Genomic DNA, 273,901 nt, shown 5'->3' on the forward strand with positions numbered 1-273,901 from the left:
GCTTTTCTATTTGCTTTCCATATTACAGGTAAATTCATTTTTATGTTACCTTTTAACGCCCTCGGATTTTCTGAATGGTAAACTAATAACAATTTTAATTTATAATCGCCAGAGGCATTTGATCCAAAGAGTAACGTTAAACGGTCTTTGGCTGCTTTGAACCCAGTAGCTGATTTTTCTTCAATAGAAATGAAGCTTTTTGTTGGTAGCCGTTTCCAGAACAAACCGCTTTCGTCAACATAGAACACCAAATTTGGAAAATTTTCACGTTCAATTATTTCCTTTAGTTTTTCTGGAAACTTATTTGCAGCTTCTCCTGTTAATTTTACACTATGAATCCTGGCCCATTTTTTAAATTTCTCGAACCAACCACGAGAAGCCCCAAAGGTTTCCGTAATTTCTTCAGTTTGTTTAGATTTCAGGTGATTAAACTGGAATATTTTTTTTTATGTTAAATGGGGCTTGAAATTGCCGACTTCGTTATATCGAAGCTTCGTTATCAGAGGTAGCGTTAACCGAGGTATGCCTGTAAATACACAAAGCAAAGAATTTTAAATTTTAACCTGCTAAATATTTACATTCCATAACCTAGTCAAAGATGACAATAGTACACCATGATAACTTACACAAATAAACTACCCCAGCACAGTCACCTCTCAACCAATTCTGAGTAACTTAATCATCCTTCACAAAACCTTCTCTTTAAAAAAAAAAAAATGCTTATAAGGGCTGTTCAATAAAGAATGATCATAATTTTTTTAATAACATATCTTTATTAATCATCCATATTTTGATGGTGCTTTTCAAAGTAGTCTCCATTTGATGAAATGCGCTTACTCAGTTTCTGCCATTCTTCAAAAACATGGTGGAAGCCATTTTTTCACATGCATTTGAGAAATGCCTCCGATGTCTTTACAATTTCTTCTGACAACTATAAATGTTTTCCTTGCAGCTCCTCAACTTTGGAAATTTAAAAATTAAAAAAAATAAATAAAATCGCAGGGTACAAGGTCAGGGGTGTAGGGCAGATGAGGAAAACATTTGACATTAATGCTGGATAAGTACTCAACAGCCGTATGAGCAAAGTGAGGTCTTGATTTTGTTGTGATGCAGAATCCACACACCTGCATACAGTTGTGGTCATTTGCAATGAATGTGATCCCATAAAATGTTTTAGTACAGACCTGTAGTTAAGTTCCCATAAGAGTCATGAAGTCACACAACATGCTGGTAAACCATTCCATAAACATCAAAAAAGAGATAACCATACCCTTTCCTGCAGAAGCCAGAACTTTTTATTTTTTCAGTGCTGGTGATGACACACTTCTAAAGCTTTGTTGTTTACTCTCTGGGTCAAAATGATGAAGCAATGTCTCATCCACCATTATCACTTTATGCAGAACCTCACCATCTTCAGTAACCATCTGTTACAGCTCCTGACAAACCTTCATGCAAACTTGCTGTTGCTGAGGTGTGTGTAGCCTTGGAATCCAACATGCTTCCTACTGATATTCTCAATATCTCTGTCAGTTGCCTTACTGTTATACGACAATCTTTTCTCATGATTACAGAAGCAGTGATTGCGGTTTCTGTGGTGACAGCAGTGGTTGGAGGTCCACGACCACCAATTTTTGTGATTGAATCACATCCATCTTTAAACATAAACCACTTGAAAGCTGTGCTATATGGAAGCATAGATTCACCCATAAGCCTCTGTTAACATTTCATATGCTTCAGCTGATGTTTTCTTGAGATGGAAACAAAATTTGAGAGTGTCTACTGTTCCTTGTGTGTCATGTCCATTGTTACATAGGCAAAACTGAACAGGCATAAACTTGACTGACCACCAAGATTACACCGTGTGCACGAGTCAACTGTGCAGCTGCTATGAGATGCAGCTTGTTTGGGTCTTAATTCCACAGTTCAGCTAGAAATAGCAAGCAGTACAGTCATTCATGAAAAATTATGATCATTCTTTATTGAACAGCCCTTGTATTTAAATTGGCCTAACCTTTTAACAACAAATACACTGCAGTATATGATACAGAACAAACTACTTGATAACCAATGATGTCATGCTAAACTCAGTTTTGCTTAGTCATTAATGCTGCTTACAAAAAAAGTCTTAAAACTAAATTACATTTTTATTACAAAAATAAGTAAACACAAAGTTATACTAGTTCACGGTCACTATACTTAAGCTAGACTTGACCAGAGCCACTGTTGGCTAATATCAACTTTGTTCATATTTTATTAGTCCTTTTAAGTGCATATCATTTCGATAATAACAAACTAATTAAACTCACTGGAAAATTGGAAGACATGACAAACCGGAAATCTTCTGAATAAATTAGAAGAGTTGGCAGGGCTTACCTCTGCCACATGACACTTCCTCAGAAACCACCATGCTGACATGGTGCTCAATGTGTAGGGCTAGATTCTAAGTCAGTGTATGGTGATTTTCAAGTTTCAGTTTTATTGGGGAAGGAGGGGGAGCAGAGGTATTGAGGTGTCCTTTAATTACAAGAGACAGTCTTAGCCATGGTCCAACATAATGAAAATATATCCACATGATTTTTTTTTTTTTTTTTTTAAGATTAACCACGGTAAATCTTTATGTTCAAAATGTGCTAAAATTCAACCAGGAATGGAGAAAATAGGTAGCCCATGCCAAAACTGACTCCTGTACACAGAATTTGTCTTTAAAACCCAAAGTACCCTTTTTTTTAGCTATTTTAATAAGGTTGATGTTTATGTCATATCAAAATTTTCCTGTTTCAGGTATTAGTTTTATCCTTCACGGTGTTAGTTTCACTGAAACCTTTGTAAATAGGATTTGTTCAAACTTACTATAATCATTTGAGTTCTAACAGTGATCAACCTAACTGGATGAGAGAGAGAGAAAGAGATAGATAGAGATTTCTCATACAAGCTTCTCAGTACTTAATAACCATTATGAGTGCTCATGCTAGCTGCCTGGTTGATTTTTTCCTGGGTTCAGCCTGCTACCAATGATCAGGCTTAAGCATACCTTCTTGCATATATTGATATCCTCAAATATTCTAGGAGCTCTGTTATTGGTGGTGATAACTATAACTATAATAAAACAACACTGATTTTTTGGTACATACGGGGGGGGGGTCAAAAAGTTTGTACCCTGACATAGATAAAACATAAGTAGAAAGATGCCATTTTTAATATAAGTTGTCTACATATTCAATAACTAACATATGAAATCTCATTCCCATAGGTGATTGTACACCAGAGGTGGAGCCCAAAATCTGAGGAAGGATGCTATGGTTGACAAAGTGAAGGATCGAGCAGTGATCAAGTTCCTGCATTTGCAGGGCAAGAAAGCTCAGGAAATTGATGAAAAAATGAAAGTTTGTATGGGCAGAATTGTCCATCCTATGATATTGTAAAAAAGTGGAAATGGGAGTTCCAGTGCAGTCATACAAGTGTCTTTGACAAGCCAAGAGAAGGAAGGCCATCAACACCCACAGACAGTGAGACGGCTGCAAAGGTTGAGCAGCTGGTGTTGAGTGGCAGCCATGGGAATTAGTTATGGGTCTGCCCACGGCATTTTATATGACCAAAAAAAAAAAGATTTAAAAAACCCAAATTATATGATATTAGGGTCACCCGTAAATGATTACATCTACCCATATATTTATTGTGTCTGTAAATTGTGTGTTCTCTGGTCGATTTGCCTGTTTTGCTAGACGAAAAAACCCCAGTTTCTGGCGAATAAACCTTGCTATCTATGCCTGAGACAGACTAACTCAACCACGGGGTGAAAGAAGCCCATTAAAGTTCCTTGTGCCATTGAAGGGATTCGAACCTAAGCCTTTTCCACCCAGTGTGAGGAGGATGGTGACGACACCACTGTGCTACCTGCGCAGACTTTTTTACATGACCATCTGCACTTGTCTAAGGTCTCTACCCGATGGGTTCCAAGATTTCTGACACCTTTGCAGAAGCAATGTCAAATGCAGTGTTCTTGCCAACTGTTGGATTTGTGTAACGCGAATGTTGAGAACCTTTTTGATCATGGTTTCAGACAAAAATGCAGACTTCTATGATCAAGGCATTAAAACAACTGATGGGAGAAGTGTATTACTATACATGGAGATACATAGAAAAGGATTAAAGTTCCTGTGAAGTTTCACCTTTCTAGGGCTATTACGAACTTTTTGATACCCCCTCATATAGAGGAAGGAGGCTGAAAAGTTGTTTTTAACCCAATACAGATTGCAAATGTTTTCATGAAAGACAATATTGCCAATCTGTGTTGTGACTCTTCTTGTGCATTCACAGAAAATTTTGGATTTGCAACTATATTCTTCTCCTTTACAGAGGGTACTGAAGTGTGGATGGTGAATGAAGATGCCAACTGTTGAGAAAATCAGGCACCGTGCAGTCATTGAGTACCTTCATTTAAAGGGAGTGTCACCAAAAGAAATCAGAAGACAGGCAGCAAACATTAGGGGAATCTTGTACTTCATACCCCACAGTCAAAAACTTGATTGCAGAATTTATGAATGGACAAGACTGTGTAGAAGATGCACCCTGCAGTAGAAGGCCTGTTACCTTATCGACACCTGCAAATGTAGATGCCATTCATGACCTGACCATGCAAGACTGCAGAATAATGTTTAAGCACACTGAGACAACATTCAACAACTCCCATGAACAAGCTCACGAAGTTGTGGTGAATGTTTTAGGAACAAAGGTTTTTTGAGATAGGTCCCTAAAGCACTGAATGCAGATCAGAAGCAGGAAAGAGTTGTGTTGTCGTGAGATTATGCAGCATTTTGAAGCTAATGAAGCTCAATTTTTGGAGCGGTATGTCACGATGGACAGAACTTTAATCCTAAAACAATCAAAACAATGGAAGCATCCCACTTCTCCCAGCCTCCTAAAAGGTTGAGTGCAGAAGTCAGCTGGGAAAGTCATGGCATCTATCTTCTGAGACACAGCCATGATCATGGTTGAGGTGCTGAAGCTCAAGAACGGTGGGAAATTGGCCAAAAGAGCCATCTTTGGCTCCTATGGTGCACACAGCATTTGTGACTCAGGCAAGACAATATTGCCACGGTGTATTGCCAAGACAATACACTGTGATTGTGGGTTTGAGCTATTACAGATTCACCCTACTCATCGGATTTGGCTCCATCAGACTATTTTCTATTTCAAAAACCTATAAAAGGACAGAAATTCAATAGTGACAATGCTGTGATGGATGCAGTCAACAACTGGTTTGAGTCAAAATCTGAATTGTATTTGAGCAGGTTACTAAAGCTAATAGATCATTCTAGAAAGTGTGTTGACCTAAGGGTAGACTGTGTTGAAAAAGAAATGGATTTTCACAACTTTCCAGCATTCCTTCTACGAGAGGCTAGAAACTTTATAACAACCCCCTTGTAGTACAGCCAGGGCTCGCATAACGCGAGTTCGATTAACGCGTTTTTCAGTTACTGCTATTTGAAAAAAATTATACCTCAAACTTTACACAATGCAAATTTCCAGTTAATGCGATTTTTTTTTTTTTTAATGTAATAGTAGAAAAAGATTTGAATCGCGCGTTAAGCTTACTGCACGTCGGATAGGCTATAAACAAACGTTCGCCTGCTGCCAGCCTCACTGTGTTACATCAACCATCGGAAGAAGACGTGTTACTTGTTTGTCTCCTGCTAATAAAGTCAATGCAGACTTGCATTTAAAAATTCAAATTTTTAAATGAGCCAGATGAAAATGTTACTGCGAAGGAGATAACGGTAAAAGAACTAGATGAAATCTTTCGTATCGCAGAGAACCTCAAACAAAAAGGTTTGAGGTTCTCTGAGATATTTATTTTGCCAGGGCCCAGAGAAGATTGTTGTCAGCTATCGGAAATTGATTGATAAAAAGAGAAAGTCAACACTGTTCAAATATTTCTGCAACAGTCATGTCTTCATTGTGTATTTTATGTCAGAGGTTCCCAAACTTTCTCGGTTCATGGCACCCTTAGTGTCTCAGTAATTTTTCACGGTGCACCTAGACCAAAAGAAATACCTAACAGTTCCATTTATTAAGTAGTTAGGTCCAAACAACTTAATAAGAAATGTTGAAACTGTGAATTACCTCGAGCTGGTAGTTTTGCGCAATGTCTGACAGATGTCGCTGTTTCCCTTGAAAATTTAAAATATTCCACAGCGCACAGTTTGGGAACCGCTGCTTTATGCAATAAACATTTAATTCCATAATTACTTTCATTATCTTTTACATTGTATACAGTTAAAAAGTTATTTAAAAGGTATTTTTAAAATTCTTTATGGACATTCCAGAAGGTCAAGGACCAATTATAATTTTTCCTATTGATTATTATATTCGATTGACGCATTTCTGTTTTGTGCAATGCACTCGCGGGATGAATTAATAGAGTATATATATCTGTGGGTGTGTGCACACACACGTCACAGTATGGTCTTGCACACTTCATTGTATTCTCTCTGCCATACATTGAGTGGATGGCACTGAAGGAAGGCAATATCCCAATACTTAGCTGGTGTATTAAATAAGTTCGGCTTTTCGTCATAATGTAGTATTTCCATTAACAATGTTTAAATTATTAAAAATTAACATTTAATTAGGCCCCTAAAAAAATAACTTTTAAAATGTTCTTATTCCATTATAAATAATGCCGGACAAAACACTCTTAGTTTTTATCTGGATATTTACATAGTGTTAAAACATGTAGACAAAATGCAATGAAGTGAACAGTAAGATTACCTAGTGGTGTACGCCTCATGTTTCAGGAATAAGGGTTGAACTACTCACTTTCTGAAAACAGGAAGTTTTCAACCCTGGTAGGATTTTAGCATTCACTGAGTATTGAGCAAGAGGGCAGGGAGTCTCATCTCTGAAGTATTTCAAATCAGGAAAACAGTAAATAACTCCTACTAGTTAATAAAAGGGAAACAGAACTTACTTCACTTGCTCCTTATCTCTATTTCAGAGACCAGATGTTCATTTTATTGTAAATTACTAAGAATCTTGATCACACAAGGCTTGCACTTCATAATTTTACTAATTACCTTCACTGGAGAAGGTTAATAAGAGGGAACATGTTTTTAAGTGACATTTGATAAGGTGAAAGTTGTGTAAGTGAAAATGTTTCACAATTTAACAGACAAAAGTTTTTTTTTCTCCCCAAAACAAAGATAACTACACAACTTTACAGAATGTACATTTTTATTTAAAAATCTTCAACTTGTATCATACAAAGGTTGTAGTAAAATGATGAATAGCTGCATATTTATCTTAAAATGTTATTGCTCACACTGCTCTCTCACTCTCTCTCTCTCTTTTTCACACACATTATGACTACATTACATTGGATATCATAACAGATTTTGCATTGATAACTGCGGGGATTTTTTTAAACAACTGCTTGTACCACCAAAATGAATACTATTAAGATACACAGTCATAAATTAAATTACTAACTTGGCTATCACACAACACAACATCCTAAAGGAAGTGTACCGGAGTGCCTTTGTCGGCATCGGCATCTGTTCTGAGCTTCTTGAACATAGCGATCATACTGACGATCCTGTTCTCTTGCTGACAAGATTTGTTCCATTCTGGCTGGAATTTCAATAGATTTTGCACAATGTAAACTGCAAGCCCAATGCTGAAATGGCACACAAGTGTTACCCAGATATGGATTTTTGAATGTAAATACCTTGTACCCTAAAAGAAATAATTTTTCTGAAGTAAATCTTATTTACTAATAATCAAGTTGAATAACTTTTTAAATATCAAAAAGTTTTGATCAAAAAACAATATTTAAAATCCTTCAAATATTCTTAATAATAATAAAATTAATTTTAAAAAGCATACTTTAAAATAATACAACTTAATGTACAGAAAAATTTTATTTTTTTCAGTTTCCTGACTTTAATTTGGGCAAGGAAACAGAATTTAAGCATCTGGTGGAAGCATCATTCCAAGAACTTATGATTAGCCTCACGCAATCCAGGATGCTGAACTGCAACCCCCAAAATCTTTGAGGGTGACAGAAATTTCAACAGAGGTCACTGCAAAGCAACTTGCAAACATTTTCTTAGTATAGATTTTCTTGAAGTTTGCAATGACTTCTGGTTCATTGGTTGAAGAAGAGTGATGTTGGATAGCAAAAATTTGAGTTGCACAAAGTCAAATTGTGCCTCAAGAGATTGATTGAACAGAGTTGGGATCATCATGGCCTGGTGCATTAGCAGCTGGAGCAGTGCCTTCGCAGGAAGCTTATGTTTCTCAAGATAACTCTTCACTGAAGGACAGAAAACTTCACGTGCCCATCTATTGAAGATATCTTGTAATCCAGGCTTTATTGCTGCACCATAACACTCCCAGCATGCCTTTGTTGACTTTTGTTGTTTAAATACCCTAGGGATGTTAGAATGATACACCAGCAAAGGCTTCTGCTTAAAATCTCCAGAGGCATTGGCACCCAACAGGAGATTGAGCCTATCTTCCATAGGTGTCTTGTCTTCACTGAACCATAAATTTATTTCGGAACTTCTAAGAATTTTGGAAACAATAATTGTTTGTATATGCAGATCACTTCATCAAACGTTGATGAAGCATTGCTTCAATGGTTCGCTACGCGAACGATGTAGAGCTGCTGGAACGAGTACAGGGAAGGGCAACAAGATTAGTGAATGGAACAAAGGGTTGCTCTTACGAAGAAAGGCTTAGGTTTTGCAAATTACAGTGTCTGGAGACTAGGCACATGCGAGGTGATCTGATTGAGATGTATAAAGTCTTGAATGGATTGAACATACTCAATGCTAATGGGATTCTTCCTCTTGCTCAGAATATCTACCCCAGGGGCTCACATCTGGTGAGTATGGGCTTGGCACACTGAGGATCCTGAGCTGGATTGTTGTTGTTATTTGGTTTTTAAGAGCAATAGCAACTAAGGCCATATTGCTCCAGGATATGCAGTGGTCATTCCCTGACCTTTCCACATCCTCCGTATTTGGTGGTGACGGGCTCGTACCCCTGTCTAATCAAGAAGCGTGTGCTACGCACTGCTGCTCTTTCCCACCTGGCTATGGAGGTGCCGTGAGCTGGATATAATCATTCTTCTCTTTCTTGGTGATTCCTTTCTACTTCTGTGTCTCTCTCTCTCTCTCTCTCTCAGGGTAACTTGGGAGGGTTTTTTTTTTGGCTGGTGAAGCATAAGCTTCAGGCTTTCTTGCACCATATGGCTAATTAATAGACAGTTGTAGGATAGATGTGCAGAAGTGCCTTTAGCCAGCAGGTGGTTGATTGCCGGAACAAGCTTCAATCTGTTGTAGAAGTTGATAGCTTAAATAGATTCAAGGCAGAATTAGACAAACATTTGGAGCAAGTGGATGGGTGAAATGAGAAGGGGTTTTTTTTTTATTGGCTGATGCTATATAAGCTTGCTTTCTTGCGTCATCTGCCTTTACTAATGCTAAATTCTACAAAAAGCACGATTTGTATGTAACGACAGCTGGTTGGATCGATTTTAAAACTGGCATAACATCGTTTTGGCAAAAAATTAGTGGAGAATCTCAATCTACAGACCCAATAATGGCAAATGAATAGATTGACTGTGTTTGGGCAGAAATCAGGAAAGATTTCAATTATGAAGACATCTACAATGCCGACGAAACAGGAAATCATGTTTATTATTAATTAGTATTATTTTTAATGATGGAGAAATAAGTTGTGTTTAGTGTTAAGTGTGTGGTTTTAAAATTACAAAGAAATAAATTGTGTTGATTATTAAGTGTACTGTAGTTTATACAAGAATTTTAATACAAATATGTAGGTATATACTAATATATTTTCTCTCTAATATTTCTTTTGTTTTTTGAATCTGTATTTTTATCAAGTTATTGAGAATTTAAAAAAATAGGGGGCAGATTTAACTCATGACTGATATAGTGAGTAATGATTATAACGAGGAAATTGTGTTAGTCCCTTGATGCTCGTTATAACCAAATTTGACTGTATTTAAAAAATTCTATTTTTTACACATTTTTAAAAAAGCAAAAAGTAATGTAATAAAATATATAAAAATAAAACTAACAGTGGCTTCTATTTTCAGTTCAGAGAACCATTAAGGGCGTAAAATTTAAAACTTATGAAAGAGTACATATTGAAAAGGTTGTTTAAGCATGGGTAATACAATCCACATTGCTACTACCCAGGTAGTATATGCATGCATTGTTTTATTATATCTCATATTGTGAATACCTTCACAACGAGTTACCTAGGTATTGCGCTACTTCGAATAAGTAACACTTCTCTGGTAGAGAAGGCTACTGTTACTTGTTCTCAGATGGGCACCACCACCCTAGGCAACTTGTGAAGGTATTCACGATATGAGATATAATAAAATGATGCTTGCATACTACCTGGGAAGTAGCAATGATGGAGATGCATTACTTATGCTTAAACAGCCTTTTTCATACTCTTTGACATTTTGTCAAGAAATATATTTAGATTAAACCATGCACACCAAGTAGTAGTAGTAATCGTGGCATGTGATGCAAGAAAGCAAGTGTATGAGCTTATATAGCATCAGCCAAAAAAAATTCACACAACCATTCCTTCTGTTTGTCCAGTTCCTCCTTAAATTTATTTAACTCATCAACTTTCACAATGACAGATAGAAGTTTGTTCCAGCAATTGACCACCTGCTGGCTAAAGACAAATTTCCGGACATCTATTCTACAGCTGTCTTTCCTCAATTTCAATTTATGCCCCCTTAGGTTCGTAATCTGAACAAGTGGAAGAATCCCATCAGAATTCAGCGTGTTCAACCCATTCAAGGCCTTATACACCTCAATCGGATCACCTCACAGGTGCCTAGTCTCCAGCCACTGCAATTTGCAGAACTTAAGCCTCTCTTGGTAAGAGGATCCCTTCATTCCCCTCACCAATCTTGTTGCCCTTCTCTGTACACGCTCAAGCAAATCTACATCCTTCCTAAAATGAGGCATCCAGACCTGTATGCAGTACTCAAGGAGTGGCCTGACCATTGCCTTATACAGAGGAACAATCACCTTTTCCCTGATAGCAAAATTCCTGTATATTATTGACAAAATTCCATGACCTGCTCTAGCAGCCTGTCTGCATTGTTCAGAAAACTTCATATCTGACTACACAATTACTCCCAGGTCTTTTTCATTTTCTACCACCCTAAGTGTAGTAATACCACACAGTTGGTACGTTCCTCTGGGGTTACTTCTGCCCATCTCTCATAAGTATCTCTCATATTGTGGAGTTATACTTCATAACTGGGTTGTCACTACTGCAACAGGGTACCTGTCCGCCCACCGATGATGGAGCCAACCAGCTTCGAAAAGGTGCTGTCTGGATGGTGGTGCCCATCTGAAAATAAGTAACAGTAGTCTTCTCTACCAGAGAAGTGTTACTTATTCGAATTAGGTGCAATCCCTAGGCAACTCATGAAGGAATTCACCATATGAGATATAATAAAACAATGCATGCATACTACCTGGGTAGTAGCAATGATGGAGATGCATTACCCATTGTTAAACAGCCTTTTTCATACTCTAACATTTTTTGTCAAGAAATATATTTAAGGAGTACATATTAATGTGATTTGTCAAATAAGCAATAATAATTAAAGCAAGAAACTATTTTATATCAATAATAATAGGCACAAAAAGCACTTCTGTACAGCATTCAAAAATAAAACAAAGTGAAACTATTTTCTGTTGCAGAAGCCTCTACCATATGTCAGCCAAGCATCAATTTCAAACAGTATGTGCCCAACTCATAAACATGTTATTTATGAGACACTGAAAGTGAAATTGGCTGTGAAGCAAAAAAGTAAAAATAGTAAACAGCCAATGCTGCACCTCACAAGGTGCTTTGCACACTCAATTCCACATTAACAATAATTTTTTACTTTAAAGACAAAACAAAATTCTGGATACATTTAAGGCAGAAAAAAAAAAAATCCAATTTTTAACACTATTGATAGTTAATTTGCAACACCATGTGCAGATGACTCTCATCAACTGGTGTAATACCACCACTTTGCTTATTGGAGGCATGAAGTGGTGAAACCCAAGTTTAGTCTCCAGAGGAAAGCTCTGGCAACTACTCCCATCTCTCCCATCATGCAGTTTGATGGTTTTTTTGGAGGTTATGATAGGCATCATGGCGGGATTCAATCTTCCTTACATTTTGAGGGTACAGCTCTAAAATGGTGTTTGCAGGTCATCCAGTAGCTAGTCCAGCGGATCGAACCTACTGGTAACTCTCTAGGAGTCTTCTGGATCAGCTGGTGTATAATCTTGCTGCCGATAGTGACTGGATGGAGTTAGAGTAGTGTATGTGCATGGAGGGGGGGGGGGGGGAGACACTGTCAAGACCACGTTATGTCAAGGAGCTGGGTACATTCTTGCTATGCATACACTATATCCAAGAATTTCATTACTTCATACAGCATGCTCCCACCTATTCTTACTACTACATTTAATAATATATAGTAGATCTAAAAACTGAATTAATAAACAGATATGCAGATTACATATTTCATAAGGTGTCACCTACTGAAAAAGAACCAGATCAATTTTCAGCTGTGGTGTCCTAAAGGCAGATTACGAGAAATCTTCGGCAAAGGATGAAAAGAAAAACAGCAAAGATTTCTTTACTTATGTAAACTAAGGGGATGAATCAGATTGGTCCTCTTGATATCAATAGTTCGACTGTTGATGATCCTGCTCAAGTAGGATCATCAACAAAATACTCATTCAGACAAACTGAATGAGTATTTTTCATCTACATTCACACATGAGGAGTTATTCAGGGAGGGAAATGCCAGAAGTTTATCAAACTCTGGCAGGGAGGTAAATGATTTTATAATAACAGAGCAAAGTGGAGGAGAAATTTTTTTAAGTTTAACATAAGAAAGGCACCTAGGGTGGATGGGATCTATCCAGTTATATTAAAGGAGGCAGCAAAGGAAGTAAGCAAACCCTTAGCCATAATTACGAGAGCTTCCTTGGACTCAGGGGAGGTCCCCATGGACTAGAGATGTGCAAATGTGTCCACAGTTCACAAACGGTGACAAGTAATTAAAGCCCTGTTAGCTTAATTTCTGTTGCAGGAAAAATATAGGAGGCACTGGTTAAAGAAGCACTGCAGGATCATCTAGACAAGACTGCAGTTATAGTTCAAAAACAGCATAGGTTTGATAAGGAGAAGTCTTTGATAAGGGGAAGGGCAAATTTCTGCTATGGATAAAGGGATGGTTGAGTGGGAGAAGACAGAGTGGTAATCAATGGACACTGCACTTGTAGACTAATGTTATTAGTGGAGTCCTCCAGGGTTCAGTGTTGGGTCCATTTATTAATGATGCTGATGAAGGTATATCCAGCTTAATATCCAAGTTAGCACATGATGCGAAGGTTGGCAGGGTTGTTAATGATAGTAATCATAGTACACTACTGCAACAGGATCTAGAAAAGTAAATCCTGTTGCAGTGTAAAATGATGAAATCAGTGATTCCATCATTTTCCCTGGAACAGATCAGCTAACAGGTCTGTAATTACTCATGTCACCCTTTGATCCTCCTTTATGAACTGGGAATATATTCACACTCCTCCAATCCATGAATGCTCTCATAATTATGGCCAAGGGTTTGATTACCTCCCTTAATATAATTCAGTAAATTCTGCTCCAGGTGACTTTTTTATGTCCATCCTCGACAATTTCTCCTCCACTTTGCTTTGCTGTGTGGAACAAATTTTGTACAGACCTTCCTTTTCCCTAAATCTTCATGCAGAATTTAACAAATGGTCTCCTTTTCCATAGCATCAGCTGTCATTCTAAGGATCAAACGACAATCTCTTGCAATTCTGTCCTCATTTCAAGAGGTTGACAGATGCAAATTTCTTGGGTCACCACAAACATCCTCACATCCATCTCTGAACCACTTATACCATTCAAATATACTGGTGTGACTTATCATTTCATCGCATAAACAGTTTTTAACATTTCATACATTTCTGTTGCAGATTTTCCCAGTTTAAAAAAAAATTTGATGTTCATTTGTTGCCCCATTGCAAAATCATGACATGGAAATTTAGCGTTACTATTGTGGTTGTTATTTGCAACTTGTCGGCCCACTGGATAATCTCTGTTGGAAGAAGTTAGTACTACAACATACCACTTCTGTTTATTTTCAAACTCATGACCAGGATCTTTATTGCCACACTGTGTATTAAACTACACTGAAATGAAATCAGAAATATCTGGCACTTAATTGCTTGGGGATTCTTTCTCACCTCCTTTACAGCTAATGCTTTCCAGTTGTAAGATTTTATTTAAAAAAATGCAAAATCAAATACAGCCACTCCCCGACTTACGTTAGGGTTGCGTTCCGCAGAACTCTACATAAGTCGAATTTTACTTAAGTTTCCTTAAATACTTATGCAGCACTCGCAATTATGCGGGCTGAATTTGATTTAAGAAAAAAATAAATGTTCGACAAACACGTAAATAGAATTATTTATTAATTTTTTTTATCTCATGCACAGGAAAAATTACAAAACTTTTACTTTAACGTTGTGGAAACCAGCACGATGCTTGAACCTATTAAACCACCTGATGCTTGCCATGAACATGGCTTGGGGTTCATCCTACTTATCCTTAATATCTTCATAAATACTTCTTGCTTTTGCTTGTATGGCCATTAGACTCTTAGGGGCACTTGCTTCTGAATCTGATTTTCCATCCATATTATTAATAGCTTTTTCCATCTTCGATATAGCACCTGAATGCTGTTTTGTGATCACTGTTGATCCTTTAACATGTTCTTTAATACATGCATTATCCTTTAAAATAGTATTCACTGTTGAAGCAGCGAGACCTAATTCCCATGCAATGGATGACAAACTTTGTCCTGTTCGTACTTCTTAATCATTTTCATTTCTAAAATCAATTTTGTTTCGTTTCCTAGCACTGCCACTAATCGAAATTTCCACTGGTCATTTTCATTGTAATAAGTAAATAGGAATGAAGAGAAGATTCTGAAAATTTATTTATGTTTTTTATATGATTGAAGATTTCAATGAAGGGGAAACACATTTCATCATAACAGCATAAAAACTCGCAGAATTCCAGCTATCAGTATTATCGCAAATGCAATAAGATCAAGTTTACTACCCGTTTATAATAGATTGCACTAACAGAAAAGCCCAATAAACCGGAAAGTGCAAATTGTTTTATGGCCATGACCTCCAGAAATGTGCTTTAGAAAAATACAACAAAAGTGTTCAAAACTGATTCTTATAATTGAATATATAACAATGAAGTGTAGTAAATAAACCGGCAGGACAGTATAGCCCTTCCTCTCAGCCAATAGCAGCATTTGTAAACGTGTTGGCCACATGTTTTGTTTTTGCATCCTTTAGTTAAAAGTGATTTTTGTGTTGAGCTTATTCGACATAAACTTATATAAAACTAATACAATTTCCAATATAAAAATGACTGTTTAGAAAGTTATACAGAGAAAATTTCAACTTCCGAGGTCTTGGAACGAATTATCAAAAAAAAAAAAAAAAAAAAACCCAATGTGTTATGGGTTCACATTACAATATTTACACAATACTTCCATTTATTCCTACGTGATGCAAAATAGATTTCCATATTTTTTAATTTGTACCAGCTGGTAAAAATTACATAAAGTCTACATAAGTTGGGAAGTGCCTGTAATATAGAATAAAAAGTAATATAAACAGTTTGCATGCCAGGGCCTCACTCACTAGGAACCACAGAGCATACAAAAAACCCAAATAAATTACAACTTATTAACCTCTAAACCTTTTTTTTTTTTTTTTTTTAATGTAAACCCCAAACACGAGAGGTATTAGAACCTATAGTACTTAGTACCGTGCTTGGGTTGGAGATTGACAAGATGAAAGAAGATATTTGTTGACATTGGACTTGAACTTCTGTAGACCGTAATTTTCAGGAAATACGTATGAAGGAAGGTTGTTCCAGAAAACGGCAGTTGAATGAATAAACGAGGAAGATGAAAAGTTGGTTCTGTGAGTTTGAAGTTGGATAGTAAACGGATGTTGGCTGGTGGCGGCACGTGTTCGGACTGTTTTGAAAGAGACAGCGGGAATTATAGAAGCCAATTCAGAAGAACAGTGCCCATGGAAGTATCTGAAGAAGAGGCTTGCAGCAGAAACAGTACGTTTATGAGACAGTGAGTGGAGAGACTGTTAGAGATGAATCATTAATTAACCTAACTGCCCTCTTCTGAATGGAATCAAGAAGCCTGAGAGAGGTTTTGGGGGCACCACCCCAGATGTGGGAACAATATTCCATGGCTGGGCAGATTTGCGATTTATACAGAGTGAGCAGCTGTTTGGAAGAAAAGTAACGCCGAGAGCGAAAGAGAAAACCAAGTTTTTTAGATGCAGAGGAAGCAATATTTGTAATGTGCTTGTGCCAAGAGAGATTAGAAGTCAGGGTAATCCACAAAAGAGATATCATTTTGCCTAGAGATTGGAGTGTCACTAAAGATAAGCATAGGAGCAGAAGAATCCTTTTTGCGAGATATAAGACAAGACTGAGTTTTAGAAGGGTTGAAATCAACTAAGTTGTCTTTGCCCCACTGGAGAATTACCTGAAGATCGGCATTTAAGGAATTGGTAGCAGATTTTCGAGACGCTGAAGCTGATTGGGCAGGACAAGGTTTCTCAAAATGGAAAGTGGAATGCAATGTGCTATCATCGGCAAAACTATGGATAGGATTTCCAGTCAATGGAAGAAGGTCATTAATATACAAGAGGAAAAGAGTGGGGGAAAGAACTGAACCTTGGGGGACACCGGCATTAGTGGAGAAGTTAGAAGACAGAGAGCCATCTACCATCACCCTCAGTGAGCGATCAGAGAGAAAACTGGATAACCAATTATTAAAAACAGTTGGCAAACCATAACATGGAAGCTTGTTTAGAAGACCTTTATGCCAAACACGATCGAAAGACTTTGAGTTATCAAGAGCAACTACTTGTGTTTCACCGAACCTTTCCATTGAATTAGTCCATAAATGGGTAACATAAGCCAGAATATCACCAGTGGATCGACGCTGACGGAATCCATACTGGCGATCGTTGGTCAGACTGAAGGTTTCTAGGTAGTTTAAGAGTTGGCGGTTAATTGCTTTCTCTGTTACTTTAGAAAGAGTAGAAGTAATTGCAATGGGACAATAATTGGATGGGAGGGATTTGTCACCCTTTTTAGGAACTGGCTGGATATGAGCAAATTTCCAAGCAGAAGGAAAAACACCTTTGGAATAAGAAAGTGAAAAAAGGCGGCAAAGAATAGGAGTAAGTTCAGGAGCACAGATTTTGAGAACAAGTGGAGAAATACCATCGGGACCTGGAGCTTTCTTGGTATCAAGATTCATCAAAATCCTTCTGACGGAATACCACAGGAGGCATTGAATGGAGCGTGTTACTAATAGTGGGAGGTGTTTTACCAAGATCATTAATACATGAGTTGGAAGAAAAATGGGATGCTAGCAGGTCAGCTTTATCCTTGGCTGAAGCGACAACAGAAGCATCTAGTTTGGACAGAGGTGGGAGCAGAGATGGGCAAAAGTTGCGGCCAATAGCTTTGGCAAGAGACCAGAATGCTCGGCTACCATTAGGGCAAGAAGCAAGTTTTCTACTCTTAGCCTGTTCAAACTCTAGTTTGGACTGATTAATAACTGCTTTACAATTGTTGCGAGCTTTGGTGTAGGCAGAAAATGAAACTGGAGAATTAGAAACAAGCCAATTACGATATGCAACAATGCCAAACAACACGAGATTGGGAATAGCCATGAGATAAAGGTTCCACTGGAGAAGAGACAATCACCAAGTTGTGATCTGAAGTGCCTAAAGGACCTCTCACATTGACCGTGTACTTAGAAGGGTTGTTTGTGAGAAAACGTTCAAGCGTATTGGCTGTATGATTAAGATTGTCCGGTATTCTTGTAGGTAAATGAACAATCTGTGCAAGGTCATTAGTAATTACAAAAGCCTCAGCATCTCAACCAGCTGGGTCAGTATGACTAGAAAACGGAAGCCAGCTGGAGTTGTGAACATTAAAATCACTAAGGAAAATTGCCTCACTGTTAGGAAAGTTGGACTGGAGAAAGTCAAATTGCAAAGAGAGGAAGTCAAAGAGCTCCAAGTGATTAGTGGAGTTGGGAGAACGGTAGAGACAACAGATGAATTTGATACAATGAGGTAGAGAGATTTTAAGCCAGAGAAGATCAAAGAGAGGAGATTCCAAATTGCCAAGTCTCTGACAGGGAATATCAGAATGGACATATGCACAAGTAAGGAATCATACAGCGAATAATTTGGGCAACTGAGATGAGCAGTATTTGAATCAACCGATAACCGAGATTCTGTCAGAAAAAGTACATGGGGTTTGGCAGATTGCAAGTGGAAATGTACATCGTTGAGATTAGAATTGAGACCACGTATATTTGGGAAATGAATTAGGAAGTGCTTGGGAGGTTTAGATCTTTTCGCAGATAAGCTTGCTCTATCAGTTTGCTATAAGCCAGAAACCACAAGGTAGAAAAAAAAAAAAAAACCAAAGAATATTTTCAGTTCAATGACATCTAAACCCTACCATAATCCTAGAAAGCAGTAATTCATCTGCAACTACTGCTTTCTGCTTCCATTAATGCTCTCCAAATATTCATTCTGATTTCAATGCAGTGCACTGCAAAATATGAATATATATATTTTCTGCTATGCTATTCTGAAACTACAAGTATTTTTCAAAAGTGCTTTTCAGTTTTCATGATTTACATGAAAACTGAAAAAACAGTACTACTTCAGTAGCAGAACTGACATTTTATATCATCATTAAAGCATTGCAGCCAAGTACTGTACAGTAAATAAATAAATAATTGAATTAATAAACAATGTCCAGGTACTTATTCATTAATCTAGAAATGTGCGATTAAAAAGTTTGGGAATTGACTTTTGTATCTTGAAATTGCAGTCATAGTGAGTTGTGCTTTGTTGCAACGTGTTTGGTGACTCATCTAGACTTAGTAATGCACGAATCATCCATTTGTCTGCAGTAAGTCTGAATTAGCACGCTTCACTTTGTGCTTCACTTCATTTTAAAATTAATAATTTTACTGACTGTGGATATGTAAACACTTGCAAGTATGCCCAGGGATTGTTGCATTGCAACAATCCCTGGGCATACTTGCCACTTTCCATTAGAAAATTTCTTGTGATGCACTCCATCACTGTGTCCCCCCTTATTACCACACACTAGATACAGACAGATGAGTTTTTTCCCCTCAAGCTTAATGCCCATTTAAAAAGGTCACAGATTTGTAATGAATTAGGAAATTATTCACAATGCAACACAAACAACTATTAATTCCAAAATAAGCCCATCAGGAATGCTTCTAGAAGTTGGATAAGGCTGGAATCAGTGTACAGTAAACCCCCGCTATTCGCTGGGGTTACGTTCCTGAGAAATGTCGCGAATACCGAAAACGCGAATACTGAGTTATGGCTCCCATAGTAATAAAGGGGTTCCGTTCCAAAGTATGAAATATATAAGAAAAACTAGTCTAAAATTTTGTCTATGTATGTATTATATGTACCTTCGTAATATGACTATGTACATAGACAGTACATAGTGAAATGCAAGCATATGGCATCGAAATGAAAATAAGAAACAATTTAATATTAAATTGTAATATTTATTAGAAATTTCAAACAAATCTTTCAAACTAGCGCCTTTGCTTGCTAGCAAAAAAAAACATCACGCCAGTGCTATCACCAGTTTCGCTAAAGTGTTGATAAAGGAGTTTTGGCTTTTCGCGAATGATGAGTGAACTTAACGGAATTTTATTTTGAGTTCGGTCTTCTATCCACAGATTTAAAGCTTTTTCAATTTTTTATAATTTAACATCACGAGTTACAGAGCAAATTTTTGAAACAATTAGCGCGTTTTCACGGACACTACGGCGGATTTTTCTTCCGATTTCTTGATTGATCGTACCGTTGACTCGTTGATTTTATAATGTTTTGCCACTGAGGAGACACTTTCACCATTAGAAATTTTGTCTAATAACTCAATTTTATTCGCTAATGTTATCACCTTCTTTGATATTTTCACATTTCTCTTTTTATTCGTAGCCATATTTTTGTAGGGGTTAGAAAGAACTTGTCCACAATAAAGTCACTTTCTTCGTTAATACACTCGAAAAAGTTTGTTTTACACTGCAAAACAGTAGATTTATCATTTTTGTAAGCATATCAATTTATAAATTGATAAATTTATTCAATTTATAAGCATATAAATTAAAAGCAAACGACGAAACCTTCCATGACAAGCGCATAACACATACTGAACAAGGATTAGCGAGAAACATCCACGCTCGCGATTTTGTCACCCCTCTCCCCCCACCCACTGAGCGCTGTTTTGACCGGGAAAGATAATTTTAGCCACGCCCATGTTTTCTATGGCGGAAAATATTCACGGCGCTTTAAAATTCACATTTTTTAAGGTTTCATTTTATATTAAATCGGCGATCGCGAATACGCGAAACCGCGAATAGCGGGGGTTTACTGTATACAATGAGAAGGAGACCACTTCCAAGGCAATCCATCCAAATGGCTGATATCATCATCATTTGCCAAATATTAGTTTGCTCCTAAAATTTTTTGATCACACCTTGTATAGCTCCTACTGCAAAGAAAACCAGATTAATTTCATCTGAGCAATCCTGGAAGTAGGAGTCTTTTAAAAACAAGCTTCAGTTTTCACAATTTACATCAAGTACTACTTCAGTAGCAGAACTGACATAGTAATATCATCATCAAAGCATTAGTTTTGATGATATTATATGTCATTAAATATTGAATTTATCCAGGTTACTTATTTGGCAATCCAGCGATATGTAAGCTACTGCTAAGGAACGATATCACTCAACACTCACCACCAATGACAATACAGTCAAGGAAATTAGAATTGTCTTGACAAGTCTGGATGAAGTCTTTGCATAATGACACTCTTTGTTGCTTCTGCTCATAAATGAGGCTGTGAAATACAATGCCCTACCATCAATATCCAGACACTTGCATATCTACAAATAACCTTTATTTACAAGAAAATGATGTTGCTGAAACTTTTAGACTTACAACAGCCTCCAGTCTTCAGGCAACACTCTCCATCAGTTTTTTTCTAAATGTCCTCCAATATTTTCAGCCATTCAGCCTTCAAAGCAGCAACCAGTTCAGCTCTTATTTTTTCAGGCAGTCTCTCTTCACGCACACCTAATAATCTAATTCATCCCAGTTTCTCTATAGGACTGAGGTCAGGGCTCTGGTCATTTCAACTTATCAATGCTCATGTCCTCAGATCAATTCATCACAACACAAGCAGTACAACATGAAGGATTGTCCTGCTGATACAGGTATGGGCATTCCCCAACATGCTGCTACAATGCAGGTAACACATTATTGTCCAGGATGTCTAAACAGAATTCAGGATTTTGTCTAAAACAACCAATCATCCCAGGCTAAACCATTTAAAAAAAATTAAAGCCCATAACCTACCCATACGAAAGATGTTTTATGTGAAAACATCCTTAGCTTGCAAGAGGTTGGCAAAATCCATTTGTAGAATAGTATGACATCACAATCATACTTCCTGCAGTTACTACTACTGGAAGTATGATTGCAACAATACAAATATTTGACCACAGCATTTGCATTTCTATTACATTCCGTTGTTAGGTGCTGCTATAGATGTTTTCACAGCAACTGACTGCTTATGTGGTACCTATTATCATTCCACAATGGAAGTTTAACTCCATCGACTGCATCAGCTTGCACTCACAACCATACCACTATATCCTGAGAGGCCTATGAACGTATTTATGGTTGTATGACATGTGGTGCCTTGATAGGACATGACCAATTAACAATGAGGGGGGGTGTCCGAATATTAATGATAGGGCAGAGTATGCACATATAATGAGAGAGTATATGCAAAATTACATATGTATATATGAACGTTATATATGAGTTGAAGGGCAGTTTTCCACAAAGTTTTAGGAAGTATAAAAGATAGAATGCTCTTCTTTTATACTTCCTAAACCTTTATGTGGAAATGTGGAGTAAAAAGTGCAGGCTCCAAATTATGGACAAACCACAATCTTCATCCTACTCCTCCATTTGTTACTGGCACCATGAAAAAGTTTTTGACCATCCCTTGTACATATATTACACTGCACAGTAACAAAATAAGATTATCTGGCACTTACTTGTCAAGAGATTCTCATTTCCTTTGCAGTAAATGCATTCAAAAGGAGAGAAATGTTTGAAAAAAATACAATACCAAAAAAATCAAATAACAAAGAATAGAATGCAATACATATATATTTGTCTACGAGTCTCATTTCAGAAAGAACCATAAGGACATGTGAACAAAAATTCCCAAGAAGCACTACAATTCTGTAACCTCTAAATCCTGCCATTGACCATAAACTGCAATTAGGAACCACACACCCAAAAACAATTAACATTTGATTTCTTCTAAACCATGTTATGGTCTTGGAGAGCTATGGCTGCAGAAGAGGCAAAACTTTGTGTTGCAATCTTTGTGTACTTCCATAAATGCTTTCCAAATACTCTTTCTGATTTAATGTAGTGTTGTGCAAAATATATAGATTTTTTTGCTGTGCTGTCTTGAAACAAAGTATATTTTTTAAAAATGCTTTTCAGTTTTCATAATTTACATCAACTACTACTTCAGTAGCAGAACTGACTTATTAATATCATCACCAAAGCATATCAAGTAAATACAGCACTGCCAATAACCAAAACTATTAATCCAAAGATGCCATGTTACATATATAGTAATCTATACAGTGCACTCCCGCTAATCCGAACCCCGGTAATCCGAACGTCCGCCTAATCCGAACACGTTTCGGTCAGCGGAGAGGAAATTTTTTAGTTCGCAAAATATATGTTAAATACGTTAAATTTAAATGGTATTAATGGTACAAAGACATTTAGAATTCCACAAAAAAAATGTATTTTATTGTAGTACTGTACTAATACAAAATTAATAAATCAGTGTTTGACATGGCCTATTAAAACTACAGATCAATACTTATACACCAAAACAGGAACAAAAGCCATTTTTCAGAAGTAACAAACTCTGTTAATTTCTTTTGACGTAACGATGAAAATCGATTATAAGATGCTATGTTTTGCCACCGGTTACACTCTCCCACAGCTCAGCAACCCAATATACAACATCTTTTAAGTTCACTTGTTTCATTTTCTCATGTAAAGAAAGTGAATTGGTGTTATCTTCTATCAAGGACCTAAGATATTTCTTTCTGTATGCAAGCTTGATAGACTGTAACACCCCCTGGTCCATGGGCTGTAATAACGGTGTTACATTAGGCGGTAAGAAAGCTGCCTTTATATCCCCTGATGTAAACTCGGAAACGTCTGGGTGGGATGGCGCATTGTCTATGAGGAGAATGGCGCGAGGTGGCAAATCATTTTCATTGCTGAAACGTTTCACTGCTGAGACAAATTGATTATGAAACCACTCAATGAAAAGCTGTCCGTTCATCCAAGCTTTTTTTTGACTTTTGTAATGAACTGGAAGATTGTTAATGTTCATATTTTTAAAAGCGCTCTCGGCTTCGCTGATTTAATGATCATCATCAAAATCATCAAAGGTAGCTTGTGATTTCCTGAAGCATTACTTCAAGCTATCAACGTCACTCACTCCTTATTCATTTTAAAATCTGGGGTACGTTATTCGGCTAATCCGAAATTATGCTAATCCGAACAGGGCTCGGTCCCAATTAGTTCGGACTAGCGGGAGTCCAGTGTATTTACATCTGCAAATAGATAAGAAACCAGATTCATTACAGCAGTGCAATCTCAAAATGAGGAGTGTTTCAAAGGTGCTTTTCAGTTTTTACAATTAGCATCAATTATTACTTCTGTAGCAGAACTGACATAATAATAGCATCATCAAAGCACTAAATAACATAACGGTAAATACCCATAAACTGAATTAACAAACTGAACCTACAACTGCAACTAGATAAGGAAATAAGCAATCTCAAAACTAGGAATGTTTCAAACGTGCTTTTCAAGTTTTACATTTAGCATCAAGTATTACTTCAGTAGCAGAACTGATATAATAAAATCATCATCAAAGCACTGTAAATAACATAATGGAAAATAACCATAGATAAGGAACCAGATCAATCACAGCATTGCAATTGCAAAACTAGGAACGTTTCAAAAGTGCTTTTCAGTTTTTACAATTAGCATCAAGTATTACTTCAGTAGCAGAACTGATATAATAAAATCATCATCAAAGCACTGTAAATAACATAATGGAAAATAACCATAGATAAGGAACCAGATCAATCACAGCATTGCAATTGCAAAACTAGGAACGTTTCAAAAGTGCTTTTCAGTTTTTACAATTAGCATCAAGTATTACTTCAGTAGCAGAACTGACATAACAATATCATCATTAAAGCACTGTAAATAACATAATGGTAAATAACCATAAACTGAATTAACAAACAGAATCTAACCAAAGGGACTCGCATCTGGTGAGTACGGGCTTGGCACACCCAGGATCCTGAACTGGATATCATCATTCTTCTCTTTCTTGGTGATTCCTTTCTACTTTTGTGTGTATCTCTCTCTCTCTCTCGTTTTACAATTACCATCAAGTATTACTTCAGTAGCATAACTGACAATAATTTTATCATCAAAGCACTATAAATAACCATAAACTGAATTAACAAACTGATGTCCAGTTCTCAGGGAGGGGAGGATTATATATCTTCTGCTACTAATGAGCAAGATCATTTTTTGGTGAAGGTAAACAGTAAAAAAAAAATTTTCAAAAGTGCTTTTCAGTTTTTACAATTAGCATCAAGTATTACTTCAGTAGCAGAACTGACATAACAATATCATCATCAAAGCACTGTAAATAACATAATGGTAAATAACCATAAACTGAATTAACAAACTAAATCCATAACTGCAACTAGATAAGGAAACAGATCAATTTCAGCAGTGCAATCCCAAAACTAACAGTGTTTCAAAAGTACTTTTCAGTTTTACAATTGGCATCAAGTATTACTTCAGTGAGTATTGAATAAAATTGGCAAGGCCTAAAATTCTTCTTCATAGCATCAAGAAAAGAAAACTCAAGTTTTTTGGTCATATAGTAAGAAGGGAAAACTTTCTGTTGAAGAATATAATGGAAGGAAAAACCAAGGGGAAGAGGTGCAGAGGAAGACATGCAACTAGGTGGAAGGATGGGATCAGTGAACTTCTGGCCATCACACTTTGCAAGAATGCCCATATAGTACACGGTCAATGTAGTTGGAGGAATTTGTTGGTAGCCCAACAGTTCCTCAGGAAGCTATATGACTGGAAGAAGAAGATTATTTCAGTAGCAGAACTCACAAAATAATATCATCATGAAAGCACTGTAAATAACCATAAACTGAATTAGCAAACTGATGTCCAGGTCTGGGGGAGGGGAGGATTATATATCTTCTACTACTAATAACCAAGATCATTTTTTGATGAAGATAAACAGAAAACAAAAAGCTTCAAAAGTGCTTTTCAGTTTTTACAATTAGCATCAAGTATCACTTCAGTAGCAGAACTTACATAACATAACCTTCATCAAAGCACTGTAAATAACATAATGGTAAATAACCATAAACTGAATTAACAAACTAAATCTATAACTGCAACTAGATAAGGAAACAGATCAATTACAGCAGTGCAATTCCAAAACTAGGTGTGTTTCAAAAAGAGCTTTTCAGTTTTGCAATTAGCATCAAGTATTACTTCAGTGGGTATTGAATAAAATTGGCAGGTCTAAAATTCTTCTTCATACCATCAATAAAAGAAAGCTCAAGTTTTTTGGTCACATAGTAAGAAGGGAAAACTTTCTGTTCGAGAATATAATGTAAGGAAAAACCGAGGGGAAGAGATGCAGAGGAAGACTTGCAAATAGGTGGAAGGATGGGATAAGTGAACTTCTGGGCATGATACTTTGCAATGCTGCTCATATAGCACACGATCGATACAGTTGTAGGAATTTGTTGGTGGCCACAACAGCTCCTCAGGGAGCTATGTGAATGGAAGAAGAAGAAGATTACTTCAGTAGCAGAACTGACATAATAATAATATCATGAAAGTATTGTAAATAACAAAACGTGCCTCCATAGCCAGGTGGGTAGGAGCAGCAGTGCGTAGCACACGCTTCTTGATTAGACCGGGATACGTAGGATGCGGAAAGGTGAGGGAATGACCATCGCATATCCCAGGAGCAATATGGCCTCAGTTGCTAATGCTGCTAAAAACAAAATAACAAACTGTAAATAAACAAAAACTGAAGTCCGGGTCTGAGAGAATTATATATCTTCTACTACTAATGAGCAGATCATTTTTTGGTGAAGGTAAACAGTAAACAAAGAGTTTCAAATGTGCTTTTCAGTTTTTACAATTATCATCAAGTATTAATTCAGTAGCAGAACTGACATAACAATATCATCATTAAAGCACTGTAAATAACAAAGGGTAAATAACCGTAAACTGAATTAACAAACTGAATCTAACCCCAGGGGCTCATATCTGGTAAGTATGGGCTTGGCACACCGAGGTCCTGAGCTAGATATCATTTTTCTCTTTCTTGGTGATTCCCTTCTACTTTTGTGTGTGTGTGGGGGGTGGCTCTCTTTCTCTCTCTTAGGAAAACTCGGGAATTTTTTTTTTCACTGGTGCAGCATAAGCCTCAGGCTTCCTTGCACCATATAGCTAATAATACTAATAATAAAAATATAACTGCAACTAGATAAGGAACCAGATCAATTACATCAGTGAAATCCCAAAACTAGGAGTGTTTCAAAAGTGCTTTTCAATTTTACAATCAGCATCAAGTATTACTTCAGTAGCAGACCTGACATAATAATATCATCATCAAAGCACTATAAATAACCATAAACTGAATTAACAAACTGATGTCCAGGTCTGGGGGATTGGAGGATTATATATCTTCTACTACTAATGAGCAATATCATTTTTTGGTGAAGGTAAACAGTAAACTAAAAGTTTCAAAAGTGCCTTTCAGTTTTTACAATTAGCATCAAGTATTACTTCAGTAGCAGAACTGACATAACAATATCATCATTAAAGCACTGAAAATAACATAATGGTAAATAACCATAAACTGAATTAAGAAACTGAATCTAACCCAAGGGGTTCACATCTGTCAAGTATGGGCTTGGCATACCCAGGGTCATGAGCTGGATATCATCATTCTTCTCTTTCTTGGGGATTCCCTTCTACTTTTGTCTGTCTGTCTCTCTCTCTCTCTCTCTCTTAGGGTAAAATGGGAACTTTTTTTTTTGCTGGTGCAGCATAAGCCTCAGGCTTCCTTGCATCATATAGCTAATAATATAACTGCAACTAGATAAGGAACCAGATCCATAACAGCAGTGCAACCCAAAACTAGGTGTGTTTCATAAGCGCTTTTCAGTTTTACAATTAGCATCAAGTATTACTTCAGTAGCAGAACTGACATAACAATATCATCATTAAAGCACTGTAAATAACATAATGGTAAATAACCACAAACTGAATTAACAAATTGAATCTAACCCCAGGGGGCTAACATCTGGTGAGTATAGGATTGGCACTCCCAGGGTCTTGGGCTGGATATCATCATTCTTTTCTTTCTTGGGGATTCCCTTCTACTTTAGTCTGTCTCTCTTTCTCTCTTAGGGTAAAATGGCAATTTTTTTTTTTTTGCTGGTGCAGCATAAGCCTCAGGCTTCCTTCCATCATATAGCTAATAATAATAATATAACTGCAACTAGATAAGGAACCAGATCAATAACAGCAGTGCAACCCAAAACTAGGTGTGTTTCATAAGCGTTTTTCAGTTTTACAATTAGCATCAAGTATTACTTCAGTAGCAGAAATGACATAACAATATCATCATTAAAGCACTGTAAATAACATAATGATAAATAACCATAAACTGAATTAACAAACTGAATCTAACCCCAGGATCCTGAGCTGGATATCATCATTCTTCTCTTTCTTGGTGATTTCCTTCTACTTTTGTCTCTCTCTCTCTTTTTACAATTAGCATCAAGTATTACTTGAGTAGCATAACTGACATAATAATATGATCATCAAAGCACTATAAATAACCATAAACTGAATTAACAAACTGATGTCCAGTTCTCAGCGAGGGGAGGATTATATATCTTCTACTGCTAATGGGCAAGATCATTTTTTGGTGAAGGTAAACAGTAAACAAAAAGTTTCAAAAGTGCTTTTCAGTTTTTACAATTAGCATCAAGTATTACTTCAGTAGCAGAACTGACATAACAATATCATCATCAAACCACTGTAAATAACATAATGGTAAATAACCATAAACTGAATTAACAAACTAAATCTATAACTGCAACTAGATAAGGAACCAGTTCAATTACAGCAGTGCAATCCCAAAACTAGATGTGTTTCAAAAGTGCTTTTCAGTTTTACAATTAGCATCAAGTATTACTTCAGTGGGTATTGAATAAAATTGGCAGTTCTAAAATTCTTCTTCATACCATCAATAAAAGAAAACTCAAATTTTTTGGTCACATAGTAAGAAGGGAAAACTTTCTGTTGAAGAATATAATGTAAGGAAAAACCGAGGAGAAGAGGTGCAGAGGAAGACTTGCAAATAGGTGGAAGGATGGGATAAGTGAACTTCTGGGCATGATACTTTGCAATGCTGCTCATATAGCACACGATCGATGCAGTTGTAGGAATTTGTTGGTGGCCACAACAGCTCTTCAGGGAGCTATGTGACTGAAAGAAGAAGATTATTTCAGTAGCATAACTGACATAATAATATCATCATGAAACACTGTAAATAACAAAAGGTGCCTCCATAGGATAGAAGCAGCAGTGTGTATCACATGCTTCTTGATTAGACCGGGGTAAGAGCCCGTAACCACCAAATACGTAGAATGCGGAAAGGTGAGGGAATGACCATCGCATATCCCAGCAGCAATATGGCCTTAGTTGCTAATACTCCTAAAAACCAAATAACAAACTGTAAATAATCAAAAACTGAATTAGCAAACTGATATCTGGGTCTGGGAGAATTATATATCTTCTACTACTAATGAGCAAGATCATTTTTTGGTGAAAGTAAACAGTAAACAAAGAGTTTCAAACGTGCTTTTCAGTTTTTACAATTATCATCAAGTATTAATTCAGCAGCAGAACTGACATAACAATATCATCATTAAAGCACTGTAAATAACAAAAGGGTAAATAACCATAAACTGAATCTAACCCCAAGGGCTCATATCTGGTAAGAATTGGCTTGGCACACCCAGGTCTTGAATTGGATATCATTATTTTTCTCTTTCTTGGCGATTCCCTTCTACTTGTGTGTGTGCGTGCACATCTTTCTCTCTCTTAGGGAAACTCGGGAATTTTTTTTTTCACTGGTGCAGCATACGCCTCAGGCTTCCTTGCACCATATAGCTAATAATAATAATAATAATATAACTGCAACAAGATAAGGAACCAGATCAATTACAGCAGTGCAATCCCAAAACTAGGAGTGTTTCAAAAGTGCATTTCAATTTTACAATCAGCATCAAGTATTACTTCAGTAGCAGAACTGACATAATAATATCATCATCAAAGCACTAAAAATAACCATAAACTGAATTAACAAACTGATGTTCAGGTCTGGAGGATTATATATCTTCTACTACTAATGAGCAAGATCATTTTTGGCGAGGGTAAACAGTAAACAAAAAGTTTCAAAAGTGCTTTTCAGTTTTTACAATTAGCATCAAGTATTATTCAGTAGCAGAACTGACATAACAATATCATTATTAAAGCACTGTAAATAACAAAAGGGTAAATAACCATAAACTGAATTAACAAACTGAATCTAACCCCAGGGGATCATATCTGGTAAGTATGTGCTTGGCGCACCCAGGTCCTGAGCTGGATATCATCATTTTTCTCTTTCTTGATGATTCCCTTGTACTTTTGTGTGTGCGTGCGTGCATCTCTCTCTCTCTCTCTCTCAGGGTAACTCGGCAATTTTTTTTTTCACTGGTGCAGCATAAGCCTCAGGCTTCCTTCCACCATATAACTAATAATAATAATAATATAACTGCAACTAAATAAGGAACCACATCAATTACAGCAGTGCAATCCCAAAACTAGGAGTGTTTCAAAAGTTCTTTTCAATTTTACAATCAGCATCAAGTATTACTTCAGTAGCACAACTGACATAATAATATCATCATCAAAGCACTAAATATAACCATAAACTGAATTAACAAACAGATGTCCAGGTCTGGGAGATTGGAGGATTACATATCTTCTACTACTAATGAGCAAGATCATTTTTTGGTGAAGGCAAACAGTAAAGAAAAAGTTTCAAAAGTGCTTTTCAGTTTTTACAATTAGCATCAAGTATTATTCAGTAGCAGAACTGACATAACAATATCATCATTAAAGCACTGTAAATAACATAACGGTAAATAACCATAAACTGAATTAACAAACTGTATCTAACCCAAGGAGCACACCCAGGGTCCTGAGCTAGATACCATCAGTCTTCTCTTTCTTGGGGATTCTCTTCTACTTTTGTCTATGTCTCTCTCTCTCTCTCTCTCTTAGGGTAAAGCGGGAATTTTTTTTTGCTCGTGCAGTATAAGCCTCAGGCTTCCTTGCATCATATATCTAATAATAATAATAATAATATAACTGCAACTAGATAAGGAACCAGATCAATAAGAGCAGTGCAACCCAAAACTATGTGTGTTTCATAAGCGTTTTACAATTAGCATCAAGTATTACTTCAGTAGCAGAACTGGCATAATAATATCATCAAAGCACTAAAAATAACCATAAACTTAATTAACAAACTGATGTCCAGGTCTGGGGAGGATTATATATCTTCTACTACTAATAAGCAAGATCATTTGTTGGTGAAGGTAAACAGTAAACAAAAAGTTTGAAAACTGCTTTTCAGTTTTTACAATTAGCATCAAGTATTACTTCAGTGGGTATTGAATAAAATTGGCAAGCCTAAAATTCTTCTTCATAGTTTTCTTCATCATATAGTAAGAAGGGAAAATTTTCTGTTGAAGAATATAATGCAAGGAAAAATGCATGGGAAGAGGTGTAGAGAAAGACCTGCAAATAGGTGGAAGGATGGGATCAGTGAACTTCTGGCCATGACACTTTGCATTGCTGCTTGGAGGAATTTGTTGGTAGCCACAACAGCTCCTCAGGGAGGCTATGCGACTGGAGGAAGAAGATTATTTCAGTAGCAGAACTCACACAATAATATCATCATGAAAGCACTGTAAATAACCATAAACTGAATTAGCAAACTGATGTCCAGGTCTGGGGGAGGGGAGGATTATATATCTTCTACTACTAATGAGCAAGATCATTTCTTGGTGAATGTAAACAGTAAACAAAAAGTTTCAAAAGTGCTTTTCAGTTTTTACAATTAGCATCAAGTATTACTTCAGTAGCAGAACTGACATAGCAATATCATCATTAAAGCACTGTAAATAACATAATGGTAAATAACCATAAACTGAATCTAACCCAAGTTGTTGTTGTTTAAGGGTTTTAAGACACAAGGGCATCAATGGCCAAGATGTGTCTTTCCAAGTTTTTAATGAAAATCAAACATTTTTTTCAGATTTGTTTATCAAATCTGATTTGCCGAATAAAATTAAATAATTCATCTATATTCGCAGAGTTGTCTAAGATCTGTTGAAGGGTAACTTGATTCTGGTTATTGCATAAACTCTGAAAACAAAGGAATCTGGAATTTCTGAATCGAGGGCATACCAAAAGAATGTGTTTTACTGAAAGTTGAACTTGGCATTGAAAACAGAGTGGGGGATTTTTGTTTGTCAATAGATGAAAATGAGTAAGATGAGTATGGCCAATTCTCAGTCTGGCAAGTATTACTTCTTCTCTGCGACTCTCTCTGATGCTTGAGTTCCATATTTCTGGATTAGGTTTTATTTCATGTAGTTTGTTGTTGACTTCATTTTTCCATATTTGGGCCCATTCATTTTCACTTTTTCTAATAATGATTGGACTAAAATCATCTAACCCAAGGGGCTCACATCTGGCAAGTATGGGCTTGGAACACACAGGGTCCTGAGCTGGATATCATCATTCTTCTCTTTCTTGGTGATTTCCTTCTACTTTTGTTTCTCTCTCTCTCTCTCTCTCTCAGGGTAACTCAAGAATTTTTTTTTTTTTTTGGCTGGGGCTGGTGCAGCATAAGCCTGAGGCTTCCTTGCACCATATAGTTAATAATAATATAACTGCAACTAGATAAGGAATCAGATAAATTACAGCAGTGCAATCCCAAAACTAGGAGTGTTTCAAAAGTGCTTTTCAGTTTTACAATTAGCATCAAGTATTACTTCAGTAGTAGAACTGACATAATAATATCATCATCAAAGCATTATAAATAACCATAAACTGAATTAACAAACTGATGTCCAGGTGCGGGGAGGATTATATATCTTCTACTACTAATGAGCAAGATCATTTTTTGGTAAAGGTAAACAGTAAGCAAAAAGCTTCAAAAGTGCTTTTCAGTTTTTACAATTAGCATCAAGTATTACTTCAGTCTCCGTAGACGAGTGGGCAGGAGCGGGGGTGCAGTAGCACACGCTCTTTGAGTAGACTGGGGTTCAAACCCCTGACTGCTGAATACGGTCGATCTGCCAACCCGCACTGGACCAGCGTGGCAGATTATGGTCCATTTCCCTCAACATGAATTGTTGAGGAGGCTTCCATCCTGCAGTGGGTTGATAATGGCCGCACTTTACTTTTACTTCAGTAGCAGAACTGACATAACAATATCATCATCAAAGCACTACAAATAACCATAAACTGAATTAACAAACTGATGTCCAGGTCTGGGGGGGGGGATTATATATCTTCTACTACTACTAATGAGCAAGTTCATTTTTTGGTGAAGGTACAAAAAGTTTCAAAAGTGCTTTTCAGTTTTTACAATTAGCATCAAGTATTACTTCAGTAGCAGAACTGACATAACAATATCATCATTAAAGCACTGTAAATAACATAATGGTAAAAAATCATAATCTGAATTAACAAACTGAATCTAACCCCAGGAGCTCACAACTAGTGAGTATGGGTTTGGCACACCCAAGGGTCCTGAGCTAGACATCATCATTCTTCTTTTTCTTGGTGATTTCCTTCTACATTTGTCTCTCTCTCAGGGTAATTCGGGAATTTTTTTTTTTTTTTGCTGGTGGTGCAAGGAAGCCTGAGGCTTCCTTGCACCATATAGCTAATAATAATAAAACTGCAACTAGATAAGGAATCAGATCAATTACAGCAGTGCAATCCCAAAACTAGGAGTGTTTCAAAAGTACTTTTCAGTTTTACAATTAGCATCAAGTATTACTTCAGTAGCAGAACTGACATAACAGTATCATCATTAAAGCACTGTAAATAACATAATGGTAAATAACCATAAACGGAATTAACAAACTGAATCTAACCCCAGGGGCTCACATCTGGTGAGTATGGGCTTGGCACACCCAGAATCCTGAGTCGGGTATCATCATTCTTCTCTTTCTTGGTGATTCCCTTCTACTTTTGTGTGTGTGTCTCTCTCTCTCTCTCTCTCTTAAGGTAACTCGGGAATTTTTTTTTATTTGGCTGGTGCCACATAAGCCTCAGACTTCCTTGCATCATATAGCTAATAATATAACTGCAACTAGATAAGGAACCAGATTAATCACAGCAGTGCAATTCCAAAACTAGGAGTGTTTCAAAAGTGCCTTTCAGTTTTATAATTAGTATCAAGTATTACTTCAGTAGCAGAACTGACATAACAATATCATCATCATAAACTGAATTAACAAACTGATATCCAGGTCTGGGGTAGGAGAGGATTATATATCTTCTACTACTAATGAGCAAGATACTTTTTTGGTGAAGGTAAACAGTAAACAAAAAGCTTCAAAAGTGCTTTTCAGTTTTTACAATTAGCATCAAGTATTACTTCAGTAGCAGAACTGACATAAAATATCATCATCAAAGCACAGTAAATAACATAATGGTAAATAACCATAAACTGAATTAACAAACTGAATCTATAACTGCAACTAGATAAGGAACAATTACAGCAGTGCAATCCCGAAGCTAGGAGTGTTTCAAAAGTGGTTTTCAGTTTTACAATTAGCATCAAGTATTACTTCAGTGAGTATTGAATAAATTTGGCAGGCCTAAAATTCTTCTTTGTAGTATCAACAAAAGAAAACTCAAGTTTTTTGGCCATATAGTAAGAAGGGAAAACTTTCTGTTGAAGAATATAATGGAAGGAAAAACCGAGGGGGAAAGAGGTGCAGAGGAAGACCTGCAACTACGTGGAAGGATGGGATCGGTGAACTTCTGGGCATGATACTTTGCAATACTGCTCATATAGTACACGATCAATGTAGTTGGAGGAATTTGTTGGTGGCCACAACAGCTCCTCAGGGAGCTATGTGACTGGAAGAAGATTACTTCAGTAGCAGAACTGACATAATATCATCATGAAAGCACTGTAAATAACCATAAAAAAATGTTCTTGTTTATACTCCAGCACAACCACCAGGTCAGTAGTGTTTACAATAAATCAATCAATACAAATTGTGAATCGTATTTATCAGTTACGGGCTCGAACCCTGGTCCACTCAAAGAGCATGTGCTACCACACTCCCGCTCCTGACCAGTCGGCTACGTCAGGCCTAACATTCTGTTTATACTCCGGGACGACCAAACGGTCAGAGCAGTTCACAAGGTAGACAGAATACAAGAAACAGCACCATATTCAGCAGTCATGGGCTTGAACCCTGGTCACTCAAGCAAGGCATGTGTACTTATGCACCCAAGCGCTTGACCACTCGGCTACGGCGGCCCCTTTGAACTGAATTAGCAAACTGATGTTCAGGTCTGGGAGATTATATATCTTCTACTATTAATGAGCAAGATCATTTTATGGTGAAGGTAAACAGTAAACAAAAAGTTTCAAAAGTGCTTTTCAGTTTTTACAATTAGCATCAAGTATTACTTCAGTAGCAGAACTGACATAACAATATCATCATTAAAGCACTGTAAATAACATAATGGTAAATAACCATAAAATGAATTAACAAACTGAATCTAACTCCACGGGTTCACATCTAGTGAGTATGGGCTTGGCACACCCAGAGTCCTGAGCTGGATATCATCATTCTTCTCTTTCTTGGTGATTCCATTCTACTTTTGTGTGTGTCTCTCTCTCTTACGGTAACTCAGGAATTTTTTTTTTTTTTTTTGGCTGGTGCAGCATAAGCCTCAGGCTTCCTTGTAACTATATAGCTAATAATCATCATCATAATGATAATATAACTGCAAGCAGATAAGGAACCAGATCAATTACAGCAATGCAATCCCAAAACTAGGAGTGTTTCAAAAGTGCTTTTCAGTTTTACGATTTACATCAAGTACTACTTCAGTAGCAGAACTGACATAATAACATCATCATAAAAGCACTATAAATAACCATAAACTGAATTAACAAACTGATGTCCAGGTCTGGGGGGGGGGAGGATTATATTTCTTCTACTACTAATGAGCAAGATCATTTTTTGGTGAAGGTAAACAGTAAACAGATGGCGCCTGTTATCTGCATCAGCAGGAGAAGTCAAGAATGATATATTGATTGACATGTAGGTGTGACAGATGATAACATCGTAGTGTTAAATGATTCATCGATGTTATGTATATAGATATAAAGAATCAGGGCTACCTCCCCCACTTGGGCTACTTGAATCTTGGTACTAGAAAGAAAGAAAGTGAGAAAACTTTGGGACCGCCTGTCTAAGGTCATTCAAGACCACTGCCCACACTCCTGCTTTCCTCTACTGGGGTGATGAGCCCCCTACCGCTCAGTCTCCAAGCACTTCCTGGGGCTGCAACTATTGTGAAAGAACTTTTATAACAAAATCTGGTAGAGGTTTGCATGGTAGGCACACCCAATGCTACAATCAATATCACAAGAGTCAAAGCCAAATGGTCTCCTGAAGAGACTGTGATGTTTGCCCATGCAGAAGTTACCATTGTTCAAACAGGGCCAAAGAATATTAATCAAAAACTTCACGCTAAGTTTCCCCATCAAATAGTTAATGCGATAAAGGGAAGGAAGATGGGAAGGAAAATAACAACAACTTTGTTGTTGTTATTTGGTTTTTAGGAGCATTAGCAACTAAGGCCATATTGCTCTGGGGATATGTGGTGGTCATTCCCTGACCTTTCCGCATCCTCGGTATTTGGTGGTCACGGGCTCGAACTCTAGTCTAATCAAGAAGCATGTGCTATGCACTGCTGCTCCTGCTCACCTGGCTACGGAGGCGCCTAGATGGAGTCGTACATCAATTTGGTGCAAGGTATTCTATTAGGTAGTGACCCTGGACCATCGGGTGTCACTAGACACTCTGGACTAGCGGAGTTCTCTACTACTTTAGATGGTGCCCCTGGAACATTGTGGGGCACCTCTGTGACCGATCCCAGCTCACCGGTGGATTTAAGACATTCTTGACAATTGGGATGTATGACTTCTGAAATGAGAAGAGACCCTGGACAATCGGTGAGCTCTCTAAATTTGATACCGTGGGATCCTGGACCATCGGGGACTTGCCAGTCCCCAATTCATCGGGAGACTGAAATGACTATTAATATTAATCAAGATGTGCCTCAGTCTCTTAAGTGACGTGTCTGGTTCTGCCTGAAGGGGAGTAACAAAAAATATACCCTCTTGAGCAGCGCCACCACATGGTTTCAATAGGGTTTCCATGTTGGAGTTTAATGGTCTTTTGGTCAGGTCTATTAGTCCATCAACGGAGGAAGTATGGGAGAGTATCCCAGTGAACATCTTAAAAGAATCTCTGCATGACCGAATGTTAGAATCGTTGGTGGATTTGCCTTCACCACTGATGGAACATCATTATCTCAAGGTTTTATTAGCTCAAGCCCTCGATGATAGAATGAATCTGGAGGATTTGGGTAATTATATTATGAAGAACTTAATGGGTTCCGAAGTCAATTCAACTGCCAGTAGACCTCGAGTTGAAACTCGTGGAACTGTAGCTAGATCTTTAAGCAGAGGGATGCAAAGAAAGAGAGATTTTGCGAATAACCAGCGATTATATTATAAAAATAGCAAGCGTTGTGCCTTAAATATTCTTAATCCTGTAAGGATATCAAGGGAAGTGGTGGAGCTAACTAACTTTCTTGAGTTTTGGAGAGATATCTTTAGCATACAGTCATGTTTTCAAAGTAACTGTTCCAGAATCTTATTCTGAAGATGGGGATCTACATAGAGAAATTTATAGACCCATCTAGTGACCAGGAGCTCCAAGATGCTGTTCCTAAGGTGGCTGCAAGCACAGGTCCTGATGGAGTGACCCCTGTGTTTTTAAGGAATATTCCTGCTAAGATACTTAAAAGACTTGTTCCATATATTGCTGTGGCTAGATCACCTTCCACCTGTGCTCTTTAAGGCATATACTATCTTTTTGCCTAAAAAGGAGGATGCTTAGAATCCAGCTGATTTTAGGCCAGTTACGGTAGCATTTACATTATTATTGAGGACATACCATAAAATTTTGGTCAAGAAGACTACATCTATAGTCAAAATCGATTCAAAGCAAAGGGCATTCTTTCCAGTCGATGGAGTTGCAGAAAATGTCTTTATATTGCACTCCTTACTAAGGTCATCAAAAGATAACTCACGAAGTCTTCATTTGACATCTATTGACTTAGTGAAGGCTTTTGACAGTGTGAGCCATGGTGCGATCCTTGAGGCACTGAAGAGGAAGAAGTTTCCGGTCTCCTTTTTAAATTATATGTTTTCTTCAAAATAAATGTACAACTGAAATGAGATTAGCCGGTGAGCGCCATGTTATTCACCCCAGTAATGATGTTCGGCAGGGAGATCCTTTATCACCTGTTTTTTTTTATCTTATTATTGACATGTTAGTGAGGGATCTGCCTACATCGGCTTTGATGTAGGTAAATTTAAAGTCAACGCCATGGCATTTGCTGATGATCTCGTCCTAGTAGCTTCAACGTCCTCCGGGCTCCAATGTTTGCTGGATAGAACGAACCAATTTTTGAATAAAAGAGGCCTGCAAGTCAATATATCTAAATGTTGGACTTTGCTTTTGATCCCATCAGGGAGAGACAAGAAGCTGAAGTTGATGAAAGGAGTTTCTTTGCCTGTGACCGTTGCCTTCCAACTGTTTCTTTTAGATGCAAATAACTTCTGCATGGCATTAACTCGGGGTAGAGTTTACTCCCTCTAGGAGAGCAATGGCCGGGCTCTCCTTAATGGATATGCTTAAGCATTTGAGGAAAACTCCGCTGAAACCACTGCAAAGGATATTTCTCCTCAGAACATATTACATACATTCTGAGGAGAAATACCAAGGCTGTTTCATAGCATAGTTCTGGGTAGAGTTACGGCCGGAAGGCTGAATACTTTAGATACCCAAGTGAGGTCTGCGGTCAGAGAATGGCTCCGCCTGCCACATGATGCGGTCTCGGCTTACATCCACGCTGATATCTCGGAGGGGGGCGGGTGAGGATTCCGTCTTATTGACAGACCATCCCTCTCTTGAAAAATAATAGGTTGGAGAAGCTCCAATACTCACCTTCAGTCTTGACTAGACATATTGTAAATCTGCCATATATTAAGGTAAAGTTGAGAAACATCCAGAAGTTACAACAAGATGGGGCAGTTAGATTGGAGACTAAGGCATTAGTGATGGGGCAGTAAACCTGCCTCTTACACAAGTCCTTTGGCGGTCGGGGTCTAAAAGAATCAGGAAAGATTCACTCTCAGCACCGGTGGATGGGTAATGGAACCAATTTGTTGTCCGGCTATGCGTATATTGACCTCATAAGAATGAGGATTAACACTGTTCCTACCCTCTCCAGAACATCAAGAGGACATAGTACGGAGAGAATATGCAGGGCTGGATGCAATGTGGTTGAGTCGCTCGCCCACATATCAACACAGGTGCATCCGTACACATGGTTTGAGAGTGTGATGACATGATGCCATTGTGGAAAATAGACTTCGGCAGAAAGGATGGCTGACTAGCCATCCTTTCTGCCAGAGTCTATTTTTCACATCGGACTAGAAAAGAACCTCAGTTTACCACTGAGGAAGGTATTCGCAAACTGGACTTTCTGTGTGCAAGAGGTGGGTCCCTGTTCCTTTTAGATGTGCAAGTGGTGGGAACAGGAGAGGAACTTGAAGTATTGCATAGAAGGAAGAATGAGTATTATTATAATAGAAATACTAGTTTAAAGAATGCAATAGCATTGGAGTTTGATAACATCCAACCTGCTGTCTCAACAATTACTGTCTCCTATAAAGGGGTGTGGTGTTGCACTTCAGCGACCCTCCTCCGTACAATGGGGATAACAGCGGCTGATTTAAAAATATTGGTGGTCCGGGCACTGCAAAGGACATTGAGTTGCTGGGGGGGCTCATCAATGGATGACCATGGTTAGCCGTAACTGAGTGTTATATTGATTAACTATGTGATGCCCCTGTATGTAGTCTGGGTTAACCTTTGCCACTGTAGAACTAAAGGGATTTAATAATAAAAAAAAATGTTTCAAAAGTGCTTTTCAGTTTTACAATTAACATCAAGTATTACTTCAGTAGCAGAACTGACATAATAATATCATCATCAAAGCACTGTAAATAACATAATGGTGAATAGCCATAAACTGAATTAACACAAGCTGATGTCCAGGTCTGGGGGAAGGAAGGATTATATATCTTCTACTACTAATGAACAAGATCATTTTTTGGTGAAGATAAACAGACTGTGTGTGTTATCTGTATCGGTAGTAGAAGTCAAGAACGATATATTGATTGACACGTGAGCGTGACACACAATAACATCAGTGTTAAGTGATCCATTGATGTTATGATATGTAAATATATATAAAGAATCTAACTTTCTTTCTTTTCCTATTATTTCCTAACCTAATATTTAAAGTTAGGTAAAGAGACCTTTTCCTATTATTTTTCCAAACCTAACATTTAATTAAGGTCAGGTTATAAAATATAATTAAAAATAAAGAAACCTTTTCTTCTTTCCCTAACCCATCTTTAGGTTAGGAAACCTAACCTTAAAAACATACAAAGAAATCAGTAATGTTTTTTTTTTAATAGCAAAAACACTAGTGAACTCCAATAATCTGCTTGAGAAAAAACTAATCATTACATTGTCTGTCAGGCCTATATATCAGTTTTCGACTTCTACTGTCGTTACCACTAACGTGCACCGTCTGTTTACAGAGAATGCAGGGAGAAACTGCAGTGGCAGCAAACCAGTTTGTCTGGTAATTTTCCCGAAGTTTGTCGTGGTTCTTGTATTGGATTTCTTTACCTAAGCCCATTTTTTTCCCTGTGAAATACATATATCAAAGGAAAGAATATGCAGGAATTATGAATGGGCAAATTTTTGTATTAGACCACACTGAAATCAGAAAGAATATTTGGCACTTACAAGAGTACAAAGCTTTCTCTGATATTCTCATTCCTCCTAGGGTGCTTTCTAATGGTGAGAAATTAAAAAAAAAAAACCAAACAATTTGAAAAAATGAAATAATACAGAAAAGAAATAATATAAATAATGCATCTGACAATACCTACTCAATTTCATCATCACTCAGAAACATAGCCAATTCAATAACTCTAAACCTTGCCATAAGGTTATAAAGCATAAAATGCAAAGGAGAAAGAATGTCTTAGGAAGTTTTACATATTTCCATAACTATCTTCGAAATATTCTTTTTGATTATAGTTTGCGGTTAATCTTTATGACACAGTAACCCATCCCATTGTTCTTTGCAACAAGCATGACAGACATGTGGCAGAGAAGAAAAATGTATGCAATACATATAAAGTATCAGGTGACACATAAGCCTATGGCAGATATAAACTAGTCTGTAATCAAGTCACAAAGGAGGTTAGGCAGGCAAAGGCAGATTACGAGAAATCCTTGGCAAAGGATGCAAAAAAAAAAAAAAAAACAGCAGAGTTCTTTACTTATGTAAACTCTAGAAGGATAGGAATGAATCAGATTGGACCAACATAGATGGGTTGACTATTGATGATCATGCTCAGGTAGCTGGTAAACTGAATGAGTATTTTGCATCTACATTCACACATCAGGAGTAATTCAATGAGGGGAGTGCCAGACGTTTATCAAAATCTAACAGGGAGCTAAGTGATTTTGTAATAACTGAGAGCAAAGTGGAAGAGAAATTGTTGAAGTTAAACATAAAAAAGGCACCTGGGATGGACAGAATCTATTCAGTTATATTAAAGGAGGCAGCAAATGAAGTAATGTTACCCTTAGCTATAATTATGAGAGCTTCCTTGGACTCTGGGGAGGTCCCCATGGACTGGAGGTGTGCAAATGTATCACCAATTCACAAAGGGGATTCAAAAGGTGACACAGGTAACTATAGACCTGTTAGTTTAACTTGTGTTCCGGGGAAAATAATGGAATCACTGGTTAAAAAAGCATTGCAGGATCATCTAGACAAGACTGCAGTAATAGTTAAGACCCAGCATGGGATTCTTAAAGGGAGATCTTGTCTGACCAATTTGATTAGATACTATGATATGGTCACAAAGGAACTGAATGCCAAAAATAATTGATATCGTATACTTGGATTTCAGGAAAGCTTTTGATATTGTTGCACATGGAAGACTGCTGCACAAATTGGAGAAGTATGGCATTAAGGGTAAGTTGCTACAATGGATAAAGGGATGGTTGAGTGAGAGACGACAGAGAGTGGTAATCAATGGACACTGCTGTTCGTGGACAAATGTTATTAGTGGGATTTCCCAGGGTTCAGTGTTGGGCCCATTGTTGTTTTGTATATTTATCAATGATACCGATGACGGTATATCAGTTTTAAGGTCCAACTTTGCAGATGATACAAAGGTTGGCAGGATTGTTAACGACAGTATGCTACTCCAACTGGATCTAGATAAGTAGGGCAAATGTAGCAACTGAAGTTTAACATTGACAAATGCAAAGTACTGCATATGGATAGCAATAACCCAAGAGAAACATACCAACTCTGTGGTGCTACACTCAGGGAAGTGGAAAAAGATCTGGGGGGAATTGTGCAATCAAATATGAAGTTTGCTGAGCAGTGCAAACGGGCGGCCAGGGCAGGTCACGGAGTCTTGTCAATGATATATAGAAATTTTGCTAACAGGGACAAGGAGGTGATTATCTCTTTGTATAAGGCAATGGTCAGGCCAAACCTTGAACACTGTATACAGGTCTGGAGGCATCATTTTAGGAAGGATGTAGAGTTGCTAGAACGAGTACAAAGGAGGGCAACAAGATTGGTGAGGGGAACAAAGAGGTGCTCTTACCAAGAAAGGCTTAAGTTCTGCAAATTGCAGTGCCTGCAGAGTATGCACCTGCAAGGTGATCTGATTGAAGTGTATAAGGCCTTGAATGGGTTGAGCAAGCTGAATGCTGATGGGATTCTTCCTCTTGCTCAGATTAAGAACATGAGGGAGGGAGGGGGGCACAGATTCAAATTGAGAAAAGATAGTTGTAGAATAGATGTGCAGAAATTTGCCTTTAGCTTGCGGGTAGTTGATTGGGGGAACAGACTTCCATCTTTTGTTGTGGAAGTTGATAGCCTAAATAAATTTAAGGCTGAGCTAGACAGGCATTTGGAACGAATGGAGGGATGAAATGGGAGGTTTTTTTTTTTTTTTTTTGGCTGATGCTGCATAAGCTTGCTTTCTTGCATCATATGCTAAATGCTAAAGTGTAGCTCCTCCCACTTATTACTCTGAGAGGTTGCTAATTACCGGTAGTTTGTGTTAGAGTATACGGAAACACAGGGTACCATATGGTGAAATGTTGAAGAGTGCTCCTCCCACTTATTACTCTGATAGTTTGCTAATTACCGGTGGTTTGTGTTAGAATATACGGAAACACAGGGTACCATATGGTAAAATGTTGAAGAATGTTGCCAAGATTCATGGGAGACTTGTTGCACTGACGAGCTGCTAATTAATAGTGGCTTGCATTATAATAAATGCCATCTTGGCACTTTTTTTTGCATTGATTTCTCCCCTCAATGCTGGTTTAAAATTGAGAAATACTTTTCCCTCCCCTTGGTGCTGATTTTAAATCATAAAACAAGTCCAATTCCCCCCACGGCACTAGTTTCAAGTCGTTTTCTGGTTTTAAAACAGCACTTTGGGGCTTGTTTCCCAAAGATGGCATTCACTTTAAAGCAAACCACCAGTAATTAGCAGCCAATCAGAGCAATAAGTGGGAGCAGTGTCTATCACTCCTTATCACAAAGATCCATGGGATACCATGTTACGAAGGTTAACCCAGTTTGGTTTGCAGTTTAGTGCAAAATACATACATATATTCTACTGTGATATCATGACGCTAGATAGTATGTCATAATAACTGCACAGGAAAATAAAGTCCCAACAATGTTTGTGAAATTTAAATGCCTTTAAAATATTATTTTACTGATTTCAATGCAGTATAGCACAAAATATGTACAGAATTTCTATTATGCTAACCTGAAACAAAGTACTGTATTTTTTAAGTGCTTTTCAGTTTTCACAATTTACATCAAGTACTACTTCAGTAGCAGAACTGACATAGGAATATCATCATCAAAGCACTGCTGCTCTAAGTACACAGTAAAGCAACAATTGAATAAACAGATAGAGATTACTTAGCATTAGCAGAGGCATATGATGCAAGAAAGAAAGCTTATACAGCATCAGCCAAAAAAAAAAATGCTCTGATTTCACCCCTCCATTCATTCCAAATAACTGTTCAGCTCAGCCTTAAATTTATTTAGGGTATCAACTTCCACAGCAAAAGATGGCAGTCTATTCCACCAATCAACTACCCGCTGGCTAAAGGCAAACTTCTGCACATCTATCCTACAACTGTTTTTCCTCAATTTGAATTTATGCCCTCTCAGGCAATTATTCTGAGCAAAAGGAAGAATTCCATCAGCATGCTCAAACCATTCAAGGCTTTATACACCTCAATCAGATCACCTTGCAGGTGTCTAGTCTCCAGACACTATAATTTGCAAAACTTAAGCCTTTCTTCATAAGAGCAACCCTTTGTTCCATTCACTAATCTTGTTTCCCTTCTCTGTACTCATTCCAACAGCTCTACATCCTTCTTAAAATGAGGCCTCCAGACCTGTATACAGTACTGAAGGTGTGGTCTGACCATTGCCTTATACAACGGGATAATCACCTTCTTATCCCTGCTAGAAAAATACCTATTATGTCATTGACAAGACACCATGAGCTACTCTTGCAGACCATCTGCACTGCTCAGAAAACTTCATATCTGCCTGCACAATTACCCCCAGGTCCTTTTCGTTCTCTACCACTGTCAGTGTAGTACCACACAGTTGATACGTTACTCTGGGGTTAGTGCTTCCCATATGTAGTACTTTACATTTTTCAATGTTAAACTTCATTTGCCACCTCTAAGCCCGTCTGCTCAACATTTCTAGATCCTGTTGCAGCATCGTACTGTCATTAGTGTCCTTAACAACCCTGCCAACTTTCGTATAGTCTGCAAACTTGGACATTAAGCCTAAAGACCAGCTTATATCTATCATAGGCTTCTGTGTCACCTGTTAATTTATATGCATCCCATGCATTTTTCTTCTGTGACATATCTTAATTAGTTTATCTGACATCCATTTAGGCCTAAATCTTGAACAATATTTCTTGGTATGAAAAGCCTAGTAGGTTCCAAGATTAATTCTTTGAATGCTTCCCATTTTGAATTTGCTGTTGGTAACATCATCAGTTGGTCCCACTGTATAGAATTTAAATACTGTCTCAGACCTCTGTAGTCTCCTTTACGAAAGCAAAAACCCTTCCCTTTACCCATCATAGTAGTTACCTCTTTGAGTAAATCCTACTTCAGCAGACTGTGATCACTGCCACCTATTAGTTTATCTGACATCCATTTAGGCCTAAATCTTGAACAATATTTCTTGGTATGAAAAGCCTAGTAGGTTCCAAGATTAATTCTTTGAATGCTTCCCATTTTGAATTTGCTGTTGGTAACATCATCAGTTGGTCCCACTGTATAGAATTTAAATACTGTCTCAGACCTCTGTAGTCTCCTTTACGAAAGCAAAAACCCTTCCCTTTACCCATCATAGTAGTTACCTCTTTGAGTAAATCCTACTTCAGCAGACTGTGATCACTGCCACCTATTGGTTCCTTTATCTGCAGATTCTTAATGCATGAAGATTATCACTACTGATAATCAGATCAAGAGTATTACTCTCTCTAGTTGCCTCCCAAACATGCTAATGTAGAAAGCAATCATCCAATAAATCCACAAAATCCTTGCTAATGTGCAAGTGACCAAACCACAAATTCCAGTCAATATCCGGGAAATTAAAATCCCCCATTATTAGACGCTCTGATTTACTGGCCGAGTCTATTTCCCTGTACAGTTTTTTATTATACTCATCAGAGTCATTAGGCCTATAACACACTCCTACTCTCAATTTTGATTTCCCAGTGCTATGTCACACCAAACTGACTTGGCACTGCACTTGTCCAACAATGTCGACTGGCTGCACTTCCTTGGATTTTATGTGTTTCTTAACTAATAGCATAACCCCTCCTCCCTTCCTTTCTATCCTCCCTGTACACATTGTACTCCCCAAATTCCAGTTCTGTATTCTTTATATCTATGTGACACCACATCTCTGATATCCCAACAATATCTGCCTTGGATGTTTCGACCAACACCCCAAATTCATCAAATTTATTTAGCATTGGTGTACATGCAAGTATACATGCACCTGTTCCTATTCTTAGCTATTCAATAAGCTAGGAGGTATGTCTCCTACAAAGAAACTAGATAAATTTTCTGCTGTGCAATTGCAAAACTAGGTATGTGTGTTTTAAAAGTGCTTTTCAATTTTCACAATTTACATCAAGTACTATTTTTGGTAGCAGAATTGACATATTAATATCATCAAAGTATTGTAAATTGAATATCAATAAATAACCATAAACTGAATTAATAAACTGCTTTTTTAGGCTAATTATATAGTAATGGGGGAAACGTTCCCCCAAGGAACAAAATCTTTCTTTTTTGAAATATGTATACGAAGGGAGAAAACAACAGGAATTATGAATGTACATATTTTCACTAAATATACTGAAATCAAAAAGAATATTTGGCACTTACAAAAGTAAGCTTTGATACCCCTGCCAGCAAGTAGCAATTTCTAATTGTGAATAATTTAAAAATAATAATTAAAAATGAAACAATGCAGAACAGAAATAATGTAAGGACTATAACTGCCACAGCCTCATATCATAAGGAACCATACTACAAGTATAGGTAAATAAATAAATAACCTCAGTAGCAGAATAAATATCGCAGAAATGCTTGAAATAAAATTATGTAAAAATTTTATCAACATTCACAGACCTTTTTAAATATTATATGATTGGTTCTATGAACACATGCGCGATGAGGATTAAAATTTCTTTTAAATACAGACGCAGTGGCACATTTTTTAGTTTCTTTCCGTCCTGTGAAAAAACATATGATCAGAAAGTTCCCATCCAGCCTAAGGAGGAAGAAAATGTCTTCATGTATTTGTTAATTGGATTTTTTTTTTTTTCCCCCATATACTACAGTCGATTCCAGTTATTTGAGACACATTGGGACCAGTGCATTTTGGTCCGATTAAGCGGCTGCCCCAATTATCCGAAGTTTCACGTAAAAAAAGTTAAAAATACAATGGACCCCCGCTTTACAACTGGTCACTGTACAATCAAATCACGTTACGATCGAGTCACCATAGTAAAGTACTGTTCATTATACGATGTGTAGTAAGCACCGGTCATTGAGATCACGTTTGTGAATTGAATTTTAATTCTATTAAACAGCAATTCTATTAACAAAAATAGGAGGAATATCATCCACAGGATATAAAAGTAAAGATATATTAAGCACAAATTTACCCTTTATCTTACCAATTAAAAAATTAAATGATACATGAAAATCGGAAGAATATAAATGATAATCAGGATAATTAATACGTACTGTAATATGTACATACTAACTAGTTGACATTTCTGTTCACTGATATTTGTAGGTGGTGGTTAAAATTTAAAACAGTAAAAAGATAAGCAATCAATAACAAAGAACACGGCACACACAAATTGCAAGTAACACAATACGCGCAAGTGAGAACAGAGTAACAAGTTACGAAGCTTTAAAAATAGGAATGAAGAGAAGATTCTCAAAATTAATTTTTTTATATGATTGAAGATTTCATGGAAGTGTAAACACATTTCACCATAATAACCTACAGAATTCCAGCTGTCAGTATTATTGCAAATTCAATAAGATCAAGTTTACTATGATAGATTGCACTAACAGAAAAGCCCAATAAACAGGTGACTGTTAAATGTTTTTATTGTTTATGGTTGTGACCTCCAGAAATCTGACCAAACCACGTGGTACGGTTGGAGACAATCGTAGGGTAATCTCCAGTGCTGCGGTCTCCTGCCCCGATTAAACGGCATGTTGTCCCAATTAAGCGAAGTAAACCCTGGCTATTTTCTCGATTGGGTTCTGTTTTTTAAGATTTGCCCCAAATAAACGGCTGCCCCAATTAACCAGTGGCCCAAATAACTGGAATCCACTGTATCTGAAATTCTGACATGATGTTTTCCTATGCCAATAGTTGTGCCACGGTTGATGGTTTTGAGGCCTCGATGGTGATCCTGGACTATTAATTTGTGTTCGTGCTGACAGTATGGAACACATTAAGATGAAGTTTATCAATTTTTTTCTAATTTATTTATTTCACATGATGGACTAGGAGAACAGGATAAGAAGCCTGCCTATAAAGAAATCAAGGTAATCCCTGTATAATGAACTAATAATTAAAAGAATATAGGAGATGCTGAGCACATAACAGCTCTTATTACACTAAATATTTTCTGCTGTGCTATCATGAAACTAAAAATATTTTTTAAAATGTGATTTTCAGTTGTCACAATTCACATCAAGTTCTACTTCAGTAAACAACTGATATATTAATATTATCATCAAAACACTGCAATTAAAATACTGCATCAGTGAATGATCAAAAGCTGAAATAATACATGGCGAGGCAGTGAAACAGGAGATTTTAAACACTCACTAATTAAATTAATTAGTGAGACAGAGAAGCTGACCATCTCTGTGCAGGCATTCTTCTAATCTTCCACACAATTCTCATGACACAGCATAACATCTATAAAGGAATTCCAGAGATTTCTTCATGAATTTCTTTCTTTCAGCACTTCAATGTTAAGTGGGTGATGAAGGTATGCCATGTTTTTTTTTAAGTGCCCCATAAAAAAAAGTCACATGTTGACAGGTCTGGGGACCTTGGAGGCCAAGAATGTCACCATTCCTGGATGTGGTATGGCAAAAAAAAAAAAAATTATAATGCCACACATTTTGTTTTAACTATATTCCGATGCAATTGTCAAGTAAGATCAACACTATCATGAGCAGACCAGGCAAATTATTTGGCCAGTGTCGTCAAAGGTGATTAGGCAGGCAAAGACAGATTTATGAGAAAAAGGAAGTAAGCAAACCCTTAGCCATAATCATGAACTTCCTTGGACTCAGGGGAGGTACCCATGGACTGGAGATGTGCAAATGTGACCCAAATTCACAAAGGAGGATCAACGGGCGACACAAGTAATTATAGACCTGTTAGTTTAACTTCTGTTCCAGGGAAATTAATGGAGGCACTGGTTAAAGGAGCACTGCAGGATCATCTAGACAAGACTTCAGTTATAGCTCGGACACAGCATGGGTTTGTTAAGGGAAAGTCTTGTCTGACCAATTTGATTGGATACTATGATGTGGTCACAAAGCAACGGGATGCAGGGAATAACTTTGACATCATATATTTGAATCTTAGAAAGGCTTTTGATACTGTTCCACATGGAAGACTGGTGCACAGATTGGAGCAGTGTGGCACTGGATGCTTTGATTTGATTTGGTAGTTGTTGGCGCATCGGCTTCTGTGGCCATATTGCACCTCCCAAGGTTTTTGCAGTACTTTGATCCAAGCCAGAGGCGGGAATCAAACCCGCGACCTTTGGGTTTGGCACTGGATGCAAATAGCTGCTATGGATAAAGGGATGGTTGAGTGGGAGAAGACAGAGTGGTAATCAATAGACACTGCTCTTCATGGAATAATGTTATTAGTGGAGTCCCTCAGGGTTCAGTGCTGGGTATATCAGGCTTAATGTCCAAGTTTGCAGACTATACGAAAGTTGGCAGGTTTGTTAAGACACTAATGACAGTACACTGCTGCAACAGCATCTAGAAAAGTTGAGCAGACGGGCTTAGAGTGGCAAATGAAGATTAACATTGACAAATGTAAAGTACTACATATGGGAAGCACTAACCCCAGAGTAACATATCAACTCTGTGGTACTACACTGACAGTGGTAGAGAATGAAAAGGACCTGGGGGTAATTGTGCAGGCAGATATGAAGTTTTCTGAGCAGTGCAGATGGTCTGCAAGAGTAGCTCATGGTGTCTTGTCAATAACATAGGTATTTTTCTAGCAGGGATAAGAAGGTGATTATCCTGTTGTATAAGGAAATGGTCAGACCACACCATGAGTATTGTATAGAGGTCTGGAGGCCTCATTTTAAGAAGGATGTAGAGCTGTTGGAATGAGTACAGACAAGGGCAACAAGATTAGTGAATGGAACGAAGGGTTGCTCTTATGAAGAAAGACCGCAGATTACAGTGTCTGGAGACTAGTTACCTGCGAGGTGATCTGACTGAGGTGTATAAAACCTTGAATGGTTTGAGCATGCTCAATGCTGATGGGATTCTTGCTCTTGCTCAGAATGATCACCTGAGAGGGCATAAATTCAAATTGAGGAAAGACAGTTGTAGGATAGATGTGCAGAAGTTTGCCTTTAGTCAGTGGGTAGTTGGTTGGTGGAAGAGACTTCCATCTTTTGTTGTGGAAGTTGATAGCCTAAATAAATTTAAGGCTGAGCTGGACAGGTATTTGGAACGAACGGAGAGGTGAAATGGGAGCAGTTTTTTTTTTCTGGCTGATGCTGCATAAGCTTGTTTCTTGCATCGTATGCCTCTATTAATGCTAATGCTAAAAAGTTAGCTTCAGATGTCAGATATATCCTCTATTAATCATCATGGCTATTTACATGGCTGTTTACTACGTCAAGTTGAAATTGGTTCAGCCCTTACACAAAAGGGTGCGGTCTTGGAGCTGTCCTATATTCCTGATACCACCATTAACTCCAATTTGTATGGAGGCAGCAGCAGTATGGCATACAGTGAAACCATGGTCAAATCAGATATCACCATCTCATAGAAACCAACTGGCCTCATTTCACTTGAATACTATGCAATCATGTTAGCATAGCAGCCTGACATTACAGTTGTCACCATTCCATTACTGTCTTCAAAAAAACATGAGGCAATAATGCCACGAGATTATATTGCACACCACACTCTTACCAGGACACTGTGCAATGGTTGCTGGTAGAACTGGAAAGAGTTTTCCGACCAATAATGAAAGCTTTGTTTATTCACAAAATTGATTTAGATGAAAGTGTGTTTCAGACATCCATATATCAGGAATAAAGTCTTCATCATGATCCATTTGAGTTATCATTTCTTCACAAAAATTTCTGCCATCATTTCCTCAGCATTGAGGTTAAATAGGCCTGGTGAAAGTAGGCAGCCTTGTCAAACTCTTTTTTCTATTTTTGTTGGGCTTGTTTTCAAGTTGTCAATATATACTATGGCTTTCTGGTCTTTGTATAATATTTTTATTAAGTTTAGTATGTTTTCTTCTATTCCTATTTTTTCCAGGATTGAAAGAATTTTGGCCATTGTATTCTATTGAAGGCTTTCTCGTAATCAATGAAGTAAATGTAAAGGTTTTTTCCTAGATCAATAAATCTCTCTCCCATGAGCCTTAGGGCTGCGATGGCATCTCTTGTGCTCCTATCTTTCCTGAAAACTGATCCTGATCTTTCCTGATCACAGCCCAGGGCCGAATGTTCAAGTTGAGACCTCGGGGATATCCAGATTAGCAGAATTTTAATAGTTTTAATTTTAATAGCACAATCGTGGCTCCGGTCTCATATTCATTATTTTATAACTTTAAGAAAGAAATACAGAATCGGGGACAAAAATAAGCTGGGACACAAGTCTTGTTTCGGGGACTGTCCCCAATACCTTAGCATAACCTCATCACCACCCCTTCTATCTTCCCTATCCTTCCTAAGTACATTATACATACCGTACTGAAACTCATCATCACCTATCTTTGGGTGGCACCTCGTTTCCGTAAGCCCTATTATATCAGCATTACTTGTCCTAACCAGCAGTTCAAATTCACTCATTTTATTGATGACACTTCTGACATTACTGTATAAACAATTAAGACGTAGTGTTCTCATATAGTTAACTACCCTGACACACCCCTTAAAGTTATTTGAGCTCGCTTCCCTGCTCATTTGAAACATTTCTTCCCTCAGAACATCTTGCTAATGTGCTCTGTTGCGGTAACAAATAAGTAGTCTTGAGGTATATGCAAGTGCTACTTTGAACATAACAGGAATAGAATTCTAACAGAGAGTGCTCTTGAGCAATCCCAAAACTAAACTATATCTACAGGAACAAAACACTGCACAGCAAGATTTGTGACTCCAAAACATAACACTTTCTGCCATTAGTATAGTGTCCATGCACTTCAGGAACAATACCACTCTAAATGCTGTTTTGCATTGGTGACTGTGATATTGGCAGAGGCTGATTTAACGGCAGGCACACCGGCACTTTTTTCTAATGACACCAAGTTTGGTTTCATATGTGCAATTTTAATTATGTACAAGTTTACAATCGGCGATAAAACCTGATAGTAAGTTTATATTCGCTTATTTTCATTATTTCATTACTACGCTGCATACTATACACATACTACGCTGCATAGGCGCTGCGCTACCACTCATCGGAGCAATAGAATCGTATTTGCTACTTTGTACTTACAAAGGTTCTCCTGCAGTGCAGACTTACGATATACGCAAATACGCGTATATCGTATATTGTTGAAATTATATTAAGATAAAATTAATTCCTGTTGTTACATCAGCACCTGGATTTTTGTAGTTTATGAATAATTTTTGAATTTTAATTAATCATTAATTTATTGCACTATAATGAAAAACCTCTTCTCTAGTATTCTAATCATTCAGACTATTAAATTTTATATTTTTCTTTTCATTCGTAGGCTACCAATGGTAGCTAGAAAAATGAAACGACATCTATCAGGGGCTGAAAAAAGACGCGGGCAAGTTGCCAACCAACGGAAAGGAGCATTGGACAAATTTATAACTGGCCCTGGCCATTCAGGCCATCATAATTCGAGCAAAAATGAAGATGAAGAACAAGGAGCTTCCATCAGTCAACAAAAAGAGTTAGTTGAAGTTGAAAACCAAGGTATAAAAGAAAGCAACAATGATGAAGAACCAGTCAACAGTCAACCAGGTGAAAAACCAGTAGAAAAAAATATAGAAGAAAGTCCATTAGAAAATATTGAAACGCAAACAGAAAATATTCCATTCGAAGTTACACTAAAAGATATTGCTCTCTGGCCTAACGTTTTATCTAATGAAATGGTTGAATTTCTAATTTCAAATAAACCAAAAAATATAGGCAATATAACTACACTTAAATCGGTCTATAAACACTGTGATCGCATTTACTACAGAGGTTTGTGTAAAGACCATTTTTGCAGAAAAATTTCGAATGGTGAAAAAGAAGAAAGGACGTGGCTATTTTTTTCCGAAACTTCCAAATCAATTTATTGTTACCCATGCAAAACGTTTTCGGGCTCAAAGTCTAAATTCACTACAGGGTTCCAAAATTGGAAAAATTTTGGAATAACTTTGTCCGAGCATGAAATGTCAAAAGAGCACGTCACTTCAATGTGTACATTACACGAGCACTCCTCTACATTAAATCGCATTGATGTTAAAAATCTGCAAATTACATTGCAAAAAGAAAATTATTGGAGAGGAGAGATTCTGTGAAGAATTGTATCCACAATAAAATTCCTCACAAGTTTGGGCATTGCTTTTAGAGGCCATAATGAGAGTGCAACATCTTCGAAAAAAGGCAATTATTTGACTAGTTTAGAGTATTTGAGAGAATATGACGATTTTTTAAAGTTGCACTTAAAAAAGTATGGAAATCAAGGTAGCGGACATGTAAATTACTTATCGCATCAGACGTGTGATGAACTTTTGCAAATAATTGCCGATTATCTTATGGCACACATTGTGGAAGAAATAAAATGCACAAAATATTATAGTATTATTTTAGATTCTACACCCGATGTTGTGCATGTGGATCAACTTACTTTTGTAGTGCACTATTTATCAGCAAATGAGGATGTTAAAGAAAGATTTTTAAAGTTCTTGCCTATAGAAAGACATGATGCGGGTATCTAGAAGAGACAGTTTTATCTACCTTGCAAAATTTGTCAGTAGATATAAAATATTGCCGTGGACAATCGTTCGACAATGCAGAAAATATGTCGGGCAAGTACAATGGTCTGCAAACAAGAATAAGACAACATGCTCCATCAGCAACGTTTATTCCGTGCTCCAGTCATTCACTTAATTTAGTTGGTTATGTTGCTGCAGAGAGTTGTAGTAATGCTTCTAGATATTTTTTATTCTTGCAAAATTTGTTTGTTTTTTTCTCTCATCAACGTTTCGATGGAACATGTTATGCAATAAATTGAATAAAGGTTCTTATACATTCAAGAAATTGTCAGATACAAGGTGGTCTGCCAGGGCTGATGCAGTTTTAGCATTAAAATGTGGCTACAAAAATATAAGAGGCATTAGATGAGATATGCAATTCCACAAAAGAAAAAAAAAATTGTTGTTATTGAAGCAAAATCATTACTTAAAGAAATGAATGATTATGAAACTGCTGTAATGACAGTCCTATGGAATAAAATTTTGCAAAGAATCAATGCAACAAGTAAATCTTTACAATCTACTGACTGCACAATTGTTAAAGGTGTGTCATTATTAAAAAGTCTAGAAATTTTTATTAATGAAAACATATGACATAATTTCAACGAAATCGAATCAGAAGTTAAAGAAGTAGATAAAACATTTGAAGATGATCGCAAGCGAACATGTACTTTAATATCCAGAGGCGGATATTTAATATCCCAATATCCAGAGGCGGAACGTGTGCTTTTTGCAAAAGAAAACATCCAAAACAATCCATGAAGAACTGGTCTTCTATGGAGAATACTGCTTAGGTTGGTGTTGTTGCACATTGGTATAAACAATTCAAATGTGGAAGAACCTCAGTACATGAGGCATGATGAATAAATCCCAGGATGCCGAGCAGTTGCTGTAACAAAAGACATTGTTTCAAAAATTGAGGCATTATAGTGTGCTGATAAAATATTTTTGCATCACAATGATAATACACTTTCTATCATTAAACATAAGCTATACATGAAAAAGTGTCAAAGTATTAAGTATTGTGTACCATTTAAGAACAATGCAAAAATATGGAATACAAAATTTCTGCATCAACTGTTCACTGAACACATTTAATACATAAACAACTGCCATAATTATCTTATGTATTACTATGATTGCTTTCTCAGATCCCAACTTTTATATTAACATTTCATCAGAAACCACCAATTCTATAATAAATGTTTCAAATAGGAAATGTCCTTCAAATAGGAAATTCCTGGGTGGAGGATCCAAAGCTCGAACGGACCTTTCCACAACATCACAAAGATGCTCCACAGGGTTCATATGTCCTGTGAATGCGGAGACCATTCCACAATGGTAAAATCTGCGGAATGCTATTTGAACCATGTTCTAGTCACCACAGCTCTGTGGGGAGGCGCATACCAGAGAACCCAACATGTGCCAGTTGAACATGCCCCAGGCCATTACCGACCATCCACCTGCCTGAATAGTTCCTTGTTGACATGACGTGACAAGTGCATAGCCTCGTGCGGTTTCCGTCAGATATGCATCCTCCCATCTGCTCGAAATAACTGGAAACAGGACTCATTGGACCAGGAGACCCATCTCCAATCATTCAAGGTCCAGTGCCAATTTTCTTTTGTCCAGTTGAGGCGTAGAGTCCTATGTCATGGTGTTAGCAATGGGACTCTGGTGGGTCGACTGCTCCCATAACCTATTGCGGCTAATGGTCTTCGTGGAGATGTTTCTGGCACCTCCCTCGTTGAAGTTGGTGGTGATTTGTGCCACTGTCACTCTCCAATTGGCTGAAACAATGTGAGACAGAAGTAAACAGCCACCTCTCCAACCACAGCGCTGTCCAAGATGAGATGTTATTTTGGAAATGGCGTATTCCCAATACACTGTTGATACTGTGAAACGGGAATACTGCAATTTCTGTACTATCTCTGCGATAGGTGGGTGCCTGATGCATTGGCACCCACTATCAGGGATGATAGCAGGTGACAATGTGTCAGGCACCCACTATCATCTCTGTTTCATAGTCAGTTAACTCACGAAGTTTATCCATAATGACATCAAATTACCATCTACATGAATGCAGTGTACCTATATATCTGCCAAGCGGTGGGTTCATCCACTAGCGAGAGGGGTGACAGTTGCATTGCACAGGACCCCCATGAATTCTCTCCTTTCAGAGTATATATCAGTATAAAAATAAGAATAAAGTTGTTTCACACATAAAACTTTAAATTTTCTTTTCAGAAAACCCAGAGATATTATTATTAGACATATAGTGCAAGGAAGCCTGAGGCTTATGCTGCACAGCCAAAAAAAAAAAAAAAAAAAAAAAAAAAAATTTCTGAATTACCCTGAGAGTGAGAGAGAGAGAGAATGAAAGTCAGAAGTAGAAGGGAAGGGAATCACCAAGAAAGAGAAGAATGATGATATCCAGCTCAGGACCCTGGGTGTTTGTTTGTTTGTTTGTTATTTGGTTTTTAGGAGCATTAGCAACTAAGGCCATATTGCTCCGGGGATATGCGGTGGTCATTCCCCGACCTTTCCGCATCCTCCGTATTTGGTGGTTACGGGCTCGAACCCCGGTCTAATCAAGAAGTGTGTGCTACGCACTGCTGCTCCTGGCTACAGAGGTGCCAAGACCCTGGGTGTGCCAAGCCCATACTTGTCAGATGTGAGCCCCTGGGGTTGTTTAGAAAAGAGAGGGGAAGTTATAGAAGCCAAATCAAAAAACAGCACCCATGGAAGTATCTATAGAAAAGGCATGCAGCAGAAACAGAATGTCTACCACACAGAGTGGAGAGACTTTGTAAGAGATGGGTCATTAATTAACCTAACTGCCCTCTTCTGAATGGAGTCTAGAAGCCTGAGAGAGAGAGAGAGAGATTATGGAGGCATCACCCAATCTGCCCTACCATGGCAGATTGGGTGATGCCCAATTAACCCATTGTTAACACATCTGGGTTAACAATATTCCAGCCCCAGATGTGTTAACAATATTCCATGGTTGGGCAGATTTATATTTGTACAGAGTGGTACGTAGCTGGTTAGAAGAAAAGTAGAACCAAGAGCAAAAGAGAAAATCCAGTTTTTTCAAATGCAGATGGGGCAATATTTATGATGTGCTTACACCAAGAGAGATTAAAAATCCCTAATATAAATATGTGATCTTGCGTAAAAATCTGAGTGTCATCAAAGATAAGCATAGGAGAAGAAGAATCCTTTTTGCAAGATAAGACAGGAGTCTTAGGAATTTTAGACAGGAGTTTTAAGAATGAAATTAACTAAGTTATCTTTACTCACACACATGATTTCCATGTTGTGCAGGATGAAAAACCCAGAAAAGTTCACAGGGATTTACGGAACCAACCTCATACTTGATCTTTAGATAATCTAATTAATTTCAACCTGCAAAATAGTCTTCTGCCACTTTCTACACACACAAAGTAATTAATATTAAGTAAGTGCAGAAACAAATTAACTTACAATGATTCTAAATTATTTAAGTAGATAGGCTGCAAGGATCTTTTTATTTTTTCAGTTCTGAAAGAAAATTGTAACTAAAAGACTAATTCATCAACTAAATCAAGGGGAGTCATCACAGCAGTTTTTAAGGTCTTCATTTGTTTTATACCATTTAATTCATGAAAATTATAAAGACGCTCAGAATAATCATTGTGCTCAACTGTTAATATATTTCTCTAAGGAATTAATGGCAATATCTATAAAGACATTATTTTTTTTATTGTATTCTGTGATTCAATTCGTTTTCACTCTTCTTTTTTTCTTTACCTCTCTATTTTAGGCATTAGTTCAAATGTATAAGTGCTAATGAAGTATATATGTACATATAATCTAAAATCTTTCATCAGCTTTACAATGTATGTGACAACAATTGTATTGTATTTAACTTATATGTTGTTGTTTGTTTGTTATTTGGTTTTTAGGAGCATTAGCAACTAAGGCCATATTGCTCCCGGGATATGCGGTGGTCATTCCCTGACCTCTCCGCATCCTCTGTATTTGGTGGTCACGGGCTCGAACCCCAGTCTAATCAAGAAGCATGTGCGACGCACTACTGCTCCTACCCACCTGGCTACGGAGGCGCCACCTTATATGTTAGTATTAAGTTTACATAATGCTAACCACCTGTAGTACCTTTGGCTTATCATTTAAAGAAACAAGAAGCAGGATTAAAAGCTTGATTTTAAAAAAATTAATCATTATAGGATCAAAGGAAAACATTTTATCAGTCACGTAGATGAAATTCAAACATCCTATGCAAAATAAATCAGAAGGCGCCCTTAAACTCAACAAGAATAAGTAGGAGCTTGACAAAAAAATAAAAAACTATATCCTTACCATTATTGGAACCTACTATATTTATTTTCAGCACAACTAAATCACTATATGCCAAAGGATAACTGCAATGAAGACAGGCTTTTGCCACATCAGGGAGAGTGAGGGAAAAAAAAAAAAAACATTGTGATAATACTTTTATCACTGGACGTCATTTTTTCCCTATAATAATAGCTTCAAGCTGCTATTTCTCAGTGGGTTAAGGCCCTAGATTTTTGTTGTTGTTGTTTTAAGAGGGGGGGTAATATCTTTAGAAATGAAAACAGAATCGAAGCCAAGGGGATTATAATGGAGAGGGGAAAAAATTTAAATTTACCTTGTGACTTGATTCACATCTAGGCAGATAACATTTCAAATGCCCCTCACAGCATTAAGAGCAGGTTCATTGCTAGAAAGTGCATCCTTGAATTAATATCATCCTGACCCTGAAAACTGCTGTTTAGGGATATAACTAGCTTGATATACTTAAAATCACTGTCCTTTATATACTGTACATAATTGATGAAACTAGTACTGTTAATTACAAATTCATTTAAGGAAAAAGCACAGATTTTTAAGTATGCTGTTGAAATCCTTTTAATTCTTAAAGTGAGTTTTTTTTTTTTTTTTCCCAGTTAAATGAAAAGAGAAAGAAAAAAAAAATGAGCAAACAACTGATTAAAAAAAACATATTTTTTTTTTCTTTCACTTTCCTGTAATAAAAACAAAACTGCACAGCAGGGGTGCAGAATGCTCCATCAGCTTCAAAATCCCCCACTAGGTAACTATCACCATATTAAATTTATTAATTGATGGAAGAAATAAAATTAAAAAAGATTTGGTCCACAACTATTTGTCTAAGGCTTACACTGACGTGCCTTTCAATGTAAGCCTTATGCAGTAATGACATTATTATACTTTTGATTTGTTATTTTGTTAATATTTGATTAAGTATGACTTCGCTAATTATAGTGACTATTAGGGGCCTTGTAGGTTATGGTTACGCACATATCTTAGGTTATATTGTTAAAAAATAAAAATAAAAAATATGGTTCTTATATTTTAGTAGGCATATGTAATGTTTAATCTATGGTGATGGCATTAATTCATCCTGACAATTTTACTTTTAGTTGTTTATATCATTTAGATATTAGAGATTTTATTTCTTTTGTATAAACAGGATGATAAAGCTAGTTTAGCAACTATTGACCTATTACTACACTGAATGCAGCTGTGAAAAATTTTTAACTCCTACTTTATAAATATCTTAGTTCCTACTTCACCTTTCTATCGATAATCATCAGTCATCAGTATGCTTTCTTCCAAGGAAATCAAACTGATTCACTATTCCTTGATATTTTCCATACATATAATCAATGCTACTCATTCAACTCTGTTTACTGCTTTACACGGTATTCCTCGATGCTCACCCTCAGGTCTACTTTTCTTTATTATTTACATTAATGATTAAAGTATTTCAGTCTATTAATGTTGAGTGGCAACTTTATGCAAATGATCTTAAACTTTACAAAGTTATCTATTCTTAAATCAACAGTGATGAACTCCAATCCAAACAAAAATAACTTATTCTGAACCAACCAAAATGTAAATTATGTTGCTTCTGTTTAAATCGTGTAGTTTTTACTTATTATTATAGTGTAAATTCTGTTATTGCAAGTACTGGCACATTCAAAGACTTTGGCGTCTTATTTTTATCAAATTATCATCCCCTCTTGCCATATCAACCACACAATATCTCAAACTTCCAAACTTACCTTCGTTTAATTAAATGTCCTTCCTTGGCTTTTATGAGTGACAGAGTTATAATTCTTCTATACAAGCAGCTTATACTTCCGGTTTTTGATTACTGTGATTATTTGGTCTCCATAACAGTCCATGACTTTGGCAAGTTCGTTAAATTCTCATGCTTTCAAAATTGCCTTACCTTTCAACTATGAAAATTTATGAAATGCTTTGTTGTCACTTCAGAATCATCCCTCTTCAATATAGAAGACAACTCCATGGGTCTGTTTTTGTTTACAATATCATACGTTCAGTTATTTATTCTCCATATTTTCTCAAACAAATATCTTTTACTACACCCTGCTTGAATTCTTGTCATAAAACTTATTTCTCACTGCCTTCTCTTGTACTCAACATTACATTTACTCACTAATTTCCTGTTATTTCCTTCAGTTATTAAATAATCATCAAGCTGGTTATATACTTAACCCATCTATAAGATATTGCTTATTACTGTTTCATTAACCCTAATGTTGTATATATTTTAATACAAACAACTGCTTTGTATTGATTCTAAGGTCTACATGCCCAGAGGGTGAGAAATATGTATACAAATAAATTGTGCTCTCAATCCTTTTGTCTCAGTTGTACTCTCACAATTCTTTTCTCAGATTATACCTCAAATTTCCTTCTGCAGTCTTGAATGGATCACACTTGCATTTAAAGGTAATTGATGACTCCTTAAAGTTGAAGTTCTTCAGATAATCTTTTGTCAAAACCATTCAACACACCAAACTAGTTAGGTTCTACCTTTTTCTCCCCCTTCCCCAGGACCAGATGTATATACTTTGTGTTACAACTGAATTAGTCACTAGTTCAGGTACATCAACAAATCCCTGAAGATGAAAGCTGTGGAAGCATGGCAGAACCACTCACAAAAAGTCACTCTCCTTTCCTGGTTGTTTTTTTTTATAAACAAAAAGTGCACAAAGTCCTAGCTGAATGTTTTATACTTTTTTAGTTTGCTACATATGAATATTGTGCTTTAATTACACTCAGAAGTCATAAATTTGACTTGCAATTCCTAAACATATATACAATTTATAAAATTTTCATCATGTCACCCATAGCACTGATCCATGATATGCTATTACCCAGACTGAGGTAAATAATCAGAGCTCAGTATACTCATAAGCTTTTCCCTACTGTGAATTTTAAAGTGATATCCATCAAAAGCTATTCTGTTCACTTTTCTATGGTATCAAATCCAAACTTAGTAAGAACTGATCCAAATGAGTACAGTATGATGACTAAATAGGGATAAATCACAAGTGGCACATCATCCCAGAAATACATGTTATTTGTGTCTTCAATAAGCACAACATGTGAAGTGCCCTGTGTTTGGCAATCTTATTTAGTTACATCAACTAAATGGAGCCTTCCAGTTGCAGACCACCTACTACCTAAAATATCTTTTAGGTTTACTACATCACATTATTAGCAGTTGGAGAATGGTTAGTCTCCAACTGTTAGATCTGCATGATCTAAATGAAGCAAAACTTCATTTAGATCATGAAGGTCTAACAGCTGTTCAAAGTACTTTCCACCAATATCTTTCTTCCCTTATACAATTGTATTCCATAATGATAATCACAATTCAGACTTTTTCCTATTATTCTTTTTCTTCATGTTTATGTTCATTTTCTAAACCTCTCACTACACAAAGGTTGAATGAGTTTTGAGATTTCTAAATTCTAAACTCATTCATCACTACACTGAATGAGTTTTGAGATTTCTAAAAGAAGCATGCTGACTTTCTGAAAGTTCAACATCTGAGAGAAAAAAAAAATACTCAAAATGATAATTTTAGACTGTCCCTGTAGTAAAAGTATATGCACTGAACATCAGTTGAATATCTTTAAACTGTAAGAATGACTCCTGATTACATATATTTTGGGAATATATTTGGTTTTATGCATTAGTCTCAACTTGTCGTCGTAGATCACTGCACTTTCTGTATTCATAGGCTGGAGACATCACTCTGTCACACTACTATGCCAGAAGAAAGTACAGTATATCCACTTATATGAAAGCTCATTTCCTTTATTTATAAACACACACACACTCTCTCTCTCTCTCTCTCTCTCTCTCTCTCTCTCTCACACACACACACACACACACACACACACACACACACACACACACACACACACACACACACACACACACACACACACACACACACACACACACAAGGAATGGCAGTTTTTGCACATATACAAAAATGCATCAATGAATGAACAAACAAATGCATAATGCATATATTGTATACAAGTACCAGCATATCAGTGATGATGATGCAGAAAGAAGAAACAGTACTTATATGCTAGCAAGTGTCCATATATGCATGTACCAGTCTTTTATTACAAGTTCTCTCCCGCCCCTTCCACAAGTATTAGAAAAATTCCCCACAAACAAGGATTGAGCACATGGGAACTTTCTGCACCCCCCTCCTATACAGTATAAATCTTATACAGCAATATCACATTACCTGGTTCTGAATGTAATTTTGCAGCTGGACAGTAACCACAAATATTAAACTTTAAGTAAATGTCTGATATATAATCCATCAGGATGTGGGGAATATGAGGAATGGCATAAAAGTTTATTTTCGCAGCAATCACAGCCTGGGCAGCTAGAAACTGAAGCTTTTCTGGTTGTTGAGCAGGATGCCATATTGATGATCCAGATACTGAAAGAATTCTGTCATTTACATCAGTATGATACCACATAAATGTTGCTTTAAAATAATTATGATTGCCATGACGATGAACTGTCTTTAGAGCAGGCATCTTGAGTAAAAAGCCAGGAAGAGCATCAAGCAAGTTATTGTCAAGTAGAAGTACTTCAAGTTGCTGACAGAATGTTAGGGTATATGGAATTGAAGAATTCTGAAGACGATTATTTGTGAGAGCCAAATACTCCAGTTGTTGTAAGCGAGCAATATCAGGAGGGAGAGTCTCCAAGAAATTGTACTTTAGGGACATTGTTTTGACATTAGGACATCTAAATAGCTTAAAAGAAACAAGTAAATGTTATATTTTATTTAATAATTATTAACAATATTATGAACATAAAAAATTTGTTTTATTCAGATACTTTTGTTACACTATATTTGTTACACCTAAATAATTATTTTTATAATGAAACCTTTTTATAATGGATGATAAAAAAAATCACAAGTAAATATTTAAACTTAAAGTCAATAAAATAAAAGTTACTTTTAAATACAACTACATTTTTATTAATAAGCCATATTAAAAAAAAAAAAAAAAAAAAACTTCATCTTCACAATACTTAATGAAAAGTTTTTCTTTTTCTTTAGATAACAGAAACCTCAAAACAAGAAGTTCTCAAACATTTAAGTTTAAGTTTTCTTTAAGAGTTTAAATCATCACATTTTTGTATCTGTAAGGAAACAATCCAAAGAAATTCAAGAATGAATGATGAATCAATAATATGACTTGAAATGGCATGTCTTTTAAATGCAAGTACTGAAAACTTACTGAACACTTCACTGCACTGGAAAGGTATAGCTGTTTGAAAGTTGTACATGTTATGATCCCCTCCTTTGCTGTCTTTTAAGATAAATGGAACTGGAGGTGGGGGAGGCAGAAACAAAGGTATTATAAACAGTCCTGTGAATGAAACAGAGCATGCATCAATCATATCAGAAATAAATAACAAGAACTAAAGATCACAAGATACATCTGGACAACTTCAGAATAAATGAAACACACCTGAACAGAAAACCACATTAATCTTTTCTCACAAAAAGTATATGCTCCCATGCTATTCTACAAAAAACCCTCAGGTTTCCCTTGCCATATAACACAAATATTATGTTCTCTGCATCAAAAAAAATATATATATTTTTGCTCTCAGTAGTACTTTTCCTCTAAAGATCTATTGACCATCAAATTTCAAATCTGAAAATTGCTCACAAAAGTTTTGGTGGTGCCCTAAAAACCTTTCTCAAGCTCCTAGAATATATACAAAAGAGGGCAGTCAGGTCCATTAACCTTCTCTTTCAAACTCTTTTCATGATATCACACAGACAATCAGTCTCTGCAACATATCTTTTATACAGACATTTCCATGTGCACTGCTCTTCTGAATTGGTATTCTGTTCCAAACAGCCCAAACATGTGTCTCAACTAATCATTCACCAACTCTGAACTCGCAGAACTAACTTTTCTTTCCTTTTCATTCATTCCTTCTACTTCTGTTCTTTGGAACAACCTTCCTTCATATGAATTTTCCAAAAAGTACAATTAACAGAAATTCAAATCTAAGAGGTCAACAAGCAATTTCTGCCTTCTCAGCCTTTAATTCATATGCAGCACTGAAGTACTATAAGTTCTTATACCTTTTGTTTTATTAATAAAAAAAAAGAAGCTAAATAAATAAACCAAAAATCCTAGCAAAAGAAGACCACAGAAAAAGAATATTTTTAGATATTTTCCACAGAATCCTTCTAGTTTAAACAAGAACAGATGAAAAGTCATCCCTCTCTACCAGGCTCTGTTTACAACCAGTGAACGTGGAACCATTCTTACAAAAGAAACTGTCAACTGGGAGAACAGACTTCATATACACGCAGCACACAATGTCAAGCAACCAATAGCCACAACATCAAGCCCAGCTACAAGCCATCTCCAAACCAAGTGGCCTCATTCACTGAAGACATTACATGCACACATAAGACACTGCTAAGAAGATCTACAAGAGTAAGAGAAGCTCTACAAAAAAAAAAAAAAAAAAAAAAACAATTGACAGAAACTCTGCTCAATGATATTTTTGCTCCAACACTTCTTAGAGTTCCATTTGTTTCTGAAAATAGTTAACTTCATTTTTAAATTTTCCTTGTTCATTAATTTCATTGTTTTTGTTTAGAGTTTTATGAAGTACAAATTTTAACAAGTACTACTCCTATAACTGTTACTTTTTTAATTTTGCCCACTTTCCAGTGATGAAGACAGAGGGGTCATAACATGTGACTCCCCCCCCCCCATATCTATACAACTTTCAAATAACTAAACCTTTCCAAAACAGTGAAGTATTCAGTTATTTCAAGAATGATGAATGTTTATAAAGGAAAGTAATCCTCATTAAAATAAAATTAGCCAGTGGGTAGATGACTGCTGGAATAAATTTCCATCTGTTGTTGTGGAAGTTGATAGCTTAAATAAATTCAAAGAAGAACTGGGCAAACTTTTGTGGCAAATGGATGGGTGAAATGGAAAGTGGATTTTTTCTTTTTTTGACTGATGCTGTATAAGGTTGCTTTCTTGCATCATGGCTCTACTTAATGCTAATGACCAGGTAGACCATAAATTTAAACATTGTCAGAAATGACTGAAAACAAATCAGGTGTGAAAGCCCATATGATCATGTCAAAAGATCATGAAACAATTGCTGCTAAATCAAAATTAACAATGAACAAACATATAAAGGGTTCAAAGATTATAAGAGTTGCATATATATCCATTGGCAGCAGTGAAAAGGTTATTCATGAATATCTAACATCTAAAGTGGCTGCAAGGTGAGGCTCATGAAATCTAATTGAACATCATCACATTGAGTCATCCAGTGCCTTTGGCTTTTTTAAATGCCAACCCAAAAAAATATTTTTAGGATTTTTATCGGTGGATTCATTACTGGGACTATAAGACAAAATCCAATGATGACGATAGCACACAGTGTTACTCCCCTTTCAAAAAAATTCCATATTCAACCAACAGCAGGAAAGATTATGGTTATGATCTTTTAGGATTTTGAAAGAATACTATTAATTGACAATTTAATAAATACTAATAAACAGTGATTATTATGCTCATTTATGCCTGCGATTCTACGAAATCTAAATGGTAGGATAAATTAAATTGTATTTTGCTCCTTCAGGACAATATGCCATAAATGTTATCCAAAAATCCTGGATTTAACTCCCAGATAATATTTCTGAATAGACAATGACTGTTATCTGTTAAGTAATCTTAAATCTATCCTTCACGGGAACAGATTTTCAAATGACAATGCAGCGAAGGTATCATCATTTGAAAACTTGCTCCCAGACTATTCTGAGTCTTAAAGAATTAAAAGCCTACAGATAAAATGGAAGTACAGTCAAACCTCTATATAACAAAATCGATGGTTCCCTTGAAAAAATTTGTTAAACATAAATTTCGTTATAAAGAAATATGACCTTTTCAACAGTGAAAAATACTGTAAATTCAGAAATATAGTAAAAGATGGGAAATAAATCAGGAATGAATAAATTTTCTAACATTTTAAAACAATTAATTTATTAATACATACATATTAAGAAATGACTACTTACATGATGCACACAATATATTAATACACTTTTAAGAATTATGTCATAAAATACAGGGTGTTTCAAAAGTGATGGTCAATAATTTAAAGGTGAACTGTACAGACTACAATATGCAAAAAAAGCCTATTAAACAAGGGTCCTTAAGTGAATCGTTTTCGAGATATTGCACATTTCTAGTTGGGATCGACCACTGACAAGGTGAATTGTTTGTTTAGGCTCATTCTCTCCCTTTCCCCTTTCTCAATGCTCTGAGACATGGCAGGCATATTAGTACTTGTCAAAGTATAGTCAACATGGAAAGAGGTTACAGCAACAAAGAATATTCAGACATGAACTTCATGTATGGTAAAGCCAACGGCAGTGCACTTCAGGCTGCACGTTTGTACCAAGAAGAATTTCCACGCCGAAGGCAGCCCAACAGGCACACATTCATCAGGGTACATCAATGCCTTAGAGAACATGGGCATTTTGCACATGGAGTACGAGCAGGTAGGCCCAGAAGCATAACACCTGATGTTGAGGAAAGGGTGTTAGAAAGAATAGAACAAAATCCAGGAATTTCGACAAGGAGGGCTGCTCTGCAAGAACATGCACTGAGTCATATTACATCGCCAATTACTGTACCCCTACCATATCCAGCATGTACAAGGTCTCAGAAATACAGACTACCCTCCCAGAGTGCTCCAATAGTCAGTGGCAGATCTTAACAGAAAGTGTGCATTATCTTGAAAACGGTTCATTTGCGGCCCGATGTTCACTGGGAATTGGAATATCATCGGTTTGGCTGAAACAAGAAGAAATGAATCACTTATAAGTTTATCAAGTGGAAATCTGTTGTACACCAATGGAAACAGTGAAAGGAGCGAAGGTGGAGTTAGCTTTCTGGTCCATAAAGATATAAAAAACAATGTTTTGGAATTCAAAAGTACATCACCAAGGGGATTCAAGACTACTACTCAGGATTTCTATTTCATTATTTGTGAATCCATTCGGGCTCTTTCATGAACACTTTTTTCAAGAAAAGAGTGAACAGAAAGTGGACATGAAAGAGCCCGAATGGATTCACAAATAATGAAATCAACTATATCCTCACTAACAGAAGATATATCGTGAATGATGTTACCGTCCTGAACAAGGTAAATGTTGGAAGTGAACACAGAATGGTAAGATGCACACTTGATATAGATGTAAAAAGAAAAAGAAAAAAACTGACTTGAGTAAATAATACAAAGGTCTTTCAGATAACAGAAGAGGAGAAAAATCAGTATGTTCTGGAACTTAAGAACAAGTCTGAGCCTCTGCAGATGGCTCAGGACCAACATATCGATGAGGAATATTACAACTTTCTGAAAGTGATAAAGCCCAAGAAACCTATAGGTAAAAATAAATCCAAAGAAGAAAAAATTTGTCAAGAAACACTTGTCATGATGAACTGAAGACGACAAATGAAGAGCAAGATAAACACTGACAAGGATAAAATTGACTATACTGAGTTATGCAAAGCCATTAGAAAGAGACTCAGAGAGGACATAGGATTTAACCCAAGAAAAGTAGAACAAGCATTAAGAGAAAACAAAGGACTTAAATCAGCAGCCATGAGCAGTAATACAGAAAGACAAATGATACTGAAACTGAAGAATAGCGATGGTGTACTTTAAATAGCAGAGAAGGCATAATTCAAATAGCAGAAGACTACTATAGAGAATTATACAAGGAGCGAGTGAATGATGCCAGCAGTGGGGAAGATGTTGTTATTTGGTTTTAGGAGCATTAGCAACTAAAGCCATATTGCTCCGGGGATATGCGGTGGTCATTCCCTGACCTTTCCGCATTCTCTATATTTTGTGGTCACGGGCTTGAACCCTGGTCTAATCAAGATGCGTGTGCTGTGCTGCTGCTCCTACCCACCTGGCTACGGAGGCGCCAGTGGGGAAGATGGATCGCAAATTAGCAACACAAAAGACATACCCGATATCCTTCCTGATGAGGTAGAACATGCGTTGAAGAAAATGAAGAATCAGAAAGCCTTGGGGGAAGATGAAGTTACTGTAGAGTTGTTAAAATTGGGAGGAAGATACGTGGCACAAAAACTGGCAAGACTTCACAAAATGCATTAGAAAAGGTGTGAGGCCTAAAGAGTGGAATAATGCAACCATAGTTTTGCTGCATAAGAAAGGAGAGAAATTGGAAATTATAGACCAATTAGCTTGTTATCCCACATCTACAAGTTGTTCACAAGGGTCATTACTAACAGATTAGAAAGAATACTTGATGAGAATCAACCGAAAGAGCAAGCTGGCTTTAGGACAGGATCTCAACCTTCACGTAATGTCACAGCTAATGGAGAAAGCAAATGAATATAAAACACCATTATCCCTGGTATTTGTGGATTATGAAAAGGCATTTGACTCCATACAGCATAAGGTAATGTTTTGGGCACGGGAAAGACAAGGCATAGATACCCCATATATTATGATTTTGAAGAAAATATATGAGAACGCTACCTTCTTTATTAGACTAGACAAAGACAGTAGCAAATTTAAAACTAAGAAAGGAGTTTCGCAAGGAGACACAATATCTCCAAAGTTGTTTACTGCTGCCCTTGAGGTTGTTGTTATTTGGTTTTTAGGAGCATTAGCAACTAAGGCCATATTGCTGCGGGAATATGTGGTGGTCATTCCCTGACCTTTCCGCATCCTCCGTATTTGGTGGTGACGGGCTCGAACCTCAGTCTAATCAAGAAGTGTGTGCTACGCACTGCTGCTCCTTCCCACCTGGCTACGGAGGCGCGCCCTTGAGGAAGCTTTCAGAAGATTAGACTGGTCGCAGAAAGGAGTCAATGTGAATGGAGAGTACCTAAACCATTTACAATTTGCAGATGACATTGTGGTCATAAGCCACGATCCCAAAGAATTAGAGGAAAATCTTAATCAGTTATGCAGAGTTAGTAAGGATTTTGGACTAAAGATGAATATGGCTAAAACAAAAGTAATGATGAACAAGTATGCCACAGAAAGGGATATAATGATTGAAGGACAGTAATTGAAAAGGTGGAGTCATACTTATCTGGGATAAATCATTGGCTGTAATAATGATAAATGGCTGGAAGTCAAGAGAAGAATAAATTTTGGATGGAATATAGTCACATAATGAGGAGCAATATCCCAATTTGTCTGAAACGTAAATTAATGAACCAATGTATATGCCCCACCATGACTTATGGAAGTGAAACTTGGGAACTCACCAAAAGAATGGAAGAGAAGCTGAGAACAACACAGCAAAGAATGGAACAAATTATATTGGGAATCAGACTGTTAGATAAGAAAAGAAACATATGGATTAGGCAGCAAACTCAAGTAAAGGATATCCTTATCAAAACTAAAGAACTAAAATGGTCTTGGGCAGGACACATAGCTCAAAGACATGATGACAGATGGACTAAGAGAATAACAGAATGGTACCCAAGAGGAGCTAGAAGAAAACCTGGAAGACAATGACGGAGATGGACAGATGAAATTCATGAGTTTGTGGGTAGTAAACGATGGCCATTGCACAAAACAGAAGGAACTGGAAAGTTGCTAAAGAGGCCTTCATCCTGTAGTGGATTGATAATGGCTGATGATGATGTTCACTGGGAATTTTTTGCTTATTTTAGTTTGTACTTTTCACCTTTAAATTATTGACCATCATTTTTGAAACACCCTGTATTTGGATATTTTTTGTTGTACACTGGATTCTACTGTACACCATTCATAAAAATGTTTGCATCTGTTTAAACGCTTAAAGTTAATTTTCTGGCACATTTTCGTCACACTGAATGTCTCGGCAAAAAGTTTCAAATACTGCCAACATTTGTTGTTTGGAACGTTTAATATTGCTATTGCACTCATTCCCTTTGTTGCCCTCATTTTCATCCAACTCATCGTCAATATTGTCACTAGTTCTTTAAATACACTCCAAAATGTTGGAGTCACTCAGATATTCAGCTACTATGACATCATTATCAACTCCTAAAAATTCATCAAGAATAATTTATCCACTGATGAAACTATGCTTGGAATTCCTCCGAAGATAGCTCAACATCTTGTAATAGTTCATTCCTCTTATCGTTGTTAATTGGAGTTTCAAAAAAAAAATTCCTATTGTGAAACAATTCTTAATCGTTTTTTCCATCACATTTTTACTCCACACTTTTGCCAGCTCTGATATGCCATTCGCAAATCTATAACAGAATCTATAGGTTAGTTGGTTTCTATTCTCAGTATAATTTTTTTCAGTATGTACCTTTAGCAGTGCATTTTCAAATCCTTGGCCCATTGGCTACAGTTTAGATGAGGTATTCGGAAGAAAGAAAACAAGATTCACACTTGTAAGTTTCAAAATTACCAAGTGAAGGAGGGTAGGGGGGTTATCGACAATAAACTTAATTTTACTGTTTTCTTTTGTCATCTTTCTATTCAAATTTAAAATCCATTGTTCAAAATTTTTTTTTCGAACTGTTTCTTTCCTATGGGTACAGTCTTCTTCAATTGTCCACTTTCATCAGAAATAACTTTTTTGAGTAAGCCATGCCGCTATTTAAATTTGTCCGGCCAACCAGAACTGGCTTGGAATGTTTTATGCCCCAAAAAACATGCACGCTCCATAGTTATTTCTTTTATTAATGGCCCTGATATCTGCACATTTTGGTCTCGAATCAACTTCATCCACTTAAAAACTGCTTCATCTAGGCATAATTTCGCAAGTTTCTGACTGGATCCCATTTCCTCAAACAGTTTGAGAATCAAAACATGGTTTTTCAGAATAGTTGACACATTACTGGCGGGGATACCAAATTTTAAAGCAATTTCTTTTTATTTTTATTTTATTTTTTTTTTTTAATGCCTCAATCTACACAATTGAGCACTTCTACTTTTTCCACTAAACTCAAGGACTTCCCCCTAGACATTGTAAGGTTACTTGCACAGCAGCTAAAACAAAACTGGTTTAGGGACCAGTTGTTCTTACCATATAGAGACAGGTGAAATTTAGTGAAAGTGTGGATGGCTCATTTCTGAGAAACAACAGATGAATTTCCAGGATAAAGGAAAATCACTCTCTCCTAATTCTCTCATAGGAGGCTTACAGTAGAAAACAGGTTGATCAGACCCAATGTCTGCGTCGGGAATATGCCTTAATCTTTGCTAATGGCTGTGGGCACATAGCAGTTGACCAGCACAACTTCTCGGTACAGTAGTGTATAGGATGTATACGTTTTACTTCTTTTTAGCCATTGCTGACCCCTGCTGGGCAAAGGCCTCTCCCAAAACCTTCCATTTTTTTTTTCTATCCCGTGCTGCGGTTGGCCAATTTCCTCCTACAGGGTTTTACGTTAAGGTCACCACTAAATTGTAAAATGTTTTAGCTCTTAATTCGTGGAATTAATCTCTTAGTTCTTAAAAGCTAAAGGGATTAATCTTAATCCTTTTTGCTCTTAATTCGTGCTTTCTACAGCATCAGCTCTATTGCCTAAAGGCCAGAGGTGCGAACATTGCATACCCAGATCTCTTGAAATCAGTTCGTTATATGGAAATTTTCTTCGTTATATGGAAATTTTCTTCGTTATACGGAAACTATTTTGAATGTAATGACCAAGGGGAAATCAAAAAAGTTTGCTATATAGAAAATTTCGCTATATGGAAGTTTGTTAAAGAAAGGTCTGACTGTACACTGAATTACAACTTTGCAGCCATCCAAGGATCCTGCCAAACTAAATCCCACAGTCTTGGGAGAAATATTTGTATGCAAGATGACAACATGACTCATGTTTGTGTTCTGAGAGAGAAAAGTCCATTTCAACTGGTGTCATGAACATGTCTACTATCCAATTCTTAACGTATTAGTTAGTGTGAGAGAGAGAGAGAGAGAGAGAGAGAGGGGGAGGGGAGATCCAAAACCAACCCACAAACATTAGAGGAAGGAGGAACAATTACAGATAAGGCAGTCTAAGAGTCTAGGCAAGAATAATAGACTGCCTTATATGGAGCTGCTAACATTCTGTGAACAAAGCTGTTCTTCTGGAAGAGTAGACCCCAATACTATCAGGACTGTCTCATTAACAGCATGAAATTCTGTTATGAGTATTGTCTAGCTGTCAGTGGTAATTGCACCCTATTAAGGTTTACAACCTTCTCTGTTAGATACCCATTTGAGCACGAACTAATTTACATAAAAGGAGTTGGTTGTGCTGGAAATTCTATACTCAACCATTAGCAAGCAAGATTACGGTCATACTAGTTTACAATTTTGAAGAAATATTATTAGGTGACTATTTATCAAATGCTGATCAAGAATGATTACTATGCTCAGTGTTTATGTTGTGGAATTCTATTAACTAAATGCTGGAGGAAATGTCAGTAAGACAGAAAAGTATAAAAATATAACACAGAGAAGCATACGACAACAGACTTTCAGAATAGTGGCACCTCTGGGGATTCAAGATGCTGTTATTTCTTTCTAGATAATGGAAAAACCCCACAACTGGGGGTTTTTCCATTATCTAGAAAGTTTTATTTTTAATATATTTAATGCAGAAATAATGAGTCTAAATAAGAAATAGAAAGATTAAGAAAGTAATTTTAACTGCACATAAAAAATATAAACATGTTCACAATCCAATGTTATATTCTGCCATTAACACACACCTACTTACACCCCTCTTCTATTTTCTTTATTATATCAAGTTTAGTCTACACATGTAGCACAGTGGTATCATCACCATCCTCCCAACACTGGGTGTAAAAGACCTAGGTTCGAATCCTGTCAATGACGGGAAGAACTTTTATGGGCTTTTTTTACCCCATGGCTGAGTTAGTCAGTCTCAGGTATAGATAGCAAGGTTTCCCCCCCAACAACTGGGGTTTTTTGTCTATCAATACAGGCAAATCAATCAGAGAACACACGCAATTTACAGACACAAATATGGGTATATGTAAGAAATTATCAAGTTTGTCACTAAGCTTTAATGTTGTTGTTCTTTTCTTCTCTGTATGAGGTTTATTAACTTTAGAATAGTGAGGGTTTTTTTATTTAAAATAAACGTAAAATCTGTGATATCAGTACAGAATTCACTTTCAAAATGGTGAACGTAAACAAACAGACTTTCCGTTTTCTTTTTTCGGTACTGCAGGACATCTGTGCTGTATGTAACCATCTGATCTCAATGTGCCTTTAGCTCGAATGTTCTGTTATTTGGGATGCCATTATTTCAACAGTCTACTGTATTTTCAAGTTATTTCGATGACAGCATTGAAATAAACATCTAACACCATTTAATATTTCAAGAATCTTTAATGCAACATTACTGAACATTTTCTAGGAAAAAATGTTTATGTCCAGAAAATACAGTAATCTCCTGCAAGTTCTTTCTCAAATTGTGTGTGTGTATGTATATTAAGGTGTTGAAAATCCAAACTAATTGGGACCGGGGTTAGCTCATACTTCTGATTTGTTCGGATTTTTGAAGTTATCAAAAATACTGTTCTGGAGACTTAAAAAAAAAAAAAAAAGCTAGTAAGTTTAGAAATAAAATTACCAAGTTTTACTTTACATATTTTTTATTCATAGGTAACTTTGATAGTATGAACCAGAGCTGCAATGCTTAATATGCTCTGTTTTCATTAAATTTCTTTTAATTAATTTAATTTTTAATTGCATTAGATTGATTTTTAATTGTGTTCAATTGATTTTTAATTATTTTTTACTGTAATGTAAGATTTTCGATTTTTTCATTTTAATTGCTGGAGGGTATCATACAGAAGTGTTCTACGTATTATATTGAGGTAAACTTCTCTTATTATTTTACAAATATTCACAGGTAACAATACAAATGGAACTTTCAGCCACAATAACACATATGTATAGGCTTTAACGAAAATAATTACTTATTTTTTTCTGCATCATTTTCAAACTTCATTTCTTTGCTCTCTCACTCTTTTTACCAATTGTAGTTGAGTTGGACAGCAATCAGTTTGTTGCTCGTACCAACCATCGTAGTCTCCAGTGCAGCGAATGGCCCAGGGTCGATGTCATTTTCTTCATCGTCGTCTTCGTCCGTATCATTTTCAGGAGTTCCAGTTTCTTTTACATTCACAATTTCGTTTTAATTTAAAACAGGAAACCCTGTAGCGTCAATATCATTTTCCATACACACCACTGCATCACCTCCATTGCAATCTTCAAACCCAGGGATTGACTGAAACAAGTTGATCATCTCATACAGTATTTGTCTCTCGTCTCCTTCAGCTCATCACCTACGGTTTCTTCTGCAATAGGCCACAGTTTTTACCAAGCATTTTTTAAGTTCTGCGCAGTGGGTGATTCCCACGCATCAGCTAACATGTAGCAACTGTCCTTGACACTGAGCTTTTTCGAAAAAGCTACGATGCTTTCTTCATTGCTTTCTGCTAAAAGTAAACAACGCAAGACTTGTTTTCTGTGGATTCTCCTCAAATTTTTGATGACTCCCTGGTCCATCAGGTGGAGGAGTGCTGTAATGCTTGATGGAAGAAACATGACCTAGAATCCGTCATCTATTTTGTTTAATGTTTCCATTGAAGGATGTATTGGTGTGTTGTCTAGGATAAGCAAGACCTTGCCCATTTTGCCTTCTCATTCACGATACTTCTTGACATTCAGAATAAAATCATTGGTAAATCATATCAGATTACAAAGTGTGTTGAATAACACATTACAAGGTGTTATTAATTAAGCTATGTACATAAACATAAATTTATTTTTATTTTGCTAACCTGTGGTTAATATTCTTCTGATTTTCACATATCATTTAATTTTGTTAATTAGTAAGGTAATAAAAGTAAGTTTGTGCTTTATATCTTCATTTTTATATCCTGTGGATAATATTCCTATGATTTTCGCTTATTAGAATTGCCACTTAATAGAATCAAAATTCAATTCACAAATGTGATCACAATAATCAGCACTTACTGTAATTATTTTACGACACCAGCATAAAAAATAAATAAATACTGGCTCGTTCGGATTATTGACGTTTTGAATTATTGAAGTTCAGATATTTGACGCTCTAATGCATATAGATTTCAGCAACAGAATAATATTATCTATTTTCCAATACAGGATAAACAGATTATTAAATGCAAATTCTTTCAGGTATCCCTTCTTCCTCTAAAACAGCATTTCTATGGTGTAAGTGGAAACAGTGCTGTTGTTAATGAAGTTCATCGATAAGCCACCGATAATGTTAAGTAGACATGAGAGATTGGAAAATAGTTTACATGAGTTAGATCCTTTGAAGCCAACAGAAAAGTATAATAAGAAACTTCAGCAGATAAAACTTGTAAAAAAATTGTAAAATAATTTCTTTTACAATTTTTTATGACTGCTTTGTGATTGTGATGTTTTTCTATTGCAAAAGATTTGTTTGCACATTTACTTGTTCATATATAAACAGTGACAAGCATAAATATGAACTATGCACAGAAATGCTGAATTTATCTTACTCAAAAATAATGTCAGAAAATTTTCAAAACAACTTCACACTAATTTCAGTCTAAATGAGAATGAGGCAGTCCTAAAGTAGTAATCAAGGTAACAAATAGTACAGATTCGGTAGCTACACAATGAACAACCAGGCACTTGTTCAATATAGCAAAAACTCACTATTATGCCCACATTTGAACTAAAAATATCACTGCACTGTTACCACTTCCAATGGGTGCTTAAAAAACTAAAATAGCAATCATAAGCATAATCAGTCAGTGATATTCAATGTGCACCATGATATTATAATGAAATGGTTCTCTAAACCTTAAGATCTTTTTAAGAAACAGTATATGCAAAAGGAAAAAAAAAAAAAAAGAAACAGAAAAGAAAAATTAATAAAAGCCTTGAAGATATTACCAATATTAATAATACATCTTGCCCCAAAACTTGTCAGTTCATTTATCTTGGGATTGCATCAATAGGGATAGAATCATCTTTTGGCAGGCATACCAAATACCACTAAATTTCATTTTAAGAGATCTTCTGTGTCAAGTCTTTCTTTTCTATCATTAAATAACATAGCTCTTAAACCCTCAACAACATACCTCTCTTGGTAAATAACCTCCCTCTCCATATTTGAAAATACTATCCAAATAAAGCTCCACAAATTCATTACTATGGAGATATTTGCTAAGAAGACTCTCTGAAAAAAAGAGAAGAAAAAAAAAAAAAAAGAATACAAATGTAAATAAAAAATATTAAGTAAATTCAAATCACAATATTACTACTAAATTAATAATAAAAATATATTGGATATTTCAATTCTTAACATTTTTGCTTAAGAATACAAGTCTGACTACTGTGCAATCAGTAGTCAGACTTGTATTCTGACTACTGATTGCATCAGTAGTCAATCAGTATTCAATCACACGATGCGATAGTTTATATGTATTTATCACATATTACTTATGTATTGGAACTAATCTGCATGTTTTGCAGATTGAAAACTTCAAATAACTTACAGAGAGAGAAATCTACACCTTCTGTCTGGGATCGGCTAATTACAACCCAGACCTCGTAAAATGAGAGAGACATGCCAAACCCACTGTACGTTTATAGTACAGTATAAAAGACAAAAGGATGATAAATGTTTCTCTCGTGAATGCTCTATTGTATAACATATGTAATTCTTATTTTATATAATGTGTAAAAAGCACATGACTGCTTTGTCCTTTAATATGTTGTTGTGCTGCAATGTTTAAACTACATAGAAAAATACTGGGACCTTATGTTGTACAACAACAGAATGACCTCCAACTTTTTTATGAGTTAACTTTTGAATGTTACTGATAAAAGACAAAACAGGCCATGTCAGCAGTGAATATACATAAAATATATATACAAAAAATATATATATTAGGACACTTTATACCACATATGGATTAGAAAACAAAACAGGTTTTTATCACTACTTATACCATTTACGAGCATGACATTAACACTAAATTGTTATCTGGTGACGTTTTAGGATTCTTTCCAAATCTGTACAGTAAGAAATAAATGTTCAAAATGAGCTCCAGTGAGTTTACTGAACTCCGCTCAGAAAATATCCTGTAACACAGTGATTCTCAAAAGGTGCGTCGCAAAAGGTGGCTAGGTGTGCCGCAAATATTATGAAAGTATATTTTAAAAATGAGAAGAAACCCACTTGTATAGAGGTTTATTACATCCATGATCAATTAATAGCTAAGCTAGGGTAACAGTTATTATTGTACACAGCTAGCAAGCAATGTGACTGAGGAGCATTTGAAATGCATTCAAAACACGCATGCGTGTGTAGCCACTTAGGATGCAGGCTGGTGACTCACTCATATTAGTTTGAGACAGACAGCGGAATAGGCTACACGTCCTCTGTAACTGTGTTAGTTGTGCAATTCAGTATATGCTGTATGTGAGTGTTGTATGTATATGCAATTCAGCTTTTCTAACATTATTTTTTATGACATATAGCACCCCATAAAAATGGATAAAATTGTTAAGAGGAAACAGCATTGACAACTGCGAATCTGAAAGTGAGCTTGCTTCAAAAGCAACAAATGTCAATAAAGTTAAAACATGACCTAATCGCCAATATTTCAATAGTTCTTTAAAGTTGGGTTTTTCTTGGACCGGAAACAAAGATAAGCCTTTCCCACTGTGTGTTGTGTATGGCAAAAAAATGTCGAATGAAGTCATGGTTCCTAGCAAGTTAAAAAGACATTTTACAACTAAGCACTCACATCTTCAAGGAAAAGATTCAAATTATTTCAAAAGATTGTCAAAGCAGCAATTGAAACAAGCAAACATTTTTTTAAAAAAGATTAACAGTTTCTGAAAAGGCTCAAATTGCTTATGAGATATCTGAAATGGTTGAACAAAAAATGAAGTCACATACTCTACCTGAGTCAATTATTTTGCTGGCATGTAGAAAGATTGTTAAAACAATGTTGGGAAATGAAGCAGAACAAAAATTCCCTTCTCAAATTATACAATTCGTAGACAAATTACAGAACTGTCTGCTGACATAGAAGAAAATGTATGGAATAAACTTCAGAATTCAGATTTTGTTTTGCAAATTGACGAATCTACTGAGATCAGTAACAAAGCACAGCTACTTGCATTTATTCGTTTTATTGATGAAGACCAAATAGTAAATCAATTTTTTTGTTGCAAAGAAATGCCAGGTACTATAAGAAGTCAAGACATCTTTAATACTTTAACCGCCTACCTTTTAAAATGGAAATGTTCATGGAAGTCATGCATTGGCATTTGTGCAGATGGAGCTCCATCAATGGTAGGCTCTGTGAAAGGGTTTACAATGATCGTAAGACAGCAGAATCCCAATGTTATTACAACTCATTGCATTCTACATATGGAGATCCTCGTTTAAAAAACATTAGGATTAAATTACAACACGTTTTAAACCAAGTTGTTGAAATGGTTAATGTCATTAAAAGCAGACCACTGAAGACTCATTTATTTAAGCATGGATTCACAGTAACAGACAATTTATTTTACCCACAGAAGTGAGATGGCTTTCAAGGGGGAAGGTACTAAGCCGCGGGAAAAAAAAAAAAAAAATGCTTGCATTTTTTGAGGAAGAAAAACACAAACGCTTTTGTGAATAACTTTGTTGTAAATTTTGGATTTCCAGGCTGGAATATTTAACAGAGATATTTTATTTATGCTGTTTGTTTGTTATTTGGTTTTTAGGACTTAGGAAAAGTCAGGGAATGTGTCATTCCCTGACTTTTCCGCATCCTCTGTATTTGATGGTGACAGGCTCGAACCCCGGTCTAATCAAGAAGCGTGTGCTACGCACTGCTGCTCCTTCCCACCTGGCTACGGAGGCGTGCTTTATTTATGCACCTTAATAACCTGAATACAAGTATGCAAGGTAAAAATGAAAATATTCTAACTTCCTCAGATAAGCTAATTGCATTTCAGAAAAGAATAGCAATTTGGAAAAATAGAGCTAGAGATAGCAATTTTGAAATGTTTCCTTTGCTACGTAAAACTCATATAAAAGAAATGACTCCTATCATGGTTAAGCATTTGACAACTCTGGAAGAGAAATTAAACTTTTATTTTCCATCATTAAACGTAGAAGACTAATTGGGCTCGAAACCCGTTCATAAAAATTCCATCGGATGTCGGTTTGAAATTATGTGAAGAACTGGCTTCTATGGCCAGCAATCACATACTAAAAATCAAACATGAAGAGTTATCTATCGAAAAATTTTGGATTTCAATTAGAGAAGAATATCAGTAGCTAAAAAAATTTGTCCATTTTGAACATCATACCTGTGTGAAGAGCTGGATTTACACATAAGCTAAACAAGCTACAACTTAGGGCCTCATTCCATCTTAAAAAAATCCTTTTTTATATATTGTTACGGTGAACTGTAAGAGAGAAGAGCCTCATATATGTTATAGCTTAGGGCCACAACAAGTTTAAATCAGGACCTGCCTGTGTGAATTGGGATTTTCTCCACTAACTAACATTAAATGCAAAAAAAGATCAAGACTCCAATGCATTGAAGATGAAATGAGGGCATGTTTATCTCATATTCATCCTGACATTGAAAAGGTCACCAAAAAACATCAAGCTCATGTCTCACATGACCAGGCTGAATATATTAAAATAAGTTAAGTACAGCCACTCATCGACTTACGTAAGGGTTGTGTTCTATGGGACGCAACGTAAGTCGGAATTTGCCTAAATGCTTATGCAGCACTTGCAAATTTGATTGAATTTTATTGAAGCAAAAAAGAAATGTTCGACAAACATGTAAATAGAATTATTTATTCAATTTTTTTTATCTCATCCGCAAAAAAAATTACAAAAGTATACAAAAATTTCAAAATTATAAAATTACAAAAAGAGAAAGGAGACAGGCATAACGTCAGCAAGTTTTACTTTTTGAGCATCATTGCCAGAATTAACTCTCCAGCTGATAACATGCAGCTGTGGAAGTTGAGGGCTGTGGAGATTTAGAAGGGGTTTTTTCCTAACACATCACAAAATTTCTCTGCAGCTGCAGAATTGGCACTGACCACTTCATCTCATACTTTAATGTTTTGGAAACCAGCGCGATGCTTGAACATATTAAACGACCCGTTGCTTGGGGTTCGCCATACTTATCCTTAATATCTTCATAAATACTTCTTGCTTTTGCTTGAATGGCCATTGGACTCAGGGGACTTGCTTCTGAATCTGATTTTCCATCCATATTATTAATAGCTTTTCCAACTTTAATATAGCACCTGAACCCTGTTTTGGGATCACTGTTGATCTTAAATGTGTTAATCCTTTAACATGTTCTTTTATATGCACACTGCCTTTAAAATAGTATTCACTGTTGTAGCAGCGAGACCTAATTCCGTGCAATAGATGACAAACTTTGTCCTGTTTTGAAATTCTTAATTAGCATTAGCAGAGGCATATGAAACAAGAAAGCAAGCTTATTTAGCATCAGAAAAAAAAAAAAAAAAACACTCCCATTTCACCCCTCCATTCGTTCGAAATACCTGTTCAGCTGAGCCTTAAATTTGTTTAGGCTATCAACTTCAACAAGTGATGGAAGTCTGTTCCACCAACCAACTACCCGCTGGCTAAAGGCAAATTTCCGCACATCTATCCTACATCTGTCTTTCCTCAATTTGAATTTATGCCCTCTCAGGTGATTATTCTGAGCCAGAGGAAGAATCCCATTGGCATTGAGCATGCTCAAACCATTCAAGGCCTTATACACCTCTATCAGATCACCTCGCCGGTGCCTAGTCCCCGGACTCTGTAATTTGCAAAACTTAAACCTTTCTTCGTAAGAGCAACCCTTTGTTCCATTCACTAATCTTGTTGCCCCTCTCTATACTCGTTCCAGCAGCTCTACATCCTTCTTGAAATGAGGCCTCCAGACCTGTATACACTACTCAAGGTGTGGCCTGACCATTGCCTTATACAAGGGAATAATCACCTCCCTATCCCTGCTAGAAATATTCCTGTATATCATTGACAAGACACGAGCTATTCTTGCAGCTCGTCTGCACTGCTCAGAGAACTTCATATCTCCCTGCACAATTACCCCCAGGTCCTTTTCATTCTCTACCACTGTCAGTGTAGTACCGCAGAGTTGATATGTTTCTCTGGGGTTACTGTTTCCCATATGTAGTACTTTACATTTGTCAATATTAAACTTCATTTGCCACCTCTCAACCCATCTGCTCAACCTTTCCAGATCCTGTTGCAGCAGCATAGCATCAGTAGTGTCCTTAACAACCCTGCCAACCTTTGTATCATCTGCAAACTTGGACATTAAGCTTGATATACCATCATCAATAACAACAAGGGACCCAACACTGAACCCTGAGGAACTCCACTAATAACATTAGTCCACGTTGAGCAGTGTCCATTGATTACCACTCTCTGTCTTCTCCCACTCAACCATCCCTTTATCCATAGCAGCAATTTGCCTCCAATGCCACACTGCTCCAATCTGTGCAGCAGTCTTCCATGTGCAACAGTATCAAAAGCCTTTCTAAGATCCAAATATATAATATAAAAGTTATTCCCTGCATCCAGTTCTTTTGTGACTACATCATAGTATCCAATCAAATTGGTCAGGCAAGTCCTTCCCTTAACAAAACCATGCTGTGTCTGAGCTATAACTGAATTCTTGTCTAGATGATCCTGCAGTGCTTCTTTAACCAGTGCCTCCATTAATTTTCCTGGAACAGAAGTTAAACTAACAGGTCTGTAATTACCTGTGTCTCCCTTTGATCCTCCTTTGTGGATTGGGGTCACATTTACACATCTCCAGTCTATGGGTACCTCCCCTGAGTCCAAAGAAGCTCTCATAATTATGGCTAGGGGTTTGCTTACTTCCTTTGCTGCCTCCTTTAATATAACTGGATAGATCCCATCCACCCCAGGTGCCTTTTTTATGTTTATCCTCAACAATTTCTCCTCTACTTTCCTCTCAGTTATTACAAAATCATCTAGCTCACTGCCAATGTTTACTTCACCTACGACATTCCCCTTCCTGAATAACTCCTCATGTGTGAATGTAGATGCAAAATACTCATTTAGTTTTTTAGCCACCTGAGCAGGATCCTCAACTGTTGAACCATAAATATCCAGTGGTCCAATCTGATTTATCCCTTTCCTTCTTGAGTTTAAATAGGTAAAGAACTCTTTGCTGTTTTTCTTTGCATCCTTTGCCAAGGATTTCTCATAATCTGCCTTTGTCTGCCTAATCTTCTTTGTGACTTGGTTACAGACCAGCTTATATCTATCATAGGCTTCCATGTCACCCATTAATTTGTATGTATCCCATGCATTTTTCTTCTCTGCCATATGTCTCATTAGTTCATCTGACATCAATTTAGGCCTGAACCTTGAACAATATTTCTTAGTTGGTATGTAAAGCCTGGTAGCTTCCAAGATCATTTTGAATTTGCTGTTGGTAATATCATCAGTTGGTCCCACTGTATAGAATTTAAATACTCTCTCAGACCATCATAGTCACCTTTACGAAAGCAAAAACCCTTCCCTTTACCTCTGATGGTAGTTACCTCCTTGAGTAAATCCCACTTCAGCACACTGTGATCACTGCCACCTAGTGGTTCCTGTATCTGCAGATTCTTAATGCATGAAGAATCACTACTGATGATCAGATCAAGAGTATTGCTCCCGAACATGCTTAATCATCTTCATTTCTAAACCAATTTTGTTTCGTTTCCTAGTACTGCCAGCACTTGCACTTTCTGTTGGTCCCTTTTCCTTCACCATTGTAATAAGCAAATAGGAATGAAGATAAGATTCTGAAAATTTATTTGTTTTTTATATGATTGAAGATTTCAGTGAAGGAAAACTCATTTCACCATAATACCGTAATGTAAAAACCCACACAATTCCAGTTATCGGTATTATCGCAAATTCAATAAGATCGAGTTTACTACCCATTTATAATAGATTGTGCTAATGGAAAAGTCCAATAAACCAGAAAGTGCAAATTGTTTTTATTGTTTTATGGTAGTGACCTCCAGAATTGTGTTTTAGAAAAATATCACAAAGGCATTCGAAATTGATTCTTATAACGGAACATATGATAACAATGAAAGTGTAGTGCAATTTCCATTATAAAAATGACCTTTTAGACAGATAAATAGCTTAGTTATATAGCGAAAATTTCAACTTCTGAGGTCTTGGAACGAATTACCAAAAAAACAAAAAAAAAAAAAAACATGTTATTGGGGTCACATTACGATAATTTCACAATACAGGAATCCCTCGATTAGCACGAGACTCGAATTAGCGTGTTTATAATTAGATACCAATTTTCGATTAGCACAGTATTTAGGCTTGGCCTAGGCCTAAAGAAACTGAAGCTGGTGATGCTACGAAAGTCAGTACTAAGCTTTGAATGTAAATACACTGCTAAAGTATTAGTAAATTAATAAGAGGAGTTTACCTCAATATAGTACGTGGAACACTTCCGTATGATACCCTCCAGAAATTAATAAGAGGAGTTTACCTCAATATAGTACGTGGAACACTTCCGTATGATACCCTCCAGAAATTAAAACGGAAAAAACGAAAAAATCGACAACTTACCGGTACATTAAAGTAAAATGTAAATAATTAAAGTAAAATATAAATAATTAAATAATCAATTTAACACAATTCAAAATCAATTCAAAACAATTAAAATTCAAATTAACGCAATTAAAAGAATCTAACGAAAATATTCAAAACGATTTTCCTTCCTGAAGCTGACAATGCTTTTCGACCGACTGTCGTGATCACAGGAATGAAAATTACCGAATCAGGCTAAACCTGCAACTTAAATAGTGATTATATGTCTTCGCGCATGCGCGTAAAGGTCCACGCATCGGAGATCAAATATGGCCGCCGAACATTAACAGAATTCTCGTGTAATTTAATTTCAACGGTTTCTGCAATTAATAGTCGCGTATAATTACATTGAACGTTAAGTATTTTGGCCTCGTTAAATAAAAAAGTATGTTTTTCGTTAATGGCATGAAAGGCTAATTCTGATGCTGCTGAACGAGAAGCACGACTGAGGCTTCGTGTTGATTTACACGAATATTAAGAGAAAACCGCGTCGAACCCTGGTAAGACGAGTCGCAATCACTGCAAGAAATGTATACTAGATCATTAATTTGTGTTGCGAACTCGGAAAGAACCGAGCGATTGTTCAGTATAGTGTGTAACTTCCGTATAGGCCTAGCTATAATTTTAAATTCGGTATCTTTAAAGAATCTGTTAAGTTGTTTGTGCCACTGTTCAACATATGGGACAGAAATAAAGTATTTTTTGATATTACTATTGTTGATTGGCGTAGTATTTTTTATCCTATCCTTAGCTTGTACCCTAATTCGATTTATTGTGTTAATGGGATAACCCCTGTTCAAGAATCTGCTAGTTAATATTTGTATTTCTGAGTCCAAAGCGTGGACCTTTACGCGCATGCGCGAAGACATATAATCACTATTTAAGTTGCAGGTTTAGCCTGATTCGGTAATTTTCATTCCTGTGATCACGACAGTCGGTCGAAAAGCATTGTCAGCTTCAGGAAGGAAAATCGTTTTGAATATTTTCGTTAGATTCTTTTAATTGCGTTAATTTGAATTTTAATTGTTTTGAATTGATTTTGAATTGTGTTAAATTGATTATTTAATTATTTATATTTTACTTTAATTATTTACATTTTACTTTAATGTACCGGTAAGTTGTCGATTTTTTCGTTTTTTCCGTTTTAATTTCTGGAGGGTATCATACGAAAGTGTTCCACGTACTATATTGAGGTAAACTCCTCTTATTAATTTACTAATATTATTATCAACGTAGAACATATTGAGTATTACAGCTCTGATTCATACTATCTAATTAATTTTCAAACTCTTATTGACTATTTCATTCACTTCCTGTCTCTCCAGTAGTATACAATCGATACACACAATTATGGGAGATTTTTTGAATGGCTTGGTACAAAATTACATTAAATCTACACTAAGGTACTCGGCCCAAAATTACCATATTTCTTTCCTAAAATATTGCCTTCAAAACAACATCGTTCCGAAGTTTGCCAGGGTGAATTTAAATCAAAAAATTTCAGGCATAAAACAACTATCACTGGCGACATCGCGTAATATTGTTAAGCTTGCCTTAAAATCTCGATATTCGGATAAACAAAAATACCTTTCCCAGGTTGGGAAGCTTCGCGATAAATTAAAAAATTATCTTCATCCGAATGATTGGTCTGTATTGAAGACCTCCATAGATTTGCGACGGGTAGCACAAGCCTCAGAAATAAAAAACAGACACGTTAATAAGTTGCAAACATTATCGAATAGTTCAAGACACGTTCATGCGAATTCTAACACATTGTCGCGAGCTTGCGACCAAGTTCACACGAGTTGGGTGACATCCCCCCCACAGACACATAACGCACTACCACAGAATATGTCGGCTAGTTCACGAACACCCCCTCACCCAGTATCCAACGAACCAACATATCAACAGGTTACAAATCTTTCCTCGTGTACACTATCGCAGGACCAGATTTCACTTTTATCCAAAGGATTAAATTATAATTTACCACCTCGAAAGCTGCCAAAAAAACAATGCGTAATTGATATTGAATTTGGACTTCGTAGTGTTCCACAAAAAGATGTATTTATTCAACAAGTTAACCAAGTAGTAAATAACATAAAAGAAACGCGACTTCCTAAATTGAATACACATGACAGTTCAGCTTTACGAGAACTTCGAGAAAATAAGGACATTATTATACAGAGGGCAGATAAAGGAGATACAGTGGTAATACTAGATAAACATGATTATATTAATAAGTTAGATTCAGTTGTGTCTGATACCTCCACTTATCGTGAAGTGGACCCGGCACTGTTTACCAATTTGGTAAATCAATACAATAAAACGTTAACCACATATCGTAAAAACGACTACATTACTATGGTTCAGTTGAAGGAATTGAAGTCCAGAACATACAATATTCCTGCACTTTTTGGTCAGGTAAAATTACACAAGCCTGGATTTCCGATTCGACCTATTGTTTCCTACAAGAACTCGGCATTTTCAGCCTTAGCCACACATGTATATAATATTATAAAACCTTTTAGACAGGTTATACAATTTGGGATTAAGAATTACGATACATTATTTAATAATCTTAAAGACTGCAGACTCGGCGACAATGACAATTTATTCTCATTAGATGTTACCTCATTATATACGAATGTAAACGTTGAATACACATTAGATATTATTTGGGATATGTTAAATAAAAACTCGACACCGATTAATTATACGAAGCTGCCCATTAAGGAAATTTTTCACTTAATTAAACTATTAGCTGAGGCTAACTACATCACCTTTCGAGACAAGGTGTACAAACAAATTTTTGGATTACCAATGGGTTTGAGCCTGAGTGGCTTAATGTCAGAGATCTATCTCTCAACGATTGAGCAGATACATTTGACGCCTTTTCGTCCCCGTATCACATACTATGGGAGGTATTTAGACGATGTTCTAGTTATTACTGATAGTAGTACTATCCAAGACATTTTACATTCGTTTAATAATATTCATTCTAGACTCAAATTTACATTGGAAAGGGAAGATACGGATACTAAGTCATTAAACTTTCTAAATTTCATGCTTACCCGTGACTCGAACAAAATACAATTTAGCATCTATCGAAAACCCACAAACACCGGTATGCTTCTTCATTATAATAACTACCACCCGTTCACCTACAAAAGATCGATTATCTTTAATCAATTTCTAAATGCCTATAAATATTCAACGACGGATTCCGCTTTGGACTCAGAAATACAAATATTAACTAGCAGATTCTTGAACAGGGGTTATCCCATTAACACAATAAATCGAATTAGGGTACAAGCTAAGGATAGGATAAAAAATACTACACCAATCAACAATAGTAATATCAAAAAATACTTTATTTCTGTCCCATATGTTGAACAGTGGCACAAACAACTTAACAGATTCTTTAAAGATACCGAATTTAAAATTATAGTTAGGCCTATACGGAAGTTACACACTATACTGAACAATCGCTCGGTTCTTTCCGAGTTCGCAACACAAATTAATGATCTAGTACAGTGTTTCTCAATCTTTTTACTCTCGTGGCACATTTTCCAAAGAAGAAAAATTTCGCGGCACACCTACGTAGTCATAGAAGAAGAAATTTCTAAATTAAATAAATAGAACGAAAAATAATATTAACATTTTTTTTATTTATACTTATATTATATTTGTGTTATGCAAACAATTCTTACAACCAAAATAAAATATTCGGACAATGATGTTAAAATAAAAACGACGCTAGTTTTTTTTTTAAGATTTCGCGGCACACTTGGAAAATTTTGCGGCACACTAATGTGACGCGGCACACCCTTTGAGAAACACTGATCTAGTATACAACATTTCTTGCGGTGATTGCGACTCGTCTTACCAGGGTTCGACGCGGTTTTCTCTTAATATTCGTGTAAATCAACACGAAGCCTCAGTTCGTGCTTCTCGTTCAGCAGCGTCAGAATTAGCCTTTCATGCCATTAACGAAAAACATACTTTTTTATTTAACGAGGCCAAAATACTTAACGTTCAACGTAATTATACGCAACTATTAATTGCAGAAACCGTTGAAATTAAATTACACGAGAATTCTGTTAATGTTCGGCGGCCATATTTGATCTCCGATGCGTGGACCTTTATGCGCATGCGCGAAGACATATAATCACTATTTAAGTTGCAGGTTTAGCCTGATTCGGTAATTTTCATTCCTGTGATCACGACAGTCGGTCGAAAAGCATTGTCAGCTTCAGGAAGGAAAATCGTTTTGAATATTTTCGTTAGATTCTTTTAATTGCGTTAATTTGAATTTTAATTGTTTTGAATTGATTTTGAATTGTGTTAAATTGATTATTTAATTATTTATATTTTACTTTAATTATTTACATTTTACTTTAATGTACCGGTAAGTTGTCGATTTTTTCGTTTTTTCCGTTTTAATTTCTGGAGGGTATCATATGGAAGTGTTCCACGTACTATATTGAGGTAAACTCCTCTTATTAATTTACTAATATTATTATCAACGTAGAACATATTGAGTATTACAGCTCTGATTCATACTGCTAAAGTATGCATAACATTATAGAAATGTATCGCTTTTTTTAGTGAGCACGCGGCTCTGTTCACAAAAGGGAGTTACTGTTTATTTCGCATCGCGAAACGGATTATTTCAAATGTGTATTGTTACAACAATTGCAATATTTCTAACATGCACTTTCAGTTGTTCTTACGTTGTGTGTTGACGTGCAGACTGTTATATTCCGCCATTACATGTTGTTTACATTAATTAATGTGCATATAGACTCAAGCGTTTAGGGCATAAGCCTCAAGCTATAGAGGAGTCTAGACTATGTATAAATATAGTGCAAACGCATCAGAAATACATAGCTATATCTGAATAAATCAGAATATTAGTAAAACGGCATTGTTTTAAGTTATATCTCATATTGTGAATACCTTCACAACGAGTTGCCATGATATTGCACTACTTCGAATAAGTAACGCTTCACCTAAGGAGAAGACTAATGTTACTTATTCTCAGATGGATACCACCACCCAGACGGCACCGTTTCAGGGCTATTTGGCCCTTCTTCGGTGGGTGGGTAGGTACCCGAGTGAGGCAATGATGGCAAAACAGTTATGAAGTATAACTCCACAATATGAGAGATGCCTGATGGTGTATCATGTATTTAGACTCAAGTTTGCCTGATGGTGTATCATGTGTTTAGACTTGAGTCTAAATACATGATACACCATCAGGCATCTCTCATATTGTGGAGTTATACTTCATAACTGTTTTGCCATCATTGCATCACTCGGGTACCTACCCACCCACCGAAGAAGGGCCAAATAACCCTGAAACGGTGTCGTCTGGGTGGTGGTATCCATCTGAGAATAAGTAACATTAGTCTTCTCCTTAGGTGAAGCATTACTTATTCGAAGTAGTGCAATATCATGGCAACTCGTTGTGAAGGTATTCACAATATGAGATATAACTTAAAACGATGCCGTTTTACTAATATTCTGATTTAATGTGCATACTAATTAATTACATTAATTTCTATATTACATAATTATTAACTATGGATAAAAGGAAAAGTGTATCTGATAGTGTCTCTGTAAAAAGAAAAGAAAGGTGATAATTTTAGATGAAAAAATTGAAGTCTTTGATTTGAAGAAGGTGATAGTAAAATACAAATTTCTCGACATTTTGGAATGCCTGAATCAACGGTTCAGACAATTTTAAGCATACAAGGAAAAAAGGTAAGCCTGCTTCATCGTCAGCACGCACACAAACCATGAGAAATAGAAGTGTACGATGATTGAGATGGAACGTCTTTTAGCCATTTGGATAGAAGACTGCAATCAAAAAAGAATTCCAATCTGCACAATGACCATAAAAACAAAAGCCTTGAGTATTTTGCAATGTTAAAGGAAATGTCAACAATACAAAACTTAGGTAGAGTGGTAACTGAAGAAAATGTTCACGTAAGTTCTTCAAAAGAAAGTAATTGAAGCGGAAACAGAAGAAAATTTCACCTAGTAAAGGCTGGTTTGAACGTTTTAAGAAAAGAACAGGACTGCATAATGTTGCATTGACTGGAGAAGTGGCAAGTGCAGATAAAGATGCAGCCATGAATATCCCAAAATTTTAAAGAAAATCTTTGATGATGGTGGCTACACAGATCAACAGATATTTAATGCTGATGAAACAGGCCTTTTCTTGGAAATGAATGCCAAAAAAAACCTTTCTAGCAAAAAAAGAAAAGGCTCAACTAGACTATAAAGTTTCCAAAGATAGAATAACACTTTTATTGGGAGGCAATGCAGAAGGCGATTTGAAATTAAAACCCATGGTTATCTACAGAAATGAAACTCCCAGATCTTTCGGTAAAGGTTTTAATAAATCAAGCCAACCTGTTGTTTGGCGCTCTAATAAAAAAGCTTGAGTCACGAAAGCTTTATTTGAAGAGTGGTTCACTAGCTATTTTTGTCCGAAATTTAAGTCCTACTGTAAAGAAAATAACCTTGCATTCAAAATTTTATTAATTTTAGACAATGCCCTGGGCCACCCACCAGCACTTTCTGATTTGTGTGAAAATGTGAGTTATTTTTTTACCTCCAAATATGAAAAGTCTTTTACAGCCTATGGATCAAAGCATATCACTACTTTTAAAGCCTATTATTTACGCAGAACATTTGCGCAAGCAATTGAAGCAACAAATGGAGATGGTGCAGTTTTAGTTAAATTTTGGAGAAATTACATCAGGAAAGCAATAGACAATATTCATGAGTCATGGTCTGAAGTAACATCCAGCAATATGAGAGCAGTTTGGAAACATATTTTGCCACATTGCACAAATGATTTCTGTAGTTTCACTCATGTCAACACTGTTATTGATGAAATAGCAAATACTGGAAGAGATCTAGGTTGTGATGAAATCGACAACAGTGATGTTCGCAAATTGCTGGAATCACATTCAGAACAATTAAGTGATTCTGACCTGCTTAATATTGATGAACAACGAGAATATGATGAGGCGGAAATTTGCGAGGAAGAAAATGTTCAAGAAAAGAAATTGACATTAAAAGAACTTGAAGGAATATTTTGTGCAGCTGAATATTTGAAACAACTAATCATGGATACAGACCCAGATATCAAGCACAGTATGCAAATTTGCAGGAACATTGAAAAAGATGTATATCCATACAAGCAAATTTATGATGAAAGGAAGAAAGAAAAGTCTGCACAAACCAGCCTTTTGAAATATTTTACAAAGAAATAAAGTGAGTTATATATTGTAATTTTTTAATTTCAATAAATGTTTGATTACTGTACTGCAAATATTTATAATTATCCTTTGCTTTTATACTGTACATTAAACTGCCATGAGAAATGTATTTTTAAAAATATTGATTGGTATATTTTAGGTCATGGAACAAATTAGGCTATTTTGTATTGATTATTAACTTCGATTAGCATGATTTCGCATAATGCGCCATTATCGCGGAACCAATTAATCGCACTAATCGAGGGATTCTTGTACCTCCATTTATTCCTACGAGATGCAAAATACTTTTCCACCAGCTGGCAAAAACTTACATAAAGTCAAATTTCCAAGTCAAGTGTTACGTAAGCCGGGAAGTGGCTGTAATAGTTTTCTATAGTTTAAGTTATTTTTATTCATAGTTTAAAATAAATTAATATATTTTTAATTTTGTACACAAATGCGCCAGAAAAATTTTATATTGGTGCACTGTATGTTTTACAGTGTACCGCTAACCAAAAATGTTTGAGAACCACTGCTGTGACATCACCAGATAGCAATTTCAAGTCAATACTGTGCTTGTAAATAAAATAAGTATCAATAAAAACCTATTTGTTTTCCCAATTCATGTAGTATAAGTGTCATAATATATACATATATATGCTATTATATATATTCATATATTTTTATATATTCGCATATTTTATCTTAATGGAGTTTATTGTTCTGTGGACCTAATACTATAGCATATTCCGACACACTTTAAATTCTATAGGCTGAAAAAATACATAAAATGGCCAACACAAAACAGCCTTGAGTATTTTATAATTAATCATAAAATATAACTTATGAGCAGGAATTATCCTTGTATAGGCCTCTAACTCTCCAGTGCGTACTGTCTTACATAAAAACAACCAGTTCATAACCTTGGAAAAGGCAGAGAATAGTTTTAAAATTATTCACTTTTTAATACTATCCTTTAATTTAACCTTATCACATAACCAAGAATAATGCATTTTTTTTTAAATAAAAGTACCAACAATGCACTTTATACATAAAAGTGTTTGTGTAACTCTCATCATGAAAACAACTCACATGAGCAGGACAAGCACACAATTTATGCACCATTCAATACAGTAGAATTGTGCCAAGAAATAAACTAGAATTGTCACTTTAAATGTACTCTCAGGAGTTACTTTTCTGACCATCTCATCAAAGTAAGTTATGGCTTAAATGAGACCTCAAGAGTTGTTATCAGAGGCTGCCCACAGGAGTCCATTCTTGAGCTCGTGTTGGAACATCGTTTTTGATAAATGGCTGAGTAAAACTTTCTCTAACATTCGAATGGTAGTGTATGCTGATGACCTAACTACCTTGGTCAGCAGAAATTCTAGAAAACAACTGGAGGACACTGCAAACTCGGTATTAGTAGAATTATCCAACTGGACCTTAACTCATAAACTTCAAATTTCGTCTCCCAAAATGTTCCAGATGCTTCTGAAAGGAAGGTTGGAAAGGTGGAAAGGTGATAATGGAATAATGGAAAGGTGATACACTATATTCTACAGTTAAATATTTGGGCATACTACTGGATGACCATTGAAGTTTCCTACTGATGTGAAGTATGTCAAAGATAAATGTAAGGTTCTGAGGGTAAAACTAAGGCAGATTGCAAAACAAGATTGGGGAATTAAAGGACAGACGTTGCATCTCTACTATAACTGTATCTTCTTGGAAATTATTTCCTATGGTGATGGAGCTTGGGGGTTTCGCACTAACAAAGTTGATTATTAATCAACTGCAGCAGGCTCAAAGATCTGCTCTTCCTTTGGTGTCAAGGGCTTTTAAAACTACGTCCACTGCTGCCTTATAGGTCCTACTTGGCAAACTCCCAATTCAGTACAAGATACAATACAAATACCTTCTTTTTTATTTGAGAAAGAATATCCCTCTATCCTTTGGTGGTGTTCAGTTAAACCTAGAGGAAAGTTTAAATAATGAAACAAAGAGACTGTGTACTCATTTTGTCTCCTTGTGGCAACAGAACTGATCTTCTTCGGTCAGCTCTGTAACGAGAGAATTTTTTCCTGAGGTGAAAGATTTTCTCAAAAAGGATCTACTCTGGATGTCACTGAGTGTGTATGGAATGTTTCTTCTAACAGAACATGGTAGTTTAAATAAGAAGTTGTTTAAATTTGGTCTCTCTGACACTTCCTCTTGTCTGTGTGGAGCTGTTGAATCTGCTGACCACATTCTCTTTGATTGTCCATCTTATTGTGATCTTAGGATTCAACTGGAGTCATCAGTTCCAACTTTTCCCAGACTGTGAAAAAGGGCCTTGGTGCAAACAGAAAATGTTTTTATCATCTGAAACTCTTTTTCTGGCAGAGCTTTCAAAAGAAGAGTTTCTGCATCAATCAGCGTCTCTTAATTGAATGAGAACTTCACGGTTATACTGAACTCTGATAACACAAGTTGTTCCTAACATGCATCTTCATGATATACTTGTGTTTCCCTGCTTAGAAGCTAGTAGATAGCATCTTTTATCCTGTTTACGCCGTGCACTTGATCCGCTATGCACTTTTGCTCTCAGTGGAACAGATTCTTATTATGGAAATGATGTACTTGTGAACTTTTACATTGTTTAGAAGCTACAGGTGCATGGCTTATGAACTTTCACCTAGTCTGGAAGTCACAAGAGAGTCTGTTGTATAATTGGTAACTGTTGGAATATTGCAAACATTCTACCATATATGTTATAAATGATGTAATTTTTTATAGTGTAAATACTGTATTGTTGTTGATCGTTTTGATTTTAACTTACTACTTGGGAAACTCGTGCTTGTGAACTTTCACCTTGTTGCAAGCTGCAGGAATATGGCGTATTTGTAATTGTTATTGGTCCGGAGAGCTGGACTTAATGTATAATTGTATACATTGTTTGGTTGGTCTAGCTTATACTCTGACTGGATTAAGTGTCAAACATGTGTATCATTAATGTCTGCTTTCTTATGAACTTTCATTCTGGAAGATATAAGTGAATCTTTTATTTGCAAACTTTCACTTCTGGAAATTGCAAGTCGACTGTGAAGATTCAATTTTAAATTCCTGGGTATTAGTTGGAGGTTGGTGTAGTTCCTCTGCTGTCACTTAATCCTAAGGTCAATCATTCTTTGGTTTAGTAACTTATTCTGCTGGTAATGTCACTGTTATTATTACTGAAGCCTTATGCCTTTTGTGTAAGGTTTGAGTGTGGTATATACATATTTAAACTAATTAATTGTGCTGTACATGCTTTGATAATGTATTTGACGGTCATGTTTAATTAGCTTTGCCTTATTAAACATGCCCACAACTTTATCACAACAATCACACTGAGATTGTTGTGATAAAGTTGCTATTGAGATTTGAGTAATATACTCTATTTTTAACTTCTTGTTCTACCTTGTGTTTGACCTGAAGATGTATTTAAATATATTTTAGCCATTCTACTGGCCATCTGGTTAGTTAAGTTGTTTACTTAAGATGATCCTTCTTGTATTTTATGAGTGTTAACCTGTTAGAAATTGTATATAGAACTATAGATATTGTTGACTGTTTTTGTAGTTACATAGTTACTCTGCTGTCTCCACATGATGTTAAACTGCGGCTAATGGTGGGAACCCTGGGGTCCACCAATCAACAAATGAATAAAATGGAAAAAAAAAGTCATCAGAGTTGCAAAACAGCGAACTGCTTTGTATTGACACAGTTGATGATGAGATGACACAACAGAACCTCCCAGCTTAGCATTTAACTATCTGATGAGAAAATATTCAGCCAAAATGATAAGCTGAAGAGCAGATTTCGATATGAAAGACCAGATTAAAAATGCATAAAAGAGGTGATGTAGGATATAGATATAATATTTCCAACAAATAGTGTTCAAATTATGAAAGTGAGGCAGCACTTCATTAAACAAAATGCTGTTAGAATGGTAGACTAAAGTTATGTGTAATGGACTGAGAGAAGAAGTTTGGGATCCAGATCTAAATATTTAATCTGATTTACAGGGGAAATTAATTTAGACTGGATTCTAATTTGTAGGAAAGAGGAAATTGTCAAAGGAGCAAATGACAGACTTGGTCTTTGAGGGGTTGACATGCAAACCAAAATGTTCCCTATAATCCAGAAGGTTGTCAATCAGTTATTCAGCCCTACAAAATGAATTGAAAAGGCTAGTATTCCCAGAAGGGACTGGAAAAGCCAGGAAAATATTATCAGCATAAGAGCTGAAGTTCAAATAACAAAGAAACGTAAAGAGTATGGCCGAGAAAAAACAAGACCAAGAGGGCTCCTCCTCGGGGCAAGCTAAGCTAATGTTCTAAATACAGGTTGTTTAAACTCTGGACAGAGGTAATTCAGAATGCTCCCTGTTATACTTTGATGGCTACACCCATTCGGCCATCAGGCATAACATAAGGCTCTCCAAGGTGGATGATCTGATGGCAGAATGGGTTTAAACAAAGTATGCATAGATGGTTTCAAGCAGATGCATATCTTTGTTACCTGTAGGCTAGTTTAGACCTGACAAATGCATGATACAGATGAAGGTGCAACGATCCACTCCTCAGTTGTTAGATGAGAGGGTACATAGGAGGTTGAGATTCCTTGTGCACTTTGTCTTCTTAACGAATACAAGTCCCAGGAATTTTGTCTTGGGTGCTACTGGAATCACATTTTGTCCAAGCTTCTGTTCTGATTCAGGACGAAAGAGCCATCTACAACAAAATGTACAAAGGTGGTCTACAGAGGTGAGAACCTGAAGCCATTAGTCATCGCCCAAGAGTTGAGGTAGTCAATGGTTGCTATTGCCTTTCGATGACCCTCAACGTTTTATGACTGTGTAAAAATACTAAAGTCGTCGACAAAGAGGGCATTGTGCAATTGGAAGCTGTTCTGTAATAGAATTAACTTTGATAGAAAAGGGTGCAGACTTAGGACTGATCAAAACAGAGAGTGTGTCTGTGTGTATGTGAATCCCACATAAACTTGGAATGACTAGTTTGACATGAAGATTTTGATAAAAACTGCAAAGTGACCAAGGTTATAAATGCCTTTTATAATTCCAAATCTTCAACCGATCATACACTTTTTTCCACATCAAGTAAAACTGATTCCAGGTTCTCATGTTTGAGAAAGGCATCTCAGACAGATGTTTCTAGTCCAATTAGATGGTCAAGGGTTGACCTGTTCCTTTGGAAGCCAAATTGTGTGCTGAAAAGGTCTTTTGCTTCCAGATAACATATAAGGCTGGCATTAATCATTCCTTCCAGGATGTTCATTAAGCAGCTGGTCAGAGCTATAAGATGACAGCAGTTTGGGAAAGCATGATGGCCTTATGCCAGGAGCCCAGAAACTGCTCTTCAAGACAGATTCTGTTGTAAAGCAGGAGACAAGGGTAGACTTCACTCCACAATCAAAGAGGTCAAGTATGAATGATACACAAAGGATACACACCACCCAAAAAATTTAAGAGACAGCGTTCAGATGACAATATCATGGCACATGTCTTTTGGGATTCAATAGAGACCTGACCTTTGTCAATTTTCTGTCACTTTGTACAGAAATGACGTTCATAAAAAACACCTTGAAATATCATCAAACAGAATCATTGTACTGCACAACAACACACATCCATAATATGGAAAATCTGATAATACCGTCAAACCTAAGTTTGAAAATCACGAACTTCCTCTTTACAGTCTGGATTTACCCTCCAATTATTATCTCGTTTGGTCCAAAGATGTTTGTTTGTTTGTTTGTTTTGGTTTTATTGGCGCATTAGCTACTAAGGCTATAATGCGCCAAGACCATGTCATTTATAAAAAAAAAATCTAAACTTTCAGTGACCTAATTAGTTAGGTCACTATGTCAAGAAGTATAAGAAAAATGTAAGTTTTATAAACGAGCAAAAATATTTATTGATTTTAAAAATCTAAAAATAGCAGACATTGTCATTGTCGGATAAAATCTGACTGAGTGTATACGGCTCAGTCAGATGATTAAAAGCAGTAGAATGGATATTACTAAAATCTGGACAATCAATTAAAATGTGTCTCATAGTTAAAACTGTGCCACAGGACATACACATAGGAGGGTCATCAGCCCTCAGTCCAAAGATGTACCTGGCGAGAGAGAGAGAGAGAGAGAGAGAGAGAGAGAGAGAGAGAGAGAGAGAGAGAGAGAGAGAGAGAGAGAGAGAGAGAGAGCAGAAATTCAAGACAGATGAACTCATTTTGTGTCCTAATATCTGAATTGGCTATGCAATCAGCCTACTCCTTTTATGTTACTGAGCATTAAGTGCCTTGCCACACCAATTCCAAAAATAAGTCAGTGTAGCAGGGCAATTATCAAGATTGATGATTCTGTTATTCGTGGCTAATGTTTTTTTGTAAAAACTAGGTCAACCTTCACCAATCCTTATAAGTTTAATATTCTTTTAACTCAATACGTGCAACACAGTAATTTTACTCTTACCTAACAGTATGCCAGGTTCTGTGAGTAATGTTTATTTACATTATTATTTAATGAACTACAAATTCTCATTAAAAAGAGTATATCTTAGCTATTAATCTCAAGATAATACAGAATGTCAAAACAAAAGCTCAGCTGACCCTTTCTACAAAACTTCATTTGTGTGTTCATTTATTTTATGTTCCAAATATGGCTAAATACTCCAATTTGAACCTTTGGCAATTGCAAATTACATTAAAAAAATTGATATAGTAGTAGTAGTAGTAGTGGCATGTGATGCAAGAAAGCAAGTGTATGAGCTTATGCAGCATCAGCCAAAAAAAAAAAATAAATAAATAACACCATTCCCTCCAAATGCCTGTCCAGTTCCTCCTTAAATTTATTCAACCTATCAACTTCCACAACGACAGATGGAAGTTTGTTCCAGCAATTAACCACCCGCTGGCTAAAAGCAAATTTCCGCACATCTATTCTACATCCATCCTTTCTTAATTTGAATTTATGCCCCCTTAGGTTCGTAATCTGAACAAGTGGAAGGATCCCATCAGAATTCAGCATCCTCAACCCATTCAAGGCCTTATACACTTCAATCAGATCACCACGGAGGTGCCTAGTCTCCAGCCACTGCAATTTGCAGAACTTAAGCCTATCTTGGTAAGAGGATCCCTTCATCACCCTCACCAATCTTGTTGCCCTTCTCTGTACATGCTCAAGTAAATCTACATCCTTCCTAAAATGAGGCCTCCAGACCTGTACGCAGTACTCAAGATTTGGCATAACCATTGCCTTATACAGAGGGACAATCACCACCTTTTCCCTGCTAGCAAAATTCCTATTTATCATTGACAAAACCCCATGACCTGGCCTGGCAGCCTGTCTGCATTGCTCAGAAAACTTCATATCTGACTGCACAATTACTCCCAGGTCTTTTTCATTTTCTACCACCTTAAATGTAGTACCACACAGTTGGTACGTTTATCTGGGGTTACTTCTACCCATATGCAGTACTTTGCATTTGTCAAGGTTAAACTTCAGTTGCCACTTCTTAGCCCATCTGCCCAAATTATCTAGATCCTGTTGCAGTAGCACACAGCCATTACTGTCATTAACAACCCTGCCAACCTTTGTATCATTTGCAAACTTCGACATTAAGCCTGATATACCTTCATCAATATCATTAATAAATATACAAAACAGTGGACTCAACACCAAACCCTGTGGGACTCCACTAATAACATTAGTCCACAAAGAGCAGCACCCATTGATTACTACCCTCTGTCTTCTCCCACTTAACCATCCTTTTATCCATTGTAGCAACTTACCCTTAATACCATTCTGCTCCAATTTGTACAATAGTCTTCCATGTGCAACAGTGTCAAAAGCTTTCCTGAAATATGATATCAAAATTATTTTTTGCATCCAGTTCCTTTGTAACCACATCATAATATCCTATCAAATTTGTCAGACAAGACTTTCCCTTAACAAACCCATGCTGTGTCTGAATTATTGCTGCAGTCTTGTCTAAATGATCCAGAAATGCATCTTTAACCAGTAACTCCATTATTTTACCAGGAACACAAGTTAAACTAACTGGTCTGTAATTAGTCGTGTCACCCTTCGATCCCCCTTTGTGAATTGGGGATACATTTGCAAATCTCCAGTCCGTGGGAATCTCCCCTGAGTCCAAGCATGCAGTCATAATTATGGCTAAGGGTTTGCTTAGTTGCTTTGCCGCCGCCTTTAATATAACTGGATAGATCCCATCCACCCTAGGTTCTTTTCTTATGTTTAACTTCAACAATTTCTCCTCCACTTTGCTCTCAGTTATTACAAAATCATTAAGTATCCTGCTACAATTTGATAACCTTCTGCCATTTTCAAACCTTAATAACTCCTCATGTGTGATGTAGATGCAAAATACTCATTCAGTTTGTTTGCTATCTGAGCAGGATCACCAACAGTCGCACCATTGATGTCAAGTGGACCAATCAGATTCATCCCCTTCCTTTTAGAGTTTATATAAGTAAAGAAATCCTTGCTGTTTTTCTTAGCATCTTTTCCCAAGGATTTCTCGTAATTTGCCTTCGCCTGCCTAACCTCCTTTGTGACCTGATTAAAGAGTAGCTTATATCTGCCATAGGCTTCTGAGTCGCTTGATAATTTATATGCATCCCATGCATTTTTCTTCTCTGTCAAGAGTCTCATTAGTTCATTTGATAACCATTTAGGCCTAAACTTTGAACAATATTTCTTAATAAGTATGAAACTTTTAGTAGCATCCACGATTAATTTCTTGAATGCTTCCCACTTAGAATTTACTGTTGGTAACAACATCGGTTGATCCAACTGTACAGAATTTAAAAACTTTCTGAGACCACTGTACTCACCTTTACGGAAGCAAAAACCTTTTCCTTTACCCCTGATGGTAATTAAATCTTTAAGTAAATCCCACATCAGTACACTTTGATCACTGCCACCAAGTGGTTCCTTTATCTGCAAATTCTTAATACACGAATGATCACTGCTGATAACCAGATCAAGAGTATTACTCTCTCTGGTTGCCTCTCGAACATGCTGCTGCTGCACAAAATAATCATCCAATAAATCCACAAAAGTCTGACTAGTGTGTGAGTGACCAACCCACAAGTTCCAGTCAATATCTGGGAAGTTAAAATCCCCCATTATAAGACATTCTGATTTACTAGCCCACTCTATTTCTCTGTACAATTGTTCATTGTACTCATTCGAGTCATTAGGCCTATAACACACTCCTACTCTTATTTTTGCTTTCGCAGTGCTTATGTCACACCAAACTGACTCAACAGTGCACTGTTCATCTATATCTTTTCCTAAAACTCACATATTCTTTGAAGCTGTATTATATACATAATGAAAGTCACTGTTCGTACCAAATATTACACAATATGCAGTTCAACTGACAGTTTTATTATCATTCAAACTTCCTGACTGAGACTGGGAAACATGCTGCTTGAATGCTACAGGAAATTTCCAAATTTCATTTTTTAATTTACAATTGCTAAAAGAAAACTACACAAGCCAGCCTTATTATTACTAGGCTGACTTGGGTCACAGGAGTATAAAAAGTAGAGCTTTTTAATATCCCCACATTTATTTTATTTTGTGCCTGAGTTTCACAAGCAGTGCCGAACTCCGAAACAAATTTGCTGCCCCCTGTTCTAATGCTAATCTTATTAGATTTATTTTTTAAAAGGTTTCACTTTACTTTCTGTTATTATATATATATAAATATAAAAAATAACATGAATCTCACCTGTAGAGGGTATAAAACTCACACTTTCTGCTGTTACCATACGTACAAATGAAGGGAACCTGTCTTTGGTTTTCTCTAGAGTTATTGCAAGAAACCACAGTTCTGGTGGAAAGTTCTAGAATAAAATTTAAATAAAAGAAACTGAACTGAAATTATCAAAATAAACTGGCTGAATTCTTTAATACTTGTTTAGGAGAGCCAAGTTCTAATCTCTAAACTAAAGAAATGAAAACATTATCTTTATAAGCTCATTTATATTTGTAACAAAAATATATATATCTTTGAAAGATATTATGCTATACAGCAAACCCAGTGTTCCCATTTCACTTCTGATGACAACTGTGCAAATTGCAAAATGGCTGGTGCTAGCTGATATGGCTAAGGTGCTAAGTATGAATTTGTGGGAATATTTAAAAATATATACAAAATGAAGAGCATTGACAGCAAATAAAAAAATCTTGTTTGTTTTGGTATTTTATATATCTGCTATCAGTTACGCATTCATAATTAACTGGTAAAATGCATTCAGCTCTGCAGCATAAAATACACCATCATATATTGTAAGGTCGAATAATGTTATGAATCTTGCTGATTGGCTGAGAGAGTTTTTTAATTCTATAGAGTGGGATCAACTGATGATGTTACCAACAGTGAATTCTAAATGGGAGGCCTTCAGGGAATTAATCTTGGAGGACACTAGGCTTTTCATACCAACTAAGAAATACGGTTCAAGGTTTAGGCCTAAATGGATATCAGATGAATTAATGCGGCTTGTAGCAGAAAAGAAAAATGCATGGGATGCATATAAATTATCAGGTGACACAGAAGCCTATGACAGATATAAACTAGTCTGTAATCAAGTCCCAAAGGAGATTAGGCAAGCGAAGGCATATTACGAGAAATCTTTGGGAAAGAACAGCCTGGACAGTCATGACCTGCTCTGACAGGCTGTCTGCACTCAGACAGCCTGCCAGAGTAATTATAGTAATTACAAGTAATTACAGACCTGTTAGTTTCACTTCTGTTCCAGGGAAAATAATGGAGTCACTGGTTCAGGAAGCGATACAGGATCATCTAGAAAAGACTGCAGTTATATTATAGTTCAGATGCAGCATGGGTTTGTTAAGGGTAAGTCTTGTCTGACAAATTTGATTGGACACTATGATGTGGTGACAAAGGAATTGGATGCAAAGAATAATTTTGATATCATATACTTGGATTTTAGGACAGCTAAAATCCAAGGAAGACTACTATACAAATTGGAGCAGCATGGCATTAAAGACAAGTTGCTACAATGGATAAAAGGATGGCTGAGTGGGTGAAGAAAGAGATTGGTTATCAAGGGACACTGCTCTTCATGGACTAATGTTATTAGTGGAGTCCCCCAGAGTTCGGTGTTGGGCTCATTGTTGTTTTCGGTATTTATCAATGATACTGATGAAGGTATATCAGGGTTAATGTCTAAGTGTGCAAACAATACAAAGGTTGGCAGGGTTGTTTATGACAGTAATGATAATACACTACTGCAACAGGATCTGGAAAAGTTGAGCATGTGGGCTGAGAGGTGGCAACTGAAGTTTAACATTGACAAATGTAAAGTACTGCATATGGGTAGCAGTAACCCCAGAGAAACATACCAACTGTGTGGAACTACACTCAGGGTAGTGGAGAATAAAAAAGACCTTGGGGTAACTGTACAGTCAGATATGAAGTTTTCTGAGCAGTGCAGACAGCCTGCCAGAGCAGGTCATGGGATATTGTCATTGATATACAGGAATTTTGCTAGTAGGGAGGAGATGGTTATCCCATTGTATAAGACAATGGTCAGACCATGCCTTGAGTAGTATTCAGGAGTTGCTTGAGCAAGTACAGCAAAGAGCAACAAGATTGGTGAGGGGAACGAAGGGTTCGTCTTAGTTGAGCATGTGGGCTGAGAGGTGGCAACTGAAGTGTGGTGTATAAGGCCTTGAATGGGTTGAGTGGGCTGAGAGGTGGCAACTGTGGTGTATAAGGCTTTGAATGGGTTGAGCAGGCTCAATTCTAATGGGATTCTTCCTCTTGCTCAGATTATAAACCTGAGGGGGCATAAATTCAAATTGAGGAAAGACAGTTGTAGAATAGATGTGCAGAAATTTGCCTTTACCCAACAGGTAGTTGATTGCTGGAGCAAACTTCCAATATCATTATGGAAATTGATAGTTTAAATAAATTCAAAGAACTGGACAATATTTTAGAGGAAATGGATGTGTGAAATTTTTTTTTTTTTTTCTTATACAAGCTGATGCTGTATAAGCTTGCTTTTTTGCATCATATGCTCTACTAATGCTATACAGTTGCTATACTTCGAAAAAATTTGGCAACCTCAGACTTGTTCCTTGTCAGATCTAAGAATTTTTTTGATTTCAGGTAGTTATATTATAATCAAACAAAATTAAAATAAAAAACAAAAGACTACAATTTATTGCATGTCGTACTATGCATGTCCTATACATGCAATATACAGAAAAGTATCATATACAGTAAATACAAGAAGAAAAATAAAATTGTTTCCTCTTCCAAAATATATCATACACAGTTGATGAGCTAATGCTAAAATTTCGTAACTGCTTCAAAGTCCAATTGTGGAATTTCTTTACAATACAACCTTTTCTACAACAGATAATGAGTGTTTGCATTTTGAAATCATTCCTATATGCAGGCTAAATAGTATACAGAAGTGCTAAGTTATTTGCTAGGTATTGTCTAAATATACGTCTAATTGTCAAAACAGTCTCTTTCCTAACTACAAATATCCATACACAGTAAACGACTAACAAGAGCTCTTAATATATTTGTTGAAAGGTATATTAAATGTGTATCATTACTGATTAGAAGGGCGCCTCCATAGCCAGGTGGAAAGGAGCAACAGTGCATAGCACATGCTTCTTGATTAGACCGGGGTTCGAGAGTGTGACCACCAAATACAGAGGATGCGGAAAGGCCAGGGAATGACCACCGCATATCCCCAGAGCAATATGGCCTTAGTTGCTAATGCTCCTAAAAACAAAATAACAAACTGCTTAGAAGAAAAAAGTACCCTTTCTTTGAATGCCTGGAGGGATAAACCCAGTGCTGCACAGATCCAGAAGCAACAAACTATGTAATCAGTTTTAAGTTTCTTTCCTTCATAGCAACAGAAGTGGTAAAGGTGTAGAAGAGGCCTTTGTACCTCTATTTTTGTTTAATCCACAGTTATTCCTAAATTACAAATTATTTTAATTAAATGTAAGTTGTACAGTTATTTTATTGTAACATTTAATCTTTTCAAAAAACCGTAGCTGAGTTGTCAGTCGTGAGGGTGCATAGAGTATTAGTAGTAGTGGCATGTGATGCAAGAAAGCAAGTGTATGAGCTTATGCAGCATCAGCAAAAAAAAAAAAAAATTACAAAACAATTCCCTCTAAATGTTTGTCCAGTTCCTCCTTAAATTTATTTAACCTATCAACCTCCACAACAACAGATCAAAGTTTGTTCCAGCAATTAACCACCCGCTGGTTAAGGCAAATTTCCGAACATCTATTCTACATCTGTCTTTCCTCAATTTGAATTTATGCCCCCTTAGGTTCGTAATCTGTACAAGTGGAAGAATCCCATCAGAATTCAGCGTCCTCAACCCATTCAAGGTCTTATACACCTCAATCAGATCACCCCGCAGGTGCCTAGTCTCCAGCTGCTGCAATTTGCAGAACTTAAGCCTCTCTTGGTAAGAGGATCCCTTCATTCCCCTCACCAATCTTGCCCTTCTCTGTCACGCTCAAGCAAATCTACATCCTTCCTAAAATGAGGAAGGCATATCCACCCAAGGCGTGGCCTGACCATTGCCTTATACAGAGGGACAATCACTTCCTTTTCCCTGCTAGCAAAATCCCTGTATATCATTGACAAAACTCCATGACCTGCCCTGGCAGCCTGTCTGCATTGCTCAGAAAACTTCATATCTGATTACACAATTACTCCCAGGTCTTTTTCATTTTCTACCACCCTAAGTGTAGTACCACACAGTTGGTGCGTTCCTCTGGGGTTACTTCTACCCATATGCAGTACTTTGCATTTGTCAATTTTAAACTTCAGTTGCCACTTCTCAGCCCCCATCTGCCCAAATTTTCTAGATCCTGTTGCAGTAGCACACTGCCATTACTGTCATTAACAACCCTGCCAACTTTTGTATCATCTGCAAACTTTGACACTAAGCCTGATATACATTCATCAATATCATTGATAAATATACAAAACAACAGTGGACCCAACACCAAACCTTGTGGGACTCCACTAATAACATTAGTCCACGAAGAGCAGCACCCACTGATTACCACCCTCTGTCTTCTCCCACTCAATCATCCTTTTATCCATTGTAGCAACTTAGTCCTTAATACCATTCTGCTCCAATTTGTACAGTAGTCTACCATGCACAACAGTGTCAAAAGCTTTCCTGAAATCCAAGTATATGATATCAAAATTATTGAAGTATTTATCATAAGTACACATGCTTTGAGTGATCAGGATTCATGACTGTGACTGCTAAGTACAGCGCTGTTTCTTGTATTCTCTCTATCTTGTAAACTCCTGTGACCATGTGGTCATCCCAGAGCATAAAACAGGCAATTTATTTTTTTTTCTTGGTTGCCATTCAAGCAGAGGAGCACTTTCCGTTTTATGAACAAATCTCTTCTATGCAAAAATGAACAATTTTCAGTTATAATTTTTTCCCTGGTCAATATGATTACCTGCTGTAACCATTCCATCTTGTTTTTTGCTGATGATAATGGAACTCAGTCTGATCATTATCTGCAATTCCCAGCTTGCAAATGCCCCGGTAAAAATAACCAGTATAACAGTACAGCCCTCCATGATAGTACAGCGTTTTTGCCACTTGGTCAAGTCTGCAATCAACTCCTGTTTCTGCTACTGGTGTAATTTTTAAAGTCCTCTTCAATTGATATGATACTTAGATGATTTCAGGTGGAGAGAGTAGTTACCCCCAGCAAGTTGTTCTGGGTTTTTCAGCCAGCACAATGCGCAAACTGGCCCTTTAACGCACTTGTACAAACATAATACACAATGATACAATATGGTCTAAGCCACTGAAGAGCCAAAACCCTCCTACAACAAACAAACAAACAAAACAGGGCTGTAATTTAATTGATTATAGCATTTCTGTTACCATGTTACACAAATCTTGTCAGCTTCTCACATCAAGGAGAGGGGTGCCTCCGTAGCCAGGTGGGCAGGAGCAGTAGTGCGTAGCACACGCTTCTTGATTAGACTGGGGTTCGAGCCCGTGACCACCAAATATGGAGGATGCGGAAAGGTCAGGGAATGACCACTGCATATCCCCAGAGCAATATGGCCTTAGTTGCTAATGCTCCTAAAAACCAAATAACAACAACATCAAGGAGTTGTTTCTTCCAATCACAGGATCACTGTCAGCTAGATGTTATTTGGTTACTGGATCAATCTCAATACACCAGAGACAGGCATATGTGAAAACTCCAGCAGGGTTGCAGTTTCCAAGGTACTCAATACTGGTATCAACTGCCATGCAACATGTTCAAAGTCATTAAAATCTTTCATGTTGAGAAAAATAGGCAAGAGATAAAGTGGTCTGAGGGTCACACTTTTTATTATCCCCATTTTGACAATTACCTCTTGCCTATTTTTAATTCCATAAACTCTAATTCTTTATCTCTCAAAAAAAAGTTAGCAGTTTACAGACAATATACTGATGCCCCGTGCTTATCTTAAATATGCAACCAATCAACTTCTCGGATATGAAGAATACTATTCAGGTTACCATAATCAATTATACCTAACAGCATTCAAATGCAAATTCTTTGCCCATCCTAAAGCCAGTTTAAATCATCTGATGCTCAGTCTGACTTACACAGTTAATTGTCCACCCCCAACTTTTATATCATCTGCAAATTTCAACAATGTAACTTTATTTCCTCATCAGTCTCATTCAAGAATATTCAGTGTGTCAGAATTCTGTTAGTCTATCATTCTAGAATATCTCAGAGTTCATTAGAAGTATAAATGGGGTTCCTTTGAGGAATCCCCAATCACAATTCTGACAAACTCTGAAAAATGACCATTTATAACAATCCTGTCTCCTGCCTTTCAGCCATCCCTTAATCCACCTTTACCATAATATCAATACCCCTCCCACCTCAATTTCTAGCTTTTCATCTGCCAGACCCACTTAGGAGTTAAAAAACAAAAAATTGAGAAGAGCAATAAACAGGTACAAACAGTTAATTTTTTATAAATTTTCAATTGACACAAATATATCGCAGCTGTTGGATGAGCAGTGTTTGTACTTCAACCAATTCCAAAAAATGTTCCACTGCATGGCATCTGTTAGAAGCCAAACAAATAGTTAAAACGCACATAACTCTAAAAATCATCAAAACAAAATCAAGAAACAATGTTTTCAAACAATTGGTGGGGAAGGTACATGAGAAGGATATGATTTTATTCATAAATTTTAAAAAAATAAACAGAATCTAATATTAAAATGAAGCTGTTGCTATTTTTAATATTAGGCTAGCAAGACACTAACTAGAAGTCATCAGCTATAACTAATGTCAAAAATAAATAGAAAAATTTTAAAGTGGCATGTTAGATGGCATGAAATGGTAGAAGAATTAAAAATAATTTCCTATTTGTCTTTCCATTTCTGATGATTCCTTATGTTAATAATAATTATATAGGCTTCAATATGAAGTTACCTTTGAATTATTCTCTTTGTCAAGTTCAATGTTGACATGAAACTGCAATTCATATCTTGTTTATAAGAGATTCATATCTTGTGAATAAGAGTTAGATGAACTCAATTAGCTGAGCCAAAAACACTATTCTTTATAAATTACACTGGTCAACACATAAAATGTTATGAAAATGAAAATACCCAACCTTGACTGCTGAACATGAAGATCACATTAAAATGTCGATTGGCTCTTATTTTCGAATTACAGTTGGGGTCTCATATTAGCGAGTTACTCTACATTATCAACTATGGTGATCGGCAACAGTCGCTTCACTTTTCATCACGTTATAAGTTGTCACCTCAAATGCATCTTCAACTCTGTTGCAGATGCATTTGAGGTGATAATAATCCTCATTACTTCTTATGAAAAGATCTCATTACTTCTTATGAAAAGCTGGGGTGCAACATATCATTGAAAATGCATTTCTTTCACTCACACCTGGATTTCTTCCCACCAAACTGTGGTGCAGTCAGCAACAAACATGGTTAGCACTTCCATCAAGACATCGCAGTGATGGAGCAAAGATGCAAAAGCAAATGGAGTGCCACCATTTTAGCCAATTATTTTTGGATGTTGAAAAGGGATGCTCCTGAGGATGGATACAAGTGTAAGGCGAAAATGTCCCATGTTTGATTCCGGTATGTTCGTAGCTACATCTTACTGCCATATAAATAAAAAATACCTTGTATAAATATAAAAAACTACTTGTTTTCGAAAACAAGAGCCAATCAGCCATATTAAGCACTATTTCTGTGTTTCGCACCCCAAAATCTATAAAGTAAGTTTACTTTCATGCCCGTAACAAGATATGACCCAAAGTTTGTTGTTCAGCGTTATTCAAATTATTCTGTTGTGTGTGTGTGTGTGTGTGTGTGTGTAATTGGCATTTTCCATACAAGCAAATACTAAGTCTATATGACAATTTGAAGGAGTGGCTGGTTTTACAGTAATAGCACCCTGCTTTCACAAGGGACTAAATAATCACATCAAACCAAACTTATTTCCTCATCATCTTAATCTCGCACTTTTAAAAGAAATGCTATGAATCATGTCTTCAGTAGCACAAACAGCAGGGTTAAGTGGATTAATCTATTCTGATATCCACTGGCCAAAAGTACAGACATGTTGATAGTGATAACATACCACGCTGTTTTGTTTGGTTTTTATTTATTTTTTTTTTATGAGCATTAGCAACTAAGGCCATATTGCTCCGGGCAGTGGTCATTCCCTGACCTTTCCGCATCCTCCGTATTTGGTGGTGACGGGCTCGAACCCCGGTCTAATCAAGAAGAGTGTGCTATGCACTGCTGCTCCTTCCCACCTGGCTACAGAGGCGCCTAACATACCACGCAACTCAAATGTTCTTTTCCATCTATCTCTTAAATGGGAATTAATGGTTACCCACCTGCATATGTATTTCTTTTATATTTAACCCTTAGAATGAGCATGAGGAAACTAATAATACTTTTCACTGAAACTGTTTTTTACCAAAACAGTTTTATAAATATATAAATAACAAGTTATACAGACTTACAATGTGAAGTTACCTTTGAATTATTCTAAATTTTTATTTATATATATATATATAGATATATATATATAGTAGTACCCCGTTAATCCGTACTTGATGGAACAACCCTCGGTCCGGATAAACTGGAAACTATCTTTAACGTACCAGTTTTTATTTAAAGTTACTAAATAACAAAATTTTAATTAAATTGGTTTTTATATTAAATTAATAAAACAATATTTTAAAGTAAAAATTATAAAAAAATAAAAGAATATGGTAAGTAAACAAAATACTGTACAAAGCTTTTTTTTTTTTTTTTTTTTTTTTTTTTGTTAGTTGTTGGCACATCAGCTTCTGTGGCCATAATGCACCTCCCAAAGTTTTTGCATTTTACTCTGATCCAAGCCCGAGGCAGGATTCAAACCTGCGACCTTTGGGTTGCCAGGCAGGCACTTTACCCACCTGGCTAGCCCAGTCGGCTTAAATAAAGTTTTAATGTAGAACATTATATTACACAAAATTATTACAATACAAAACAAATAACTATTTTCAAGAAATTTACTTGAAATAATCTCAATGTTTTTTTGCTTTAATTATGAAATTTGCTTTCGGGCCACAAGATCTCGCAGACATTAAGGTCAGAAGCTCACCAGCTGGTGTGTCATCCTGTCTCTCGAAATAAATCAGTAGCTTCTCTAGCATTCCGGCTGCTTCAGTGTGACTCACACCAGTTGTTTCCTCACACACTTCATCATCGGAGTTGTTGTCTTCATTAGCTTGCAATGATGATGATGAGCATGTTTGCATGATGTCTTCCTCGGTGAGGATCTGATGCCCTAGATCATTATCACACATTATCCATTGGGCAATGTCTTCATTTGTTACATCTGAACAACCCCCTAAATGTTGTAATAACTGAACAAAATCATAATCATCATCAGGATCTGAAGAAATATCCATTTCCTCCTCAGATCTTTCAATTGGGACGTCGGGTCAAAGTTTTTTTCCAGCATTTGATAGAGTAGCCTTGTCAGTTTCGTCCCAAACTGCAGCAGAAAAATAATGACTATCTTTATGTTGACATATTTAAAGAAGGTCCATAAAGTTTGATTTTTCTTCAAGTGCCTCTTGTTGTTCTATCAACTTCTTTCTGTACCATCGCTTCACAGCCTCTAACTCCTTGATCCATAATAGTGCAGGCTGTAATAGTGCAGTAACGCTGGGTGGCAAAAGTTTTACAAAGATGTTGCCAAATCTCAGTTATTCTTCTGCTGTGTGGGTTGGAGCATTGTCAATGAATAAAACTGCTTTTTCTGCTGGTCCTTGATCCCTTAAATATTTTTTAACTAAGGGAACAAATGAAATGGAAAACCAATCTTTAAAAAGATCTGAGCTCATCCAAGCTGATTTTTGTGATGTGTACTTAGCTGGGAGGACATTTAAGTTCACATTTTTAAGAGCTCGGGGGCTTAGCAGATTTTCCTATGACTAACAGTGGTAACTTTAAATTCGCAGATGCGTTACTGCACAAAAGCATTGTCTGTCACTCTTTCCTTACTCAATTTATGTCCTTTAGCTGAAGAGTCTAGTTTTGAGGTAGGGGTGGGTGTGTGTGTGTGTGTGTGTGTGTGTGTGTGTGTGTGTGTGTGTGTGTGTGTTTTGAAAAATACACCAGTCTTGTCAGCATTAAAAATTTGGGATAGCACTAAACTTTCTTCACTAATAAATAAAATACGGGTCATCTCCAAACTTTTCGTTTTGTTCCATCGACACAGTAACATTATCTTTTTGTTGCCATCTTCTGTTAACCCAAAACTATAAAAAAATTTAAAAAAAAAGTAAAAACACAGTAAAGTAAAAAAAGTAAAAGCAATACAGGAGGTAAAGAACTGAGGTAAGGTGTACACATGGACAATGCTAGTAGCAGGTGTCAACTGAATACAATAGCTGAGCGACTGATTTGTGAGTCATTTCCAAGAATGCGATTCATCCCCCTCCCCAATCACATGGTATGGCACACCATCACATTCGCTCTTATCCAGTGCAGTGGGCAGTTACTGCTTAGTATACATGGACTAGTTGTAGTCCCTTTATCCCTGCTCTTCTTGTTTACAATGACGTCATTAATATAAACTTAGCTAAGCGAGCTCACGCTTGTAAATATATTGTACAATTTGCAGACACCACTCATAAGTCAGTTTTTTTTATAATTCCTTCCATATATATTTTTTTCAATAGTTAGAATTTTACCCAACAGAAAATCCAGTCCAGATTAACAGAAAGTTCAGATTATCGGGATCCAGATTAAGGGAGTTATACTGTATATATATATTTTTTTTATTTATTTATTAACTCTTTTGTTTTATTTCAGATTAAAGTTTTTGTTTAATTTGAAAGCACAACTCTTGCGTTTGCCCATCATTTTTGCAATTCTAAACAAAAAAAAAAAAAAAAATTAGTTACTTTAAAAAAAAATTCCGACATCCCTGACATAAATGAAACAAAATTTGTCCTTTTGCGGTGCGATGGAACACAACAATCGATGCGATGCACTAACTCAAACTAAACATTTTTTTTTTTTTTTTTGTTTTGAGCGATGGGTGTGAAGACAGCGGGGATTGCAAGATAATAGGTACACTAATCTCCCAATGATGACTTATAATGCAGATCCTTGTCGCTTATTTATGACTTCAAATATCTGTTTATACCTATTCTAGTTATTACTTGAATTTTATGATTTCTGATTGATTTTTTTTATTTTTTTATTTGGAGTCTTGAAGTGTCCCGGTTAATCCAATCCCGGTAAATCAAGAGTCTGCTGTACTTTATTATTACCGTATTTAATGTTGGTAATATCTTGAAGTCTATCTAGGTGTGTTTAATTTATCAATTAAACTTTATTATGTGTAGGTATGTACAAGAAAATCACGTTATATATGGGGTCGGCAGGTGTTCGCTTATATCCACGGTTTCAGCCATCCACGGTAGGTCTTGGAACGTATCCCCCGCAGATACGGGGTCTTACTGTACTTTCAAATTTTGGCAACCTAGCTTTCTTTAACAAACAAATACTATTAAATACTATACAGTATGCCAATTTGTTTGAAATTAAAAGGTTAGGTTGCCTAAAATTTTAAAAAGTACGGTTTCTGTTTAAAAAAATAATGCTACTCTGCATTTATATTACTCTGTTTTTATTGACTGGGAACAGCACTGTCCCTCCTGTGACACTGACAACATTAGGCATTATGCTTTTTAGAAATTATTAACTGTCCAACTATGGAAAATGCAACCCTGAATTCATGTGCATATGACCAAGTCAAGCACAACCAAGTCAGCATAGTCAGTTTTCTGAAAAAAGGATGATTAGGTTAACTGCTAGTCAAGCTGCTAACTGCTGCTCAATTGCATTTCAATAGAAGCAGTACAAGAATCACTTTCGCCTCTGCCAGCAGTTACTGTTAATCTATTAGTCCATGTATCTCCCCATATATGGAGGGGTTATGCCGAAAGTTAAGAAACACAAAATCTAAGGAAGTGCATTCAATTGATGTGGGTGGACAATGCAATGTTCAGTCTGTTTGGTGAGACATAAGCACTGGGAAAGGAAAAATGAGAGTAGGTGTGTGTTATAGGCCTAATGACTCAGCTGAGTATAATAAAAAACTATACAAGGAAATAGAGTAGGCAGTAAATCAGAGTCTTATAATGGGGGATTTTTAATTTCCCGGATATTGGGTGGAATTTGTGGGTTGGTCACTCACACACTAGCAGGGATTTTGTGCATTTATTGGACGATTGCTTTCTAAATCAGCACGTTCAGGAGGCAACTAGAGGGAGTAATACTCTTGATCTGATTATCAGTAATGATTCTTCATGCATTAAGAATCTGCAGATAAAGGAACCACAGGGGGGCAGTGATCACAGTGTGCTAAAGTGGAATTTACTCAAAGAGGTAACTACCATCAAGGGTAAAGGGAAGGGTTTTTGCTTTCGTAAAAGAGACTACAATGATCTGAGACAGTATTTAAATTCTATACGGTGGGACCAACTGATGATGTTACCAACAGCAAATTCAAAATGGGAAGCATTCAAAGAATTAATCTTGGAAGCTACTAGGCTTTTCATACCAACTAAGAAATATTGTTCAAGATTTAGGCCTAAATGGATGTCAGATAAACTAATTAAGATATGTCACAGAGAAGAAAAATGCATAGGATACATATAAAATAACAGGTGACACAGAAGCCTATGATAGATATAATCTGGTCTGTAACCAAGTTACAAAGGAGGTTAGGCATGCGAGGGCAGATAACTTTGGCAAAGGATGCAAAGAAAAACAGCAAAGAGTACTTATGTAAAGTCTAGAATGAAGGGGATGAATCAGATTGGCCGACTTGATATCGATGGCTCAACTGTTGATGATTCTGCTCAGGTAGCTAACAAACTAAATGAATATTTTGCATCGACATTCACACATGGAGTTATTCAGGGAGGGGAATGTCGTAGGTGAAGTAAACATTGGCAGTGAGCTAGATGATTTTGTAATAACTGAGAGGAAAGTAGAGGAGAAATTGTTGAGGATAAACATAAAAAAGGCACCTGGGGTGGATGGGATCTATCCAGTTATATTAAAGGAGGCAGCAAAGGAAGTAAGCAAACCTCTAGCCATAATTATGAGAGCTTCTTTGGACTCAGGGGAGGTACCCATAGACTGGAGATGTGCAAATGTGACCCCAATCCACAAAGGAGGATCAAAGGGAGACACAGGTAATTACAGACCTGTTAGTTTAACTTCTGTTCCAGGGAAATTAATGGAGGCACTGGTTAAAGAAGCATTGTAGGATCATCTAGACAAGACTTCAGTTATAGCTCAGACACAGCATGGGTTTGTTAAGAGGAAGTCTTGTCTGACTAATTTGATTGGATACTATGATGTAGTCACAAAGGAACTGGATGCAAAGAATAACTTTTATATCATATATTTGGATCTTAGAACGGCCTTTGATACTGTTGCACATGAAAGACTGCTACACAAATTGGAGCAGTGTGGCATTGCAGGCAAATTGCTGCTATGGATAAAGGGATGGTTGAGTGGGAGAAGACAGGGAGTGGTAATCAATGGACACTGCTCTTCGTGGCTAATGTTATTAGTGGAGTCCATCAGCATTCAGTGTTGGGTCCATTGTTGTTTTCTGTATTTATAAATGATATTGATGATGGTATATCAGGCTTAATGTCCAAGTTTGCAGACAATATGAAGGTTGGCAGAGTTGTTAATGACACTAATGATCTAGAAAATTTGAGTAGATGGGCTAAGAGGTGGCAAATGAAGTTTAACATTGACAAATAACCCCAGAGTAACGTATCAACTGTGTGGTACTACACTGACAGTGGTAGAGAATGAAAAGGACCTGGGGGTAATTGTGAAGGCAGATATGAAGTTTTCTGAGCAGTGCAGATGATCTGCAAGAGTAGCTCATGGTGTCTTGTCAATGATATGCAGGAATTTTTCTAGCAGGGATAAGGAAGTGATTATCCCCTTGTATAAGGCAATGGTCAGGCCACACCTTGAGTACTGTATACAGGCCTGGAGGCCTCATTTTAAGGATGTAGAGCTGTTGGAACAAGTACAGAGAAGGACAAGATTATTGAATGGAACAAAGGGTTGCTCTTACGAAGAAAGGCTTAAATTTTGCAAATTACAGTGTCTGAGACTAGACACCTGTGAGGTGATCTGATTGAGGTGTATAAAGCCTTGAATGGTTTCAGCATGCTCAATGCTGATGGGATTCTTCCTCTTGCTCAGAATAATCCCCTGAGAGGGCATAAATTCAAGTTGAGGAAAGACAGTTGCAGGATAGATGTGCGGAAGTTTGTCTTTAGCCAGCGGGTGGTTGATAGCTGGAACAAAGTTCCATCTGTCGTTGTAGAAGTTGATAGCTTAAACAGATTCAAGGCAGAACTTGACAAACATTTGGAGCGAGTAGATGAGTGAAATAAGAGGTTTTTTTTTGGTTTTTTTTGGCTGATGCTATATAAGCTTGCTTTCTCAAATCATGTGCCTTTGCTAATGCTAATGAACATATTACTGATTAAGTATAAAGTGGAAATTTCATTACTATTACTTAAATATAAAGTAGAAATTTCATTACTATTACTTAAATATAAAGTAGAAATTTCATTACTATTACTTATTTAACAAAACTTCAGTCTGCTTTTCAGGTTTATAACATTGAAATTCTCATAAACCAAAATGATAATAGTATCTTCAATGGTATCAATAAATTGACTTCCATTTTTTCTATTCATCTATTTCATCCTTAGAAAAATATTAAGTTCATAAATCGTTTTGTCTGAACTATAACTTGTATCTTCATCACTGTTGTCAATTGGTATTATTAGAGGGTCACAACTATTGCTGCATCTTTTCTCCAATATTCTTCCAAATTTGATACATAAGCACAATATTTTTCCAAGTTTTTCACCGATCAGTGTCCACAAATAATTAATTCTAACAATCTATTCATAGATATCTCCCGAGTAATATTAAAATGTCTAATGCATTTTTTTAATCTGCCCATACATACTTTTGAAAACTGCTATTAATATCAGAGTGGTATGACAGCAATCTTAAAAAAACTAGGAATCTTTTTTTGTTCAAGCATGAAATGAAATTTGCATATTTTATTTTGAGAATAGCATTTTGCCAAATCTAAAAGTTCAACTTTTCTAAGATCATCACTTAAAGCTGTATTATTTTGAGAAAGCCAATCCATTATTTCCTGTTTTCTGAATAACGAGTTAGAAGATTTAACTGTATGGATTCTATGGAATGATAGAGGCAACAGCCTAAATTGGCTAACAGTTTATCTGATGCCCATTTTTCAAAAATTCATCTGGCCATGATAATCCTCCATTGCTGGAAGGCATTATTGTGACTATTCATTATTTTCTCAAACTATTTCAATACACTAAATTTAATTTAGGAATAAATCCCATTTCTCCATCTGCACTTAAAAATATTCCTTTTGATTGACAAACACCACAAACATTTTGACTTTACTAGCATTTACTATTTACTAAATGTCAAATTGCTATTAATCCAAGTTTCATCAATATAAACAATAGGCTTAATTTCTCTTCTGAGTCGCATTATTTGTCACAGTCCTTTTAAGTATAATTTAATTTTTTCCATTAAAAGCTTTCCATTGCTTTGAGAGTCTTTCTAATAAAATTCAATTTTGTGAAGAATTTTAAGAGATTCTCTTTTAACAGTAAAATTTATTTTCTTTTTCAGAAATGAAATTCATTGTTAAAATTCTGAAACAAGTTGAAACTCTTTCCTCATTTATTTAAGTCCTGGACAGTTTGTTTTATAACTTCTCGCGATCGAATTTGTCTACAGGAGATATGCCACAGTTCACTTTTTCGGAGAGTTAAAAGTGGGATTGTTGTAATCTTTCCCTTCCCTCCTAATTTTTTTAATGATTATTTCCACAAATCCTGTAGCAACACTTGCACACTTTGTTGTTTGTTTATTTGGCAAGCCTGAAACTCCATTTAATGCTTCCTTATCAAAATAATTAACAACATTAAATATAATGTTTTTATCTTGACTATGTATTCCCTCTTGCATTCTTTGATGTAGATGGTAGTACTTCCATTCTTTCTTTCCTAACAAAACTCATAAACTTGAACAAATTATTAAACTATGCAGCTGTTGTGATAAATGCTGACCATGTTTACCTATTCCTGTTGTCTAAGTCATACTGTGGCACTACGACTCAGATGAGCCATAATGCCTGAAATGGCATAATCCTGGCATTCTGCCAGCCAGGTAGTCACATTTCAGGTGGTTGAACAGTGTTTATCCATGAATTCACCAAAATCATTAATGTCGGCTTTTAACTGAATAATATTGCCAAGAAGGTGAATACGTTATTAAAAACTGTAAAGCAATATTGTGACCGGCCACATTATTTTCTCAAACTATTTCAATACTTTAGGTCAGCGTTTCCCAAAACTGGGGTCCACGAAACGGTGGTCGATCACACACACACACATTATATACAGGGATCGACAAACTTTTTTTTTTATTTTTGAAAGGGTCCATAGATCTCAGTAGTTTGTAAACCACTGCTTTGGGTGATTGATAGAATCTTTCAAAGTACTGTATAAGAATTAGACTAATGGGAGAAATAGCATAATGGCTTAATTTTTGGTACTCACCTCAATTGATCTGCTTTGTTACATGATGTTAAAGTGGAATAGGATTAAAACTAATTAAGAATTTTGGTTAAAATTAATAAATAGAGACTGAAACATTAAAAGATCTGTGATTAAAAGTTGCCCGGGAAGAAGTACACCCACTTATTCCTGGTTATATAATATTATAAAATATTAAAGTGAAGGTTAAAAGTGGTCAATAGTAGTAACGAGAGACTTCCATATAGACGTCTTCAGTTGGAAACGATAGATGTAAAGAGAATTATTTATTTAAAGAGTCCTGATGCAATCATCAAGTTCTCTTGATGCATTGCGAAACATGTGGGAAACTCACACGTGACAGGTTCCAGGCCAGTCAAAGTTTTGTCGGGAGTTTTGTGTTCAAAACATTAAGATTAGTATAATGGCAACACCATTCCATAACGAGTGCTTCATATTGAAAGATTTTGTAATTGGATTTTAAATTAATTTCAAGGCTTGAAATTAATGAATGGGTGTATAAAACCTTGAATGGGTGTATAAAAATTTTATACACCCATTCAAGGCTTTATACACCTCAATCAGATCACCTAGCAGGTGCCTAGTCTCCAGATGCTTCAATTTGCAGAATTTAAGCCTTTGTTGGTAAGAGGACCCCTTCGTTCCCCTCACCAATCTTGTTGCCCTTCTCTGTACTCGCTCAAGCAACTCTACATCCTTCCTAAAATGAGACCTCCAAACTCAAGGCATGGCCTGACCATTGCCTTATACAAAGGGATAATCACATCCTTTTTACTACTAGCAAAATTCCTGTATATCATTGACAATATCCCATGACCTACACTGGCAGCTTGTTTGCACTGATTAGAAAACTTCATATCTGACTGCACAATTACTCCCAAGTATGTTCTGAGCTTTAAAAAATTGCTCAATATACATTTTATATTTTTGCCCACGATGGGTATGTAAGAAAGTGTATTTTCATTAATTAGCAATCAGTGGAGCAACATTAGAAATATAATGGAAACAAATATAATACTGTGAATAGTATTTTGTTGGTTACTTATAATTTGAAAATGGATTGCAAAATATTTTATGGTCAAGATTCAGTATTGGGTACCCTTCCAGATTACTAGAAATACGGCCATGATTGACGGGTGCTGCCTCCACCCAGTGTCACACGATCTCCTGAACATACGGAAACATCTGGCATGGATGCACACACTATGTGCCACCCTTGCCAGATGTTACTGTATGTTCAGGTTATGAACTTCACTGGCTGTTTGAAATATCAATATTTGATTAGCCGATTATTTGATTTTTTGGATGCATAATTAAAAACAAAAAAAGAAAAGTTGTTTGGTTTTGGAAAAGGCAGAATAATACGTGTATCGAGGGTGTGGGGGCAGGAGCCCCCCACAGAAGCGTGCGCAGAGCACCCAGAAAAAAAAATCCCCTATCTGCATATTCGATTGCTTGTGATTTACTTTTTGGTTTCCTTTGGTTGAGAGTGCAGGTATTTGTTTTTTTTTTTTTTTTTTATTTGGTAGTTGTTGGCGCATCGGCTTCTGTGGCCATATTGCACCTCCCAAGGTTTTTGCAGTACTTTGATCCAAGCCCGAGGCAGGAATCGAACCCGCGACCTTTGGGTTGCCAGGCAGGTACTTGACCCACTCGGCTAGCCCAGTCGGCAGGTATTTGTTGTATTGGGTGATTTGTTCCTCCGAAATATTAGTTTAGAAAATATAATTCGATTGATGAATGATCGGCAATTTTTAGTGTGAAATCAACTAGTTATCAGTGATTATTCGATTGCTTGTGATTTACTTTTTTGCTTTGCCTTGGTGTCTCTTCTACTGGGCGATTTATTCCTTCAAAATATTAGTGTGAAAATGTTCATTTAGAAAACAATTCGATTGATGAGGTGAGTGGTTTCTCTCCTATTAGCATTTCTGTTTACGGGCATCGGCAGCCCCTTTACCCCATCTAGTAATGTATGGGCGAGAAGAATCAGTGGTTGCACGGGGTGCAAATTTTTTTTTCTTGCTTTTTAAAAAATTTTCGCATCGCCTTTTCTTTTTCTTCATCTCAGCTCCGATTTTGTGGGGAAAAGGGGGGGTGGGGTAGAGGGCAGCGGTCCCCACCAAAAATTAAAACAAAAAAGCATTTGTGTTCACTCGCATCAGCATGTTCGCAGTTGCAGGTCATGTGAATTTCTGTTACTTGTTTTTTAGGCACCTCCGTAGCCAGGTGGGTAGGAGCAGCAGTGCGTAGCACATGCTTCTTGATTAGACCGGTATTCGAGCCCGTGACCACCAAATACGGAGGATGCGGAAAGGTCAGGGAATGACCACCGCATATCCCCAGAGCAATATGGCCTTAGTTGCTAATGCTCCTAAAAATAACAATAACATAACTTGTTTTTTAAAAAATTGCCATCTTTCCTTTTTTTTCATTTCACTCCGCTTTTGTGATGTCTCGTGACATATTGCGATCCCCGAATAATGTGCATTTTTGTTACTTTCTTTTAAAAAAAAAATTGCCATTTGCCATTTCCCATCCTTTCTATTTTGTTTCGTGAAAATTCCATTTAAAATCACCGTTTTGCCTTTTTTTTTTTTCTTTTCAGTCAATCTCATTGTTAATGCTCGAAAAATAGCATAGAGAAACGTGCATTTTTGTTTCTATTATTTTACGGGAAATCAACAATTTTTAAAAATTGTTGATTTGCCGTTCCATTTCTATCGTGAAAATTCCTTAAAAAAAGTTACCGTTTTGCCTTTTTTTTTTTTTTCTTCCAGCCAATATAATTGTTAATGCTCGTAAAATAGCATAAAAAAACATGCATTTTTGTTTCTTTTAAATGTTGATTTGCCGTTCCCTTTCTTGAATATGTCTATCCGACATATTCAAATGCACGTGACACTTTGTGATCCCCGAAAAATGTGCATTTTTGTTACTTAAAGTTTTAAAATTATTGGATTTATTCTTTGTTTTCAGCAGCCATATTTGTTGCTGTGCCACATGCCATCTGCGTGTCACTTGACATCCGCCGGGTGAGGAGAGGAGGAGAATCGCAGTGAGTGGGCAGTCACAACCCATCAATCACTGCTTTCCCGTGCTGCCATTTTGAAAGGGGTACCCTTTACTGAATCTCTACCCGTTTTATAACTGCTTACTTTGTAATCCAAACTTATTGATAATGATTGGCAGTAACGATAAATACACTGAGTGATCACTGAATTATGACCACCTACCTAATACTTCGTAGGTCCTCCTTTTGCCCTCGGTACAGCAGCTATCCGACATGACTGATTCAACAAGTAGGGCCAACCAAGCTGTGTGTAATCCAGTCATCAATGCAGGTATGGAGGTGACTGGTGTATCCACATGCCTGATATGCCTTTTCATAGTGTCCCACAAGTGCTCTATGGGATTGATATAGGGGAGTTTTGGAGGCCAATGAATATGCTGGAAGTCAGAACTGTGTTCCTCAAACCATTCCTGCACAAGTGCCCGATGGCTCGGCGCATTGTCATCTTGGAAGACACCATCCGGGAAAAAGTGTAACATAGTAGGGCATACAGTCAGCAAGCAGTTGACAATAGGGGAGACCACTGATACGTTGTTCCACATGCACCGCAGGTCCAAGTCTTCCTGCCAGCCTGAACCATGACATGCCCCAACACCATCCGCCTTCCACGTCCGCATGCATGATGGATCAAGAGCCTCATGTCGGGTCGGCAAATCCGTAACGCAACCATCCACAGTGTGGAGTAAATAACGTGACTCATCCCAACCCAGCACACCTTCCAGTCTTCTACTCAACTTGTCCAACTCTTGCATACTCTTCTGCACCAGGCGAGTCTTTAAACGCTGATGAACCTCGTCTAAGGAGGATGCTGTAGGGGTCGTCTGCTGGTAGCTACCGTGCAAGCATGCGACACATGGTCATGCCATGATACATGTCAGATTCCGGTTGTTGCCCATATTGTCCATTGGTAGTCACTCTTCAACAATAACAATTACCTGTCCTCCTGTTCACTGAGTCGTCAGACCCAACGCTAACCTCTAACATCAACCTTCTACGCTGACCTTTACCAGTTTTTTCTCCATCGTGTTGTTCTTTGACCATTTTGATGCAGTCCTGGTCCTGGTACGACTACTTAAGTACCAGGCAGATCTCGAACACCCAACCAGTTCAGCAGTTTGGGAAATCGAGGCACCAGCTCGACAAGCCCACAATCTGTCCTTCTATCCAACAATCAATGAATCCTTCCTTTTACCCCATCATGCTTGGAATTTTACTACCCTACTGAAGCACCGACACATATCTATGCTACATAGATCAACTAACTCTGGCACTCTCGTACCTCACGTGGTCTCAATCAGTGCATTCAGTTTTCATAGGGGTGGGGTGGTCATAATTCAGTGATCACTCAGTGTATGTACTGCAAATTGCATTAGTAATAAATAATTAAAATACATTGTTCAAATGCCCTCGTTTCATCCTTGTTTTAAAAACTAAAAATGTATTTTTTTCCTATTTCCTAGTCTTTGAATTCTAGATCTGGTAACCTTATACTAACAAAAATTACAGGCTCTGTATTCCGTATGGTCGAAAATGAGCCCCAGTACTGGTTTGCCAAAGTGAACCAATTCTCAGATCCACTACTTAAATTATTCAATTAATAAAAATTGTACATTAAATGTGTCAATCTAAAACAAGTAGCATTTTTTCCTTTTAAACTGACGTTTAAAAGGCTTAAATTAAACGTTAAATATCTTTTAAAAAAAAAATCTATGTGAACACGTGGTGCAAACCGTAACTGCGTGACCAAAATGCTACAACTTATCATCCCCAAATTATTAGTGTATAATATAATCGGTAAAAGTATCATTACCATAGGGTAAGCTCTGGAATGAAAAGTTTTAAATAACAATACATATTTTCAAAAATTCAGTCCCAAACCCACACGCATACAAAGACAATACAAACCCCTTAATCACGCGTACTGTACCAAGCAATGGTTGAATAACGTACCACCTGCCATTTCACAGCTACTGATGATTCTCTCTCTTTGGTAAACTTTTCTTTCAAACTGTTCCATAGTTCTTCATCCTCTTCCACTCTTTTCAATAAAAGAAATTCATAGCAATGGAATACTGAGGGTCATAGTTCACATAAAATAAAAGTATGTATTAACCATTTGATCTCCAACCCGAGACAGACATCATGCGCTTTTTCATATTTTCCAGAGGTTTCGCTTAGCTTTCTGAAAAGCACTTTCTTAAAATATTTAAATATTTCATTGAGGGCAAGTACATTTACATATCTTGGTACTTAATAACAATATTTGCATAAATAACTAATATAACCACAAAGAAAAATTTTGCACACAAAATGCACCTCAAAATCCAAAAATTATACAACCGGCGCCATCATACATCTAAGAGCATTTCCCCTCTACAAAGCCTCTAATTCGACCAGCATCTTAAATTTCGCTTCGTAAATTATGATAATAACACAAAACTGTAAACATTATTTAATAATCTAAATAAAAAAAAGTTGTAAGCATAATTTTGTTATTACGATTAAACCTAAATATTAAGCAAAACAGTGCAAACATAATAAAAAATGTGTTAACATCTAAAGTAGTACGCAAAAAAGTGTAAACATAATAAAAATGTGTTAACACCTAAAGTGGTAAGCAAAAAAAGTGTAAGTAATTTAGTTATTATTATATAAAATTTACGAAGTAAATTGTAGTAGTACAGTATAAGGATCATCAGCGACTAAGGCCACTATACTTTGTCTGTAAATTGTGTGTGTTCTAAGGTCGATTTTCTGTTTGCTGAAAAATTAGAACCATAGTGACAAATGGGCCTGGAGTACTGGGGTCCATAGTTTAACAAATAGATATTTATTGTATACCCAGCATAAAATGAAATATAAGTACAATTTCAGTAGCTTTCGGAACTCGTGTCCCTTTCTCAACTGACAGAATTTTTGAATACATTACAAGCAAAGTGTGGCACGTTACTCATTCGTCATTGTTGTAGCACGGACGTGTGCTGCCTTGCGCCAGTGATCATCCATCAATAAAACGGTTGTCTCCAGGATTGGATGTATACGCATGCCTTTCTGGCGATTTAATGCCTTAGGGTTGTTCATTATGTTTAGTGACTCTAGCCATAGGCGGTGGCGAAAGTGTCGCGCGTGGTCCACTATCTCAAAGTCGCGCTTGGGGTTAAGATCGTGGTTGGTAGCCCAAAAGTGTTCTGCAAGCGCGGACTGGTCAGTTTCGGCAAGCCGGATTGCTCTGTCGTGTTCCGTGAGGCGATCCTGGAGACGTCTCGATGTCTCACCTACGTAGCAACTGTTACAGGCCCTACAGGTGATACGGTACACTACATTGCTGCGTAAGACAGGTGTGACAGGGGTCTTCACACTGGAGACAAGTAAACGTAGGTTCCTACCTGGTAATTGTACACATTTGATGTTGTAACTTCTCAGGATCTTCGAGATACGTCCTGACACTCCTGGATAGTACGGAATGTAGGCGGATGATATGCCGACTTGCTTCGGAGGTCTTGGGTTGGAAGTAAGTTCTTGTGCCTGTAACAAGCATCTGTTTAGTACATGGGATGGATAACCGCATCTGGTTAGGTCCGCCTTCACACGGGAGATCTCGTTACGTCTAATTGTGTCGGTGCTGGAATGGCTCCAGGCCCTGGAGAACAGGGTGCGGGCAGTGCTATTGAGATGGCTTGGAGCGTGGCCGGACCCGTAGTTGGTGAATTGACCGCACCACATGGGTTTGCGGTATACTGAGGTCTCTAGATGTGGGCCTACGCGATGCACTAGCACGTCCAGAAACGGGAGCGAACCGTCCACCTCTGATTCTACGGTAAACTTGATGAAATTGGATAGAGAGTTGAGGTATTCTAGTAGTACCGTTTCAGAACCACGTGGTATTATGGTAAAAATATCGTCGACGTATCTACACCACGTTGTAATAGGTGTAGGTGGGTTCTGGTGTATCTGCTTCTCCAGATCTTCCATGGCGATGTTAGCTACTACGGAACTGACAGGGGCACCCATAGCAGTGCCATGTACTTGTTTGTAGAGTGAGTCTTCAAAGGTGAAGATGCTGCTAGAGAGGCATAGGTTGAGGGCGGTACAGATGTCATCAGTGGATAGTGACGTCCTGGATTGGAGGCTTAAGTCGCTCTCAAGGAGCCTTCTGGCGCAGTGCACGGCCTGTTGGACGGGAATCGAGGTGAATAAAGAAACCACGTCAAATGATGCCATGATAGAGTTATCAGGGATTGAAATGTCCTTAATGGTGTTAATGAATTCACTGCTGTTTTTAACGGTGTGAGATGTATTACCTATAAGAGGCGAGAGGAGGCTCGCGATGTGTTTGGACAGTTCATACGTTGGGGCACTGCAGCAAGACACTATAGGTCTGAGAGGAATACCCGGTTTATGGATCTTTGGTAATCCGTAGAATTGCGGTAGTTGGCAGCCAGTAGCACGCAGAAGATGGTGAGTCGCGGTCGTGATCTTCTTATCTTTAAGCCATGCGAGGACAAGTTTATTAACATTTGCTTCCAGACGTTTCAAGACTTTAACGGGAGGATCAGGTAGAGGTTCATATACGTTAGGATCGAGTAATAGGGCCGAGGCTTTCTCTCGGTAGGCTGATCGGTCCAGCACAACAGTCCGGCACCCTTTATCCGCAGGAAGTACAACGATGGAGTTGTCTTTTCTTATAGATGACAGGGCGGCACGTTGGCGGTGGTTGAGGTTTGAGCACGTTTTTCGAGTGTTGCGACCCCTGTCACACCTGTCTTACGCAGCAATGTAGTGTACCGTATCACCTGTAGGGCCTGTAACAGTTGCTACGTAGGTGAGACATCGAGACGTCTCCAGGATCGCCTCACGGAACACGACAGAGCAATCCGGCTTGCCGAAACTGACCAGTCCGCGCTTGCAGAACACTTTTGGGCTACCAACCACGATCTTGACCCCAAGCGCGACTTTGAGATAGTGGACCACGCGCGACACTTTCGCCAACGCCTATGGCTAGAGTCACTAAACATAATGAACAACCCTAAGGCATTAAATCGCCAGAAAGGCATGCGTATACATCCAATCCTGGAGACAACCGTTTTATTGATGGATGATCACTGGCGCAAGGCAGCACACGTCCGTGCTACAACAATGACGAATGAGTAACGTCAACCACCGCCAACGTGCCGCCCTGTCATCTATAAGAAAAGACAACTCCATCGTTGTACTTCCTGCGGATAAAGGGCGCCGGACTGTTGTGCTGGACCGATCAGCCTACCGAGAGAAAGCCTTGGCCCTATTACTCGATCCTAACGTATATGAACCTCTACCTGATCCTCCCGTTAAAGTCTTGAAACGTCTGGAAGCAAATGTTAATAAACTTGTCCTCGCATGGCTTAAAGATAAGAAGATCACGACCGCGACTCACCATCTTCTGCGTGCTACTGGCTGCCAACTACCGCAATTCTACGGATTACCAAAGATCCATAAACCGGGTATTCCTCTCAGACCTATAGTGTCTTGCCGCAGTGCCCCAACGTATGAACTGTCCAAACACATCGCGAGCCTCCTCTCGCCTCTTATAGGTAATACATCTCACACCGTTAAAAACAGCAGTGAATTCATTAACACCATTAAGGACATTTCAATCCCTGATAACTCTATCATGGCATCATTTGACGTGGTTTCTTTATTCACCTCGATTCCCGTCCAACAGGCCGTGCACTGCGCCAGAAGGCTCCTTGAGAGCGACTTAAGCCTCCAATCCAGGACGTCACTATCCACTGATGACATCTGTACCGCCCTCAACCTATGCCTCTCTAGCAGCATCTTCACCTTTGAAGACTCACTCTACAAACAAGTACATGGCACTGCTATGGGTGCCCCTGTCAGTTCCGTAGTAGCTAACATCGCCATGGAAGATCTGGAGAAGCAGATACACCAGAACCCACCTACACCTATTACAACGTGGTGTAGATACGTCGACGATATTTTTACCATAATACCACGTGGTTCTGAAACGGTACTACTAGAATACCTCAACTCTCTATCCAATTTCATCAAGTTTACCGTAGAATCAGAGGTGGACGGTTCGCTCCCGTTTCTGGACGTGCTAGTGCATCGCGTAGGCCCACATCTAGAGACCTCAGTATACCGCAAACCCATGTGGTGCGGTCAATTCACCAACTACGGGTCCGGCCACGCTCCAAGCCATCTCAATAGCACTGCCCGCACCCTGTTCTCCAGGGCCTGGAGCCATTCCAGCACCGACACAATTAGACGTAACGAGATCTCCCGTGTGAAGGCGGACCTAACCAGATGCGGTTATCCATCCCATGTACTAAACAGATGCTTGTTACAGGCACAAGAACTTACTTCCAACCCAAGACCTCCGAAGCAAGTCGGCATATCATCCGCCTACATTCCGTACTATCCAGGAGTGTCAGGACGTATCTCGAAGATCCTGAGAAGTTACAACATCAAATGTGTACAATTACCAGGTAGGAACCTACGTTCACTTGTCTCCAGTGTGAAGACCCCTGTCACACCTGTCTTACGCAGCAATGTAGTGTACCGTATCACCTGTAGGGCCTGTAACAGTTGCTACGTAGGTGAGACATCGAGACGTCTCCAGGATCGCCTCACGGAACACGACAGAGCAATCCGGCTTGCCGAAACTGACCAGTCCGCGCTTGCAGAACACTTTTGGGCTACCAACCACGATCTTGACCCCAAGCGCGACTTTGAGATAGTGGACCACGCGCGACACTTTCGCCACCGCCTATGGCTAGAGTCACTAAACATAATGAACAACCCTAAGGCATTAAATCGCCAGAAAGGCATGCGTATACATCCAATCCTGGAGACAACCGTTTTATTGATGGATGATCACTGGCGCAAGGCAGCACACGTCCGTGCTACAACAATGACGAATGAGTAACGTGCCACACTTTGCTTGTAATGTATTCAAAAATTCTGTCAGTTGAGAAAGGGACACGAGTTCCGAAAGCTACTGAAATTGTACTTATATTTCATTTTATGCTGGGTATACAATAAATATCTATTTGTTAAATTAGAACCAGTTTCCGGGAGGAAAACCACGCTACACACGCCTGAGAACGACAGACCCAGCCACGATGTAAAAAGAACCCGTAAAAATTCCCCACATCATCCACGGCACTGAAACTCAGGTCTTTTCCACCTTGAGTGGCCACTTGCTTTGTGGCATTTTTAATTAATCACGAATGAAATAACTTTTTGTTAGCAAAATAATACAGAGGTTTATAAAACTGTAACAGGGTGCTTAATGATTTTGTAATAACTGAGTACAAAGTGGAGAAGAAATTGTTGAAGTTAAACATAAGAAAGGCAAGTAGGGTGGATGGGATCTATCCAGTTATATTAAAGGAGGCAGTAAAGGAACTAAGAACACCCTTAGCCATAATTATGAGAGCTTAAATCTCCAGTCCATGGGGACTCGGGGGAAGTCCCCATGGACTTGGGATGCGCAAATGTATCCCCAATTCACAAAGGGTGACACCAGTAATTACAGACCAGTGAGTTTAACCTCTTTTCCTGGGAACATAATAGTGGAGTCACTGCTTAACGATGCAATGCAGAATCATCTAGACAAGACTGCAACAATAATTCAGACAGAGTATGGGTCTGTTAAGGGAAAGTCTTCTCTGATGAATTTGATTGGGTACTATGATGTAGTTACAAAGGAACTAGGTGAAAAAATAATTTTCATATCATATACTTCGATTTCAGGAAAGCTTTTAACACTGTTGCGCATGGACGATTACTGTACAAATCAAATTGGAGCAGTATCGCACTAAGGGTAAGTTGCTACAATGGATAAAAGGGTGATTAAGTGACACAGGACAGAGAATGGTAATAAGTGGACGATGCTCTTCGTGGACTAATGTTATTTGTGGAGTCCCACAGGGTTCGGTGTTGGGATAACTGTTGTTTTGTATATTTATTACTGATATGGATGAAGGTGTATCAGGCTTACTGTCGAAGTTTGCAGATGATACAAAGGTTGGCAGGGTTGTTAATGACGGTAATGGCACTGTGCTACTGTAACAGGCTCTAGAAAATTTTGGCAGATGAGCTTAGAAGTGGAAACTGAAGTTTAACAATGGCAAATACGAAGTACTCCATATGGGTAGAAGTAACCCCAGAGGAACGTAACTATACTGTAGTATTACACTTATGGTGGTAGAAAATGAAAAAGCCTGGGGGTGATTGTGCAGTCAAATATGAAGTTTTCTGAGCAGGCTGCCAGAGCAGGTCAATGATATAGAGGAATTTTTCTAATAGGGAAAAGGAGGTGATTATCCCTTTCTATAAAGCAGTGGTCAGGCTATACCTTGAGTATGGTCTGGTCTGGAGGCCTCATTTTAGGAAGGATGCAGAGTTACTTGAGAGTGTACAGAGAAGGGCAACGAGATTGGTGAGGAGAATGAAGGAATCCTCTTATTAAGAGAGGCTTAAGTGCTGCAAATTGCAGCGGCTGGAGACTATGCACCTGCGAGGTGATCTCATTGAGATGTATAAGGCCTTGAATGGGCTGAGCACGCTGAATTCTGATGGGATTTTTCCACTTGCTCAGATTACGAACCTAAGGGGCATAAATTCAAATTGAGGCAAGAGAGTTGTAGAATACATGTGCAGAAATTTGCTTTTTGCCAGTGGGTGGTTAATTGCTGGAACAAACTTACATGTGTCGTTGTGGAAGTTGACAGCATGAATAAATTCAAGGAGAAACCGGACAAACTTGTGTGAATTTTTTTTTTTTTTTTTTTTTTTTTGGCTGATGCTACATAAGATCATACGCTTGCTTTCTTGCATCATCATCTGCCATCGTTCCGGCTGTTCCACGGGTCGACGTATGAAGCCTCGCCACTATGCTTTGTCCTTTTACTTCTCTCTGTCGTTGATTTTACTCCAGTTTCCTCCTCTCTTTATGACATCGGTCTTCATCATACCTTGCTATCTCATCATTGGTCGTCCCCCTTGGTCTTTTGTCCCTTAATTGTAAATCAAACATTCTTCTTCTTCTTGACAAACGCCTCTCGTTCATCCTCTTGACATGCCCAAACCATTTCAAACGGGACCTTTCAATCATGTTCTGGCGTTTTTCAACCTGAATTCTCTCCCTAATCACATCATTCCTGATTTTGTCGCGTCTTGCCTTTCCAGCTATGCTCCTCACAAATATCATTTCTGCCCCTGAATTCTGCTTTCATCCTTTTTCCTCATAGTCCAAATTTCAGATTCATACCTCAGAATTGGTACGTAATAGGCCTGATATATAGCCTTGTTCCACTTTAGTGGTTTGTTCCTGTTCCAGATCAGATCTCTTGTCTGCCTATAGAAATTCCCGCCCGCTTGTATCCTTCTACTTATTTCTTCATCTATCACTCCAATCTTTATAATGGTGCTTCCTAGATAATTGAAGTTGTTAACCATTTTTAGCTCTTTCCCTTCCATTGTAATATATCCGTCAAGCTACCACTTTTCTTTAAAACCATTACTTCACTCTTCTCCTGACCGAAAACGAGTCCAAATTCATTGGCCACACTAGCCTATATACTAACTTGCCATTGCACTTGTTCCCTGCTCTCTCCCCATATGCACAGGTCAGTTGCGAAGAGCATGACGTTCATTTGGTTCTGTCCAAGTTGTTCCACTACTCTGCATTGCACATCATCCATAACAGCTATGAATAGTTGTGGTGACACGACGCCTCCTTGCCTCAAACCTGATGTTATTCGAAGCTCTCCATCAACCCCATCACTGTTCTTACTTTGCTCACTGTATTGGTGCACATATTCTCAATTCTCTCTCACAAGATGCTCCTTTATCTCCAAGTTTCTCAAAACTTTCCACACTTTCTCTCTCTTTACGGCATCAAACGCTTTCTTTATATCCAAAAATGCCATCCATAATTCTTTATTGTGTTCATAACACTTTTCCATCAGTTGCCTGAAGCACAAAATGAGATCCACCGTCGATCTGCCAAACCTAAAGCCATACTGTTCCACGGCCATCCTATTTTCAGACGTTCCCCTTATCTTCCGCTTTAAAACGCACTCATACAGCTTACTCACATGTGATGTTAGTGTGATGCCTCTATAATAGGAACACTTTTTCCTGTTCCCCTTCTTGAAAAACGGGATGATCAAACCTTCTTTCCAGTTCTTCAGCACCTGTGTCTCATCCCAGATCTTACGTAACAGTTTGTATGTCCATGCTATCCCTTCCTCGCCAGTAGCCTTTAGCATCTCTCCATTTATCTCATCCATACCAGCAGACTTGCCTGTCTTGATATATTTCCATGTCTGCACTACATCATCCCATGTCAAGTCTGTCTGCTCTCTCTCTGTATCTTCTCTTTCATCCCACCTTCTACTATGAACCTGCCTTTGTCCTTTTTGCTGGCTGTTCTGCACGTTCAAAAGATTTTCAAAATACATCTTCCATGTTTCTCTTATCTCTCCTTTCTTGGTTATTAGGTTCTCATTCTCATCCTCAAGTATTTGCTCTGTTCACCACCTCTTCTTCTATTCCTCACAATACCATACAGAGACTTTTTATTACCGTCGATATCTTGTCGTAGAGTTTCACTCCAGTCTTCCAACCACAGTCTTCTCTCCTCGTTAACTCTCCTCTTAGCCTCTCTCTTCACGGTTTCATATCTCTCTTTATTCTCATTATTTCTGTTCCGAAAAATAGGTCCTGAATGCATTATTCTTAGTTTTCAGAGCCTCTCTGGTCCTATCATTCCACCATGGGGTTTCTTTGCATTTCCTTCTATTGCTTGTCCTTCCCCTAACAACTAACCTGTGATCACTATGCTAGGAATGACCTTGACGTCCACTAGTCCTCTGTGTCGCTCTTTATCCACAAGTATATAGTCAATAAGGGATTCCTGTTGACCGTCCCAACCGTATCTTGTCACTTTGTTACTCATTCTCTTTTTGAACCAGGTGTTTCTTTTGACCAAACTGTTCTGTAAACAGAAATCCAACAGCCTATTACCATCATCATTCATAGGTCCCCAACCATGTCTACCCATAACTTATTCTACTCCTTGTCTCTCCACATCGACTTTTGCGTTCAGGTCACCCATGATAACTATATCCCCACCTGTGATGTTCTCTTCGAGCTTGTTCTCAAACTCCAGCTTCTCCATTTATTCACAACCGGTTTGTGGTGCATAACATTTTATTATCTTCAATGTTTCGTAGTCATGCATTTGAAGTTTAATTTACATGAGTCTGTTCCTGATATTATTCACTTCCAGTAGCCTTTCCTTAATCCTGTGATCTATAATGATGGCTACACCCTTCCTCACTACATCAGCCCCAGACGACTATGGGTAATAGCCTCCTCATCACATGCCTCTATTACTATTACTATTACTATTACGATTACTATTACTATTACTATAGAGAGTATCATCTGTGCAGCGGCTTCAGGAACATTAGTTCATCTCTTCCATGTGATGGAAGAGATGAACTAGAGATGGAAGTTTTGTATCATCTCTTCTGTGATGATACAAAACTGTAGAATGACCAGAAACGTGTGCGATTATTTTTGCGTATATTGTGTTGTTTAGTTGTTTCTGGCCTCTTTGCCACTGGGCAAAGAGGCCAAAACAGCCAGAAACAGGGCAGGCGATCTACTGCAAAGCGTCCCCGGTGGCCGTCTACACCACGACTAGATATGTCCCTAGCCAAGTGGATATAGTCCCTACAATCTTTGTCTGTCCTGAAGATTGAAAAGTCCCGCACCCACCGGATGTAGTGATATACAAGTGAGTGCCAGAAATCCTGTACCCATAGCTACCCAAACTTTGGGTACCAGCATGCAGAAAAAAAAATAAATAATAATAATAATAAATCATTTTAAAAAATAATAAAATCAGTTAATTAAAAAAAATAAAAGGAAAATAAAATAAACTGAGATAATAAAACATTTATAGATAAGAAAATAAAAAAATGAATAAAACAATATTAAAAAAAGTAAAATAAAATAAATAACAAAAAATATATATATACATACAAAGCAAAATAAACAAATGAAAAAATTATAAATAAAAGTAAGAAAAATAAATAAATAAATAAATAAAGTAATAATTGCAAATATTAAATAAAATTAATAATATATAAATAAAATAAAATCATACCAACAGTTGCCCAAACTGGGGTACCCGCTAAAGCAAATAGAAGAAAAAAAAATTAAAATAAATTAAAAAATAATAATAATGATAAAAAACTTTTTAAAAAATAAAAGTGAATTGTCTAAGATTGGAGAAATTCTGCACCCACTGGAAGTAGTACAATACCAGTGTGTGCCAGCAATCCTAGGGTTGTCCAGGCCTGAGGGGAGAAAAGTAAAAAAAAAAAACTGGATCAATGTGGGGTGGATCTTCAAAAAGATGATTTTCTAAGAGCTATTCAAGGCCACATTATTTTAACTTTGCAAGACACCACTCATTATTGAGGCTGACAACATTATTAAAGGTGCTGGAGGCACCATAGGAGGCGAAGGTGAAGCTGAAATGGGATTGGTCAACTGAAGATTTTTTCTAGCAAATAAATCAGAAGAAAATTGTTTTCGAATTCCTAGCAGATTCTACTAGATGTTTTTCGTTGCCAGGTGCGAAGATGTTTATAAAGTCTTGTAGGGAATTCCATAGGTCAGCAAAAAGAGGGCAGTGAAAGAGCAGGTGGTTCCAGTTGGAGGCAAAAGCAAGAATCGGTATTGCTTATTAGCATTAGCATTAGCAGAGGCATATGATGCAAGAAAGCAAGCTTATGCAGCATCAGCCAAAAAAAAAAAAAAAAAAAAAAAAACCACTCCCATTTCACCCCTCCGTTCGTTCGAAATACCTGTCCAGTTGAGCTTTAAATTTGTTTAGGCTATCAACTTCAACAACAAGTGATGGCAGTCGGTTCCACCAACCAACCACCCGCTGGCCAAAGGCAAATTTCCGCACATCTATCCGACATCCGTCCTTCCTCAATTTGAATTTATGCCCTCTGAGGTGATTATTCTGAGAAAGATGAAGAATCCCATTGGCATTGAGCATGCTCAAACCATTCAAAGCCTTATACACCTCTATCAGATCACCTCGCCGGTGCCTAGTCTCCAAACTCTGTAATTTGCAAAACTTAAGCCTTTCTTCGTAAGAGCAACCCTTTGTTCCATTTACTAATCTTGTTGCCCTTCTCTGTACCCGTTCCAGCAGCTCTACATCCTTCTTGAAATGAGGCCTCCAGACCTGTATACAGTACTCAAGATGTGGCCTTACCATTGCCTTATACAAGGGAATAATCACCTCCTTATCCCTGCTAGAAAAATTCCTGTATATCATTGACAAGACACCATGAGCTACTCTTGCAGCTCGTCTGCACTGCTCAGAGAACTTCATATCTGCCTGCACAATTACCCCCAGGTCCATTTCATTCTCCACCACTGTCAGTGTAGTACCGCAGAGTTGATACGTTGCTCTGGGGTTACTGTTTCCCATATGCAGCACTTTACATTTGTCGATGTTAAACCTCATTTTCCACCTCTCAGCCCATCTGTTCAACCTTTCCAGATCCTGTTGCAGCAGCATAGCGTCAGTATTGTCCTTAACGACCCTGCCAACCTTTGTATCATCTGCAAACATGGACATTAAACTTGATATCCCATCATCAATATCATTCATAAACACCGAAAACAACAACGGACCCAACACTGAACCTTGAGGAACTCCACTAATAACATTAGTCCATGTTGAGCAGTGTCCATTGATTACCACTCTCTGTCTTCTGCCACTCAACCATCCCCTTATCCATAGCAGCAATTTGCCTCCAATGCCACACTGCTCCAATTTGTGCAGCAGTCTTCGATGTGCAACAGTATCAAAAGCCTTTCTGAACTTATTCTGAACTGAAAGAGTGTGGAGTTAAAAGATATGGCTATGATAAATGATGTCTAGAGGTTTGGAGAGAACCATAGGGAATTTTCCTTGTTGGCAGTAAAGGAGACATCTGGTATAAATTTATATGAGTTTAGCATTAGCATTAGTAGAGGAATTTGATGCAAGAAAGCAAGCTTATGCAGCATCAGCCAAAAAAAAAAAAAAAAAACCACTTCCACTTCACCCCTCTGTTCGTTCAAAATACCTGTCGAGCTGAGCCTTAAATTTATTTAGGCTATCAACTTCCACGACAAGGGATGGAAGTCTGTTCCACCAACCAACCACTCGCTGGCTAAAAGAAAATTTCCGCACGTCTACCCTACATCTGTCTTTCCTAAATTTGAATTTATGCCTTCTCAGGTGATTATTCTGAGCGAGAGGAAGAATCCCATCAGCATTGAGCATGCTCAAACCATTCAATGCTTTATACACCTCTATCAGATCACCTCGCTGGTGCCTAGTCTCCAGACACTGTAACTTGCAAAACTTAAGCCTTTCTTCGTAAGAGCACCCCTTTGTTCCATTCACTAATCTTGTTGCCCTTCTCTGTACTCGTTCCAGCAGCTGTACATCCTTCTTGAAATGAGGCCTCCAGACCTGTATACAGTACTCTAGGTGTGGCCTGACCATTGCCTTATACAAGGGAATAATCACCTCCTTATCCCTGCTAGAAAAATTCCTATATATCATTGACAATACACCATGAGCTACTCTTGCAGCCCGTCTGCACTGCTCAGAGAACACCATATCTGCCTGCACAACCACCCCCAGGTCCCTTTCATTCTCTACCACTGTCAGTGTAGTACCACAGAGTTGATACGTTGCTCTGGGGTTGCTGTTTCCCATGTGTAGTACTTTACATTTGTCAATGTTAAACTTCATTTGCCACCTCTCAGCCCATCTGCTCAACCTTTCCATATCCTGTTGCAGCAGCATAGTGTCAGTAGTGTCCTTGACAACCCTGCCTACCTTTGTATCGTCTGCAAACTTCGACATTAAACTTGATATACCATCATCAGTATCATTTATGAATACAGAAAACAATAAAGGACCCAACACTGAGCCCTGAGGGACTCCACTAATAACATTAGTCCACGATGAGCAGTGTCCATTGATTACCACTCCCTGTCTTCTCCCCCTCAGCCACCCCTTTATCCACAACAGCAATTTGCCTCCAATGTCACACTGCTCCAATTTGTGCAGCAGTCTTCCATGTGCAACAGTATCAAAAGCCTTTCTAAGATCCAAGTATATAATATCAAAGTTATTCCCTGCATCCAGTTCCTTTGTGACTACATCATAGTATCCAATCAAATTGGTCAGGCAAGACTTCCCCTTAACAAAACCATGCTGTGTCCGAGCTATAACTGAAGTCTTGTCTAAATGATCCTGCAGTGCTTCTTTAACTAGTGCCTCCATTAATTTTCCTGGAACAGAAGTTAAACTCACAAGTCTATAATTGCTTGTGTCAGCCTTTGATCCTCCTTTGTGAATTGGGGTCACATTTGCACATCTCCAGTCTGCGAATACCTCCCCTGAGTCCAAGGAAGCTCTCATAATTATGGCTAAGGGTTTGCTTACTTCCTCCGCTGCCTCCTTTAATATAACTTGGTAGATCCCATCCACCCCAGGTGCCTTTCTTGTGTTTATCTTCAACAGCTTCTCCTCCACTTTACTCTCAGTTATTACAAGATTCTCTAGCTTACTGCTAGAGTTGAATACACCTCTGGCTCTGCCCTCGCTAAATAACTCCTCATGTGTGAATGTCGATGCAAAATATTCATTTTGTTTGTTAGCTACATTACACTAATAATGTTATTAGTGGAGTTCCTCAGGGTTCAGTGTTGGGTCCATTGTTGTTTTCTGTATTTATAAATGATATTGATGATGGTGTATCAGGCTTAATGTCCAAGTTTGCAGACGATACAAAGGTTGGCAGGGTTGTTAAGGACACTACTGATACTATGCTGCTGCAACAGGATCTGGAAAGGTTGAGCAGATGGGCTGAGAGGTGGCAAATGAAGTTTAACATTGACAAATGTAAAGTACTACATATGGGAAACAGTAACCCCAGATCAACGTATCAACTCTGTGGTACTACGCTGACAGTGGTAGAGAATGAAAAGGACCTGGGGGTAATTGTGCAGGCAGATATGAAGTTCTCTGAGCAGTGCAGACGAGCTGCAAGAGTAGCTCATGGTGTCTTGTCAATGATATACAGGAATTTTTCTAGCAGGGACAGGGATGTGATTATTCCCTTGTATAAGGCATTGGTCAGGCCACACCTTGAGTACTGTATACAGGTCTGGAGGCCTCATTTCAAGAAGGATGTAGAGCTGCTGGAACGAGTACAGAGAAGGGCAACAAGATTTTGAATGGAACAAAGGGTTGCTCTTAGGAAGAAAGGCTTAAGTTTTGCAAATTACAGAGCCTGGAGACTAGGCATCGCCGAGGTGATCTGATAGAGGTGTACAAGGCTTTGAATGGCTTGAGCATGCTCAATGCCGGTGGGATTCTTCCTCTTGCTCAGAATAATCACCTGAGAGGGCATAAATTCAAATTGAGGAAGGACGGATGTCGGATAGATGTGCGGAAATTCGCCTTTAGCCAGCGAGCAGTTGGTTTGTGGAATAGACTTCCATCGCTTGTTGTTGAAGTTGATAGCCTAAACAAATTTAAGGCTCAGCTGGACAGGTATTTCGAACGAATTGAGGGGTGAAATGGGAGTAGTGGTTGTTTTTTTTTTTTTTTTTTTTTTTTTGGCTGATGCTGAATAAGCTTGCTTTCTTGCATCATATGCCTCTACTAATGCTAATGCTAATGCTAATGCTACCTTGGCAGGATCATCAACAGTTGAACCATCAATATCAAGTGGGCCAATCTGATTCATCCCCTTCCTTCTAGAGTTTACATAAGTAAAAAACTCTTTGCTGTTTTTCTTTGCATCCCTTGCCAAAGATTTCTCGTACTCTGCCTTCGCCTGCCTAACCTCCTTTGTAACTTGGTTACAGATCAATTTGTATCTATCATAGGCTTCTGTGTCACGTGTTAATTTGTATGTATCCCATGCATTTTTCTTCTCTGCCATATGCCTCATCAGTTCATCTGACATCCATTTAGGCCTAAACCTTGAACAATATTTCTTAGTTGGTATGTAAAGCCTATTAACTTCCAAGATAAGTTCTTTGAATGCTTCCCATTTTGCATTTGCTGTTGGTAACATCATCAGTTGGTCCCACTGTATAGAATTTAAATACTGTCTCAGTCCTTTAGTTCTGCGTTAAGGGTTGTATCCCTACGATCTTGCCAATTTTTTATTAAATAAGACCAAATCTGTGTTTTTTCAGCATTGGTATCTGCAAGGACATCATTCTCTATTCCCTAGAATTCCATGGAGGTTTGATATTTTTGAAAGTAGCAGAAGGCATGATGTAGAATTTGCAAGTCCCGAGGTAATACTCCAGCTATGACCTGCAGGGCATCAGTTGAGACAGTCCTGCAGGCACGGATCACTGTCAGAATCACGGATCTTTTGAAAGAAAGTAGTTTTAATTTCAGTTTTATGTTCTTAATTCTCATACCAAACCCGTGCAGCATAGGTTGCAATAGGGATAAATACTGCCTTATAATATAAGAGAACTCTGCATCCAAGCACCCAGTCAGTTCTCGTAATCCGAACAATAGCCATAGTAAATTTCTTGATTTTATCTACACTGGTGTGCAAAACTTAAGGACCAGTCAGATTTTCAACTGTTGGTTCTCATAGGAATGGCCTGGATATGGGAAAAGCATACCACAGGAACCTCGTGAGGTAGAGAAATGATGAAGGAAACAACACCGACACAACAAAGGAAACAAAGGGTAGAGATGGGCTTAATTCAAAATGGCAACGTATCACTGACTGCCACGATGCAGCTGCATCGCTGCCAAAGATGGAACAAAGGGAAGAGGTGATCCTCTGTAGGAAATATGACAAACCCTAATGTCGATGCAGGCTTTGTACCACATGTCCAAACAGAACAATGTTGTTGATGAGTTCTTCCGGTAATATCGTCAAGTCCTCTGTCAGCGCCATCTTCCGCCTTTGAACATTTTCTAGTGGATGTGGATGTACCGCTTGGCGTCTCCCCAGAGTGTCCCATATGTGTTCCATGGGATTTAGATCGAGGGAAACGGGCAGGCCAATCCATACGAATAATGTCCTCACTTTCCACCATCTCTGCTGTGAGTACGAGGCTTTGTTCGATGCGGGTTGTGTTAATTAGTGCTCTTCAAAGTGTGTTTTTTAAAGTGGTGCCAATTTATCATTTTGGATTAAAATCAAGTCGAAGTGGATCTATTTGGTTCGGTGAGTCGACTGATGTTTATTTTATGCCTAACTTCTAAGGCGTTCTCCAGTTATGAACGACTTTAAATCTTCACCCTTATCGTTCATTCACGGTTCACGGCTCGTTCATAATGGCTACGCCCTATAGGTCCGGCCGTTGTTTTTAACTATCATTCTTTGCCATAGTTTTAGACCACTTATCTTTTAGAGAGTTATGGATACCCTAATTAATTTCATATCAGCTGCTACTGATTTTAGTGAAATTGTGTTGATTGCTGTTATTTGAGGAATATATTGTTTTGGCGCGAATAATTTCGTCCTTTCTTCTTCGGCCACTTTGTTTGAAATAACAAATCACGAGACCTCCAGGGCGATCGGCTATTGGTTCTCCTGAAGCCAGGAACGTAAGTTAGAACTTCTAATTAGGAACATTTATTTATTAATTATGATGTCAGTAGTAATTAATACTGATTGTCTATTTAGTTAATTAATGTGGTTATTCATTTTGGAACATACTATTTACATAGCTTTTGAAGGGGACTCTCTTTTATTGTGCATTGATACATCTGAATACTGCTCCTCGGGTGACGTCAGCAATCCTCTGTCGCCCAAGAATACAATATGCAAATTTTTTCCCATCTCTTTCAGCGCCCCCTACCGACAAGAGTTGGAAACTCTTCTTTTCAGTTAATTATTTAAATTCTTCACTAGCCATTTCTGGATTTTTGACTAAAATTCAGTAGAACCATTCACCCCCTGAATTTAAATATTTCATCCCAGCAGAGCAAGATGGTTGAAAATAATGAAAATACTGAAAGTTCACAGGATGAGGTTAGCACGTCTGAGAGAGACGAATCGGAGACTTCTAATTCACTGCTTCTTAGAGTATCTGGCAAATCCTCCTCCAAGAGAAAGAAGTCCAAGGGAAGGTCCAGAGCTTGTCCTCTGCGCTCCTCTTGCTCTCCACTTCCTGCACAGATGAATAATATTTGTATATCACCTTACATAGACCATAATTACTCAGCTTCCACCTTGGACCAAAGAATCTCTACACCAGTAGCTGCCTCCATCCTCGAATCGATGGCAAACTCCACCTCAACCGCAGCCTTACCTACAGCTCCAAACACGCCTGTAGCTGCTGCTTCTGAGACGCAAAACTCCTCAGGTGCTCACCAAACTCCATCAGCTCTGCCACTTCAAACTGCCCCAGCAGATTTCTTGGCTACACAACTACCGTCTACTCTGGACCAAGTGGTCTCATCTGGGATCCCACCATCCAGTATGCTTACCATTCCTGCACCACCTGTTCTGGCTGGCCTCTTTAATGAGGGAGACACCACCTCCTTCCATCAGATCATCTCAGTCTTGCACAGGAACTTGGTGGCACTCCTCAACCAAGACTCCATAAGATTCACCAAAGCCACTGGAAACTATGTCCAGGAGCTTTGGACAAGCCTAGAAACAATCACAACAGCTCTTCTAATCGAGAATGAGAAGCTAAAAGCTGTCAATGAAGAAATCAAGACAAGGTCTACAATACTGGAAAAGGCCTTAGACATCTGCGCTAAGCTTCCGCAGTCTTCACCCGAGCGGGAACTGGGCCTAACCACAGAACCTGAATCAACTACGGTGCCCTCTTATGCCGGTGCTGTATTTAAGAACCTTCCAACCTCTAAACTGGGTGCCTCCATCCAAGGGCATCCACCAGAGACCAGTCAACAAAACCCCCAGCATATAAGAAAGAGAACCCTGATAAAACAGCAGAATCTGGTCGTTATCAGACCCATTAACTCCAAAGAATCACATACAAGTGAACAAATCAAGACCAAAATAATGACAGAGTTGAAAGATGATCTCCAAACTACGAAAATAAAAGCAATAAGAAAAACTAGACATACAGGCATAGTGATCGAAACGGAAACTAAAAAAGAAGCTAACAAAATTATGACCAATGCAAAAATAATGACAACGGGTCTAAAGGCAGAGCCGCCAAAAAAGTTGGGGCCCTCTATCATCATTTTTGACCTCAGTGACAACCTGACCCTGCAGCAACTCACTGAGGAACTATACTGTAGGAACTTGCAGGAGTACTTCCCAGACTTAGAGGCAGATGCCTTAATCACACCTAAATACTCAAAAAAAGTCAAAGAAGGAGGAGGAGGCAAAAACTGGATTGTTCAAATCAACCCAATCGCCTGGAAGGTCCTTAACAATCAAGCAAGGGTCTACATAAACTGGGGCAGCCACCGCTTTCGCGAACATGTGGCTGTGCCTAAATGCTTCAAGTGTTGTAGGTTCGGCCACACCTCACACACTTGTATCCAGACAGTGCCAACGTGCGGCCATTGTGCTGAAAAAGGCCACGAATTTAGCAGCTGTCCTAACAAAACCAAAGATCCTATTTGTGTGAACTGTAAAAGTTTCAAAATCGACTCAGCACATTCCATCAGAGACAGAATATGTCCAACATATATAAAAGCCAAGGGTCAGCACCAACAACGGATCGATTATGGGGAGACGTCTTAAAAAATTTAACTTCGAAGAGGTAAAAATAATGCAAATTAACGCGCAGCGGGCCCGGGCTGTGGTCGGCCAAATCAGGATTCGGGCAGAAGAGGACAACACGGATGTAATTATCCTGCAAGAGCCGTACACCCATAAGAACCAGGTCAGAGGCTATCCCTTGACCTACAAAGTCATCCAGGTGGAAGGGGAAACCCCCTGGGCAGCAATAGCTGTAAGAAACCCTGACATCACAGCCACAAAGATAACACAACTTTGCACAGCCTGGGCCGTATGTTCCCACATTATTACAGCGCTTGGAAACTTTTACGTCGTTGCCCTATACTGCCGTCCAGGAGAAGATATTATCAGGGCTATAAGATACCTTCAAAGTGTACTAAATACTCTTCCTGGAGGGAGAATTATCGTTGGGGCAGATGTAAACTGCAGGTCTCCCGCGTGGTACAGCACAACACCAGACCGTCGAGGAGCAACAAATGGCCAAAGACTGGAGAACTACCTGGGTAACTCCCCTTTCGGAATCCTCAATCAGCCAAACAACCTCCCCACTTTCAGCAGCACCCTTTGGGAAGCCACCATTGACATTTCTCTTGCTACAAGAAACACAGCCAGCTATATCTCCGACTGGAAGGTCCAAGATGATTGGACGACCTCGGACCACCGAGCCATTACATTCAGGATCACAAAAAACTGTAATAGACAACCAATTTCCAGAGTAATGCAACATAGATATGCAATAGAAAAAACAAACTGGGACACGTTCAGGGGTGCCCTGCTGGAAATGGTGGGAAAACAGCAGCAGAAACTCAGGCAAACTCAAAATCCAAACCTTCTTCAAAAAGAGATTACCACCCTATTAACACAAGTCTGCAATGCCACAATTAAAAGGAAAAAACCTTCTCCGGGAGCGGTGCCCTGGTGGAATGAGGAGCTTCGAAGGATGAGAAAGGAGGTACAAGCCAAACGAAAAGCGTTCCAAAGGGCGAGAAGATCTTGGCCTGATGTGGAGGTCGAAGAACTTAAACAAGTATATCGAACAGCAAGAAATGTGTATACGGAAAGAATAAAGAAATCAAAGCAGCAATCCTGGGAGCAACTTGTCTCTTACACGGGAAATTCTGACCCCTGGGGGGTGGTGTACAAAATCACCACAAACAAACTCCCCAGGGGGGAAGTGAACACCGCTACAGAAACCCCGCAGGGAAACCTAACCACCACCTGGAGGGACTCAGTCTCAAACATCTTAAACAACGTTTTTCCTCCAAACATTAATCCAACAACAACTGAGCAGCATGAGATCTGCAGAGAAAATGAAACCTATTGGACTGGACAAGTTGAACCGCAGTTCACACATGAAGAACTCCTAGCCGCAGCAGCTCTTATCAAAGGGAAAAAATGTCCAGGGCCTGACTTGTTCGAGCCTGAGATTGTGAAGAAGGTTGTGGAGCTTTCCCCAGAGCTATTGCTGCACCTATTCAATCTCTGCCTACACACTAGCACCTTCCCTGATGACTGGAAAGTTGCAAATATGAAACTTATCCTTAAAAATCCGACAAAACCACCACATCTACCAAGTTCGTACAGGCCCATAGCCCTATTGTCCGTATGCAGCAAGCTCCTAGAGCGCCTCCTCCATGTACGGATCCAAAGCCACTATGAGAAAGCAAACCTAATATCTCCAAACCAATATGGTTTCAGACCAGGGCGTTCCACGGTTGATGCTCTACAGGCACTGCTCACTGAGGCCCACCAAGCAGACAGAAAATACTTCCTGATGATTACAATTGATTTCGCGGGAGCGTTCGACACCCTTTGGTGGCCGAGCGTCCTCCGCAGACTCAGGCAAGCAAATGTACCAGACAATTTGTTCAATATCATGAAAAGCTACCTCTCAAATAGGATAATCACAGTAAATGCACCTTATCAGAAACTCACAAGACGGATACACCGTGGCTGCCCCCAGGGCTCGGTCCTGGGGCCGACCTTATGGAACATGGTGATGGACGAATTTCTATGCCTTGACCTTGGGGAGGTTCGTTCACAAGCCTTTGCTGATGATCTCATCCTGATGGTGACTGCAAATTCCAGGGCCCAGCTTGACACATTGGCAAACCATGCACTCCAAATCCTCCAGGACTGGGCAAAAACACACTGCTTGACCATATCACCATCAAAAACAAACTCTCTGCTTCTTAAAGGAACTCTCTGTATTACAAGACCACCACAGATAAAATTGGAAACAAGACCATAAAGTTGTCAGAGCAACTGAAATATCTTGGCATAGTACTAGATAGAAAACTCTCCTTCCAAGCTCATCTCAAATACATCAGAACCAAAGTGAGAAACTATACTGCCATGGTTGCTAGGATATCCCGTCGGGACTGGGGTCTCAGCAAGCGAACCCTCTCATTGTACTACAAGGCTATCTTCATCCCTGTGATTACGTATGCAGCCGGAATTTGGTTTGGCAAGGCTACGACTGCAGTAAACAGACGAATCCTGGATTCCACTCAACGCACGGTCCTGCTCTCCATCTCTCGTGCCTGCTGCACTGTGAGTACTCACGCCCTCCAGGTCCTGGTGGGGGCCCTCCCCCTCGACCTGGAGGTGGTGAGAAATGGAATGTTGTATCATCTGTCTAAGGGCGTGTCTCAGACCTGCTTGGGATTCGAGCTGAATCTTACCAACAACCAAAAATTTGAGAAGAGGAGACTTCAAGCACACATGCAGTGGGTGTGGCAGGACCGCTGGACAAATTCAACCAAGGGGGAAATCACCAGGAGATTCATCCCAGATGTTAGCAGAATCTATCCAAAATCCCCATTATGGTTTTCTCCAGGCTTGTATGCCACGTATTTGCTTACTGGCCATGGTTCAATAAAGGCAAAACTAACAACCTTTGGCCTAGAAGAGGACTCAACATGCGCCTGTGGAGGAATTGAGGACTGGGATCACCTCATGCACGAGTGCCCCCTCTACGATGACCTCCGCTGCCAGCTTATCACAAAGTTGACTTATATACCAAAAGGCAAAGAAAACCACTTACTGGATACTAAGGAAGAGTATCAAGCTCTCACCAACTATGCACAGCAGCTTTTCTTGAGGAGAAGACAACTAATTGCAGCAACATGACAACCCTCTACTAAATGAACCCAGGGACCCTGATGGTACTGGAACCAGGCAGCTAAACTTAACCAGCATTACCATCATTGGTGTGAACTACTATACATTCTCCAAAATGTCACCCACCAAAGATAACTACCAAATAACTACCTTTGAATAGAGACAACCCACAAATTAAGGCAATCTAAGAAAGACAAAAGGTTCTTATTCTTCTGGACTTGTCTCTCATGGATGTGACCAATAAGACAATCTCCTAGATAAAGACTGACAATGCCACCGGCATGCCATTGGATGTCAACTTCTTTTCTTGGCCAACTAGCATTCCGAACCATGTACCCTAACTTGGTTCACTTTAATACCCCCTCCCCTGGTAGGGAGAGGGAGGGGACGGGTTTCTGTCTCCTCCCCCTCCCTGCTACACCCTTTTTTTTTTTTCTCCTGGTGGGGCCAGTCTCCACTGACCTTTCTGGGGTTGCCTTCCCTATCATCCCCATATTTCTATCTGTACCCCCCCCTTCCTGTCTTCACCCCTACTCTAACTAAATATGCATTTTATTCTATTTTATTTTTATTTTATTATAAATTTTTTTTTATTATTACTATTACTTTTTATTTTTTTATTTTTTTTATTTATTTATTTTTTTTTATTATTTTTTTTATTTTTATTTTTATTTATTTATTTTTTTTTATTTTTAATTTATTTTATTTTATTTTATTTATTTTTTATTTATTTATTTATTTTTTTTTATTTTTTTTATTTATTTATTTTTTTTTATTTTTTATTTTATATTTTTTTATTTTATTTTTATTTTTTTATTTATTTATTTATTTATTTTATTTTTTTTTTTTATTTATTTATTTTTTTCTTATTATTATTTTTTTATTTTTTTTTTTATTTATTTATTTATTATTATTATTATTATTTTTTTTTTTTTTTTTAAGGCCCTTGCCACTGAAATCTTAGGAAATTAGGTGGCAGGGCCTGCCAGAGTAATTACTTCTAATGCGATCCCTCTATGCCTGACCTGCCTCCTCGGGGTTAAGTGTGGGCAACGGGGGGTCCCACTAGGGGCCCAACGGCTAAAAGGTCAGAGGAACAACACAACATGACACTACACAACATAAACATGTACCTTACACTTTTTAAAATCTCTGGCCTTCACAGTGTTCTGTGTTTCACAAACAGAGTACACAACACGGAGATGGGGGAAACCCCTTGGGCCGTTAGACAATGAACACTTTACACTTTACACTTTACACTTTTCCACCATCTCCTCACTTCCTCACTCCTTTCCTCTCTTCCCCTGGTGGGGCTTACTCCACTGACATTCCTGGGATCGCCTTCTCTTTCGTTCTCATACTTCTACCTGTTGCCCCCAATCTTCAGTCTCCCCCCCCCACTCTCAATTAACTAGACAGCAACCCACTAACATGAAAACTACAGTGCAACCAACCCAAGCAGCAATGACTTGTTGCCTGGTCAGAGGCACTTGACCACAATAGGATAGGATGACGCCCTCACGAAAATCAGAGCAACCAGATTAAGACACTGATCCCAGGATGTGATTCAAATTCGGAGGAGACTGACTACAGAACGCAATGAAGCCTGGGGAGAACTCCACTTCCTCGACAAATCATCATGAAATGTGACTAACTGAATACGACTACTGAATGACCAACAGATCTGGCCAGTAAACTCCACTTCCCGGACAAAAGTGATGAAAACGTGACAAACACTCGACTTGACTACCACTTCCAAAGACTACAATCAAGACAGAATGGATGGGACCTGAATCTCATGAACGACAACTACCTGATCAGACCTCTGTGGAGGCTAGGACTTGAGAGTGCAGCTCTGCTGCAAACGCCTTATTGGCGATTTAAATCGAACTCCCTCGCTCGATTTACTTTATACCCTCCTCCACGATGGGCGGTTACGGTTCTCCGTCTCCTCCCCTCCCTGCCATCCCTCCAACAGGAAGATCACCATCTCCTCACCATACCAGAAGCTCACCAAATCTATCTAGAGAGGCTGCCCACAGGGTTCGGTCCTCGGCCCGTTCCTCTGGAACATCGTCCTTGATGAGTTACTTGGTCTGGATCTGGGCCCTGTTACTATCCAAGCATTCGCAGATGATATTACCATCTCCATCGCAGGGGACACCAGAGCAACTCTCGAGGCCACTGGAAATCAAGCACTACAGATCTTACAAGACTGGGCAACTCTACACAAGTTCCGGATTTCTCCATAGAAGACACAATCCATACTTCTCAAAGGCACCCTACAAATATCAAGGCCACCTCAGATCGAGGTACAAGGAAAAACCATCAAGCTGGTAACTTCCCTAAAACACTTGGGTATCATCCTGGATTCAAACCTCTCCTTCTTCCCTCACCTCTCATACCTTCAAGTAAAAATCAGAAATTATGCAGCCTTAATCGTCCGAGTAAGCAGGTGCGACTGGGGTCTGAACCGGAGAACACTCAAACTCCTGTATAACGTTATATTCCTCCCTGTTATTACATACGGATCCGGGATTTGGTACCATAGAGCAATAATTGTTCGCAATAAATGCAAACTGGAAACAATTCAGCGAAGTATACTGCTTGCCATTACCAGGGCCTGTTGCACTGTAAGTTCTCCGGCCCTACAGGTTCTTGCAGGTGTCCTCCCCCTTGACTTGGAATTTATCCGTCGAGGATTACACTACTGCTTGTCGCGGGGAATCCCAGCTACCATCTTTGGACATACCATCGACACCCGCACTGACTGCAAGCAAGAAAAGAAAAAACTAGCTGCCATGCTACTACAAATCTGGCAGACAAGATGGGAGGAGATGGACAAGGACCTGATAACTAAGAAATTCATCCCGAATGTCAAACTAGTTTATCCAAAGTCGCCGCCTTGGTTCTCTCCTGGCCTCTACTGCACATATATTATAACTGGACACGGCTCTATAAATCATAAGTTGACTACCTTGGGAATCATCAATAACCCCTACTGTACGTGTGGAGAAATTGAAGATTGAGACCATCTTCTTTATAACTGCCCAATTTATAGCGATTTTCGAGGAACACTGTACACCAGGCTACAACACATACCTCAAGGACAGGAGCACCTGCTAATTTCTGAAGAACAATATTATAAATCATTAATGGAGTATGCACAGAACCTCTTTTCTAGACGCAGGACTCTACAACCAACTCAAGCCAGGGATAGAAACCTGCAAAGGACTTACTCAAACTTGAAATAAAAAATCTGTACTTGACTGTTTTACCAGCATCGACTTGCTAACCCTGGAACATCCAGAGTAGGATTACCTGCTAACTTTCCATATGGTTGGGTAGGCTCCAGTGGTCTTGACCACTCCACCGCAAAATATAAGTCACACTCAGCACTCTCGCTGAGTGGTTTTTCTACCCTTCTGGAGTTATCCCCTCCTCCTTTTCTCCTGGTGGGGCATATGCTCCACTGTCAATTTACGGGATGCCCTTAACTACATCCCCTTACTCTTACTTTCATCCCCCATCTTCTTCTGTACACCCTGTATTGCCGCATTCTACCTTATTTTTTATTTATTTTATTTTATTTTTTTAATTTATTTATTATTTTTTATTATTATTATCGTTTTTTTATTATTATTATTTTTTAATTTTTATTTATTTTTTTTATTATTTTTTATTATTATTTTTTTTAATTTTTTAATTTTAATTTTTTTTTAATCAGGGTCGCCTGAGCTTCCTGAAAGGAGACCTGCCAGAGAATAATGGGCAGCCTGGCTACCTCCTAGTGGTGTGTGCAGGCAACGTGGAGTCCCATCTGGGGTCCTGCGGCCAAATGCCAGGACACACAACAGAACCCAACACAATACTACACATTCAACACACTACACTTTTTCTGGCATTTACAGTGTACATATGGCGCATATGTGGGAAACCACAGGTGGCGCCCGACCCTAACACTATGCACACTATGCCATCCCTCCTTTCTTCTGGTGGGGCCTGGGCAGGCCCAACTGGGGTCGTCTTCTCTATCGTTCCTATTCTTCTGTTTTTCCCCCAGTCCTAAGTCTCCCTCCCCCACTCTACCTATACACCAGAGTACGCCCTAAACATCAAAATTAAATCATGCAAAATTGAACCTGGCACGACTTTTGGCTACCAATTCTAGCATTTTCCCCCTTTTTATTTTTTTTATATTTTTTATTTTTATTTTATTTTATTATTACTTTTTTATTTTATTTATTTATTATTATTTGTTTTTTAAGGTCATAGCCACTGGAACTCAGGAAACTAGGTGGCAGGACCTGCCAGAGCAAATAATATCTAAACTACTGGGTACCTGGTCTGCCTCCACAGGGCAGAGTGTGGACAATGTTGGGTACCATTAGAGACCCAGCGGCTAAATTACAAGAGGAACAACGGTACACGACACTACACATATACATAATCCATACACTTTTAAACCTCTGGCATTGACAGTGTTCTGTTTCACACCCACAATGTATACTACGCGGAGATGGGGGGGGACCCCCCCCGGTGCTGTTTGACACTAAACACACTCTACCTTTACCAACCGTGAATGTTCTAACTGCAAGCTGCTAAACTGTAATGCGAAAAATTAACCTAACCTTCATTTAAAACCTATCTCGGCCGTATCTAAACCTTTAGCGTCTACCCCATTTTTTTTTTTTTTTTTTAACATAGGCACTGACCACTGAAATCTGAGGAAATTAGGTGGCAGGGCCTGCCAGAGTAAATAACTGTAATACTGGTGTACCTGGTCTGCCTCCACGGGGCCAGGTGTGGGCAACGTTGAGCCTCAGTAGGGGACCAGTGGCTAAATGACCAACGGTACACGACAGTACACATGTACAATATCCATACACTTTTAAATCTCTGGCTTCAACTGTGTTCTGTTTCACATGACAATGTATTGTTCCACAGGGGTTCGCCTGGACATCATTCTTTAATAGAGACTAAGACATTCGACTTTTAATATTATTCAAAATGCAATGTGTACAATAAGGTTTCTGGGCAAGTTTATTCATTATATTGATGTTCCAGAAAACGCCTCTGTTTTATATGATCGACTAGTGGTTTATATATTAGGACAACAATCCATTGTGTTCTCAAGATCTGTTCTGAAACGTGGAGAATATATTCGCCACATCAAAATCGGTGTTGTGTTTATTCACTCTGAAATCCTCCTATAAGTTAGACCTCAGAATGCCGCATAACTATGACTCTTTGGCTATAAAACTCGTGCTGTGGGTAACGTGTAGCAAGAGAATGGCTAGGAGGCAAGAACGGTTAAACAAAACATAGTTTTTTAACTCTAACATACAAACAAGTGTAAAATGATATGGTTATATACTTTTATATGATTATATAAGAGCTCTATTTCTTATCAAAACGATAAAACGATATACTATAAGGCTATTCAGATTTTGATTCAGATCAGATTTTTATTCAGATTTTGTTACTAATCCTGAGCAAGGAAACGTTCTTATTAAAGCTCAATTACAAGAGCTGAAAGACTGTATCACAGAACTGCACAGGGAAAATAAGGAGATCAAACTTATCCTCCTAGATATATTTAACAAAATCGAACTAAGGAATCTTGATGACCCAGCTAAATTGACGAACTTACTTAATTCAACTGAGCTTATCCGATTCTATAAAAACTATGCCCAATCCAGCTTAATTGCAATCTGCCCTCATTGCGCACGCAATCCTGCTGACAGCCACTCCACACTGGCTTCAGGAGTAGATTTTTGCGAGGTAGAAAAACGGAATCAGCACCCAGCTAAGCAATCAACTGATCATAGACCGCAGACTTCTTCAAGCAAGATCTATAGATCTGCTGAAAAAGTTAGTACCCTCAGCAAAGGGAAGAAATATCTGATGATCAGGCTAAAGCAGGAAAACAGAGGAAACCACAACAAACTGGCTCTGTAGGCGAAGCCAACATCAGTAATCTCATACCTATTGGTAACAAGTGATCAGAGTCTGAGGTGACTAAAGTTCCAAAGGATAAGGCACTGCAGGTGGATTACGACGTCGGCAGCTCAGAGGACAGAAACATCGAAACCGGTAGAAGAACTCACGAGAATGATAACAAAAAATCCGGTAGAAGAACTCACGGGAATGATAACAAAAAAACTGGTAGAAGAACTTACGAGAATGATAAGGATCTAATTGATACCAACACCTCTTCAGCCCATTATCGTGCAGCCAATTATCTCTCTTCGGCACACGCACCTTCTCAATGTGAGGATCGCCTATTCAAAGGTAAATACAATCTCACTGTAGTACCACGCAAATCCAAGTCATTTATTTCCCGGCTCAGTCTACATACAAAGGTGGAAGTTTTACATGAATTCATCAGAAAGGAAATCGGAGTGGTAGCTGAAGTTCGTGCACTTAGAATTAAACATCCATCCTATGCTTCTTTCCTGTGACCTGCAATACATTGAACGAAAGAAAACTACTGGATTCCTTGTATTAGCCTCCGAGATTGATAATCATACCCTTTAAAATCTATAACAAGAGTACAAATAATGTGGAGAAGAATGATAGCAATCACGGTGCACAAACAACTCTTGTTCTCTTCTTTTCCAGGCCTTTACTGTTTCAGTCCATAGAGGAAGAGCCGATGATGGCTGTCAGCAATCTGTTCACATATATTATCAGAACTGTAGGAGTTTAGTGAATAAAATTGACAAATTTAGAATCTCGTTTTTCTCTCTGGAGTTTAAATTTTTAAACGCTTAATACAGAATGATCGTATCTTTCTTGGCTTCACTTCACATAAATTCCATCGTTTCACAGTGGTTACTAAATGTTTCCGTTGTCTAGCCTATGGCCATTCAGCTTTAAATTGCACACATAAGACTGTGTCTTGTGGCCACTGTGGAGGCGGTGGACATGTGTTTGCTGAATGCACACACAGGGAAGAACCCCCTCGGTGTGTCAATTGTAAAAGACGCAACAGAGATTTTCAGCATTCAGTCTGAGACAATAACTGTCCGGAGTATAAAAGAGCTGTTGAATGAGTAAACCAAAAAACTCATAATGAATAATACGGCCACTACAAATTTTTCTAACGTTGTGGGTGTGAATTTTGAGGGTATAAAAATACTGCAAATAAACTGCCAGCGTTCACGAGTGGTCATGGATGAAGTAAGAGTGGCGATGATTGAAAATAATTATGATCTTATATGTTTTCAAGAACCTTATTATTCGACTCAAGTAGGGGGCTTGATTCACAGGGTTATGGGATTCCCGTTATCCCTCAGAATTGTTCATTCTATAGAAACCCATCCTAAAATTGCAATAGCAATATGCAATCATGAATTAGTAGTCACAACCATCTCGGAAGAGTGCACAGACACTGTAACTTGTCTTTTGATCCCGTCTCCAATTATTACTTTTCATCTGGATCGTATATGCACAAAATTTGCTTCAGGGAATTTAATTATATGCGCTGATTTAAATGCCAAATCATCTTTTTGGCACAGCAGAATTTCAGACAACAGAGGTTCTGCTGTGGAAGATTTAATATTGTCTTACAATTTAGCAGTTCAAAATTTGCCAAACAGACCTTACAGTCTCGTACTTAAATGGAACATCAAACATTGATGCAACTATCACCTCTGTTAAACTGGACGGGCAGTTAACTAATTGGAATGTTCTACCATCACTTATTAACAGTGATCATAACGCTATAGTATTCAGTATCAAACCCACAGTTAGAAATGCGGATCTACAGCTGGTGGACTTGAGAAGATATTCCATGGAAAAAATTAAATGAGACAAGTTTAAGAATTTTCTAAATTTGTTCTTTCGTCCTGAGGTGGCTTCTACTTTAAATTCCTTATCTGCCATAGAATATTTAAACTATGTACAGTCACACTTATTCCTTGCTATGAGCTACTCTGCTAAACGTAAACAATCCAGACGCTCATCTGTCCCCTGGTGGACTTTGGAACTTACTGCATTAAGAACCAAAACCATGAATGCTAGGAAAACTTACCAACGAAACGGGTACCTGGCAGACACTGATGTCCAGAGACTGAAACAACAATACAGTGATCTAAGGAAAAGGCTACATAAAGCCGTCGCAGAGGCAAAAATTGAATGTTGGCAAAACTTTGTTCGTAACACGGGAAACACCGAACCGTGGGGTCTAGTGTACAACATTTCCAGGAACAAGTTAATCTCCGAAGACATATATAACACTGTTATAGTGGACGGACAAGAAACTACCGACTGATACACTACTGTTGGTACTATTGTAAATAAGCTTTTTCCTCAAGACAATCCAGAGGATGAGTCTCCCGAACAAGCAGAAATTAGGAGAGACAATCAACAATATATTGGAACATGTGACGTCAATCCTTTTACTCTTGTTGAACTAGGAACAGCTGTTTCCAAACTAAACAGTAAAAAATACCCAGGGATGAATCTGATAGAAAACCAGATAATAGTCAAATTTTATGACCTATTTCCCAATATCCTCTTCAATCTCATGAACAAGTGTTATATCGAGGGAGTCTTTCCAAGACTGTGGAAGATTGCCCTTCTTAAAGTTTTACATAAGCCTGGAAAGTCGACATCTAATCCCAGGGCATACAGACCAATCTCCCTGTTGGCCAACTTGCGGAAACTTTTTGAAAGGCTGCTCTCTCCAAGAATACAAAAACGTTACAGGATAAACATCTATGTTCAATTAATCAGTTCGGGTGAAAAAGGTTCTTCAACAGAAGATGCCATTGCCACCCTCAAGAACTATGTAGAAAACTCCCAAGCTAAGTATGTGTTGGCAGTGTTTATTGACTTTGAGGGGGCTTTTGACACGGTATGGTGGGAGAGTGCCCTTGTGTCACTGCGCTTGGGAAGATGTGACAACTATACTTAAAGAATCATCAGGTCCTACCTCCAAGACAGATCCATCAGAATTTGTGCAAAAACACCTAGTGTATTCAGCTACCGTTTCCAGAGGATGCCCTCAGGGGTCGGTACTGGGGCCCCTCCTCTGGAACGCAGTCTTAGATCAGTGGATGACAAAATACCACGAGGAGGCTATGAAAATCGCCGACGACTTAGTAATTGCTGTAGAGGGCCGTTCGAGGAGGATACTCGAGGAAAAAGTGCAAATTATATTAAATGATTTATTTGTATGGACCAAACTTAACAAACTAAAAATATCACCAACAAAGACCAAATTTATGACCATCAAAGCTCATTTTAACTATAATCGACCTCCAAAGATCTTGAGAGACAACTCTCAAACCCCATATGTATCCTAAAACATATATATTTAGGCATCCTAATCGATGATAAATTAAGCTTTCTGCCACATGTATGTAAACGTAGAGATAATAAGGAATTTTACTGCTTAATAATAAGAATATCAAGGAAAGAATGGGGACTTAGTAAATGAATCTTGTTTTTATATTATAAAACAATATTTCTGCCAATAGTCTCATATGCTGCAACCAATTGGCATCACAGAGTCATAACGGTTAAAATTAAAATGAAACTTATTTCTCTTCAAAGATCCATGTTATTATCTGTTTTAAATTCCCCTAGAACTGTATCAAACAACGCATTACAAGTCTTAGCAGGAACCATTCCCCTGGATCTGTATATCGTATTCAAAGGGATGACAGGTCGGCTTGGGAAAGGTTTGGCTTCGGAACTAATGGGAATAACATCTGATCCAGTGAACGAGGTCAAACAAGAAAAGAAAAGATTGTGGGAACATCTGACATCTGTGTGGTAGGATCGGTGGAATGCCAGCGAACATGGAACAGTTACGAGGCAATTTATAACCAAAGTGGACTTTACTGCCGCCGAGAAAATAAATCCTTGGTTTGCTCCTTCGGTAAATACAACGTACTTATTAACGGGACATGGATCCCTCAGAGCCAAGTTACCTGAACGTGGACTTGAGCCAGACCCTTACTGCACTTGTGGAGGTGTGGAAACTTGGTCTCATGTTTTATTTGACTGCCCACTGTATCTTCAGGTACGTTCTTTAGTAGTGTATTGGATCTGACAGAAGATAACATAAGTCCCTTGATAGAAAACTGTAGGAATTTTAATGCTTTACAGACATTTTCAGTGACTGTTTTTAAAAGAAGACTAGAAATAAGATCCCTTCACTCTCGAGGAAATTAGATGTAGGATGTACAGCTGAATTATTAAAGTCCCAGTGGTCTTCTCCATTCTGTGCCAGCATATCTTAAAATTCTTCTTCAGGTGGTTCTCTTCTAGTTGCTGAAGACTTCTAATTATTCTTTTTCCCGAGAGTCCTAACTTGTGTATGATTTGGAATTCCAATGACAGTCCATAGGTAAGAAAATGTAGTTCATATCTATATGGTCACAGATCTAGATGTCACTTAAGACCACACAAGGTATAACTCAAAAGGTTTCAGAAGAAGTTATGCTTGTAAACTATGTTTCCATCTAATTCCTTAGTTTTTAATTTCAGGTATCACGCCCCAGAATCAATCAACATTCTTATTAGAATCCTGTTAACACCGAGGGTCCCTGTATATCCTCCCATTAGAGTTCTATCGAAGCATCCGATCTGCGACTTCCAACCAACTGAGAACCGGGGAAGACTACTGGAACTGACTTCTTTCTTGAATGAAATCAAACTGGACAGTTCAACTTGTAACTTCATTTGAAAATAAGAAAATGTACTGAGAATAATTGAACTGTGGTGAAAAAGACTAAGACTAGGAAATAATGTTATATTTAATATAATTGTTACAATTGTTTTGCTAGAACATCCTCCTAGCCTTGGAGTGGTTGGTCTTGGTGACTCGGGACCAAAATTACCTACCTCCTAAGAACAGGAGTGTTTGATCGAAAAAATACTCAGACCGTAATGTATATAACTACTATTTTTTTTTTTTTTTTTTTTTTTTTGCTGGCTCTCCAGTAAGGGCAACCTGTGAGCGGGACAGCAGGCACTCGCCAGTATTGCACTCCCTCTGGCGGGTGAGAGAGTTTCGGTGATAATAACACCGGGCACCAGGCAGCAGCTGCCCATACGTTGGCTGCACCCTGGTGTCATAACAGCCTGACACAAACAAAACAACACACATACACTGACACTTTACAGGCCCATTATGCAGAGTTTCTGCACCATAACAGAGTACAAAGGTGGAGATGGGCTAAGGCCTAGGAGCCACCCCGATATAAGAACACACATGCAAACACACACACAGTACCTTGATTACCATTATATAGAATGGATATATATATATATATGATAATGTCTATAAAACTGTATATAATCTTGTATATAAATTGTTTATATCATGAGAATGTACATAACATTGTGTGTGTAAATAAATGGAATGGATGGAACGGTACTTGTCATAATATTTTGAATATTCTCCTCAGTTACATAGTCTCGATAACTTCATTCTATCTTGGAAAAAGTCTCACACACTGACAGGATCTTGATATCATCTAAAACTGGATGCACATTTTTTAAAAGCTCAGATTTAATTTCCTGGCTAGACCTGAATCTCTCAGATCTGCTTCTCATAACCACAGTCTTAGGTCTTTCTAATTTCTTATGCGGCTCAGTCCAGACCACATCAGCATATGTCTGTGGTATAGTTCGATCTTATCCTAGAGGGGCTTGAGAAAGAACAGCTGTCAACTATCTCAAGTTCATCCCATAAAGGCCCTTGTGGGCCTTTATGGGATGAACTTGAGCACAGTTGGTAGAATCGCTGTCCTCCCCACACCGTGTGGAAAAGACCTGAGTTCGAGTCCCCCTTTTGATGATGGGAGGAATATTTATGGGCCTTTTTCATACCGTGGTTGAGTTAGTCGGTCTCAGGCGAGGAAATCATGGTTTTCTCTCGGAAACTCGGGTTTTTCGTCAAGTAAACATAAACTCTACCTCAGAATTCACGCAATTTACTTGCACTATACACGAAGTAATATGGCCTTAGTCGCCGATGCTCCTAAAATCCTGCTACAGTCCCATAACGAAAATATGTCCGAAACGTTTGAAGAGAAATTCAAATACTAATAAAGAATAATGTTCTTAAGCTGTCGTTGCTTTAAATCAGCTGTTCCTGTGGACTTTCTCTCTCTTCTTCCAATTCAGGGATATTCTCCAGTACTGGATACTCATCCAAAGTAAAATCACAGGTCTCAGTTCTGTAATATTTCCAGCTACACTCCTTGCCAAGGATCTTCCAAGCCAGTAAAGCCCATTTTTGAAGGCTTTCTCACATTACATTTAATAATTTTCTTAGCTCTTTCTTGAGCCTTTGTCTCGGCTCTTGTCGATTGAACAAAAACTGACACCGTACTCAAGACATCACATCCAAGCTAAAATATTTGCTCTTCATGTAGAGAATAAAAAGCACGGGAAGCCTCTGGACTTTTTTTTTTTTTTTTTTTTCAAAATTCTAAGAAAATACTCACTGTTCAAGACTTTCCCTTCCTGGGGAGTCAGTGGAGGAACTTTCCTCCTTGAAATCATAATCCTAAAATAAAATTAACAACAACACAAATTCTAATTAGTATAGAATAAGAACATATGTTATCGGGTAATTTAATAGAGAGCACAATCGTGGAAACAAACTAAAAGTCTGAGGGAAAACTTCAGCTGCCCTTCCCATACCATAGCGTGGTGGATCTTCCTTCCCTGGTTTGATCCGTGGGGAAGACTGATGTAACAAACTGGTTTAAGACAGAATATTGGCCGAATGGTACACAAGAGGAAGAGAATGCGAACAGTTTACTTGAGGTTTAGCATCCAACGTTCTAGAGGGTGAAAATAAACGAAATGATACCTGTACAATTATGACAGATTATTCTGTATCTCAAAATTGTGACGAACTCATATCGGATCATGACATTACAGGTGATCGAGATAATAACAAACATTAGTGATGATCCAGCTACGTGGCCAAAAATGATATGCAATGACTTAAATACAAGCATAGTAAGTCAAAGACCACAGGTAACATCTGAGAGGCTCTCACAACCATGCTCTTTTGAAGATGTTGATTTTCGTAAAAATGATGCTCATAACTGAAATTATAAAGCAATGTTTATTGCTTGTTGCATGCGGTTTAAAAGCTCCGACAATAGTAATATTCGAAATAGCAGATGACTTCTCATCCGAAGTAAAATCACAGGTCTTCGTTCTATTATCTTTCGTGCTTTATTACTCCTTGTCCGCATTGAGCCCGGGATCATCCAAACCAATAAAATTAGTTTTCCAAGGCGTTCTGACTTTAGATTTAGCAATTTTCTTAGCTCGTTCTTCAGCCTTTGTCTCGGCTCTTCTCGCTTGATCGAATCCTAACTATTTGCTCAAGGCATCACATCCAAGCTGAAATCTAAATTCTAAACAGCTATAACAATTGGGAAAACTTAGCAGTGCACTTAATAAACATGAAATCGGAATTAGCAATATAAACTGTTAATGTCAGTCGCAAAAACTGTGCAAACGATTACATTTAGAAAGAAAAAAATAGATTAGTATTAGTATTATTAGCCATATGGCACAAGGAAGTCTGAGGCTTATGCTGCACCACCCAAAAAAAAATTCCCGATTTACACTGAGAGAGAGAGAGAGAGAGAGAGAGAGAGAGAGAGAGAGAGAGAGAGAGAGAGAGAGAGAGAGAGAGAGAGAGAGAGAGAAAAGCAGAAAGGAATCTCCAAGAAAGAGAAGAATGATGATATCCAACTCAGGAACCTGGGTTTGTCAAGCCCATACTCACCAGATGTGAGCCCCTGGGGTTAGTATTGCTTTAACAATTGTTAAACAAAGAAACAGAAAAGTGAAAATTGTTCTATGAAAAAATAATTGCTGTAATATTATTTCAATGCTGTAGAAATTTAGCTTTCAGGGGAAGTGATGATCATTTGACTCTGATATTAACGGAAAATGTTTTTAGAATTACTTGAACTGTTGGTAAAGTCTGATGTAGTTCTGTAGACTATTTATCTGATATTCGAACACCATCTGTCTAATAGATTGCGAAATAGGTTTTTACAAGATCTTGATAAAGAAGTATTGATATAATTTTAAACAATGATAGAATTGCGAAATATTAAATGTTGCAAATCAAAGGTATACCAGATGATTCATACAAACAAACATCAATACGATTAAGACATGTACATATTGATAAAAATTCCAGTGAGAAAAAAATTCTTGAAAACTTTATAGACTTTTTTGATGCTTTAGATCACACTGGTGAAGGTCTTGCAAACCTTTTGCTAAATAGTTTAGAAAACTATGATATACAATCGGTGATCACTGAATTACAGCCACTTCCTTTTGTGTGTCCATACGCCTCACTCCATTTCCAAAACATCCCACAGGTGTTCAATTGCATTGAGGTTAAGTGAATTTGGAGGCCAATCAAGATGGGTGATATCTTTATTCTTTTCCATTCGCGCACAGTGGATCCCGATGACACGGCGCATTATCGTCTTGGAAAAGACGACAATATCGTCGGGGGAAAAAAAGGCAACTGGGTAGGGTGCATATTAGGATTAGCATTAGTTGAGGCATATGATGCAAGAAAGCAAGCTCATACAGAATCAGCCAAAAAAAAAAAAAAAAAACTCTTCTCATTTCCCCCATCCGGTCACTGCAAATGTTTGTCTAGTTCAGCCTTAAATTATTTAAATTACCAGCTTCTACAACAACAGATGGAAGTCTGTACCAGCAATCAACTACCCGTTGGCAAAGGGCAAACTTCCGCGCATCTATTCTACAACTGTCTTTCCTCAATATCAATCTATGCCCCCTCAGGTTCTTAGTCTGAGCAAGTGGAAGTATCTCGTCAGCATTGAGCCTGCTCAATGCTATGGTCTCCAAAGAGCTGCTATTATCCCACACCAAATTACCAAATTATGATATTAGGGTCCCCTGTAAACGATTACATCTACCCATATATTTATTTTGTCTGTAAATTTCGTGTGTTCTCTGGTCGATTGTTCTGTTTGCTGGACGAAAAATTTCAGTTTCCTGGGAATAAACCCTTTCTATCTACACCTGAGACCGACTAACTAAGCCACGGAGTGAAACAAGCCCACTAAAGTTCCTCGCGTCATCGACGGGATTCGAACCTGGGCATTTTTCACCTGGTGTCGGGAGGACGGTGAAGATGCCACTATGCTACTCGCGCAGACTATTAGCCCACACCAATGCTGCACTGTAGCACAGTGGTATCATTACCGTCCTCCCCACACTGTGAAAAAGGCCCGAGTTCCAACCCGTCGATGACGCGAGGAACTTTAGTGGTTTTTTTTCACTCCGTGGCTGAATTAGTCGGTCTCAGGTGTAGATAGCAAGGGTTTTTCCCCAGGAAACAGGGGTTTTTCGTCCAGCAAAATCAGGCAAATCGACCAGAGAATACAAAAAAAAAAAAAGCTATTACTTTTAGGCCACCCGAATAATTAAATTCATCCGCCGTGCTGTGTGTCTTATGTCTTTTTTAATTGCGTAGGTTCTATGATCGATTTGTCTGTTTTGCTGGAAGAAAAACGCCAGTTTCTCTGGAAAAAAACTTGCTATCTACGCCTAAGACCGACTAACTCAGCCATGGAGTGAAAAAAGCCCATTAAAGTTCCTCACGTCAACCGCCGCCGTCTGGTATTGGACACCATACACGATGATAATTGTATTTGTGTTACTTGCGTCACACACAATGGCGTGTTGTTGATACCACAGCATTAGCTGTCGACGATGATCAGCGGTAAAGAGAGAGGATCTTTTAGGTCGTCTGCTTACCTCCTCAAGATTGAGAAGATTTAATATAAAGTATATAAAATGGCCAATAATGGGCAGCCTGGCTCACTCCCAGTGGTGGTGCGGGCAACGTAGGATCCCATTAGGAGCCCTGCGGCCAAGAAGTCAGAGAAAAATCAGAACCCAACACAATGCTATACACATCAACATGCCACACACATTTCTGGCATTTACAGAGTAATGTAAACTTCACAAGCGTAGAGATGGTGCAGTTGTGGGAGACCGCAGGTGGCACCTTACCCTAAACACTATGCCACTATGTTCTCAGAATCAGTTAAACATGACTTCCGTGATGAAATTTTAGATTCATTTAATCAGCTTAATGCCGAAGAACAACCCTTCTATATCCAAACTGCCTTACTACGAGCAACTGAATGCTCAACTAAGAGAATAGCTCCAAAGTAGTCATCTGTTCCCAGGTGGAATCCCAACTAACGGTTTTAAGAAGACGTTTTCAAAGGACAAGGAAACTGTACCAAAGACGAGGCTCTTGGCCTCCCAATGAAGTATAAAGACTCAGAAATGAATACCGAACCATAAAACATCAGTATAATCTCTAAATCTTAAAGCAAAAAATCGCTACCCGGCAGTCTTTCGCCTCCACTGTAGGCAACTCGAACCCGTGGGGACTACTCTCTAAACTTAGCAGAGATAAAGTGCCAACCAATGATATTAACAATTCCGTAGGATGATCAGTCAACAGATTCTCCCACTCAATCCATAACAAGAACCCTCAATACATAACAAGAACCCTCAATCTTCAATACTCCTCCACTGTGGATACTGACCTGTTTAATGGACAAAAGCTTCAAACAGTTTTAAATAAAACCAATGCCCAAAAATGTCTTGGACCTGACTTGCTGGCGGCGCCTCCGTAGTCAGATGGGCAGGAGCAGCAGTGCGTAGCACACGCTTTTTGATTAGTCCGGGGTTCAAGCCCGTGACCACCAGATACGGAGGATGCGGAAAGGTCAGGGAATGACCACCGCATATACCGGGAGCAATATAGCCTTAGTTGCTAATGCTTCTAAAAACGAAATAAGAAGAAGAACAACAACAACTGACTTGCTAGAAAATACTGTCATTAAGAAATTCGGAGAAACTTATCTTAACATCCTGTTAAAGCTTTTCAACGAATTTCTTCTCTGTGGTACTTTTCCCTGTCTCTGGAAGAATGCACTAGTCAAACTACTACGAAAAACCAACAAGCTCTCATCAGACCGCAGTGCCTTCCACTCCATTTCTCTCCTACCGAATTTGGGAAAACTCTACGAACGACTACTTGTCCCAAGATCTATGATCTTTTCCATGCTCAAGACACCTTTTCACATCACCAGTTTGGAGTCGTTAAGGACAAGTTCTGTGAAGATGCACTACTTGCGTTAAAAAATTATATCCAGAGTTCCACATCAAAATATGAAATGGCCATCTTCATAGACTTCGATGTGCTTTTGACTCCCTCTGGTGGGAGAGCGCCCTCGCAAGTCTTCGGAACATCTCGTGCTCCTCTCAGTTGTACCAAGCTATCCGAGCCTACTTTGACCACAGATCTATACAGATTACTTCAAAAACGTGCAGCATAACGCGAGCTGTCAATAGAGGATGTCCTCAGGACTCTGTTCTTGGACCGCTCTTCTGGAACATTACACTAAATTCATGGCTAACCAGACATTTTGACTTTGCCACTCCATTTGCATATACTGATGACGTTGTCATTGGCTTCTCAGGCTACTCCAGGCAACAAATTCAAGAAAGAGCTTCTCCGGTCTTAAAGGTTCTCATTAAATGGGCAACTGCCAACAAACTTAAAATTTCTCCATCCAAAATCCGCCTCATGATCTTTAAAGGTCAAATAATAAATATCCATCGTCCTCCTATCTTAAAAGTAGCTAACAATCAAATACCATATGTCAAGCACTTAAAACATCTTGGTTTGATCATTGATGATAGACTCGGTTTTTCTCTCCACGTAAACCACCTAATAGATAAAATCAAGAAATTTACTATGACTATTATTCGGATTACAAGAACTGACTAGGCTCTTGGATGCAGAGTTCTTCTCTTATATTACAAGGCAGTATTTATACCTGTTGCAACCTATGTTGCTCCTGTTTGGTATGACAGAATTAAGAACGTCAAACTGAAATTAAAACTACTCTCCATACAAAGATGTGATTCTTACAATTCTCCTTGCCTACACCACTGTCTCAATTGATGCCCTGCAGGTCATAGCTGGAGTATTACCTCTGGACATGCAAATTCTACATCGTGCCTTCTGCTACTTTCAAAAATATCAGACCTCCATGGAGTTCTATGGAATACAGAATGAAGTCCTTGCAGACACCAAAGCGGAAAAAACCCGGATTTGGTCGGCTTTAATAAAAATTTGGCAAGGTCGTTGGGATACAACCCCTAAAGCTAGAACTACATATAAATTTATACCAGATGTCTCCTTTACTGCCAACAAGAAAAATTCCCTATGGTTCTCTCCAAACCTCTATACATCATTTATCATAACCATATCTTGTAACTCCAAACTCTTTCAGTTCAGAATAAGCAATACCGATTCTTGCCTTTGCCTCCAACTGGAACCACCTGCTCTATCACTGCCCTCTTTATGCTGACTATGGACCCTACAAAACTTTATAAACAACTTCTCACCTGGCAACGGAAAACATCTAGTAGAATCTGGTAGGAATCCTACAATTTTCTTCTGATATATTTGCTAGAAAAAATCTTCAGTTGACCAATCCCATTTCAGCTTCACCTTCGCCTCCTATGGTGCCTCCAGCACCTTTAATAATGTCATCAGCCTCAATAGTGAGTGGTGTCTTGAAAAGTTAAAATACTGTCTTTGAATAGCTCTTAGAAGATCACATTGATCTAGTTTTTTTTTTGCTTTTTACTTTTATCCCCTGAGGCCTGGGCAACCCGAGGATTGCTGGCATCCACTGGTATTGCATTGCCTCCAGTGGGTGTGGGATTTGTCCAGTCTTAGACAATTCACTTTTATTTATTTATTTTATTTTTAAATTTATGTATAGATATTTTTTATAAAAAAACATTATTATTATTTATTATTTTTTTTAATTTATTTTTTATATATTTTTTATTTTATTTATTTATTTTTTTGTAATTTTTTTCTTCTATTTTCTTTAGCCTCTAAAGAATATAGAGGAAAGTCTGGGGAACTGTGTTTTTTTTTATTTATCTTATTTTATTTTATGTATCTTTTTATTTTATTTTATTTTATTTTATATTTACAATCATTACTTACTTATTTTTTTTCTTTTATTTATAATTTTTTTATCATTTTATTTATTATTTTTTTATTCTTTTTTACTTGACCATCATTTTATTTATTTAGTTTATTATTATTTTTTTAAGTTTGTATCTATATATATATATTTATATATATTTTTTTTATTTTACTTTTTTTCATTTTACTTTTTTTCATTTTTTTAATACTGTTTTATTTTTTTTTTTCTACTCTTATCTATAAATTTTTATCTTAGTTTATTTTAATTTACTTTTTTTATCTAACTTATTTATTTTATTTTTTAAAATTAAATTATTGATTTTTGTTTTTTAATTATGATTTTAATTTTTTTTTTTTTCTCTATGCTGGTACCCTAAGTTTGGGTAGCTGTGGGTACGGGATTTGCTGGCACCCACTGGTGTAGCACTACCTCTGGTGGGTTTGGGACTTCGCCCTCTTCAGGGCAGACAAAGATTGTAATAGTCTATCTTCACTTGTCTAAGGACAAGGTATGTCCCAAGTCTCCTTCATGGTTTTCCCCCGGCCTATACGCAACTTTCTTCTAACAGGTCACGGATCCATCAGAGCCAAACTCTCAAGTCTTGGAATTATTGATGATCCCCTCTGCCACTGTGGAGAGCTGGAGAGTTGGACTCACCTAATATATGACTGCCCTTTGTATGAGGACCTTCGCTGCATTCTGATTACTAGAATTAACTTCAATCCAAAATTCCAGGAGCATTACTTGTTGGACAGTGACAGAGAGTACAAGGCCTTCTCGCAACATTGCCAGGAGCTCTTCACAAGAAGATCCCTACAGCTGGAATGAATATACACCTGATTAACTCGTCTTGCCCAAATTCAAGCTGGACTGTCAACGACTACCATCGCTAATGGGATGTGACCTCTGTCCCATGGATGACAACACTGCTTTGGATCTTCTTGATTTAGACTCTTCACAGTGGCAGAGGGGATCATCAATAATTCCAAGTGCAGTGACCAAATGGATAGAAGCCCTGAAGCTGCTGCCATTCAGCTTTCCTTGCCACGCTCCCTTGCGTGGTTCTTTTCCTCCAACACCCAGGCAGAGGGGAGGTTACCCCTGGTCGCCTGCCCCCTTGCCATCCCTCTTTTCCCTCTGGTGGGGCATGGGCCTGCTCCACTGATTTGGGGGTTATCTTCTCTATGGACCCTTATCTCTGTCTTTCCCCCAGCCTTCAGTCTCCCTCCCCCTTCTCTAACTTATAACCAGCATCTGAACCATCTCTAAATTGCCTGAGCCCTACACCCAAAAACTTAATAACAACATCAGTTGCATAATCAGTAATCCTTTTGGCTGACCCCTATCTGTAGCGTTTTTTTTTTTTTTTTTTTTTTAGGTCCTAGCCACTGAAATCTCAGGAAATTAGGTGGCAGGGCCTGCCAGAGAAAATAACTACAATACCAATGGAGGCACTGGTTAAAGAAGCACTGCAGGATCATCTGGACAAGAATTCAGTTATAGCTCAGACACAGCATGGGTTTGTTAAGGGCAGGTCTTGTCTGACCAATTTGATTGGATACTATGATGTAGTCACAAAAGAACTGGATGCAGGGAATAACTTTGATATTATATATTTGGATCTTAGAAAGGCTTTTGATACTGTTGTGCATGGAAGACTGCTGCACAAATTGGAGAAGTGTGGCATTCGAGGCAAATTGCTGCTATGGATAAAGGGATGGTTGAGTGGCAGAAGACAGAGAGTGGTAATCAATGGACACTGCTCAACGTGGGCTAATGTTATTAGTGGAGTTCCTCAGGGTTCAGTGTTGGGTCCATTGTTGTTTTCTGTATTTATAAATGATATTGATGATGGTGTATCAGGCTTAATGTCCAAGTTTGCAGACGATACAAAGGTTGGCAGGGTTGTTAAGGACACTACTGATACTATGCTGCTGCAACAGGATCTGGAAAGGTTGAGCAGATGGGCTGAGAGGTGGCAAATGAAGTTTAACATTGACAAATGTAAAGTACTACATATGGGAAACAGTAACCCCAGATCAACGTATCAACTCTGTGGTACTACGCTGACAGTGGTAGAGAATGAAAAGGACCTGGGGGTAATTGTGCAGGCAGATATGAAGTTCTCTGAGCAGTGCAGACGAGCTGCAAGAGTAGCTCATGGTGTCTTGTCAATGATATACAGGAATTTTTCTAGCAGGGACAGGGATGTGATTATTCCCTTGTATAAGGCATTGGTCAGGCTACACCTTGAGTACTGTATACAGGTCTGGAGGCCTCATTTCAAGAAGGATGTAGAGCTGCTGGAACGAGTACAGAGAAGGGCAACAAGATTAGTGAACGGAACAAAGGGTTGCTCTTACGAAGAAAGGCTTAAGTTTTGCAAATTACAGAGCCTGGAGACTAGGCATCGCCGAGGTGATCTGATAGAGGTGTACAAGGCTTTGAATGGCTTGAGCATGCTCAATGCCGATGGAATTCTTCCTCTTGCTCAGAATAATCACCTGAGAGGGCATAAATTCAAATTGAGGAAGGACGGATGTCGGATAGATGTGCGGAAATTCGCCTTTAGCCAGCGGGCAGTTGGTTTGTGGAATAGACTTCCATCGCTTGTTGTTGAAGTTGATAGCCTAAACAAATTTAAGGCTCAGCTGGACAGGTATTTCGAACGAATTGAGGGGTGAAATGGGAGTAGTGGTTGTTTTTTTTTTTTTTTTTTTCTTTTTTTTTTTGGCTGATGCTGAATAAGCTTGCTTTCTTGCATCATATGCCTCTACTAATGCTAATGCTAATGCTAATACTAGTGTACCTGGTCTGCCTCCACGGGGCAGAGTGTGGACAACGTTGGAACCCTTTAGGGGCCCAGCGGCTAAATGACCAGGGGAACAACGGTACACGACACTACACATATACAAAATCCATACACTCTAAACCTCTGGCTTTGACAGTGTTCTGTTTCACACCCACAATGTATACTACGTGGAGATGGGGGAAACCCCTGGTGCCGTTTGACACTAAACATACTCTACACTCTACACTCTGTCTAAGGACATATCAAGTTGTGGCCCACCTCATGGTGTAGACGGGCACTGGGCACGCTTTCCAGGTGGCAAATGCCCGATGGCAAAGAGGCCATAAACAACTAAGCAACACAACAACAAATGATATACGCAAACATAACACTACATTTCTAGCCATTCTACAGAATTTTGTATCATCACAGAGTAACATGGCAGAGATGAATTTATGTTCCTGGAGCAGCTGTACAGAAGATACTATACATGTCTACATATCTACATACGTCTGAGTGTATTGTGCATCCTCATATGGGACATTGTTCTTGCATTCGCCATGTCAACTGTAACAATATGATCTTCCGTTGAGCCTGTACAACGAGCTGCACCCTTCCCTCACCACGATCATCCACTTTGCATAATCCTTTACAGTTTTTTTCAGCCGCAGATGGTTTGACCTGTTCGATACAATTCTTTTTACACCATAACCACAGTGAACTGTGAACTCACTGTGGTTAAGGTGTACAAATTAACACTGCTGTATCCTAGGAAGCTGTTCGGCTTTTATACTGCGAGCTATTTCTAGTATCCATTACGGATGGGGTGGTCATAATTCAATGATGATTGTGTGTGTACGCATTAACAATTGGAGAGGGCATTGTTATCATAGTGGGTCAAACACGAAGGGGAAAATACAAAAGCGTTCAAGCACGAATACTGAAGATTAGTTCTAAAGCAGTATACATTCCATGTATGTATCATTTTATTAACTTTTTACTTTGTGATACAGCTGCAAGTATTATAGCATGCAAACGTTTCTGCATATTTGTTGTATCAACCGTTGCGTATAACATATTATGTAGACATTTAAGAATAACATTAAGGCTATTTCTTCATTCTCATTTGTATTTTTTTACAGACAACTGTGGCGCAATAAGTGATGAGCATGGCGTGAGGTTCCATCGGGAGAAGTGCAAATGTATCCCCAATTCACAAAGAATGACACAACAATTAACAGGTCTTTAATAACTTGTCTGGGCGTGTAGCACAGTGGTATCATCATCGTACTCCCCGCAGCGGGTGGAAAAGGCCCAAGTTCGATTTTAATGGGCTTTTTTCACTCGTGGTTGAATTAGTCGGTCTCAGGCGTAGATACCAAGGTTTCTCCCCTAGAAACTGGGTTTTTTCGTGCAGAAACCAGGCAAATCGACCTGAGAATGCGCGCAATTTACAGACATAAATATGGGTTTATGTAATCAATTACGGGTAACCCTAATATAATAAATTGATTTTTGTTAGTTTAACTTCTGTTCCGGGAAAAATAATGGAGTCAGAGGTTAAAGGTGCATTTAGCATTAGCATTAGTACAGGCATTTGATGCAAGAAAGCAAGCTTATGCAGCATCAGCCAAAAAATAAATAAATAAATAAATAAAAAAAAAATAATAATAAATAAATAAAAAATAACCACTTCCACTTCACCCCTCTGTTCGTTCGAAATACCTGTTCAGCTGAGCCTTAAACTTATTTAGGCTATCAACTTCCACGAAAGGGATGGAAGTTTATTCCACCAACCAACCACCCGCTGGCTAAAGGCAAATTTCCTCACGTCTATCCTACATCTGTCTTTCCTCAATTTGAATTTATGACCTCTCAGGTGATTATTCTGAGCAAGAGGAAGAATCCCATCAGCACTGAGCATGCTCAAACCATACAAGGCTTTATACACCTCTATCAGATCACCTCGCCGGTGCCTAGTCTCCAGACACTGTAATTTGCAAAACTTAAGCCTTTCTTCGTAAGAGCACCCCTTTGTTCCATTCACTAATCATGTTGCCCTTCTCTGTACTCGTTCCAGCATCTCTACATCCTTCTTGAAATGAGGCCTCCAGACCTGTATACAGTACTCTAGGTGTGGTCTGACCTATTATCTCAGGATTATCTAGACAAGACTGCAGTTATAGTTCAGATACAGCATGGGTTTGTTAAGCGGAAGTCTTGTCTGACCAATTTGATTGGATACTATGATGTGGTCACAAAGGAACTGGATGCAAAAAATAATTTTGTTGTTATATACTTAGATTTCAGGAAAGCTTTTGATACTTTTGCAAATGGAAGATGGAACAGTATGGCATTAAGAGCAAGTTGCTAACATTGGTGGAGTACCCCAGGGTTTGGTGCTGAGCCCACTGTTGTTTTCTATATTTATCAATGTTATTATTATTATTATTATAATTAGCCATATGGTGCAAGGAAGCCTTGAGGCTTTTTCTGCACCAGCCAAAAAAAAAAAACAAAAACATTCTGAGTTATCCTGAGAGAGAGAGAGAGAGAGAGAGAGAGTGTCGGAAGTAAAGGGGAATCACCAAAAAAGAGAAAAATGATGATATCCAGCTAAGGACCCTGGGTGTGCCAAGCCCATACTCACCAGATGTGAGCCCCTGGGGATGGTACGAGTATATCAGGTTTAATGTCCAAGTATGCAGATACAAAGGTTGGCATGGTCGTTAATGACAGTGTGCTACTGCAACAAGATCTAGTAAAGTTGAGCAGATGGGCTGAGAAGTGGCAACTGAAGTTTAACATTGACAAATCCAAAGTACTGCATATGGGTTGAAGTAACCCCAGAGAAATGTAACAGTTGTGTGGTACTATACTTAGGGTGGTAGTAAATGAAAAAGAATTGGGAGTAATTGTTCAGTCAGATGTGAAATTTTTTGAGCAATGCAGACAGGATGCAGAGAAGACCATGGGGTATTGTCAATGATATACAGGAATTTTGCTATTAGGGAAAAGGAGGTGATTATCCTTTTGTATAAGGCAATTATCAGGCCACGCCTTGAGTAATGCGTACAGGTCTGGAGGCCTCACTTTAGGAAGGATATAGAGTTGTTTGAGCATGTACAGAGAAGAGCAACAAGATTGGTGAGGGCAACGAAGAGGTCCTCTTACTGAGAAAGGTTTAAGTTCTCCAAATTGCAATGGCTGGGGACTAGGCACCTGCGAGGTAATCTGATTGAGGTGTATAAGGGCTTGAATGGGTTGAGTACGCTGAATGCTGGTGTGATTTTTCCGCTTGCTCAGATTATGAATCTGAGGGGACATGAATTCAAATTGAAGAAAGTTGTAGAATAGATGTGCGTTTATTTGCCTTTAGCTTGCGGGTGGTTAATTGCTGGAATAAACTTCCATCTGTCGTTGTGGAAGTTGATAGTTCAAATAAATTCAAGCAGCAGGAACTGAACAAACCTTTAGAGGGAGGGAATGGATGTGTGAATTGTTTTTTTTTTTTTTTGGCTGATGCTACATAAGCTCGTACGCTTGCTTTTTTGCATCACATGCGTCTACTACTATGACTATTAATACATCTCGGCGATGGAGAACCGATATCAAACAAACGAAAGTGTGTAATGTTATCTGACTATTGCTGGATTACGACAAGAAATGCCCAGATGTGGGTAAAAATGACAAGTGAAGAAGCAGAATTGTAAAATGTGAATCAAGAGATTTTATGTATTTTGCTGATCAATGGGATTTGATTTTTTTTTTCATTAACACAAATTGCATGAATTCTTATTATTTTACACTGTTCTGTAAAGTTTTATTTTTATAATAAAACATGCTTTTCAATATAAGGTCTATTAAATAGATTACTATTATTATTATTGTTGTTGCTCTTATATTATTTCTCCCTGATTGGGGGATTCCACTCCGTGACGGGTACTGCTACCAAGAACACAGGGTGGTTTTAATGTCTGGTGTTACTGTCGGTCGAGGAAATCTCTGACTATCCTACAGGTGTTGAGGATTGCGACTTTCTGGAGTTCCTTGTAGGTGTTCTCTGGGAGACCTATTGCTGCTAGGCTGCTATGTAGAGTCTTTGGTACCATACCGGTTGTTGGCACGATGATTGGGATGGTTGATACTTCTTGCATATGGCACATCTCCTTGATCTCATGTCTCATTATTATTATTATTGTATTGTATTGTATTAATATAATAATAATAATTATTATTATTATACAATACAATACAATACAAGAACTCGTTAAGAAAAGTAAACGCTTGCCAACAAGTTATTTAATACGTTCATTGTATGCCTATCTCCAAATCTATTTAGTACCCTAGGGTGAGGCAAAACAACTGCTTTTGGATTCCTTAAGTTGTGTGAAAAATTCCTTTGAAGATTCAACTCTTCATAATAGTGTTAAGATTTTTCAAGAATAAATTTAACTTCAGTTTTTGAATTGGATATAGTATTTTTGTATTTTAACAAAAAATGCCTTCTCTTATTCAGATCATTCCAAAGAGTTTGTCCCCATTAACAGTTTCAGAATCCTGTTTAGTAAATTGTTTATAACCCTTATTTCAGTTATATTTGCTCTTGCCCATACATTTACTAAATAATTGAGTTTGGAGTCCACTAATGCATAATATAAGGTGACTTTTGTTCTTTGATTTAATTTATTTTTAATATAATAAAAGAAGTACACATAAAATCTCATTTTTTTGTACAAATTTGTTATTTGCATTGCCCAACTTAGATTATAGTCTATTCATACCCCAAGGTAATAGTGATTTGAAACTTCTTCAACTGTTAGACAATTGCAATTCTGGAAGTTCTGTTCATGTAGGCATTCATGTTTATGTAATTTAATAGAGGGATGAATGTCCAGGGTTTTGTGAGGGGGATCTAATTACCAAGAATTTGGTGTTTTCAAAACTGAGTGCTAATTTATTGTCATGCAACCAATTTTGTAAACGTATTACATCCTGCTGTAAATCTAATGCCATTTTTGTAAGGTTCTTTCCAATTGTATATAAGATTAAATCATCTGCATAAATTTTTAAAAAGGAGTTCTTAATTACTTCGAATATGTCATTAATATAGATGTTGAACATGATTGGCCCTGCATGGGTGCCCTGTGGTACTCCTCTCTTTATATTATATGATTTTTCCTTTGTATTCTCTACTTCAACTGTGATTTTTCTTTTGGTTAAATAAGATGTTAAGAGTTGATTGACTGTTTCCCTTATACCATATTTCAGTAATTTCTGTTTCAAGATTGAGATATCAATTAAGTCATATTGGTAAAATCTATAAATAAGATCATTATGAAGTTATTGTTGTTCAAATGTAAGTTAAAAGAGTCTACTAAACTCTCTAATGTCTGTGTGCTCTTACCCTTCTGATATGAGAATAGAGAGTTATTTTGAAATAGTTTTAATTTTTATACTTATATACTTTGAAATGTTATTTCTCTGTTAAGTTTATTAATTAATAATATTATTAATATTATACATTAATTAATAATATTATATAATTGTTATTATTATTATTATTAGCCGTATGGTGCAAGGAAGCCTGAGGCTTAAGCTGCACCAGCCAAATTTATTTCGTTTTAGGCCTACGTAGCATATTTTTCAGAATATAAGCCATAGCAGCAGGAGCGGATTAAGGTCGGTTGAGGCCCCGGGCGCAGAAGAAAATATTGGGCCCCTTAAAAAAAAGAGAGACAGGGAAAATAAAAATACATGTTAACCATTTTTTTAAATAAATAAAAAATATTATGTACTATTAATGTTTTATTTCCAATAAAATTTGAATATAATATATGTATAATATAATTAATAATAGCATAATAATAATCACAAAGTTTTGAACTAATAGTTGAACATATTAGTTCAACTAATATGTTCTGTTGGGGTTTTGCGTGGGCCCTTCAGAAGTCGGGGCCCAGGGCGCGCGCCAGGTGCGCCCGCCGTTAAATCCGCCTCTGCATAGCAGGTATTTTCAATGCTGATTTCTCAACTACGCTCATGCAAAACAATACACAAAAAATACTTTAATCAAAGAAATAAAAAAAATATTTGTAATTTGTTGATCAGTATTGTCCTTGAGGTTAAGAACGGCAACGTTATGGTTAAACTTAAACTTGATGTGTGATGGTTAAACGTGATTTGCTCAATTCATGACGGCTGAACCATGGCGGTAGCGAAAAAGTGTTCCTAGAATTTATTTTTGAAATAGTTTTAATTTTTATACTTATATACTTTGAAATGTTATCTCTCTGTTAAGTTTATTAAAATATTTCCGAAATAGAAAAAATCTGATAATCATGACCAGAGGAGGAACCGTTGTATGCTGTAAAACATTTCTATATTTTTTGTTTTAGTTTAAAAGCCATAGATAACTGTGAGGGCCAATAAGCCTTAAAGTAGTTTTATGGAGATAGTTTTCTATAGATTGCGACCAGGTAGTTAAGAATAGATATGCAACAACCGAGGGGTAAGATAGGAGGGATTTGCAGGGGTACAAATTTAACAAGATTCTTACCATTTTTAGTTTACATAAAACGTTTTTTATTTTTTTACTTTAGAAAAATTTTTAAACAGCATGCGGATGTCAAAAATGGGACACAGAGAGATTAGATTCATCGTCTGACCTGAAGTGTACAGATACAAGTCAGCAACATTTATAGCATTATTATAAATTTGATCAACGACGTTAGCACCTTCTTAAAACATTGAGTAAATTGATTAAGAACAAAACCATGAAAACTTTTTGAAGTAGAATCGAGCATGTTAAAATCACCAGAAATAATAAACAAATTTTGATTGCATATCCCCAGGGGCTCACATCTGGTGAGTATGGGCTTGGCACATCCAGGGTCCTGAGCTGGATATCATCACTCTTTTCTTTCTTGGTGATTCCCTTTTACTTCTGACTCTTGTTTTCTCTCACGGGGTAACTCAATTTTTTTTGTAGCTGGTGCAGCAAAATCCCCAGGCTTCCTTGCACCATATGGCTAATAATAATAAAGTTAAAAATTCAGGGCAGGCACCTATAATCTAATTGTGAGAAGGGAAGTGGAAGGCGGACACCAAAGATATCCATAAAAATATGTAATTTCATGCGTGAATATACAGTTTTAAATTTAAATGATGGGGATCTGTTACAATTTATAAAGAATCAATTACAATTTATAAAGAATTTTTAACAAATACATCAGTGGTCACAGGGCCGTGCCATGCTATTGTGGGGGTGGAATTTAAAGTTTATTATTTTTATTTCTTTTAATGCATTAAATAAATATTTTCTCATTTATTTAATGCATGTGTCTTGTTTAATTTGTTTTATTAATCCTTTTTTATTTATTTATTCTATTTTTTTCAACCTGTTCCACAAGCTATAAGGACTTATTTAATTATTCCCTGTACTCTACTGTGCCCCCCCTCCCCCGTTTAGTCCCTTCCCACTTTACACCTGACTTGTTTGTCTCCCAGATTCTAGACTCGAAGGGGGTCTCAATATTTTAGGTATTCCTCCTCTGGATTGGCTGAAGTTCAAAATGACTGACTGACACTTAAGTACCAAAACATAATAATATTTATTGACATTATATATATACATTTCCAATCTATAACTACGATTAACTGTGAACTTTATTATGTGTGGCTTTGTTAGACTGCTAGGCCTTATTGTGTAATTATCCTTGTAATTCAAACTACAGAATTTTCATACATATATACATAACATCATGTTCGTGTGTCTCATCCTTGGGTTGTAACAGATCTAGGAGTTCATTACATCTCATAATCCTTACATCAGCTTTCCTACCAATCAACTGTTCTAGTAGGTTTACAAGTGGCTTTCAGCGTGGTAATAAACAATTTCAAGTAGCCATATATACATATTTATATCCTTTTCCAAAATTATCACATATATATATATATATATATATATATATATATATCTCAGTTAGAAAAACCTTTCCTCAACTGCAGACCTGTTCATCATTCATAATCAACAATTGTAATTAACCGTCTTCCCGTATCTAATCCTATAATTCTTTAATTAGCAGGGCACTCAATCAGTGTTTTATCCGTTTAAACAATTACTATCACTCTAAGTTATACTCTCTATAAATCCAAATTCACTATAATATCATATTCAACTACAATCCTTTGTTACCTAATTAGTCATCCCCCAAAATTAACTATTATCTCAAAGTATCCTTTCTACCCATTAATAAACCTTTACCATAAGGTCCTACTCTTAATTTCACTACAATTCTGTGTACATGGGTACAATTACATTTAGCTTTCTCCCATAGGTTAAGTATTTCCCCAAGAGTCGTTCCTTCACTAACTTAAGATTTTTCCTTACTGAACTATCACTTACTGGTTTTCCAAGTGATTTTTCTATTCAGGGCTGCCATAACCATCAGCGTAACGGCGTAGACTAGAAGGCGGGCGGTTGCCCATCCTTGGAATGCATCAATTTACTTGAGGTTCGCTCTCCCATAGGCACTGCTCTGTTGAGTTGAATAAGGATCCTTTTCTTACGTCATTCTCTAGAATTTTCCTTGGGCGACTCCTTCCTTCACTATGAATTGCATCGGCTTCTCACACTGTTGTTGTATACATTGGCTACTGCAGTATCTTCTTTCTTCCACATGGACACATTCTTTCCCCAACTTTAGACTTACGAAATTTCTCACAAGGAAAATTTCCTTCCCATTACTAAACCATCTCCCCAAAACTCAACAACGACTCTGCCACACGACTGTCTTCCTCCACGCACTTCCAAAGACTCTCCCACTCCCACGCGACTGTCTTCCTCTACGCACTTCCAAAGACTCTCCCAAAAAAAACTTTTCTTTCTCCTCACTCTGAATTTCAAAATTTCCTACGCTTTTCACTCTGGCCAATCGCTGACCTGTACATCCCTTCCCCTGTAATTCCCATTCGTCTCCTATACTCTTCCGTGGGCGTGTCTTCCATCCTTTATATGAGGACTTCCGATTTTCCAGCAATTTCTGGAACTTTCTAGAAAGGTAAACGGAAGTTCCGGTCAGCCAAGAAGTTTCCAGATCTTCTTTGTGACCTCACATCCACACCCATCTACGCCCCGTATTTGCCCGGCAACCCTGTCGTTAATTGCCCCCATGAAATTTTAAAGTGTGTACTTAAATTTCTTGAGTATCTCCATTACTGAGCTCCAGAGCCGGCCCGAGGAGGGTGCGAACGGTGCGAGCGCACAAGGCCCCGCGCCACTGACTGATTTTGCAAAATAAAAATGGCTTCATTTTTTTTTTTGTTTTAATACTGTCGCAAAATCTAGCGACATCGCCATAAAATGGCCATATTTTTAATATACATAAGAAATAAAATGTCAATAGTCATGTTATTAACATTATCTGAAAGCCCGCCAAGAATTCTCCAAAGAACACGGAAAAATATATTTTCTTTCAAATATCTCTCCTTACAAGTCGCTCAGACGTACGATTATATGTTGCCAGCGTTTGCATAGTCATCGTACTCTAGAGGCTATGTATATCACCAACTAGGTTTTCTCGGCCCTTTTACGCTTTCTACCTTCGAGAGATCGAGTGAATTCGAAATTACTCAAAAAGTCGACTTAAATTTTCTTCTGAGAAAATTTTAAGTTAATAATACTGGTTTGACCAAAGCACTTATCCTGCAAAAGAATTCCAAAGCACAGTATATGCCCTGTGGAAGTCATAATTTGAATTTAGTTCTTGGAGACATTTCAAAATTATCTTCTCTTGCAAATTCATTTTTTGGGACTTTACAAAGCATATATAATATTTTTGCAAATTCTGTGATACGCCGGGATATATTAAAAGAGCATGTCAAACATCTTACTCCAAAACCACTGTCAGCAACGAGGTGGGAATGTCGCCTCGAAAGTGCGAAATCTGTCAGATACCAAGGACCACAATTTTCTCTAGCTTTGAAATACCTTTATGAACATAAAGGTATTTGAAAGGTAGCTAGGTAGCTCTAACGCATAATTATATAGAGTAATACGCTTCACCGTTTCTATTAGATAGCGTAGTATTGACATTCAATTAATTTAATTTATTTATCTTATTAATTTAAAATAGCATGCCCCAAACTAGAGCAGCAAAGCAACGGGCACAAAGTGGCAGAAGTGCTGTGACTCGGGAGAGAACTGAGGGGGGGCGATTCTCCAACGCATCACAGCCTAAAAAAATGTGCAACTTGTGAAATGTTTGCTGAACTCTCTGGAACGGAACATGATATTGCCATGGGGGATGTCTTTGTGTGTGCACAATGTAAGGAGTGTAAAGAAATCAGGCGACAACTCAGCGTTGCTATGGGCCTATATGAGAGTTGGAAGGACAGGGTGGATGCCCTCGAAAGATCTAAATTGAGGGCCAGTCAGGCTCTCAGCTGCCCACATCAACGCCAGAGCATGCACTTGGTCATCACGCAACACAGCGGCAACCCCAAGGCAGAATGCGATGGTCCCACAGGAACTAGTACTTGTTGGAGACTCTATTGTCAGGGAAACGGGGAACATGCTTTGTAAAAAGGATAGGTGGAACAGGACCAGGGTATGTCTGCCAGGGGCAAAGGTTGATGACGTTGTAGAGCGGATATCATCTTTTAAGGGCACAAAAGGTGATATAGTTGTACACGTTGGCACTAATGATATTAGGAGTAGGAGACCGGCAGAATTACTTAACAAGTACAGGTCACTGATGAAAAAAAGCAGTGAATTAGGGTTGAATTTGAAAGTGTCTGCAATTCTGCCCAGACACGATAGGAGGGAGTATATGATGAGAACCTTGTCGATCAATTCGGCCCTGCAAAGATTGTATACAAGGGTCAAGGGATAGAATTTTTTTCAGCCTGGTCTGTACTTGTTAACAGGAGAGATAGCTTCTACAGAGATGGGGTACACTTAAATAGAAAGGGTGCAAGAATATTTGCTGATGCTATCGAGGCAGTGTTAGGTGGGTCGGTAAACTGATAGCTTGGGGGGATACAAGGACTAATAGTTTAACAATAGCCGTAAGCAGAGGTGAAGGTGATTCTTGCTCAACTTCTATTAGAATAAGTAGCGACCTGGAGCGAGGGGTGTTGGGGGTTTCAGGGACAAATGGCAGTCATCCTGAAATAGGTGAGTATATGGGATGTGATAGGGTAACTAGAAATAGGAATAGGAGCATGTATGCCAATGCTAGAAGTATAGTAAATAAATTTGATGAATTTGAAGTGTTGGTCAAGACATCAAAGGCGGATATGGTTGTGAGAGCAGAGACGTGGTGTCACACAGATATAAGGAATGCAGAACTGGAATTTGGGGAGTACAATGTGTACAGAAAGGATATAAAGAGAGGAGGTGTTATGCTGTTAATTAAGAAAAACATAAAATCAAAAGAAGTGCACCCAGTTAATATAGATGAACAGTGCACTGTTGAGTCAGTTTGGCGTGACATAAGCACTGCGAAAGCAAAAATAAGAGTAGGAGTGTGTTATAGGCCTAATGACTCGAATGAGTCATTAGGCCTATAACACACTCTATTTCTCTGTACAATGAACAATTGTACAGAGAAATAGAGTGGGCTAGTAAATCAGAATGTCTTATAATGGGGGATTTTAACTTCCCAGATATTGACTGGAACTTGTGGGTTGGTCACTCACACACTAGTCAGACTTTTGTGGATTTATTGGATGATTGTTTTCTGCAGCAGCATGTTCGAGAAGCAACCAGAGAGAGCAATACTCTTGATCTGGTTATCAGCAGTGATCATTCGTGTATTAAGACTTTGCAGATAAAGGAACCACTAGGTGGCAGTGATCACTGTGTACTGATGTGGGATTTACTTAAAGAGATAATTACCATCAGGTGTAAAGGAAAGGGTTTTTGCTTCCGTAAAGGTGAGTACAGTGGTCTCAGAAAGTTTTTAAATTCTGTACAGTGGGATAAACTGACGATGTTACCCACAGTAACTTCTAAGTGGGAAGCATTCAAGGAATTAATCGTGGATGCTACTAAAAGTTTCATACCTATTAAGAAATATTTTTCAAGGTTTAGGCCTAAATGGTTATCAAATGAACTAATTAGACTCGTAACAGAGAAGAAAAATGCATGGGTTTCATATAAATTATCAGGAGACTCAGAAGCCTATGGCAGATATAAGCTAGTCTGTAATCAGGTCACAAAGGAGGTTAGGCAGGCGAAGGCAGATTACGAGAACTCCTTCGCAAAAGATGCTAAGAAAAACAGCAAGGATTTCTTTATTTATATAAACTCTAAAAGGAAGGGGAAGAATCTGATTGGTCCACTTGAAATCGATGGTTCAACTGTTGATGACCCTGCTCAGATAGCAAATAAAATGAATGAGTATTTTGCATCTACATTCACACATGAGGAGTTATGAAGGTTTGAAAATGGCAGAAGGTTATCAAATTGTAGCAGGATACTTAATGATTTTGTAATAACTGAGAGCAAAGTGGAGGAGAAATGTTGAAGTTAAACATAAGAAAGGCACCTGGAGTGGATGGGATCTATCCAGTTATATTAAAGGAGGCGGCAAAGCAACTAAGCAAACCCTTAGCCATAATTATGAGAGCATCCTTGGACTCGGGAGGTTCCCACGGACTGGAGATGTGCAAATGTATCCCCAATTCCCAAAAGGGGATCGAAGGGTGACACGAGTAATTACAGACCAGTTAGTTTAACTTCTGTTCCAGGTAAAATAATGGAGTCACTGGTTAAAGATGCATTGAAGGATCATTTAGACAAGACTGCAGCAATAATTCAGACACAGCATGGGTTTGTTAAGGGAAAGTCTTGTCTGACAAATTTGATAGGATATTATGATGTGGTTACAAAGGAACTGGATGCAAAAAATAATTTTGATATCATATATTTGTATTTCAGGGAAGCTTTTGACACTGTTGCGCATGAAAGACTATTGTACAAATTGGAGCAGAATGGTATTAAGGGTAAGTTGCTACAATGGATAAAAGGATGGTTAAGTGGGAGAAGACAGAGGGTGGTAATCAATGGGTGCTGCTCTTCATGGACTAATGTTATTATTGGAGTCCCACAGGGTTCGGTGTTGGGTCCACTGTTGTTTTGTATATTTATCAATGGTGGTAGAAAATGAAAAAGACCTGGGAATAATTGTGCAGGCAGATATTAAGTTTTCTGAGCATTGCAGACAGGCTGCCAGGGCAGGTCATGGGGGTGTTGTCAATGATATATAGGAATTTTGCTAGCAGGGAAAAGGAGGTGATTATCTCTATGTATAAGGCAATGGTCAGGCCACGCCTTGAGTACTGCGTACAGGTGTGGAGGCCTCATTTTAGGAAGGATGTAGATTTACTTGATCGTGTACAGAGAAGGGCAACAAGATTGATGAGGGGAATGGAGGGATCCTTTTACCAAGAGAGGCTTAAGTTCTGCAATTTGCAGTGGCTGGAGACTAGACACCTGCGCGGTGATCTGATTGAAGTGTATAAGGCCTTGAGTGGGTTGAGCACGCTGAATTCTGGTGGGATCCTTGCACTTGTTCAGATTACGAACCTAAGGGGGCATAAATTCAAATTAAGAAAAGACAGATATAGAATAGATGTGCGGAAATTTGCCTTTAGCCAGCGGGTGGTTAATTGCTGGAACAAACTTCCATCTGTCGTTGTGGAAGTTGATAGATTGAATAAATTTAAGGAGGAACTGGACAGGCATTTGGAGGGAATGGTGTGATTTTTTTTTTTTTTTTTGACTGATGCTGCATAAGCTCATACACATGCTTTCTTGCATCACATGCCACTACTATTACTACATACCAGTGACATGAAAACGAAATCCGAAATCCAATCAATCGAAAATAAACTTACTTCATTTGAATTTTTATGAAATTTGTTCTTTTGGTATGACATACTGAATGAAGTAAATATTGTGAGCAAGATATTTAAAAATTCAAATATAGATATCGGTATTGCAAATTCACATTTAAAAGGCCTTTTAAATTTTTTTGAACAGTATCGTGAATCGGGATTCAAATCTTCTTTAATAACTGCAAAGGAAATAGCTGAAGAATTACAAGTGACATCTGAATTTAAGAATCAAAGAACTGGACGAAAAACAAAGCAATTTTGTTATGAAGGAACCGATCAGCTTATTTCATCAGGCGAAGAATATTTCAGAATTCAATATTTTCTAATCATAATCGATAGTGCGATTATTTCTTTTAAGAAAAGATTGGAAATTTATCACGAACATGAAACATCATCTGGTTTTTTATATAATTCGGATAATATTCAAAAAAACGATCTTTTTAAATGTTGCAAAGACTTAAATGCGACCTAGCCAGACGATATTGATTGCATTGATTTATTTAATGAAATTAAAATTTGTCATCGAGTTTTGCCTTCCAGGATCACAATGTTACAATATTTAGTGAAAAATAATTTATTTGAATTGTATCCAAATTTTGTTACTGTTCTGAAAATTATATTACCCTTACCAATTATCGTCAAATCTGCAGAAAGATCTTTCTCAAGATTGAAAATAATAAAAAAATTACTTGAGATCTAGCATTAGTCAAGAACGATTTATCTCCTTAGCCATTTTATCTATCGAATCTGAAATAACCAAAAAACTAAATTATGATGATATTATCAACGAATTTGCTATAAAACATGTTTTATAGCAAATTTACACGCATTAAATGTTAATTTTATTAAAATAATTTAATTATTTAACATTTTCATGTAATCCTTACTAAACCAATTTGTGCAATGTCATAAATATCAAAATGCAATAAATAAATTTGTTGTACGAAATTTGTATCAATGCCCCGCAAGTCAACTTTGCACCGGGTCCCGCTTTTGTTCGGGCCGGCCCTGCTGAGCTCCATCTCTATCTTAATTATTTTTGTTTCAGCTCATTGTTCTTTAGGGGCGAAATGTTTACCCTGATCTGTGCTCATTAGCTACGGTCCGCTCCATCAGTGATTCCTATTGAATCGCGTGTTCGAAACGCTTCCTCCCCCCGTTGCTATGTTAATCTTCCTCTTGCTATGTATAAATATAGTGCAAATGCATCAGAAATACATAGCTATATCTGAATAAATCAGAATATTGGTAAAACGGCATCGTTTTAAGTTATATCTCATATTGTGAATACCTTCACAACGAGTTGCCATGATATTGCACTACTTCGAATAAGTAACGCTTCACCTAAGGAGAAGACTAATGTTACTTATTCTCAGATGGATACCACCACCCAGACGGCACCGTTTCAGAGCTATTTGGCCCTTCTTCGGTGGGTGGGTAGGTACCCGAGTGATGCAACGATGGCAAAACAGTTATGAAGTATAACTCCACAATATGAGAGATGCCTGATGGTGTATCATGTATTTAGACTCAAGCGTTTAGGGCATAAGCCTCAAGCTATGAAGGAGTCTAGACTATGTATAAATATAGTGCAAATGCATCAGAAATACATAGCTTAAAACGATGCCGTTTTACCAATATTCTGATTTATTCAGATATAGCTATGTATTTCTGATGCATTTGCACTATATTTATACATAGTCTAGACTCCTTCATAGCTTGAGGCTTATGCCCTAAACGCTTGAGTCTAAATACATGATACACCATCAGGCATCTCTCATATTGTGGAGTTATACTTCATAACTGTTTTGCCATCGTTGCATCACTCGGGTACCTACCCACCCACCGAAGAAGGGCCAAATAGCTCTGAAACGGTGCCGTCTGGGTGGTGGTATCCATCTGAGAATAAGTAACATTAGTCTTCTCCTTAGGTGAAGCGTTACTTATTCGAAGTAGTGCAATATCATGGCAACTCGTTGTGAAGGTATTCACAATATGAGATATAACTTAAAACGATGCCGTTTTACCAATATTCTGATTTATTCAGATATAGCTATGTATTTCTGATGCATTTGCACTATATTTATACATAGTCTAGACTCCTTCATAGCTTGAGGCTTATGCCCTAAACGCTTGAGTCTAAATACATGATACACCATCAGGCATCTCTCATATTGTGGAGTTATACTTCATAACTGTTTTGCCATCGTTGCATCACTCGGGTACCTACCCACCCACCGAAGAAGGGTCAAATAGCTCTGAAACGGTGCCGTCTGGGTGGTGGTATCCATCTGAGAATAAGTAACATTAGTCTTCTCCTTAGGTGAAGCGTTACTTATTCGAAGTAGTGCAATATCATGGCAACTCGTTGTGAAGGTATTCACAATATGAGATATAACTTAAAACGATGCCGTTTTACCAATATTCTGATTTATTCAGATATAGCTATGTATTTCTGATGCATTTGCACTATATTTATACATAGTCTAGACTCCTTCATAGCTTGAGGCTTATGCCCTAAACGCTTGAGTCTTCCTCTTGCTTAAAGGTAATAGGCGAAACGAGCACAATTAAACCTGGGACTTATCTGAACTATGGTATACAAATTCTGTTATTAGTTTTGACCATATATATTTCAAATGGTTGTCCGTATTAATATTCCTTAATTTTTCAATATCAATAACTCTCATTATTAAATAACAGTTGTAAGGACAGGTCCTTACACAATGATACAGAGAGGTGGCCGTATCAGGCGGCACCGTAAGGGGCGGCATAAGCAGCGAAATCAAAATAGGGGCGGCATTTCGAAGACTTGCATCATACTGAGAAAATCTACCGCACGGCCCTGAGTGGTCAGGCTCCTCCCTCCCCCTCAAAAATCTATTATTTTTAGGTCACCAGAATAATTAAATTTATCTGCATTGCATTGTGTATTATGTCCGAAAATTGCATGAGTTCTATGGTCAATTTGCCTGTTTTGCTGAACGAAAAACCAGAGTTTATTATTATTATTATTATTATTATCCATTTGGTGCAAGGAAGCCTTAGGCTTATACTGCACCAGCCAAAAAAAAAAAAAAAAAATTCTGAATTACCCCGAGAGAGAGAGAGAGAAAAGTAGAAGGAAATCACCAAGAAAGAGAAGAATGATGATATCCAGCTGAGGATCCTGGGTGTGCCAAGCCCATACTCACCAGATGTGAGCCCCTGGGGTTAATTTTGTCGGGGTAAAACCTTGCTATCTACGCCTGAGACCGACTACTCAGCCACGGAGTGAAAAAAGCCAATTAAAGTTCCTCGCGTCTTCGACGGGATTCGAACCCGAGCCTTTTCCACCCGGTGTGGGGAGCACGGTGAGGATACCACTATGCTATCCGCAGAGACGGTTAGACTGCCCCAGGAAGCGAGGCGGTAATCACCGCCGCGGTCAGTAGAGTTTGTAGCGTGTTGTCAATACAACAGAGAGAGAGAGTGTGTGAGAGAGTTTGCGCAAAAATTGTTGAGAGCCGGTTGGCAAATTATTGTCAGTCCGTCCCTGTACAGTTCTGCTGCCTTTTCTTCTGGTTCTTCAGCACATTGTAGAGAATTGTAGTTAGCTAAGTTTGGAACAATAAATTCATTTTGATCTTTAAAGGTCCATGTTTCAGTTAGAACTAACAAGTTGAAGGTTTGAAATAGAGTTAAAGGTTCTAATATTTTCATTACTATTGCAGACGTTGCGAACATTTTCAGAAGCATTTTAATGTCCATAGATTTACTAGGGGTGGGAATATTAATAGTGAAATTATATTTTGGCGTTGCGCAACATAATATACATTAAGTTTTTCACTATGTTAAGATCTTGTGCTCACCGATGTAGAGTTAACAGACTGAATTTTAAAAAAAGCGGGTAATTCTTATAAGAGTAGAAAAAACACAAGATTTGTTTGATGGCTCAATAAAGTCACAGATTACTAAGTACAGTAAGTATTAATCTGTGCAATAAAGTTTACGTGGTAATTATATATCCGAATAAATTAATTTCGCCTCTTTATCCATTCCCGGTAAGTGTGGATGAATCCCAGATTGTGTATGTATGTAACAGTAGTTTATATTATAAAATTATACTATAAAATACTGATCCTCAACTTAAAAAAAAAAAAAAAATGTATGACTGTTTCTTTGAATATATATATATTTTTTTGCCTGTTATTATCCTCGAATTAGTTGTTTTAAAAAAATGTAAAAATAATGTTACCGGTATTGGTAATAAACTTAATCTGCTTTAGAAGTTCGAACTCCACCCTCCATGCGTATATGGAAATAAAATCAGCTGTTAAGTTGTAGAATATTACATGTGGCCAGTATCAGTTCGTGGTGAGCAGGAGAATCCTAGAAGGGGCGTGTACGCCTCTCGCAGTACACGACTTCCCATTTCCTAATTTGGTGCTCTTCTCCAAAACGGGATATCAATAGTTACTAAAGATGGCGTCAAGTGACTCATCACCCTCCTCCTCCAGTGTAACAGTTCTCGGTTACTTTTACAAATAAAATATGTAACAAATATAATCCGTATTAAATGTGCATCTCAAATTTTATGAGAACATTTTTTGTATTAATTTATCGTTATATCGAACTGTATAAAATATGTTGAAGAAAATAAAAATGAAGTTATGCACTATTTTGTTATGTATCTAAATATATGGAAGAAGGATTGTACTAAGACTGCCTCTGATAAGCTCAGAGGAAGCATACGCTTCGGCACTAAGGCGTTTCCTTCACGGATAGTATTTGGTATTACCACAATGTTTATATGTCCATGTGGAATGGTTGTTAGGTAACCGCTGTGCACTAAATGAAATATGGAACTTGTTCTTAATTTTTACTAATCTGCTGCCATGCAAGGTTCGAATTCAATAGGACGGGACGCAACGCTCTTGGGATTTAGAGCTTCCATGCAGGCAACAGAAACAGGGCTATCAGAAAGAATTAATGGTGAAATGAGAACAACTTTCTCCGGAGATCATGTCACTGGAGGTCAGAAAAGAACAATTAGTGATATAGATCTAATGAGAGATTGTTCCGACAGTGAAGATTCCTTAGAACCCCCTAAAAAAACAACTCCTCCGAATGGGAAAAAAACAAAAGGGCGGGTAAAGATAAAGATGGAATTTATAGATAATAAACTTAGGAGATATACGACTTTCAGCAAGAGAAAAACTGGAATCATGAAGAAGGTTCGTTCATATATATTGTGCTTTATTTATACATTTATGTTGATAAGACTACTTCTGAATAAGAACGCTTACACACACCTCGTGCTACTTGCGAGAGGAGTGATTACGTACTGTGAGAAATGCGTGTGCATGCGCGCCCACATATCGTGGTGTTCCCAAATTATTTATGTTATTTGTACATACGCGTGAACTTAGCCGAAAAATTTAGTCGGCGTGTTCTTGAATTTTTTTTTTATTTTTCACTATGTCACAGGTAATGAATAACAGAAGCTAGTAGTTTTTACTGAAAATTGTACGACAGTATGTAATTATTTCCATTTGGTGTTCAATCTGGGTATGCATCCCCTTCCCCACGTTATTTCCTAAATTCTGGTATGAATTTTGTTTCGTCACATTAGTGAAAAAAATTGAATATGATTCTGTCTTCTTTCCAGAAGGTTTCTGAAACCGAATCGCTTATCATTCCTGAAATCAGCCTTTTGAGATCTGCATTGAAATTTGCTAGGATGACTTAGCTAATACAAGTTCACCCTGAAAGACGTGCGTAGCCTGAATACTTGTATTAGTTGACGTTTCTGACACGTGGCTGAACTGAAGTGTTTCTAAATATTGAGTTCAATCTTTGTTCACTGACTTGAATAAATTTTCAAGCTATGTATTCTCTGCTAAAGTTTTCACAGTTTTTATAAGATACGTGTACTGATTTACATACAAAAATTAGACGGAAATGTATGTTTTCAGTATAACAATTTTTTTCTATTGGGTTTCGGTTACTGGTCCCATGCATTAATTAAAGAAATGCAAAATAAATATGAAAATCCTGTTTTTGAATGCCTGTCTTTATGCAATTTTATTTATTGTCATAATTTTTTTATAAAATTTTACATAAATTTAAACCCTTTTACTTGGAATAAGGGGCTATGTGATTGTTCATTATTATGTTACTGAATTGGTAGACATACACAATTATATTATTTGCCATATGGTGCAAGGAAGCCTGACGCTTATGCTGCACCAGCCCCAAAAAAATTTCAGAATTACCCTGAGAGAGAGAGAGAGAGAGAGAGTCAGAAGTAGAATGATGATATCCAGGTGTGCCAAGCCCATACTCACCAGATGTTGAGCCCCTGGGGTTAACATGTGATAAATTAAATGTTTAGCATTGAGATGGTGGTGGTTCATTTCCAGACCTAAATACATTTAAATTGTATCATTTCGATAATAAATTACTTAATGATATAATAGTATAGTGTCTATAAATTCATTAACATAATATTAAACCTTTTCTTTAAGGAGTAGTCCAATTACTGTTAATAAAGTGCCAATTGTTATTTGTTAACTTGGTTTTTATACTTTTTTCCTATAGCTTTATAGATAATATACCTCATTCATTTCCAAACATAGTTATGCAAACTTACATGTATCACCTCACAAAGGAAAGTAAAAGGTAATGCTAATTGACAAAATCTTGTTTACTAATTTTTGGGGAGTCTATATTGAACTAAGGTAAAACTCCAGTTTACAGTACCCCTCTGGCCTTGGCCAACGACCAGTTTTTGCTTGAATCCCTCCCAAAGTCGCGTAAAAACATAACCTTTTTTCACTAAACACAAATGAAAGTCGATTAAAAACAGGACCCCTGTTATAATTTTTTCCCCCTTCTAATTACAACTATTTTTCTTAGTTCACGTCCTTCACGTGACTTTGTTTGTCACCTGGCGAAACACAAGGGGCACCATAACCTGGAGTATAGGCTGAATTAATTATTCACACAGTATTCAGTTATTATTTATCAGTCTTTACCTGGTATATATCAGCAATTTTAAACTTACAAAATCTCATACTCTTAATTGCTTGGGGGGGTTCGTTGTTTAAAGAAGTAATAACATACTGACACCTTGTGGATTCTGACAAAGAAGATAAAGTGAAGTGAAAGCAAAGCAATTAGCATAATACAATGTTAAATCAAGCATTTAACTTTATTGGCCTGATGTAGCCAAGGATTGGCTATCAGTTTAACAAGGGTTTGCTTCAGATAAGGGTCATCCCCAATTAAATTAGTATGTTAAATTTTATCAAACTTTTTTTTAAACAAGGGACTTAGTTAATACCCAAAAAAAAATTTAACATGTGGTTTGTGGACCCCTATCCAGCTCATCCCTGAAATATAGCTGTGTAATCAAACACGGAAGGACAGTTATATATGCATTTGAGTTGACTGTTGAATACAGTTAATGATTATATTTTAATCATTAACTGTATTCAGCTCACGTGACTGTTGAATACAGTTAATGATTATATTTTCGTTAAAATGATTAGGTATCAATTCCTTATAGAGTATCAGCAGATTAATTTGCTGATGCTCTATAAGCTTGTTTTCTTGCATAATTTGCTACTATTAATAATAACATGCAGTTTTGTATGCTTATTACTGTATACAAAGTTATACTTCACGGATGAGAAAAATTACAAAGAAAACTACTTACGTCACCTTAGAAAAAGTGCAGACATGATATAATATGTAAAGAGGCATATCTCTTGCACAGAACGAAAACACAGTTCACGTGACAGTTAATTGTGTAGTACAATTAACTGTCACGTGAACTGTGTTTTGATGCTTGGGGCTTAATAGCCACCCTATTAAGGATGGCTATCAAGCATCAAAACACATATTATATAATTATATTAAATTGCTCTAGAAGCATCCTATATTTGATCAGTAGTACAATTAACTGTCAACAAGCAATGGGATGGCTATATAATTTAAACTTATGGCCTCCTAGTTCCGGAATTGGAACAATGAAATTTTTCCTTCATTCATTTTCTACCTTCTCTCAGAGCCTTATGACCTCAGTCAGGTTCCATCTAAGTTGCCAGGTTGCCAACCTTTGTAGCCAACATATTTGAAGTCTTTCCTCATATGGGGCCCTTTTTGCAAATCTCACTGTGTTTTGCCTATCCTTGAACCCTTTCAAGAAGCTCAATGCCATTTTTAGGTGTGGTCCATACTTGGACACAGTGTGAAATGCAGTCTTACAATTGTCTTATATAGTGGGATTATGAATTTTCTATCTACAAGCATTTTACAATTCATTGATGAGACACTATTGGCCTTCCTTGCTGCCTGTGTACCTTGTTTGGAAAACTTCACATCTACCCTTATTGTAATACCCGAATGCCATTCTTCCACTGCTTTTTTAATTCAACCCTTATTTTGTGGTTGTTATTCCCCAGGTACAAGAGTCATTTTGCTGCTTTAAAACATAGCTGTCACTTTTCTCACCATCCTTGAAGCTTATCCAAGTCATGCTGAAGGATATTTCTTGGTGTTAATTATTACACAGTTTTCCAACATTTACATCATTTGCAAATTTTGGCATCATGCTTCCTATACTTTCATTAATGTCAATTTACAAAAACCAGAAAGAGCAGTTGTTCCAGAACTACTCTTTCTGGTTTTTTCTGGTTCATAGCCCTCTGCCCCCTGCCCTACAACAACTCTGTGACCCATCTACGAATTTTATTCATGATTTCAACATGTTCCATCTTATAAAGTAACCCCTTATGAGGGACTGAATCAAATGTTTTGCTAAAGTCCAAATAATGTCAAAATTATTTCCTGTATTCAGCTTGTGAGTGATTCAGTTAAAATAGCTAATGAGGTTAGTTTAACACGAGCTTTCCTTAACCCAGCAGTAGTGGAGTAGCACCACACACCGGGTGCCTCCCAAAATAACATTCCTGCATTAACTCAATGATTAAAATCCTGAAGTTTTTTTCTACTTCTTAAATATAGTCAGACTTTTACTGCAGAGTTTCTGAAATGATTTGTCTTAAGAACCTTCTATAGAAATTGGACGAGAACTTAGGTTCCCTGCCACTGTTTTTGCAACTATTTAGATTTTGCTTGAGGAATGGCATAGTGCCAGACAAATGCTAATGCTGTGTTTGTTTAACATTTCAGGTTATTTATTTTTTTCTTCCACTAAGTCAGTGGTGGTCAGTAGGTCAATTTCTTTTCCCACTAGGGTAAGTGGTTTCATCTTACCGTAGTTACCTTTGAAAGACATATTACTGTTTTAACAGCATAAGGACGGTAACACAAAATGCAGTATTCCCTCAAAATGGTCACTATTCTGCAGGTAGCAATTAATTAGTTTTGAATTTGAAATAAATTTTGAAATTTGCTTGAAAAGGGAAGTGACTAACAGTATTGAATATACATAATGATTTTTTAATAATATATACTAGGGGGCATTGCTCGCCAACCCCCATGCACCCTTTTCTACATAAAATGTAGAGGTATGATGGAGTAAGCCAAATCTTTTCTACATAAAAGACCTGTTGAAGCGCACTGATCGATGTCTAATCAGGAAATTAGCATTAGCATTAGCATTAGTAGAGGCATTTGATGCAAGAAAGCAAGCTTATGCAGCATCAGCCAAAAAAAAAAAGAAAAAAAAAAAAAAAAAAAAAAAAGTAACATAAATAAATAAAAATAACCACTTCCACTTCACCCCTCTGTTCGTTCGAAATACCTGTCCAGCTGAGCCTTAAACTTATTTAGGCTATCAACTTCCACGACAAGGGATGGAAGTCTGTTCCACCCACCAACCACCCGCTGGCTAAAGGCAAATTTCCGCACATCTATCCTACATCTGTCTTTCCTCAATTTGAATTCATGCCCTCTCAGGTGATTTTTCTGAGCTAGAGGAAGAATCCCATCAGCATTGAGCATGCTCAAACCATTCAAGGCTTTGTACACCTCTATCAGATCACCCCGCTGGTGCCTAGTTTCCAGACACTGTAATTTGCAAAACTTAAGCCTTTCTTCGTAAGAGAACCCCTTTGTCCCATTCACCAATCTAGTTGCCCTTCTCTGTACTCGTTCCAGCAGCTCTACATCCTTCCTGAAATGAGGCCTCCAGGCCTGTATACAGTACTCTAGGTGTGGCCTGACCATTGCCTTATACAAGGGAATAATCACCTCCTTATCCCTGCTAGAAAAATTTCTATATATCATTGACAATACACCATGAGCTACTCTTGCAGCTCGTCTGCACTGCTCAGAGAACTTCATATCTGCCTGCACCACCACCCCCAGGTCCCTTTCATTCTCTACCACTGTCAGTGTAGTACCACAGAGTTGATACGTTGCTCTGGGGTTGCTGTTTCCCATATGTAGTACTTTACATTTGTCAATGTTAAACTTCATTTGCCACCTCGAAGCCCATCTGCTCAACCTTTCCAAATCCTGTTGCAGCAGCATAGTGTCAGTAGTGTCCTTGACAACCCTGCCAACCTTTGTATCGTCTGCAAACTTGGACATTATGCCTGATATACCATCATCAATATCATTTATAAATACAGAAAACAATAAAGGCCCCAATACTGAACCCTGAGGGACTCCACTAATAACATTAGTCCACGATGAGCAGTGTCCATTGATTACCACTCTCTGTCTTCTCCCCCTCAACCACCCCTTTATCCATAGCAGCAACTTGCCTCCAATGCCACACTGCTCCAATTTGTGCAGCAGTCTTCCATGTGCAACAGTATCAAAAGCCTTTCTAAGATCCAAGTATATAATATCAAAGTTATTCCCTGCATCCAGTTCTTTTGTGACTGCATCATAGTATCCAATCAAATTGGTCAGGCAAGACTTCCCTTTAACAAAACCATGCTGTGTCCTAGCTATAACTGAAGTCTTGTCTAGATGATCCTGCAGTGCTTCTTTCACCAGTGCCTCCATTAATTTTCCGGGAACAGAAGTTAAACTCACAGGTCTATAATTACTTGTGTCAGCCTTTGATCCCCCTTTGTGAATTGGGGTCACATTTGCACATCTCCAGTCAATGGGTACCTCCCCTGAGTCCAAGGAAGCTCTCATAATTATGGCTAAGGGTTTGCTTACCTCCTTTGCTGCCTCCTTTAATATAACTATAAATGACCTATATACTTTACCTGTGCATTTGTAGTTACGTAATTGCCCCGCCAATTTGTACCATGTGACCCACATCCCCCTTCTCCCATTGGCTACCCCACCATGTGGCATGTTCAAGGTCAAATAAATATCACTGGCAACCCAAAGGTCATGGGTTCGAAGCCTGCCTCGGACTTGGATCAGAGTAGAAAATGCAAAAACCTTGGGAGGTGCAATATGGCCACAGAAGCCGATGCATCAACAACTAACAAAAAAAAAAAAAAAAAATAGTGCATGAGGAATATTCTTGCATCTGAAAGAGCAGGACTAAAATATTTACAAACTATACAAATATTTAAAATATTTACAAAATACTAAACTTTTTAAAATTTACAAGTATACAAACTATATGGGGATGATGGGTCCCTTCATCAGCTGACATTAATATACAAAAAACGTTACAATGGAACATCAAATGATGCCAGGCGTGATCATGTATTAGACAGTGAAGCATGTGCACGAGGTTGGTGAACCTTATGTAAGCAGTTTGCTTGCAATGCGCAAACATTGGCATGAGTCCCACCTATACACTCTACACTGTTAATAGCAAGTGTCTGATTCTGCCCAGTAACCCATTTGTGTTTCTTCCATTTAATTCACCAACCTCGTGCATGTGCATCACTGTCTAATACAATTGGCATCATTTGCTGTTCCATTGTAACATTTTTTTGTATATTAATGTCAGCTGATGAAGGGACCCATTGCCCTGATTTAGCATTGCATTAGTAGAGGCATACGATGCAAGAAAGCAAGCTTATGCAGCATCAGCCAAAAAAACCCCCACCCATTTCACCCCTCCATTTGTTCCAAATACCTGTCCAGCTCAGCCTTAAATTTATTTAGGTTATTGACTTCTACAACAAAAGATGGAAATCTGTTCCACCAATCAACCACCCACTGGCTAAAGGCAAACTTCTGCACATCTGTTCTACAACTGTCTTTCCCAAATTTCAAACTGAGCCCCCTGAGGTTCTTAATCTGAGAAAGAGGAAGGATCTCATAAGCATTCAGCTTGCTCAACGCATTCAAGGCCTGATCAGTCAGATCACCTCGCAGGTGCCTACTCTCCAGGCGCTTCAATTTGCAGATCTTAAGCCGTTCTTGGTAAGAGCACTCCTTTGTTTCCCTCACCAATCTTGCCCTTCTTTGTACTCGTTCTAGCAACTCTACATCCTTCCTAAAATGAGGCCTCCAGACCTGTACACAGTACTCTATATGTGGCCTGACCATTGCCTTATATAACGGGATAATCACCTCCCTGTCCCTGCTAGTAAAATTCCTGTATATCATTGACAAGACTCCATGACCTGCCTTGGCAGCACATCTGCACTGCTCAGCGAACTTCATATTTGACTGCACAATTACTCCCAGGTCTTTTTCACTTTCCACTTCCCTGAGTGTAATACCACATAGTTGGTACATTTCTCTTCGGTTATTGCTACCTAGTACTTTGCATTTGTCAATGTTAAACTTCAGTTGCCACTTCTCAGCCCATTTGCGCAACTTATCTAGATCCAGTTGGAATATTATACTGTCTTTACTAACCCTGCCAACCTTTGTATCATCTGCAAACTTGGACATTAAACCTGATATACCTTCATCAATGTCATTGATAAATTTACAAAACAGCAATGGGCCCAACACTGAACCCTGGGGAACTCCAGTAATAAAATTTGTCCACGAAGAGCAGTGTCCATTGATTACCACTCTCTGTTGTTTCCCACTCAACCATCCCTTTATTATTTTGTAGCAACTTACCGTTAATGCCATGCTTCTTCAATTTGTATAGCAGTCTTCCATGTGCAACAGTATCAAAAGTTTTCTTGAAATCCAAGTATATGAAATCAAAATTATTTTTGACATTCAGTTCCTTTGTGTCCACATCATAGTATCCAATAAAATTGGTCAGACAAGACCTCCTTTTAACAAACCCTTGCTGTGTCTTAACTATTACTGCAGCCTTGGCTAGATGATCCCCGTAATGCTTCTTTAACTAGTGACTCTATTATTTTCCCCGGAACACAAGTTAAACTAACAGGTCTATAGTTACTTGTGTCACCTTTTGAATCCCCTTTGTGAATTGGTGATACATTTGCACACCTCCAGTCCACACTTTTTTACATTTGCACATCTGCCTCTGTGTTGCCTGATGCACAGGAATGAGCTCTGCTGTTGAGCTGGCAGCTTAGAGCTTGATGAGCCCCTCATATTAATTTCTTCGAGGCATTTACCCTACACCACAAGCTCTCATAGATGCTCATCAGAATGCTGAGTTGGCACCTAATTTATTCACACTCTAGACACCTAGCACACACAAAGGTATCCTCCTTGGCTAGATCATGTCCTGTTTTAGAAATGTCTGTAAACATTTCACATTCAGCAAATCTTTTGAGATTGTGATGCATTGGAGAATAACCCCCTTCATTTCTCCCCTGAGTCAACACTCTCGCTAGACTGTGATCTTTGCTTCGCAGCTCTAGCCTGGGTCATGATTTCCGTTTAAATACAATTTAATTAACAATGAAATTTAATAAGATTAATAATATTTTTGATTAATTGATAATATTATAATAAGCTAACAGATTCCTAATACAGTGCTTCGTATTACATCATCTAGTTTTACTTTATACCTTATGCAATCAGTTCGAGATATATATACGTTATGACATTTCTTATCAACTACAATATGGCAGCTAGTTCAACAATATTGTCACTAACACTGGGAGTCGTAACTTCCAAACATCGCTGGTTAAATTCAAAATAAGCTAACAAATGCTACTAAACCTATTTAATATCTCTGTAAAACACAATGTACTATGTTAATTAATGAAGAATATGGAAAAATTAAAAATATTTATCCCTTTAAAGCAGCCAAAAATCCACTGACTGTTCTCTTCCGCAACCAGAGGGCCTTTTCTTGAACCCCCTTTGTGAATTGGTGATACATTTGCACACCTTCAGTTCATGGGGACCTTCCCTGAGTCCAAGGAAGCTCTTATAATTATAATTATGGCTAAGCATTTGCTTACTTATTTTGCTGCCTCCTTTAATTTAACTGGATAGATCCCATCCACCCCCAGGTGCCTTCCTTATGTTTAACTTCAACAATTTCTGCTCCACTTTGCTCACAGTTATTACAAATTCATTTAGCTCCCTGTTAGAGTTTGATAAACTTCTGGCATTCCCCTCATTGAATAACTCCTTGTGTGTGAATGTAGATGCAAAATACTCATTCAGTTTATCAGCTACCTGAGCATGATCTTCAATAGTCAACCCATCTATGTTAAGTGGTCCAATCTGATTTATCCCTTTCCTTCTAGAGTTTACATAAGTAAAGAACTCTTTGCATCCTTTGCCAAAGATTTCTCGTAATCTGCCTTCACCTGCCTAACCTCCTTTGTGACTTGATTACGGACTTGATTATATCTGCCATAGGCTTCTGTGTCACCTGATATTTATGCATACCATACATTTTTCTTCTCTGCCACGAGCCTCATTAATTCATCTGACATCTATTTAGGCCTGACCCTTGAACAGTATTTCTTAGTTGGAATGAAAAGCCTAGTAGCCTCCAAGATTAAGTCTCTGAAGGCTTCCCATTTAGAATTCAACGTTGGTAACATCATCAGTTGGTCACCTTTATGAAAGCAAAAGCTCTTCCCTTTAGCCTTGATGGTAGTTACATCTTTAAGTAATTTCCATATCAGTACATTGTGATCACTGTCACTCAGCGGTTCCTTTATCTGCAAATTGGTTGTTATTTGGTTTTTAGGATCATTAGCAACTAAGGCCATATTGCTCTGGGAAATGCAGTGGTCATTCCCTGACCTTTCTGCATCCTCCGTATTTGGTGGTGACAGGCTCGAACCCCAGTCTAATCAAGAAGCGTGTGCTACGCACTGCTGCTCCTTCCCACCTGGCTACGGAGGCACCTATCTGCAAATTCTTAATGCATGAATAATCACTACTGATAATCAGATCAAAAGTATTACTCCCTCTGGTTGCCTCTTGAACATGCTGCCTTTAGAAAACAGTCATCCAATAAATTGAAAAAAGTATTGCTAGTGTGCGAATGACCAATCCACAAGTTCCAGTTAATATCTGGAAAGTTAAAATGGTGATTTAAAGGTATTTGCCATTTTATTAGGACTACAAAAGGGTTACACTAAGTATTGTTGCTTTCTCTGTGAGTGGGATAGTCGTGCCAAGGATATGCACTAGAAGAGGAGTTGGCCTCAATGAAAATCATTAATACCTGGATTGAAGAATAGTATTTGAACCTGTGGTAATTCCAAATAAAGTTTTGCTTCCACCACTCCACATCAGACTGGGACTCATGAAAAATTTCGTGAAGGATTTGGAAGTGAACAGTCCTGCATTCACATACTTGCTATGGAAAATCCCAAGACTTAGTGCAGAGAAGATTAAGGAAGTGTTTTCATTGGTCCACAAATAAGGCAACTTTTAAAAGACAAGTTCGAATGTGCTCTTAGTGATAGTGAGAAATCGACGAGGAAAGTCTTTCGAAATGTTTCGATTGGTTTTCTATGAAATATTAAAGCCAGCAATTACAGGCAGCTTGTAGATCATCTCATTATTTCTTAGCAGGGCTTTGCCGTTGGCCATTTTAGCTCTGAACACCACTCTCTCTTGTATGGTCCTATCTTCTCTTTTCCCTTGGTGGTGGGGGAGGGAGACAGCCCCCGTCTCCTCCCCTCCCCACCATCCCCTCTTTTCACCTGGTGAGGCTAGGCCTGCTTCACTGATCATCTGGGGTTGCCTTCTCTATTATCTCCATACTTCTATCTTACCCTAACCTCCCACCCTCCACTCTACCTAACAGGCTAGTGTACACCCCACAAAGTAAAAATTTTAATAATGTCTAAATGAAATGCATTCATACAAACCCTTTTGACCTTTCATTCTTAGCGATCACCTCTCCGAGAGAAAGAGAGAGAGAGAGGCCCTAGCCACTGAAATCTCAGGAAAATAGGTGGCAGGGCCTGCCAGGGTAAATATAAAGCTAGTGGGTACCTGGCCTGTCTCTCTTGGACAAAGTGCAGAAACGGTGGGTCCCATGGGCTAAATGGCCAGAAGGACAGTGGTACACAACACTACATGTATACGTAGCCCATACCTTAACAGTGAACTGTGATACACAACAATGTACAAAATGCAGAAACGGGGGAAATCCCTGGTGCTGTTAGACACAAAAACACTTTACACTTTACTTACAAAAAACTGGGGTGCAACATGTTAATTGAATATGCATTTCTTGCACTCACACCTGGATTTCTTCTTGCCAAACTGTGGGTGCCGTCAGCGATGAACATGGTGAGTGCTTCCATCAAGACATCAGTGATAGAACAAAGATACAAAAGCAAATGGAGTGCTGTCGTGTTAGCTGATTATTGTTGGATGATGAAAAGGGATGCTCCTGAGGCTAAATACAAGCGAAAGGCAAAAAGGTCCAGTGTTTGGTACAGGTATGTTCGTAGCTACATCTTATTGCAATATAAATAAAATATACCTTGTATAAAGAGAAAAAACTACTTTTTTCAAAAACAAGAGCCAATCTGCCATTTTAAGCATTATTTCTGTGTTTAGCACACCAAAAACTATAAAGTAAACTTACTTTAATACTCATAGCAAGATATGACCAAAAATTTGTTGTTCAGTGTTATTGGAGGCGATGTAGAGGTAATGTGGAAAGTTTTTTTTTTTTTTTTTTTTTGCTTGTGCTTTATAAGCTTGTTTTCTTGTACTATATGCCACTGTTAATACTAATATTAACTTTTATGCACAAACATTTAATTTCTATACATCTGCTATTCATTCCTCCCATAAACTACATAGCAGTAAATATAATCATCCATTGCTTCAGCTAAAATATATGGTGTATGATAGCCTATGTATGAACAAAAATGAAATAATATCTGCTGGATTTACTAGTGTGATTTTAATGAAATTTGAGAAGATTCAACAAATTATTCTAAAAGAGCCAAATATAAAATTTCATGAAAATCTATCCACTGAGAGTCAAGTTATTACATGCATGTGAGCAGATGGACAATGAACATAATAAGCATTTAGCATTAGCCTTAGTAGAGGCATATGATGCAAGAAAGTAAGCTTATACAGCATTTTCTATATATATGAGAGCAGTGATAGCAGCCTATTGTTGGTGTTTAAAAAAGCATTGATGTGATGAACATAAAATAGTGCACTTTATTTTAATGAAATTTGAGAACACTCAACAAATTGTTCTAAAAGAGCCAAATATAAAATAGAGTAAATAAGCATAATTGTGCTTTTATTCAGCCTGGTGCTTAATAAAGGCAAAATTAGGTTCTGTGATGAACAGTGTTATTTGTATTAGAATAAAGAGAACTTAGCAGTTACAATACAGGATAGTATAATAAAAGTTATGAAAAATATATGACAAGTTTAGACAGGCTGCCAGGACAGTTCTTGGGGGTTTTATCAATGATATAAAGTAACTTTGCTAGCATTGATAAGGAGGTGATTATCTCATTGTACTGGCCAGTAGTTAGGCTGCATCTTGAATATTGCATACAAGTCTGGGGGCTTCATTTTAGGAAGGATATAGATCTGCTGGAACTGGTACATAGAAGGATAGTGATATTAGTGAAGGGAACAAAAGGGTGCTCTTACTAAGAAAGGCTTCAGTTCTGCAAATCACAGTGCCTGGAGACTAGGCACCTGTGAGCAGATCTGATTGAGGTGTTTAATGCTTTGAATGGATTGAGTAAGCTAAATTGGATGGTTGCAAGATTGGTGTTTAGAAATTTGCTTTTAGCCAGCATTTGGGTAGAAGTAACCCCAGAGGAACTGCGTGGTACTACACTTAGGGTGGTAGTTGATTGTTGGAACAAATTTCCATCTGGTGTTGTAGAGGTGGGTAGTTTGAATAAATCCAAGGAGGAACCAGACAAACTTAGAGGGAATGGGCAGGTGATATGGGAAGTGTTGGGGTTTTTTCTTTTTCTTTGAGATGTTGTATAAGCTTGCTTTCTTGCATTGTTTGCCACTATTAATACTAAATACAGGAAGTATAGGTAGTGGCAAATGCATATTTGAGATGTTTCTTATAGCACTATTAGATAATGATGAATATCCTAGGTGTATACCCAAGATTCCCAAAAAATTTTTATACTTTGCACATAACTTTAAAATATTTCATAAATTTCATCTCCCTTCCAGAGCAGAAAGAAATAAACATATTTGATATAAAATTTAGCTATGAGTATACATATTTTTATAAATTAATATATGCTTCAATACATTTAATCTCAGAGATTGAAATAAAATATGTTTCATGCCTGGATTAGTGGGATGAATGCAGCTGCCTCTTGAAACTTAACTTATCATACTGAGATTGGAGTTTTGAAATGTCCACTCTAAGGTCAAAGAACTCAGAATTTGAATTTATAGTAATGTGTGATAACTAAACTAGTCAACCAAGCAAAGGATTTAAAAAAAAAAAAAAATTGTCAATATGTGATTAAAATTAGTGACACACACACACTTTATACCAGAGGTTCCTCACACTTTAGGAACCTCTGGTATAAAGGAATGCAGGGCATCTGGTTATTGATTGTTCTGAAAATGGCCAGTCTTTCTGATTTCTGGATAGTATCATCATCCTTGTATCTGTTGTAGGCTGCTATCACTCATAAAGCAACTTGTTGGAGTGGATGACATCACTTTCTGTTTGAATATGGGTTGCTTTTATTTTCCTGATGGGATGATGCATTATTGTTGTTTGTGAAGAAAGCTATTCATTTAAGAGTGTACCACAGTTCTTCCCCTGGTTCTTTTCAGATTAGTTGGTAGTTCAAACTACTATGTTCAGGCAAAAATGTATGAAGTTACACACAGAGAAATTAATTTGACTAACTGATCATTGTCACTGATCATCTTCAGCATCATAAAAGGTATACAAAGAAATTTTTTTTTTTTTTAAATTAGGCATAATTGTTGATAAAATATGAGATATAGGACTTTGGCCTAGATCTCATAATTTATACTAAACAATCATAGGAAGTTGTTGCCTTGATTTGTATAAAGAGAATGTTCATCTGTTCTAATGTTCACCTTTTTTTTAAATTTTTTATTTTGTCATCATTTTAGGTTCTGAAAAATGTTTATGCATGGGTACTGCACTACCCAGGTAGTATGCATGCATCGTTTAATTATATTTCATAATGTGAATACTTTCACAGTGAGTTGGCAAGGTATTGCACTGCTTTGAATAAGTAATGCTTCACCAGTGGAGAAGACTAATGTTACTTATTCTCGACAGATACCACCACCCAGGCCAGAGGCAGACTAAGGTATTTTCGCGCCCCAGGCAGAAAGATTTTTCAGCACCCCCTTTACTAAGGATATATATATTTCTTGACTCATTGTTCTTCTGTTTTTGGTGCCCCTTAAAGAATGGCACCCGGGGCAAGGGCTCTACTGTCCCATGCCTTATTCTGACACTGATCCAGATGGCACTGTTTCGAAGCTTTTTGGCTTACTCATTGGTCGGTGGGCAGGTACCCTGTTGTTGCAATAGTGATAACACAGTTATGAAGTATAACTCCATAATATGAGGTGCCTCCATAGCCAGGCGGGTAGGAGTAGCAGTGCATAGCACATGCTTCTTGAGTAGACCGGGGTTCGAGCCCATGACCACCAAATACATGGAAAGGTCAGGGAATGACCACTGCATATCCCCGGAGCAATATGGCCTTAGTTGCTAATGCTCCTAAAAGCCAAATAACAAACAAACAAACCATAATATGAGAGGTGCTTGATTGCATGCATGGTTTAAACCAAAAAATATTTTTTGACATAATCAGGCTCAGTGTCGAAGTTTGCAGATGATACAAAGGCTGGCAGGGTTGTTAATCACAGTAATGGCAGTTTGCTACTGCAACAGGATACAGAAAATTTAGGCAGATGGGCTGAGAAGTGGCAACTGAAGTTTAACATTAACAGATGCCAAGTATTACATTTGGGTAGAAGTAACCCCAGAGGAATGTACCAACTGCATGGTACTACACTTAGGGTGGTAGAAAATGAAAAAGACCTGGGAGTGATTGTGCAGTCAGATATGAAGTTTTCTGAGCAGACAGGCTGCCAGAGGTCATGGGGTATTGGAAATTTTGCTAGCAGGGAAAAGGATGTGATTATATATAATCACATGTATAAGGCAATGGTCAGGCCACGCCTTGAGTACTGCATATAGGTCTGGAGGCCTCATTTTAGCATTAGCATTAGTAGAGGCATATGATGCAAGAAAGCAAGCTTATGCAGCATCAGCCAAAAAAAAAATAAAAACCACTCTCATTTCACCCCTCTGTTCATTCAAAATACCTGTCTAGCTGAACTTTAAATTTATTTAGGCTATCAACTTCCACAACAAGGGATGGAAGTCTGTTCCACCAACCAACTACCGTTTTTTTTTTTTTTTTTTTATGTGAACCCCAAACACGAGAGGTATTAGCCGTGCTTGGGTTAGAGGTTGAGAAGACGAAAGAAGATATTTGTTGACATTGGACTTGAACTTCTGTAGATTGTAATTTTCAGGAAATACGTATGAAGGAAGGTTGTTCCAGAAAACGGCAGTTGAATGAATAAATGAGGAAGATGAAAAGTTGGTTCTGTGGGTTTGAAGTTGGACAGTAAATGGATGTTGGCTGGTGGAGGCACATGTTTGGACTGTTTTGAAAGAGAGAGAGAGAGAGAGAGAGAGAGAGCGGAAATTATAGAAGCCAATTCAGAAGAACAGGCCCCATGGAAGTATCTGTAGAAGAGGCATGCAGCAGAAACAGGACGTCTATGAGAAAGCGAGTGGAGAGACTCTGTTAGAGATGAATCATTAATTAACCTAACTGCCCTCTTCTGAATGGAATCAAGAAGCCTGAGAGAGGTTTTGGGGGCACCACCCCAAATGTGGGAACAATATTCCACGGCAGGGCGGATTTGCGATTTATACAGAGTGAGCAGCAGTTTGGAAGAAAAGTAACGCCGAGAGCGAAAGAGAAAACCAAGTTTTTTAGATGCAGAGGAAGCAGTATTTGTAATGTGCTTGTGCAAAGAGAGATTAGAAGTCAGGGTAACACCCAAAAGAGATATATCATTTTGCCTAGAAATCGGAGTGTCACTAAAGATAAGTATAGGAGCAGAAGAATCCTTTTTGCGAGATATAAGACAAGACTGAGTTTTAGAAGGGTTGAAATCAACTAAGTTGTCGTTGCCCCACTGGAGAATTACCTGAAGATCGGCATTTAAGGAATTGGTAGCAGATTTTCGAGAAGTTGAAGCTGATTGAGCAGGACAAGGTTTCTCAAAATGGAAAGTGGAATGCAATGTGCTATCATCGGCAAAACTATGGATAGGATTTCCAGTCAATGGAAGAAGGTTATTAATATACAAGAGGAAAAGAGTGGGGGAAAGAACTGAACCTTGGGGGACACCGGCATTAGTGGAGAAGTTAGAAGACAGAGAGCCATCTACCATCACCCTCAGCTGACCGGGCTAGCCGAGTGGGTAAAGTACCTGCCCGGCAACCCAAAGGTCGCGGGTTCGATTCCCGCCTCGGGCTTGGATCAAAGTACTGCAAAAACCTTGGGAGGTGCAATATGGCCACAGAAGCCGATGCGCCAACAACTACCAAATCACAAATCACCATCACCCTCAGTGAGCGATCAGAGAGAAAACTGGATAACCAATTACTAAAAACAGTTGGCAAACCATAAGATGGAAGCTTGTTTAGAAGACCTTTATGCCAAACACGATCAAAAGCCTTTGAGATGTCAAGAGCAACTACTTGTGTTTCACCGAACCTTTCCATTGAATTAGTCCTTTAATGGGTAACATAAGCCAGAATATCACCAGTGGATCGACACTGACGGAATCCATACTGGTGATCATTGATCAGACAGAAGGTTTCTAGGTAGTTTAAGAGTTGGCGGTTAATTGATTTCTCCATTACTTTAGAAAGAGTAGAAGTAATTGCAATGGGATGATAATTGGATGGAAGGGATTTGTCACCCTTTTTAGGAACTGGCTGGATATGAGCAAATTTCCAAGCAGAAGGAAAAACACGTTTGGAATAAGAAAGTGAAAAAAGGCCGCAAAGAATAGGAGTAAGTTCAGGAGCACAGGTTTTGAGAACAAGTGGAGAAATACCATCAGGACCTGGAGCTTTCTTAGCATTGAGATTCATCAAAATCCTTCTGATATCCTTTTCATGGAGGACCACTGGAGGCATTGAATGGAGCGTGTTGGGAATGAGGGGAGGTGTTTTGCCAAGATCATTAATACATGAGCTGGAAGAAAAATGGGATGCTAGAAGGTCAGCTTTATCCTTTATCCTTGGCTGAAGGGACAACAGAACCATCTGGTTTGGACAGATGTGGGAGCAGAGATGGGCAAAAGTTGCGGCCAATAGCTTGGGCAAGAGACCAGAATGCTCGGCTACCATTAGACAAGAAGCAAGTTTTCTACTCTTAGCCTGTTCAAACTCTAGTTTGGACTGATTAATAACTGCTTTACAATTGTTGCGAGCTTTGGTGTAGGCAGAAAATGAAACAGAAGAATTAGAAACAAGCCAATTACGATATGCAACATTCTTCTCTTGAACAGCCTTAGCACATTTATTGGAAAACCAAGGTTTAGATAAAGGATGAGATTTTAAAGTGGAGTGTGGGATAAAGGATTCCATTCCTGCAAGAATAATTTCACTGACACAATCTGAGCAAATGTTGACATCAGAAGTTTTGAAACAGTAATCCGACCAAGGAAAAGAAGAAAAGAAGTCTCGCAGGTCATCCCATTTTGCATTCTTGTAATGCCAAACAACACGAGGTTGGGAATAGCCATGAGATAAAGGTTCCATTGGAGAAGAGAAAACACCAAGTTGTGATCTGAAGTGACTAAAGGACCTCTCACTTCGACCGTCTACTTAGAAGGGTTGTTTTTGAGAAAAAGATCAAGCGTATTGGCTGTATGATTAGGATTGTCTGTTATTCTTGTAGGTAAATGAACAGTATGTGCTAGGTCATTAGTAATTGCAAAAGCCTCAGCATCTCGACCTGCTGGGTCGGTGTGACTAGAAAACGGAAGCCATCTGGAGTTGTGAACATTAAAATCACCAAGGAAAATTACCTCACTGTTAGGAAAGTTGGACTGGAGAAAGTCAAGTTGCAAAGAGAGGAAGTCAAAGAGCTCCAAGTGATTAGTGGAGTTGGGAGAACGGTAGAGACAACAGATGAATTTGACACAATGAGGTAGAGAGATTTTAAGCCAGAGAAGATCAAAGAGAGGAGATTCCAAATTGCCAAGTCTCTGACAGAGAATATCAGAAAGGACATATGCACACTGTTATTCCCTGCATCCAGTTCTTTTGTGACTGCATCATAGTATCCAATCAAATTGGTCAGGCAAGACTTTCCCTTAACAATACAGCGAATAATTTGGGCATCTGAGATTAGCAGTAGTTGAATCAACCGAGATTCTGTCAGAAAAAGTACATGGGGTTTGGCAGACTGCAACCTGCTAGCTAAAGGCAAATTTCCGCACATCTATCCTACCTCTGTCTTTTCTCAATTTGAATTTATGCCCTCTCAGGTGATTATTCTGAGCAAGAGGAGGAATCCCATCGGCATTGAGCATGCTCAAACCATTCAAGGCTTTATACACCTCTGTCAGATCATCTCGCCGGTGCCTAGTCTCCAGACACTGTAATTTGCAAAACTTAAGCCTTTCTTCGTAAGAGCAACCCTTTGTTCCATTCACTAATCTGGTTGCCCTTCTCTGTACTCGTTCCATCAGCTCTACATCCTTCTTGAAATGAGGCCTCCAGACCTGTATACAGTACTCAAGGTGTGACCTGACCATTGCCTTATACAAGGGAATAATCACCTCCTTATCTCTGCTAGAAAAAATCCTGTATATCATTGACAAGACACCATGAGCTACTCTTGCAGACCATCACACTGCCCAGAGAACTTCATATCTGCCTGCACAATTATCCCCAGGTCCTTTTCATTCTCTACTACTGTCAGTGTAGTACCACAGAGTTGAAACGTTACTCTGGGGTTACTGCTTCCCATATGTAGTACTTTACATTTGTCAATGTTAAACTTCATTTGCCACCTCTCAGCCCATCTGCTCAACCTTTTCAGATCCTGTTGCAGCAGTATAGCATCAGTAGTGTCCTTAACAACCCTGCCTACCTTTGTATTGTTTACAAACTTGGACATTAAGTTTGATATACCATCATCAATATCATTTATAAATACAGAAAACAACAATGGACCCAACACTGAACCCTGAGGAACTCCACTCATAACATTAGTCCACGACGAGCAGTGTCCATTGATTACCACTCTCTGTCTTCTCCCCCTCAACCATCCCTTTATCCATAGCAGCAATTTTCCTCAAATGCCACACTGCTCCAATTTGTTCAGCAGTCTTCCATGTACAACAGTATCAAAAGCCTTTCTAAGATAGTAGTAGTAGTGGCATGTGATGCAAGAAAGCAAATGTATGAGCTTATGCAGCATCAGCCAAAAGAAAAAAAAAAAAAAAAAAAAATCACACCATTCCCTCCAAAATGCCTGTCCAGTTCCTCCTTAAATTTATTCAACCTGTCAACTTCCACAACGGCAGATGGAAGTTTGTTCAAGCAATTAACCACCCGCTGGCTAAAGGAAAATTTCCGCACATCTATTCTTCATCTGTCTTTTCTTAATTTGAATTTATGCCCCCTTAGATTCGTAATCTGAACAAGTGGAAGGATCCCATCAGAATTCAGCATGCTCAACCCATTCAAGGCCTTATATACCTCAATCAGATCACTGCGCAGGTGCCTAGTCTCCAGCCACTGCAATTTGCAGAACTTAAGCCTCTCTTGGTAAGAGGATCCCTTCATGCCCCTCACCAATCTTGTTGCCCTTCTCTGTACACGCTGAAGTAAATCTACATCCTTCCTAAAATGAGGCCTCCAGACCTGTACGCAGTACTCAAGCCGTGGCCTGACCATTGCCTTATACAGAAGGATAATCACCTCCTTTTCCCTGCTAGCAAAATTCCTATATATCATTGACAAAACCCCATGACCTGCCCTGGCAGCCTGTCTGCATTGCTCAGAAAACTTCATATCTGCCTGCACAATTACTCCCAGGTCTTTTTCATTTTCTACCACCTTAAGTGTAGTACCACACAGTTGGTACGTTTCTCTGGTAAGATCCAAATATACAGGGTGTTTCAGTTAAACGTTTCAGAACTTCTAAGAGGGGTAGGGTATATCCTGACAACTCGAAATCATATAGCAATGTGGGGTCGGAAATGCTTTCCTGAAGCGGTGTTGTACACAGAAGCACCATAAAAAGAAAAGAGACCGTAAGTGAGAAATCGTTTTAATAATACATGAAAAGAAGCAAAAGGTACATGGATTAAAGTAAGTGTTCGAAGTTTCTTCAACCTCGTATTGCTTTCGCAGAGTGGTACCTTGGAAAATGTGCTACAAATCCCCTTTTTCCTGCTGAAGTGTTGTTTTCCGATGAGGCATCCTTCACAAGGGAAGGAATTTTCAACACGCATAACGACCATATCTGGGCGGTCGAGAACCCGCATGCAATACGACGTCGTGCAGCACAGATTCGATTTTCGGTCAATGTATGGGCCGGTATTATGGGAGATCACCTCATCGGACCTTACCTGTTACCGTGTTGTCTAACCGGACCTATCTACTTGATCTTTCTGCAGCAAGTATTGCCACAACTTTTGAGAGATGAACAGATTTCTGCATCGACGCAACAGACAATGTGGTTCCAACATGATGGAGCCCCTGCCCATTATAGCGGAGATGTTCGTAACTACCTGGATGTCACATTTGGTCAACAGTGGATCGGACGTGGTGGTCCCGTGCGTTGGCCTGCTCGGTCACCCGACCTATCATGTCTTGATTTTTATTTCTGAGGTCATATGAAATCGCTAGTTTATGACACCCCTGTTGACAATGCTGAGGAGCTGGTTGCAAGAATTGCAGTAGCTGCCGAAGAAATTCGCCTGGAGTATTCCAGAATGTTCGGATGTCCATGCGTCGGAGATGAGAGGCGTGCATTGTAGCCCGTGGAAGAAACTTCGAACACTTACTTTAATCCATGTACCTTTTGCTTCTTTTCATGTATTATTAAAACGATTTCTCACTTACGGTCTCTTTTCTTTTTATGGTGCTTCTGTGTACAACACCGCTTCAGGAAAACATTTCCGACCCCACATTGCTATATGATTTCGAGTTGTCAGGATGTACCCTACCCCTCTTAGAAGTTCTGAAACGTTTAACTGAAACACCCTGTATAATATCAAAGTTTTTCCCTGCATTCAGTTCTTTTGTGACTGCATCATAGTATCCAATCAAATTGGTTAGGCAAGACTTTCCCTTAACAAAACCATGCTGTGTCCGAGCTATAACTGAAGTCTTGTCTAGATGATCCTGCAGTGCTGCTATAACCAGTGCCTCCATTAAATTTCCTGGAACAGAAGTTAAACTCACGGGTCTATAATTACTTGTGTCAGCCTTTGATCCTCCTTTGTTAATTGGGGTCACATTTGCACATCTCCAGTCTATGGGTACCTCCCCTGAGTACAAAGAAGCTCTCATAATTATGGCTAAGGGTTTGCTTACTTCCTTTGCCACCTCCTTTAATATAACTGGATAGATCCCATCCACCCTGAGTGCCTTTTTTATGTTTATCCTCAACAATTTCTCCTCCACTTTCCTCTCAGTTATTACAAAATCATCTAGCTCACTGCCAGAGTTTAATTGATCTTTGGCATTCCCCTTCGTGAATAACTCCTCATGTGTGAATGTAGATGCAAAATATTCGTTTAGTTTGTTAGCCGCATGAACAGGATCCTCAAATGTTGAACCATCAATATCCATTGGACCAATGTGATTCATCCCTTTCCTTCTAGAGTTTACATAGGAAAAGAACTCTTTTCTGTTTTTCTTTGCATCCTTTGCCAAGGATTTCTCATAATCTGCCTTTGCCTGCCTAATCTTCTCTGTGACTTGGTTACAGACCAGCTTATATCTATCATAGGCTTCCATGTCACCCATTAATTTATATGTATCCCATGCATCATTAGTTAATCTGACATCCATTTAGGCCTAAACCTTGAACAATATTTCTTAGTTGGTATGTAAAGCCTAGTAGCTTCCAAGATAAGTTCTTTGAATGCTTCCCATTTTGAATTTGCTGTTGGTAACATCATCAGTTGGTTCCACTGTATAGAATTTAAATACTGTCTCAGACCATACCATCATAGTCGCCTTTATGAAAGCAAAAACCCTTCCCTTTACCCCTGATAGTAGTTACCTCTTTGAGTAAATCCCACTTCAGCACACTGTGATCACTGCCACCTAGTGGTTCCTTTATCTGCAGAATCTTAATGCATGAAGAATCACTACTGATAATCAGATCAAGAGTATTACTCTCTCTAGTTGCCTCCCGAACATTCTGATGTAGGAAACAATCATCCAATAAATCCACAAAAGCCTTGCTGTAGTGTGAGTGACCAACCCACAAATTCTAGTCAATATCTGGGAAATTAAAATCCCCCATTATAAGACTCTCTGATTTACTGGCCCACTCTATATTTCCCTGTACAGTTTCTTATTATACTCATCAGAGTCGTTAGGCCTAGAGCACACTCCTACTCTCAATTTTGATCTCCCAATGCTTATGTCACACCAATCTGACTCGACGCTGCATTGACCAGCGATGTCGACTGGCTTCACTTCCTTGGATTTTTATGTGTTTCTTATCTAATAGCATAACCCCTCCTCCCTTCCTGTCCTGTTTATCCTTTCTGTACGCATTGTACTCCCCAAATTCCATTTCTGCATTCCTTATATCTGTGTGACACCACGTCTCTGATATCCCAACAATATCTACCTTGGATATTTTGAGCAATACCTCAAATTCATCAAATTTATTTACCAAACTCCTAGCATTGGTGTACACGCACCAATACGTGCACCTGTTCCTATTCTTAGCTACCCAAACACAACCCATGTGTTTACTTTTACTGCAGTAACTTTCAGCAGTCTCTGAAATATCCTGTTCCAGGCTGCTGCTCATTTCAATAGAAGCAGTGCAAGGATCACTTTAACCTCTGCCAGTGCCTCCCAAGCTAGCAGTTTTCCGACCCACCTAACACTTCCTCGATAGCATTTGCAAATATTCTTGCACCCTTTCTATTTAAGTGTATCTCATCTCTGTAGAAGCAGTCTCTCCTGTTAACATGTAGAGACCAGACTGAAAAAAATTCTGCCCCTTGAGCCTTGCACAATCTTTCCAGGGCCGAATTGATCGACAAGGCTCTCATCATATACTCCCTCCTATCGTGTCTGGGTAGAATTGCAGACACTTTCAAATTCAACCCTAATTCACGGCTTTTTTTTTCAACAGTGACCTGTACTTGTTAAGTAATTCTGCCGGTCTCCTACTCTTAATATCATTAGTGCCAACGTGTTCAACTATATCACCTTTTGTGCCCTTAAAAGATGATATCCGCTCTACAACGTCATCAGCCTTTGCCCCTGGCAGACATACCCTGGTCCTGTTCCACCTATCCTTTTTACAAAGCATGTTTCCCATTTCCCTGACATTAGTCACCAAGAACTACTAGTTCCTGTGGGATCAGTGCATTCTGCCTTGGGGGTTGCCGCTGTTTTGCGTGATGGCCAAGTGTAAGCTCTGGCGTTAATGTGGGCAGCTGAGAGCTTGATGGGCCCCTCAATTTAGATCCTTCGAGGGCATCCACCATGTCCTTCAAACTCTCATATAGGTCCATAACAAAGCTGAGTTGTCGCCTGATTTCCTTACATTGCATACACACACAAAGACATCCCCCATGGCAATATCATGTCCCACACCCGATTGTCCACAAACATCAAGCAAGCAGTGCATTTTAAAAGGCTGTGATTCAGAGTGCAACTGCCCCCCCTTGGTTCTCCCCTGAGCCACAGCACTCCCATTAGCTTGAGCCTTTTGCTTTGCTGCTCTGGTCTGAGTCATGATTTCGATTTAATTTCAATAAAATTTCAATTTCAGTACAAAATTATAACCCTAAACTTGTACCCAACACAGTTATAACGCTATATATATTTTTCAGTATCGAGTATTATCTATGAGTTCCGTTTATATAACTTCCGTATCAAGTTATGTATTAATTAATTATGTTACGTTTTGTTACATTTGTAATCTAAGTCGTTATATGTATTTAGTTAAAAGGACAATTTAATTGACAATGAAGTTTAACAAGATTAATAGCTTTTACTGATTAATTGACAATATTATATTATATACTATACTATACTAAGCTTATTATGTCTAGTTCGGGATATAACGTTGTATCGTATAACAATGGCAGCAAGTTACAAACGGTAAATTTACGGACACTTAAGTATTAATTAACTTCCAAATGCTGCTGTCTCAATTAGAATAAACTAAGGATCCTGACTAGGTCTATAAGCTACTTATAGAAAATAATTTAATATAACAATTGGTGAATAAAGCGGTAAAATTTCTCATTCAGCAGAGCTGCAACTTGTAACACGTGGATTTGATACCGTTACCGATACTAAGTAATACCTACAAAATCTCTATCTAAGTTAAACTTTAAACTAAGTATCGTAACCAGGAATATAAAGCTACTCTAGAAAATAAGTTAATATGCCAATTTAAGCTAATAAAACAGAAAAAACTTCTCTATTCCAGGAGCAGTAAAAACTTCGCCTGCACAAGGCTACTCTTGTTCTCGAAAGTTCGAACTCTCGTTCAAGGGATAATCATTTAACCATTTAATTCACTGGTGCAAGATTTTGTTTAACGCGTTTTAGGAAGGATGTAGAGTTGCTTGAGTGTATACAGAGAAGGGCAACAAGATTGGTGAGGGGAATGAAGGGGTTCTCTTACCAAGAAAGGTTTTAAGTTCTGCAAATTGCAGCAGCTGGAGGCTAAGCACCTGTGAGGTGTATAAGGCTTTGAATGGGTTGACCACGATGAATTATGATGGGATTCTTCTGTTTGTTCAGATTACGGGATTCTTCTGTTTGTTCAGATTACGAATATGAGAGGGTATAAGTTCAAATCGAGGAAAGACAGTTGTAGAATAGATGTGCGGAAATTTGCCTTTAGTCAGCGTGAGGATAATTGCCGGAACAAACTTCCATCTGTCATTATGGAAGTTGATAGCTTAAATAAATTCAAGGAGGAAATGGTTGTGTGAAATTGTTTTTTTTTTTTTGGCTGATGTTACATAAGCTCATATGCTTGCTTTCTTGCATCATGTGCCGCTATTACTATAATGTCTAAGAGTATGAAAGATGTTTATGCATGAGTGCTGCACTTCCATCATTTCTACTAACCAGATAGTATGCATGCATTGTTTAATTATATCTCATATTGTGAATACCTTCACAACAAGTTGCCGAGGTATTGCACTCCTTTTCATAAGCAACGCTTCACCAGTACAGAAGACTAATGTTACTTATTCTTGGCAATACTACCATCCAGACAGAACCGTTTCAAAGCTTGTTGGCTTACTTATCAGTGGGTGGGAAGGTACCCTGTTGTTGCAATAGTGATAACCCAGTTATGAAGTACAACTCTGTTGTTGCAATAGTGACATTTAGACAGTGTCCACCAAGAATAAGTGACATTAGTAACCTCTGCAGCTTGTGAAGTTATTCACAATATGAGATATAATTAAATGATAAATGCATACTGCCTGCTTAGTAGAAATGATGGAAGTGCAGTATTCATGTATAAACAACATCTTTCATACTCTTAGACATTTAGTCAAGAAATATTTTTAGGTTTTAGGATCTATTGCATTGACGTTTCAGCTTATATATGGATTGTATATTTTCCAACCAGGTGGGTCTAATTAATTTCAGGATGTTTCTGAAATGAACTTTTTCTTCTTATTCTGTAAGTAATCCTTGAAAATGAGTGATAGGGAGTGTGATATGTAAAACCAGGCAGGTACACAAAAACTAAAGCAAAAAGGCCTGAGAGTCGTTTTAACTTTATTCAAGAAGTTTACTCCAATCTGTAATAGAGAAAGTGAGAAAAACTTACCCTGAAAGGTGCTGTGAAATAATGCTGTGTGGACATAGTGGGTTAAGAATACACCACAGCATAAAAAATATGGTCAAAATGAATTTCTCTGCTTTTACACAAATGCCCCGAGAGTGGGTTTAAAATATATAGTATAATTTCTGTATCACTAGACCTTTGTTCCTTATTGATGATAAAGAACAAGGTATAATATCTATTGTAATTTGAAATATGGTTTGAAGATTGGACAAGTGTGCATTTTCTAATAATTTACAAGTAGTATAAAACTTCAATAAATATTTATTTTAATTTCCAGGCTTACGAACTATCAACTTTGACAGGGACCCAAGTAATGTTATTGGTTGCCAGTGAAACGGGTCATGTATATACTTTTGCCACACGAAAGCTTCAGCCAATGATTACAAGTGAGGCTGGTAAAGCTCTTATACAAACCTGTCTTAATTCTCCAGATCCATTAGGGACCAGCTCACTTGTTCCAGATCAACGAATGAGTGCTACGGGTTTTGAAGAAACAGAATTAACATATAGTGTAGGAGATGAATCAGATAAAGTAAGCTTGTCTGTTCATATTTAGTTATTATTTATATTGATTTAGTATAATAAAATAGGATAATAATATGACAGCTTAGCCTGTTTTAAGGAGTCTTTTATTAATTCAATTCAATAAAAAATATGATTAAAAGTTAATTTGTGTATTTTAAATTGCTCTGTTAATTTAAATTTATTTCAGAATTTGGAAATAAATGAAAGGCGGAAGGCAATTTATTATGGTTCATCTCTTTAAACCTGCAGTATGGGCCTGAAACCTGACAGATGCTTTTCAAAAAAAGCATTCCATGTTGCCCTTTAATTAATGATTAAAAACCTGAAATTTTTTCTAGCTTCTTAAATGCAGTCAAACTTTTACTGCAAGAGAATGTCTATTTTTTTTTAAAATTTTATTTATTTTTTTTTTATGATTTTTGCAGAGTAAATAAACACCAGCACCTGTGAGCTGCTGGTGGCTAAGCATTGTCAGAGCAGAATTAAAAAACCCCAGAATTATAAAAAATGTGTTTTTCAGGAAGAAAATTAGCATCATTCGGGTGCCATGCCACTCTAATTTTTGCACCACAACTGCCAGCTTAAATAGGAAAGCATTAATCCAAATACTGCAAACATCTACTTGGATTTTGTCATTTTAAACATTTTTAGTAGACAATGGCAGGTTTAAGCATGGGTAAGCAGCTGCTTAGAACCTCAGAATTTAATTGTTGTTATCTTAGTTGCAGTGTCAAAAAATTAACATCTTTGACATATACTTGTAATGTACTCTACAGTTAATTTCTGTTATGTTTTGTGCAAGGCAGTCACACAGTGAGGGATTGAGTGCAGTAGTTCATGAAAGTGTTCTACAGGTATTTCCATCTATGCTTGCTGCACTGCTGTCCATAATTCCGTTGCATTCCTGGGTGGAGGATCCAAAGCTCAAACAGACCTTTCCACAGTATCGCAAAGATGCTTCACAGGGTTCATGTCTGAATGGGGAGGCGATTCTATGGTGGTGATATTTGTGGAATGCTGTTTGAACCATGTTCTAGTCACCACAGCTCTGTGGGGAGGTGCATTGTCCTGCTGGAAGAGTCCATTGCTCTGTGGGTGCACGATGACCATGAAGGGATGCAGATGGTCTGCAAGGATGGACATGTAACCTGGACCATTCAGAGATGTGTTAGTGTATTATGTGCCAGTTGAACATGCCCCAGACCATTACCAACCGTCCACCTGCTTGAAGAGTTCCTGGTTGACATGACGGGTGCATATCTGGCAGAAACCGCAGAAAGCGGTTTCTGCCCGATATGCACTCTCCCATCCACTTGAAATAACTGGAAACAGGACTCATCAGACCAAGAGACCCATCTCCAATGATCCAAGGTCCAGTGCCGATGTTCTTTCACCCAGTTGAGGCGTAGAGTCCTGTGTCGTGGGATTAGCAATGGGACTCTGTTGGGTCGGTGGCTCCCATAATCCATTGTGGCTAATGATTGCCTGATGGTCTTGGTGGAGACATTTCTGGTACCTCCCTCATTGAAGTGTGCTGTGATTTGTGCCACTGTTGGCTGAAAAAATGAGACTGACATCTGCGGTTTCTGCCAGATACGCACTCTCCCATCCACTTGAAATAACTGTAAACAGGACTCATTGGACCAAGAGACCCATCTCCAAGGTCCAGTGCCGATGTTCTTTCACTCAGTTGAGACGTAGAGTCCTGTGTCATGGGATTAGCAATGGGACTCTGTTGGGTCGGCGGCTCCCATAACCTATTGCGGCTAATGATTGTCTGATGGTCTTGGTGGAGATATTTCTGGCACCTCCCTCATTGAAGTTGGTGGTGATTTGTGCCACTGTCGCTCTGAAATGATTTGTGATTTGTGCCACTGTTGGCTGAAAAAATGTGAGACTGACATTGACCGCCACATTCATCCCCTACCTTTCTCTGCCCACAGCACTGTCCACGATAAGATGTTATTCCAGAAATGGCATATTCCTGATACACTCTTGATACCATTGAACTGGGACAGTGCAATTTCTGTACCACCTCCGCAATAGAGTGACCCTTGCATTGGGCACCCACTATCATCCCTCTTTCAAAGTCGGTTAATTCACAACATTTATCCATACTGACATCGAATTACTGTCTATATGAATGCATTGCACTGATATACCTGCCAAGCAGTGGGTTTATCCACTAGTGAGAGTGGTGACAGTGTTGCATTTCCCAGGAACCAGGTATCCCACAAATTCTGTCCTTTCAGTGTATTACTAAATAGATTTTATAGTATTTTTGAATATGTTGATTATTTCAATAGAATCTATTGTCCACAGATAAGTAGAGATTGTTGTTAAACTAGATATTAACATTGTCCATTTTATATGTTGCTCTTCTTCCATTCTTTTATTAAAACCGAAGAATAAAAAAAAAAAGTAAACTCAAACAAATAGAAATTTGACATTCATTTCTTAATATCCATTCTCAGTGCTTGTTCTTAGATTATTGTGATTTGTATTTTTTTATTTTTTTTTTATTATTTTTTTTTCAAGAGGGAGATGAAAAGAAAAAATGGACACAGTTGAAAGTTTAGTTTCAGAAGCTATTATTTATATGTAGAAGCATGCATATGAAAAAAAAAATAATAATAATTTAGTAGCTTTGTGTATGTAGTTTATAAACAAATTCTTTTAATATTAAACAATGAATAGCTTCAAAATCATATTATTCAGTCAGGAATCAATGCAAAGTAGCTTATCTAGGCTAAAGAACCAGTAATCAGTTATATAAAAATACTAATGATTTAAGATATGATTGTGTAAGTATATATATCATGCTAATGCATGTAGCATATAGAGAATTTTTCATCTCTGTTTTCAATTTAAAGAAAATGTGTGAAATTATGAAATATATGGAATTGATATTGTAGTGTATTGAAGAAGCAAAAATTATTTCATCTTTAAAAGTGTCAAGCAAGAATAGGCAAAATTTTTTTTCTTTTCTTCAGCATGGGTCCAATATCTCTTTTGGATTTTTTGAACTTCAATTTCAGAATAAAGTGGTGTTTTGTTCAATATAGAGTTAATTTGTTATTAGTTTTAATTAATAAAATTAGTTTTGGGTTATTCAACAAAGTACTGATAGATTTCCCATGTTATGGAACATAGGATATATAAATCAAAGTTCAAAGCTGGTATAAATAAATAATAAGTTAATAATAAAGTATAATAAAAATATTTCATAATTACTGAATTTTTTATTCTTTTGATTTTTATGCATTTTAAAGTGATTATAAAATGATTAAAAATATAAATTTTAAATAACAGTGCAATTAATATATGATAAGTATAGATAAAATGAGTGTTAATTTCAGGATAGCATGGTTAGAAATGTAGTGAAAGCTGAAAGAAAATATAGTAGTTAAATATGGGATATTTGTTAGTTTTTTGTCTGAAATAAAAATGGTGCCATTGATATATGTTATTAAAGAACTAATTATTCAGAATATATATTAAATAAATAAATTTCTATTTATTCTGGATGAGACCATAAGGGTGAAAACAGTAAATTATAAGTAAATATAAGAATGCAATTAGATATAGTCCTTATGCTGAAAAAAATTAATTATTATTTATTATTTACATGTAAACATAAGTTGTGGGGGGGGGAGGAAGTACAAACAAAATTGATAATGTAATCTTTGTTCAGTCCTGGGCAATTCATTTGCTTACTTCAAGCAGACCTGATGATTTCTAAATATGGCATGACTATATTCTCCCAAACTAGGGTGCCAGCTTTGAAGAGCTGCCAAACATAGCACAGAAACATTGCATGGTTTGCTAGTGAGCTCACTGTTCTCTAGCTGTTGTGGGTTTCTTGTGGTGGGGAGATGAGCTAAATTGGGACTGAAGGAGGAGCTAAACAGTGTATATAGTCATTCATCCTCCATATGTACAAACAGATTCTTACACATTTTATTCTTATCTAGCTGCAATAAATAGCAAATCATAAATGCTATTTAATTATAAATGGAATGTAAAATTTTGTACAGTTACAATATATCTAGGACTTAAACTTTGTACAGTTAATTGATAAGTATTTCATTGTTTATTTACTATATATTTGTATTTATATTCTAACATTATAATAAATTTTTTTCAGGCAGATTTATTTATTTTATATGTTTATTATTAAACCAGTTGTATGTGTGTGTGTTTTTAACTAAAGGAAATTAAATATGTAAGCAGAGATTAAAAAAAAAATAGTAGCTGATAAACAAAAAAAAATACAATATAACAACAGCAGAATTCTTTTTATTTAGAAATTGAAATAACAGCAGACTTTTTTAAAGATAATTGTAATGAAAAATTGTTGAAGATTTATAATACTGTAATTAAAATAGTTTGGATTGATTAACAAAAAACTTGTTAAAATTGGACTGCATATTTAGGAGCATAAAGCTTCAGATTATTCATGTTTAATTACTGGATAAGTGTGGTACTTCTGTGCTGTTGAGTTGTAACCAGTGGCAAACTGTTTGCATTAACAAGACAAGAGTTGTGGTGTGGCAACTCTTTCTCATATTTTAAGGCTATCTGTAGATATTGCTTTGATGTTGTGCTGCAAATAAATGTTATGTCCCACAATTGAGCATTATGTTGGCATTTATTTTTAATGTGTTCCACCACTTATATATAGTCATTTAGGGTGATATTGTCCCCTCAACAGTGGATAGACAGACTATTATCAATACGTCATTTGACAGCCTAGTGGTGATTTAACTGTGAGAGATGGAAAAGGTATGTACAAAGTCTAAACTAAATATTTCGGAGCATAAAGCCCCAGATTCTTTAGGGTCAATCATTTTAATCACTGTTACATTGCTATTAATTTGCAGTTCAGCATCAAGATAATCTGGAATACAGGTGTCACATTAATTAGTAATAATTAATACCAAATAGCTGAAGTGGTTGCTCTTGACTTTTCTAGAACTTTGATTATAAAGGTCTTCTGAATAAGCTTCAACGTTATGGTCTGCCTTCTGTTTTTTTAAATTGATATTAAATATCAGTAATAGTAAATATGTCTTCTAACTTCTTAACTAATGTTGGAATTCCCCCAGGTTCTATTCTCTCACCCACTCTTTTCATCCTGTATATTAATGACCTTTCATTGATGGAAAATCCTTTCCATAGTTTTGTTCATGATAACACACTACATTTTGCCTTCCAGTTTAACAGACCTTGCTCTGCCTTGACAGTTACAATTTCTTAAATATTTATCCACAGTTCCTTAAATGCTAATCTCCAAATAATTTTATGAAGGGGAGAAGAAAACTTTGTTAACTTCAAACCTTCTAAAAGTAAGTCTTGTCTTATTTCTTGCAAAATAAAGTCTGCTGTTCCCATGATCATCCTCAATAATACTCTGGTTTCCAGACAATATCAGATATCTTTACTTAGGATCTACTGCATGCTTTTCTGTAAATATTTTCACAGATGCAGTTATTTTGAATAATTTGTAATTCCGCTTTTCCTACCAAATCAGTTTGAACACATGCTTCAACTAGTCAACACTCTTCTCCATGACAATATAATGGTTTCATCAATTGCTATTTGTTTGGAGACATCTGGGATGTACTAGAGTACAACAACAACAACAAAAAAAAAAATGGAATGTTATGGGGTCCTACTCCCTGATAGGGCCTCATGACTTACTCCATTTTTTCCCAACTTGCAAACTGGCCTGTGTACACACACACACACACCATGGGCCTCAGATGCTGATATGCTGCATAAATCATGATAACAATATCCAACATCCATTGATATATTGACATTTCATCTCCAAACTCATCACACTAACTTTTCCTCATTTATCCCTTCTGCTTTTGTTCAATTCTTAAAATTATAATTTAAAAAATTAAAACTCCACTGGTAACTAGTGTCTTTTGCCATAAAAAAAAAAGTGCATATCATGAACAAACTCATGAAACATACACAAATTTCAAACCATGAATAAGGGGTGATCATTCTAAATGTTCATACTAATTAACTCTCATCCAGACCCTTATATTTCCAGTTAGCACACAGTTAGTTACTTTTTTGAGCCCTATGAAGTCATTATATTATCATTAGTAGTGGGAAAAATTTATTTAAACTACCCAATTCCACAACACTAATTTATTCCCATAATCAGTTACTATCTGGTTCAAGCCAAACTTCTGCACATTTGTCCTAAAACCGTTAGTGTCCCCTTGTGTGCGTGCGTGTGCATGTGTATCATTTTAGAAAGATTAAAGATGTGCAGAAGTAAATAGTTAATCCATTTAAATTCTAATTAAATTCTAAACATTTCATTTGGATCTCCTTGCTTATGCCTAGTTTCTAGATGCTGCAATTTACAGAACACAAGTCTTTCTTGGTAAGATTACCTTTTTGTGATCCTGACCAATCTTTTTTGCTCTTCTCTGCACCTTTTCTTGCAGATCCACATCCTTCCTGAAATGAGGTTTCCAGACTTGGATGTACTGTGCAAGATGCAGTCTGACCATTGCCTTATTACCTACTTTATGTGCAAAAGCCTCCAGACTTGATACTGTATTCCAAGGGTTGTACCATCGTCTTATAGAGAGGAATAAATGACCTTCTTTCTATTTGCAGAAAATTTGATAAATCGTGGATAGAAAGCCATATGCCCTTTTTGCTACCCACACTTTAGCTTCATGCCTTTCTGTACTGCAATCCCCAAGTCTGTCCCATTCAGTAAATCTTTTAATTCTCATTCAGTAAATCTTATAATTCTCCTCCCCATGATCTATAAACTACTCCTGAGATTCTTTTCCCAAAGTGCAATATTTTGCATTTGGCAGAATCAAACTTTAGCTGCCATTTTTCAAACCATACTTGCAGTCAATTCAAATCCTTTTGAAACAGTATAGCCTGATTCTGATCATTAACCACTCTTCCCTCTCAACCTTTAAATGATCAGCAAACTTTGATAGTTCCGCTTGTATTCCTTCATCAGTATTATTTAGGAAGATAAGAAACAGGAGAGGTCCATGCACTGATCCCTGAGGGACCCCACTTGCTACTCCAGTCCACTCTGAAGAATACCTATTTATGACCACTCACTGTTTTCTGCCCTTCATCCAGTCCCTAATCCTTATTGTACTGACCTAGTCTTATTTATACAATAATGATGAATGATTTTATAAGGAACTGTATCTAAAACTTAACTAAAATCTAGTTATAAAATGTCAAAGTTATTTCTTATATCCAACTGCTTTATAATCTCATCATTTTACTAGATTAGTGGAGCAAAAACCTTCTTTCACAAAACTATGCTGCTGAAGCACATTCTTGTCAAGATGATACTATATTGCATCTTTAAACATAGATACAATAATCTTACCAACCACACAAATCAAACTCACTGGTCTGTAATTGACCATTTCTTTAACTCCTACCTTATAGATTAGGAGACACTGGCACTTTTATAGTCCAAGGGAATAATTGTAATCTTATAGTCAATTATAGAAATGCACATGTATGTTACATACACACAGATGAATTTTTCCTATGGTGTGAAACACTTAACAAACTTGAAATTTAGCATTAATTTATTAGCCATTTAGAACTATAAAATGAAAATACAAGTTAGCTTATCCCATTTTTTCCCATGATTGATACCATACATATATATGCCACTTACATATAAAAGGGGAAAATTAATCTTACAGGAGTATATTTATTACAACCAAGAGTTAAATCTGCACCCCACAGATTGTTATCCTTGTGATCCATGCCATTCCAGCCACGTCTGTTTTAGTTCTGCTAGCACAAATGGAGTCCCTATTTGTTGGATATTTTTTGTGCCTTATGAAATTTGTGTTGAATATTTACCAACAGTTTCATTCTGTAAAATGTAAGTACATAATGCTTTCTCATGTTGATACATCTTGGAGACTGGGTACTTAGTGTTCTCCCATCACAAGGAGGAAAGTAGTAAAATCTAAAGGTAATAACTTGATTTGTATCTTTAGTGGTTTTTCAAAATAATAAATTTTTGAAATTGGGAAAATGATTTTGAATTGTCCTCTTTGTTATGTTATGGCAATATGTAAGCATTTAAATAAATGCAAAATTTAAGTTAAAATTTAAATTGGTGACTTAGAGTAGTACTAAAATTTTAGTATTAAAATTTTCTTATTGCTTACAGCAGGACAGTTCTGGTGGTCAGTTGTTGTATGGAGGTAATAGTCCTACTCCAGATAATTTATCACTGACTCCTACTTCATCAGTCTCTGCTGTAACTGCTACTATAGTATCTAGTCTTCCCCTGCTTACGTCTGGTAACTCGGCTGCAACCACCACAACATCTACTGCCCTAAAGAATTCTTCGTTGACTTCTGTTCCAACCATTTCCATGCAGCTTCCGCAAGCAGCAGGCTTCACTACAATCTTAGCACCAGGTGGGAAATGATGAAATTGTCGTATGATCACTTTTGATGTTATTTTTCAGAATTTGTCTTATTTTTGATAATTGAGCTGATTATTTTTTTTTTGTTTCTCTCTCTCTCTCTCTCCCTCCCTCCCTCCCTCCCTGAATAGTATGAGCAATTAATAGAAAAATTCCTTATTTTAAAGATCCAAAAATAAATAAATAAAATAAATAATAATAATGTTTTCTAATGTAGCATCTCACTTTAGAAAACAGTTTTCCAAGTGCACTTTAATAATTATTATGACCCAACATGAAAGGTTTTTGAAATACTGTTGTTTAAATTTAGTACAGTAATTTCTCACTGTTGATCATGTTTATTAGTAGTGGAAATGGTGCAAGAAAACAAGCTTATACAGCATCAACTAAAAAAAATAATAATAACTTCCCACATCACCTGTCAATATCCTCTAAGAATTTGTCTAGATTTTGAACAGTTTGAATGCAACACCTTGTCGCTGATATCCATACAGTGTGAGCATGATGTCATGTCTCCGATATCCCTTCAATGTCCACATCTGATGACTTAATCAGTACTTTGAATTCATCAAATTTGTTTGCTACACTCTCCACACCCCCCAAATTACTCTTTGTAACCGTTACACGGCCAATGTAGTTGCTTTTCTCATGAAGGCCCTCAGCAGGCCAGTATTCCCCAATACATTGACCTCTGTGGCTGCTATTAATCTGTTAGCCTGTGTATCCTCCCCTCAAGCTGCAGTTTTCTGACCCACCTAACACTGCTTTGATAGCATCAACAACTATTCTTGCACATCTATTTAAGTATATCCCATCCCTATAAAAATAGTCTCTGCTGTTAAAAAGCACAGACCATGCCAAGAAAAATTCTACCCTGTAAGTCTTGCACAGTTTCTGGACCAAGGCCTAACTGATTGATAAGGCTTCATTATGTACTTCATCCTATTTATGTCTGAGCAGCATTGTAGGCAATTTCAAATTTAATCCTAACTCATGACCTTTTCTCAACATTTTCTTACTTGTACATTTTGAGTAAATCTTTAGCTCTCCTGCTCTAATATGATTAACACAAACATCTATAACAATATCATCTTAAAAGGGATAAAAGTTGACTGTCATCAACTTTTATCCCTGGCAGACATATTCTGGCCTTATTTCAACTGTCCTCCGTAGCCAGATGTGAAGGAGCAGCAGTGCGTAGCACACACTTCTTGATTAGACTGGGGTTTGAGCCCATCACCACCAAATACGGAGGATGCAGAAAGGTTAGGGAATGACCACCGCATATCCCGGAGCAATATGGCCTTAGTTGCTAATGCTCCTAAAAACCAAATAACAAACAAACAAACATTCTTGCAGAATATATTTCCTTGACAGTAGAATCAACAACAGCTACCTCCTGTGGGACCAGCTCATTCCGCCATGAAAGATCTTGTTGTCTCTTGTGTTGTGAGTTTCCAGCTTTCTTCTCTGCTTTAAATTCCTAGAAACGTAATAAACAACAGGACTGATCAATCTCCATATGTATTGACTTGCATATGACATGTATTGCATGAAAGGTATGTTTAGATCCAAAAAAGCAGATATTGTTTAATATCATATTTATTATTTTTAATAAACTATAGAAATATTACTAAGGAGAAAACCCCTCTCCTCACTCCATGTACATCTTTATCCTCTCTCTCCCACATAATTTGTGATCTCAAGTCACTGACTGTTTTTCTTCTTGGTATAATTTCATGTAATATGTTATAATTAAACAAGAAAAATACCAGTTTATTTCTGCAAAGACTAAGGCCTTGTTTTTCTTAAAGGAAGAATTGATTTTTGGTCATTTAATCTCTCTTCTCTCTCTCTCTCTCTCTCTCTCTCTCTGTAAAGTTAAAAAGCACAGTTTTTCATGTTAGTATTGTTTTTAGAGGTGATTTTCCATAGCTTGATTTATCACATGAAAATACTTTGTATGTTAAGACTCTCGGGTGTAGGTTCTTCACCTGCATGGTTTTGTATTAATTTTATTAATAATTCAGCAAGATGTATATTAAAACATCTGAAGATATTTTTAGCATTTTTAAATTATCCTTGAAAATATTTAAATAATTGAAAGTAATATTAAGGTTCCAATGAAATTTATAAAAAAAAAAATTCAGAAATTCTCAACAAATACACATGACTGATTTAACAGCATTATGACTTAGCAGGAGTTATCACAGATCATACTGTGCATAGTGACTAATTAATGAAATGTTGAACAACTGGACTACAAACAGTGAAGACTTATTGTACTATGAAAGGATTGGGAATTAAGAAGAAACTTGTTAATGTTGGAGTAGAATTTGTATATGTTATAATTTTCAGAAATTACATTCAATGAAGGGTTGCTAAAGATTGGAAATGAGAGAATGGATGGAGAAGCAAGCAAAGTTTGGTAAGTCTGGAACTGAACATGTGTGCGTGCGCTGGCTGGTTGTGCACATGTTCTGATTGGTTTAGAAGGAATAGAAAAAGTGTCACATAAATATTGGTTTAGAAGGAATAGAAAAAGTATCACATAAATATCCGCAGAAAGGGCAGCAGAAAAAACTGAAGATGTCAGGAAGTGAAATCAATTTGTAAAGGGGAAGAGATCATTGATTTACTCTGATTTCATTGCTTTTCTTCTAGCAAAACTGATGATTTTGTAAAGAAATTTTGGGAAATGGCAATTCAGTTACAAGAACAATATTTTCAATACAAATATATTCAGTTTAGTATTGTTTCAAAAGAAGAATAATACTAGAAAGAAAAGAGAGTTTAGTTTTATGAATGTTGAGGAGGATATTTATGTGGGTTACTCTGCCAAGAAAGATTAGAAGTGAAAGCATTTCAGGAAGAGGAATATGATGGGTACTGCTCTTCTTGGACTAATGTTATTAATGGAGTCCCTCAGGGTTAAATGTTGGACCCCCTTATTCATTTCAATATTTATTGATGAAGTCATATTGAGCTTAATGCCTAAATTTGCAGGTGTTACAAAATTTGGCAGGGTGGTTAATGACAGGAATGACACATACTGCTACAAGACCCAGGAAAATTAGGCAAATAGGCTGAGAAATGGCAGTCGAGGTTTTTCATCGATAAGTGCACAGTACTGCATATGGGTAGCAGTAATTCCAGAATAACATACCATTGTGTAGTAACACACTCAAGATGTTAAATAAACAAAAAAAAAAAAAAAGACCCAGGGTAATTGTACAGTCCAACATGAAGTTCTCTGAGCAGTACAGGATTTTTGCCAGCAGGGACAAGAAGATGATTATTCCATTGTATAAGGCAGTAATTAGTCCCATCCCGAGTACTATATACAAGTCTGAAAGCCTCATTTTAGGAATGATGTAGATGTTAAAATGGGTGGAGAGAACAACAAAATTAATCAAGGGCACAAAAGGGTACTTTTATCAAGAAAGAAAGACTTCAGTCCTTCAAATTACAGCACCCAGAAGTGTGGCACTTATGAGGAGACACATGTTTGTTGTTTATCAGGATGGCTATGAATTATTGTCCCACCCACCTTATTCATCAGACTAGCCCATCTGATTTTGAGAACAAACTTGTCTGGATGTAAATTTGGGTTGGATGAGGAGGTGATAGCACATGCTCCTTTTATCAGGACCTCCTAGAAAATGACTACAAGACCGGGATCATGAATCTGGAGCATCACTTGAAAAATTCATTGAGTTACAAAAACTACTGGTGTAGGTTTTTGTAGTCTCCTTTACATTATAAAATAGTGTTTTAAGTTCAGCCTGATGCAAGTTCAACCTGTAAACATTTGGCATTGATACATGACTAGTTTTTGGATTTTACCTCTCATTTTGGAATGAGCTGTTCACAAAATTTAAACACTTTTGTTTCAATTAAATAACTTCCAAATAATTTTTTTAATTCATATATTCTTTTTATTTACAAAGATATATATTATTATTATTTTATTAGGAATTTTCACATGATGGTAACATCACTTTTTAGTTTCAGTGAAGCTTTTGAACATATTTATAAATTTAGGCAATGTGGGTAGACAGTTTGTGGCATGTGTTATTGCAGAACAATGAAAAAATATTGAGTCTAGTAGATTTCTAGGTAAAGCCTCAAACCACAAAATTTTAAACAGATATATGAATTAGTTTGTATGCATCAGTTTTGTACATAGTTGAAACTAATCAAAGGGTGTGAAGACATCATTATACAACATCTCATCATAATGATGAGATGTTGTATAACAATGTCCTTATACAAACTTCAGTTTGTTTCAACTACCTACAGAACTGATACATATGCACTAATTTGTATAGTGAATATTTTGAATCATTTGAAATATAGTCATTAATGAATTATTGGAACTTTATAAATAACTTTATTTATAATAAGCACCAGAAATACTTATAGAACAACATTTCATTAAATAATGTAACAGTTCCTTTTATGAATTGAAACATTTATTATGCTATTGATAAGTGAAATACATCTGTTTTGTTGTCTTGTTTTTGCAGGTGGGACCCTTGCTCCAGGAACAGCTCTCCAAATTGGGGCATTACCACAATCTAACTCAGGGCAGCCATCTGGTAGTCAGGGAACAAATCACTCTTTGTATAAACTGCCTCAGACATCCATAGTATCTATTCCAGGTAAATTAACCATCACAAGGCTTCAAAAACTGCAGAAATTTTTGCTTTTTAGGATATTTAATTCTTTTTTTCTTATATGCTTGTATTAAAATTATATTTAACAAACAAATATTCAGCATAAAAATTTTAACATGAAACTTGTAATGCCACTGTCAATATCATTAATGAAAATCAGAAACAAGGGCCCTAGCACAGAACCCCCCAAGAGACTCCTCTTACCACTCATAATACTAGTCCATTTAGATCATTGCCCATTTATAACCACTCTTTATCTTCTATTAGTTGACCATGCCTTTATCCACTATGGCAACCTACCCCCTAATGACATAGTTCTCCAGCATAAGTACAGTGCAGTTTGTGTGGAACTGTCAAAAGCCCTTCTGTAATCTAAGTAAATTATATTAAAGTTATTTCATGCATTCAGTTACTTTTACTACCACCCAATACCTTCCAAGATTGGCCAACAACATCTCTTAAAAAACTGTATTGTGACTCTCTTATAATATCATTACTATTGAAGTAACCATACTGCATCCTTAATCTGTTGTATAATTTGTGTCTTGTGGCAACCTGCCCACCTTAATATTGACACCGAATTTTGGCATGAAACTAGTAATGCCATTAGTATCATTAATAAAAATATGAAGCAACAGGGGCCCTAACACAGGACCCAAAGGGGCCCATTCATAACCCATAGTACCTGTGTCTTATGAATGGGGTCCCTCATTTGTTTTGGGGTCCCTCAAAAATATGAAGCAACAGGGGCCCTAACACAGAACCCAAAGGGATCTATTCGTAACCCATAGTACCTGTGTCTTATGAATGGGGTCCCTCATTTTGAATGGATCATCCCTAGTTGCCATTCTTTATTATGATGTGAATACCCAAAGCTGACACTCAAACCAAACATCTCCCACAAATAGTTCTCCTGCTCTTTTCAAGGCTGATTTGTCTTTAAAGTAATAAGCCCATTCCTCTACAAGAATAGATCTTAATTCATGGAAGAGATTGACATTCTTCATTTTCCTAATGCATCAGTCAAATTAAGATTCACAGATCTGGTTCGTCTCGATATCGTCACTTTTCAGCTGAGCCAAGTCTTTTTTGGAAGATGCATTATCATCAGTGAAATCACTGCTTATAGCACCATCTCTGAAAATCCTCATATGGGGGTTCAAGGATCTCCCTATATCCTTGAGCTATCTGGGTGCTTGCTATGGAGATTAGTGTGACTATTCATCATGATTCTACATACACTGGATGAGAACACTGAGAATAAATTTCAAAGCAACAGTCTTAGCTTATCTGTGAAAAAGAACATTGGCCCTTTTTTTGGTTTCAAAGATGCTGTTTACATCATCATGGGCTGCTTCGAATAGAGGTGAAGCAGCTCATTTCTCATCTGAAATAGTAATTTCTGTGGCCACTAGATGTCATCGTCTACAGTGTCTTGTTGTTATTAAGAGCCAGTACCAGTCATCAGGAATATTGTAATTCTTGGCTGACCTTGAACTTGCCCCAGAGCGAATTTCTATCCAATGTTGTTACCATAATTTTGAAATTGCTATTCTTGACATGTTTAATGTTCAGTGGCTGGGCTGTGGCCTTGGCCACTTCAGTTTGTGATGGTGATAACTAGTTAGTCTTCCAGATGCCCATGTTACATTGCAGAAAGCAATGAAAATATAGAAAGTTAAATGAAATGAAACCTACTCAAATTAAATCTATATCATATATGAAATAGGGCACACTTTTATAGCCGTCTGACTTGTACAGTATAGAGTTTAAAATAATATTTAGATTTATCATGTTAAATAGCATAAGGATGTCAAATTATTATAAAAGTTTATATAGTTGCATTTGTAAAAAAAGAATAAAGAGAACATGGGTATAACTTAATTTTTGGACACCAGTGAAAACATCAGTTAAAATATTTAGGTGTAATTCATTTGTTTTATTCTGCTCAGAAATAATATTAATAAAAATACAACAGAATGAATTCTTAAATTAATGACTTTCCTTTTGTATGTGATGGTTTGAGAAGAGGAACTCTACTCTGCAGATTTGCAAATACTAATGTTAGGCATTATATGTACAATGTTTGGTTGAAAGACTTTATCTGCTCTGGGATAGACAGATTAGATTTTGATAAGATTCTTGGACTAATGTTATTAGCGGTGTCCCCCAGGGTTCACTGTTGGGCCCATTGTTGTTTTGTATATTTATCAGTGATATTGATGAAGGTATGTCAATCTTAATGTCAAAGTTTGCAGATGATACAAAGGTTGGAGGGTTGTTAATAATAGTAATGACAGTATGCTGCTGCAGCAGGATCTGGAAAAGTTGGGCAGATGGGCTGAGAAGTGGCAACTGAAGTTTAACATTGACAAATGCAAAGTACTGCATATGGGTAGCAGTAACCCCAGAGTAACATACCAACTGAGTGGTGTTACACTCAGTGTAGTGGAGAATGAAAGAGACCTGGAGGTAACCCTGGGGAGACCTTGTGCAGTCAGATATGGTTTTCTGAGCAGTGCAGACAGGCAGTCAGAGTAGGTCATGTGGTTTTGTCAATGATATACAGGAATTTTGCAAGCAGGGATAAGGAACTGATTATTCCCTTGTACAAGGTAATGGTCAGGCCACACCTTGCATATACTGCATATAGGTCTGGAAGCCTCATTTTAGGAAGGATATAGAGTTGCTAGAACAAGTACAGAGAAGGGCAACAAAACATGAGAGGGGAACAAAGGGGTGCTCTTACGATGAAAGGCTTAATTTCTGCAAATTGCAGCGTCTGGAGACTAGGCACCTGTGAGGCAATCTGATTGAGGTGTATAAGGCCTTGATTGAGGTGTATAAGGCCTTGAATGAATTGAGCAGGCTCAGTGCTGATAGGATTCTTACTCTTTCTCAGATTACGAACCTGAGAGGGCATAAACTGAAATTGAGGAAAGACAGTTGTCAAATAGATGTGCAGAAATTTGGCTTTAGCCAGTGGGTAGTTGATTGCTGGAACAAACTTACATCTATCATTGTGGAAGGTGATAGCATAAATAAATTCAAGGCAGAAGTAGACAAGCATTTTGAATGAATGGATGGGTGAAATGGGAAGGATTTTTTTTGCTGATGCTGTATGAGCTTGCTTTCTTGCATTGTATGCCTCTATTAATGCTAATGCTAAAAATCTGAGGAGTTTGTAACTTTAGTATAGTGATTTATTAACATCGCCATATTTTGTGGCATTACATGAATTTGATCACACACCAGCACGCAGAACTCTGGACTAGCATGTTGAACATTCGTTGTGGTCATTCCTAACATTAGGTACATTTTTATATGCATTTTTGTTCTTATCTGAAAAAATGAGAGGTGGAATCGAAAACGGTGACCAAAAATGTACGTGTGAATTTTTAGGATAGAATTAAAACATGCATTACAAAATGAACAAAAACACTAAGTCTCCTGTGATTGTTTGACCAGAGAGCAGAAGCTTGTAATAGATGATACAAGCTGTATTTCACCAGACAGCAAAATCTTGTGTCGGTGAAGTGAGGGCTTTGATGTGCATGTGCATCATAGGTTCACAGGATGGTAACCAATGATGTGATTGTTTGGTTGCTGACATTTTTTACTGCATGTCAACAACCAGTCCAAAAATGGTTCATTTTGATATTAAAGTAGCAACAAGCTTGAGTATGACTTGGTGATAGCATTCATTTCAGAATTTTCATTGGTGGACAGTCATTCTTCACAAGGTGCATCATCAGGTGACTCATCACCTAATTAAATATTTTGAATCATTTTGGGGATGTGCATACCTTGTGGGCTGCTTAGATAGCATTTATGCCCAGTTTATACTTGTAAAGTAAACATGATTGAATAACTTTAATTGGAGCAGCCATCTTTTCATCACTTGCAGTGGATAATTGCAACTACAATGGCTTCCACCTAACTTTAATCAAAATATTGATCTTATAAAAACCACAAATTTACTGTGGTCTTTACTGTGGTTAGTTTCAAAGTAATTTCTATAACAAGCCAAAGTGCATAATAAGAGGAATTGTTTTTATTTTTATATTTAAAAATACTTTGCTTGGTTTCAAGCTTCAATTGTGTTTTGTTGGTGGGGAGAGGAAAGAACCGTAGTGAAGAAAGCAAATCAGAGCCTGTATTTCCATCTAGAATAGAGTGGTTTTCAACAGAACTACATACAATAAATTAGCTTTGGAAAATCTAGCCTTGAAACACTTTAAAATATGACATTTACACTAACTCCCTAAGCTCAGTTACTGCATTATGTGATTTGTCTTATACAGCTGATCTATTTTAAATCACATTAATGTAAATTCAAGAATTCCATGAAGTGGTTACATTTTCTTGGATTCTAGCACATCTCTGGAATATGGAAGGAATAGGCCAATAACACTGTCAAAACTGCAACAACCTTAGTTTAACCTATGCCCCTATTCCAACCCCTGACTAAATTCATCATTGCACAATGGAAAATGCTATAGCACTCTCAAACCAACAAGAACCACTCTTACCAGCTTCAACAGCACCTATAATTTCGGCACCCAGTATTTAGACATCACAATGAGAGGTGGTGGTCTCTGAATAGGCACAAATAGGACATACTTACCTGACATCTCCATCTACTTGTGGACAGGGATCCACCGTAGATATACTGAACTTTGTTCAGTATATCTAACAATTTAAACACATTCTTATTGCCCCCTCACTGTTAGAAAGACAGAACTTAAAACTTGCTATCTCTGTACATTTTAGCATATTGTTGGCAGAGAAAGCAAATATTACTGAATTCTCCAACTTTCTGAAACAAATAAGAGTATTTCATCAATTCTGAATCAGACTTCTGTGAACAAAAAAGAAGTGTTTATGCTTTCTAATTATTTTTGAATGTAATTCATATGAATAGGTGCACTATAGGCTATGTAGCTTATGTGCCATAAAACTCCCATAAAACGCTCTGAGCCCTCATGAGATAAAGACATGTATGACACAGTGTTACTACATGTAAAAGGTATGTACTAAAATGCCATAAATCTTATATATTTATATGTCACTGTATAATATTACTGTTTTTCAGCTGTGAAAAGTTTTTGTTTTGTTTTTATTTTATGCAAATCTGTAACAAATAAACTTTTAGTTCAGTGTTGTGTCTGTATCATTATGATATAATACGTATATGATTCTTCATAACTGTTTTTGTCAGGATAAAAAAAAAATTAAATACAGGGTTATCCAATTAAAGTACAACCCAATTCGTAATGCAACAAAATTTTATTAAAACAAATACAGAATTTAATTAAAACTGTTACAGAATGTGCTGAAAGTGTCCATCTTGCTTGTATAGACATGCCTTCTCTCTTTCTAGTATGTTTGATGCAACTATGAAGAATATTTCATCAGTGATGTTGAATGCAGTCCTCAGGGATTTTCCTCAGTCTTATTGAAGTGCTCCTACTTGTCCTATATTTCCTGCATTTTGGACAATGTATTCCAATGATTCTACAAATATTCAGCAAAGAAGAAAGATTTTATGGAAGGAAGACAGTCTGCAAGTGTTTTCTCAACTGGAGCTAAATGAAGCTGTAATGCTGCATTGTGCAAGTAATGCAACTTATGAATTTCTTATTATTTCTTGCAGTTTTATTATCTTTATAAAAATGAAAAAGCAAGTTCCACATTGAACTCAGATCTCTACAAGACTCTTTGATCACACTTTTAGACTCGGGAACATTTACAAAGTTGCATTTTATAAAAATTAGCAGAGAACAGTTCCAAAGTGAAGGTCCTTTTATTCATGTACTTAATGATGAACTTTTACAGCCCACAAGAAGATTCAGTACTTGATTTGTGATGTTATATATTCTGGAGACACTCTGAACTTTTTTAACATGGATACCATCTGTGCTTCTTCCAGCCATGTCCCATGAGAGAAAATAAATATTCGTTTCTTACAAGATAGGAAATAAAAAATATTAAAGATCTGAAAGTAAACACAGTCTTCATGATATGAAAGCAATTTCTTATTTCAGCCACAAAATGTATATATTTTAGAGCATTTATTTATGAAGCATATGTTGTTGAAAAACTTCAGTATTTGCATTTCTTCTTTCCCATCAAAAGTGAAAGCCTTGCCGCTATTCAGGAAGTGGTGGAACACATATCTACAGGTGATATTGATCTTAAAGTGTAATGAAAGTTTTATGCACCTTTGAATCTCAGTGAGGAATTCTTCACTTAAGAGGAAGGCCAAGGTGGAAATGGAGAAAAATTGTTAAAAAAATGGAGAATTGATTATTATTGGTCACTTTTGGAGATAGCGAATTCAGGAAGATCTCGTGAATATCCTCTGCCAGAAAAACTTGTGAAAGTAACATTGATATTATCATATGGTCACGCAGATGTAGAAAGAGGAATTTTAAAAAATAAGGCATTAGTATCCAATGAAGGTAAACATAGAAACAGTCGGTGGTTTGAGACCTATTCAGGATGTCTCAAATATTAAGAAAATCCTTCTAATATTTCATTTTTTCTAAACCTTCAATATGCTTTCAAGGATACAAACAAGTGTTAGAAAAAAGAGGATAAAGGAAGACAAGCAAGAAAATAAAGCCAAATTGAAGTGCAAATGCATGCCAAGCAGTTAGTAGTTTCTGTTATTAACTGCTTGGCATTCTATAAGCAGCAGAATGAGCTAGAAAAGCACTTATAGCATGCCAAGCAGTTAATAGCAGAAGCTACTCAGCATATTTCATCTTATTCTTTTAGATCTAATGGAAATGTTAGCTGCACAAGCAGTTTTACAATATGAAAATTAATGACCTTTTTAAAACATCTTCAGAATTGTAAGACATAATAAACATATTTCAAATGCTGTGAGATGAAAAAGAAAAAAGTTGATATCATATACTTGGATTTCAGGAAAGCTTTTGAAACTGTTGCACATGGAAAACTACTGTACAAGTTGGAGCAGTATGGCATTAAAGGCAAGTATGGATAAAGGGAAGGTTGAGTGGAAGAAGACAGAGAGTGGTAATCAATGGACATTGCTTGTCATGGACTAATGTTATTAGTGGAGTCCCTCAGAGTTCTATCTTGGGGCCATTGTTGTTTTCTGTATTTATCAATGATATTGATGGAGGTAAAAAGGTGAAGTGCAGCCATTATCAACCCACTGCAGGATGGAAGCCTCCTCAACAATTCATGCTGAAGGAAATGGACCATAATCTGCCACGCTGGTCCAGTGCGGGTTGGCAGATCAACCGTATTCAGCAGTCAGGTCTACTCAAAGAGCATGTGCTACTGCACTCCCGCTCCTGACCACTCGGCTACGGAGGCCCCTCCTTGATGGAGGTATATCAGGCTTAATCTCCAAGTTTGCAGACGATACAAAGGTTGGCAGGGTTGTTAATGACAATATGCTACTGCAACAGGATCTAGAAAAGTTGAACAGATTGCCTGAGAGGTTGCAACTGAAGTTTAACATTGACAAATGTAAAATACTGCATTATGGTTGGCAGAAACCCCAGATTAATGTAACAACTATGTGGTACTACACTCAGGGTGGTAGATTACAAAAAAGACTTGGGGTAATTGTGCAGTCAGATATGAAGTTTTCTGAGCAGTGCAGACAGTCTACAAGAATAGCTCATGAAGTCTTGTCAATGACGTACAGGAATATTTCTAGCAGGGATAAGGTGATTATCCCCTCGTATAAGGCAATGGTCAGGCCACACCTTGAGTACTGTGTACAGGTCTTGAGTCCTAATTTTAGGAAGGATGTAGAGGTGCTCAAATGAGTACAGAGATGGGAAACGAGATTGGTGATTGGAATAAAGGGTTGCTCTTACGAAGGAAGGCTTAAGTTCTGCAAATTGCAGTCTGAAGACTAGGCACCTGCTAGGTGATCTGATTAAAAGGTGTATAAGGCCTTGAATGGTTTGAGCAAGCTCAATACTGATGGAATTCTTCCTTGAGGGGACATAAATTCAAATTGAGGAAAGACAGTTGTAGAATAGATATACGGAAATTGGCCTTTAGCCAGCGAGTGGTTGATTGCTGGAACAAACTTCCATCTGTCGTTATAGAAGGTTGACAGCTTAAATAAATTCAAGGCAGGACTAGACAAACATTTGGAGTTAATGGGATGGGTGAAATGGGAGGTTTTTTTTTTTGGCTGATGCTATATAAGCTTGCTTTCTTGTATCATATGCCTCTACTAATGCTAAATTTTGCTCTTTTTTTAATAAAGTACTATAAACTTTAAAAAAGAAAAGAAAAAAAAACAGCCTTTTCCCATTAATCTGCAAAACTAACAACTGAAGGAAATATACATTTCACAACCAGTTTTGGAATTCATTATTTAAATGGAGAAATTTTGTAATTTCAAGCTATTGTAATTTTTTAGTAGCCAGTTTAATTCTAACTGCCATGGTACTTACTGTATTGTTTTAATAAAGTTTTATCCTTGTGGAAAGGGGAAATGGTACAGGTAATGCAAAAATCAGGCTGATGGAAACAATAATTATTTAGTCCAACTTATCATAATTGCTAAATAACAAAAATCCCAATCTCTGCAAAAAAAATATTCATTTTGATTGCTCAATTAATTAACTAATTTCAAGAGCAGCACATTCTAGTTTTTATGTGCCTCCCATTCCAAAAAAATAAATAAATAAAAATAAAAATTGTACATTATTATTATTGGGTATCCAAGTATTGATCATATGACCTGTATGTATATCATAATGTGTTTCTGCTATTTGGGATGCTGCTTCCTATTTTGCTGCACAGCTTGTTCATTTTTTCCCTCACAATGCTGGTAGAAGTCTCTATTTAGAATAGATGTATTGGTTTGGATATTTATTATTGAATGTTGCAAAAATATGTAGATATTTGTTTCTGAATGTTACTTGGCATTGCAAAAATGGTTTGGATGCAAAAGTAATGATCCACGGTAAATGTGTTTGTCTCAGGTAAAACTCATATTGCACATTATGATAATAAATATATTTTTGCTTCTCTGATATCGTTGTTATCACACAACTGCCTTCTCCCACCTGTCTAACTTACCCTATACTCAGTGACATTGTGCTCTATTACCATAATGACCTAGATAAACACTGTTGATGGACCAGTGGGTCATATGGTAAACAGATAAGGTTATATGTTAAAATTTAGAAATGGTATCGACTTTAATATATCAAAAATACATATGTATTATGGCGTAAATTAGAGTGAAACTCATGATATGAGTAAATACAGGTGTTTGATTACCAAGTAACATGCCTCATGAGTTAAAAACTTTTATATCACACTCAAGAAGTGTTTACCAAAGCTTCACACGATGCTCTGTTGATTGGTAGTTCTAAAGTTGGATTTGTGCAGCTGTACTTCTTTTTGTTGTACAGGGGAAATTGGTTAACACATGAAATTTGATATACTGGATCACAAAAATATTCTAAATAAGTTAAGAAATTTTTAAAATGATCAAAAGCATTTCTGTAAGCAGAAATGGGTGTGTCGAGAACTAATGTGAATCCTGATGCAAAGTGCATGATTGGTTGCCCTTGTGTTTGTATATGAATTTGTGTGTGCATATGTGTCCACGTGTGGATGAGATTTAAAAAAGCAACAAGTCAATTCTTATGGTAAATCAATAAAATAAATATTTTTATTATTTTAAGTTTGTAGAATTTTCTTGCCAAGTATGGAATCAGAATCTTTCTTCGGGCCAACAAAACATGCTGAAAATTTGGTGTAATCTGACTTTTCCATATCAAGCTATGTCTGGATTTCAGAAACATGGTTTAATTTATATGAGGGGGTATCAAAAAGTTTGTACCCTTACCTAGAAATAATAGCCCTAGAAAGGTAAAACTTCACAGGAACTTTAATCTTTTTCTGTGTACTCTCCATGTATAGTAACACATTTCTCCCATTTATGAATCAGTTTAATGCCTTGATCATAGAAGTCTGCACTCTTTGCCTGAAATCATGATTCCACTTCATTGATGACTTCCTGAGAGGTGGGGAGGAGGTGTGCTTCTACTGCTTGACACGTCTTTGGTCTCCAGATCATACTGGCACACCCAGCATTTGTCATTTGTCACCCACCAAACAAAAAAGTTCTCAACATCCACATTACACAAATCCAACAGTTGGCGAGAACATTGCATTCAACATTGCTTCTGCAAAGGTGTCAACAATCTTGGAACCCATCATGCGGAGACCTTAGACATGGGCAAATGGTCATGAAATTGCTGTGGGAAGACCCAGAACTAATTCCCATTGCATTTGTGATGAAATGAATTGTCACTCAGCACCAGCTGCTCAACCTCTGCAACCGTCTCACTGTCAATGGACGTTGATGGCCTTCCTTCTCTTGGCTCATCAAAGACACTTTTACGACTGCACTGGAACTTCTGTTTTCACTTTTTTACAGCTTCATAGGATGGACAATTCTGCCCATACACAGCTTTCATTTCTTTGTCAATTTCCTGAGCTTTCTTGCCCTGCAAATGCAGGAACCTGATCACTTCTCGATACTCCTCTTTGTCAACCGTAGCATCCTTCCTGAGATTTCGGGCTCCACCTCTGGTGTATGATCACCTATGGGAATGAAATTTCACATGTTAGTTATTCAATATGTAGAAAACTTATATTAAAAACTGCATCTTCCTGCTGATGTTTTATCTAGATCAGGATACGAACTTTTTGATACCCCCCCTCATATATATATATACATATAAATATATAAATTTCTGTAGGGAGGAAACAGGTGGGACTAGGACTACGGAGTAGAATTGGGCTCACAAACACTTCTAGAGACCAGAAAAACATACAATGATGCTAATATATGACTTTACCTTCTCGAGTAATGTCCAAACTTTTTAAACATACTTTTTAATACAATCCTAAGATACATGGATGGATAGCATAAGATATTTATGGAAGTACCAGGGAATTCTGTATTTCCAATAGGTGCTGGATTTCTGTATGTCCAATTTTAATGAAATATGGGATGGTTCAACAGATCTTTCTAAAAGATTCAGACACAAGGTAAATAAAAAGTTATGTCAATTTTATATAAATTTTTATTTGTAAGACGTGAAATGACAGTAATGTTTAAGTGTTATACTGTTAATTAATTGATTAATTAATGATTATTAACAGTAAACATACTGTTACTCTAATGTGGCAATGATAACTTAGTTAATTTTAATCCTTCTAAAACTTAAAAAGTCATCAGTCCTGTCTGATATCTCACAAAAAAGAATCTACTTCTGCTGCTATGCTTATCTTTGGTGGCACTCAGATTTCTAAGCAAGATCACATATCTCTATTAGGATTACCCAGACTTAGTAATGGTATTTGCCATGTAGTGAAAGGAAGCCACAGGCTTTTGCTGCACTGGCCAAAAAAAAACAAAACAAAACAAGTAGATAAGAAAATACAAATTGTGCTTCTCTCCTCACATAAGTAACTATCCAGTTTCACTTTTGAATTTGTTCAAACTATCTACCTGCAAAGACAATCTGTTTCAGTAATCAACAACTCACTGGCTAAAAGAAAATCCTACAATCTAGTCAAACCCCTTTCCCTGTAATTTAAATTTATGGCCCCTAGTTCTGGAATTCTTTATAACAGTGAAAATTCCACCTTCATTCATTTTACTAACCTTTTTCAGAGCCTTATAAACCTCAACAGGTCACCCCACAGGTGCATGTTGTGGTTTATAAGTTGCCCAGCTTTTTAGCCCACATAATCAGAGTCATTCCTCATATGGTTACTCTTTTACGAATTGTTACGTTGTCTGCAAATTTTGACGTTGTGCTTTTGATTCCTTTGTCAATGTCATTTATGAAAATTGGAAATAACAGCAGTCCAAGAACCGATCCTTGGGGACCCACCCCTGACGTTATACCAATCTGAAAAATATCCATTAATCGCAACCTTCTGCAGTCTGTCTTAGAATCTTTACAGTAATCCCAACATGTTCTAGCTTATACAGTAATCTCTCATGAGGGACTGAGTCAAATGCTTTGCTAAAATCCAAATAAACTATGTCAGAATTATTCCCTACATCCAGCTCATTAATAACTGGGTCAAAATAGCCTACTAAGTTAGTCAAACATATTCCTTTATATGATTTCCCTTAACAAAACCACATTGTGCATCCTTCAGAAGGCCATATCTATGTAATTGTCCCTGGATCTTTCTTAATCGTTGCCTCTAAGATTTTCCTTACAACTGAAGTTAGACTAATTGGTCTGTAGTTACTGACTTCACTCTTAAAACTTCCTTTATGTATTGGCACTTCTCCAATCCAAAGGAATCATTTGCAAGTCCAAAGATGCCCTCATAATTAACGTCAGCGGGCCAATACACTCCCTGGCGGCCTCCCTCAAAATTACTGGGGTATATGCCATCAACTCCTGGAGCCTTACTTTTCTTTATGTTGGTAATTTTTCTAATAAACAGTAATATGTAATTTTGAAATCACTAATTTCATATGGCTAAGCCTCATTTGCACAGCCTTTTCTCAGCACGAAGGGGCTTTTGTCAGTAAAGACAGGTGCAAAGTACATATTCAGTTCATTAGCTGGGTTATCTAAGACTCCCATACCCAGTGCACAGGGGGTGTGATTTGGTACGTTTTCTTCTTCATTGTATTCACATACATGAAAAATTCCTTGTCCCCATTCTTTGCTCTTAGCCAGTGCTTTTTCATACACAGTCTTGGCCTCCCTGACCTTATTTGTTGTACTATTATAGATCAAGTTGTACTTGTTATAGGCTTCAGTACTTTTTGTCGCTCTGTAACTATCCCATGATATCTTTTACTGCTCTATTTGACCGGTAAGCTCTGCATTCATCCATTTCGACATCCTCCTCCTACAATATTTTTTAATGGTATGTATGCCTTCATGGCTGCTGTGATTTTTGCTATAAAGGTATTTCATGATTCTTGTGTATTCACTCTCACTATGTAATCTGTCTAATTAATAGATGCCATAGCACCTTAAACTGTCAAAGGCCCCTCTTCTGAAATGAAAACTCATGCCTTTACTTTCAATTACTGCAACATCTCTGCCTGGGTACCTCCTTCCCTTCTCAGACTAGTATTCCTTTCCTTAATACAGCCTCACTTCACATATGGAATTATCTCATGGGGTACAACCAGTCAATATAACCTTACGAGAATCAATTCAATTGTCAATCGATGTGTTCGTTCAATTTTGGGCCTTCCCTGGAATGCATCGGTGACTTCGAGATATAAGGAAGCGAGACTCTTCTCAGACTAGTATTCCTTTCCTTAATACAGCCTCACTTCACATATGGAATTATCTCATGGGGTACAACCAGTCAATATAACCTTACGAGAATCAATTCAATTGTCAATCGATGTGTTCGTTCAATTTTGGGCCTTCCCTGGAATGCATCGGTGACTTCGAGATATAAGGAAACAAGACTCTTAAGCATCTACCAACTGATACAAAAAGCTGAAGCGGTCTTTGTCTACAATGCTTTGAAAACACCAAACTTTCCTCCTCTCTTCAGATCTTTTTTTATAACAATAGAAGAAGAAGGAATAAGATATAATTTAAGAAATGAAGCGAACCTGAAGGTTCCGCTTTTCAGAAAAGCCATAGGCCAGAAAAATATAAAATACAGAGGCGCAAAAACCTGGAATAATCTTCCTGAAAACATCAAAAATGCCATTTCACTAAACAAGTTCAAGAAGCTCCTGACTGAACACATCACCAGGGATGTCTGATCTAAATCACCTTCCACTCAACTCCTGAACTTTCCACAATGCATACCAGTTTGGAAATTGTGTAAACAAGTTGAAGGAATAGCTGTCATAAATTGTAACATTCTATGCAATTATTTCATAATTTTTCTTTCATACTTGTTATTGTAAAAGTACTCACAATGTAATTATAAGTATGTACTGTTGTTAACCACGCGACATGTGTGGTTGGTTTACGTAGTCTCGGTAATGGAATGTAGAAACATGTCCGATTCATGATGTATCTGTTTTTATTGTTATCTTTTTCAAAGGGAACACCCCCTAAAAAGCCTCTGGCTTATGTGTTCTCCCTCCCTTCTTGCTGTTATCTCTCAACAATTGTAACACAAAATAGGGATAAATAAATTATCAAATCAAATTATCAAATTATCTTTCTTCATCATGTCAAGAGATTTCAGAGAGTTCTGAAATCTTTTAACATAAGCATATCAAAAGTACTGCTTCCTCTGTATCTGAAAAAGTGGGTTTTCTTTTCTCTCATAGCATTACTTTTTTTTTTAAACAACTCACTGTGCTAATCTCAAATCTTCCCTACCATGGAATTTTGTGCCCATATCCTGGGTGTTGCCCTTCCCCCCTCAAGTTTTTGACTCCATTCAAAAGGCAAATCAGGTTAATTAATGACCCATCTCTTAAAAAGTCTCTCTCTCTGGCGCTTCCGTAGCCAGGTGGGAAGGAGCAGCAGTGCATAGCACACTCTTCTTGATTAGACCGGGGTTTGAGCCCATCACCACCAAATACGAAGAATGCAGGAAGGTCGGGGAATGACCACCACATATTCCCGGAGCAATATGGCCTTAGTTGCTAATGCTCCTAAAAACCAAATAACAAACAAACAAACAAACTTTCTCTCTCTCACATGGATGCTCTGTTTCTGTTGCATGCCTTTTCTATAGATACTTCTACGGGCACTGTTCTGAATTGGCAGCTCTAATTTTCTCACTTTTTTTCCGAACCAGTCTGAACACATGCTGCCACATCTAGTCAGCATGTGCAATCTACATAAATTCAAGTCTAATGTTAACAAGTAGCTTCATCTTATCCATCTTCAACCCATGCAAAGTAATAAGTATTATAGGTTCTAATATCTTGTATATTTGGGGATATATATATATATAGACAAAAAGGTAAAAATCAGTATATTTGTGTATATGGTAGGGGAGTTGAGCTATAAGGTGTAGTAACCATGGAAGAATAGGGAGAATATGTAAGTAAAAAATCAATTTACCTGAAATAAATATAAAATGCAATTAATAATTGTAAGAACCAAAAGCTGTGGGTCCTAGGACTTGAACTACTTCTTCAAAGGGTCGGCAATGAAAATCGTAGGAGCCACAACAATAGTCTCAGTCTCTGTTTCTGTTATGATGTACACGTAAATGGTATTTATCTTACTCTGCCAATTTGACCATGGGGGCCCCCCTGGATACACTCTCCTAACTTGCAACATGCAAGTTAGGGTATGCTTGCATGTATACCAATGCTAGAAGTATAGTAAATAAATTTGATGAATTTGAAGTATTGGTCAAGACATCAAAGGCGGATATTGTTGAGATAGCAGAGACGTGGTGTCACACAGATATAAGGAATGCAGAACTGGAATTTGGGGAGTATAATGTGTACAGAAAGGATAGACAGGATAGAAAGGGAGGAGGTGTTATGCTGTTAATTAAGAAAAACATAATATCAAAAGAAGTGCACCCAGTTGATATAGATGAACAGTGCACTGTTGAGTCAGTTTGGTGTGACATAAGCACTGCGAAAGCAAAAATAAGAGTAGGAGTGTGTTATAGGCCTAATGACTCGAATGAGTACAATGAACAATTGTACAGAAAAATAGAGTGGGCTAGTAAATCAGAATGTCTTATAATGGGAGATTTTAACTTCCCAGATATTGACTGGAACTTGTTGGGTTGGTCACTCACACACTAGTCAGACTTTTTGTGGATTTATTGGATGATTGTTTTCTGCAGCAGCATGTTTGAGAGGCAACCAGAGAGAGTAATACCCTTGATCTGGTTATCAGCAGTGATCATTCGTGTATTAAGAATTTGCAGATAAAGGAACCACTAGGTGGCAGTGATCACAGTGTACTGATGTGGGATTTACTTATAGATTTAATTACCATCAGGAGTAAAGGAAAGGGTTTTTGCTTCCGTAAAGGTGAGTACAGGGGTCTCAGAAAGTTTTTAAATTCTGTACAGTGGGATCAACTGACGATGTTACCAACAGTAAATTCTAAGTGGGAAACATTCAAGGAATTAATCGTGGAAATTACTAAAAGTTTCATACCTATTAAGGAATATTGGTCAAGGTTTAGGCCGAAATGGTTATCTAATGAACTAATTAGACTCGTAACAGAGAAGAAAAATGCATATAAATTATCAAGCGACTCAGAAGCCTATGGCAGATATAAGCTACTCTGTAATCAGGTCACAAAGGAGGCTAGGCAGGCGAAGGCAGATTACGAAAATCCTTGGCAAAAGATGCTAAGAAAAACATCAACTTACATAAACTCTAAAAGGAAGGAGGGGATGAATCTGATTGGTGCTCTTGACATCGATGGTTCGACTGTTGATGATCCTGCTCAGATAGCAAACAAACTGAATGAGTATTTTGCATCTACATTTACACGAGGAATTATTAAGGTTTGAAAATGGCAGAAGGTTATCAAATCGTAGCAGGATACTTAATGATTTTGTAATAACTGAGAGCAAAGTGGAGGAGAAATTGTTGAAGTTAAACATAAGAAAAGCACCTGGGATGGATGGGATCTATCCAGTTATATTAAAGGAGGTGGCAAAGCAACTAAGCAAACCCTTAGCCATAATTATGAGAGCATCCTTGGACTGAGGGGAGGTTCCCACAGACTGGAGATGTGCAAATGTATCCCCAGTTCACAAAGGGGGATCGAAGGGTGACACGAGTAATTACAGACCAGTTAGTTTAACTTCTGTTCCGGGTAAAATATTGGAGTCACTGGTTAAAGATGCATTGCAGAATCATCTAGACAAGACTGCAGCAATAATTCAGACAGCATGGGTTTGTTAAGGGAAAGTCTTGTCTGACAAATTTGATTGGTTATTATGATGTGGTTACAAAGGAACTGGATGCAAAAAATAATTTTGATATCATATATTTGGATTTCAGGAAAGCTTTTGACACTGTTGCACGTGGAAGACTATTGTACAAATTGGAGCGGAATGGTATTAAGGGTAAGTTGCTACAATGGATAAAAGGATGGTTAAATGGGACAGGGGTGGTAATCAATGGGTGCTGCTCTTCGTGGAGTCCCACAGGATTCGGTGTTGGGTCCACTGTTGTTTTGTATATTTATCAATGATATTGATGAAGATATATCAGGCTTAATGTCGAAGTTTGCAGATGATACAAAGGTTGGCAGGGTTGTTAATGACAGTAATGGCAGTGTGGTACTGCAACAGGATCTAGATAATTTGGGCAGATGGTCTAAGAAGTGGGAACTGAAGTTTAACCTTGACAAATGCAAAGTACTGCATATGGGTAGAAGTAACCCCAGAGAAACGTACCAACTGTGTGGTACTACACTTAAGGTGGTAGAAAATGAAAAAGACCTGGGAGTAATTGTGCAGTCAGATATGAAGTTTTCTGAGCAATGCAGACAGGCTGCCAGGGCAGGTCATAGGGTTTTGCCAATGATATACAGGAATTTTGCTAGAAGGGAAAAGGAGGTGATTGTCCCTCTGTATAAGGCAATGGTCAGGCCACGCCTTGAGTACTGTGTGCAGGTCTGGAAGCCTCATTTTAGGAAGAATGTAGATTTGCTTGAGCATGTACAGAGAAGGGCAACAAGATTGGTGAGGGGGGATAAAGGGATCTTCTTACCAGGAGAGGCTTAAGTTCTGCAAATTGCAGCAGCTGGATACTAGGCACCTGCAAGGTGATCTGATTGTGGTATATAAGGCCTTGAATGGGTTGAGCATGCTGAATTCTGATGGGATTCTTCCACTTGTTCAGATTACGAACCTAAGGGAGCATAAATTGAAATTGAGGAAGGACAGATGTAGAATAGATGTGCAGAAATTTGCCTTTAGCCAGTGGGTGGTTAATTGCTGGAACAAACATCCATCTGTCATTGTGGAAGTTGATAGGTTAAATAAATTTAAGGAGGAACTGGACAAACATTTAGAGGGGATTGTTTTGTAATTTTTTTTTTTTTTTTTTTTTTTTTTTTTTTTTTTGGCTGATGCTGTATAAGCTCATACACTTGCTTTCTTGCATCACATGCCACTACTATTACTACTACCTCCATTTCAGTTACTTTCAGCCGTTCTTTTTACTACATTTTATTTCTCATGAGCAATTATTCTGGCCAAAAGCAATATTGAGATGCTATCTCTCTACTATTGTTACTTGTTTCTTCTATTACAAAGTTTAGTGTCTTTTCTACACTACTTTGTTAATTTTTGTTTCTCCCTCTACTGGCTTTTTGCCTCATCTGTTTAATTGCTCACTTCCCCGTCACACGGGTACAGTGCCAGATTACGATTTTACACTCCCCCCCTACACGGGGCTACTTAAACTGCCATATATATATATATCGCAAGTCAACACTTAGCTCTCCTTCAATCACCATTGACATTTTATACTTTTCTTTCCACAGGTTTTTATTTATCATTATTATTTTTATTTTATAGTTTATTTATTATTTTATTCTTCCTTCTGGTCTCTGTTGGGTCGGCTGTGATGTATATGTATACCGTTTACATGTACATCATAACAGAAACAGAGACCTGGAGTATTGTTGTGGCCCCTACGATTTTCGCTGCTGACCCTTTGAAGAAGTATTTAAAGTCCTAGGACCCACACCTTTTGGTTCTTACAATTATTAATTGCATTTTATATTTATTTCAAGTAAATTGATTTTTTACTTACAGGTTCTCCCTATTCTTCAATGGTTACTACACTTTATAGCTCAACTCCCCTACTATATACACAAATATACTGATTTTTACCTTTTTGTCTATTATTCATTATGGTTGCCGGTCCTTTCTGCATCAACCGTAATCCTGGATCCATAGCCTGGTCTTATATACATTTTATAAATTTTGCATACACTCTTATAGCCCATTCCTGTTTGATAAGACTTTCATAATTTCATTGCATCTTTATCTTTTTATATATATTAATTAATCATTATGAACATGCAATTAGTTAATCATAGTATAGAAATACGAATATAATTTATCATACTAAATAACACCATAGAAAATGGTGTTATTTAGTGTGATATTTAAAGAGATCTTACAATGTGGAAATTGGGTTGTACTTTTTATTCACCCTCAAAATTTCATGAAAATCTGCCTAATAGGATTTAGGTTCCATGCAAATGGATGATTGGATATGAAAAAGGCAATGTGCAGTTGCACCTAAAAATAAACTTAAAAACACTATTTATCTTTTGTACAAAAGTATGCACAAAAATGCCATTCTTTCACAATAGTTTCCAACCGTCATTTTCATTAATTTTCAAACTGTGAAGTTTTTAATGTTTTTGTGACTTTGGCGTAAGCATATCAAAAGTATTGCTTCCTCTGTATTTGAAAAAGTGGGGTTTTTTCCTCATAGCATTACCTTTTTTCTAAACAACATATAAGCATGTAGGAAATAATAGCAGTAACTAGACTCACAACATATCAGAGTTTAAAAACAAATTGGAATATTATTTAATCATTTTCACCACATGTGCATAAACTGTGATTAGGCAAAAAAGTGATAACAAAAATTGAAGCACTGATTACAATAACTATAATTTCTTCTATATATTAGCATATGTCTGATTGGGACATCACAAAAGTAATAATATTATGTGATTACACCACAATAATCTGTAATCACAATATATTGTGATCACGGATAACATTATCCATTATCACAATACGGTGTGCACTGTATTCTTGAATAAAGGATAGAATATAATGAAGAATTTTGTGGATAGTTAATATGACAGAAGTGTAATCTGAGATTTTTCCCCCCCGTAGGAGTTCCTGGTGTTCAGTCAAAAAGCAATAGTCCAACAATTCCAACGCAGAACACTGTCACAGTAGTACCAAATACTCAGCAAAATCTTTCTCTTGTTTCAGGTTTGTTTTTATAAAAAAAAACTATGATACTTAAAAACATTAGCTTTATATATAATAGTTAAATTTAATAGTTACAATTTTATTACACAGAATCATTATAATTGCTTTTATAAAATGTTTTATTTCTGCTTAAAGTTGACATTAGCATTAGCATTAGCATTAGCATTAGTAGAGGCATTTGATGCAAGAAAGCAAGCTTATGCAGCATCAGCCAAAAAAAAAAAAAAAAAAAAAAAGTAACATAAATAAATAAAAATAACCACTTCCACTTCACCCCTCTGTTCGTTCGAAATACCTGTCCAGCTGAGCCTTAAACTTATTTAGGCTATCAACTTCCACGACAAGGGATGGAAGTCTGTTCCACCCACCAACCACCCGCTGGCTAAAGGCAAATTTCCGCACATCTATCCTACATCTGTCTTTCCTCAATTTGAATTTATGCCCTCTCAGGTGATTTTTCTGAGCTAGAGGAAGAATCCCATCAGCATTGAGCATGCTCAAACCATTCAAGGCTTTGTACACCTCTATCAGATCACCCCGCTGGTGCCTAGTTTCCAGACACTGTAATTTGCAAAACTTAAGCCTTTCTTCGTAAGAGAACCCCTTTGTCCCATTCACCAATCTAGTTGCCCTTCTCTGTACTCGTTCCAGCAGCTCTACATCCTTCCTGAAATGAGGCCTCCAGGCCTGTATACAGTACTCTAGGTGTGGCCTGACCATTGCCTTATACAAGGGAATAATCACCTCCTTATCCCTGCTAGAAAAATTCCTATATATCATTGACAATACACCATGAGCTACTCTTGCAGCTCGTCTGCACTGCTCAGAGAACTTCATATCTGCCTGCACCACCACCCCCAGGTCCCTTTCATTCTCTACCACTGTCAGTGTAGTACCACAGAGTTGATACGTTGCTCTGGGGTTGCTGTTTCCCATATGTAGTACTTTACATTTGTCAATGTTAAACTTCATTTGCCACCTCGAAGCCCATCTGCTCAACCTTTCCAAATCCTGTTGCAGCAGCATAGTGTCAGTAGTGTCCTTGACAACCCTGCCAACCTTCGTATCGTCTGCAAACTTGGACATTAAGCCTGATATACCATCATCAATATCATTTATAAATACAGAAAACAATAAAGGCCCCAATACTGAACCCTGAGGGACTCCACTAATAACATTAGTCCACGATGAGCAGTGTCCATTGATTACCACTCTCTGTCTTCTCCCCCTCAACCACCCCTTTATCCATAGCAGCAACTGCCTCCAATGCCACACTGCTCCAATTTGTGCAGCAGTCTTCCATGTGCAACAGTATCAAAAGCCTTTCTAAGATCCAAGTATATAATATCAAAGTTATTCCCTGCATCCAGTTCTTTTGTGACTGCATCATAGTATCCAATCAAATTGGTCAGGCAAGACTTCCCCTTAACAAAACCATGCTGTGTCCTAGCTATAACTGAAGTCTTGTCTAGATGATCCTGCAGTGCTTCTTTCACCAGTGCCTCCATTAATTTTCCGGGAACAGAAGTTAAACTCACAGGTCTATAATTACTTGTGTCAGCCTTTGATCCCCCTTTGTGAATTGGGGTCACATTTGCACATCTCCAGTCAATGGGTACCTCCCCTGAGTCCAAGGAAGCTCTCATAATTATGGCTAAGGGTTTGCTTACCTCCTTTGCTGCCTCCTTTAATATAACTGGATAGATCCCATCCACCCCAGGTGCCTTTCTTGTGTTTATCTTCAACAATTTCTCCTCCACTTTGCTCTCAGTTATTACAAGATTCTCTAGCTTACTGCTAGAGTTGAATACACCTCTGGCATTCCCCTCGCTGAATAACTCCTCATGTGTGAATGTCGATGCAAAATATTCATTTAGTTTGTTAGCTACCCGAGCAGGGTCATCAACAGTTGTCCCATCGATCTCAAGTGGACCAATCTGATTCATCCCCTTCCTTCTAGAGTTTACATAAGTAAAGAACTCTTTGCTGTTTTTCTTCGCATCCCTTGCCAAGGATCTCTCGTAATCTGCCTTCGCCTGCCTAACCTCCTTTGTAACTTGGTTACAGATCAACTTGTATCTATCATAGGCGTCCGTGTCACGTGTTAATTTGTATGTATCCCATGCATTTTTCTTCTCTGCCATATGCCTCATTAGTTCATCTGACAACCATTTAGGCCTAAACCTTGAACAATATTTCTTAGTTGGTATGTAAAGCCTAGTAGCTTCCACGATAAGTTCTTTGAATGCTTCCCATTTTGAATTTGCTGTTGGCAATATCATCAGTTGATCCCACTGTATAGAATTTAAATACTGTCTCAGTCCATTGTAGTCGCCTTTACGAAAGCAATACCCCTTCCCTTTACCCCTAATGGTAGTTACCTCTTTGAGTAACTCCCACTTCAGCACACTGTGATCACTGCCACCAAGTGGTTCATTTATCTGCAGATTCTTAATGCATGAAGAATCACTACTGATAATCAAATCAAGAGTATTACTCCCTCTAGTTGCCTCCCGAACATGCTGATGTAGAAAACAATCATCCAATAAATCCACAAAAGCCTTGCTACTGTGTGAGTGACCAGCCCCCAAATTCCAGTCAATATCTGGGAAATTAAAATCCCCCATTATAAGACTCTCTGATTTACTGGCCCACTCTATTTCTCCGAACAGTTTCTTATTATACTCATCAGAGTCATTAGGCCTATAGCACACTCCTACTCTCAATTTTGATCTCCCAATGCTTATGTCACACCAAACTGACTCGACACTGCACTGTCCAGCGATGTCGACTGGCTTCACTTCCTTGGATTTTATGTGTTTTTTAACTAATAGCATAACCCCTCCTCCCTTCCTATCCTGTCTATCCTTTCTGTAGACATTGTACTCCCCAAATTCCAGTTCTGCATTTCTTATATCTGTGTGACACCACGTCTCTGAAATCCCCACAATATCTGCCTTTGATGTTTTGAGCAATACCTCAAATTCATCAAATTTATTTACTAAACTCCTAGCATTGGTGTACACACAAGTATACATGCACCTGTTCTTTTTCTTAGCTACCCTAACACAACCCATGTGTTTACTTGTACCCCAATGATTCCCAGCAGTCTCTGAAATATCCTGCATCTTATTTTCCAGGCTGCGGCTCATTCCAATAGAAGCAGTGCAAGAATCACTTTCACCTCTGCCAGTGGCTACTGTTAATCTATTAGTCCTTGTATCCCCCCAATCTAGCAGTTTTCCGACCCACCTAACATTGCCTCGATAGCATCAGCAAACATTCTTGCACCCTTTCTATTTAAGTGTATCCCATCCCTGTAGAAGCAGTCTCTCCTGTTAACAAGTACATAAGTTGAGTCAGAGTCGTGCATAGTTTTTTTGGCTGGGCATGAAAGTATATTTAAATTCTAGGATTTGTATTTCTTTTTGTTCCCATTCACTGTACACTAGAACTTCTTAAAAATATATTAAAGAGTATCTTCTAAAATATTACTAAGTTTAAAATATATTATTGACGATTCCATTTTTCAACAATAAAAAAAGTTATTTCTGAATGTAGAAATATTCCTGGCTGACCAGGGTACCCAGGTAGGTAAAGTGCATGCCTACAACCCAAAGGTCATGGGTTCGATTCCCGCCTCGGGCTTGGATCACAGTAAAATGCAAAAACTTTGGGAGGTGCATTATGGCCATACAAGCTGATGCGCCAACAACTAACAAGAAAAAAAAAAAAAAAATTCCTTGTGACTAAGGATTCAAATACTATTTAGAATTTTTACATAACGGCACCATTAGTGGATAGTCAGTTTACCAAGAAATAATTTGTACAGTCAAAATCTTAGTCAATTTCATGCCCATGTACTTTATTAATATTATATATACATTCATTTTAAAATGTTATAACATTTTTAAATGAATTGTTCAAATTTTTTTTTTTTTTTTTTTGGTATTTTTCTTCTCATTAAAATTATCTCCTCTCAAAGTTATATTTGTCCACCCTATATTATGGTGGATTTTTTCTTTATGACTGCAAGATGACTAATCAAGCATTTTTATTGCAAACAAATTATATTTACCACATTTTATTTAAAGAGCTTTAATATTCTGAAACCAATGGACTTAAATAGGCTATTGTTTTAAAATGGTAGTAAACTACAGTAACATTGAACAGGTGCAGTTCAATGTTACTGCAGTTAAAAAAAATGCTTTACTTTAACATAAAATATTAAATAGCAATACAGGATATACTTAAATTAAATTTCAAAATTGTCAATTTTAGTTTCTTATAGCAATCCCATGCTTCCAAATGAGGTGTTTTTTTTTTTTTTAAATACAGGAAAACCAGATTAGAGTACATCACTATGAACAGACAATGAATTTTTTGACTATGTAAACAAAGCCTTACACATATGTATGTGATGTGAAAAAAGAAGACTGTCACATGGTTGATATTCTGTAGGTTTTGGTTTCAGTGAGCTTGGTAAAGAAGTACAGTATAACCTCATTATACTTCCTATTCTCTTCACAATTCATTGTGAAATGTCTGTAGAATGCTGCACAGTAGTTGTATCTGTAGAAAGTTGAAGGGTGATATTCTAATACAGTGGTTCTCAATGTTCTCATTGACAATAATTTTTCCCTACAGGCCTCATGTTTTTTAAAAATTCCACTTGTCCATCAAACTGTTTTTATTAATTAAAAACATGGTTATCTTACTTTTTTTTTTTTTCAGTCAAAGCCACAAATTTTATCAAGTAAAAATTTTTAAAAATAAAAAATCATGTATCTGTATCATAATCTGGCTAATCACAATCTGTATAATTTATTGTATTGAAAACAGCTCATGGATCCTAACCATTCTTCCTTTGAAAGAATATTCTGAAGTGAGTTGTTTACATTTAATACAGAATGCCAGCAAAGCTTCTCTCTTCCTGATCTTTGCTCAACTGCACACTCTAACAAAGCTTAATGAGATTAATGTATCAACATTCAGTACTGCAGTTATTATCAGAAAAAAAAGTAATTGTTATATTCTTCAACAAAATGTATGGTATATTATAATGCTAATCAGAGTCAAACCGTGGTGCTTTCTAAATGCATAGCTGTGAAAAACAACTAGCAATTGCAGTTTTAAGTTTAACTTTAAAAGAGAGCATAAAAGTAAACTTCTCCATGTCATTACAAAAGGAAAAAAAAAAAAAGCATTTTTTCTGTAATAGCATGGAGTTTAATTGTGCAATCCTTTGAGCTGTGTGATTAATGCATTCCTAAAAAATGTGGGTTATGTTCTGGATCAGACTACCAAACTTTTTTTTTTCCCTCTCTCTTTCAAGGATGTATTCTTTGAGTACAAATAATATCAGCAAACTTCACAATATTGCTTACTCAACCATTAAAAAAAAAAAATTGAATACAAACCCATCTTTGTTCCTTTAGTCTCTTATCTGTTGAACCCATTCTTTTTTAAAAACATTAAATTCATGTACTCTTTTGTGTTATTCCATTAACGGTTTTTGTTATTCTAAATGCAGTTTCATATTGAGAATAACAAAATTATGTGACTTGCTGTTTGCAAAATCAAAAGAAATCAAAACAAAATCAAAAGTGACTTGCTGTTTGCAAAAAAAAATTCTTTCTGTAACTGAATATACAGCAATTGACAAATATTATAGCAATGTTTCCCTCTCAGAGGCTAAATGTTTACTTTTGCAAGTGTGTTGTTTGCAATTAGTGTTTTGTGTGTGTGTGTGTGTGTGTGTGTGTGTGTGTGTGTGTGTGTGTGTGTGTGTGTGTGTGTGTGTGTGTGTGTGTGTGTGTGTGTTAATTTAATTTCTAGTTAAGGTGAGTAGGAGAGAAATTGCAAATCTACAGTAATTTATTTTTGATATGCCCTGTTGTTTATAAAAATATACTCTCCAACTGAGTACAGGCATTCTTCGACTTATGTTCTTAATTGATTTTTTTCATGTACATAAGTCCAACTTTGGTCTTGTAGATACTAAATACATGTTCAGTACAATACAACTCACTGAGATTATAACCCCCAGCAAACCAAGCCATATGTACAGTATTGTTTACAGCATTTTATGATTTGTAACAGAGTTAAATGAGGCAGAAGAAACACACACAATGAATAATAATGTAGAGTACAGTATTTATTCAAAAGTAATTTATTCTAATACCTGTAAACAGTACTGTATAGCATATAAACAAGGTACAATATACAAGAACAAAAATGAACGAGTTTAATTTGCTCACATTATTGTCGATGTTGTGGAGATGGAGGAATATAAACTTTTTAAGAGACATTCTGGTGATCTGGGAGCAGATTGACTGGTTGTGGTACAACCTGTGGATGCAGATGCCATATATTCATGTCCACTTTCCACTTTTCAAGAAAGTGGACATGAATACATATGATGGATTTTAATCTGCACCGTTTTCTTCTTCTCTTCATAGATTAGTTTGTAGCAGGCAGTGTTTACACCTGCTGCCACTTTGGTGAACCTCTCGGTGTTAGGATCTTGAACCTCGAAAAGATGATAATGCTTTATCTATTAAAGAAAAAGCTTCAGCTAGCTGCTTGCAGGTGAAATTTTTTTCAACAGCTTCCTCTTCAATGGCCTCCTGTTGTGTCTGTTTTTCAAATTCAAAGAGATCTTTGTTGGTCAGCTCCTGAGAGTGGCTTTCCAACAATTGGTAAACACACTCTTCCTCCACCTCAAGATCCAATTGTTTTCCATGCTCCACCACATTTTTCAAGACTGACTCTACCTCTTTAAATGTACAGAAGTACAGAAGTCACATGAGGCCTTGATTGGGTTGAGCACGCTGAATTCTGATGGGATCCTTCCACTTGTTCAGATTACGAACCTAAGGGGGCATAAATTCAAATTAAGAAAAGACAGATGTAGAATAGATGTGCGGAAATTTGCCTTTAGCCAGCGGGTGGGTAATTGCTGGAACAAACTTCCATCTGTCGTTGTGGAAGTTGATAGGTTGAATAAATTTAAGGAGGAACTGGACAGGCATTTGGAGGGAATGGTGTGTGTTTTTTTTTGGCTGATGCTGCATAAGCTCATACACTTGCTTTCTTGCATCACATGCCACTATTACTACTATTATTACTACTACTACATCATCAAATATGAATGGGATTTTGAAGATCCCATTCATATTTGATGATGTTATCTCATGCCATACTGCAAAAGAATATTTTAGCTCAGTGTTTTCTAATATATTGCGCCATTATTAGCTTTGCAATATTTCAATGCATACCCCTTCTTCACTTTGAATAATTGAGTTTGTGAAAACATCTGTCCCACACTTCAGAAGCAACTAGTAGCTGGTTCCTCTTTGAAAGGTATAGATGTCACCTCTGCCTATATGTATTACAAGTATTGCTTTTATAACTTATAGACATAATACTTATGTCTTTATTAATATCTTTATTAACTTTTATAATTACTTATAGGAATACATATTATAAATATTACTTATAGATATTATTTACTTATTCCTTTTACTAGTTTATATTGTGAAATTAGTGTTTTATAATAAACTGAAATTTTTTATCTGCCTTAGAGGATATGATATGTTCTTGTTTATACTCCAGCATGACCACCAGATCAGAGGAGTTTACAATAAATCATGAATACAATTATTAATTACATTTTTAGCAGTCATGCAGGCTTGGACTGCGATCCACTCAAAGAACTGGATGAACTGGATCAATGAACTCAAAGAAATGTCCTGCCTCACTCTTGCTCCCAACAATTCAGCTGCGTCAGTCCTTACCAGAATTGTGTTCACCAGCTGTATAATGAACTGCAATATATTTTGTATCATTGAATTCATTATCCAAGTTGTTTCTTGTGCATTTAGATGCTAAACTTGAGGTTTATTATTATGCATGTATATAGAGTAGATATTATCTTTGAAGGGTACATAAGGGAATATTGTTGTACATGTTATAATAATAATGTTGGCACTAACAGTATTAAGTAGGAGATCGAAGTATTAAGAAAAGGTTGCAAGTTAGGATTAAATTTGAAAGTGTCTACAATTCTGCCCAGACACCATAGGAAGAATGCATGGTGAGAGCCTTGTCAATCAGTTCGGCCCTGGAGAGATTGTGCAAGGTTTGTAGGGTGGAATTTTTCTCAGCATGATCTGTGCTTCTTAACAGGAGAGACTATTTTTATTGGGATGAGGAAATAGAAAGGGACCAAGAATATTTGCTAATACTATTGAGGCAGTGTTAGATGGGTTATAAAACTGCTAGCTTGGGAAGATACATAGAAAACAGCAGCCAAGCAGAGATGTAAGCGATTCTTGCACAGCTTCTATTGGAACAAGCAGCAGTGTGGAAAGCAAAGTGTTGAGGACTTAGAGGCCTGCTGGGGTTCCTCATGGAGTAAGAAAATACATGGGCTGTATTTTCAGGCACGTGTATGCTTGTATGTACATTAATGATAGGAACATAGTAAATAAATTTGATGTATCAGTTAAACCATCAAATGCAGACATTGTAGTGATATTGGAGATGTGGCATTACTTGGATATAAGAGATGCAGAATTTGAATATGGGGAATTTTTTTTTGTTTTTTTTAATAGAAAAAAAAAAAAAAAAAAAAGTACAGTGTGTGCAGAAAGGACATTTATGTATGCGTAAATTGCATGAGAGGCCCAGGGTTTCCTTCATAGCGACTATATCTTTTGTGCTGCAGCCTTAAGGCAAAACCACTCATGTGATGTCAATGTATGTGTAGTGTAATGTCATGTCCTGTCCTGTTGATATGTTGTGGACAGGACATGTCAATGTATGTGTAGTGTAATGTCATGTCCTGTCCTGTTGATATGTTGTGGACTGGCCTCAACCACTAGGGTATACAGAAAGGACAGACAGCACGGAGGGTGGGGGGTGGAAGCCTGTGGTAAATAAAAATTAATGTCAAGTCACAAAGGAGGCTAGACAGCTTAAGGCAGATTATGAGAATTCTTTGATGCAAAGAAAAACAGTAAAAACTTCTTTACTTATGGAAACGCAAGGAGGAAGGGGATAAATCCCATTGGTCCATGATATCAGTGGCTTAATTGTTGATGACCCTGCTTAGGTTGCTGACAAACTGAATAGGTATTTTGCATCTGCATTCACACACTAAGAATTCTTTAAGGAAGGGGATGCAAAAAGTTTATCAGATTCTATCAAAGAGCTAAATGATTTTGTGATAACTTAGAGGAAAGCGGTAGAGAAATTGTTGAAGCTAAGCATAAAAAAAGGCACCTGTGGTGGATATGGGATCTATCCAATTATATTAAGGGTGACAGTGATACTGCAATGACAGCTATCCCTGAAGAAATTGTAAGAAAATACTGCAAAATGTTTGATTTCATTATGTACATATTTCCAATTTGGAAAAAAATATAATAATACCAATATAGGTTTTGAGTGCTTTTTTATTTTCAAGCAACACACAATTTACCTATGCATCATATTGCTTAAGAAAATACCTGAGATGCAAAAAATCATTTTCATATCATATTCTTGGATTTCAGGAAAGTTTTTGATACTGTTTCACATTAAAGACTGCTATACAAATTGAAGCAGTTGGCATTAAGGGTAAGTTAGTGCTATGGATAAAGGGATGGTTCAGTGGGAGAAGACTGTTGAAATGGGTGGTTTTCAGTGTTGACTTCTCTTCATGGACTTATGTTATTAGTGGAGTCCCCAAGGGTTCAGTTCTGAGCCCAGCATTGTTTTCTGTATTTATTAATGATATTAATGAAATTATATTAGGCTTAATGTCTAAGTTTGCAGATGATAGAAAGGTTGGAAGATTGCCAATGACAGTAATAAATGTATGCTATCAATCAAGATCTAATAAAATTAGATCTTGATTGATAGCATACATTTATTACTGTCATGGGCTGAGAAATGGCAATCGAAGTTTGATAAATCAAGGTACTGCATATGGGTAGCAATAATCCCAAATTAATTTACCAACTATGTGGGACAACACTCAGAATAGTGGAAAATGAAAAGGACATGGGGATAATTGTGCAATCAAATATGAAATTCTGTGAACTGTACGGACAGGCGGACAGGACAGCTGATAGGGTTTTGTCAATGATATACAGGCATACCTCGAATAACGAATAGGATGCGTTCCACGAAATTACTTCGTTAAGCGAAACTTCGTTTTCAGAGGTAAAAATACTATGGCCAGCATAGGGATACGTTCCTACGTAAAGAAAATGAAAAGCTTTTTTTTCGAACAAAGAAAAGTTTTATTAAATAAACAGTCAACTTACATACAAAGTGAAATCACATTTTAAAATTGATTGCTTATGCTTTTTTCCTCTTTCATTTAACAATTGCCTATACGGAGTTATTGCATTTAACACTGATCGTAACAATAACACTTCTTCCTAAATCAGGATCATTTTCACTAAAAAAATTTAAAACGTTTTCAATGTCATTTAAGCACCTTTTTAAATCTTTGGTTGTTAACACTTTTTCGGCAGGAACTTTAACTTCGTCTTCATTATCTTTGTCTTCGTTGCTAACAAGGTTTTCTAAATCTTCCACTGAAAAACCATCATCTTCTGCATTCAATAAATTTCTAACATCCTCTTCATCGACATTTTCGAAACCTATTGATTGAGCCATCTGGATAACTTCATTTCTAATTTCTTGGATGTTATTTTCTTCTTCTAGTACAACTTCTGGCCATATTTTGCGCCAAACTCCATTTAAGCATTTCTTAGTGACTTCTTTCCAAGAACTATCAATGCTTTCAATTGCGTTTTTAATGGTTTAGTTTTTCCAAAAAGTTTTAACTGTCATTTCCTCTTTATCGTCTAGTTCAGTTAAACTGCTTAATGTTCGACGCAGATTATAAGCTTTAAATGATGCTATTACTCCCTGATCCAATGGTTGAATCAGGGAAGTTGTGTTTGCTGGAAGAAACACAACTTTGACAGGAATGCATGTGTCCAACGTGTTATGATCAGTAGGATGTCCCGGAGCATTGTCTAACAACAAAAGAGCTTTTTCTTCAAAGTTGTTTTTTTTGACAATACCGTTTTACTTCAGGACAAAAGTGGTTAACAAACCAATCAGTAAATAACTCCTTGGTAACCCACGCTTTTCTGTTTGCTTTCCATATTACAGGTAAATTCATTTTTATGTTACCTTTTAATGCCCTCGGATTTTCTGAATGGTAAACTAATAACAATTTTAATTTATAATCGCCAGAGGCATTTGATCCAAAGAGTAACGTTAAACGGTCTTTGGCTGCTTTGAACCCAGCAGCTGATTTTTCTTCAATAGAAATGAAGCTTTTTGTTAGTAGCCGTTTCCGGAACAAACCGCTTTCATCAACATTGAACACCAGATTTGGAAAATTTTCACGTTCAATTATTTCCTTTAGTTTATCTGGAAACTTATTTGCAGCTTCTCCTGTTAATTTTACACTATGAATCCTGGCCCGTTTTTTTAAATTTCTCGAACCAACCACGAGAAGCCCCAAAGGTTTCCGTAATTTCTTCAGTTTGTTTAGATTTCAGGTGATTAAACTGGAATATTTTTTTTATGTTAAATGGGGCTTGAAATTGCCGACTTCATTATATCAAAGCTTCGTTATCAGAGGTAACGTTAACCGAGGTATGCCTGTACATTGGTTATCCCATTGTACTAGACAATGGTTAAGCCACATGTACAGCATACAGGTCTGGAGGCCTTATTTTAGGACAGATGTAGACTGGAACAGGTGCAGAGAAGGGCAAAGAGATTGGTGAAGAATACAAAAGGACATTCTTACCAAGAAAGGCTTCAGTTCTGTAAATTGCAGCAACTGGAGAATAGACACTTGTGAGGTGATCTTATTTAGGTATTTAAGGCTTTGAATGGATTGAACCAGCTCAGTGCTAATGGCTTTGTTCCTCTTTCTTAGACAACACACATGAAGGGGCATAAATTCAGATTGAGGAAGGTAGGTTGCAAGAATGATGTATGGAAGTTTGCCTTCAGTCAGTGAGTGGTTGATTGTTGGAACAGACTTCCACTTGTTGTTGAAGTGGATAGTTTGGACAAATTCAAGGAGGAACTAGTGAAGTATTGGAGGGATTGGACAGGTGATGTTGTAAGGTTTTTTTTTTTTTGCTATTGCTGTATAAGCTTGTTTTCTTGCATCATTTGCTAATACTATAGTGTTTCATGTTTATTATATTGTTTTAATATCACCTTGCAGGAAATATGATGATACCAACACCTACAGTTGTACCAGCAACCACAGTCAATACAGTGATGTATCACACAGCCCAGGGTGTTGTATATGCTACACCCACCACACTCCCAGAAGGTGTTATTCTTAATTTAGGGCAGCCGCTATCCCAGGAAGGTAAGAACTTATAAATAGTTTTATAAGTTGGACAGTTATATTGCATAAATTTTTCAGACAGTGAGTATGTCTTATGAAAGCTAGTTTTATGATTAATTTACTTAGAAATAAATTAAGATATCAAACAGCTGAGAACTTTGAATGTTTTTTTTTGTGAAATTTTGTTATCTTTAGCATGCATGCTGAAATAACAGTGAGTGTTAGTTTTAAAAGCAGTCCTGTGAATAACCAGTTCCTCGAATTGAAATACAGGCAGTTCTCGCTTTATGAGTACCCAGATTTACAAGTTTTTTTTTTTTCTTAAAAGTATCAAGTATCAACAAAATCGAAAATATAAACATTAATTGCAAAAAATGAATGTTAAACATTCATAAATACCGCATTTCAAACCATGCGCGTAACTATACAATGCAGTGTACCCAGCTTTACGATATTAATCCGTTCCAGAGACACCATTGTAAAGTTAAAATATCGTAATGTGAACCGAATAACACATTGTTTTTTGTTGATTAGTTGCACGACCTCGGAAGTTGAAATTTTGCTATATAACTCTCTAAAAGGTCGTTTGTATAGTGCAAATTGTACTATTTACCAATTCAAATCACTAAAATACATTATAATTTTATTGTTATCATATGTTCTGTTATAAGAACCAATTCTGAATGGCTTTGTGATATTTTTCTAAAACACATTTCTGGAGGTCACAACCATAAAAAAAAAAAAAAAAACAATTTGCACTTTCTGGTTAACTGAGCTTTTTTGTTACTGCAAGCAGTTATAAGCGGGTAGTAAAGTCGATGTTATCGCATTTGCGAAAATACCAATAGCTGGAATTGTCTGGTTTTTTTTTGTGTTATTATGGTGAAATGTGTTTCCCCTTTACTGAAATCTTCAATTGTATAAAAAACATAAATAAATTTTCAGAACCTTCTCTTCATTCCTTTTTTTTTAAGCTTCTTAAACTTGTTACTCTGCGCAAATCATAGTTGCAATTTGTGCTTTCCTTTAAAAAATGCTTATGCATCTATTGAAATTTATAAAGAAAATAGAAGATTATCTTGGAAACAAACATCTCTTGAAGCATTTCTGAAGAAGACGACTTCTTGTGCAACAAACCAACTAGTGCCGAGCCAATAATAAGTGATCAATGAGTCGATGATGAAGAATAAACATTCTTTAAAATTTGTAAGTCATGAATAATTTCTTTATTATTATATTTTCTTGATTTTACAGGCTACATTTTAATTTCTTTGGATAAATCAATCATTGTTTAAACATAAACTAATTGACTAACTAATTTCATTGTTGAGAATGTAAGACCTATTTTTAACATTATGTCTATGGGATTTGATTCCGCTTTATGAGCGCACGCTATGAACGAATTAACTTGTAAAGTCAAGAACTACCTGTATATGCATCTTACTCTAATAAAGAAATGGGAATTTGTAATTTTAATTTAATGGCATTTCCCTGCTCTATCTTTCTACCTATACTGAAACTCTTACTTAAATAGCTTTGGAAGTTGGAACTTACTGTTTTCACAGAATAATTAAGTAAAATGTACTGAAAAATATTTAAAGCACATCTTGTTACTATTTTTGTCTTCCATGCCATCCTGATGTTTTCATTTGTGTAACATTAGTTTGTGTTATGTAAATAAATGTTTCTTGCTGCTTATGCTTACTGCTTATGATTTACCACTATAGAAATGAAGTACCCTTGTATGTTTAATTATTATGTAAAATGTTTTCTTATCATATTAACATGCTCTCAGTCGAAGTTTAAACTTTTACATGCTTAACAGTTTTATAAATTTAAATGTTTTATTTATGTTGATAATGTTTATTTTGTTGTAAATAACAGAAAAAAGTACATTTTTAATTTAAAAGTTAAAAAAAATTACATTTAATGAGTATTCCAATCCATCAGTAAAAGATTGGTATACAACAATTTTTTTTTCAGAAATAAAAAAAAAAAAAAAAAAAAAAATCTGGGGCAAGGGGTCTGTCAGATCAGTTTTCACTGTAATTGTGACAACTGGTAGCACCAGTGATTCCAGATTAAAATACTTCTCTCATTTACTTAAATTTGAAACAAGACTTGACTGGATTTCTACAGTTTTCTAATAAGTGAAAATCATTTTTTCTTGAACTGCACCTGTGTATATAGAAGTTTAGAAGAAATGAAAAAAACCTTTATTTTTTCACCTTTCTTTTAGAACCCTGGATATGTACTGTATTGTGTGCAAGATATAGTAATGGAATTATTTAGAATGGAAGTCATTGATACCGTGCAACAAAATTTTACTTTTTTTTTTTTTTTTTTCTTGTTACAAGCATAAAAGTAGTAATTCCTCTGGATTCTTGATGCCAAATCAAAACCATAATCCAAAATACTCTTATACAGGGTATGAGTAAAAGTGACTTAGTTTTGACTGACTTTAAACTGTAATGCTGGATTATCTATGTTTCATTAAGTCATTATACAACTAGCATAAAGTAATAAAGGTTATAAATTATTAATCTCAACACTAACTTTGTAGAATGATTTACTCTTGTGCATAGTTTATTATTGTGTATAATTTTAACAATTGTTATATTTTTGTTTATTCCTTAAAAAACAAAAAAGGTATTCACTTGGCAAGAAGAGTCTTCGCCCACTCTGATACTAGTTCCATTTTATGGATATTTTTTACTTTTATAAGCAATCTTTCAGCCTCTAATAAGCAGAAACATGTTGCACACTTGACACTGCAAGATGCTGTTTTTTTTTTTTTATTTAAAAAAAAAGGAGAAATATAATGAGAAGTGAGGTACAAGTTGATTTTACAAAGCTGCATTTATCTTATGTTAGCAAAAAAGAAAAGGTGTGTTTATTTTGTTGCACAGCATTTGCTTCTGCATGAATTTTGTACAAATAAGACAAGAAAGTAACCTTAATTATTATATGACTATCCTTTGACATTAAACACATCACAGAGGAGCATTGTCTGTTGAAAGAAAAGCAGGCAACTGTAATGCTAAAAATTGCATTTTATATATTGATACTAGTAAGCCATTTATTGTAATTTAAGATTAAAAAAATATAAGGAAGAGGAAATAACATTTTTATTCATCATATATGATAATTTATATCATTGTTGGATATTAACTGTAATGCTTAGCATATTGTTGAATTTTAAAGTTAAATAATAACAGTATTGGAGATGGAATAACTGTTTAATAATTATTAATAAATACAATAGATATGTTAAATGTGTCTGTCTTAAAAAGGAAATTGGTGTTAATGACAAGCATATGTAAATTTATGACTTTGCTTTAAAAGGAAATATATAGCGAAGTAGTTTTTTGTGTGTCCTTTCTTTAACCTGTTTAATTTTTCAGGTTTTTTTTTTATTCACTTTGACAGCACAAGTATTAATAAAATTAGAGAGTGGAACTTATAAATGGCTAATGAGAACCCCAATGTACTCAGAGCTTTTGTTATTTTATTTATTTTTTTTTTTGGAACATAATTTTTCTATTTTCTAGTTACTTATTGCCATTTTATTACCTTCCTGAACTTGGGAACACAACATACTATACGTCCTATAATACAGATATACATATCATATCATATATGAAACAAAGTAGAATATAAAACAAAGTAAGTGTGCGATTAAGTACTTCATACAGTACTACAAAAATTTGATGTCGACAAAGAGGAAAAAATGTTCATGTTGCAAATTTTCTCATATGAAATATCATTGGCTTCTCTTTTCAAAGTCCAGTATTCAATCTTTAATATGTAAATACAGTAATGTGAGCATTGCAGGTATCCGTTTACTGTAATATCTTTTCTCTATAGCTAAAATATCCTGGTGAAAATGCATATCGTGGTCATCTGACACAGCTGCCAACTTTTCAGAAAAGAAATCCAGATGTATTTTTAATGGCATATTGCAGTTCAAATCTCTATTGGCTGGCTGACATTCTGCTCACTTCATCATAGTTATGTGCTCTGTTTTCAAGGAAATTGTGTGCAATGCCTTTAAAGGCATCCCATGCAATTTTTTTAATTTGTAGTGACAGTTGCATCAAATTGAATATCATGAGCTCTTATTTGAGGTTGTACAAATATGTGCTCTTAATTTTGGCATTGTTGATTCAAGGGGTAATCAAAAAGATTGAGGCAAATTAAATTAAAAATGTATGTTTTATTGAGCTTCTGTTGGATATATAAAATAACATAATTCCTTTTTGACATAACATTCATTTAGTTCAGTACACTTGTTCTATCTCTCTGCCCATTTTTTAAATACTTCAGAGAAGCAGTTGTTTGAAAGATGATTTAAAACCTTTCTGGAACATTTTTTTCCTGTGCATAATTTAATTATTATATGACTATCCTGAAAATGTGCCATAATGGATCGATTTTTTTTTAAATTTTTTTTTTATTTTACAGATTAAAAGTATGCATCATGCGAATACTCATCGCATAGTTTGTGTTTTTTATAAATTTTTTAGTAGAAAATACATGGGAGTAATTAACCCATTTGGGCTATCCCGAGTTATCTCGTGTATGCCAAAAAAGTTTGCAAATTATACACATTTTTTAAATAAATTAGCGCTTGAGCTAAAAGAAAGGAACAGAAAAACACTCTTCACTACTCATTATATAAGTAAATTTTAAAAAATCAAGTGGAACGCACAAGCAGTAACCTCCCACACAAGCAATAATCATGAACTAACTACATTCTGACACATGGCCCCCACAAGTGGATAGGCGAGGTAAGCGTTGCTTGTGGGCGGCAGTTCAAGACCGCGCCGAAATATTTTTTAATATATAGTTTTCTAATTAGTTAACGCTTATCAGTATTCAGCATTTAGGACGGCAAATTTTATTTTGCTTACTGGCAACACAGGAATGCGTGCTCCTGTTCTGACATTGCTGTACAATAAGTAAATATAAGTAAAATGAAAGCCAGTCGTCTACTGCCAGACATAAGAAAATCCTGAGAAATCTCGGGATTTATCTGGCTAATGTAAAATTAGCCAGATAAATGCCCAAGAAAATACGTCTCAATCCTAAATTTGGAGGTATTATTGTTTGGTTCGGGTATTATTGTATCCCGAGATATTTCGTGTAGTTCCAAATAACGTTTAAAACTAAAAACGAGATATCTAGGGATAATCCATGAAGGGGTTAAGATACCCTGAGTGACGTTTATTAACATGGTATCCAATGAAAAATGGTAGTATTTTAATTCATCCTTAAGCTTAGGAAACAGAAAAACATCACAAGAGGAAAGATCTGTACTATAGGTAGGATGGGGAACTGTTCTGATGCTTAACTCATATAGTGGTTCAACAGTTAAGCCTTGTACACCCTTGCACTGTTGCGATGCAATAACCATCAAGACATTTTATAATCAGGTCTTTTCTGGCATTTCAGTTTCTTTAGAGTTTCACTGTAATATTATTGTTCAGATATATTTACACACGAATGTAAATAATTCCTTTCATATCTAAAAAAGATGATAATCTCTGGGACTCTTCTTCAGTAATTTTTCTGCTTAAAAAAAAAACTCTATATTCAGCTGTTGTTAGGTGTTCTTGAGGTGAAAACAGATTCCAGCTCTAACTTGTCTTTGTTCAGAAGTAAGGAGACTGTAATTTGTCTGTCTTCAAGGAAGATAGCAGATGCTCTACCAAGTCACATTAGTTGTTGATGTTCATGGGATCGAATCATCTGTGCTGGCTCTTCCATCTTTGACCGGTTTTTGTCATTTGAATACAATGGATCTAATAGGTGAATCAGATTCACCAGGCTTTTTGTGAAAGTTAAATTTTTTTTTTTTTTTTTTTTTTTTTTGTAGTTTGTTCAGTACAACACAATTTCACACTAGCTTGCTGTTTGCTCATTACTTTGTGGGTATGTTATCAGTGATCTAGGAGTATCTTACTGTACATTATACAATGATATGGCTACATTTGAAATACTGTGCTCAGGACAGTATATCAAACGTAAAGATAAAATAGTATTTTAAAGAAAGACATGAGCTTTTGGATACAGACAAATTGGCAGGTAACTCATCTCATGATAATAACAATGGGACATTCATGCAAAGGGAGAGGAGAGGACAGAGTGGAAAAGAATTTGTACTGTACACTTTAAGCGTAAATTTTGAAAAACTAATTTCCTTCCTGAGCTGACAGTGCTTTTCGACCATATGTCATGATCACAGGAATGGAAATTACGGCGTACATGAGTTTGAATCTTAAATAGAGTGATCTGTTCTCGCATGCGCACGAAAGGCCTCAATTATGTCTTTGCGCATGCACGCAAATGACCACGAATTGGAGATTAGATATGGACTGCAAACGTTAATAGAATTCTCATGTAATTTAATTTCAATGGTTTCTGCAATTAATAGTCTCGTATAATTATGTTGGACACTAAGTATTTTGGTCTCGTTAAATAAAAATTTATGGTTTTTGTTAATAGCATGAAAGGCTAATTCTGACGCTGCTGAATGAGAAGCACATACTGAACGTCATCTATATACCTCCCATAGTATGTGATACCAGTTTTCAATTTAATTTTTTACTGTTAATGTTATATTCATTTTAATTTCTGGAGTTTTAATTTAATTTCATACAGAAGTGTTCTACATATCATATTGAGGTAAACTTCTCTTATTCTTCTACAAATATTTTTATAAATGTATACCTCTTTTTATTTCTAGGTAATACATCGCAACAATTTATAACGATCCCAGTTCCTGTCTCCTTGACTGGACCACAACAGGCAAGTAATATTTAATAATACACACAAGAAAGTTCGAATATGAATATATTTTTGAATAGAAATTGAAAAATATGTGGACTGGTAACACTCTTCTGTTGCTATAGTTATGATTGACTCTGTGACTGCACAGTGTAATAGATATCTTGGTCAGCATGCCTGTGGTCTTTGTCATATCTTGTTTCCTTTTTGTGAAGCGAGATATGTACAAATCACTGTGGCCCAAAGCAGAAATTTCTTATTGTTCAAGAAAGAATTGTAGCAGAGTTTTGTGTTAAATTGGGGAAAACTGGTTAGAAAACATGAGATGATTCAAGATGCTTATGGAGTCAATACATTCAAAAAGATCTGCAGTATTTACATGGTGTGCTGAAGAATCAGCAAAGAAAGTGGCTTGCTGAGCACTTCTGTGATAGATCAACTGTTAAAGGAAAAAGACTATTACTGAGAAAATTAGCACAATTTAGTGTTTCCTTTGATTGACATCACAGTATTATGACTGTGGCATTATGACTTGTGCTGAATTATGACAGTATTATGACTTGTGCTGAATCGGTTCTGCATGATTTTGCAAACAAGCAAAAATAAAAAGCAAGATGAAATTTGTCAATTTGTGACAGGTTGAATAAAACTTAATGTGTATTTTCCATCCTTATTTGCTACTTGGTAAAAATCACAGATACATTATGATCCAGAAAATAAACAGCAGTCTAGTATTGGTAGTGTAAAGACCGGCTGCCACCAAAAAATTGACGTTGATTCAGTTTTTTAATTTTAAAGAAATTCATCACTTTGTTACAGAAAAGCATATTGTAAGTAAAGGTTCCTTTTGTGCTAACACACCTAATGTTATTTGGGATTATTTGAAAAAAAATAATGACCCAAATTGAAGGAGAAATCGGTCTCTTTTTTTTGCAGGATAATGGAAGAATTATCATCCAAGTGGCACAAAATTCTCTATTATGCACTGGAAGAATACCTTCAGACCACCCACCCTATAACCCAAATCTTGTTTGTTGTTGGGATTTTCTGAATTTGAAAAAACAGTTGTGTGAGTGAAAATTCACAAGCAGTTGCACTAAAAATGCTGTAAGAAAATGGCTTGCAGCACATCTTTAAAATTTTATTGATTATCTATAAGTGGTGTACAGATTGTCAGGGATTCTGGAAAAGAAATTAATTCCGAGACTAAGGGTATTTCAGTCTGCCCTCATTCATGCAAGATTATATTAAAAATAATTTTGCATATTTATATGCTCTACCTTCCACTTTTTTATATCAATAACAAAAACTTCCCCCACAACTTTAGGTATATCAGTATACTGTTTTCAACTTGGTATTTGACTTTAAATTTAAAATTTTAGGTCTGCCACCAGAAACTTGATATAAATGAACAACTCGGCTAGTGCTACACCAGCTGAGCTAGGCTTCTCTGTAAGCACATGAGACCTGATATGTTTTGCTCATGTTTTATTCTGGTGGCAGCCAATAGTTAAACTTGAGTATGAGATGAAAACAATCAGTAACTTATGTAATTTTTCAGTTAATAATGTGTAATCTCTCCTTTAGTGCAGATCACTTAATGAATTCTCATTAGTGGGAATTCAGCTTCACAATAGTGTAACAATTGAGCCCATAATTCATTCAGGTTTGGTGGATGCTGTTCTGTTTTCAAGTTAGTCCAGTACATTTTCTACTGGATTTAAATCTGGTGACTTCGTTGGATGTTTTAAAAGAGGCCCTGTGAACTGGACAGTTATCACCAGGGAATACAAGAGTATCAAAATCACGAGTTGGAAGAACCCAAATATTCAGCAAAAAAGCACAACCTGGTCATTCAGAATATTTATGTAACCAGCTTGATTCATTCTTGGTTGGTATGAGTAGGAGGCCCACTTTCATAAACCACCAATAGCTCATAAGACATCTTGCACAGTCTAGATGAAATGTTTCTCCTGTGAACTCAGTGCCTGGAATCATTAGAGTATAAGCAAAATTTGGGCAGATATTAGACCACATCACAGCTTTCCAATCATCAATAATGGTCCAGTTTTTATGCCTTTTAGCCTGTAATTAGCCTGTTTTTTTTTTTTTTTTTTTATGCACGGCAGTTGGCTTAGTCTTTTTCAGATCTTACTCTAGATACCATGTTATGCAATTCTCTTTTGTGTTCTCTCAGAAATCAGCTCATATTTTTTGCTCAAGTGTTATTCTGGTGGTGGCCAATAGTTAACTTTTGTAACAGTGCTTGTCTTGTTTGAAATCATGGTTGATTTTGACTTGCACCATTCCTTAAACATTTATTCTTTCTGAAACTACCAAATTCAGCTATTTAATAGGATGTCCTTTAGATCTACCAAATGCTACTTTTTCTGTTCACTAATGTCTTTTCCATCAATCTTTATTAGTGGAACCCTTGCTTCTTCACTTACAGCTGGTATACCCGTAAATAGAGAAACCAGGTTAATCCTATACTCTAATTTCAGTACTGCAAACAAGCATAGAAAATGTGTGTTCAATCTGTTAATGTCCTCTAAATACCATAAGTGATTACATTTTTTTTCCCATGTTTATATTTCTCATTGAAATTTTTTCTGAAGTTAAATACAAATTAAAAATGATATAGAAATGCTGTTTTCAGAAACATATTTAAATAAAAATAAATGACAATCAAAAAATTAGCAATTTTAGCCTCTATTTAAACTAAAATTTAACTCCACAAAATGAGTCCTATAATAAGGACTCATTTTGTGGTGTGGCTGTGAAACCCTTTGAAATTCCTTACAGTAAAATTGTCCAAGGACTCTCATTTCCCATGAGATATGTTATTTTGCTCTTTAATCTGTCTCTAAATGAATTCAGGAGATTATTAATTTTATCAACTTTTTTTTCCCCCCAGAGATTACTTCAAAGTCATCTGGAGGGCCTGGGGAAAGGTTCATCATCAGGAGAGAGAATGATAGCTTCTTCTGACTTATCCATTACCAGGAGAGAAAAAGGAAGGAAATGACAGTGTCAAAAGGAAAATCTAATAACAATCTATTATAGACAAATAGTCACGCTACTGATACTGTGGTGCCAGACATTTAAAGAATAGTGGTGCTAGTACAATTTTGCTGAAGAAATCTGCTGACATGATTGTTGTGATGTGCCTTTTTCATAAGCCTCTTTTTGAGGTTGTGAGGACTAGGATGCCAAACCCTTGGTGTGTTGTCTAAAAATCTCAATTAATCATCTGTACAAATCATTAAGTCTTCACATCATGTCTTCCCACTTTTTTTATTTTTCTGATTAAAAGACAATGTTTTGCATCTTCTGTAAAAAATATTTATTTTCTGTAAGGAAAGTTGACCTTCCTGTACAGACTTTTTTAGTCCCAGATGTTGTAAAGACTATTTAACTGCTGTATATAGGAGAGATGTTTGCTCGTAATATATGTATTTATTTCTTTCAGATCATGTCTATTAATAAGTTGTATAGTTTGTTGCATGTGTATTTTAATAAAAATTACCATGCCTCTTTGACTATGTGCTTCCCCCTTTTCACATGATCTTAGTTTTGTGGAAAAGCATAGCTCAGTGTTGTTGTTTTTTTTTTTTTTTTTAAATTCATCCTTGAAGACCAAAAAGGGAGTGATGAGTAATGTTCAGTCTAACTGGTGTATAAAATTTAATATAGGTTACACTGGCATATTTTTGAAAGTAAAAATAATAATAAAAACATTTTAGCAAGGAGGAGAGTTTGCTCTTTAATCAAAAAGAAGTTACTTATGACATTTAGAATTTTGAGACAAGATAAAGTCTGAGTAATTAAAAATGGAAAAAAAAATTAATAAAACACTAAACTAATTCTGCATGCACATTTATTGCTTATACAAAGAAGTCCTCATTAAACTATTGATAACGAGATAAAATAGCAAATTATTATTTTTATTCAAATTTCATCTGAGTTCTGGTTGATTTAATGAATTTAGAACAATAAATTAAAATTGAACTGTGATAACATCCTCTGTGGAGAAAGTGTATGCTTTCCATTTGCTTTGTCAAGTTGATAAAACTGTGAAAGCTAAGTGTTTAAAAAACACAGCTGTCAGTTGGTCTAAAATCTGAATGAAAAATTAGTTATTTAATTGAGAAATTTTTAAAATCCATGATGCACTGGTGCAGGCCTGGGCAAACTTTTTGGCTGAAGGCATTAGGAATTCAAAAAGAAGGCGGGCCGCATGTAAAATACTATTTTTAGATATATATTAGTTGTTATCATGAAGAAGAAATATAACTTAAAAAAATTATTCTCTAACAACCAAGAATTTAATGAGATGAATGGAACTGTTTTACATCTTTTACCATTTTTTTAAATTTCGGGTGTTAATTTTGTAGTTAGTTGAGATTCTTAAAACTGCTTGTAAATGTTCATCGGTGATGCTTGATCGTAAAAATTTTTTATTTAGATTCATGATGGAAAATGTTTGTTCACATATGTAGGTTGATCCAAAAGTAACCAACATTTTTCGGGCAAAATCTTTTTAAGTTCGTCGAATTTGTCCGAATTAAGAGTATTGTAAAATTTACAGATTTCCTCACGACAGTGCAATTCCCTTAAATCAGTATCACACTGCAGATCTACAATCTGAAGCTGTAGTTCACTCAGTGCACTATCAATTTCTATTGAAAATGGGTTGCGCACTATTGCCAAACTTCTCTCAATTTTTCGGAAGTCGCCAAATCTTCGTGAAAAGTCGTCATTCAAAGTGTTGATGATTTCACAATATTTTTCAAATTTATTTTCTGGAATCTTCAGCAACTTCATGGTTGGAAAGTGGTCTACCTTGTTAATAAATGTCGAAGGAACAACTGGTGTTTTAATTTAAATCCATTCAAACATTTTACCATATCACGGGCATATAAATTTTTCCCTTGTAACACGGTGTTGAAAGTATTTAAGTGTGTCGCGACGTCCAGGGTAAATGCAAAATTGCAAATCCAGTTATCAGTTAATTCGGGGAAAGTCCATAATATTTTTCAGTTTTAAAAATAGAATGATGTCATCTTTAAGATCCCATACTCGCCGAAGAACTTTTCCTTAGCTAAGCTAAGCCATCGAATTTGGCTATGATAAGGAATATTTATGTACAGTAAACCCCCGCTATTTGCGGGGGGTTACGTTCCTGAGAAATGTCGCAAATACCGAAAAAGCAAATACTGAGTTATGGCTCCCATAGTAAATAAAGGGGTTCCGTTCCAAAGTATGAAATATATAAGAAAAACTAGTCTAAAATTTTGTCTATGTATGTATTATATGTACCTTCATAATATGACTATGTACATAGACAGTACATAGTGAAATGCAAGCATATGGCATCGAAATGAAAATAAACAATTTAATATTAAATGTAATATTTATTAGAAATTTCAAACAAATCTTTCAAACCAGCGCCTTTGCTAGCAAAAAAAACTTATCCCACCAGTGCTATCACCAGTTTCGCTAAAGTGTTGATAAAGGAGTTTTGCCTTTTCAAGAATGATGAGTGAACTTAACGGAATTTTATTTTGAGTTCGGTCTTCTATCCACAGATTTAAAGCCTTTTCCATTTTTTTCTAATTTAACATCACGAGTTACAGAGAAAATTTTTGAAGCAATTAGCGCGTTTTCATGGACACTACAGCGGATTTTTCCTTCCGATTTTTTTATTAATCGTACCGTTGACTCTTGATTTTATGTTTTGCCACTGAGGAGACACTTTCACCATTAGAAATTTTATTCGCTAATGTCATCATCACCTTTGATATTTTCACATTTCTCTTGTTATTCGCAGCCATAATTTTGTAGGGGTTAGAAAGAACTTGTCCACAATAAAGTCACTTTCTTCCTTTAACACACTCGAAAAAGTCTGTTTTACACTGAAAAACGGTAGATTTATCATTTTTGTAAGCATATAAATTGATAAATTTATTCAATATGATAAATTTATTACTCAATTGATAAATTTATTCAATTTATAAGCATATAAATTAAAAGCAAACGATGAAACCTTCCATGACAAGCGCATAACACATACTGAACAAGGATTAGCGAGAAACATCCACGCTCGCAATTTTGTCACCCCCCCCCACCCACTGAGCGCTGTTTTGACTGGGAAAGATAATTTTAGCTATGCCCATGTTTTATTATGGCGGAAAATATTCACAGCGCTTTAAAATTCACATTTTTTTAGGTTTCATTTTATATTAAATCGGCGACTGCGAATAGGGGAGGTTTACTGTACTTGGATTCAATATCTTGAAGAAAATTAACGAATTGTCTGTGTTTCAGGCCCCTCGATCGTATTAAATTTACTAGTTTAATAATACAAGATGTGACATGTTCAACTTTTAACACATTTTCACATAATACTTGATGTATAATACAATGAATTGTAATTAAATTACAATCAGGATAATTTTTACAAAATTTTATCCTGAATTTTCTTTAACGCTCCACTGTCAAACTTGGTGCTCCGTCAGTTGTTACGCTTACCATTTTGTTCCATTGTAAATTATATCTTGTTAAGCATTTTTCAACTTTTTCAAATATATCCGCTCCCGTTTGGTCTTAAAGAGATTCCATTGAAAGCAGCTCTTCAATAATTTCAAAATTAGAGGTACATCCACGTATGAAAATTAATAACTGCGTAGTATTCTTTTGGTCATTACTTTCGTCGAGAGCTATCGAATACCATGTTATGGATTCTAATACTTATAATAATTGCTCATTCAAATTTGTATCGATACATTCAATTCTTCTTACTGCGGGTTGCCAAGATAAACTTATATTCTCAAATTTGTGTTTAATGTCAGGACATATAATTCCACAAGCTTCAGTCATACATTCTTTAATATAGTCTCCATCAGAAAAAGGCTTGTTGCTTTTTGCAATTATATGAGAATAAAACTTGCCTATACAGTAGCTTCTTGTTCCTTAGTTACCCACGTAAACACATTTTGTTGTCTAGACAAATTTTCAATCAATCCATCAGCAGTTTTCTTTCTCGCTTCTAGAGTTAAATTGGCACCATATTTGGAATGTTTAGTAGTGAAATGTCTTTTAATATTGTACTCTTTCAACACTGAGACACTCTCCCGGCAGATGACATAAATAGGCTTGTTATTTATGTTGGCAAAAAAATATTTTGTGTTCCACTTTTCATTGAAGACACGATGCTCTTGTTGAATTTTTCGTTTTTTATTAACTTTTAAAAGGGCATAAATATTTTTATTGCTACTGGAACCAAGATGATAACCGAAGATAATGCAAAAAAATCTAACTGCAGGATGACCATCAGAGAAAACAGATTGGGACTGCGGCCGGTCAGCAGTCCTATCCGATTACTCCACCACTGCAGCAAAGCCGTTGTTGTCATCACCGGTTGTCTGTTACCGTAGTTTCACATGGTTAGTTTATAATTGCAAATTATACCGTTATAAAAGCGCCCATTGGCTCGCTCCGGTTCGCGCACAATTTCGAATTCTATCTCAATTTGAACAATACAGAGATGATAAAACAATTTACAAGTCGACATTCTATAAAATATTACATATAAAATTTATTTTTCAAAAAGCCATTACAAAAGGCATAAAATAAGTAAACTTTTTTCAAAAATACAATTAAAGCTCGCAGCTTGCCCGGGCCTGTGCTGGTGTGTTTATTTACACATGGTTTCGAAAAAGAATTTTATGCTAATTTCCATATTTGAGTAAAGTCAGATAAAAACGAAATACAGTAGAACGTCGATTATCCGAAATAATTTGAAAGGCTGATTTTTATTCTTTTTTTTTTTTTTTTTTTTAATTAATGGTAGTATTTGAGACAAATGTTTATTATGGTACGAGAGTATTTCTGTCAGTTTTTTTATGCCGTATATCTGGTGAAGTGTTGGATTAGGACTAATGGGTTTTCTCAGACACCACGAGTGATAAAGTTGAGTCATTTGTTTCTGTGAACCCAATTTTCCATTACATGTTTTGTTCTCTTCATTTCGTATTAAGTTTAGCTCCAGATTCAGTAAGCATATTGGCCCGAAACCGTGCGATTTATTATTTTTCTCAGTTTTTTTCCAGTAAAATGTCAAGAAAAAGAAACAGCACTGAAATAGACAGAAAACCAGGAAGAATGCGATATTAAGGAATTTGAGAGATTTTGCAGAAAAAGAAAAAAAAAAAGGTTCACAAATGAAACAAAAAACGATTGAACATTTTAAAAAAATTACTTTAAATTTTTTTTCCACATAAAATTTGCAGTAAAATAGCTATCCAAATATGTAATTGTGCGAATTTATGTATAAGTTATTATTTTTAATTAAATAAATTCGTTTTTTCACGCTATTTAAAGCCTTTTTCTTTTACCTTAATACATTATAACAGAATTTATTTAATTTTACCTTAAGTTTGATTATCTGGAAAATTTTGCCATCCAGAAGAGGTCTGATTAATTATTCCTGATAACATGCTCTACCGTACTTCAAAAGAAGGATGTTGTCAGGTTCATTTGATAGCCAAAGCTTTGGATACTACGCTGCTTGACAAATTAACATAACAAAATGTTTTTCATCAATATTTTACTACGAAGTGTCACTTATTCCTAAAACATATGTTCACATGCATGCAAATTCAGAGTATCCAATAGAAATTGATCTATCACCTTACAGAGCTGCACGTTATGCAAATTATTCATGCCTATAAAAACATGGGTCGACCACATCTCTAGTACTCAGGATGGAAAGTCGTCATCGTTTAGATGATTCTTTGAGATCACAGCCGTTGGGCAACTTGAAGCTGGGCAGTTGCAGGTGGCACTGCTTAATGTATCACACAGTGTTGTCTCAGCACTATGGAAGCAGTTTCAGGAGACAGGAACCATTACAAGAAGAGCTGGCTATGGTTGCCCGAAGCAGCTAGAACAGAGACTGTATCTGGCTCTAATAGCAAGACAGAATCCTATGATGTCCTGTCATTAACTGTCTCTTGAGGTTTTATGTTTTAGCAATAAGGCAACTGCAGCCACAGATGAAAACATTTCCAATCGGACTGTTAAGAGGCTCAATTCAAGTGGACGCTATGCAAGAAAGTCAGTGGTCTGTATTCCATTAACCCCAAACCAACACAGAGCTGGTCGAAACTGGTGCCATGAACATGTGACTTGAAGCTCTGACAAATGGGGTACAGTTCTGTTCTGAGTTCTATAAA

At 37.2% G+C, this 273,901-nt stretch overlaps 2 protein-coding genes and 2 non-coding genes across 8 annotated transcripts; 1 reads left to right on the forward strand and 3 right to left on the reverse strand.

The window, feature by feature from the left end:
* Nucleotides 1-475: 475 nt before the first annotated feature.
* Nucleotides 476-123,026, reverse strand: LOC150076857 (uncharacterized). 4 transcript variants are annotated; one of them, XM_090386043.1, is made up of 6 exons: nt 122,710-123,026; nt 101,139-101,253; nt 76,489-76,586; nt 62,537-63,059; nt 7,489-7,734; nt 476-526 (listed from the first exon to the last, which is right to left on the reverse strand). In XM_090386043.1, exons 2-5 carry the CDS (start codon nt 101,176-101,178, stop codon nt 7,496-7,498), a joined length of 900 nt encoding a protein of 299 aa, XP_090242169.1. In that variant the 5' UTR covers nt 101,179-101,253; nt 122,710-123,026; the 3' UTR covers nt 476-526; nt 7,489-7,495. The 4 variants fall into 4 exon arrangements, with proteins under 4 accessions (XP_090242169.1, XP_090242168.1, XP_090242171.1 ...); XM_090386042.1 differs by lacking the exon at nt 476-526 and having other exon boundaries at nt 7,302-7,734; XM_090386045.1 differs by lacking the exons at nt 476-526; nt 122,710-123,026 and having other exon boundaries at nt 7,302-7,734; nt 62,537-63,051; nt 76,301-76,586; nt 101,139-101,163.
* Nucleotides 26,594-26,678, reverse strand: LOC150076858 (small nucleolar RNA snR61/Z1/Z11). Its single transcript, XR_016547756.1, has one exon. It is a non-coding gene; the product is annotated as a small nucleolar RNA snR61/Z1/Z11 (small nucleolar RNA).
* LOC150076859 (small nucleolar RNA snR61/Z1/Z11) lies at nt 29,349-29,433 on the reverse strand. The gene has a single exon (XR_016547757.1). It is a non-coding gene; the product is annotated as a small nucleolar RNA snR61/Z1/Z11 (small nucleolar RNA).
* Nucleotides 123,027-185,191: 62,165 nt separating the features above from the next.
* On the forward strand, nt 185,192-267,973 carry LOC150076860 (serum response factor-like). 2 transcript variants are annotated; one of them, XM_090386995.1, is made up of 8 exons: nt 185,192-185,689; nt 212,142-212,396; nt 220,596-220,848; nt 225,386-225,520; nt 245,387-245,488; nt 257,745-257,894; nt 264,622-264,683; nt 267,580-267,973. In XM_090386995.1, exons 1-8 carry the CDS (start codon nt 185,351-185,353, stop codon nt 267,688-267,690), a joined length of 1,407 nt encoding a protein of 468 aa, XP_090243121.1. In that variant the 5' UTR covers nt 185,192-185,350; the 3' UTR covers nt 267,691-267,973. The 2 variants fall into 2 exon arrangements, with proteins under 2 accessions (XP_090243121.1, XP_090243122.1); XM_090386996.1 differs by having other exon boundaries at nt 220,599-220,848.
* Nucleotides 267,974-273,901: the final 5,928 nt, after the last annotated feature.

The sequence above is a fragment of the Mastigoproctus giganteus genome, chromosome 12 (genome assembly GCF_048544385.1).
Source record: "Mastigoproctus giganteus isolate SK-2022 chromosome 12, ASM4854438v1, whole genome shotgun sequence".
Lineage (NCBI taxonomy): Eukaryota > Metazoa > Arthropoda > Arachnida > Uropygi > Thelyphonidae > Mastigoproctus > Mastigoproctus giganteus.

What these genes read in the sequence shown, in the direction of transcription:
- LOC150076857 (XM_090386043.1), bottom strand. Translation starts at nt 101,178, where the DNA reads ATGGTAACAGCAGAAAGTGTGAGTTTTATACCCTCTACAG. An exon ending in GAGTTTTATACCCTCTACAG is followed by an intron (nt 76,587 to 101,138) that starts GTGAGATTCATG and finishes TCTTTTTTTCAG; the next exon opens with AGAGTCTTCTTAGCAAATAT. An exon ending in AAAATTACATTCAGAACCAG is followed by an intron (nt 7,735 to 62,536) that starts GTAATGTGATAT and finishes TATTTCTTTTAG; the next exon opens with GGTACAAGGTATTTACATTC.
- LOC150076860 (XM_090386995.1), top strand. Translation starts at nt 185,351, where the DNA reads ATGCAAGGTTCGAATTCAATAGGACGGGACGCAACGCTCTTGGGATTT. An exon ending in TAGGAGATGAATCAGATAAA is followed by an intron (nt 212,397 to 220,595) that starts GTAAGCTTGTCT and finishes TATTGCTTACAG; the next exon opens with CAGGACAGTTCTGGTGGTCA. An exon ending in ATCCATAGTATCTATTCCAG is followed by an intron (nt 225,521 to 245,386) that starts GTAAATTAACCA and finishes TCCCCCCCGTAG; the next exon opens with GAGTTCCTGGTGTTCAGTCA.